Consider the following 242,931-nt stretch of genomic DNA (forward strand, 5'->3'; position numbering starts at 1 on the left):
ATCATGAACAACTTTGTGAATCATGGTGTTTGTAATAAAAATTAATTAGGAGAAAAAAAGAATATGAACTTGGAAAAAAAAACCATTAAGCTCAATTCCAGGAAGCTGGAATATATAAACTTTTCATTCTAGGACTAGAGATGTGAAAGTGTAAGTGTGACAAAGAAAAAATAGATAAAAGAACCATTTTTTTAAAGAATCGTGGGCCCCGAAGATAGTGCACGGAATAAGCTGCCTCCTTTCCATGCAGCCAACCCGGGTTTGATCCCCGGCAGCACGTGTGGACCCCTAATCGCTGCTGAAAGTGATCCCTGAGCACAGAGCCAGGAGTAAGCCCTGTATATTGCCAAGGGTGGGCCTCCCCAAAAAAAAGTAAGAAAAAAAAATTGGTTTCAATGTGTTTGTGTTGCAAAAGCAAAATATGTTCCAGAAACAGGAAACTTGGGCAAAGTCCTGATGCACAGAGAGAGAGAGAGAGAGAGAGAGAGAGAGAGAGAGAGAGAGAGAGAGAGAGAGAAAGGGAAGGAGAGAAAATAGTCATCACCAACTCCAGGTGTCTCAGTCTATGTTTGATTGACACCTTGGCTATCTATCCCTAAGAACTGCATTGGTTATTTTTCAGAATTTATAGATTAGTTATCATTTTTGTTTGAGGGCCAGACCCAGGGTATTCAGGGCTGGTTCCCGGCTCTGCAGTCAGGGCTCACTCCTGGTGGGGCTCAGGAGACTGTACGTGTGGTGCTGGGGGTGGAACCTGGGTCCATCACAGGCAAGGCCAGGCCTCCCTGCTGTACTATCACTCTGGCCCTAAGAATAATTCTTCTTAAAAAAAAAAAAAAGAATAATTCTTCTTTTTTGAATCACAGTGAGATACAGTTTCAAAGCTTTCATGTTTGAGTTTCAGTCATACAATGATCGAACACCCATCCCCCCACCAGGGCACATTCTCCACTACCAGTGTCCCCAATATACCCCCCACTCCAGCCCTCCCCCTGCCTCCATGGCAGACAATTTCCCCCATAGTCTCTACTTTGGGGCATTAGGACTTGCAATACAGATACTGAGAGGCCATCACGTTTGGTCCTTTATCTACGTTCAGCTCCCACCTCCCACCCGAGCAGTCCCTCCAACCACAGTTGTCTTAGTGACCCCTTCTCTATTCCAGCTGCCATCTCCCCCAGCTCATGAGGCAGGCTTCCAACCATGGGGCAATGTCGCTGTCACTGTCATCCCGTTGTTCATCGATTTGCTTGAGCGGGCACCAGTAACGTCTCCATGGTGAGACTTGTTGTTACTGCTTTTGGCATATTGAATACACCACGGGGAGCTTGCCAGGCTCTGCCGTGCGGGTGGGATACTCTCGGTAGCTTGCCAGGCTCTCTGAGAGGGACGGAGGAATCGAACTTGAGTTGGCCGAGTGCAAGGCAAATGCCCTCCCCGCTGTGCTACTGCTCCAGCCCATGGGGCAATAAGAAGAATAGTCATTTTTTTTTCTTTTTTGCTTTTTGGGTCACACCCAGCAATGCTCAGGGGTTATTCCTGGCTTTGCACTCATGAATTACTCCTGGCAGTGCTTGGGGGACCATATGGGATGCCAGGGATTGAACCCGGGTCGGCCGCATGCAAGGCAAACGCCCTACCCGCTGTGCTATCGCTCCGGCCCTGAAGAATAATCATTCTTAACGCAGCAGGTGGGGCACGCACCTCGCATGTATCCAAGCCTGGTTCGATCCCTGGCACCGCAGCTGGGGGTGGCCCAAACCCTTCCGAGCCAAAGACACATTATTGCTCCCATAGCTGGAAACATTTAGTTATGCCAGGAACTCTGCCAAGCAGGCTGGCATTGTGTCAGCCCTCGCAGAAGCACCCTCCTATGGCACAGCTGCTGCTGACTCTGTCGCCTTAGAGGAAATGAAGACGATCTCCCCAGGTTGCCTGTGATCACATGACTCGCCGACAAACACCCTCATGTCCAAGAGAAATGACTGCCTCCTGCCTCCACCTGTTCTATTTGATTTTTGTTGTTTTATTTTTGAGCCATACCCAGCGGTGCTCAGGGCTTACCCAGGGAACTACAGCGAGTGCCAGGAATTGAATCTGGGTTGGCTACGTGCAAGGCAAGTGCCCTGCCCTGCCTGCTGGCCTATGGCTCCCCCCATGCCTCTGCAGATTTCACACACACACACACACACACACACACACACATACATATATACGTTATGTATATGTATATGTGTGTGTATATATATATATATATAGAGAGAGAGAGAGAGAGAGAGAGAGTGAGAGAGCACTGTAGCACTGTCACACTGTCGTCCTGTGTTCATCAAGTTGCTTGTGCAGGCACCAGAAACGTCTCCATTGTGAAACTTGTTGTTACTGCTTTTGGCACATCGAATACGCCACAGGTAGCTTGCCAGGCTCTGCCGTGCACTTGGGATACTCTCGGTAGCTTGCCGGGCTCTCCGAGAGGGATGGAGGAATCGAACCTGGGTTGGCCACGTGTAAGGCAAATGCCCTACCCACTGTGCTAACGCTCCAGTAATATATATATATATGTATATACATAACATATATATATACATATATATATATATGTCACTGTCATCCCGTTGCTCATCTATTTGTTCGAGCGGGCACCAGTATCGTCTCTCATTGAGAGACTTATTGTCACTGTTTTTGGCATATCCAATACGCACGGGTAGCTTGCCAGGCTCTGCCCCGCGGGCTCGATACTCTCGGTAGTTTGCCGGGCTCTCCGAGAGGGGCGGAGGAATCGAACTCAGGTCGGCCGAGTGAAAGGCGACCGCCCAACCGCTGTGCTATTGGCTCCATATGTACATACATATATAACAGAAATGACATCAAGCAGAACTTCTTAAATTAATTGAAGTTTTAACTATTTTGACAACTATTTGTTAAATATTTTGAAGTGAAACAATTTTGAAAAGAGGTGAAAAGCTTTGTTTTATATCATTGACACTAAATGATCATGTATCGGCCTGTTGTGTTCCTGAAAGAATTCTAGCATCTAGATCAAACTTGTTGCTTTCTTGAAACTTCTTAAATTTGTTTCTCTCTTGAGATTTAACAGTCTTATTAAAAATAGTATCACATAAATTCATTCAAGACTTAAACACATCACTATCTTCCACAGACTAGGAGAAACTTTGAAGGTTGTCAGTTTAGAGAATCACCAATTGGATATCCACAAAATACTGGTTGAAAACAGTGTGTTCTGATTTTAAAATAAACTAATGGTTGCTCCTTTTTCTCATTTTATAGAAGTATTAACATGTACATAGCTGGAGCGAGAGCACAGCGGGTAGGGTGTTTGCCTTGCACGCAGCCGACCCGGGTTTGATTCCTCCGTCATTCTCAGAGAGCCCAGCAAGCTACTGAGAGTATCCCACCTGCACAGCAGAGCCTGGCAAGCTCCCCATGGCATATTCGATATGCCAAAAACAGTAACAACAAATCTCACAATGGAGACGTTACTGGTGCCCGCTTGAGCAAATCGATGAGCAATGGGATGACAGTGCTACAGTGATTCAGTAATATATATGTATATTTTATAGAGGCCATCCCCAGAGGTCCTCAGAGGTACTGGTTTTATTTTGTTTGGAGGTTACACCCAGAAATGCCCAGGGCTTACACCTGGCTCTGCACTCAGGGGTCACTCCTGGTGGGGCACAGGGGACCTAGAGGTGTTTGTGGTGCCCAGATGACTCTGCTGTTTTAATGCGACTCTCCCAGCCTCACAAATACACTTTTCAAAGACTATACCAGACTCCTCCTAGAGCATTAGAATTCTGTGACCAGCTTTTACACTTAATGCATTATTAACATCTTTCAATAGAATTTATTTTTCTACAAATTTATCGGCGACATCGTTTTTCATTAGATGGCTATGTTTTATTTATCTCCCACTGGCTCCAGCTCAAATCAAGAAACTCAGTGGCAGTGGTGAAAATCACCAGCCGTATTTAGAGTCTGAAGGAGAAGGTGTGTGACCACCCCATCCTGCCGAGAACTGGCCTCTTTGGGTGACGCTGCCATGAATGGTGGCGCTTGCTCCTAACCTCGTCACTTCTGGGTCATTTGCCAGATTCATTTTTGGAGGGCAGGCAGAGGGGCACCCTGACCTAACCGCGACACCCATTCATACAACCTCTCCCGTATGCAAAACATCATTCTGAAGCTGGTGGGCACCAGCTGGGCACACTCAGGGCCAGAGGTCAGTCTTTGGTCTTGCTGGGGTGGGGTCTGACCCCAGGGGTCCTGCTCCTCTCATCTCACCTCAGCCTGGCAATGCTCTGGGCTGCCTCCCATGTGTCCCTCTGTTCTGCCCTCTGGGCCCTGGAAAACTGGGCTTTCTCCAGGAGTTGAGCTGGATTCTTTCTTTTCTTTTTTGCTTTTCAGGTCACACCCGGCGATGCACAGGGGTTACTCCTGGCTCTGCACTCAGGAATTACCCCTGGCGGTGCTCAGGGGACCATATGGGATGCTGGGAATTGAACCCGGGTCAGCCGTGTGCAAGGCAAACGCCCTACCCACTGTGCTATCGCTCCAGCCCCGAGCTGGATCCTTTCGAGCGGGTTCCCCGGGGCCCTTCCCCCAGACCCCCAATCTTGTTTACGTGGCCCCTTGGGTGAGTCTTCTTCCTGCTCCTCCTCTCTGTGAATTCCCGACAGGGGGACACTAGGCCGCCTGGACGGAGCTTCTCGCTTTCTTGGCTCCTGTTCTGTCCGAGGCGTCTATTTGTCCTATTTTCCTGGGAAGAATAACCCGCCTTGGGCGTCATCACTTCTCTTGGGTCTTTTTGTAAAAAAAAGGGGAAAAAAACCCTTGAAAGTTCTGTTTCTTTTGCACAGCACCCTGTTTCTTGCTTTATATCCCTGAGGACATTAAGAGTTTGGGTTATTTTACTTGACTGCTCTTCTCGCCCCTGTACGGTCTCAGGTGTTGAGACACACCTGATGATGCTCAGGGGACCATCTGGGGTGCTGGGGCTTGACCCCGGCTGGGGGTGAGCCAGGCAAGCACCCTCCCCTCTGTACTACTGTTCCAGCCTCCACCAGTTCCTAGTTTTTGTCTTGCTGACCTGGCCTCTGCCTCTGCCACCGCAGGCTTGATTTCTTGCCCCGAGATGTTCTACCTGCACGTCGTGGGGCTTTGCTGGGCCAAGGAAGGCAAATCCAGGGAAACTCAAAAACTAGTTGCTCTCACTTGTTGGAAGCATACCTGGCTGCTGATGCTCCCTGCACGCATGTGCGGTGTGCATGCGTGTGCGCGCGTGTGCTTGCGCAGGCCCGTGTTTGCACGTTGAGGATGTCATTCCGCAGGCTGGGACGCGGACCCGGTCAGATGGGGAGCCTCCCTTCTGAATGCTCGCTCTCCCAGAGCATGTGGTCGTTGACCCCGGGACGGCCTAGCGCTGAAGGCACCGAGAACAGGCACTCTCGGGCAGATGGCCTCTGTGCCCGCTCCCAGCTGCTCCCCCAGAGACCCAGGCTCTGGCCTAGACAAGTCCAGAGCTCACGCGACTTCCTTCCTCAGAGCAGAAACATTCCCACTCATTCCGAGGTGGGGACTGCCTCCCACCGGAAACCTCCTGGGGGGTTCTTGGGGGGCTGATCAGTTCATTCCAGTTCACTCCCCCCAGTCCCCACCATCTGCTCGTTTGTTTTTTTTTTGGTGACACCCAGCGATGCTCAGGGGTTCCTCCTGGCTCTGCACTCAGGAATCACTCCTGGCGGTGCTCAGGCGACCATATGGGATTCTGGGAATCGAACCCGGGTTGGCCACGTGCAAGGCAAACGCCCTACCTACTGGAGTGCTATCACTCCAGCCCCGAAACCAATTTTTTACCTACTGTTTTTGGCTGGGAGTCACCCTTGTCAATATTCAGGGCAGCCGGGAGGACACCGTGTGCTCCCAAATCCCAAAGGTCGTCTGCAGAGCTTGGCTGGGCACGAGGTCGGGGTGCCCTGGAGTCCTGGGGTTGGCCCTGCTCCTCCCTCCACAGGGTCATGGCTTGGGTCCTTCAGTGAGACCCACTGGTCACGCTTGCTCTTTGCACAGAAACTCCACCTGCCTAGCGGGATATTTTCTCCTATTGTTTTTTGTTGTTGTTGTTGTTGCTTTTTGGGTCACACCCGGTGATGCACAGGGGTTACTTCTGGCTCTGCACTCAGGAATTACTCCTGGCGGTGCTCAGGGGACCATATGGGATGCTGGGAATCGAACCAGGGTCAGCCGAGTGCAAGGCAAACGCCCTGCCCGCTGTGCTATCACTCCAGCCTCACGTCTGCTCCAGCTGAGCCAACACCAGCCACGGGCCACTGCCTGCGGTTCTGCTGGCTCTCGGGCCTGTGCTCGCCTCTGTCCCTTCCCTCTGTCCTCTGAATCCCAGCGAGCGTTTAAAGAGGACTGAGGGCGGGGGGGTGCGTCAGCAGACTTGAGTGGGGGAGAGTGGCTGTCTCCGGAATGGGGGTAGGAGTGGAATGGCCTTTCTGCTCGAGGGGCTCACGCCAGGGTTCCCGGGACATGGCTCTGGCCTTTTCCGGTGAGGTTTGGGACAGTGAGAGAGAAACGCCCACGTGGGCGACACAGCCTCTCTGATTAGAAGACAGCTCCCTTCTCGTCGAGTTCTACTGATCCAGTATTTTTATTTATTTTTAATTTTTTTTTTTTTTTGCTTTTTGGGTCACACCCAGCGATGCACAGGGGTGACTCCTGGCTCTGCACTCAGGAATTACTCCTGGCCGGTGCTCGGGGGACCATATGGGATGCTGGGAATCGAACCCGAGTCGGCCGCGTGCAAGGCAAATATCCTACCCGCTGTACTATCGCTCTAGCCCCCCAACATTTATTTTTAAAGTCTCCTGGTGGTGGCACTCCCCCCGCACCCCTTCCTCATTAAACATTTATCCCTGACGTCAAGTTCCATTATGTCGAGACCCGGAGTGCGAGGCCCCAGCTATTTCTTTTCTTTTCTTTTTTTTTTTGCTTTTTGGGTCACACCCGGCAACACACAGGGGTTATTCCTGGCTCTGCACTCAGGAATTATCCCTGGTGGTGCTCAGGAGACCATATGGGATGCTGGGAATCGAACCCGGGTCGGCCACGTGCAAGGCAAACGCCCTACCTGCTGTGCTATTGCTCCAGCCCCTTCTTTTTTTTTTTTTTTGAAGTAAATAGATTTTATTGAGAGGTTTCTGAGGGAGGGAGGAAGGGATAAGTGGGAGAGAGAATAGTAAGAATAACGCGCTCAAGGGAGAACGCGGGCTTCTCCCAGGGTGGAGGAAGCCCCTACACATAACCGAGGTTTAGACACAAAAGTACGAAAGCATGAAAGTACACATCTTAAGAGGGGAGATGCGGGCAACACATGTGCTCGGGCGACACATGTGCTCGGCCACGCGGGCACAAGCAGCACATGGGCTCGGGCAGCATATGCGCGGCCCCAGCTATTTCTTTGGGCAACTTTCTGAGACTTTCTCGTCCCGATCTGTTCCGCACTGGGGGACACGCCAAGGGCTGCTGGGTGGGACGGCAGTGGTGGTCTTGGTGAGGAGGTGGGCACCTGCCCTGCCCGTGAAACCGTGCTGTTCGCTGCTGCCAGCCCTCTCCACAGTGACCCCAGCGCGGCCTCGGGCTCTGTGAGTCTCGCTCTGCTCCTGGGCGCTGCTGGGCCACCGTGAAGTGTCTGTGGAGGCCTCCTGGTCCCCGCAGTTCCCTGGTTTCCTGGTGGTTTAGCGGCACCGCCTGGCAGAGTGGCTGTAGGGGTGAGGGTGACGGGCACGGGCAGCACATGGAGACACGGGGAGGGCGGGGCCGTGACCGGGGACCTGGTTTGAAGGGGCTGGGGGGCGTGAGGGGCCGCGCAGGCGTGAGGGATGCGGGGCAGGGGTGCGGAGGGAGGAGAATCCAGGCCGGGGCGGGGCCTGAGCGGGCGCAGCAGGACAGTGTGGCCCTGGAGGCTACAGGGGTCAGAGCCAGTGGCGGGGCCCGGCCGGGACCCTGGGGAGGAGGAGGAGGAGGAGGAGGAGGAGGAGGAGGAGGAGGAGGAGGGGGCTGTCCTCCCGGGGGCAGCGGAGAAGGCGGCAGGTGTGCGGGACCCCGGGGGTGGGGGTGGGGACAGGGCCCCTTTCCCTCCCGGGGTGAACGCCCCTGGAGGAGGCGGAGGTGCCAGCAGGGGGGAGGGGGGCCCCGGGCCCAGACGCACCCCTGCCCTGCAGAACGGCTCTGGGTCTCTCAGCCGCCAGGGGTGGGGATCCCCGACGCCCAGACTCGGGGGAGGGAGGCGGGGGGGGGTCCAGGGTGGGTACAGGGGGGCCCTCTGCGGGGAGACCGCGCTTCCAAGCTGGCCCCAGTCCACCTGCTTCCCAGCTGGGCACCAGGGCTCAGGGGTCGGGGAGCAGACCGAGCCGCCTGGTGGTCATGGGAGGTGGGCCCGGGGCCTCACCTGCTGTGCGGATCCCCTCTGGTCACCGCTGTCCCGTGCCGGGGGAAGGGGTGTCCCTTGGCGGGGGGGGGGGGGCGGGGTCCAGGTCAGCCCTTCACTCACCCCCGGGTCACAGCTGAGGCGGCCGGATGGAGAGGCGAGGCAGGCTTAAAATAGCTAAATAAATCTTTAATATTTCTAATTGCAAATGTACAGAAATTGCACAGCCACACGTGGAGACACCAACCACTTTCTCTGTACATTATTACACGGCCGGGCTCGGCTGGGCAGCCGGCCGCCCGGGGTTTGCAGTATTTCCTTTTCACATACTTACAAAAGGGGGGGGGGTGCAGGGGCCGGGACGGGGAGGGGTCGAGTGTAGAAAAGAGGGGGGCGGTCAAACAGAGGGGCGGGGGTGCGGGGACAGAGGCTCTGCCGGTGGGGGTGGCGGGCAGGGGTGAGTGGGTTTCTGGCCTGGGGCCCCCTCACCCCCCGACCGGGCTGCTGGGAAAGTCCTTCTCTTGGAGAAGTTTGGCAGTTTCCTCCACCCAGCCGTCTCTGCCGAGCCGGGCCCGGGCCGGGGTGGGGGGCTCCCCTCCGTCCTGTCCCCCCCGCCGGGCACGCTGGCCAGCCCCGCCCCGGGGGTGCCAGTTCTCTCTGGCCCTGGCAGGGCGTGTGGGCGCCAGCAGCCAGCGTGCCCCAGGACCCTCACTCGCCACCCCCCTCCCCCTGGTTCCAGAGTGCTCGCTCCTGGCCAAGACTGTCCCCTGGGGGAGAGAACCAAGCCGGGCCCCGGGAGGGCGGAGGCCCGGGCAGCACCGGGGACAGAGGGAGGCCGCAGAGCCGGGTCGGGGGTTGGGTGGGGGGGTCACGTCACAGTCACACACCAAGAACATTTACAGAGCCCGGGGGGCCGCCATCCCGCCCCGGCGGGCGGCGTCTGTACAGCTTTACAGTTTTTGCACTGGGGGAGTCACTCGGGCCGAGTGAGCTCAGACGGGGCCTGGCACCCCGGGGACAGCCTGCACCAGCTCCGGGGCCCTGGGGGAGCCCCCGACCCCCACCCCGTATTGCTAAGACGCGCTCGGTCCGAGGTCACTCGTGGCATCTCGGGGAGGGTGGGGCGTGGGGGGGCCAGGTCCTGCCCGAGAGGCCCCTGGAGGCAGTGCGTGGCCCCGCCCTTCCTTCCTCGGGGGGGGCCGCCATCCTCTGCCCCCCCCTGACAGCACGGCTCCCGCCTGGCCAGACCGAGGAGGCCACCTGATACCCCCTTCCAGAGCCTGGGGAGGGGGGCGGCCTGGCCAGCTCCCACAGGTGCCTTCCCTGCCGCCCTGCGGCCTGCCCGGGGGGCTCGGGGCGTGGAGGGGCACCTCTTCCCGGGGCCGCCCCAGCTTCCTGAGGCTGGGGGGCTGGGGTGGGGTGGGGGAATCCTGCGGCCACCCCGCCTGGCTCCTGGCCCGGTGGGCCCGACGTGCGAGGCCCCGGGGGCCCGAGCTGCTGCCCACCTGCGTCCCACGAGGGGAGGGCGAGGCTGAAAAGCTAAACGGCGGGCGGGGCCCCCCTGCCCGCCCGGGGTGCAGCGCCGCCGGGCCCTGGGCGGGGCGGGCGGGAGAGGAGGCCGCGGCGGTGGCACCACGCCAGGCCCCGCCGCGCACGGGCCGCTGCCGTCGAGAGGGAGCAAGTCTATCCTCCAGGGCCGCTATCTCCCGTGCAGTGCGCACGCTCAACTCTAAAGGGCCCCTGGCTTCCAGCGGGCGGGCGGGCGGGCGGGCGGGCTTTTGTTTCTAATGCATACTGCGGAAGGAAAAGAGTCACAGTTACACACCTCCCGGGGCCGCGGGCAGGGCCTACCCCGCGACAGGCCTGCTCTCTCGGAGCTAGCACCGCTGACCGCTCCCGGCCAGGCCCGGGGCGGCCACGGGGAGGGGGGTGTGGGGGGACCCTCTGGGCCGCCTGGGCCCAGGTCTTTGGCTTCGGGGAGCCCCAGAGCATCACGTGAGCCCCCCTGTGGCAGGGGTGGGGGGAGACCCCGAGGTCTCCCCGCTGGTCAGGGGCCCCGGCGCGAGCTGCAGGCCTCACCGTGTTTATTTGGCAGCGTTACAAATTGGGGGCATGGGTGGGGGGGGCGGTAGGTGGGTGGGAGTCAGCGGGCGGGGGCGGGCCCCTCGGTTCCTCTCGGCCTGGGAGGAGCTGGACAGGCTGCATGCAGGGGCCCTGGCTGGGGTGAGGGGCTCGGCCAGCCCACTCCCCGCTTGCTGGCCGGCCCGCCGGGTCCCGCAGGGCACAGGCCAGGCTGCTGGGTGGGGGGGGTCTCCCGGGCCCCCGACCCCGGGGCAGGGGCGGTTACAGTCGAGGCCTCCCGCTCGCTCTAGACCCTACGTGTCCAGTCACTCCCTCCCGGGGCGCATGCAGGCGGCCAGCGACTTCAGGAGGCGACAGTCTCGGGGCCCTGCTCCCCCTCGAGTCTACTCCCGCCTGCGCCCGCGCGCTTCTCGGCCGGGAGAGACGGGGCAGGCCGGCGACCCCCCCAACACACCCACCCACAACGTCGCACCAGTCTCTCTCTCGCGGCTCGTGCTGCGGCCGCCTCTGCGGCCCGCGGGCGGGGGAGGGGACATGGGGCCGTGGGCACCACGGGGCGGCCCTCCTGGGCCGGGTCAGCAATTGCTGCTGTTCCGGAACTCGCCGTTCTCGGTAATCTGCAATTTGGTGGGGTTGGTGGGGGAGACGCCGTTACGGGCCTGCATGCTGTACCTCTCTTTCAGCTGTGTCAGCGCGCTCATGAGGCGGGCGTTGGCCGCGTCCAGCGAGGCGATGCGCTTCTCCTGCAACAGAGAGGGCGCTGCTGGGAGGGGCGGGAGGAAGGGGGGCGGGAGGAAGGGGAGGAGGGGAGGAGGGACGGGCCCCAGGGTCTGCGGGAACGGAGGCAGAGATGAAGGGGCCGTAGGGATGAGGACATGGCGGTGGGGGGGGGAGCAGGCTGGGATGGAGGAGCAGGGGCGAGGGGGCAGCAGGGGTGAGGGGCTGGGGCGGGGCGAGCAGACACACCCCAGGTCCAGGAGGACAGGCCCCAGGGCAACGGGATGCGGCCTCCCCACAGGCCAAGCCCAGGTCCAGCCTGTCCTGCTGTCCGGGGCCTCTCGCCGCCCGCCCCATTCTGCCGTCTGTCCCCCGACTGGGGCGCACGCGTGTATGGGGCCCCGAGTCTGCGGTGCAGCCCGAGACAGCCGGCCCGCCCCAGGGAGGGGAGGACGAGGTCTCTGCCGGGCCACCCCCTGGGAGGGCAGAGCCGTGCTCCCGCTGCCTGGCCCGCTGGGGCGCCAGCAGGGGCGAGGCTGCCCGAGCGAGCTGTCCCGGGGCCGGGCTCCTGCTCGCCGCAGGGCCCACCCGTCAGGGCTCTGGCCCCTCCAGCCCGCCCCATCCCGGGCCGGTGGCGGTCCAGGGCCCACCTGGGCATCGATGATCTTCTGTTTGGAGTCCACCGCCGCCTGCATCTCCGCGTGGTCCTTCTTCAGCTCCTCTTCCACGGACATCAGCCTGCCGGGGGAGGGGCGTCAGGGGAGCCGCCCTGGGAGCCAGCAGGGCAGGCAGGGGCGCCCCCGCACACCTGCAGACCCCTCGAGGGGTCTCCCTGCCAGCACAGGGGCCGGCCCGGCTCCCTGTCCACCCTCTCTCTCGCCAGGCTCTGCTCTGCTCCCCAGGCCCCGCCCCCAGACCTAAGGGGGTGGGAAGGGAGGCAAGACCCCCTGCACCCCAGAGCCAGGCAGGCGGGGACCTATCACTGGACCCCAGGACAGGTGGGGGTGAAGGCTCTGGGCTCTCCACTGGTCGGGCCTTGTGGGCAGTGGCGAGGGTGTGGGGGGTGTTTGTGTGTGTGTGTGTGTGTGTGTGTGTGTGTGTGTGTATGAGTATGAATGAATGAGTGTGAGTGTGCATGAGTGTGTGTGTGAATGAGTGTATATGTGTGAGAGAGTGTGCGTGTGTGTGTGAGTGAATATGTGAGTGTGAGTATGTTGTGTGTGTGGAGTGTGTGCACGGGACGGGGTTGTCACAAGACAGCAGGCCAGGCAGGCAATGGTTACACCCACACAGAAGCACAGAGACCATGAACAGACAAAGAAACAGGTGAGGAAGGTACATCCCTGTAGGAGAGAGCAGAAGGAAGGATCTGGGGGGGTAGGGAGCACGGGGAAAGAGGGTCTGGGAGGGAGGAGGGGGCCGTGGGGAGCACGGGGAAGGAGGGTCTGGGAGGGAGGGGGCCGTGAGGAGCACGGGGAAGGAGGGACTGGGAGGGAGGAGGGGCCGTGGGGAGCACTGGGAAGGAAGGGCCTGGGAGGGAGGAGGGGCCGTGGGGAGCACAAGAAAGGAAGGGCCTGGGAGGGAGGAGGGGCCGTGGGGAGCATGGGGAAGGAAGGGCCTGGGGAGGAGAGGCCATGGGGAGCATGGGGAAAGAGGGTCTGGGAGGGAGGAGGGGCCCGTGAGGAGCACGGGGAAGGAGGGTCTGGGCGGGAGGAGGGACTGTGGGGAGCACGGGGAAGGAGGGTCTGGGAGGGAGGAGGGGCCGTGGGGAGCATGGGGAAGGAGGGCCTGGGAGGGAGTAGGGGGCCGTGGGGAGCACGGGGAAGGAGGGTCTGGGAGGGAGGAGGGGCCATGGGGAGCACGGGGAAGGAGGGTCTGGGAGGTAGGGGGCCGTGGGGAGCACGGGGAAGGAGGGTCTGGGAGGGAGGAGGGGGCCGTGGGGAGCACGGGGAGGGAGGGCCTGGGAGGGAGGAGGGGGCCGTGGGGAGCACGGGGAGGGAGGGCCTGGGAGGGAGGAGGGGGCCGTGGGGAGCACGGGGAAGGAGGGCCTGGGAGGGAGGAGGGGGCCATGGGGAGCACGGGGAAGGAGGGTCTGGGAGGGAGGAGGGTGGCTGAGACAGGCTAGGGCCTCAGGGTGGGTCGGGGAAGGAACTGAACTGACCTTCCTGCCACCAACCCCCAAAGGCGACAGAGCACAGAGCCAGGCGCCCGCCAGGAAACCAGGTGTCCAGCGGGTGTCCAGCTCCAGCCAGCGCCCGAGAGGGGCTGCGGGGAGCCCCGGGTGCCGCCTGGACAGCGTGTCCGGGCCCAGGGAGCACAGTTTCAGGTGAGGGGACGGGGAGGCCGGGACCCGCGCCAGGCGGCCCATCTCCCCAGATGCCCCGCGTGAGCCGCCCGTGTGCCCCGTGGGACCCCCAGGAGGAAACGGCCCTCGCAGGGCGCCAGGCCCGGCCGAGCAGCTGTGTCCAGGTCGCGCCCCGCAGAGCCTCAAAGGGAGCAAAACAATCGGGCCGTTTCCCGCAGCCGCCGCATTGTTCGGGAACAAAGGCCCCAGGGTCTCAGGGACTGGGACACTGGCGCCCGCGGCACAGCTGGGCCCGGCTCTGACCCCTGAGGCCAGGCGGAGGGGCAGGGAGACACAGCCCGGGCGCGGGAAGGAAGCCGGGGGCTCGGACCCATGCCAAGGACAGAAGGAAGGAATGGACAGGCGGACACCAACGCCAGAAAAACGGCTGTGACATAAGCCACGAGCACTGTGACACGAGCCACGGGCGGCCCCGAGGCCAACTGCAGGCCTGGAGACGGCGGCCCGGCCAGACAGACCCCAGGGGCGGAAGCCGCTGCACGCTGAGAAAAGGTCCGAGGGGAAGAGAAACTGCACCAGGGACTGGAGTTTCAGGGGCCGACAGGAGAGCGGGGAGGGCACTGGCCTGGCGCACTGCGACCCGGCTTCCACGCCGGCACCCTGTAGGGCCCCCCCAAGCCTGCCAGGAGTGGGCCCGGAGTGCAGAGCCAGGAGTCAACCCTGGGCACCCACGGGGGGCCCCAAAACAAAGACAGACGCACAACAGAAATGTTGGACGAAACCGAGGGCAGGCAGGGGCCCAGAGTGCCCCGGGACCTGCGGGGGTCCCCGAGAAGTGCGGGGTAGGTCCTCACTGTCCTCCACCCGAGGGTCCGACAGGCCCAAGACATGACGACGACAATGACGACGGTCGCCAGGGGCGAGAGGTCAGAGAGGAAGCGAGCCCGGGGCTCCTCCTGGACATCCCGGGCCAGGGCGGCCGGACAGCAGAGCTGCTGGCCTCGGGGCCCAGGACATGCTCGGGACAGCAGAGCTGCTGGCCTCGGGGCCCAGGACATGCTCAGGACAGCAGTGCTGCTCTGGCCCCCGGCGCCAGGGACCCCACGGGCAACATCTCGAGGGGGCCTTGCGGGAGCGAGCAAGGCAGATGCCCAAGTCTCCTGAGTGAACTGCCTGGCTTCCGAGGGGGAAAAAATCTTTAGAACAGACAAACACGGGGCTGGAGCGAGAGCACAGCGGGTAGGGCGTTTGCCTTGCACACAGCCGACCTGGGTTCGATTCCCAGCACCCCATATGGTCCCCTGAGCACCGCCAGGGGTAATTCCTGAGTGCAGAGCCAGGAGCAATCCCTGAGCATCGCCAGATGTGACTACCCCCAAAAAAAGGAAAAAAAAAAAAAAAGCAAAAAACCAAAAACCAGACAAACATGGGGCTGGAGTGATAATAGCACAGCGGGGAGGGCGTTTGCCTTGCACGCGGCCGACCTGGGTTCAACCCCCGACATCCCATATGGTCCCCCGAGCACCGCCAGGGGTAATTCTTAAGTGCAGAGCCAGGGGTAACCCCTGAACATCGCCGGATGTGACCCCAAAAAAGCAACCCCCCCAAAAAAAAGACACACGTGCACACACGTACACGTGCATACACAACACATGCATAAATGCACACATACACGATGCAGGTACAAGTGCATACATGCACACAACACACAAGCACACACATACATATACACATGCACATGGAAACAATGTTGCACACATACGTACACACATGCACCTATCACACACACGCACGCACACACACACACATGCTCAGGTACAAACGCATATACATGCATGCACACGGACACACGCGGAGACACACATGTCCGCACACGCAGCTCCACGGTGGAAAGTGTGGAAGCAGGAGCCGGTTTCTGCCCGGACCAGGCTCGTGGAGGGAGGGGGCCCACCCGACAGCCACCGCCCCCCAAGGTCAGCTTCTGCGTCCCGGGCGGGAGGCCAGGCCGAGCTGGGACCGCCAGCACCCGACATTCTCCCTGTCCCGGGGAGGCAGCCCCCGGGGGCCGAGAGCACCGGGCCCTGACCCCCGCCCCGCGCGCGGCCCACACCTGCTGATGATGCCCTTCATCTGGATGTCCTTGTCCTCCTGCTGCCGCCGCAGCCGCTCCTCGCCCTCCTCCAGCCGCGCCTGGTACTCCAGCACCAGCTTCTGCGTGGTCTCCTCCTGGCACTTGAACAGGGTCTCGTACTCCTCCAGCTTCTTGGTGGAGATGCGCAGCTTGTCCTGCAGCACCGCCAGGTCCTGCGGGGGCGGGGGCGGGGGTGGGGGCAGCGGCACACGCGGGCGCCGCACGGGACAGAGCACAGCCCGGTGAGCACTGGCCGGCCGGTACCGGGCGGAGCTGCCCGCCGCCGCCGCGCACGCCCTGGTCCCGTCCCGCCGGACACGCCCACAGAGCCTGGGAGCTGCGGGGCGGCTCGTCCTGCGGCCCAGCCTGGTGGGCTCGTGCCCATCCACGGGGTCCAGGGGGCCAAGCCCACATCTGTAAGTGAGGGGCCCAGTGCTCACCGCAAACCAAGGCGCGGGAGAGCGGACAGTGCTCGGGGCCCTGCAGGAGGGCAGTGAGGCCCAGGGGTGGGGGGTGAGGGGGCCGGAGCCACCAGCCACAAGAATGAGGGGAGAGGAGAGGGCGGGACGTGCTGAGGGCGGGGCAGCAGGTGCCCCGCCCACCGGACGGATACGGTGGGGGTGCCGGCAACACCAGGCCCGGTGATTGGGAGATTGGGGGTCCCGAGAACTCGGGGGCCCGGGCGGGGGGACCCCTAAATCCCTCCAAGGCCAGGAGGCCAGGAGGCCAGAGACAAGGGCAGAGCCATCCCCGAAGCAAAGCCAGGCCCCGTGAGAGCCTGGCTCAAGGACAGGGCCCAGGAGCAGGATGGTAGGGGGGGCGGGTGACAGAGAGGCTGGCGGGGAGGTGCAGGGGGCCAGCCGCTGTCCCCGCGGGGGCCCAGGGTGGGAGGCCCGGGCCCACACAGGGCTCTGGGAGCACCGAGCCCGCACGCCGGCCCCCCTCCCGAACCCATGGTCAAAGCAGGCGGAGGTGTAGCGGGTGGGATGTGGGGGGTGGGCGTGGGCGCACGGGGGATGGGATGCAGAAGCCCCCACTGCAGAGCCCCCCTCTTCACCCAGGCGGAGGAAGACCCTCCGGGGGTGCTCTGACCGGGACCCCGCCCGGGGGGATCCTCCTCTCTGTCCTCCAGGAGGGGCTGGGCCAGCCAACTCGGGGGCCTCCTCACGCTCTCCCCGAACCTCCTTAGTACCCCCGATTCTCCGAAGCTCAGCTGCCCGGCGAGCGGGTGGGCACCCCGGGCCTACAGTTCTAGCCCCCTTTGACGCTCTCCTCGCCCGGACTCGGGGCTGCCCTCGGCAGCTCCTCGTCACTTTTTTTTTTTTTTTTTGCTTTTTGGGTCACACCCGGCGATGCTCAGGGGCTCTGCGCTCAGGAATCACCCCTGGCGGTGCTCAGGGGACCCTATGGGATGCTGGGACTCGAACCCGGGCCGGCCACGTGCGAGGCAGACGCCCTCCCCGCTGTGCTCTCACTCTGCCCCCCCCCACGTTACCTTCTCTGCTTGGCTGAGCTCCTCCTTACTCCTCAGCCTGTCCCTGTGCGGGGGGTCAGGGCCCAGGACCTCGTCCTCTAACAACTGCGCGTTCATGGTCAAGAGCCACGCGGCCGTGCGGTCCAGGGCATTGGGACTCACGGGCGAAGGACCCTACAACGAAACACAGTCGTGAGTGGGGGAGCGGGGACGGCAGGCGGGCAGGTGGCCAAGGGCGGGGCTGGGGGGCAGTGGGGGGAGAGACAACACGGGACGCTCCGTCCCAGGCCACCCCGTGGCAGCCAGTGAGGGAGGGGAGAGCTGGGCTCCCCGCGGTGGGGGGCTGTGTGCGGGGAGCGGGGCTCCGCGGGAGGACAGGCTGACCCTACGCTGGACAGGGCCTTAGCCAGCCCAGCAGGGGACAGGGCCTGGAGCGGCAAGCGTCCCTTCCTCGCGGGGTGAAGGCGGAGCGGGCGGGCGGCACGGGATGGCGGGTGGCTGCAGCGGGCATGCGGGCGAGGTGGGATGACCGGGAGGGAGAGCGGCATGAGGCGGATGAGCACCCCCCCCCCCGCCCCCCGCCCCCGCCCCACTCACCTGCTTGTGCGCGGCCCGCGGCTTCAGCTCGGGGCTGTCTCCCTTGGAGGATGAGGACTGCTGGCGCAGCCGGGCCCCGGGGCCCGCCCAGTCCGGTGAGGCGGAGGCCAGGGTGCCGCTGGCTGGCCGGGGGTACTGCAGGGTGCTGAGCAGCGCGGGGGGCGTGCGGCCGCGGGGCGCGGGCGGGGGTGGAGGCGGGGGCGGGGGCGGCTGGTCGATGCGGCGCTGGGGGCCGGCGCTGTTCTGCCTGGGCACGGCGGGCGGCCCGCCCTTCTCAGTCAGTGACATCTGCCGCCGCGCCAGCTCGCTGCCGCCAGGCCGCCGCGCCAGCTCCTCGGCTCCGCCGAAGCCGCCCAGCTTGGCCGCGGCGGCCAGGTCCTCGCTGTTGCTGTGCGAGCTCAGGGAGCTGTGGCCCTCGGAGCCCGAGTCGCCCAGGCCACGGGGAGACAGCGGCAGGCCAGCCGCCATCTGGTACACGGGGTTCTGGAAGGACAGCGGCGCCAGCAGCTGGGGCCGGCCCGGCGCGCCTTCGGAGGCGCCAGGCGTGGTCGGCGTCTGGCCCGCCCGCCGCACCGTGGCCAGCCCCGCCAGGCTTGCGGGGGCCGCCCGGGCCGGCCACCCGGCCACCAGCTGAGCCGCGGCCACCGGCCCGTCCACGGCGAGGGCGTCGGCGCCCGTTGGGGAGCTGGCCTCCCCGTCCAGCGCGCGGGCCTCCTGCAGGTCCACCATGGACAGGCTCTTGCCGCCGTTGGCCATCTGGAGGTCCGGCTCGTTGGCTTCCGAGTAGCTGGAGCTGCGGGCGGGCGAGGGCTGGACCCCGGAGGACCTTGTGACAAAAAACAAGTCCTTGTTTTCGGGGGTTGGAGACGGTAACCGGGTGAAATCTACGAGACTGCAAGGAGACAAGCACACACAGGGAGAGAAGGGCAGTGAGTGTGGCCGCCGCCGCCGCGTCCGCCCCGCGGCACCCGCCGGCCGGCCGCCCGGGCCCTGGCCCGGGGCAGGAGCAGCCTGAGCCACGCAGGCCCCGGCCAACAGCGGCACCAACACCTGGCCTCCGCGAGGGCCACGACGCCTGGCGCCGCCGGGCCCGAGACCCGGGCCAGGCGGCCTGGCGCCCTCTACCCCCGCCCCGCCGGACCCTGCGCCAGGCAGTGCCGGGGCCGCTTGGGAAGAAGCCCCATCCGCGGGGCCCGCGCCCACACCCTCAGCCCCGCAACCCTGCGCGGTTCCAGGCCTCGGCTCTGAGCGCCCGACACAAACAGGCTCCCCGCTGCCTCTGCCTGCGGGTTCCCAGCCTGCCTAACCCCCCAGGCGGGGCCCCGCCTCCCGCGGCCGCCCCCTGGTCTGACTGGCAGGCGGGGGCTGGAGTTCCCTGCAAAAAACAGCTCCGAGGAGGATCCTCCCGGCTGACTCAGGGGCAGGTCGCCCTGCCCACCTCCCCCCTGCACCCTCTTTCCTGGCACCTCCTGGCCCCGCCCACCTCCCCCTTGCACCCTCTTTCTTGGCACCTCCTGGCCACCTCCCCCTGCACCCTCTTCCTGCACTTTCTGGCCTCGCCCACCTCCCCCCTGCACCCTCTTTTCTGGCACCTCCTGGCCCCGCCCACCTCCCCCCTGCAGCCTCTTCCTGCACTTCCTGGCCCCGCCCACCTCCCCCCTGCACCCTCTTCCTGCACCTCTTGGCCCCGCCTACCTCCCCTGTACCCTTTCCTGGCACCTCTTGGCCCCGCCCACCTCCCCCCTGCACCCTTTCCTGGCACCTCCTGGCCCTGCCCACCTCCCCCCTGCACCCTCTTTCCTGGAGCCTCCTGGCCCTGCCCGCCTCCCCCCTGCACCCTCTTTCTGTACTTCTTGGCCCTGCCCACCTCCCCCCTGCACCCTCTTTCCTGGCACCTTCTAGCCTCGCCCACCTGCCCCCTGCCCTAAGCACCTCCCAGCCCTGCCCCCTAGGAGCCTTCCAAATAAGGCTCAAGTAACAGGGTCCGAGTAAGGGCCAGGGGTACGGATGCGAGGATAAATGGGCTCTGACTGGGCTGAAGGCTCTCAGGTCTGGAGGCTCCCTGGCCTGGCCGGGCCTGGGCTGGCCGTGGGCTGGGGCCTAGGCTGGCTACTGCGGGCCGGGCAGCAGGAGGAACTGGGGGGGGAGCCAGCACGGCTGTGGCCACCCCCGTGCCCGCCCACGCGCACCCAGGCCAGGCGTCCTCGGGACCCTGCACTGCAGCTGGACGCCTCAGACTCAGGGGGGCCTGTGGGCTCTTCCCTCTCCCCTCCCCCGACCTCAGGCTCGGCCCCCTGCTCGGGGCTGGCCTGCGGGGCTCCCGGCATCAGGGGTCACCTGACTGCTGGACTCCGGCTCCCCTGCGAGGGGGTGGGGCCCAGGAGGCCGCACTGCGCCGTGCCCGAGACCAGGGTCTGCACGGGCAGGTCCTCGCAGCAAGCCCAGCCCCAGAGCTCCCCTCCACCTTCTGGGGCCGCACCCGCAGGTGTGGCCCCCGACAGCTCCCCTGCCTCCCGGGGGGCTCCCAGCTGCCCGGCCTGGCCTGCTGCCTCATTCCCTCAGAAAACACAGCGTCAGAGACTCGGGCCAGGTCGAGCATCTCACGCCCCCAGGAACCGGGACGTGGAAGTGCGAGACCAGCCCTGGCTGCTCTGTAGCTTTGCTTCCACCAGTGGAAACGCCACTTCTCCTCATGGGCTCGGGGCTCCAGCACCCCCGCCTCCAGGAAGTCTTCCCGGTGGAGCCTTCCCCTTTCCCGCCCATTTTCCCAGCCCGCTTCTGTAAACACGCACAGGGCTTGCAGCCCCTTCGCCGGCCGAGACCACGGGCAGGCGGGTCCTTGTCTGCACGTGCCCCCCCCTGCCCCCCACCCACACACCCAGCCCTTTCCCGACAGCTCCTACCCAGAGAGGTCATTCTCGATCACCATCTTCTGGAGCCCTGCGGAGATGCTGCTGCTCCCAGAGCCGGGCGTGGAGGCCAGGTCGTTGGTTCCCGCCAGCTGCCCGTTGCCGGGGGCACTCAGGGCCGTGTGGACGTCCCTCAGGATTCGCGGCAGGGGCCCCAGTTTGGCAATGATGCTCTGCAGAGACACAGCAAGAGACCCCCGGGGTGAGCAGACAGGCCCCGCCCAGGGGGCCACACCCACAGCCCTGCCTGCAGCAGCGGGGCCAGGCCCCAGGGAGGCCCAGGGAAGCCCCCGGCCCAGCCCGCACCTTCCACCAGCAATCACACTCGAGGGATGCCCCGAGCACAGCCCCGAGCCGAGCCCAGTGGGCACCCAACACCCAGTAGGCAGGCAGGCGGGGCGGTGCAGACACAGGCCCGGCCCAGCGCGGGGCCAGGCGGCCAGTGGCTGGCGCGCACGGCAGGGGAGAAGCCCTGGGCGCCAGCTCCAGCCTCCCGCCCGCCCCTCCTGTAGCCAGAGGCAGGGGACGTGTGCCCAGCGGGAGGGCACGGGCAGCCCGCTGGCCTGGGCTTCTCACTACCCAGAGTGAGTCCTGCCTCTCACACGCTCAGCCGGGCGCTCCCCTGAACACCGACCCCGGGGAAAGGGACTGGGCCCAGCCCACGACCCAGCACCCTGGGCAGTCGCCTCCAGGGCACGTGACCGGCCAGCCCAGGGTCAGCGGCCACTACTGTGAGCAGGCCGCCCCGGTGTCCAAGAGGAACCGCTCCCCTACAAACAGACCCTGGCAGGGCTCGTCTCCAAGCACCTGCTCACTGCGGGGGAGGAGGGGAAGCCCCAGGCCACAGAGGGGGCACCTCGGCGACAGACTGGCAACGCCGGGAGTCTGGGGCAGGACCTGCCCCAGGGATGGTCAAGGGCAAGTGTGGGCCGGCTCTGCGGGGGCCCGGCGGCGGCGGCGGGGGTGGGGGGGGGGAGGGGAGGGGGCGCGGCACCTGCTCCAGCGGGCTGACCGCCTCCCAGAGCAGCGAGTGCAGGCTGGAGAGCTCGCGGCCCAGGTCGATGTAGCCCTCGAAGCCGGCCGTGTTGGAGACGGTCTCGGGGTTGGAGATCTCCAGCAGGAAGCGCTGCATGTTGGTCCACTCGTGCTCCAGGAACTGGTTCATGAACGACATGTACTCCTCCTTGCTGCCGAACCTGCGGGGGGTAAGGGGGGCGCCTGGGGGTCAGCCTGGCCTCTGCCGCTCACAGCCCGAGCCCACCGGGGTCACCCCCCCGCCACACACAGACCACCTTGACTTGAAATCACTCGGCCCTGCGGCACCACCTCCCGCCAACGCCCCCCCCGCCCCCTCCAAGCTCTACCACTTAAGGTGCTGGGGGGAGGGGCAGAGAACTGAACCCGGGGTCCCACACGCAAGCCCCGCGCTCCGGCCCTTTAGCTAGAGGCTGACCCCTTGACCACGGCTGTGTGATCTGGAACCACATTCTGGCTCTGCTCTGAGCCGGAGTCTGTCCGTCTGTCCATCTCTGGGGGGAATGTGGCAGTGGCCCCTCCCTGCCAGCACACAGCCCTCGGACCTCCCTGGGGGGGCCCCCTCTCCCCCTCATCCCACAGCCCCTCTTCCAGGAAGCCCGTCTCTGCACCCTGGCTGCTCAGCATCCTCGGAGTCGGCTCCTTCCCCCTTGCCGCTCTGCCGCCCGCCATCGTCCCTCTTCTTCCTCCCGTCTCCGGCACCCCGGGCCTCCGCCATGCCAGGGGGGAAGGCGGGGCCCCCTCCGAGGCAGCCTCGAGCACCCGGAGAGGAGGTGGCCGGCCTGGGGCTCAGGACCTTTGGGGGCCCTCTGCCGGCAGGGCACTCGGGTCCCCCGGTCCGGGCCAGGCGGACAGAGGCTAAGGCGAGAGGCTGCACGTGGATGGACGGTTCATCCACCCGAGGACGCAGAAGGGAGAAGAACCACCCCGCCTCCTCCGGTGGCGGTCACCGCGCCGGACCCGGGCGGCGGCCGCGGCTGCCCTCGGAGAGAGGCAGGGGGCGGGAAGGCGCAGCGGAGGAGGAGGAGGAGGAGGAGGCAGACGGCGCCCGAGCGACCCCGGGCCCCGGGGCTGCCACTCACTTGGCGAAGTTGGCCAGGTTCTGGGTGACCTTGGCGATGAGGGTGAGGGTGCGGGCGGTGCGGTCGTCGGGGTACTCCTGCAGCAGGTGGAAGAGGGAGGGCGACATGATGGCCGGGCACAGGAAGCGCAGGAACAGGGAGGCGCTGATGAGCCGCTCGCTGATGTCGGGGCGCCCGCGGCTGCTGCACTCCTGCCGCCACGAGGCAAACACCTCCTTCAGCTCCCGGGGGAACACGCTGGGGGGCGGGGGACATGTGGGGGTCAGCCGGGGCGCAGGACGGTGGGGGTGGGGCTAGCTGTCTTGGGGGTGGGGGGGTCGGTGGGGAGCTGCCCAGTGCTGGGGAACCAGACCAGGGCTCCCCCATGCGAATCAGTCTCCGCCCTTTAGCTGCCAGCCCGGACCCTGAAACACTGGTGGGCGAGCGGGTGGGTGGGGGTCCCGCCTCCCAGAGAGACACAGGCAGTGAGGAGCCCTCAGGGGCCCCCACAGCACTCCCTCTGCCCTGGACCTCAGGGCCTGGAACCCCCCAAGACCAGGGGAGCGGGGGCCAGGGAGACTGACCCGGGGGCTAAGGTGCTCGCCTTGCACATGGCCAAGACCCATGTCACGTGCTCCTGGACAGCCCCTGAGCACCACTGGGCCGGACCCTCAAAGACCGAAAAAAAAAAAAAGAAAAGAAAAAAAGAGAAGAGAGGCGAACTTCACGGCTGGGTAGATGGCACCTTCCCAGGTGTGGGTGCCACGTCTGCGGGTGACGCCCGCAGGGCCCACAGCGCTGTCCACCCTAAGGGCCTGGGTGCCGGGTCCCAGGACCAGCCTCGCCCCGGCAGTCACCAGCTTAGGCCGCTCTGACCCCCCCAGGCCGAGCCCCCAGAGCTGCCTAGTGTCCTCTTAGTGCTGAGCCCTAGCGGCTGGACGCCCCCGAGAGGCCTCGGAGAGACGCTGTCCACAGACCCACTCCCCGGCCCGTGCCTGACCGCTGGGGCCGGCGGGAAGAGTGTGGAGGCCAGCCCAGCCCAGGACGGGGGGAGTAAATTCCTGGGGGGCCCCAGGCTTGCTTCCTGGCCTGGGCAGGGAGCGCCCCGTGCAGGGGACCCCTCCATGGGCTCTGGGGCCCCCCACTCCGGTGCACAGAGCCAGGGCGGGTGTGGGGGAACGGCCCCCCCAGGGATGCTGCTCCCCGTGCATGCAAGGTTCTGCCCGGACACCCACACAGCCCCGCAACAACCCTCTGCCGGGAGCCCCGCGCCCCGCGGACAGGCCGGGGTCCCCCCTTTTCCCCGGCTCATGGGCGCGCGCCGATGGCGGCGTGAGCGGTTCTCAGCACCGTCCCCGGCCTGGCCTCATCTGGGCTCTGGGACGCTCCCTCGTAGCCCAGAGGCCAAAGCAACCAGCACTGTCTCAGCTGGTCCAGCGGCCAGTGGGCGGTGGGTGGGCGAGAGGCCCCCCTCCCCCATACCTCCCAGCCGTGAGCGCCGGGGCCCTGGGGGCGGCACTGACCAGTAGGAGTTGATGATCTTGCAGAAGGCCAGCTCGCAGCACATCTTGAGGTTGCCCTGGTGCTCGGGCAGGTCAGCGGCCGAGCACTTGCTGGGGTCCACCTCGCAGTTCTCGTCCGACTCGTACAGCGCCTTGATAAACTCTCCTGGGGAGGGGGGGGCCAGGGGAGGGACGTGAGCGCCCGGAGGACGAGGACGGCTCCCCGCCCTGCCCCCGCCCTCTGCCCCGCCCCCGCCCCGCCCCCGCCCCGCGCCCCGCCCCGCGCGCCCAGCCCTACCAAGCGCGTCCTGCAGGTACTTCTGGCCCACCAGCTTGAGGTACTCCTCGATGGCCTTGGTGGCCAGCGTGTTCTCCCGGAAGATGAGGTGCTCGTTGTCCCCGCAGCGGTCCACCTCGGACATCATCAGGTCCGTGAGGAAGTCCTGCGGGGATCGGAGGCGGTGAGGATGGGAGGCCCCCAGCAGCAGGCGGGCAGGACCCCCACATTCCAGCCCCACTCCGTGGCCAGGAGCAGGCCCTGCGTCTGGGGTCCACCCCTCATCCGCGGCTGTATGCAGCCCGGGGCAGGGACCCTGGCAGCCGTGGGGAGGCGGGTGGGGGTGCTGGAGCCAGGGTCCCGGGTAGGTACAAGCAGGCCCCCCCCCGACGGCCTTGGTGCCCCTGCGGGACGCCTGGGTAGGCCTGGGGCGCTGAGAGCAGCATGTGGCCCCTCACACCACGTGGAGGGGGGGTCTCAAAACGGGGAGCCAGGCTGCCCTGACCCCCACATGCCCCTCTGCTGGCTCAACAGCCCCCACAGTGCAGATGGGGGGGGTCTGGGAGACTGGGGGAGGACTTCAGGGCAGGGCTGTCAGCCGGGGCCGGGGCTCCAGGGGCTCTGGACGCCTCAGAAGCACCTTCGACCATTGCACTCCTGTGTCCATCGCACCCCTGTTCACCACAGCCAGAGTCTGGAAACACCCTCAGTGCCCCAGAACAGACGGATGGAGAAACTATGGCACGGCTACACCATGGAATACTACGCAGCCGTCAGGAAAAATGGAAGTCATGAAATTTGCCTATGAGTGGATAGACATGGAGAGTATCGTGCTGAGTGAAATGAGTCAGAAGGAGAGGGACAGATACAGAATGACTGCATTCATCTGTGGGATACAAAAATACATATATAGGACTGGAGCAATAGCACAGTGCGTAGGGCGTTTGCCTTGCACACAGCCAATCCGGGTTCGATTCCCAGCATCCCATGTGGTCCCCCAAGCACCGTCAGGAGCAATTCCTGAGTGCAGGAACCGGGAATAACCCTTGTGCATCGCCAGGTCTGACCCAAAAAGCAAAAACAAACAAACAAACAATACACATATAGTAGAAGGATAATATCAGTGGCCAGGGAAAACGGGGGTTAGGAAGACTGGCCAATGGTTGGAACTAACCCCAGGAGTGGGGGGGGGGAGACAGAGGGTGGGTAAGATAGAGAAGAGACAGCCGTGACAGGAATAGCTGGGAATGATCACGCTGGTCAAGAGCTGAGGGTCACAACAGGTAAGGGATATTCTGGATAACCTTTCAGTAGCAATACTGCGAACCACAGTGCCCAAAGGAGAGAGGGGGCTGGAGCGATAGATAGTACAGCGGGTAGGGTGTTTGCCTTGCATGCGGACAACCTGGATTTGATTCCCAGCATCCCATATGGTCCCCCAAGCACCGCCAGGAGTAATTCCTGAGTGCGTGAACCAGGAGTAGCCCCTGAGCACTGCCAGTTAACCCAAAAAACAAAATACAAAACAAAACAAAACAAAAGGAGAGAGAGAGGAAAAGCGTCTGCCACAGAGGCAGGGAGTGGGGGTAGGTGATGGGAAGGACCCCGGGGACACTGGTGCTGGGAAACGTACACTGGTGGAGGGATGGGTGCTGGAACACTGTATGACTGAAACCCAATCATGAACGGCTTGCAAAAAAAAAAAAAAATCAATCAGTAAAATTTTTAAAAAAAAGAAGCACCTGCAACATGCCGGGCACGGGGGCGAGAGCAGGAGCACAGGTGCGAGAGCAGGAGCACAGGTGCGCCCCCCCCCCCCCCCCCGCCATCCTGCAGCCCTTCTTAGAGGAGCAATGACACAGTAAGGACAGAACAATGACAACGGGACAATCTCGCGGCCCCCGAAAGCAGAGGCCAGGACTGCTGGCGGGGCCGGGAGGACCTCGGGGTCGGCACTGCCTGGGTCCTCCCCTGGTGCAGCCGGGGGAGCCCACAGGCGTGCAGAGATCCGGGCGAGGGGCAGAGCTCCGAGCTAGGACCCCCCCCCCAAGGGAACCAGTGTCCGTGCAGAAGCCTGGGGCCCCCTGGAGGGCAGGCGGGGTGCAGGCAGGTGCAGGCACAGCAGGATCTTTGGGGGCGCCGGGGCCCCGGGGGGGCTCTTTCTTCACCCACTGCCCCCCCCGCCCGCCCCAGAAGGGCCCGGTCCTGCCTCCTCTACACCCACACCGAGGGCCGTCAAAGGCAAAGCCACCTCAGACCCCCGGGGCCCAAAGGAAGGGACTGAGCGAGCCTCGAGAGGGCAGAGAGACCACCCTGGGTGTGCGGACCACTCTGGGGTACTGAGACCCTCAGGGGCACAGGGGGACCCAGGGGCTAAGGCCATCACGCCTCCCCCCAGCTCTCACACACACAGGTCCAGCCAGATCTGCTGGGCCAGCAAGAAGGGCTCAGAGCACCTGGGGGCTGTGTCGGGTGCGGGGCACCCCGGGGCGTGCAGGAGGGTCTCTCTAGGGGTCTTGAGAGGGGGCCCAGACAGCCCAGGTTCCGGCCTGGACTCGGGCTGAGGACTCTGGGCATAAACCGCCCCTCCCCGGACACACCCACAGGCTGCTGGCGGGGAGTCTCAGGCCACCAGCCGAGACAGGGGTCCCCCCCCGCCCGGGCCCGGGTGCAGCCTGCTCTGACAGCGCTGTTCGGGGAGGCCAAGGGCTGGAGGTGCCCCCAGAGCAGGGATCTCTGGCAGGCGCGGCCGGTCACCTGCCGGAGATCCCAACCTCACACCTCCCCGGCAGGGCTGCATGGAGGCTACGGCGGGGGCAGACCCCCGAAACCTGCCGTCCCCCACCCCGCCCCGAGGCGGGAGCAGAGGCGCCCACGCACCTTGACCTTGCCGGTGCTCTGCAGGATGTGCACCAGCGCCGACGCCATCTCCTCCTTGGTCTTGGCGCTGAGGATGGGCTCGAGCGCGGCACAGAGCCCCAGGTAGTGGTTGGTGATGTGCTCGGCGAACTCCTTGTACATCTCCATGGGCAGGATGGTGATGGTCTGGTAGCGCGCCTTGATGCGGATCATGGGCCCCGGGCCCTTGCCACCCTTGGGGTTGGGCGTCACCACCGGGTACCACTTCTCCACGAACTGGCGCCCGGCCACCGAGGCGGCGGGCAGGCTGACCAGGCCCAGGTAGCTGCTGCGCTCCTTCTTCTTCTTCTTGTCCGTCTCGCGGTACAGGTGCACCGTGACGGTGCGCAGCGGAGGCAGGTTGTGGAACTCGAAGTGCTCGCCCCAGAAGACGTTGTCGGTCTTGAGCTTGCCCGTGGTGCGGGCGTACAGCACGTCGTCCAGGCACAGCTCGCACAGGTACTTCTTCTTGGCCGGCAGGTCCTTGGCCTCGATCACCCACAGCTTCAGGACGTGCTCCACGCGCCGGCTGTTGTCCTGCAGGCGCACGGGGGGGGCAGGGGGGGGGCCCGTGAGGCTCGCGCCAGCCCCTGGCCGCCCCCTCTGCGGAACGGAGACGCCCCGGGGCCCTCTAGGACAGGGAGAGGCCCTGTCCCCTCTAGCACAGGGAGATGGCCCTGTCCCTCTAGAAAAGGGAGATGGCCCAGGCCCTCTAGCACAGGGAGAGGCCCTGTCCCTCTAGCACAGGGAGAGGCCCGTCCCCTCTAGGACAGGGAGAGGCCCTGTCCCTCTAGAACAGGGAGAGGCCCTGTCCCTCTAGCACAGGGAGATGGCCCCGTCCCCTCTAGGACAGGGAGAGGCCCTGTCCCCTCTTTAGAACCGAGGGTGAGATGCTCCCCCCTCTCTAGAACAGGGGGCCGAGAACACAGTGTAAAAGGAGGCCGCAGGTGCTCGGAGAGGAGTGGGTCTCGGAGCTGCTGGGCTGAAGTCAGCCAGAGGCGATGCCTTCCACAGGTTATCAGGGGGACCAGGACACAGTCCAGGGGGACGGGGGCAGGCCCAGATGCAATTCGAGACAAGCGAGATCCCCTGGACCCCCAGGGCGCACCCTGGAGGAGGGGACGGACATGAATCTGGAGCTGGGTCGGAAAGTCAAAATGGGCTGGGGGCGAGGGGGCAGTGTCAAGGGAGAGGGTCCCAGAGGCAAGGACGCCCGAGTCCAGTGTCCAGCAGCACCTACAGTCAGCCTCCGGCCAGCCCAGAACACCCCTTCAGAGCCCACCCCCCACCTGGGGGCACCTGGCCCTGCATCCTGTCACCCCCACCTGATACCTGCACACCGGAGCTGATCTGCCCTGAGTTGGGTCAGCCCTGGGCTCTGGGCGGTGGGGGGGGGGGGGGCGCGGGGTGCAGGCCTACCTTGTTGGGGTGCACCGACTCAGCCCTGGGCTCAGGGTGGGGGTGCAGGACCACCCTGTTGGGGTGCACCGACTCAGCCCTGGGCTCGGGGTGGGGTGCAGCCCTACCTTGTTGGGGTGCACCGACTCAGCCCCGGGCTCGGGGTGAGGGTGCAAGCCTACCTTGTTGGGGAGCACCGACTCAGCCCTGGGCTCGGGGTGGGGTGCAGCCCTACCTTGTTGGGGTGCACCAACTCAGCCCTGGGCTCGGGGTGGGGGTGCAAGCCTACCTTGTTGGGGTGCACCGACTCAGCCCTGGGCTCAGGGTGGGAGTGCAGGACCACCTTGTTGGGGTGCACCGACTCAGCCCTGGGCTCGGGGTGGGGGTGCAGGCCTACCTTGCTGGGGTGCACCGACTCAGCCCTGGGCTCGGGGTGGGGTGCAGCCCTACCTTGTTGGGGTGCACCGACTCAGCCCTGGGCTCGGGGTGGGGGTGCAGGACCACCTTGTTGGGGTGCACCGACTCAGCCCAGGGCTCGGGGTGGGGGTGCAGCCCTACCTTGTTGGGGTGCACTGCTCGTCGCAGGTTCTCCATCCACTTGTCGCGCTCAGCGGCTGACCGGCAGGAGAAGCACTTGCTCCCGGAGGATGTGGTCACCTGTGGAGGGGGAGGCAGGCACGTCACAGAGGTGGGGGGCGGCCTCGGGGCCCTGTCCAGGTCAGAGGGTGATGCTGAGCCTCAGGCCCCAGAGAAACTGCGGCCTGAGGCCCCCTCGGCCCCCAGCGACAGCTGCGGAGGGGACAGCAGTGACGCCAGCGGGCAGCCGGCACACTGCCGGGGGGGGTCTCGCTGCAGACAGAGGTGGGGAGTGCTGGGCCCCGGGGCGCTAGTCCCCGACGCTGCCCCCAGAGCCCCCAATCCCGGCAGAGGGTGTGTGGGGAGAACCGCCCAGCTCTCCCCGGCACCAGGGCGCCCGGCAGGGGCCCGGGCCGGCAGGACGGCGTCCACACCAGCAGGGCGAATGGCAGACGCGCACCGGCCACAGTCGGGTGGCGGGGGGGGCGCGGGCTCACCTCGAAGCAGTAGTCCTGGCCCAGGATGCTGCTGTGCACGGGCTTGATGAGCACCTCCTCCTCCATGCTGAGGTCCAGCGCCTCCACCGCGCTGCTGGGGCTCAGCAGAGACTCGTGCGAGCGAGACTCCTTCAGCCTGGGCATCAGATGGGACCTGCGAGGGGCCGGGCGTCAGGCGGGGACCCCTCCTCCCCGCTCGCCAGGAGGTCGGGTGGACGCGAGGTCGTCGCGGCCCGAGCTGCCCTGCGGCCCTTCCCCCGGTCCCCGCCCCAACAGGGGCTGCCCCCTGTCCCTGCTCCAGGGTCCAGGGTCTCGTCCAGGGCCGGCCGCGGGTCCCCTGCGGCCCCCCCGGGACCATCCCCGGGGACGCAGGCGGGGCTCAGCCGAGAGAGGTGGGCCACGAGGGTGCCCTGAGACCACCCAGTGCAACGCTCTGAGACGTGGGTGCGGGCGGGCTTGGCAGCAAGGGAGCAGACACTTCCTGTGGCCCCAGGACCCCGGGAGAGCCCCGTCTCCTCTCTGAGCCTGTCCGCGGGTCCTCATGCAGGGATGGACGGAGCCCTCCGCAGCCCCCCGGGCCGTCTGCCCGAGCCCCCGCCCTTCTCCCCGCGACTTCAGGCCGGACAGGCCAGGACCTGAGGGCCAACACCCCGCCCCTGCTGCTGTGTGGGCTCAGAACCCGGACAGGGGCTGTACCCTGCGCCCGAATCCCCCGACATGCAGTCCTGGACCGTCCCTGGGAGTGGCCTCGCCCCCTTGGGGACCCCCAGCACTCCCCCAGACGGCTTGGACACTGACACTACGACCGGCAGAGGGAAGGAGGGGCCGGGCCGGGCTGCCTGGGGGGAGGGCGGGTGGCACATAAACATACGCGCACATGTGTGTACACCCCACCCCTGTGTACACAGCACACACACGCGCACACACACACACACACACACACACACACACACACGTGCGCAGGCCACGTGGGCCCGCGGGCTTCCTCTCCCCCTGAGGCCTGGCTCCTCCTGCTCCAACAGGCCTGCGCCCCTCACCCCGCCGGGACCAACTCCCGCACCCCAACTGGCCCCCGACGGGGTTTCCTACCTTCCTGAAGGGAAGGGCCGCGCCCCGACAGCCCCGACAGCCCCTTGGCCCGGCGGCCGGCCGGGGCTGACACGCAGCTCCTGGCCCGGCCTGGAAATCCTGCCCGGGCAGGCGGGCGCAGCTGGAACCCAGGAAGTGCGCAGGGCGGGGCCGAGCTGGGCCTCCTCCTGCCCGGGGCTCACCACGTGGGGAGAGGGAAGGGAGGGGCTCAGCACGGGACCTGCACGGGGAGACCCCCCCCCCCGCCCACCCGCCCTGGCCAGCCCGGGCCGGGGCCCCCGGGGTGCGCGGGGCAGGGAGGGGACAGGCTAGCAAGCCGGCCGGCCCCTCGGCCTGGCCCTACAGGGGGTGGGCGCACCGGGGGCCGGGGGTGCACTGCAGCCAGGTGGGGGGCCCAGCCAATCGGAGTGTGTGCCAGCGTGGGCACATGTATGCACACGCATGTCTGTGTATAAGCAGGAAGTGTCTTCTGTCCATCTGCCTTGGGCTCAGCGGACAGCGCGCGGCGTCCAGTGACCGGGCCAGTGAGACACCGTGGTCCTCACGCTCCCTGGGCTCCGAGGGGCCAGGGCCCCCGAGATTGGCCAGGGCGGGCTGGTACGCCCACCGGGCATGAGATGACCGGAAAGGGAGGCCGTGGCCCGGTCATTCCCTGGGCACAGCAGGACAGGGGAGCAGCAGCCAGGGCAGCACCCCCACCCCTCTCCCCTGCACACCCACCCACACGCGAGTGTGCACACACACACTCACACACACACACAGCAGCAGGAATGAGGAGACGGGGGCTTGTGCGGGTGAATGGGTGGGTGGGTGGGTGTGAGGACAGCCCCCAACTCAGAGCATCTGCTCCACCGAGGGGAGGGCGCTGCTGGCCTCTGCCTTGCCCCCGCCCGGGGTGCCCCGCAGCCCCAGGTGGCGCCCATCTGCCCGGAAGGGAGGGGTCTCAGTGGGAGGCACCTTGGAGGGGCGGGGCTGGGAGCTTCCCCTCACTGCCCTCCTGGCCTCCCCTGCAGCAGCCTTCCAGCCCGGGGGGCGGGGGGGCCTTCCTCCAGGCAGCCCTCAAGCCTTGCCAGCAGGTCCCCTGGCATGTGACCCCCCCAGGTCCATCAGCCGGTGCTGGGGCGGGGGGGGGGGGGCAGAGCACCCCAGGGCCCAGTGTGGCAGACTGGGGAAGGGGAGTGCCCTCCCCCTCCGGCCCCCAGGCCTGGCCACGGCTGTTCTGGAGAAAAGGGAACAGATGAAGGGCCCCGGGGGTCCCAGCAGCACCACCGCCCACCCAGGCCCAGTCTCCCTGCCCTGGTATAGGGGGGACTCAAAGCTGGAGTCACCCCTCCCCTGGCCTAACACCGCAGACTGTCTAACCGGGTCCATCCACAGTGGTGGCTGAGGCTGGGGGTCCCGAGGATCCTCTACCCCCCCCTCCCGTCGCCGCCTAAGCCCTGGTGGCCCCCAGGAATACCTCCTCTCCACCCCCTCCCGACCTCACCCTGCCAACAGCCAGCCTCGAGCGAGCCCCGGGCCTCGGGGGCCCTGCCTGAGCCACACCACCCCCCTGCACGTCTCCGTCCCCTCCACATCCTTCCTCGGCTTTCAAAGCCCATGCGGTGCCCTGTCTCTCCGGGCGGACAGTGCCCCCGCCTCCCCAGAAGTCACACCGGGGCAGGCCAGGTGTCAGGGGTCGGCCCTCGGCGAGGGGCCGGGCAGGGAAGCCCCAGCTCCGCCCGGGGAGGAATGTGGGCAGAGCCCAACAGCAGGCCATTGTGCGGGCCACTGGGCAGGAACAATGGGACATTGTGGGCCACTGTCCACGCTCCAGGGCCACAGCCTTATCTGATCGCCTCCCAGCCAAGGCTTTTCTCCCCAAAGGTTAGAGACACAGTTTAGCAAACTCCCCGTTATCTCGGGAGGGCAGGAGAGCCCCCCCACCCCCACCCCCAGGACAAAACTCGCAACAACCAAGAAATCCTATTTGGCACGAAACGGGGGTTCCCAGGAGGGGTGGGGGGTTGAACGGGCCAGAAAGCAGGAGGCTCAGGGGCTGACTCCCGGCAGACGCCCCCTTCACCCACTTCCAGGGGCGGGAGGGTCAGGTCTAGGGTACTGAGGAGACTCGGGCACGCCTGCACACCGCCAAGAGGACAGGGCCCGGGACAGGAGGCCTCAAGGCCAGGACACGGGCCGTGGGAGCAGGTGGGCTCCTGCATGAGGAGGGCGGTGGGGAGCACGCGCAGGCCAGGGGCTACTCAGAGCCAACGGCACGAGGGTGGCTGGAGCGGTAGCACAGTGGGGAGGGCATTTGCCTTGCACGCAGCCGACCCGGGTTCGATCCCCAGCATCCCATAGGGTCCCCCGAGCACCGCCAGGAGTGATTCCTGAGTGCAGAGCCAGGAGTGACCCCTGTGCATCGCCAGGTGTGACCAAAAAAGCAAAACAAAAACCAAACCAAACAAAAAACCACTTCGGGGGGGAGGGGGGCGCGCAGCGCAGGGCAGGACGTTGGCCTTGGCCAGGGTGGGTGGAGACACGGTCGCCCTCTGCCCTGCCCCTGACCTCTCAGCCCCCGTCTTCTCAGGCCCCTACTTCTGCAAAGCGTGAGGAACTGCACCCACCCACCCCCGACCGCCAGCTCTCAGGCTCGGCGAAGCCTCCAAAAATAAGACGACAAAGCTTGGCGTAGCCTGACGGGAGGGAAAGGAGGGAGAAGGGCAGCTGCCCCCTTTGCGGCACCACGCAGGGCCCCTGGTCTAGGAGTCCTGGGCACCAAGGACCGGCCCTGAACGGGAAGGGGGAGACACCCAGCTGGGCTCCCCGGAGGAGGTGGCACCCAGAGCGGCAGGCCTTGCAGGTTCCCAGTCAGGTCAGAACAGGTCCGTGCGTGGCTGCTGTCCTGGCCAGGCCGGCGGGAGGGTGCTGACCTCCTGAGAACGGAGCCCCAGGACAAACCGGGGTGGAGCGCCACCCAGAACGTCCGGCCCGGCCCGGCCCTGCCGGCCTGGGAACCGGCTGCCGCGCAGAGCACACTCCTGGCCGCGGGGTCCCGGGGGAGGGGGAGGAATGCGGGCGGGAGACGGCCTGTCCTTAAAAGGCAGGCGGCCGCCAAGGCTCCTGGCCACAGGGCTGCGGGCTTGGCCCTGGGCCCAAGGAGCGCGGACAGGTCCCCGGAGTCTCCGGCCAGCGAGCACAAACACACACACACACACACACACACACACAGAGTCATACAGAGACACCCACTGACACTCAGATAAACACATTCTCAGACACAAAGACAGTCATACACAAGACACACACGCGCAGACAGACACAGCCATAGAGACACACACACAAACACAGAGACAGCCAATCACACACACATACGCAGACAGACACACAAACACAGCCATACGGGCACATACAGAGACAGCCAATCACACACACACACTGACACAGACACAGCCACAGCCATACAGACACATACACACTGGCACACAGCCAGAGATACACACACACACACACACACACACACAGTCACTCTCACACACGCAGAAAGACACACAGACAGCCATACACACACGCTGACACTCAGCCATAGATACACACACCACAGTCAATCACTCACACACACACTCAAACGCAGACAGACACACAGACATAGACACAGACACACACACGCTGACACACAGCCATAGATACACACACACAGAGACACACAGCCAGTCACTCACACACAGACACACAGCCACAGACTCACACACATACACACACACATGCAGACATGCACACTGACACACACACCATCAGGTATGCACACACGCACACACGGTCCCAGACACCCCAGGGCTGAGCTGGGCCAGGAGGGCCAGGGAAAACGCGTCTCATCTCTTCCCCTTTTGTCCCATCTCTTCCCCTTTCGGGGCTGTAAGTGCACACGGAGAAGAATTTAAAGAAACGGAACAATGCTTCCGGCCCGGTGCCAGGTCCCCCTGCAGCCTGAAACAGGAGGGCCAGCTCCGGCCCAGCCCAGGAGCCGCTCATGGGGGAGGGCAACTCTGCCCGGGCCTGCGGCTGGCCCTGGACCCTTGGGTGGCTGCCCTGACCCTGGGGGTCCTCACCCTGCACCGGCATTCGTCCCACCCAGACACCACCTGCGCTGGGCTGAGTACTAGCTTCCTGGTACTAGGTCAGCACGGGGCCCGCGGGCCTGGGAGAGCCCAGAGCAGAGGCGGGCCCTGAGCAGGACGGGGACCCCAGCCCCAAGCCCCCAGGGCCGCCGCTGAAGGGAATGGAGAGAGCACCTTTCCGTCCCGTCCCTCGCCGGCTCGGGCACGGGGCGCGGGGAGACACAGGAAGAGAAACCTCCCTCCCATCTAATCCCCCACGTCACTCTGCAGCCTGAATAATTTCGGGTTTTTAATCAATAGCTGTCAGACTTGTCAAATTACTTTGGGGACCGCAAAGCAGTTTTTAAACATTCATAAACCTCTGTAGAACAGCCGAGTGCCCTGAATTTTAAGAGCGCATCCGAGGGACCCTCGTGCGCAGGAGGAGATCGGCCAGTGAGCAGGGGGCCGAGCGGAGATGGAGCCCAGCCGGGCGCCCAGGCTGGAGCCCCCTCATCTCCCGAGCCCCAGGGCCCCACCCGGCCCTCCTGCCCCTCAGCGGAGGCGAAGGTGAAGCCCCCCGCACTCTCTGTTTGCACAGTTCTCGAAAGGCTGCAGCCCCCCGGGGAGACGGCGCCCCCCCCAGAGCTCGTCGTGTGCTAAGCCCCTCCCAGGGGGAGCACTGCCCGCGGAGCAAACCACCAGGTGTGGGGCTAGTTCCGGGCGCCTCCCCGCTGTCCACCTGGAACCACACCTCACCCCCCGCCCCAGCCCCCAGGAGCTCGGAACCCTGACCCACGGCGCACCCCAGGGAGCTCTGAGTCTCCGCGCAGGCCCATGTGCCACCGCGGGGAGCCCGGCCTCTGGCTTCGCCCGGGCCCAACTCCTTCCCAGCTTCCCCATTCTCCAGCACCACAGGAGGATTCTAGAAGGTTCCATGTCAACCGACCCCTCCAGGAACCTCGGCGGCCCACCTGCCCACCTCCTTCCTGCATCTCAGGAGACGGACGTGTGACGCGCCAGGGACAAACGCTGCCTCCCGGTCCTGTTCTGGCCCCACTGTGTCTTCTCCACCGGCCCCTGTCTAGGGGTGCGGGTGGGAGGGCTCCTCCTCCACCCCACTGGTCCAGGGCCTGCCCCCGGCCCCTGCCAGAGTCTGCGGGGAACACGATGCCCAGAGCCCCTCGCAGGCCCGGCATCTGGCTCCTCAGGGGTCCCCAGGATGCCAACGCCAGCCCCCAGAACTCCCCTCCTGGACTCTGATGAGCAGGAGACAGCCAGGGGCCCCGGGCAGAGGCCGATGCAGCGTCAGAGAAACTGGGGTCCGTCCCCCCCCAGCGGCCGTCTGGGGCTCTCTCCGGCACCTGCTGCCCGTGTACCCTGGTGAAGTACATGGAGCAGGCAGAGCCCCCCGCTCCAGTCTCAGACCCTCTGGAGGCCCGGCCACCCATGCACAGGTAAGGAGACTGACCCGGAGATGGGGCTGAGGAGTCACCCGGGGTCCCAGCCACCTTCGGACCCAACGGGCGTCATTCAAAGACAGGCTCCGGGGGGTCAGAGAGACAGCACGGTGGGGAGGGCGCCTGCTGCACACACGGCCGGCCTGGGTTCAATCCCCAGCACTCCACCCGCCAGACGTGATGCCCGAGTACAGGGCCCGCGTGGACGGGGCTCAAGAAGCAAAAAGGCCAATGAGGAAAGAGCCTCGGGGGCGGCTGCCCTCCCCGGCCCCCGCAAGGGGGCTCCTGCACTAACCCAGCACCTTCCCGGCCCTCGCTGCCTGGCACCACCTCCCGAAGGCCTGCAGGACTGACCACTCCCTCCAGGGTGGGCCCTGGACACACCACCTCTGTGTCCACAGCTCGGGGAGGGCGGAGACCCCGGGAGGTCCAAGGTCAGCCAAGCAGGCCCAGGGCAGGGCTGGCGGAGGCCTGGGCTTCTGGGGTCCCGCCCCAGACTTTGCACCGCCCGGCCCCACCCTCGCCTCCGCCCGGAGGGAATCCGGGACCTAAGGCACCAACTTCTGAAGAAGGAACTGGAGCCCGGGCGGGCTGCAACCTCCAGGGTGACCGGTGTGGAGCCTGCTGAGGAGGTCACCACGGCCACCCCCCAACCCCGCACCGCTCACGAGGGGGGCTGGGACCCGTGACCCGGGGCCAGGAGCCGCCTCATGCCCAGCCCTGACCCAGCGTCTGCCTCCGTCCAGGGCGCGGGCACAAGGAGGGAAAGAAGGAAGAGTCCCATGGGGGCCGGAGGGGAGGGGCCGGGACCCCCCCAAGCCCCTACGATCCGCCCCCCCCCCAAGGCCAACCAGCCTGAGACAGAGCCGGAGCAAAAGGCCACGCTCCGGGCCAGGGAGCCTCCCCTTGTCCCGCTCTCCCGGGGAGCGGGGAGGCCGTGGAGTCTGGGCTCCCACAGAAGGAACCGGGACGAGCGGCCACCCTCAGTGGGAGCCCCGCTTTCTGGCCCTGGCTGGCCTAACCGTGTCCACGTCCGGCGGCGAGAGACGTGTGAGACGTGTGTCCACCCGCCCCGTCAGACTGTCTCCCCGGGGCCCGGGCGGCTGGGCGGCGGCAGAGGGGGGCAGCTCTCCCCTCGGGGGCAACCAGGCCACTCACCATGCCTCGGCGCAGCCATCAGGCAGGGGGAGGCCAGGGGCAGGGGCCCGGCCAGTCCAGCCCGACTCTGGTCCTAGCCATACCACGCCAGCCAGCCAGCCAGCCCAGCCCCGGGGACTAATCGCTGGGCTAGTTAAACAAAGGCCAAGTTCCAACTCCCAGTAGTAATGTGCTTTTAAAGGGCCAGTGCCTGGTCGGGCCTGCGGGAGCTTAAAGGCGCAGATGCCTTTTTTCCCCTGCAGGAAGACCGGCCAGCAGCAGAGAGCAGGAAGAAGCCCCCACCCCCTGGCCCCCCGCTGCCGCCGTGACCCCCCACCGTCTCCTCGGAGGCTCTGAACTTCCAGGGGAAACTTTGGACAACGTGACCGACCACTAGGAGAACGCCAAGTGTGTCCCATCGGGCCGCCCCAAGCCCCACCCCCGGAGTCTCCCCTCGAGACTAGGGAAGGATAGTGGGTAGGGTGACCGTGCCCAACTCCATGCCCCACTCCCGTGCGGCGCTGCAGAGGCGGGAGCCGCAGCAGGCTGCCGGCCACGTGCCAGGCAGAGCCAAAGGGGCAGGCCTCTTGGCTGCGTCCAGGGAAAGAGGGGGTGAGGTCAGCAGGGAGCTAGCTGGACTGCCAGAGCCAGTGGTCTGCACCGTCCCTCCCGGAGGAGGCTGGAGCGCACGAGGCGGGCAGGTGCCAGCCCCTGGCGGTGCCCAGCACCCCCCACACCCCAGAGCCTTTCCACAAACACCCGGAGGGGCAGAAGACGTGGGGGCAGGAGAAGGGCTGTCGGCCCAGGACGGGGCACGGCCCGGGGTCGGGGGGGGGGAGGGGGCAGGGGCGGGGTGGGACGGGGACACTCCTGGGACACAAGCCCTCCTTGCCCACAAGGCTCCGAGGGGGACAGCTCTTGCCCTGCAGCTAGGCAGGAGGGGGGCCTGAGCGCCCGGCCCCCCCCCCCCCCTGGCCGGTCCACTGTGGGGCTGAGCTCCAGCCGCAGGGTGGAACTGGGAGGAACCACCCGCGCTCCGGGTCCAGCCTGCAGCAGCAGCAGCCGGCCACGCCCGGGCCAGGAGCCGGGAGGCCCGTGGAGGTCGCGAGTGTGTGGGCTGGGTGGCCACCTGCAGCCTGTGCACTCCTGCACAAGTGCAGGAGCTGTCACCTCCGGGATCCGGCCCCGGCCCGGCCCTGCCGGAGTGACCGGGACGCGGTGCTTATCTCCCAGGGGCAGGCAAGGGGTCAGTGCAAGGATCAAAGCTGGCCGCAGGGAGCGCCTGGGAGAGGAGAGCAGAGAAGCGGAGAGCTGCTTGGTGCGCGTGTGTGTGTGTGTGTGTGTGTGACAAAGAGTGTGTGTGGGAGGGGAGCAAGGCTGGACTCCAGCTTGGGGAAGCATCGGGGGTTTCCCTCTGGCTTGGGGCCTTTCTGGAAGGCGGGGTCCAGGCTAGAGGGACTGGGCACTGGAGAAGCCACTTCCTATGGTGAAACCCTGGCGGAGGGGGGGGCGAGGGTGGGCACGGGCTCCAGCTCTCCGCCACGGGCTCTCAGCAGCATCCACGAGCGATACCACATGGGAGGCACCAACCCCTCTGGAGCCGGGGGGCCCCCAGCTGTGCCCAAAGGAGGGTAGGTGGGCAGCCAGGGACGCCCTGCAGCCCTGGCCTAGGGTGCGCTTGCCAGGGACAGTGGGAGGCCCGCCCCACCGCGACCGCCTCGCCATAGGCTGGGTCAGTCAGCAACGGGGGCGAGGGCCGGACGTGGGCACCCACAGACCTGGGCTGGCAATTCCGGGTCCCTAACTACGGGGGTCTTGGGCAAGTCCTCCCACAGTCCCGAGCCGCATGACCACCCCCCCCCCCCACCCGGCCTGCTGAGGAAATACAGGAGTCAGCTGCGGGTAACGGATACAAAGACGCTGGCGAGTCAGATGTCTCGGCAAAACCACCCAAGCACCCCAAAGTACCCGAGAGCCCCTCCCAACACCGACGCCGAGAACCCACCGCGGGTCCGTCAGACCGTACGCGTTTACTAGCCCGGCGCTGAATGAACTCCCTGTGACTGCAGCCCACCCCCGAGCTTTGACACCCCCCCCCCAACAGTGCCATGCCTGAGAGCCCAAATTGGACTTCCTGGCCCTCCCCGCCCAGCACGCCTCTGCCACGCCCCCGGGCCTGACCGCGCCCCAGTGTCCAGTGCATGGCGCAGCTCCATCTGGGGCCAGAGGCCAGAAACCCTGGGGCCCTTCAGGGTCTGGCCACCCGCAAATCCACCACCTCCTCCTCCACGCCCGACATCACCCACTCAAACCACCTGCGGGGCTCACAGGGACCCACGGGAAACGCAGATCACAGCTTTAACTTGGGGGACACGACAGGCCCTCCCTAGGCGGGACGACCGTCTCTGCCCTCTGCACTCCCCCCCGGACAAACACTCGTGTCCTCTCCTGCTTCCCTTGGGGCTCCTGGGCTGCTGCCCTTCCACACCCAGCTCTCAAGCAACGGCCGACTAGCAGGGGGTCCCGGGGTGCCCAGGCCTGCCCCGCCCCACCACCCCGAGTCTGTTTCCTCCACCAGCCGAGAGTGACGCAGTGACCATCACAGTCCCGGAGGTGCTGGCAGCCCCAGCTCCCAACCACTGGCACACAGGCCGGAGCCGGCTCCAGGAGCCTCGCCCCCCCTGCCCCCCCCTGGGGCATCACAATCGCTCCCTGCAGCTGGCAAGCCCAAGGACTGGCTGGCTGTCCCAGGCCTGGGGGAAGAGGCTCTGGAAAAACAAGGAAAAAAACAGGACCAAGGAGAGGAAGCAGGCCCAGGTCCCGGGGGCGGCTCCAAGGCCGCAGGTGCCTTTGTTTCTCTGGGTTCTGTTCTGGGGAGCCACAGCGGAGGTGCTCGGGGATCACACCTGGCTCTGTGCCGGGGTTGACTCCTGGCACCCCAGAGCGGGTGCCGGGGATTGAACTTGGGTCGCGGCAGGTAAGGCCTGCGTCCTGCCCGCTGTGCTCTCTCCGTGGCCACAAAAGAGTCATGCCTTTTTAATTTTGGTTTTGGGGCCACATCGGGGGCGGGGGCGGGGAGGGACGGTAATGTGGTGCCTGGGGTCAAACCTGGGTCAGCTAGCTGCAAGGCCAAGTGCCCTACCCACCGTAGCATCTCTTAGGCTCTGGAGCCCAAGTTCCGTCCCCGGCCCCAGGTGGTCCCCTGAGCACTGGAACAACCCCTGAGCACCACAGGGCACCTCCCGGCCGGATCACCACCCCTGCCAGGCCAAAGAGTCCAGTAGCAGGGAGATCTTTCTCCCAGACTGCGTCTGGAGCCCCTGGGTTCCATTTCGGGCAGTGCATGCCCCCTACCAACCCCCCCCCCCCCGGCAATAGGAGCCCAAGGGGCGTGACCACACGGCGGGTCTCACCCCCAGCCCGGGGATCACCCAAGCTCTGCCGCAGAGCCCCCCCACGACCCCTTCGAAATGCAGAGTTCTGCCCTCATGCCCAGGTCTCTGTCCGCCTGGGCAGGGGTGGTGAGAGCTTAGGGAGAAGGCTGGGCGCTGGGCACACCGCAGGCCTGGCCTTCAAGGAGGGCTTTCCTGGATGGCTGAAATCTGAGAAACCACCCCCGGCACTCCCCCCACCGTGTCCGCCCCAGCTGCACGCTGCCAATCTAGGAAGAGGAGGAAAACAAATCTGCGCCTGCAGACTGGGCTGCTCTTTGCTCTAGGAAAAAGGAACGAGCCCCGCTCCAAAGAATCCTTTACTTTTTATTAGCGCCCGGATCAATAAGAGTTTTAGGAGGAAAGCTTCTCTCCCGCAATACTAACCGCCAGAGAGACGGGCTGGGATTATTAAACCTCTCCCCAGGAGGCGGCTGCTCAGCCCCAGGGGGGTTGGTTGCACCCTGCTCCACAGCCCCTGCTCGAGACCCCCCTGCCCTGGTGCTCCAGCCTGGAGCCAAAGCCCCCTTCTCACAACATCCGCCCCCAGAACACACACAAACACACCCCTTCCCCTGCACCCCACTCCTGGGTCCTGCACAGTTGATGTTCCCTTCCACCATACACCTGCAGCCTCCAAGGCCAGAGGCTCTTGATGGACAGGACCTGAGGCCCAGCGGGAAGGAGGGCCCCCATTCGGCCCAGCCGGGGGACAGGGCTGCCTGGGGGTGACCACCCCACCTTGGCTGCCATGCAGACCAGAGGAAGCCCAGGGAGAAACAGCCTGACCCCCAGCCACAGGGGAGTTCCCTTATGCCTCCCGCCACCCCACCCCTCCCCATCAGAGCCGCACACAGACCTGGGGGGCAGCGGCGCGGGCCTGGGTGCCGGGCGCCCCGCAGGAGCCAGGTCGCGCTTGGGAGGCCGGCGCGGTCGCCACAGCGGCGCTCTGCGGGCCCGGCCCAGCACCTTGCCGAGGTTGTCACCGAGGAGGCCGAGGCCACACAGGCCCATTCCCGGGAGTGGCGTGGACCCCAGAGCTGCCGGCCGCCAGATGCGGGGGCCCCGGGGCCCTGGCTGGCATCGAAGGGGTGTGCCCGGGTGGGCTGCCCCTTCCCCGCAGGACACGCGTGGAATCTGTCTTCCAGGTTGCAATTTAAAATTTACTTAAAACAAAAAACAAAAAGAAAAAACACCCAGCGGTAAAAACGTCTAGAGATTTCCGGGTCCTCAGGGAAGAAGTGGAAAATTACAGTCTTCCGCACAGGTAACCACACGGCACCACCTCCGGGTCCGAGGAGACTCCAACGGCGCCCGCACACTTGCCGTGGCTCCGGGCCACTCGCAAAAGTGCACCTGGGGCACCTGCACGGGCGCGGGGCCCCGGCCGCCCGCGCCGCCCCCGGGCCCGCCCCGGCCCCTCCCCGGACGGCCCCCGCCCCCGGCCCGCCCCGGGCCCGCCCCCGGGTCCTCTGCCCGTGGCACGCACACTTCTCCCCTTGCAGGGCACTCGGGAGGCGGCACCCACGCGCCGGGGAACGGGCAGAGGCACTCGGGGCACCGTCAGCCCGAGCTGCAGACCAGGGATTGGGGGTGTGGGTGGGGGAGGGGGAGGAAAGTTTTAACCCAAATCGGGAGCTGGGGGCGGCCGAGGGGCAAGGGGGCGTGCGCAGTTAAGCAACCCAGCCCCGCCCACTCGGGAGCGCGCCGGGCCCCCAGCGCGAGGCCACGCCCACACCCCGGCCGGAAGCGCCGGCCCCGCCCCCGGCCGCTCCCTTCCCTCCACCCACCACTACAGGCCCCGCCCCGGCCCCGCCCCCGGCCGCCTCCCTTCCCTCCACGCATCTCCATAGGCCCCGCCCCGGCCCTGCCCCGGCAGCCTGTGTCCCGCCACAGGCCACGCCCCGGCCCCGCCCTCAGCCGCCTCTCGTCTCTCCATCCGCCACCATAGGCCACGCCCCGAACACGCCCCCTCCCTATCCCTGCCCATCCCTGCCCGGCGGGACTACACGCCCTTCCGGAGCCCGGCCCCTTCCCTTCCCTTCGCAGCCCGGCGGGACTGCCGACCGGCCAGGCCCTACCCTTCCCCCACCCACCCAACCTCCACCGCCGCCGGCCCTGGGGCACATTCCCTGACCAGCTGCCCCCAGCTGCGTCCACTTTCAGCTCCCGACCCGCCCTCGACCCCCGCGGGGGCCCCCACCCATGATTCCAGGCCTCGGAACCCTCTCGCACTTCCATTCAAACATTTAAAAAATTCGAACAAAGGCGGAGGTGGGGTTGTGCTCGGCTCCCAAGGTCACCCGCAGGAGAAGTGGGGCTCCACACTACCCCCCCACCCCGCTTCCCCCAGCCCCACCTCCCACGCCACCCGGCCAAAGGGACTGGCCAGGGTTTCCCTCGCTGGGAAAAACACAGGGCTCAACTTTCTCTCTTGGAGGGGAGTGGGGCTGGGAGGGCCAGAGTGCCCAGACTGGTGAATGCTACAAATGGGACAGGCTCCCTCTCTGCCCAGATGCCAGGCAGGGAGGGGGCGCGCGGAGGGGCCTCCCATAAATAAAGGGCAGCGGGACGGGCACACCCAGCCAATCCCAGCATTTTTGCCAGAGGTCACCTCCCCACCCCCCCACCCCACCCCCCACACACACACCCTCAGGCTGCAGCAGGCCAGGCCGTGTCCCAGAGCCTCCAGCACTATGTAGAGGCCAGACTGGACACCGGTTCCTTGGGAGCGGCCGCCTGAGGGCCAGGGATCAAACAGCCCGAACAGCCCGCACCCAGGAGGCACCAGGCTCTGCGGCCCCGGTGTTTCTTTTGCAAGGGCCTCGATTTCTCCTGGAAACAGAAAGGCTGGGGGCTGGGGAGATGGCCCACAGGGTGGGAGCGCAGGGCTTTGCATGTAGGAGCCTGGGGTTTGGCCGTGCCACCCCGCGTCCCCCTAAACACTGCGAGATGTGCCCTCAGGAAGGTCAGTGACTGGGGTGAGGGCCCCGAGCCCTCTGTTCATCCCACCGGATGGGGCGGGCTACACTCAGAGTCCCTCCAGAACCTCCGGAGCTCAGGCTATCAGGCAAGGCGGGCAGCGGCCCCCAGCAGCCCCCAGCCTGGGAGGTGACTCACGCCTGCCCCGCCCGCTGCCCCCAGAGCGGGGCTCTGAGCACAGCTGATCCGGATTCCTGGGGCCCTCTCTCCGGCTGTCTTGGCGTCCCCCACCTCCGAAGACCAGGGCAACGCCATCCGAGGGTGCTTTCTGGGCCCCTCTTCCGGTGCAAGGCTTGGCGAGTCGGTTCCCTCTGGGTCCTCCCTGCCCTTGTGACAGGACAACAGACGCGGGCGGGCCGCGGGGCCCCCACCTGCTCTGACAAGCTCTGACAGACAGTCACAGATAAGAAGCCAAGTCCCGGGTGGCTCACGCCCCCCACCCCGCCCCCCACACGCCTCAGCCCGGCCAGCCTCTGGCACACATCACTTCTCCCCAGGGCCGACATCACTTCCTCCTGGAAGACTTCCCCGGCTCCCCCTGGGCAGGAAGCACCCCACAGGTGGACTCCCCACAGTTCTAACAAGAGGCCCCTGGGACGGCGCCTGCGGCTCTGCCTGACAGCGGTCGCAGGGGGCCACGAGCTGAGAGGGGCCCGGGCCGGCTCCCCCCCTCGGCAGCTGGTCCCCGCACACCCTCCGACCCTCAGCTCTGGTCTGACCGTGTCCTGCCAGCTCCTCCCGGAGTCTTCCTGACTCAGCAGCGGAGGGCAGGGGTGTCCGGTGCCCCCTCCCTCCCGCCCCGTGCTCGCCCCAGCGGGACTAGCACGACCTTCTGGAGGGGTCCGAGAACAGCCAGTCCTTGGTTCCGGCCCACAGCTCCCCTCCCCTGGCCCCCGCTCTCCATCCTCACCTTGTAGCTGCCTCCCCATCTCCTGGCCTCCACCCGGCAGGGCAGGGCAGGAAGAGGGGGCGGCCTTTCCCAGCACCCCCCAGGCAGGGTGTGTCTTCTCCCTGGCTGGCTCACAGCCCCTCACTCCCCATCCTCCCTCTCCCCTGGGGGTGCTCATCTCTGGTTCCTAGGGGCCTGGGGACTTAACCCCCCCACAGCTGAGCTTCTCTCCCATGGCTCCGCCCCTCCCCGCTCCCCGTGATGGGCTCTCTGCTCTGGAACCTTCCTTCAAGGCGTGCCCCAGGGACTTGGGAGCACTGAGGACCCCCACCCTGGGGCAGGACTCATTCCTCCTGAGAAGGGGTGCAGATAGGGGCACCGGGGCTGGGGGGAGGGGCCTCTGGGACAGCTGGGGCCTGGGCAGACGTGGAGGGGGGGCAGGGGGACCTCCCCCCACCCCAGCAGAGGACTCGGCCCTAAGCCAGGCTGCTGGCAGACGCGCCCCCTGTCTGCCTTGCCTGCCGGGCTGAGGGTGCAAGACAGACCAGCCCCGCCAGCCAGACGCTCACTTAAGGGCGCACCTCTCTGCTGGCGTGGCTGAATCACCGCCCACAAACAGCCCGGGGCCTGGCACCCAGGAGGTGATATTTACACGCGTCACCGTCACGTGCGGCTCCAGTCTCCGGACACCGTTGTGGAGGTGGGGGAGGTGGGATGCCCAGAGAGGGGGCGGGTGGGGGGTGGTGGGAGCTGGGTGCTAGGACGAGGCCCCAGCCTGTTTTTCTGGCTGGAGCTTCCCAGCCCCTGCTCCCCACTCCCCCGGCCTGGCCACGTGGGGGGGGTGGGAGGGGGAATAAGGCACATGGCCAGCCCCGCCCCACCACCCGCCACCAGGCAGGCCCCCCCCCAGACCGGCGTCCACCCCCTGAGGATGTGACTCCAGCTGGCAGGGATCCCTGGAACCGATCCCGGCCGTGATGGTGACACGTCTGCTCAGAAAGCACTTAGGAGAGCCGGGTTGCACCCAGGAGACGCCTTCCGCTGCGGGGACCTGCGAGGACACCCCTGGGCGCCACGAGGGGCACAGCTGGCGGCTGCCCCCCCCCGGCTCTGTGACCCCTGTCCCACCAGCCCACTCACGGCGCTCCCACAGCTCTGACGGGGCCACCTGCTGCCCGTCCCCACGGCTGGAGGCAACCCCTCTGAGTGAGGCTCTGCCCTAACAGAGTCGACCCCCACAACACCCCCAGCACCCCCGCCCCACACACAGAGCCATGCCACCACACCCATGAAAGGCCAAGAAACTCAAACTGCCTCAACTGTACCATCCCCCCAACCCTGATTCTGCAGATCGGCCACGGGAACATGTGGGGGCACCCAGATTCCAAGGCCACGGAAGGAGGAGGTCAGTGGCCGGCCCTGGTACTGTGGGCAGCTGCTGGTGGGGCTCTGACCTGCCCTGGCCCGTCCTGGGGGTCTTTGGAGGGGAGCCCCACCTGCTTGGAGGGGAAGAAACAACGGCCCCTCCCGGAACACGGCTTCGGGGGTGCCACTGATGACCATCCCCACTCACAGGCAGGAAAAGACGCCTCCGGCCACCATGGTTCAACACACAGGCTAAGACACAGCCAGCAAGGGGGGCGAAAAGACGCCTCCGGCCACCATGGTTCAACACACAGGCTAAGACACAGCCAGCAAGGGGGGCGACCCGAAGCACAGGCAGGTTGCCAGGACACGCGGTCTCTGCCCCTGAGAAGCGGGTTCGGGGGGCTGCGGGGAGGGCGACTCCGCCATCAGAGCCAGCGCTGCTCCAACCGGGGGCCCCGGGGAAGGATCGGGCCCTGCAGCAGGCCCTGTCACGAGGGCCAGGGGCAGCAGGGGTTCCCGTGAAGGAGAGTCCCCCAGTGCTGGGCACACAGTGTGGGCCGTCTCCCCTGGGGGGTGGGCGGGGGGTGCGGTGTGTCAATACGGATCCCACGAGAGAGCATCCGGAGCCCTGCCGGGACCCCCGGCCACTTCTCTGCTCCCCACCGGGGACCGGGCCGAGCATCCCACACGGGCACCCGGGGCCGCACGCGGCGGGGCTCCTCCACCTTGTGCGGTGAGTGGGCCTGGCCGAGTGACCGTGGGGGGCCGCGGCACGGCGAGGGGGAGCACGCACGCGCCGGGGAAAGCGCTGAGCGCAGCACATACAGCGGCTGACCCAATTCAGGGCCGCCTGTCTCCGAGAAAATAATTGAGTTTAAATGAATAGGTTTCCCACGTCCCCTCCGGCCCAGGGAGGCTGGGCAGGGAGAGGGGAGACAGCCAGCAGCCCACCCCCCACCGCCCCCCCAACCCCGCCGCCCCCGGGCTTGGTGTTGGTTATTTTTGAGTCACTGGCCCTGTGAATGGGTTCTTTCTTTCCTTGGGGGCCCGTGGGGGCTCCGAGGGCGCTGGGAGAGGAGTGAAAACCACACAGGGAGGAGCTGAGGAGAAGGGGGGGGGAGTCCTGGCGACCCCCCGCCCCCCCACCACGGCAGGCCCAGCCGACTGCGGGCTTTCTGGGGTGTGCACAGAAGGGAATGCCGCGTGGCCGCATCTGTTTTGCAATTTTTGGTGTTTGTCTTTTTCTTTTTTTCCCCAGGCGGGGACTGGGGGGGGCGCGGGGCGGGGGTATGTGTGTATGTGGGGGGGAGGGGAGGGGCACGGTGCTTGGCGATCCCTCCTGGCAGGGAGCAGGGGACCCTACGTGGTGAGCTGGTAAGCAAGCGCCTTACCTGCTGTACTATCTCTCCAGTCCCCGATTCGGTTTCTCAGGAAGTGGCAGAAACTCAGATTTTTCTCAGGGAAATATTTTAGGTAAATATTTGAGTAGTGGTTATCGGTAACCAATTAAAAGAAAGAGAACAACAACACTCTCTGGGATCAGGGAAGCCCCGGAAGTACAGGCCCACCCCAGATCCCAAAGCAGATACGACTCACAGGGGATGGGGGTGTGCGGGGGGGAGGGGCTCTCGCCCCACATTTCCTCGGAGGGAGGGACTGCGGAGCGCGGGGGGGTTATTCTGGCTTCGGTGCTCAGGAGTGCCCCAGGGTGACAGCCGGGAGCAGACAAGCGGTGCAGGGATCAGGCAGGGGTCAGGGCCACTGTCCTGGGCCTTCGTGCTGGACTCAGCGAGGTCCAGCCTGGCTTGGTGTGGGAAGCTCAGGGGCCCGACCCCTCGAGACAGCGCCTGGGACTGGGCACCTCAGTGGAGGAGGAGAGCAGCCCCTCTCCCGGTGGGGGGGGCTTGTGGGGGGCTGCGGGGGCTTCTCTCTCCTAGATGCCAGCAAGCCTGAGCTGGCCTCCTGCACCACCCTCGGCCCCATCTGGGCCTTGCGACTTCCTCTCAGGAGTCCGGAGGAGAGAAAAAGCGAGACCATGTGTCCAATCTCCCCGGAGTGACGGCACGGGGCCGAGGGAGGCCAAGCGGGACCTGGGGTCAGCGCCACCGTGGGCTCGGGCAAGTGGGAGTTGGGGGAGGAGGGGCGGCACCCAGCCCTGCCCCAGGCTTGCCCCCCTGGACGGAGGTGCCGTGACAACAAAATGAGATGCTGATGCCTATCTGCCCGCGGGCCGCCGCCTGGCACGGAGCAGGGTGGAGAAGCCCTGGGTATCATCATCATCTTCAGTGCGGGCGCATGCCAGGGAATTCTGACTCCAGTGGTTACAGTAACGCAGCACAACCAGGCAAACTCGTTAACTGAGCGGCCACCTGTAATTAGCACCCGTCGTTCTGCACGCAAATGGTGCCCGCTCGCTCGGGCGCGCAGGAAGGGTGCTCTTTGAAGTGCTTCTTAAACAACCCCTCTCCCCTGGCCGCCGGCCCTCCCCGTGTCCTGTTTACACTATTAATTCCATTAGCAAACGTTTTCTTCATAAGGCGGGACGGGACTCCACACTGGAACAGGTTTGGATCACAGAGGCTGCCAGCCCTCGGCCCCTGCCCGCCCCGCGTGGCTTCCCCCAGAGTCTAGGCTGCCCCCCCCACCCCTCCAGGAGCTGAGCCAGCAGGGGTGAGGCGGGCGGCTCCAGGTTCCTGGCAGAGCAGGCAGGGCGGCTTGGGAGGAAGAGGTTCCCAGAGCCAGGGCACATCCCGGCGGGCATATCAAAGACCATTTCACCGGGGAGAAACCTGAGAGAGAGAGAGAGAAGGCCAAGGCCAGAGCGCGCCCCCGGTCACATGGATGCAAAGTGGCGGAACTGGATTCAAACTTGGCTTCCTCTCCCACCCCCGGGGTCCAGTCCTCCGGCTCTGCCCACACAGGCCTCTCCGCCCTGGGTGTGGAGTGAGCGCTCGGGGGAGGGGTGTGTGTCAGAGAGACAGAGCCCCCAGTTCCGGGTTAAAGGAAGTTTCCTCTGAGATCTGCAGCATTAGAGCCGGGACCCGTGCGGCCTGGCCTTCAACACAAGATGCTCGATGGACCTTCCTGCAGCCAGGCTGGAGCCCCCTCCCCTTGCCCGCCCCCCGCCCGGGACCCCACAGGAGCAAGACCTCACAGGAGCAAGAAAGATGCGGGAAACAGTGGCCGCACTCAACCTTTCTCCCCCTGGGGCAAGGCGTGCAAAGGAAAGGGGGTCTTGGCCAGCGAGACCTGGGCTGCAGCCCCGTCCCCCAAGGTACCTCCTGCCAGGGCCAGATGCTCCCCGTGGGGGGAACAAACACAGCACCTCACCCGCCACTGAGGCCCCAGCCCCCTTCTCTCGGGTCCCCGCTTTCCTGGCTCCAGAAATGGACAAGGGGAGCAGGAAACCAGCACCCAGCCCACCCTGCCCCTTCCAGAGGCTCTCCCAGTGCCCCCCTGGGAGTCTTGACGATGAAGCTAAAGGCCTGCACTCTGCCCCACACCCGGGCCTCCTCCATCACAGTCAAACCCAACCCCACCCCCACCTCCTCCTCCCAGGCCCACCAGCATGCGAGGGGGGTGTGGGTGAGGGGAAAAAGGGGAACCCAGGGCTTCGCTCTTAACTGCCAGCTTCCTCCTCCTCCTCCTCCCAGGCCTCACCTGCCTGCACAGAGGAGGGGCTGCTTCTACAGTCACGATGGAACCAGCCTCCCTGCCCCAGCCCAGCTAGAAATCTCCCTGCATCCAGTTCCCCAGCCGGCCTGTCTTCAGCTACCTGCCCCTCCCAGCCCTACCCCCACTTCCCAACACAGGCCTTCCCGGTCCCAGGGAAAAGATCCGCCAGTCCCCTTCTCCCCGTGGCCCAACCCTGAAGGGGCCACCACAAGCCCTTCCAAAGCCAGCGCTGCACATCAGGCCTCGTGGTCCCGCCCCCAGGGGCATGGCTCCACCCACAAGGGGGGGCACAGCTCCCCACATGACCATGGCCCCGCCTACAGGTGCATAGCTCCGCCCACAGGAGCATGGTCCCACCCACATGAGCATAGCCCCGCCCATAGGGAGGGCATAGCCCCCAAGACCATGGCCCCGCCCACAGATGCATAGCCCCGCCCACGGGGAGGGCACAGCTCCCCTTATGACCATGGCCCCGCCCACAGGTGTACAGCTCCGCCCACAAGGAGGGCATAGCTCCCCACATGACCATGGCCTGGCCCACAGGAGCATAGCTCCGCCCACAGCCCACCACCCTGCTCACAGGGGGGTCTCTGCTCATGGCCACGACCCCGCTGATGGTGGACTGGCACTGGTTTCCCAAGACAACAAAGCCAGATCTCCGGGAGACGCCTAGAAGGGGAGTCTCTTGGAGGCAGCACTTGGGTACCCAGCTGCTGGTTCCCAGCTGGCATTTTAGGGGAACACAGACCGTTTCCCCCTTCCCCTTCCTCAGGGGAACATGCACTGTTTCCCACCCCCCCCCACACGCCCTCTTGGCGGAGCACGGGACACGGACAGCCGGCCACCTCCCCAGGACGCCTGCAGTACCATGAGGTCATTACTCCCAGAAAGGGGCTGAGTGGGAGCAGACAGCTGGCTGGACACACGCCGTGGCCAGCCAGGGCCAGGCTGTGCAGCTCTGGAAGTGCCTCCTGCCAGGAGCCAGAGCACTGCGGGCGGTACAGCGGTGCAGCAAAACTCTGGGCGCAAAGAGGGGTGGTCCCAGGCATGCTCTCCCGAGGAGCTCCCACTCGCGGCTCTCCGAGGGTGCTTACGGGCTGTCTAGATTCCAAGGAGACAGCCCCTCCCGGCAGCTCCAGCCCAGCTGGCCGGGAGCGGAAGCTCACCTCTCTGAGCCCATATTTGGCACAGGAAGTGCCACGGGGTGACCCTGAGCGACACTCGCACCTGGTGGGGCCCTCATCGAGACCCCCAAGCCCTGCTCCCCAGCTCAGTGCACGTGGGAGCAGCCCGGGGCCCCAGGCCGACAGCAGGTGACCACAGAGTAGACGGGCGCACAGAGAGGCCCCTGGCATGAGGGGCTGGAGACTGTCTGGAGGCATGCAGGATACGGGAAGGGGGGCAGGGGGGGAGACTGGAGTTCCCAGTCCCCAGGCCCCCCCCACAGGTGAGCCACACCAGAAATAGCCCCAGGCTCCACCTAAAAGGGGCGCCCCGAGGCCACCTGGGGCCGAGCTGGCGTGAGTCAGCTAGGAAAGGCCCTCCTCGACCACTCCCACCTGGGAGCCAGACAGCCAGGGCTGGGGGGGGCACGGGGGGCTGGGGGCTGGGCAGGCTCTCTCCTGACCCTTCTCTTCGGGCACAGGAAGTGAGCAGCAGTGGCTGCGGGGCCAGGGGGCGGGAGTCCACTTGCAACCTGTCACAGGGGGCTCCCGCGTGTCAGTGCTGTGCCCGGGACCCACTTCTGCTCGCCGGGACTTACTTATCAGCTGCTGTCCCTGCTCGGGAGGGGGGTCTCACTCACCCTGCCACCCTGAGTGGCCCAGGACGAGGTGTATGGGGGATCTGCAGGGGCCCCTGGGGTGGGGCGTCCACCACTGTGCGTCTGGGTGCGGCCAGAACCTTGGCTGGACCCTGGCAGCCCATCACCTGCACTTCCCTGGCCCCGAGCCCTCAGACAGTGCCCACTGAGTCGGGAGGGCCTCTGGGGCCACTGATGATGCCAGGGGGGGTCACCCAGAAAAGCAGCTCAATGGGGGCCTCCGGGGGACCGAGGGATGACACCTGCAGGCTGGAGAGGAGACGGACCCAGGTGGGCAGGGCCACAGCACCCGCCTTTCCTTCCCAGACAGCCCAGGACAGGGCGGGTGGGTCAGGCAGCACCGCAGGGCCCGGAGCCACCGCTCCTGGGCAGACCCTGGCTTTACAGGGGTGAGGCCAGCTGTCCCGGCAGGCACCAGCGCCCTTTGCTCAAGCACAGTGACCCGCCAGCCTGAACGCATGGATTCCCTGGGCCACACCTGGCCTGCAGGCTCCGCGACCAGGAAGTTTTGCCTCCGCCCCTCTGCCCACCTGGGTTGCAGGAGAAAGGTCTCCAGATAAAGAGCCAGGCTCTGTTTGGTCAACACTCATGTTTTGTTTAGCCTACACAGTGGGTGACATTTTTTAAGTTTGGAATCAATTGCCAACGTTTAAAGATGTGAAAATTTTAAATGTCACCCGAGAGCCTCTACATTGCTGGTTTCTCTGGCTTCTTGGAGAAACCTGCTGGCCCGCCGGGCAGGGGCTACCGCCCCGTCTTAGCAGACCACGCACTGCCCGCCCGGGCTGCGACGGCCTGCCTGGGGGTGCCTGGGGGCAGCTGGCAGGGCACCCAGGGACATGGCGCCCACCGGGTGTAGGATCACGAACAAAGACACCACGCCCTCCCTGTGCCCAGCCTTCTCCTGCCTCCCGGGAGGCCCAAACAGGAGCAGGGCCGGCCCTTGGCGTCCAGGCGGCCCCCACCCCCGCGCCTACTCCCCCCTCTGATCACCCCACACCAGGCTGTGAGCTCCGCTTTCGAGGCCGGGTCTCCGAGCCCTGCACGCTCCGGGACTCTCCCGCCCGCGCTGCCAACAGCAGGACTCCGGGCCACCCCCGTGCCCCCCCCCCCCCCCGCCCCTGGGCTGCTGGCCAGGGCTCTGTCAGGCTGCTCTGCGCGGCAACTGACCTGACCCAGCCCCCCCACTGCCCCGCTGCCCGCCTGCCCGGCCGGTGAAGGCCAGGGCGGCCCTCTTTCTGGGTTTCAAGGTCAGAGTGGCCCTGGCGGGGGGCACGGGGGGGGGGCCTCTGTGTTCTCCCGCCGACTTACCCCCGCACAGCCCCCCGGCCGACATCCTGGCCCGCTCGTTGCTCGCGCTGCTGGCGAGGAACAATGAGAACCAGGTGCCGGCGAGCCCCAGGGGCCCTGCTTCCCGGGATACGGGGTCCCTGCCGGCCAGGGAGCTCCACCTCTGCTCTGAAGGCCAACCCAGGGCGCACCCACCACCCAGGGCCCCCACCCCCACCCCCACCCCACCGCAGGAGCTGGCCTGCCTCTGCCCCACGCCGAGGCTGTGACCTGGGGCGACCCGCTTCAGTCTGGTACCTGGGTTTCCTCCCATGGAAAACGGGGAAGTGAACACCCGATCCCCGACCACGCGGCCTCCTAACGGGCCCCAGAGGAGCGCCGGGCTGCCGCCGGACCCCCATGCCAGCCAGGCACTGGGCACAGCGGGCTGCGGAGGTGCATAGGCTGGGGGGGCACAGGACAGGGGGACCAGCCGGCAGCCAGCCCACAGTGGGGGAGGGAGGTGGTCACACGGGAGCCCCGCCCACCCTCGCCTCGACCCCGCCCACCCTCACCTGGACCCACACACAGGCCAGAGCTGGGGGCGGTAGACGGTGCCCAGGCCACGGCGCTGGGGGCGGTGGGTGGCCAGACCCCAGCCTGCCTGCCACTCTCCCCCCTGCCGGAGAGCAGCGGAAACCAGGCACGCCGTGACTCCCACCCCAGAGAGGTGGACCACCCCGTCACCAGGGCCTGGACAGGTACCCCGCTCTGCCCCCGTGAGACCTCCACCAGGCCCCGGTCACGTCCCCGCACGCCCAGACCAGCCCCCCCACCCCCACCTCGCTCTCTCCTCCCTGCCTGAACCCCCACGCCCGGGCACAGAAAGGGCGGGTTCTCTCCCCCTGGGTACCGCTGTCCAGCTGCCCTCTGGGGCAGCCCCAGCTCCCTGGACACAGGCGCCCCGCCCGGCCCACCTCAGCTTCCCTCGGCGGGGAAAGGGGTCTCTGACGCGCTCGGGGGCACACCGGGGGGCGGGGCTGCTGTGCCCCCAGGCTCACCTCCCTGCCAGGACAGGCCTGAGAGCAGGCGGGACACAGCTAGTCCCAGAGACCAGGCCGGTGGCCTCAGGACCGACCCCAGCAGGGACGGGGGTGGGGGCGAGAGAAGCGGCCCCGGCCCACCCATCTCCCCCATCCTGGCCACGGCCCTGGGAGCAGGGGCCGCAAGTGGCCCCGGGGCCCGGAAGACACAGAGCTGGCTCGTGGCACGGTCGGGGAGGGGACCCCGGCATGGGCTGCGTGCGTGGGCAAGCCGGGGCGACCCGGCCCGGACTCCGGGGAGAGAAGGCGAGAGAAGTCGTCTGGGGGACTCCCGGGGGGCCTCGTTAGGACCTGGAAGTCGGGCCTTGTTTCCCTGCCAGGCATCCCTCTCACATCCCCGCATCCTCGCATCCCCGCATCCTCGTGGGCGGGCGACCCCACCCACATGTGCGTGCGAGGGGGTCACCGGAGGACCCCGGGCCCCGTGCTTCCTTCGCAACCATCTGCCTGAAAGCTGCGGGAGTCAGCGCTGCTGCTAATGAGTGCAGAGCGGGAGGAGGGGAGGAAGGAAGAGGAAGGAGGGAGGAGGGGGCGGGGAGCGGGAGGAGGGAGGGGAGGAGGGGGGAGGCGTGGGAGCAGCCACTCAGCAGCTGCGTGCGCGCGGCGTGAGTGCCGGGCTGTTGCTGGGGAGCTCTGAGTCTGCCTCCTTCCAGGCAGCAGCGACCAGGAGCCCAGCCCGCCCGCCTGCCCGCCGGCGGGGGTCTCCCCAGCGGGTGCCAGCCTGCCTGGGCCGGGCTGGGGGAGGGGGGCCCCCTTGGGTGGAGGTGGGAACCGGCCCGAGGCCACAGAAAGCAGGGCCCTTCTCACCCTGGCAGGAGCGTGAGGCATTTGGACGGAGAGTACCAAGGACCCCCCCCCCTCCACAATGCATACCACAGCCCCCGCCCCTGGAGGGGACACACAGGAGACCGGGAGAGAGGGAAGGAGGCAGGGACCTGACCCGGTGTCCAGTCCAGGCCGCCGCCTCCCGGGAGAGGCCAGCGGGGGAGTGTCCCGCTTGTGACTGGGAGGCAGGGGGCCATGCAGTAAGGTCCAGTAAGGGACAGGCCAGCCAGGGGAGGCCGGCTCCCTCCGCGCAGAGAAAGGTCCCCTCCCCGCCCCCATCACCAGGGGCCACCAACACTTGTAGATCCTTGGGTCCGAGAATCGGCCCAACAGCCTGGCTGGTCCAGCATCCCAGAGAGGAGCCCGGGCCCTTGGGCACTGCTTGGGGAGGGGCCCGGGGCAGAAAAACATAAAAATAAACGAGTCGAGGAAAGAACGGCTCCCGCGCTCACCACACACGGGGGCCAGGAGCAGACGGAAGGCCACCAGGCCCCACTGTCCCAGGCTCAGGCCGGCGGGGGCAGCAAGATGCCCCCCCCCACGGGAGGGGGGCTGTGGGCTGCGTGCGCGGGGCGCGGAGCAGCGGTCTTCAACCCTGAGAAGCGGCCTTGGGTGCGGACAGGGAACTGCGCCGGTGTAGGTGGGCGCTGTGCCCACCTGTCTGGGCCCGAACGCAGACCAGGCGTAGAGGCTGAGGAAAGTGGCTCCTTCTGGTAGTGACGGGGCAAGAGAGGGGGGAACCAGAAGAGGCAGAGCCCCGCCCGGCACCCTCAGGAGCTAGAGAGGCGCTGGAGGGACCCCACAGCAGACGTGTGGCCAGTCTCCAGCTGGGCTTCCCAGGCTGGCCCCAGACCGCAGGGAGAGAAGGACGCCCCGCTCCAAGGGCAGCCTCGGCCCCAGCAAGGAAGGATGGGGACACCAGGACGTGGTGTGAGGGTCCCTGTGGGGCCCAGACGCAGCCCGTGGACGCTGCGCTCTCTCTCTGGAGGCGCTGCTCCCGCGGGGATGGCCGGCCCGGACCCCTCGCCTCAGGATGGCCACAGGGCACCGTGACGGGACTGACCCCCACGCGCACAACACACACTCAAGGCCAAGCCTCGGGCCTCTGCAAATGGCCCGTGGCCCATGGGAACCCGCACGGCCTCCCTCAGCCAGGCGGAAAAGACACACAGGGCTGGGGGCTGTGCATCCGTGAGGCGCTGGTCGGAGCCAAGTCGGGGCTGAATCTCGGCCCCAGCCCACAGCAGCAGCAAAGCCTCTGCCCCCAATCCAAGGCTCCAGGGCACCGGAGCCAGAGCTGGCAGAGGTGCACACAGACCCCCGGCCATGACCCAGCACCGCCCCCACCTCTAACACACCCCTCGGAGACTGGGAGCAGAGAACCCCGGGAGATCACCGCGGGGCTCAGCACTGGGCAGGTCCCAGCAGCCCCCTAGGGCCGGGCCCTACTCCTGACGTGGGCCAACCCCAGGGGTCCTAGCAGGCTTCCCCAGCGCCATGATTCTCGCCAACACCCCCCACGAGAGAGGGCGGGGTGGTCTCTGAAGGGCGCCCACGCCCATTCCAGGAGCCCATGGCAATGCTCGGCTTCCCAAAGGGAGGCCCCGGCACCCTCGCCGTGACAGGCCGCAGGGGGGATGGGGGCAGGAATCAATCACTTGCGGGGGGGGGGGGGAAGGGAGGGGCGCAGGTGTCATTCTCAGATTCTCATGATGACAGGCCACTAGCTGACTCCGTGTTCCCATCAGCGGGAGGTTGCTCTGAACGGGAACAAAGCCCAGTAAGGCAGAGACTTCCCCAGCGCGGGGGGGTCCTGTGCCTGCCTCCTCCCGAGGTCCCCGGCATGGGCCCGGGCCACTTCCCGGACCAGGTGACAAGCTTCTCCCGGGTCAGTGGGCCCAGCCGGGTGCCCAAACCCAACTGTGGCCCCTGCACCTTCATTTTCCCCACTTGGGACAGCGACGAGGTGACCATCCCTGGACAGCCAACCAGGGGGAAGCCGCCCAGGCCCACAAAAGCCCCCTTCAGGGCCCTCCCTCCTTCAGGCAGCGCCTGGGGTCAGCGTCATGCCACCTGCCGACCAGCAAAGGGCAGGGCCCTCACTCAGGGCAGCAGCTGCTCCCCCTGGGCCACGCCCCGTCCAGACCACGCCCCTCTCCTGAGACCACGCCCCTCCGGAGACCACGCCCCTCTCCGGCCACGCCCCTGCACCCCGCAGCCGCTCCAGGTTGCTGCCCATCCTGGTGGCCCCTAAGAGGGGCTCTCAGACCACCTGGCTCCTCGGGGGGCCTCCCCAGTCGACAGCTGCTTCCTGGGAGCTGTCTCCCCTCCCCGGCCCAGCCACACTTTCTCGGAGTTTCGGAGGAAAACCAGAGTCATTTGCCAACTCTCAGCTCCCATTAACCCCCCAACACCACTGCTATTTTCCCTCCGTAATGAGTCACTTAGCGGCAACAGAGCAATTAGTGAGGCCACCGAATATTGATTTTCTAAGTGGGAGAACCATCCGTGCTGACATCTCCTCATGCCTGTTTGGGCTGTCTCCTGCCCGTGGCGACGTGGGCGCTTGCTACCAGGCCATTGTGTCGTGGCCAGAGCAGTGGGCAGGGCGCGGAGAGTCTCCGCGGAAGCACACAAGCTGGGACCCCCCACGTGACTGCGTGCAACAGCGGGGTGTGCATGTGTGCATGCATGCACGCACGCACACACGCGCATGCGCACACACACACACAGACCCCTCAGGCACCCAGCCGGGCAGGTGGGACTGGGGGCGTGGGTGCAGCACTAAGCACGGCCAGGGTCCCACTGGACATTATAAGGGTCAGCAGAGCCCAGCTCTGATCTCAGACCCGGCCCCCCCTGCGGCTGGAGGGACAACACAGACCCCACAGGTGGCACAGAGAGGAAAGAACTGGGGTCGACCCAGAGTCCCACCTCTGCTCACTGTCTCAGCGCCCAGCCCCCTCACCCTCACCTGGGCTGCCGCCACCCACCAGCCAGGGGGGCCTTAAAAGCGGCAGGAGAGAAAGCAAGGGGGAAGCGTGCACTGGGGGACCCGGGGCGGCGAGGAGGGCTGGACAGTTTCAGCTCACCCCGGCACCCCCTCCCAGGAACTCACTCCAAACAGGCAGGGCCCCCTGGACGGGAAGCCCCAGACAGGAAGGCCGAGGGGGCTCGGGGGGCCAAAGGGAAGAGTGCAGGGCTGGCAGGCAGTGGGGATCCTTCCCTGTGCGTGAGGGATGCCGGGGATCGCGCCTGGAGCCCCCCCCATGAGAGCATGCTCCCTGCCACTGAGCCCGCCCGGGTCCCACTCAGCCTCTCTGGCCCTGGTGAGCCCCTCGGTGCCCTTCCCTTCCCCTACTCCTCCAAGGGGAAAGGACGGGGCCACATGTACGCCGTGACCTGGCCCAGAAACACAGCCAGGGGGCAGGCCGTGCCCACGAGGGTCCCCACGAGGGTGTCGCTAGGGAAACATCCTTGGACCCGCCCCCTCCCCCAGAAACCACTCCCAGGGCCGAGGGCCAAGGAGCAGAGCTTGCTTCCGTCCAGAGGCGCTCTGTCCATGCCGAGTGCCCATTCACACCTGCGGATGCCCTGGGTGAGGACGGGGGACAGGGCAGGAGCCAGCCGGGAGCACCGGAGGACTTGCCCGAGCTCTCCCCCAGGTCCAGTCTCCCCTCTGCCCCCTCTTCCTGGCAGTGAGGCCCACCCCCGGGACACAGGGCAGGCGCCGGAGTCACTGCTTGACCCAGCCCAGCCCAGCGCCCCCCGCCCCCCAGGGCTCCGTGCCAGGAGACTGAGAAGTCAGGGGTATGGGCGGGCCCTGGGTGAACCACCCGCAATGGTGCCATGAGGGTCCCGGCAAGGACAGAGCTGCATTAACAGCTCAGGGCACGTGCACTTATGCAAATCAGTGGGCAGCCTCCGCCCGGGCGCCCCCCTGCCTTCTGCAGGAGGGGGTGCCCGGTGACCCAGCTTCCAGGCGGAGATAAGGGCGGCGCCCCTACATCACGCCCACGGAGGGCTCTGCCCCAGGAGGCCTGCTTTGGGGATGGAGTGTGGGACCTGAGGTGGGGGGTGTCTTCCTGAGTGCAGGGCGTGGGAGGGACGTCTGCCTCAACCTCCCCTCTACTGTGGAGGCAGCACAGGCCGCCCTCGAGGCTCAGCCCTCGAGGTCACTCCCACAGGTGTGGGGGAGGGGCGGTACATCCAGATGCCTCCTGAAAAGGCGACACCTTGGGACCAGAGACACCAGTCTCAATCCCTGGTACCCCAGAGTCGCCCAGCACAGCCGGGAGGGGCCCCTGACAGCGGAACCGTGAATAAGCCCCGAGCACTGATGGGCGTGGCCCTCCAACGGGTGCTCAAAGCACAGACTTAGTGCTCCCTGAGGGGGGAGGGGGGCCCGGGCCGGTGGCCAGGAGGAGCTGGCCTGATCTGGGGGGACTTCGCCAGCAGTGTCCAAGGAGCCAGGGCTCTTAGGTGGACACCACAGTGCGGTGCCACTCAGGTCCAGGGCGGCTGGGGGTGCCCAGGACCCACGAGGGCTACACCAGGGACAGCTCGGGACCGTGCAGGGCCGGGGGTGGGGGTGGGGGTTAGGTGGGGGGTGTGCAGGCAGATTCTGCGTCCTGGCCCCCTGGAGCCGTGTCCTGACTGTGGGGTCTCTCGGGGTTGTTGGGTGCCCCCTAGATCTGGGGTGCCCACACCCCCCAAGTCTCCCCCAGGAACTGCAGGAGGAGAGAGAAGCTGTGGGTACCCTGAGCCCTCGAGTTCCCGCACATCAGTCCCCACGGCCCTGGGCAAGCGCCTCCTCCATGGGGGATGGGGGGGGCTCGGACCATGCCCACCCCGGGGACAGACATAGCATGGACACACCCCAGCTCCTGCCACTGGCCCTCAGGGGAGGCGGTGCCCCTGGACGCTGGTTCCTTCCCGCCAGATTCAAGAAGGCCAGACTGGGGGGGGCGGGGGCAGGGCTCGCCAGCCCACCCCTCCACAGAAGGGCGAGGCCGAGGGCCAGCCCCACCGCCTGGGCCCCTCCCCCCCGCCCCGACCTCACCTGCATCTCGGACTCCCTGATGCAAAACTGGTCCCAGGAACCAGCTCTGCCAAGGGGGAGGGGGAGCCCGGAGGCTGGGGAGACCCAGAGAAACCACCGCGAGCCCCTCCACCGACACCCCCATGCCCCCAATTCCTTTGTCACCAGGAGCTGGGGGAGGAGAGAGCGAGGGCGGCCTGGAGGAGGGGGACGAGGAGGCGTCAAGACACGGCAGGTCGGCCCGGACATTCGCTGGCACTCGGTGTGTGAGACAAGCGGGGCTTACGGGGGCACCGGGGCCTGGCCGGCCAAGCCGGGGTGCTCTGGGGCTCCGGTCCCGCCGGGTCGCTCAGGAGAGCTGTGTGACTCGCCTCTGCTCCGCCAACTGGGCCTCACCAGCACCTCCCAGTGCTGGCGCTGCTGGAAGGCGGGGGGCGGGGGGGGGCAGGGCCTGGCCCTCCTGGCTCGGGTCTGGGTCGGGACTGGGCCGGGGGAGAGAGCGGGCAGGGGGGACGCTGGCCAGGGGCTCGTGACGGGGGCTCCCAGAGAGGGACACGGAGATGGAATCCTGGGCAGGGGTGCAGAGGCTGGGGGGGGCGGGGCAGGGGTGTGCCAGGCCCGCTGTGGCCCTGGCTCCAGCGACAGCTCCAGGAAGGCCGCCCCTGGGCTGGCCGCTCTGTCCCAGGACCCCCGGGCGCCCAGACAGGACATCCTGTCGGCTGGGTTGAGAGGGGAAACGGGCTCACAGACATGCTGGGCCCTGGACGGGGGTGGGAGGGGGGGAGTGGAGCCCAGGGCTCTGCCGGGCCGGGCCGCCCCACCTCATGTAGCCCTGCGAGCTGGCCGGCAGGCCGAGGCTCTGCCAGACGCGCCCCCCTCTTCAAGTTCCCATTTCGACCTCGATGAAACGGGAAACGAAAACCCCTTTGGCTTTGAGGAATCGCCAAGAATGGGGCCCGGGCAGTGCCGGGCGAAGGGCCAGCGGCCCGAGGGCCACAATCCCCGGCCCTCTGGGAAACGGGCTGCCCCAGGGCCTGGCACTGGGGCGGGGGTCCCCGGCGTCCCTCCTCCCACGGGGCCAGGGGGAGGCTGGCCGGGTGGCACTCAGTGGGGGGGGGGACAGGCCCTCAGCTCCGGGGAGAGCCCGTCTGCGAAAGACGGGGCGCGGCGAAAGGGGGCAGGGGGGGCGGCCGGGCAGGCAGGGGGCTGAGGAGTCGGGGCTCGGGGCTGCAAGCGATCTATTAATCAATCTCCTCCCCAGCAGGAAACAGTAATTGTCGGGGCTCACACATCCTTCACGTGCTAACAGTGTGCAGCTGCGACACACGCTCTGATTACAAATGTCAAAAAGACAGAGCATGAAATTACCTTCCCTTAGTCAGTGGGCGCGGGAGACGCTGCACTAATTCACTGCCCCGGGTACGGAGACTCCCCGCGACAACGTCGCGTCCAATTAGGGCCCGTGCTAGCAGGGTGGCATCTCTATCCCGGCCCGCTGGCAGTCGGCGGTCGGGGCGAGGGGCCCGCCCGCCCGTCGCAGCTGCCCTGTGGCGACGGAAAAGAGAGGGTGAGGGAGGCAGGGCCCCATCGGGACAAGGAGCGACTCCCCCGGCAGGGAAAGGCACAAACCTGCCTCTCCCCGCACCACTCACCGGCTGGAGTGGAGGGCCAGGGGCGGAGCCAGTGCCCCCCGCGACCACCCGCCTGCCTCCGCCTGCCCCCGGCCTACCCCTACAATGAGCAAGTTCTCCGACTCCTGTGCTCCTGTCGCTCTAGCCTGGCTGCTGGCAGTCAAGGCCACGTGGAGGTGGAGGCGAGGGAGGAGTCCTTTGGGAGGACTCCCGAGAACCAAGCCTGAGGCCACCGCTCAGGCAGGCCAGGAGGCAGCCCAGGGGCAGGAGGAGAGGCCCCCCACTTCCAGGGTGTGGCCTCTGGCCAAGGGGTCCCCGTCCCACCCTCCCGGGGTATCCCCCAACGGGCTGGGCCTGCCGGGTCCTTGCCTGGCTCTGGGGGTGCCCCTGGAGTGCCACCAGTGACCTCCAGAGGCCCAGGAAGTTTCTCCCGCAGGCCCCCTTAGAGGGCCTGGCAGATGCGAGCCGGGGGCAGGAGTGGCCGTGTGCCCTCTGGGTTCTTGCCACGGGCTGCCACACTCCCCCACACCACCTCACACAGCCATCCCCGGGGCTCCAGGCACAGGCCCGGAGGCTGCCTGCTGGCAGGACCGGCTTTGGCCGGAGACTGTCCCTTCTGCAGCCCAGGGGGGTGTGCACAGGTCCGGGCGGCCGAGGGGTCCCAGAGCGCTGGGCGTGGGCAGTGGAGGCGGGCAGTCTCACCTCAGCCCGGGAGCCACAGTGCACGGGCAGGCCCAGCCCGCGGACCGACACACCGCTGGCCCGGCGAGCCCTCAGGCCCGGGCCCGGCGCCTGGCAGGAGGAAGCAGTCTGGCAGGGCGCTGGGTGTTTGCCCCCTGCCCGCCCACACTCCCCGGTGCGCCCTGCAACAGCCACGAAGAACAGCCCGTCACTAACTTACTTTCCGGTTCTGGGAATATTTTGCAGGGGAATTCCGTTCAAGAGTCCTCTTGCGAGGCGGGAGCGATAGCACAGCGGGGAGGGCATTTGCCTTGCACGCAGTTGACCCGGGTTCAATCCCCCGCATCCCATATGGTCCCCTGAGCACCACCAGGAGTGATTCCTGAGCTCAGAGCCAGGAGTAACCTCTGAGCATCGCTGGGTGTGACCCAAAAAGCAAAAATCAGTGGGTTATCTGGGGTAAGTGGGACAGGCCCTGGGGTACCCGTCAGGTCTAGCCCCTGGGCCTGGGCTCTGCGGACACCTCCAGGCAACGGGCAACGAGGAGGAGGAGGTGGAGGAGGAGGAGGAGGAGGGTGGCCAGCCCACACAGACAGAAGCCACAGGTGCACACGTGCCACAGACACGGGCACGGCAGGCTGGAGGCCCGCACGCCATACACAGGGAGCAGGTACAGGGGAGGCACGCCGGGGCCGGGAGCAGCAGCCAGCACTGGCGGGGCTCAGAGTGGGTGAGCCACGGGCCCGCGGCTGGCCCGCGGAACGGCCACTGCACCAGGGCCAGGCAGGTGCCCCGGGCTGCCAGGCCAGTCAGCCTCCCCCACGCCCACACGGGAGGCAGCGGCCGGCCTATCTGTGCGTCGGGCCACAGGCCTGCAGGTTCCGGGAGAGCCCGGCCCGGCAGGGGCCATCCATTCTCCCAGGCTAGTTCCCGCCACTCCTAAAAACACTGCCCTGCTCGGATCTCCCGGAGACCCAGCAGGGGGCCGCAGACCTAAAAGGAGGTGCCGAGAGCGAGAGGGCGGGAGACAGGTCCCTCTCTCCTCCACCGCCCACGCCTCTGCTTCCAGGAGATAAGGTCCGTGCTAAGGGTGGGGTGGCCTGTCCCCAAGGAGCCGCAGGTGGGCCGGGGAGGAGCCCCACCCCCTGCCTCAGCCTCAAGCTCTCGCCACCCCCTCCCTGCCTACCTCCCCTGCCAGCGAACACCTCTCCGAGGGCTGTGTAAATGCCAGGGCTCCCCAAGATAATCATCAGATTAAGCATTAAATCCGATTCCCCTCGGAAGGGGAAGGGGGCGGGGGTGGCGCGGGGCCGCCTTCCGCCTCCAGGGCAGGCCGAGGCCGGCCGAGTGGGGTCCATGTCCACGGGCCGCTCGTAGTGGACGCAGGCCCAACGGACAGCCAAGAAGTCTGCGGGGCACTTTGTCGGACCGGTCAGGAGGCAGAGGACAGGAACAGGCCGGCCTCCGGAGCCGCGGGCCGCGAGCAAGGAGAGCAGGGGATGATGACGCGGACACAGGGGAAGCCTGGTTTCCGCCCGTGCTCAGAGAAGGCGGCGGGAGCGACAGCTCCGGGGGGTTTCACGGGGGCGAGGAAACAGGTGAGGACTCTCGAAGAACCAGGAGCTGGGAGTGTGTGTGTGTGTGTGTGTGTGTGTGTGTGTGTGTGTGTGTGTGTGTGTGTGTGTGTGTGTGTGTGTGTGTGTGAAGAACCAGGAGCTGGGAATGTATGTGTGTGTGTGTGTGTGTGTGAGAGAGAGAGAGAGAGCTGGGCATGTGTGTGTGTGTGTGTGTGTGTGTGAGAAGAACCAGGAGCTGGGAATGTGTGTGTGTGTGCGAGAGAGAGAGAGAGAGAGAGAGAGAGAGAGAGAGAGAGAGAGAGAGAAAGAGAGAGAGCTGGGCATTAGTGTGTGCTCGCGAGCGTGTGTGTTTGTGTGTGAGCTGGGAGTGTGTTTGTGTGTGAGAGAGAGAGAGAGCTGGATGTGTGTGTGTGTGTGTGTGTGTGTGTGTGTGTGTGTGTGTGTGTGTGTATGTTGAGGGGAGTTATTCCCAACTTACTGTGCCGGGCATTTTCATCCATCAAAAATCCCCAACTACGGGGCTAGAGCGATAGCACAGTGGGGAGGGCATTTGCCTTGCAGGCAGCTGAACCTGGGTTCAATTCCCAGCATCCCATATGGTCACTGTCAGGAGTAATTCTTGAGTGCAAAATCCACGAGTAACCCCTGTGCATTGCCGGGTGTGACCCAAAAAGCAAAAAAAAAAAAAAAGAAGAAGAAGAAGAAGAAGAAATAGTAATACTAATACCCAACTGTCCACAATCTCTGGCCTAGAGTTCCATTCCGAAGACTTTAGCCCATAGCAACAGACAGACAGATTTGCAAAGCGTCAAACACCAGCGTTCTGTTTGCTGGGGGGCCACACCCAGCGCGGGGGGCTTACTCCCGTGATCATTCCCGGGAGGTGCAGGCAATCGCCCTCCTCTCTAGACTATCTCTCGGGACCCAGCATCATTTTTAATAAAGGAGAAACCGGAGCTGCAGCCTGAACGCCCAGTGACTGGGGGAACGCACAGCCCACACCCAGGGTGCAGCGGTGAACTTCCGAGACAAGTCTGAAACACCCAGAGGCAGGGCCACCTGCCTGGCTCTTTCCTGCGTTCCACGTAATGACCCCTGTCCACTGTGCTCTCCAGTGGAGGGACCCAGGACTGCCCATTGTTCTGCCCACATAACAGAAGAGGAAACTGAGGCACCATAGAGACTCTTCCCTGCCCACGCTGCTCACGCCCCCAGAGAAAACCCCTCAGCCTGCTGCTCCACTCTCAACTCTTCCTCGTGCTGTTACTCACGAGCAGCATTTTAGCAAGACCTCAAGTCCACTGCTCAGGAAAACAGGCTGACTCCTGTATCACATTCACGCTGAATGGACCGATGCTGCTTCCAAAGGCGGTGGTGCCATCGGGCCCATTTTGCAGATGTGCAGACCGAGGCTCAGAAAGTCTAAGTGAACTAAGAAACACTGAGCTTCTTCTTATCCAGAGACTGTCTCCTTCCCTTCACTCCAAGAGGCTCTCTAAACCGCGTGAGCATTGGGCCACAGCAACGGTACAGTAGCGGGGAGGGCGTCTGCCTTGCCGCGGCCGACCCGGTTTTGGTCCCCGGCATCCCATGTGGTCCCCTGAGCACCGCCAGGGAGTGCAGAGCCAGGAGCCACCCCTGGGCATCGCCAGGTGTGACCGCCCCCCCACGCAAAAAAAAAAAAAAGCCAAAAATATTTAAAAATATTAAAAATCTGCCTCAACAGCATCACCTAGGGGGGAGGAGAGGAGGCCGGGGCAGCCTCTCTCTCACCTGTCCCGTCAAGCCCCCTCTCCCCACCCCAAGTCACAGAGCTGATTCCCACAGGCCTCGGGCCAGTCGGGGCCCTGAAAGCCCCGCCTCCACCCCTCCCTCGCTCCCCAGCTTAGGGGGCCCAGCAGCACCCCCTCCGGAGAGGGAAGGGACGCGGGCACACGCACCGCCGCCCACTAGAAAGTGGCGATCAGTCTCCAGGGCACAGTCGCACCTGCAGGGGGAACGAGGGGCACGGGGGAGGGAAGCGTGTCGGGGAGGGGCGGGGCGAGGAGGGCAGATGCCGCCTCGGCCCTCCTCGCGGCTGGAGCATTAATAAAGAAGCGAGGGACTCGGAAATGATCTCCTGGGAAGGCAGCACCGCCGCGTCCGACCGGGCTCTGTACCAGCACTGACACCGCGGCACCACCTGCAGCGGGCGCTGGGGGGTCACCACCCCGGCCTGGGGCCCGACCACGGCGACCTGTCCTTGGTGCTTATTCCCAACCCCCCGGAGGAGCAACCAGAGTCCGGAGGCTCGGGGCTAGCAGGCCGGCAGGAACCTCCCCTGAAGCAGCTCAGAGAAATGCCGGTGGTGGCAGGATGCGAGCTGGCCGGCGGGCCGGCATCCCCACCCTGGGGGCCCACCCCTTTCCCGGGGACGGAAAGGTCCCAGCACAGACCGGCAGGTCCCCAGCGTCTGAACAGGAGGGTTCCGGCACCCAACGCTGCCACCCCGAGGGCCGGGGCACAGCCAGCAGTGGCGGGGCTCCCGGCTGAGCTGCCCGCCCGCCTCCCCCCGGCGGCCCTCGGCGGAGGCTGGGCCCAAAGTCACTCAGAGCCCCCAGCCCCCACCCCAGCCCACCCCAGAAGCGCCTGTCTGTGCTGACCCTCTCCACAGCCAAGGGCAAGGCAGCAAGGCAGCCCCGTGGAGGGGGGGAGGGGGGGAGAGAGAAGAGGGGTCCCCAGGAGCCCAGGAGCCTGACCACCCCCCCCCCCCGCCTGGCCAAGCCCACCCACGGCAGAGGCTGTGCGTCCTGGAATCTCCCCGGACAAGCAGACGCACACAGTGGCACGGCCACACCTTGTCCACACAGCCAGCTCCGAGCCTGAGCTTGGGGGCGGGGGTGGGGGGTGTGGGGAGGGTGGACCCCAACATCTTGGCTTTACTCACTCAACTCCCAACAGGGTGCCTCCGGAGACGGCCCGCGAGAAAGCCCTGCCCATCCATCCATCCCCACCGGGCGCCAACGCGGGAGACCCCCCAGTCTGGGCAGCGCCTATCCGGGCTCCAAGGCCGGGCAGAGGGATCCTGAACTCGGCCTCTTCCCGGCAGGGGAGGTGCGGGTGGGGTGCGGGGGAACCCGGGCACCCTTCCGGTGCCAGAGCAGCCACCAAGCCTGACTGTGTTGACACGAAATGAATAGCCATTCCGCCCGCCGGTGACTGGTGTCCTGCCCCCCCCCCCCCCGTTGGCGGTCTCCCGAGAGGGGTCCGCCGCTGGCTTCCCAGGGGGGCCCCCAACCCGGGCCCCCTCCTCCTTCGGCAAGTCTGATTGGCTGCCGAGCTGGGCAGGAGCCGCATGGGGGTCCACTGGGCATTTTGTCGTGCCCATGCCCGACCTTCTGGGGGAGGGGGGCGCGCACTGGGAGGGGGTGGGGAGGGTCCAAGCCAAACATGCTGCACACGCCGCCCCGCTCCCGGGAGAACAGACAAGCCCCCAGGTCCGGCCGCCTGCCCGCTCGGGGGGACCACCGACACATGCACACAAAAACGGGTACGTACACAAGCCCCCGCATGCGGGCGCAGAGGGTCCTGACCCCCGCCAAGGAAAGCGCCGAGAAGGGCATGTTCCGGTGGGAGGGGGGGCTGGGGGGGGCCCGGGCGGAGGGAGGAAGGCGGCGGACCAGGTGGCCTGCCGCCCAGACAATAACAAAGATGGGAAGGAGATGCTCAAAGACGCAGTGGCTGCGCCCCGCGCCGAGCTCCGGCCTGGCTGCTCGCTCCTGCCAGGGCACGCCTGGTCCCCTGGGGCGCCCGGCCGGCCGGCGGCAGGGGGGAAGGCGAGGGTCCTGCCTGGCCCGGGGCAGGCGGGAGGGGGGACGCGGTGGGGGGGGAAGCAGAGCCCGGCTGAGGATGGCAGGCACAGGGGGTCCCAGTTGGCAGGCGTGGTGGGAGGGGTCCTCCCCAGGAAGATGCTGGGAGTCCAGCGGAGGGTGTCCCCCCGCCCCCCCCAGCCCGGACCGGGGGCAGAGTTGGGCCGGGAGTTGTACTCCTCTGCCTGCCTGCCTGCCGGGTGACGGGGGGGCAGGGGAGCGGCATTTGCAATCGCCCTGTGCCTCCTCCACCACGAGGACCCCGAGCACTGGCATGGACCCCCTCCCCCGCACCTCGGGGCCGGGGGGGCCGGGGTCCGCGAGACTTGGGGGGCCCCCGCCCCGAACAGCCCAAGGCTCCTGCCCACCATCCCTCACCCCCGCTGGCGGCGGGGCAGGGGTGCGTTCCGACTGGCACTGGCATCATCCATCCGCACGGCTGGTGCCCCCGTGAAGGTGCCGCCTGGCGGGGGGCGGGGGCGGGGGGCGAGCCCGGCAGGGCAGGCCCCGTCCGCCCCGTGCCCTCTCCTCCCCAGGGCGCGGACAGCGGGGCTTGCCCTTGCGAGCCCGAGCCTGCGCCGGGGTGCCCGGGACTGGGGCGAGGCTCCCCCTGATCGCCGGGGGGTGGGGCGGGGGGCGGGGGTGCGCCCCCCACCCCGGCCGGCCGGCCGCCTCCCCCGCCGCCCCCCCCACCCCCGGCGGGACTCCCCCACCGCCTGCGGGCGGGGGCCACCGGGGTGCCGGCGCGCCCCCCGCCCGCGCGCCCCCCGCCCGCCCGGCCCGGCCGCCGCGCGGGGCTCACCTCTCATGGTCGGCCGCGCTCCGGAGCCCGGGCAGGAGGTGGCGGAAGCTGTGGTTGCGGTCCAGCTTGGGCTGGCTCTTGGTGCGCTTGATGGAGCCCTTGAGGCGGCGGCTGAGGAAGCCCTGCGCGCGGGGCGAGAGGGGCGGAGGCGGCGTCAGCGCCCGGGACCCGCGCGGGGACCCCGCGGGCCTGGGCCTCGGCCCCGCAGCAGGCGACCCGCGCGCGCGCCGCCGCCGCCGCCGCCGCCGCCGCCGGCCCAGCCCGCCCGGCCCGGCCCGCCCAGCCCGGCCCGGCCCGCCCAGCCCGCGCGGCCGCCGCGGCGCCCCCGCCCCCTAAGCCGCGGTTGCCATGGCGACGCCAGCCGAGCCCCGCCGGCCGCGGCCGAAGCTGCCCGAGCGAGAGCGAGAGCGCGGGCGCGCGCGCGCGCGCGGGGCGGGCGGGGGGCGGCGCGGGGGGCGGGGCGCCCCCAACGCCGGGGCCCGGAATCAGGTCACGCGCACCCCCCGCCTCCCTCCCGCCGCCGCCTCTTTTCCCCTGGGGGAAACCGAGGCTCGCTGGCGGGCACCCGGGGGTTCTCGACGCAGGTGACCTCGGAAAGGGCAGCACTCCCCACCCCCCTCCCCGGGGACAGGGGCCGGGGGCGGAGAGGAGGACCCCTGAGGCCTGCTTCAAGACTTAACACGCTGCTCTCTCCGGGCATGCCTCTGCCAGGGCACGCCTGGTCCCCTGGGCCGCCCAGGCCAGCCGAGGAAGGACGAGGGTCCTGCCCCGCTCACCATTCATGGGAGGGGGCCAGGGCAACTCCCCCGCGCCCCATGCAGGCCAGCCGCCCATCCACTCGGCTGTGCCCGGCTGAGCGCTGGGCTCCCTGGGGGCACCAAGGAGCCAGCCTGGGAGAAGACGGCAGCGGGTACCAAGTTCCCTTTCAAGCCAGGAGGCAGGGGCCCGCATCTAAGGTGGGGGGCAATCTAGGGTATCTGGGTTTGGGAGGGGAGGGGAGGAGGGGGAGGGGAGCTGTGCGGAGGGGCAGAGTTTTTTGAGAGGGGTCCTGGGAACTCAGCCTGCCTTGGCCTCCGCTCCGGGGGGAACGTGTGTATTCACTCCTTCTTAGCTTATGCCCTTAGTTTAGCGACTTGCAAGCAACAGCTTATCTCTCACACTGCGTGCAGGTTTGGCCCCTCTGAGTGGAGGAGGGGCAGGTGTTTGCTCCGGACCCTGGGCTGGAGACAGTCTGGTCTCTCCAGCCCCAGAACCCAGGCAAGGAGCAAAGCCAAGCCTTGACTGCATCATCATAAGTCAGAAAAATTGGGGTGGGGAGAGAGGAAGCCATACCCCATATACCATTACGCCCTCTTGCAAAGGAAGGTCATGCTCAGAGAGGTAGAACCACTCCTCTAACAACACACAGCTTCCAAGCCTGCCTCATGCCAGACCTTTCGCAAGGGGCCCCACTTCTACCCCGTCATTCCAGCATACCTTTCCCCTAGCTTTCTCCTCCTGCATTTAAAAAGTTCTTTTCGGGGGGGGGGGGGGGCGGAACAATAGTACAACAGGCGGGGCATTTGCCTTGTTGCAGCTAACCCGGGTTCGATCCCTGGCATCCCATAGGGAACCCCTGAGCATCGCCAGGAGTAACGCCTAAGCATCGCCAGGTGTGGCCCACACACACACACACACACACACACACACACACACACTTTCCCCCTTATTTTTCTCTTTGCAAAAAGCCAGGTTACCAACCCTGATTTCCTGCACGCGAGGTTGCAAGGCAGCACGTGACTTGCCAGTGAGCCTTCCCAGCCCTCCCCGACTCCCTCCCCCTCCCTCATTAGCCATCTGTCCCCGGAGCCACCTGTAAGAATCCAGCTCATCCAGCCACCAGCCAAAAATGCCACCTCCTCCAGAAGGCCCTCCCAGCTAAGGTGCCTGGATGCCTCTCCCGGCCCTGACACTCTGTCACCCATCCAGGTGCCCTCCTCAGCGGCAATCAGCAAATCCCTCGGGGGTGCTCGGGGCTCCTCCCAGAGGGTGACCCGCAGACAAGGCCACACGCTAACCCAGAGGAGCCCTAAGTTGGGGCAGGCCAGGCGGGAGAGACAGGCGCAGCGGGTTCGGGGATGCTCCCCATCTCGGCAGCCCCTCCTGCTCTCGCCCCCCCCTTGGCCTCCCGCCAGGTGCGGGGGGGGGGGGGCAGGGACGCACCTGGCTGGCTTGGCCGCGGCCCCTCTCACAGGTGGTGTTGGCGAGCTCGCTCCCCAGCGGGCTTGTACTTTTTCTTGGTTTTGATTTTTTTCCACCCCGAGGAAAATTTCACAATTTTTTACACTCTCCGGGTACAAAGAAAACCATGAAACACGTCTCGCAATTTATGGAGCTCTTTATGGAGCAAGAATGACAGCTTTATCCTATTTCTGAGCTTTAAAAAAAAAAAAATTTTTTTTCCCTTCCTTCTAGGAGACTGAGTGGGACGCGTGTCACTTCCTCCCGCCCACCCCCACCTCCCAAGACGAAGCTGAGTGCTCTGTGGACAGCTGCTGCCTCCAGGAAGCCTCCCGGAACCTGCCTTCCCCCGCCCGCTGACCCGGCCCTGGGGACTCTCCAGCCACCACCCACCTGCTTGTCCCCGACGCGGCCCAGACCACCCCCACGGGAAGCAGTGTCCAGACTTCCGAGACGCAGGGGGGCGGGCTGTGGGGACGGTGCCAGGGCCGAGCATGTGCTGTTCGTGCAGGGGCCCCGGGGTCCCTTCTCTGGCACTGCCCGGTCCCTGAGCACCACCAGAACTATCTCCAAGCCTGGGGGAGTCAGGAGTGATGTTCCAGGGCATCTCTGGGAGAAGCCCCAAAACAAGGAAAAAAAAACAAAGGTGGCTCTGGGGGGGGTGTGTGGAATGGAGAGGAGCAGGGCCGCCCGGGATCCAAACATAACAGAGAGAGGGTGTGTGTGTATGTGTGTGTCTGTGTGTGTTGTGTGTGTGTGTGTCTGTGTGTGTGTCTGTATGTGAGTCTGTGCCACTAGGATCCAAAGAGCTGGTGAGGGTGTGTGTGTGTGTGTGTGTCTGTCCCAGTGTGTGTGTATGTGTGTGTGTGTGTATGAGTCTGTCTGTCCCAGACAGGTGTGTGTGTGTGTGTGTGTGTGTGTTTGTGTTTGTCTGTCTGTCTGTTCCAGACAAGTTCCCTGGCCTTCCCAATGGAGATGGTGTGTGTGTATGTGTGTGTGTGTGTGTGTGTGTGTGTGTGTGTCTGTCTGTCTGTCTGTCTGTCCCAGACAAGTTCCCTGGCCTTCCCAATGGAGAGGGGTGTGTGTGTCTGTCTGTCTGTCTGTCTGTCTGTCTCAGACGGCACCCTGGCCCTCCCAAGATCACACAGCAAGGTCCGTCAAACTGCAGCCTCACAGTCCCTGACCTCCTTCCTGGGGAGGGGCCGAGGGCAGCTCCTGGGCCCGCCCAGGCGGCGGGAGGTGAATCCCCTCTCCTGCCCCACTCACAGGCGACCCTGGGGACAAGCTGCAGAGGCCACCATGAACTCACAAGGGTGGATGGACCCGTCTTGAAGCCGAAGATTATGTTGGACACGGACGGCCCTTTGGTGAGGCCCAGGGGCCACACCTGTCCGTCTATATCTTTTTTTGGGGGGTGAGGGGGTTCTCAAGCTATGCTCGGGGGACCTGGGGTGACTCCTAGCTATTCCCACTGTTCTCGGTGGCTCAGAGCTGGGGTCACACCTGGAGGGGCTTTGGGGCGTCCAGGCTACACCTAGTGGTGCTGGGGGGCAGGGGGGCTGTGGTGGCCAGGAATTGAACCTGTGTCCCTGTGTAGGCTAAGGCCCGTGGCCCTGAGGCCTGCCTCGCACCCCCCACCCAACAGTCCCAGATAACGACTCAGCGGGAGAAAGCCCTGCGGCTTGAGGGGAGCCCTCACCTCTGCGGGGCTCTGGGGCTCCCCTACACCGTCTCCGCCCCTCTGAGCCCTCTCGGGACCCTCCACCCGTTTCTCAGGGGCACGGCCCCCGCCTGCTCATGGCCCCGGGTCCATGCTGCCAACTGGAGCCGTTTGTCCACCTCTGGGCCCCGCGCTCAGGCCCGGGCCATCAGCACACTCCCAGCAGAACAGAATCCCAAAATCCTGTTTCAGAGGCCGGAGAAAGCACAGGGATTACAGCGCTGGCCTTGCACACAGCTGACCTGGGATCCATCCCTGGCACCACATATGGTCTCTGGAGCCCCACCAGCAGTGAGCTCTGAGCACAGAGCCAGGAGTAAGCCCTGAGCACAGAGCCAGGAGTAAGGAGGAGTGAGCCCTGAGCACAAAGCCAGGAGTGAGCCCTGAGCACAGAGCCAAGAGTGAGCCCTGAGCACAGAGCCAGGAGTAAACAAAAATGAGCCTTGAGCACAGAGCCAGGAGTAAGCCCTGAGCACAGACAGAGTCAGGAGTGAGGAGGAGTGAGCCCTGAGCACAAAGCCAGGAGTAAGTCCTGAGCACAGAGCCAGAAGTAAGCAAGAATGAGCCCTGAGCACAGAACCAGGAGTAAGCCCTGAGCACAGAGCCAGGAGTAAGCAGGAGTGAGCCCTGAGCACAGAGCACAGAGCCAGTGGTGAGCCACGAGACCAGAGCCAGGAGTGAGCCCCGAGCACAGAGCCAGGAGTAAGCAGGAGTGAGCCCTGAGCACAGAGCCAGGAGTAAGCCCTGAGCACAGAGCCAGGAGTAAGCCCTGAGCACAGAGCCAGGGGTGAGCCCCGAGCACAGAGCCAGGAGTGAGCAGGAGTAAGTCCCGAGCACAGGGCCAGGAGTGAGCCATGAGTACTGCCACGTGTGACCCCCATTATAAATAAATCAATACTAAAATAAAGACATCAAAATCCTCCTTTTAAAGTCAGAAAGCAAAGGGGTTTGGGCACCGGCCTTGGCTCCACCCCCGGCACCAGAGTGGCCCCACCGAGCACCCCTGGGGGGAGCCTGGCGGCCCCGAGCACATGGGGAGTGGGCCAGGTAACCCCCCAGCACCATGGAGCTTCAGGCCCTCGCACTGAACTGTCGGCTCAGTTGGCTGAGTCTTGCAGGGGGTGACCCCCCAGCCCCCGAGCACTGCTGGCAGAGCCCATCAGCCCATGAACATTCTTAAAAGCATCTCGTCCAGGGGCCGGAGCCATAGCACAGCGGGTAGGGTGTTTGCCTTGCACGCGGCTGACCCAGGTTCGATTCCTGGCTTCCCATAGGGTCCCCCGAGCACCGCCAGGAGTGATTCCTGAGTGCAGAGCCAGGAGTAATCTGTGAGCATCGCCGGGTATGACCCCCCCCCAAAAAAAAAAAGCATCTCGTCCAGGGGCCGTGTCAACAGCAGGGAGGATGCTGGCCTTGCCCAATCCCCGACACCTCGCAGGGGCCCCCCAGACCCACCGAGAGTGACTCCTGAGCCCAAGAAGAAAGCCCCAAGCTCCGCTGGGTATGGCCCCCAAATGAAAACAAAGAAGTCTCTCGTCTGCAACGCGCCTGTCAGGGTTTTTATTTTTTTTATTTTGCTTTTTGGGTCACACCCGGCGATGCTCAGGGGTTACTCCCGGCTCTGCACTCAGGAATCACTCCTGGCGGTGCTCGGGGGACCGGAACCCGGCTCAACCTCCTGCAAGGCAAATGCCCTCCCCGCTGTGCTGTCGCTCCAGGCCCACGCGCCTGTGAGGTTGGGGCGGTCTCCACGGCCCCTCCCCGGCCTTCTCCTGGGTGAGGGACAGCCCCTCCCCACCTCTCGCAGCCCCAGGGCCTGCGTCTGTCCCCTTCTCCGGGCTGCCCCAGTCATCCCGCCTGTCACATCTCCTCACCGTCCTCCCAGCGGGGCCCTCCAGGGTCCTGATCTAGAGGGCGGGAGCAGGGGGGCGAGGAGCAGGCGGTGGGCGGCTGGCCGCGGTGTCCCCGGCCGGCTTTTCTGGGACTGAGCCCGGTGTGGCTCGGGCATGACCAGAGTGAGTTTGGGACCCCACGGTGGGGACGGGGGTCTGGCGGGGCCGCCAGGCAGGGGCACAGGGCAGGTGTGGGGGGGGTCCAGTGAAGAGGCTGCCCCCCACCCCAGCCCACACCACGCCATCCCTCAGGGCGGTTCCCAAGTGGATTCAACCAGCACCTTTTCCAAAACCACCTGCGAGAGGCTCGGGTGCAGAGTGGGGGTGCGGGGGTCTCCCGTCCCCCTGGCAGGTCTCAGGCTCGCACACGGACCTGCTGCCCACCCCCCCTTTGCATCCGGGGAGCCTCTGGCTGCCCTCTTGGGCAACATCCACGCCCCCGCCCCCACCCCCGTCTGACCGTGGGCTCAGGCCCGTGTCACAGGGCCCGGCACAGGGCGGGCCTACGTGGTCCGAGCAGGCCAGGCGGAAGATGTGAGTTCTCAGCCGCTCCTGCCGCCGGGGCCTGGCCGGGCTGCCCACGGGGGTCACCAGAGTCCCCACAGGCGACTCACTGTCCGTCCTCTACTTCACTCCCAAGAGCTAGAGAGAACCGTCTGCCAGAGCGCCCTGGCCGAGAGCGGCAACTCAGCCTGTAGGTCCACCCGAGGCCGCTCACGGGAAGGCCTCCGGAGAGCCTGGGCTTTGCAGTCCGGGGTGCTTTGGGGCAAAGGAGGCTCAGAGAGGTTGAGCCACTTGCCAACAGCAGCCCAGCAGTCAGAGCAGCAGGCAGGCAGAGAGGGGCCAGCAGGGTCCTTAACCCCATGAGCAGGGCAGAGATCCCCGTATGAACACAGGGACACACACACACACACACACACACACATACACATACACACAACACACACACACACACACACACACACACACACACACACACAGAGACCAGACTGACGCTGACAGCTCAGAACCCATCCCCACACTCAGCCCCGGGCACCAAAGGTCAGATGAGAAGGAAGTGAGGAAGGATGGAGCCTGGCCAGCCCCCTCCGCAAAGGGACCTCTGTCCGGGGGGCTGACACCCAGGAGCCCGGGCACCTCTTCTCCGACGACTCACCGGAGCACCAACCACACGGTACCAGCCTGGCGCCGCCAGGGCCCCTCCCCAGCCTACGCCCTCCCAGGCTCCGAGGGCCTCCACGCGGGCCTGCCCGGACCCCTGCGGGCCCGCGGGGTGGGCAGGAGGCCCCGAGGAGGCCCGGGAGAGGCCCGCTCTCGGGCCCACACCCAGGAGGGAAGCGTCAGAGGCAGCTGTGGCTTTCCGGGACACACACGCCAAGAGCTCACCCGGGTAAACAGGAACAGGAGCAGGAGCGCCGGCCAGCACCGCCTCTCATGGCCGGGGACAGGCACGCCTCGGCCACACGGGCCGGGAGGGACGCCTCACCCTGCCCTGCCTGCCCTGGCGCTCGGGGTGGAAACTGCGAGGCCCCCTGGACGCCCCGAGCCGGGCAGAGCTTTGGCGCTCTGGTGCAGGCAGCCCACCCAGCACCCCCTCCTGTCTGGGGCCAGGCTCCTGCCCGCCCCCCCCGCCCCCGCCTTCTGTGCCAGGAGGGGTGAGCTGGGGACTTTGCTGTTTTTTTTTTGCTTTTTGGGTCACACCCAGTAACCGGGGTTACTCCTGGCTCTGCACTCAGGAGTCACTCCTGGCGGTGCTCGGGGGACCCTATGGGATGCTGGGAATCGAACCCGGGTCGGCCGCGTGCAAGACCAACGCCCTCCCCGCTGTGCTATGGCTCCAGGCCGAGGCTTTGCTCTAGAACCCACACTTCAGGGTCCCTCTGTCGCTTGTGCGACTGCCCATGCCACGCTGGGCTCGGCCGCAGGGCCAAGCCCCTCAGAGGCCCGCTGCCTCCGGCCCTCCTGCCCCGCGCCTGTGTCCCCGGCCTCTGCCCCGGGGAGCTGGGCACCAGGAGAGCAGGGCCCGGGGGAGGGATGACTCACGGGGAATGCCAGGCTGCGACAGGTGACAGAGAGGAGATGTCCTAAGCCAGGATTAAGCTGGTGCCTTCCTGGTGGCCTCCTACTCCCAGAGGAGCCCGTGCCCACCAGCCCCGCCCACCGTCCCCACCCGGGCCTCCTTCCAACTGCGACCTCCACACTCCAGAACCCTCGGGCCGCGCAGCCACACCCATTCCGTGGGCCGTGGGAGCCAGGAGGGGCTGGGTGCCCTGCCATCAGGGGGCAAGCTCGCAGTCAGTCACCCGCCCGAGGAACACAGCTAGACAGACGTGTGTGCGTGCGGGGGAAGAACACAGGCCCTGCGCACTCAAGGTCAAGCCTACGCGGGACCACGCCGAAGCCGGTGGCCGTGGCGGGCGGCCTCCCCACAGAGACGGGCACAGGCCAACAGCCATCACGCGGACACACACGCACATACACACGCACACATGCGGACCAGGACCCCGCACACGCAGGGCTGCAGGCCCAGCTGTCACCCAGCGCGCAAACACCGAGGCCACGCACCGTGCGTCCACTTGCGCTCGTGGTCATCCCCACTGCAGGCCGGGAAAGTGGTCTGGCAGGTTCAAAACTCCAAACGCCCAGAAAAAAAGCTCCTGGCTTCATCTGCTACACAACACACACACACACACACACACACACACACACACTTGCACTCTCTCACTCTCTCCCTCTCTCTCCCCCTCCTCTTTCCTCGCTCCCCTCCCTCTCTCCCCCTTCTCTCTCTCTCTCTCTCTCTCTCTCTCTCTCTCTCTCTCTCTCTCTCTCTCTCTCTCTCTCCCCCGCCCCTCCCCAGGCAGGGCCGGACCCGAGCTTCTGTCTGCGTCCCTCCCGCACCGCAGGCCCATCTGTGCGGTCCCCACCCGGGCCTGAGTGGGGCCCGGCCCCCCTCCGTCCTCACACTTCACATTCCACCGCCTGACACACCTGTCCAGGTGTGGGGGCGCCTCAGTGTCCGGGAATGCCGGGGGGAATGCCAGCGCCCAGCACCAGAGGCCCGGCAGCGGGGGGCACGGGGCAACGGGCACCCCCTGTCCGCGTCCGCCTTCCGAGAACGGGGGCGGCGGGAATGACCTCACCGCCGCCGTCACGTGCCCGGGAGGTGACACCCGTGCAGCCCGCCTGCCGGCACACGGGAGCGCCAGCGGCTGTCCACACCACACCGCTGCCGCTGATCGATCGCCTGGCCACCAGCCAGGAGGAGGAGGCCAGGAGGCGATGGACGATGTCTCCCGGCCCTGTACTCCCCTCCCGCTGTCGTGACGGGGAGGGGGCGGCCGGCGGCTCACCCTGGGCGGCTCCCGGCCACCCCCGCCCCTGCTGCCCCGTCCTGCCCACCCCCTGCACTCTGCAAAGACACCCACGGACCCCTGGGCAGCAGGACAGAGCCTGGCCCGGGGCACCACCCCTTCCTCAGTTCCTGCACCACCCCTTCCTCAGTTCCTGGGAGAAGGGCCCAGACCCTGGACCCCAGACCCCTCATGACCTCACCCCGGGCCCTGGACCCCTCCTGACCTCACCCCCAGACCCCTCACGACCTCACCCTGGGCCCCAGACCCCTCCCGGCCTCATCCCCAGGCCCCAGGCCCCTCCCGGCCTCACCCCCAGGCCCCTCATGGCCTCATCCCAGGCCCCAGGCCCCTCCCAGCCTCACCCCGGCTCCACACCCGTGGCTCCCGCGGGACCTGGGAGACGTCAGGACGTCAGACACGGGTCCCTGAGGTCTCAACAGAGCTGTGACAGCCCAGAGGCGCCAGAGGGTGACTCAGGGCCCGTCAGCCCCCCGGGCAGCAGACGCCTGTTCGGCCCTCGCTGCCCCAGAGGCCTGGCCGGCTGCTCAGCCCTCAGCCCCGGCCAGCCCCGGCGCCAGACCCAGGTCTTCCCGGAGAGACACGCGGACTCCGTCCCCCAGCACGTGCCCAGGTCACACCCAGGGCTCTGTGGGGGCCTGGGCAGAGGCACCGGGCAGGGGGCCAGAGAGCCCGGCAGGGCCCGGCAGGAGGAAGCCAGAGACACTTCTCCAAGGCCGCCGCCACGGCCACAGCAAGGGCGCAAAAGCAGCCCCCGCCTCCCACTCCGGCCCTGGAGCCGGCGAGGGAGAGAGCAGAAGGGCCGGGCCCTGGGCGTGATCCCCGGCACTGCGAGACGGCTGAAAGTGACCAGAGTCGCGGGCTGGAGCCATAGCACAGTGGGGAGGGCATTTGCCTTGCATGTGGCAGATCCAGGTTCGATTCCCAGCATCCCACCGCCAGGACTAATTCCTAAGTGCAGAACCGGGAGTCACCCCTGTGCATTGCCGGGTGTGACCCGAAATGCCAAATAAATAAATTTTAAAAATAATGAGGATCATAATACGGAGGCTCAGAGAGGTCAAACAGCTTACACAAGTCACACAGCCAGGAAGTGGCTGATCGGGACCCGACGCAAGGGGGCTATTCCAGCGCCCAGCTGTGCCATTGTTCCACGTCTGGCCTCTCTGACTCAGTCTCCCCATCTGTCCAAGGGCAGGCCGGCAGACGGCAGGTGACAGTGGCGAGGGATCGGCAGCTCCCTGACGGGAAGGTGCTCAAGGGGGCTTCACGCCGTCACCGGCCAGATCAGATCAGAAGGCCCTGCGCTGCCCTCCCGGCTCCCGGCCGGCCCTGGGCCGAGCTGAGAGCAGCCAAGAGAGTGGTGGTGGGGGGCTGCCCGTTTCTCCCTGCACCAGGCCCCCCACGGGGCAGCAGAGGGAGCCTAAGGGCACCGCGGCCCTGCCCACCCCCAAGCCCCCTTGCCCCGGGAACCGAGCTGCTGAGAGGAGCAGTCTGAGCAGGCTCGCTCCCCTGGGACTTGGTGCTCCACGGCCAGCCCCCCCCAAGAGGGGCCCGAGGGGCCCGGGAAGCCAGGGGTGGCGTCCGGGCCGACTGCAAGGCCCGACGGGCGTCCTGCCCGGGCCCTGCTCCGACGCGGACCCCTCACACGCCCGCCCAGGAGAGGGCCCGGGGCTGAGAGCCACCAGGATGACCCGCCACGGTGGCTGACTCACAGCTGCCCAGCGCGGGGCCTGGGGAGCCCCTCCCCCACCACAGCGGCAGCGGGGGTGTCCCCTGGGGAAGGAGGGTCTCCAGGAAGGGAGTCTGAGCCCCTCCCTGAGCTATGGGGGTGGGGAGGCTGGGCTGCGGCAGCAACCGTCAGGGCTGGTTGTATGGAGTGCAGGCTGTGCTGTCAGTGCTGGCCGTACCGACAGCCAGTGGCACCATCAGGGCTAGTTGTAGCACAGGAGCAGGTGTGCCATCTGATGCGGTCGAAACCACCAGGGCCGGCTGTACCGTCAGGGTTGGCTGTACCATCAGGGCTGGCTGTACTGTTAGGGCAGGTTGTACCACCAGGGCTGGCTGTACCGTCAGGGCCGGCTGTACAAAGCTGGCTGTACCACCAGAGCCGGCTCTACCGTCAGGGCTGGCTGTACCATCAGGGCTGGCTGTATTGTCAGGGCAGGTTGTACCACCAGGGCTGGCTATACCACTGGGTTTGGCTGTACTGTCACGGTCGGCTATACCATCAGGGCTGGCTGTACCACCAGGGCTAGATGTACCACCAGGGCCCGATGTACCACCAGGGCCGGCTGTACCATCAGGGCCGGCTGTACTGTTAGGGCAGGTTGTACCACCAGGGCTAGATGTACCACCAGGGCCGGCTGTACCACCAGGGCCGGCTGTACCACCAGGGCTGGCTGTACTGTTAGGGCAGGTTGTACCACCAGGGCTGGCTGTATTATCAGGGCAGGTTGTACCACCAGGGCTGGCTGTACCACTGGGTTTGGCTGTACTGTCAGGGTTGGCTGTACAGCCGGGGGTGGCCGTGCCATCAGGGCTGGCTGTACCATCAGTATTGGCTGTACCTTCAGGGCTGGTTGTACGGTCAGGCCTGGCTGTACTGTCAAGGCTGGCTGTGCCATCAGTGTTGGCTGTACCTTCAGGGCTGGCTGTACCATCAGGCCTGGCTGTACTGTCAAGGCTGGCTGTACCATCAGTGTTGGCTGTACTTTCAGGGCCGGCTATACTGTGAGGTCTAGTTGTACCAGCAGGGCCAGCCATACCTTCTGGGCTGGCTGTACCATCGAAGCTGGCTGTACAGTATCTTCTTTTTTGGGGGGTTGGGGGTCACACCCGGTGATGCACAGGGGTTACTCCTGGCTCTGCACTCAGGAACTACTCCTGGCGGTGCTCGGGACCATATGGGATGCTGGGAATCAAACTCGGGTCAACCACGTGCAAGGCAAACGCCCTACCTGCTGTGCTATCCCTCCACCACCACCCCACCCCCCCGGTACAGTATCTTTAAGCAACAGCACAGGAAAACTTACAGCCCCAAGCAGAATGGAACATCACTGTTGCCTCCCCAGGAAGACCTCCTGGCTTCAAAAATAGCACCCACTTCCCGAAAAGTCAGCCGGATGATATCTGAGTCCAGCCCCCATTGCCAAGGTGTTGCTGCTCGGAGAGGAGTGGGGAGGGGAGATGTCTCCTGGCACCCCCGGGAGAGACGGGGGTCTGCAGGGTGGGAAGGGGAAAGCTCTCTGGTCCTGAGGCCTCTACCCTGCAAAAGCCCTTCTGGTTCCCAGGGAGCACAGGTTGGAAGGTCAGCGGGGCCCTGACTGGCTGTGTGACCCCGGGCTGTGCAGCCACCCTCTCTGGGCCTCCCTGTTCTCAGCATGAACAGAAACTGGGCAGCGGGCAAGGATTCCCGTGTCACTCCCCTCTGCCTCGGTACAGACAGGGAGGCGCTGGGGAGGGATTCGAACCCTGGTCAACTTTGTGCCACTGCTGTCTAACCCCCCAATCACACCCACAGACACAGACACAGACACACACAGACACAGACACACACACACACACACACACACACACACACACACACACACACACACGCCCCGGCCTCTCCCTGGACTCCCACCGTCCCTCTTGGAGCAGTGACGGCCTGGAACAAGATGCCCATAAAACTGTCCCTGGGCTCAGCCTGGCGTCCAGGAGTGGCCGCACCCCCTGGTGGCCGGCGTGCGGCCAGCCTCTGCCACTGACCTGGGCTCGCTCTCAGGCTGCCAGGTCCAGTCGGCTGCCTGGGCGGGGCTTTCCCTCCACCCAGAGGGTCTCTGCAGCCTGTGCCCGTGGCCTGGAGTGCCGGGGGGTGGGGGGGGACCCACACCCCCGGGGACCCTTCACTCCTCCTCGGAGAGCAGCTGCCCAGGGGGCTACTCTCTGCCCTCTGCTGCCCCCAACTGGTGGGAGTCGGTCCTGCAGCCACCTCGGGCTCACTCCTGTCTGCTCAGGGTCTCGGGTTCCAGGGCAGATTCCCCCCTCCCTGCGTGGGGGCCGAGCCCCGCGAAAGCTCTCCCAGGGCTGATGTCCCTCGGGGAGGCGTGTGCAGGCGCGGGGGCGGGCAGGGCACTCCTCACGCACTGCTCGAGGGGGCGTTCCTGGGCACAGCCGCCCCGTGGTGGGGTCCCGGAGCCCTCACACCAGGCAGACCCAGAGACTCGGGCTGGGCCAGCTCAAGGCGGGGCCCCGGGAGCAGGATTCAAACTCAGGCCCTGGGAGACGCAGCCCCCAGGTAGCCCCCACCCCCCACCTTCGGAGGCCTGACGCCCGGTGAGTGACCCACACAGCCCGTGAATTGGCCTCCCTGGAGCCCGTAACGCGAGGTCTGGGCTGGTGGCCAGGCCCCCCGAGGACCGCGGCCAAGGGGCTCTGGAGCGCGGCCAGGGAGACCAAGTTTACCGGGGCGGACACGCCAGCACCCCAGAGGGGCTCTTCGCCCCCACAAGGCTAAGCTCAGATCCGGAGGGGGCCCCCGATACCCCACCTGCTCCCCACCCCATCTCTCGTACCCCACCCTGTTTGATCCTGGTCCCAGCCTACTGACGGACAGACGGACGGCCCTGGTCTGCGCCGGCCTGCTCTGACCTGCCTCCCCTCCCTCTCCCGGAGAACCGTGCTCCTAGTGATAGGACCTTCCGATTCTACTGACCCCCTCCTGCCCCTCCCACTGCAGCCACTTCCCCACACCGCAGCTCCTGAGCTGTGCCCTCGGCTCCAGCAAACCTTCCGTGGCCCCGGCTGCCAGAGACTCCACGCACCCTGATTCCGGGGTGGGGGGGGGCGGCGGGGACCAAACCCTTTCTGCGGCCCCGTCTGCCGAGGCCCGGGAGCCTCACCCTTGGTGCCGCCTGGGACTGTCTCCGGGGAATGAAGAGGGACGAGGAAGGTGGACGGAAGCGGAAGCACGGGGCAGCCCCTCCTCGCCTCTCCCTGCCACCGGCCTCGCTGTCGAGGGGGCTCACAACACCATGGTCGGGGGCAGGGGTGGGGCCAAGCCCTCCCTGCCAGTCCCCTGGCTGGCCTCCTGCCCACTGCAAACTGCCCCGAGCCCCCAGGGCAGGCCCCGAGGCTCCCCGGGGCCCGTGACAATCGCCCCCCCACATACCCCCCAGCAGGAAACAGCCTCTCCCCTAGAAAGGCGAGCACAGGCCCACTCCCAGCCTCAGCAGTCTGGGCTCTGTGGCCGGCACGGGGGCCCCCGCAGACCCGTGTGGGGCCGGGTGACTCCAGTTCACGTCACATCACTCTCCCCAGCACAGACACCACAAAGAGGGAACGATGGGAGGAGGGGCGGGGGGGGCAGGAGGACACAGCCACAGCGGCGTGGACAGAGCCCAGCCCTGAATCTGCGGACCACAGCCTCAGGCAGGGCCCAGGGAAACGTGCTCGTGAGACATGCCAGAGGCAGCCCGGAGTGGAGCTGGAGGTCGGCATCTCTGGGCCTCAGTTTCCCCTCTGGGCACTGCCGCCCCGCGCACCTGCCTGGGGAGCTGTCCATCACGCCGATGCCCAACTGCAGTCCCGTCTCCTTTGCTGGGGTAGAGACAGAAGGGGCAAGACCCCACTGCAGTCAGAGAAGGCCATGCCTGCGCCCCGTGGTTACCCCCTCCGCCAGGCAGCCCTCCCCTCTGAACTGTGGGTAGAGAAGGAGCTGGTGCTGGAGCCTAATGCAGTGAGGACAGGAGGGGCCTCCAGGGGCCTCGCTCCCTGTACCACCCCCTGCCCGGAGACACCAGGGAGGTGGGGAGAAGGGCTCAGCAGCACAGAGGAGATGGCGGGAGGGAGCGAGGCTGGGGAACACACAGGAAAACGGAGAGGCCTGGGCTCCATTCCCGCCCGGACCCAGGAGTGCTGTGTGGCCTGAGGAAGGGCCCCGCCCTCTCTGAGGCTCCTTTCTTCTGCTACAGGAAGCAGTTGAGCCCCATGCCTGCAGGCCTGTGTCATGCTCCTGTCTCCACGTGTGCCCAGGAGACAGAAGCCCGGGGTGCAGGGGAGTGTAGGACCCGAGGGAGAGCAGCACGCACAATTCAATCCTGCTGGCTCCACTTTTTCTGTCCTCTCTGTGTCCCTGGGGGCCAGTCCGGAAACGCCCGTCCAAAGACTTCGTCCATTTTCTCTGCAGCCTCCTCTCCTCCATGCCTCCAATTCTGCCACTGCAAACTGGGCTACTGGCTTGTTCCTGCTCACAAACTCCTACGCTTCCCTCAAAGCCCTGCTCCAGAGACACCCCCCCCCCCGCCTCCTCCGGGCAATCTTCCCTGGTTCTGAGTCCTCACAGCACAGATCCATGACCTCTCTGGGACCCACAAAGAGTTTCACAATGCCTGACTGAGAGGGATCCGGCTCCACCTGGCTTCTGGAAGCATCTGCAGCCAGCCTGGCGCTGAGGGTATCTGCAGCTTCCGCCCAGCCCTGGGTCTCACCGCACGAACATTTCTCTTCCTCCACCGTGCAAAAAAAAAAAAAACAGCCCGAGACCTGATTTCAGCCCAACCTTCAAACACAATTCTCAGCGTCCGAGGAGGGGTCCACTGGCCGTCGGGGCTCCCGGGTGTCTCTGCCGCCTCCGTACGGGACCCCCCAGAGCCTCGAGGTCAACGAGGGGATGGGGCTGCGGGTGCAGGGAGAGGGACCCAGACAGCCGCGCTCGGAGGGAGGCAGAAGGCCGTGTCCCCCCCACCCCCGTGAACCAGGCCCACCCACCCCGTCCTGGGCTCTGCCCCTCCAGCCTGCACCTCCGCAGTGGGGAGAAATGCCACGTGGTGGCACGCTGCCATGACCACAGCTCCTGGTGTCGCCCATGGGACCACGAGGGAGCGGCAGGTGGGGCAGTTCTGAGCAGATGGGGGAGGGGAGGGGCAGGGGGACCTTGTCCTCCATCCCAGAGAAGGGCCTGCTCCCCCTCGGGGCCAGAGAAACGGCCCCCCGCTTGTGCCTCCATCGCGGACGCACGGGGCAATGAGTTCTCTGCAAGCCTCAGTTTCCCCAGCTGCCAGCTTGAGTTGGGGGAGGGGGGCTCCGTGCCCACCCGCGGGGAGGACGAGAGAACAGCCTCGGGCCAACTCCGCAGCTGGTTTTCTGGATCCGGCTCTGACCCCGGCCACACCCTGGCGCCTCTGGACTCCCCCTTCCTCTGCCGTGCCCAGAGATGGTTCTAGAACCGCCGGCTGAGCAGCATCTCAGGAGGGGCGAAGGCCCCGGCCCTGAGATGCACTCAACCAACTCCTCGTGTTTGTCCTGACAGTGCTCAGGGGCTCTGCACTCGGGAATCACTCCTGGCGGTGCTCAGGGGACCGTGTGGGGTGCCGGGGGTCGAACCCGGGTTAGCTGTATGCACGGCAAGTGCCCGGCCCGCCGTGCTGACCCTCCGGCCCCTCGACGAACCCTTTTCAAAGCGTTTTGCTAACAGCAGACGGCAGCGTGGAGGCCTGGAAGAACCCGGCCCTCAGCCCGGCGCCCCTGCCCCCCCCCACTCCCAGTCCCACAGCCTCCCCGTCCCCCCCGCCCGGCCCCCCGCCCCAGCACGTGCACTTCAAGTGCAGCCTCTGAGCCTGCCCCGGCAGAAATCCCGCCCTCTCCACCTCACAACTGCCACCGGCTCCCAGACCCCGCTCCAAACTCAGCCCCCTTGACCTCAGGGTCAGTGTGTCCAGGGACGTCCAGGCCTGGCACTCCGTTCCTGCTCCCCAGAGGGCAGGAACCTCACCCCTTGGGGCCTTGATTCAAATATCACCTCCCAGCGACAACCCCTCCAGGAAGCCCTCCTAGATTTCTCTGCCAAAAGCAAGCAGCCCTGGCATGAGAATGCATGTGCCTGGGGTGCCCCTGCCGTGCCTCTGGCCCATGGACACAGGTGGAGCAGTGCCCCGCATGTGTGAGAACCCTGAGTAGTGTCACAAAAAAAGAAGCATTGTTTTTCCACTTGTTTCCCAATTTCCTTCCATCCATCCAAATTGCTGAATGGGTGAAAAAGGAAGGCCCAAGCCCCAAAGCTCAAGGGCTCCCGGGGAGGGAGGAAGCGTCTTTAGCGCCTATCTCTGGGGCTGGCAGAGCACCGGGCACAGGGCCACAGAGAAGTGTGCGGGGTGCAGGCGAGGAGGGACCGAGGGGGTGGGGGAGGGGCGGGGCGCCGACACGGGAGACACTGAGGCCTGCTGCGAGTCCCTGAGCTGGCCACGGAAAAGCACGTGCGCCCGAGTAGCCCTTCCGCACGGAGCATCCGCCTCCCTCTGCCTCCGGGCGGGGCACGCGGCAGTGCTCAGGGCTCACTCCCGGCTCTGCACTCGGGTCCCCAGCACGGGGGCACTCAGGGGGCCACTTGCCCGAGCCGGCCGTGGGCAAGGCGAGCCCCGCTCCGCCCCTGTCTGTCTTCTTTTTTTTCCTTTTTGGGTCACACCCAGCAATGCTCAGAGGTTACTACTGGCTCTGCACTCAGGAATCACCCCTGGCGGTGCTCGGGGGACCATAGGGGATGCTGGGAATCGAACCCGGGTCGGCCGCGTGCAAGGCAAATGCCCTACCCGCTGTGCTATCGCCCCCCGTGTCTGTCTTCTGAGATGTCACCCACTGTCAGAACCGGCGTGACATGCATTGCTGAGAACGAACAGCCCACCCACACCCCCCCACCCGCCATACACACACACACACACACACACACACACACACACACGCACACGCACTGTGACCAGAAAGGAGAGAGACAGCAAGAACTCGGGAACGCGCTGGTACCTGAGCACCTGGGAGATGAGGTGTGTGACTCCTCCTGTCCCCCCTCCTGGGCTGGGCCTGTCTCTCCTCCACCTGCCCCCCACCCCCCTCCCTGGGGGACTGCAACCCACCCACCCCACCCCCCACGGTGTGGGGGGCAAGGCTGAGCCAGCGAGGAGAGCAGCCAAACAGTGATGGGGTACCTAGCACAAGAGGGCGGGCTGCCGTCCTGATCCGAGAGGCTCCAAGGAGGGGGGCCGCGGGGTCCCGGGGCGGCGGTGGCGCAGAGATAGTTACCGTGACCCGGAAGGGCGTGGCGGCCGAGGGCTCCATGCTGGGGCTCTTCTCCGAGAGGCTGGCGGGCAGGCTCCGCCGGGAGCCCGGCCTTTCCTGGGGAGACTCTGCGGGCAGACGGGGAGAGCGGGTGAGTGTGGCCGCACGGAGCCCCCCGCCCCAGCCCGGCCGGGCCATCCTGCCCTTCCCCCCCCATACCGGCCCAGGGCAACCGGGCGGGCCCCAGACAGTGGGGGAAGCCCTGGGTGGCTCTGACTCTGCGCTCTGTGCTCCTGGGCCCCCGGGCCCCCCCAGGGCGCAGACCCGTGGTCGAGGCCTGGCAGAACCCCACGGGCGGCTGGGGCGGGCGGGGCGGCCCTCCACGCTGCGGCGAGGGGGGGTTTCTCTGTTGGGGGAAGGCAGGCAGCTCCCTTCAGCGAGGTGGGCCAGAGGCAAGAGGGCGGGACGCGCCTCCTGGGTCGGCACGGGGGTCCCAGAGTCGCAGCCTGGGGGCTCGGAGCCTCTGGGAGGGAGGGCAGAGACTTCTGACAGGAGGGGAGGGCGGGCCGCCCTGCGCCGTCAGTGGGACCCCGCACCAGTGCCGAGCAGGCCCACGGGCGTTACATAACGCGTGTCTTACTGCACTGGCGGAAAGCAGGTCAAGAGCCCGTACGCCGAGTTTCACGCCTTGGGCTGCAGAGTCCCCCGCCACCAGGGGTAACCGCACAGCCTCTCCCCTGCCGCCAGCCCGTCCTTCCTTCCCAGAGACAGGAGAGAGGGCCTGGCAGAGAAGGCGCGGAACTGGGGGTCTGCAGGGCGGTGGGGGGAGCCCTGCGGGCAGCCCTGGCTTCTGGGGACTCGGAGGAAGCGGGAAGTCTGCCCGGCTTTCCAAACACAAACGCTCCTGCTCTGCCCCGCTAACGGCTCACTCAGAGCTTCAGACGCACCTCAGGGCGCCTTGGAGACTCCCAGCCTGCCCCGGCCGTGCCCCAGCCCACAGAGGGACCTGCCCGCTCCCGCTCCCGCTGGTTCTCACAGCCAGGCGCATGAGTGCGTGTGAGTGTGTGTGCAGCCACGCCTGACTGCACGAGTGTGCACGTGTGTGCACGAGTGATACACCGCTGAGTGCAGCCTGCTGCAGGTGTGTGCATGGCAATCTGTGTCTGACTGCGTGGGTGTGCTCACACCCTGTGTCTGACTGCATGCATGTGAGTGCGTGAGTGTGCTCACACCCTGTGTCTGACTGCATGCATGTGAGTGCGTGTGTGTGCTCACACCCTGTGTCTGACTGCAAATAGGTGTGAGTGCATATGCGTGCCCACACCCTGTGTCTGAATGTGGGCATGTGTGTGTATGTGTGCCCACACCCTGTATCTGACTACATGCATGTGTGTGCATACACTCTGCGTCTGACTACATGCATGTGACTGAATGTTTGTGCCCACACCCTACATCTGACTGCATGCATGTGTGTGGACACATTCTGCATCTGACTGCATGCATGTGAGTGCGTGTGTGTGCCCACACCCTGAGTCTGACTGCAAATAGGCGTGAGTGCATATGTGTGCCCACACCCTGTGTCTGGTGGCATGCCTGTGAGTGCATGTGTGTGTCCACACCCTTCATCTGACTACATGCATGTATGCCCACACCCTGTGGGCATGTGCGTGTATGTGTGCCCACACCCTGTGTCTGACTGCATGCATGTGTATGCATACGCCCTGCGTCTGACTACATGCATGTGAGTGCATGTTTGTGCCCACTCCCTGCCTCTGACTGCATGCATGTGAGTACATGTTTGTGCCCACACCCTGCATCTGACTGCATGCATGTGAGTACATGTGTGCCCACACCCTGCCTCTGACTGCATGCATGTGAGTACATGTGTGCCCACACCCTGCCTCTGACTGCATGCATGTGAGTACATGTGTGCCCACACCCTGCCTCTGACTGCATGCATGTGTGCACACCAGCTGTGTGACTGCAGAGCTCCTGCCATCCCCCGCCCCAACACTGGGGCCCAACACTCCTCACAGGCCCTTGAAACCCCCGGTCACCTCTGCTGCACCCAAATGCAAGCCGGGCGGCCGGACACCCAGCCTCCAGTCCTCTCCGTCCAGGGGAAAACCCGGCCCGGGGTTCCCTGCATCCAGAGGGGGAGCGACACCAAGCTCTCTTCTGGTCCTGACTCCCCAAGCAGCGCCCGCCACCACCACCACCACACACACACACACACACACACACACACACACACACACACACACACACACACACAGGGCAGGGGTTTTCTAACTATTGTGCACGAGCATCCCAGAGACCGTGTGATGCCCCACGCCCCTCAGACGCGGAGCCCCAGACAGGACGGTCCTTTCACTGTGCCACGAGTCTCCCGGGCTTTCGAACAGGACTGAGATTTTTCCTGCCCTTCCCAAGAATCAACGTTTTGCCCACGGGGGGGGGGGCAATACCACCCCCCGGGGAGTGCCGGTTCTGAGCCCTGCAGCCGGAACCGCATCATACAGGGCGGAGGAGACTTCTGAGGAGCAGACTCTGTCCCCCGGTCCCCGCGGGAACAGGAGCCAGCGCCGAGAGCCCCTGCAACACTCTCGGAGACCCAGTTTTCGGGCGGGGGCTGTGGCTCGGCGGGCAGGAGAAAACGAGCCTTGCCGACGGGAGAGCCCGGCTGCCCCCGAACACTGGGCAGGAAGCAGCTCCCTGGCACCACCAAGCACGAATATCGAAGACAAAACATCCGGCGACGTGGGGTCTGGCCAGAGCCTGAGACCAGCACACAGCGACCAACTTCGACTTGAACTGCTGTGTGGCTCCAAGCAGGCCGCTTTCCGTCTCTGAGCTCAGGGTTTAGGATCAACCCAGGGAGCTGAGAGAAGCTACACTCCGGCCTTCACGAGCAAGGTAGACCCGGCCAGCCCCAGCCACCTCTGGCCTCTGACGAAGGAAGCACGGGACGGGGGAGTTGCGCCCAGGCCCAGCACGGCCGCAGCCAGAAGCAGAGCAGTTCCCATCCCAGACCCGCCATGCCACTAGGAGGGGACCCTCACGAGAAGGGGGAGGCCTCCCAGGGTCCCCCAGGCCGGAGCACTAGCACAGGAGTCGCCGCTGCTCGGACCACGGGTGACCTCTGTGTGACCTTCAGGGCTCCCCACCTGTGGCGTGATGGCCCAGGCGCAGCCCACCCCAGCTCGGGGTCCCCTGGCCCCGGCGGGCCCGGCCACCTGCCTACGCGTGGACGCCACCACCAGGGAAACGGATTTTAACCTTCATGTGTTCGCAAAAAATAAATAAAATAAAATCGGTTTCATTCAAATGCTGCCGGCTTGGTTGCCATGGATACCAACTAATCATGAAGGATGACTGTTACTTGTTGCCATGGAAACACGGAGGCCCGAGGAACATCCTGTAATTTCAGACAAGACACCAAATTTCAGTTGTCGGGTTGCACTGCCCAGATCTCAGCGCACAAAAACAGGTGGAGGCAGCACCTCTGTCTGCAACAGGGGTCAGGAGAAAGGAAGTCAGCCCGCTGGGGAAGAGGCTTACGACGGAAGCACAGGGTGTGCGTGTGTGTGTGTGTGTGTGTGTGTTTGTGCGTGCGCACGCAACCACATGTGTATGTACGTGTGTTTGCACAAGCATGTGTGTGTGCGAGCATGCGTGTGCGTGTGCATGCATGTGTGCACGTGAGCATGTGTGCATGCACACACTGTACCTCCCCAGTGCTCAGGGAATGTGAATGAAACCGACCAGCTGCCATCTCACACATTTTGGATGGGCAAAAAGAGCAAAGAGCTTGAGCTGGGAGGCGCGGATGCTTCTAGAACTGTCAGGCATGTGAAAGGGCTTCGGGCTGGCCAGATAGTACAGTGGGTAGGTGCTTGCCTTGAACATGCCCCACCGGGGTTCCGTCCCCAGCACCACGGATGGTTCTCTGGGCCCTGCCAGGAGGGACCCCTGAGCACAGAGCCAGGAGTAACCCCTGGGCAGCTCCAGGTACAGTCCTTCCCCACCACACAGAAAAGGGTTCAGAGAACAGTTAGACAAGATCCTACGGAAACTGCACACACACACACACACACACACACACACACTCACACTCACACACACTTGTACACACACTCACAACCTCACACTCTCACAACCACACACACCCTTGCACTCACAGTCATTCACACACACACTAACACACTCACAATCACACTAACATACCGCACAACCACACTCCCATCATACACCCACTCCCACGCTCATATGCTCACACCACTAACAACACAATCACACACATGCACACTCACACAATAACTCACACACACTAACAACACAATTACACACATGCACACTCACACAATAACTCACACACACACTCCCACTCACACAGCAGGGGTCCACAACTCTCCCGGAAAGTGCGGCCACAGGACCGCACCCTCTCGCTGCTGGGCTGTTCCTGCAGCCAAACTCCCCGCCCGAGGGGTGACGGCCCCTGGCGACTCTGGGGCGGGCTCTTACGAGGGTCCCCGCGGGGGCCGGGGCGACCCTGCGGCAAGGCAGAGGGGCCCGTGCCAGGGCTCTGAAGCAGGGGGGACGCTCTGAGAAGGACCTGGTTCGGGGGTCTCGCTGTGTGCACAGACAAGCAGAATTAGGTGCCCCAGGCCACCTAGGGGGCGTGTGGGACACGGGGTGCCTCGCTGTCCCCCCAGAATCCTCAGGCCGGGCACAGCCACGCCCCCCGATGGGACACGGCAGCGCTGGGCCCCTGAGCACAAGCCCAGACGGGCAGTGGAGTGGACAGCGGTCCCCAGGGGCAAACGGGCGACCGTCCCCCGCCCAGGCCTGAAACCCGCAAGCAGGGTGCAGGGTGCCCACGGGCACGCCTCGCGCGGGCAGAGGGGGCCCGCCTGCACCCTCCCTCCCAGGGCCTGTGGTATGGCCCGGTGCACGGCCACGGCGGCTTTGGGACGCCCCCCCGGGCACACGGGCGCCAACCTTAAACGAGGAGGAGAAGGTGGGGTCAGGGGCTGCCCGGGCAGGGCCAAGAAACAGCCCAGCAGGGAGGGCGCTCGCCTTGCACACGACCAACCCGGGTTCGATCCCCAGCACCTATGGCCCCCCAAACCCCGTCAGAAGTGACCCCCGAGCACAGAACTAGGAGCCAGCAGCTTCACCGACATGCCTATCCTTACAAGCCCCTCAGCCGAGAGGACTCGGATGGCACCACGTGATAGCCCCTGTTTGCTTGTTTCCTTCCTTCCCTTCCTCTTTCCTTCCCTCTTTCTTTCCCTCCCTCCTTCTTCCTCTCTCCTTCCTTCCCTCCTTCCCTTCTTCCTTCCTTCCCTTCTTCCTTCCTCCCCTCCTTCCTTCCTTCCTTCCTTCCTTCCTTCCTTCCTTCCTTCCTTCCTTCCTTCCTTCCTTCCTTCCTATCCTTCATTAGATACATGATTTGCAAGTATTTCTCCCCATATGTGGCTTATCTTTTTCCTTTTTAAAAAAATGATTAGGAATGCCCCGTGAACTACAAAATTATTCATACTGGGGTCTCAGGCATACCATGTTTCTTTTTTTGTTGCTTCGTTTTTTGTTTTTGCTTTTTGGGTCACACCCAGCGATGCCCAGGGTTACTCCTGGCTCTGCACTCAGGAATCACTCCTGGTGGTGCTCAGGGGACCATATGGGATGCTGGGAATCGAACCCGGGTCGGCCGTGTGCCAGGCAAACGCTCTCTCCACTGTGCTCTCGCTCCAGCCCCAGCACTTTTATTTTTAATCACTTCTGTGATTTACAGGCCTGTTTCCCTGAGGGTTTCGTGCATGACTCTTTGCCACCTTCCCAGCCCCCTTTCCCCTCCCCCACTGTTTCGGGGAGGGTTCCCTTCCCTGTCCCATCCCCCACCGCACCCAAGGGTCACTTCCTTCTGAGGACCAGAGCTCAGGTCCTTTGTTCCTGGCCTTGTAGCCCGCCCCTTCCTTCCAGCAGTGGGTCTAGAGGGAAGCCCTGTTTCTTGGGGCTCCCCCAGCCCCTGGAGCAAAGCCCCCATGTCCTAAGGTAGGTCCCCTGGGTTCTGACGGGGTGGGGGCTCCCCGCCACGGTGAGGAATGAACCCAGCCTGGCCGAGAGGATGTTCCGGGGGCCTCTGACCCCAGGGCAGGGACACCGGAGGACGTGGTGCTCTGGGGGCCAGGGGGGACGGGAAGAGGGGCTGGAGCTCTCTGAGCTGCTTGAAGATTTTAGTGTCAATTTTATTTTATTAATTTATTTATTTGCTTTTTGGGTCACACCCGGCGATGCTCAGGGGTCACTCCTGGCTCTGCACTCAGGAATCACTCCTGGCAGTGCTCAGGGGACCCTATGGGATGCTGGGGATTGAACCGGGGTTGACTGCATGCAAGGCAAACGCCCTCCCCGCTGTGCTATGGCTCCAGCCCCTTCACGTTAATTTTAAAGCTAATCAGCAGCCTGGGGGCGGGGTCTGAAGAAAGAGCTGAGGCGGGCAGAGGTCAGGCCCTGCAAGCATGACGTGGGAGACTGATGTCCAGGCCCACCAGCAGCCCCTCTCCTTCGGGGGGCCAGCGGGGGTGGGGACCCCTGCGGCCACAGCAGAGGGGGCTGAGTCTGGGCGCCCCAGTCCAAGTGTGCAAGCCCCGGCCAGCACGTGTATAAGCACCGTGACCGAGTGTGTGGGTCCTCGTGCGCGGCGAAACCGAGCGTGCAAACGCTGGTCACCACCACCCTCACAGGAACGGAAGGGAGGGAAGGAAGCACGTCACTGACCAGCCCAGCTCTGGAGGCACCGCACAGGGGTCGAGAGCACCCTCCGCGCTAGCATGTGGTTGTGAGTTCCAACCCCTGGTGTCCCACATGCGCTGCAAGCTGCTCTCTCTGCACTCAGCAACTCTGCTGCCTACAACCACCCCGGGTGTCACGAGTGACTTCCAGCTGCACCACAGCCCGAGGTGTTCAAGCACCGTCCCCCCCCCCCCCGCCCCAAGAAAGGGGTGCGACCACGGGCCATCACTGGTCTGCTTTCACTAAGAGCGTGACCCTCAGCAAGTACCTGGGCAAGCACTGCCACAGAATGCTCGCGGAGCTCAGTGAACATCACCACCAGAGGCGCGTGTGCGTGTCATAACCACGCGTGCGTGACACCCCCATCACTGCCCCCCACAGCCACCAGCAAGAGGAGAGGGAGAAAGACATGCATGAGTATTCAGAGGCGTAGGAGCACTGCACTGTCGCACTGTCGTCCCATTGCTCATCGATTTGCTCGAGCGGGCACCAGTAACGTCTCCATGGTGAGACTTGTCGTTACTGTTTTTGGCATATCGAATATGCCACGGGGAGCTTGCCGTGCGGGCGGGATACTCTCGGTAGCTGGCCGGGTTCTCCGAGAGGGACGGAGAAATCAAACCCGGGTCGGCCATGGGCAAGGCAAACGCCCTCCCCGCTGTGCTATCGCTCCTGTCCATAGGAGTATAAGGAAAAATACATAAGAGAACCGTGGAAATAGTACAGTGGGCAGGGCACTTGCCTTGCACAGGACGGACCCAGGTTCAATCCCAGGGACCCTGTATGGTCCCCCTGGGCCTTCTGGGAGTGACCCCTGAGCACAGAGCCAGAGGTAAGCCCCGAGTACCTCCAGGTGTGTCCCCAAAACCAAAGCAAAAAAAAAACTAACTTTGCAAAGGCACCTGGGGTACGTCCCTAACCTGGGACTCACGCACAGCTCAGCTTGGGGCTGTACTCTCCGCTCTGTCCCCTCGCGGGCCGCTCATGTTCTCTCGTGCACATGCTTTGCTCTTTCTCTCCCTCCTACTCGCTGAAGCTTTTAAAAATTATTACTATTACTATTATCATGGGCTGGAGCAATAGCACAGTGGTAGGGCGTTCGCCTTGAACGCGGTTGACCTGTGTTCGATTCCTCCGCCCCTCTCGGAGAGCCCGGCAAGCTGCCGAGAGTATCCCGCCCTCCCGGAAGAGCCTAGCCAGCTCCCCGTGGCGTATTGGATATGCCAAAAACAGTAACAACAAGTCTCACAGTGAGAGACGTTACTGGTGCCCGCTCGAGCAAATCAATGAGCAACGGGATGACAGTGACAGTGATAGTGACTATTATCATAAATATACAAGTGGCCTCGTTGACTCACAGAGCCGCAGTCGGCCCGGAGTGGCACAGAAACGGCAAACCTCTGCCGCGGCTCCCCGCGACCTCCTCAGGCTGAGACGCATTCACGAGCGCTGGGGTTTAATTAACGAACACGCACTTTCCTTTCTGCTGAGAGCAGCGTGGAAGAAGCCCTAAAGGGTACTCAGAACCGGGCCGGGCGGGGAGGGGAGGGGCGGGGAGGGCAGAGGGGGAGCTGGCGCAGCACCGCTGAAGCAGGCGCGGTGTCTGCAGCAGGCCCGGGTTCGGGCCCCAGTACCGCGCGTTCCCCGCACACCACTAGGGGGCGACGCCCGGGTATCCCCAGTGAGGGCCCCAAAGTACGAAAGAAAAACGTTATCGGGGTTTTCTTTGGCGAATTGGGCCGGACTGGTAAAACCAAAGGACAGAAGAACCCCGATTTCTAAAAACCAGCAAACGAGAATGAACGTGCCGAGGGGTGCTTGTGGGGGGTTCGGTACAAGGGCCGCGACTGAAGAGGACAGAGAAAGAGGACGGGAAACCAAAAACATCCCCAGTCTAAACAGGGACAGCGAAATCAACAGCCCCGGTGACACGGTGACAGTTAAACAAAGCAGACCAGGAAAGGAGACTCAGAAACAAAGCGAGTGGGGGGGGGGGGCAGGGGGGGGACCCTGAACTCTGGTGCTCAGAGTTGCAGCTGACCAACCCCCCCCTCCGCGCCCCCCCACTGCCCCCCTCCCCCGGCCAGGCCCCAGTCTCCTCCAGGTGGACAAGTGGATCTGGAACAGAGTCAAAGGTAAAATCAGGTCACAGACTCACAGGCTGCTGGAAAGTTCCAGACAGGAGGGTCCAGCTGATGACTCTGTGTACATCTTCATGTGTGTGTGTGTGTGTTTGTGTGTGTGTGTGTGTGTGTGTGAGTGTGCGCGCACACACACGCGCTGAGTGGCTGGGTGTTAATGAAGCTATTCTGGGCTATCACTATGGGCTCCTTCTTAGTGGCCACCCAGAAGAAGCCAGAGCTTGCCAGAAATACTGCACTGATAAGAGGCCCCGGCCCCCGGCCCCTACCCTTGGCTTAGCTTCTGACCACCCTTCTTTGGGGCAGGGCGTCACTGGACACTGACTCAGTCGGGGGCCCCACGGAGCCGAGCGCCAGCTTCCCGGAACCCGGCAGTGTATTACCTAGCACGGCAAAGGGACTTTGTAGATGGGATTAAGTTAAGGATCTTGAGCCGGGAGATTATCTTGGATTATCTGGGAGGGAGCAATGTTTTTACAGGGGCGCTTCTGAGGGGGAGACGGGAGGCTCAGAGAGGGCAGAGCGACGTGGCGACATGCATCCAGGAAGGGGGCCAGCACCCGACGCACCCCTCGGCCTCCCCGGAGCGTGAGTCCTGCCCGCGCGGACTCCCTCCCGGCGAGATGGACTCTGCTCTCAGATGTGGCGTTCGAAGTCACGAAGCCTGGGGGTATGTGACGGGGGAGCACCGGGAAGCGAACTCTCCCACAAACCAAGGCCCAGCTCACCCCAGCAGAGAGGACAGCGGCATCGGGTCACTGGCCACTGAGGACCGTGACCAAGGTCTCCCCACCTGCCCTTACCCAAACCTGTCTTCAAACAAAAGTTGAGTCCCCTTTGAAAAAAAACAGAATACTAGAGGGGCCGGAGTGATAGGACAGCGGGGACGGCGTTTGCTTTGAACGCAGCGGACCTGGGTTCGATCCCCAGCATCCCACAGGGTCCCCCGGCACCGCCAGGACAGATGTCTAAGTGCTGAGCCAGGAGTGGGCTCTGAGCACTGCCAGGCGGGGCCCACAAACAAACAAACAAAACCGAACAGGATACTGGAGCTGGAGAGAAAGGGCAGCAGGGGGACACATGCCGGCACGAGGCCCATCCTTAGCTCCATAACCGTCCCCAGAGTCATTCCTGAGCGCTGAGCTACGAGGAAGCCCTGAGCACCACTGCGCGTGACCAAAACTGGCCCCCCCGAAAAGAAACAGAATATTGGGGGGGGGAGAGAGAGAGAATAGGAGTTAAGGCACTGGCTGGACATGCAACCTGCCCAGTCTGATCCTAGCATGGCATGGGGGAGGAGGAGGAGGAGGAGGGGAGGGAGAGAAGGAAGAGGAGGAGGAGGAGAGGAGGAAGAATAGGAGGAGGAGAAGGTGGAGGAAGAGGAGGAGGAGGAGAGGAGGAAGAATAGGAGGAGGAGGTGGAGGAAGAGGAGGAGGAGAGGAGAGAAGAGGAGGAGGGGGAGGAGGAGGGGGAGGAGGAGGAGGAGGAGAGGAAAAGGAGGAGGAAGAAGAGGAGGAGGAGAGGAGGAAGAATAGGAGGAGGAGAAGGAGGAGGAAAGGAGGAGGAGGAGGAGGAGGAGTGGGAGGGAGAATATTGGCTTCCTCCCCTCTGGAGAAGCCCGTGTTCTCTCTTGAATGTGTTTTTCTCTCCCCTTACATCTCCCCAATAAAGATCTATCACTTTAAACAAACAAACAACAAAATAAAGGAAATCGAATATTCATCACCACACAGAGCGTAAACGTCTTTCTCCACGGAGCTCTTGTTATCCAGTGATGTATGTAAGGGGGCTCAGAAGCCACGAGAGGATGTGGGACCTTTGCTGCCTCTTTCCCCGTCAAGTTGAGAGATGTCTCTGTATCTGTACCTATAGAACGTCTCATCTTTTATATCACAAAGCACCCTGTGTTTATCCTTAGTATTGATGCTAATTACATCCATAATCCGTCAGGGCACATAAATTCTAATTATAGCACTCCAGAGGGAGCCAGGATTACCAAAACCCAACTACTCAGATGTACTGTGAAACGCAGCCTCTTTCTCATTTCATTCAGAAAACTAGGAACCATTTTGTCCCTCCACCCCTCAATTCTACCTTAGCATTCAAGGGTCTGTAGCACTGTACTTTCGTTTAAAAAAAAAAAATCTACCTTATCAAAACAGAGCAACACGGAGAGACGATAAAACAGGTTTGTTTTTCCCAATAAATAAAAATAGGCATACGGTTTATGGGTATCTGTGGTGGTTTTTACCATCTAGCTTGAAAACTCTACCTTTCCGTATTTGACAACTTGGCATTTGAATGCTAAATGAGCTCCAAGTTTCTAAGTGAATCATTTCGCACTGGAGAAAACGGATTTTCAGCTTTCTGTGTAATTCTCAGCCGGAAGCGCAGCTGACCAGGAACTGTCTATCAGACCCTGGAAAGGGTGTGAGGCTGTTACTCGGAAGCATATTTATTATTTTCTGTTCGAAAATAGATCCCTTACGATGTTCCTAGCAACTTGAGGGAAACGGGAAGAAAGAGCAGCAGGAAGGAAGCCCAGGCTACCTTTGTCTCAGACCCAGGAATCTAGAACATTCCGCCAGTAACCATGCAACTCCACCAGGCTAGCTTGCAAGCATTTCCACCTCTCATAGTCACTGACAGGCAAAGCACTCAAACTACTTAGGAATAAATAGAACAAAGCAAATGTAAGACTGTATCACTGTCATCCCGTTGTTCACTTGCTCCAGCAGGCATCAGTAACATCCCCATTGTGAGACTTATTGTTACTGTTTTTGGCATATCAAATATGCCAAGGGTAGCTTGCCAGGCTCTGCCGTGCGGGTGGGATACTCTCTCTCCGTAGCTTGCCGGGCTCTCCGAAAGGGGCGGAGCAATTGAACCCAGGTCAGCCGCATGCAAGGCAAATGCCCTACCCGTTGTGCTATATATTTCGTAGTCTGACCTTGGGCTGGAGCGATAGCACAGCAGGTAGGGAGGTTTGCCTTGCACGCAACTGACCCGGGTTCGATTCCTCCGTCCCTCTCGGAGAGCCCAGCAAGCTACCCATGGCGTATTCGGATATACCAGAAACAGTAACAAGTCTCCCAATGGAGATGTTACTGGTGCCTGCTCGAGCAAATCGATGAACAACGGGATGACAGTGATACAGTGACAGTGATATATATATCGCTGAGAGACCTTCAAGAAAATCTTGAGAGACACACAATATTTGGGGATTGGAAAGGCTGGTTTTCAGATGCCATTTCTCACTCTCGCTTCAATTAAATCCCAATCGGAGCTGTAGCGGGCTCTGGAAACACCCTGGAAAGCTCGATTTAAAACTGAGATGGGCTTCTAAAGAAAAAATAGATAAATAAAATAAAATCGAGATGGGCAAACAGAGGACCGAGAATAGCCCAGCAATCTGCAGAGAGCAGGGGCGGGCTGGGAGACTTAAATTCCTTAGTTTCCAGACATCCCTTAGGCCGGAAGTATGGCTCATCAAAACAGCCCGGCGGGGCAGAAGGATCAAGACAGATCCCCGGACCAGAAGGAGGAGTCTGGAATAATCCCGCTCACTGATGGCCAATTGATTGGTGAGAGGGCAGGGGAGAGCGACGGTAAAGCAACGGTGGGAAAGACAGTTTTACTCCTGCCAGCCAAGGGAGCCAGAGCAACCAGCCGCTGAGCCGCAGAGCAAACGAGTCAGGGCCAGAGAGATAACCCAGGCGCAAGGCGTTTGCCTCGCATGTGGCTGCCCCGGTTCTTCCGCTGACACCACGCTTGGTCCCGCACCAGGAATAAACCCGACGCTTATTCCGATAAATAAACAAATAAAGATGAAAATAAATTAACAGGACCCCCGCCCGGATGGAGAAAAAGAGCTTAGAGAGCAACAGTGACTGAGTCACATCTGTGCTTTTTTTTTTTTGCATTTTGGGTCACACCCAGCAATGCATAGGGGTTACTCCTGGCTCATGCACTCAGGAATTACTCCTGCTCGGGGAACCCTATGGGACGTTGGGAATTGAACCGGGTCGGCCGTGTGCAAGGCAAACGCTCTCCCCGCTGTGCTATCGCTCCAGCCCCTGTGCTTTTCTATTTGTTTGTTTGTTTTTTGGGTCACACCCGGAGATGCACAGGAGTTACTCCTGACTCTGCACTCAGAAACCACCCCTGGCCGTGCTTAGGGGACCAGATGGGATGCTGGGAATCGAACCCGGGTTGGCTGCGTGCAAGGCAAACGCCCTACCCGCTGTGCTATCGCTCCAGCCCCCCCAACATCTGTATTTTTTTTTGTTTTGTTTTGTTTTGTTTTGTTTTTGGGTCACACCCGGCGATGCACAGGGGTTACTCCTGGCTCTTCACTCAGGATTTACCCCTGGCGGTGCTCAGGGGACCATATGGGATGCTGGGATTAGAACCCGGGTCGGCCGCGTGTAAGGCAAACGCCCTACCCGCCATGCTATCACTCCAGCCCCCCAACATCTGTATTTTTATACTAAAACCAACTCAAGAAGAAGCATCAGCTCCCACCTGACCAGGAAGAAACTTGACACGCAGAAGCCCCCACCGTGGAAATGCACATTCAAGCCCAGGGGTCTCTGTACCAAGGGGCTGGCACCTGACAGACACGGAGGGCCCATGCACGAGGAGAGAGATGACCAGGCGCTCGTGTCCCCGAGTGGCCTCCCCTGAGGATACTGAGATTTCTGCAGTTCCCGGTCCAGCCCAGCCCCGGCGACCGAGCAGAAAGCGATGGGGGGTGCCCAGCGGGATGATTTATCACGTGGGTTCCAGATCTTTCCACAGAGCCAGAGCACAGCGACAGCCTGGTGAAACCAGAGTTGGCATTTCTCTTTCCCATCGGAGTCGGCAGACGGTGCCCACCTGTGCCCGGGCTCTGGGCTCCCCGGGGGGGGAGGGGTTTGAAGCGTAGAGATGGCCACGAGAGGAGGCTGGGCCCAGGGTGTCCGTCCCTGCCCTGGTAATTCCCAGCGGGGCCACAGCACTAGCTCCGAGGCTCAGAGGGGTGTGCAGAGGTGATGGGGGAAGGGGGGCAGCTGGCACTCGGGAGGCGGCGTAGGAGGACCCGAGGATGGTCCTGAGGTCCTGATCCCGCCACACCCCCTCCCCAGTGCTCGGGACAGCGGAGCGGCGAACGCCTGTGTGTCCTCCTCGACAAGCCGAGTTCTCCAGCTGCTGACGTCAGCGTCACCTTCTCTACTTTTACGGCTTCCTTTTCTCCCGCGCCCCGTGCCACCACTGCTGTGGGCCCGAGCCCAGGCCAGCACCATCGGAAGGCCGGACAGGCAGCAGGTCCCGGGGGGCGGGATGGGCGCCAGTTCCTTTCTGCCAGGCGCTCTCTCCCCATCGCTGTCTCAGAACGTGCAAAGCTGCACCACGTGCTCAGAGCCACTGGCACAAGGTGACACGGGATGGCCCAGGCGGGGGGGAGGCGGCTCAGGGAGGGCAGCACCGGCTCTGCCTGTGCAAGGGCCGAGTCCCAGCCCTGGCAGCAATGTCAGGGTTGACGACCCCTGGCCCCTGTAGCTTACACGGAACAGCCTTCCCGTACCCTTGAGCATCCCGAGTATGGGCTTCCCTTCCCTCTCCACCCGCACCCCCCGCAAAAATAAAATCCATGTACACAGTATGTGAACATACACCCGATTCATGAGGCTGGTGTCTCGGGGGTGAGTTCGGGTTCGGGCTCAATCTCGGGAAGGTTCAATCTCTCTGAGAAGGTTCCCCAGGACGGTCAGAGTGCGCAGACTGTAGGCGTGTCTCGGGGACTCCTCCGGCCAAGTGGCACGAAAGTTCCTGACCACCCTGTGTCCCTGTGCTTGAGGCCGCTGTTGCAGTCTGCGACATTTCCTTCCCGGCACGGAGAGGGGAGTTTCATGGCCCTCTCACAGCTCATCAAATACTGATGCTGCTTTTGATTGTGTGTGTGTGTGTGTGTGTGTGTGTGTGTGTGTGTGTGTGTGTGTGTGTGTGAGCCACTGAGAAATGTGAAGACTATTCTTAGCTCAAGAGTCACACAAAAAAGGCCAGAGGACACGGCCTGTGGGCTCCCCCCGGCCAACCCCTACGGCAGTGGAATTCTTTCAGGACTAGAAAGACCCAAGGAAGAGACAGGGGAGTGTGGCGACATGCACAGTTGTGAAATCTGAGGGGTCCGTGCGCGAGCATCTGCAATGCTCTTTTTTCCTACTTTTCTGAGCTTTTGCATCTTTCAGAATTTTCACCCAATTAGAGGGAGATGCCCAGGCATGACCCCTCGCTGCTCTGAACTCGTGGACAGGCACTGGTGTGGAAGGGGAGTTTGCTCTCCTTCTCTTTCATGCAGGATGTTTCTTGTAGTCTTGTATGCCTGGGAGTTGGGGGAGGAGGTGGGAGAAATACCAACCCCGAAAACGCCCCCACCCCCAAATTTGGAGATGGGTGGGTTGGGGGCCACACCCAGCAATGCTCAGAAGTCGTTCCTGGGGCTGGAGTAATAGCACAGCAGGTAGAGCGTTTGCCTTGCTCGAGGCCGACCCGGGTTCGATTCCCAGCATCCCATATGGTCTCCCAAGCACCGCCAGGAGTGATTCCTGAGTGCAGAGCCAGGAGTAACCCCTGTGCATCGCCAGGTGTGACCCAAAAAGCAATAAATTAAATAAATAAACAAACAAACAAAAGAAATTACTCCTGACTCTGCACTTAGGAATTACTTACTCCTGGTGTTGTTCACAGAACCATATATGGTGCCAGGGATCGAACCCAGGTCTGCCACATGCCAAGCAAATGCCCTGCCCCGTCTACTATCTCTCCAGCCCCATATATTTTATATAAGAGAGTTGGGGCTAGAGCAGTAGAGCAACACATAGAGCATATTTTTTTTTTTTTGCCTCGCACACAGCCAACACAGGTTTGACCTCCGGCATTCCATGTGGCCCCCCTGAGCACCACCAGGAGTGATTATTAAATACAGAGCCAGGAGTCACCCCCTGAGCATCGCCAGGTGTGGCCCAAAGACCAAAACCTAAGAAGCAGTTTCAGAAGACAGTACAAAGGTAAAGCTCTTGCCTAGTGTGCGGCTGCTGCCGTGGCTTGAATCTGTGGCAGAGCATATGGTCCCCCAAGTGCCACCAGGGGTGGGGCTGGAGGCCATGCAGGGGTGGGGCGGGGGGGGGTGCTGTGCAGAGGCTGTGGGGCCGTGTGGGCTGGGAAACCCAGCTTCTCTGAGACTCAGGGCTCAACCCCGGAGAATTCAGGGCCTGTTGCTAACGGAGAGGGAGGCACTGGCCCCCCACCTGCCCACTACAGAACACTCAATGCTGATCAGGAGCCTGGACCAGGGTGCGCCTGCACCTGCCAAGTTCCTGGGAAAGCGGCTCTTCTCTCTGCTCCCTTCCCGGCCCTCCCGCACTGCCTGCAGGATGCCGGCCCTCACTGCGGCCCCTGCCACCTTTCTACTCCCCTTAAGCTGCTCCACAAGGACCCCCCCCCACACTTTGATGCCTTGATAGCCCCGCCCACAGCTCCACGGACTCCACCTACATCCCCACTGGCCCCACCCACATAACATGGCCCCGCCTACATCCCCACTGGCCCTACCTACATCCACAGGACCCCGCCTACAGCTCCACAGGCTCCACCTACATCCCTGATGGCCCCGCCCATACACATGGGGCCCGCCCACAGCTCTATGGGCTCCGCCTACATCCCCACTGGCCCCACCCACACAACATGGGCCACGCCTACAGCTCCATGAGCCCTGCCTACATTCCCGCAGGCCCCGCCCATACCCACAGGGCCCCGCCTACATCCCGATGGCCCCGCCCACAGCTCCATGCCTGGGAGCCCACCCCATCCACCTCCTCTTTCCAGAGTCCTGGCCCCCACTCTGCTCACTTTGGCAATTCAGGACCCAGTTGGATCCACATAAATAAAAACGATGGAGCAGCACAATATGGGGGCGGGAAGACCCTGACTTCTAGGGCACACTGCTTGAACAGTGACCCAAGGGGCGCTCCCACCCCGGAGTCCCGAGACCACCATCGGAGAGGAGAGACAGGACGCGGGGTTCAGGGGCTTGCCGTGCACGCAGCGGCTGACCCGGGTTGAAGTCCCCCGAACCCCACGTGGGTGCCCAAGCACCAACAGGGATCACTCTGGAGCTAGCAGGGACCTGCACCACTGGGTGGGGTCCAAACACCCCCCACTCAAGCCCTGCGGAACATAAAACAAAATAAAGAAAACCGGAAAGACCAAGGCCACTGCGCCAGAATAAAGGAGAACACCGGGCCCCCCCCGGAAGTGGAAGGCAAGGGAAGCTCGCACGCAGACCTGCCCAGCGCCACCTGCCCACGCGCCCAGCCAGAGTTCAGGTGCGCTGGCATGCCTCGCCTCCTCCCAGCTTGTCAGTGCCTCTCCGCTAGCCCCCCACTCCACTCCTGCGGGCCAGATCCCTTGGGAGCGGGGGTGGGGCGCCCTCCGGAGCCCACCCCTCCGAGTCGCCAGTCTCTTGCTCCATCCAGCAGCGCCCGCAGCCTGGACAGTCTCTCCAGCCCAGACCCCGAGTGTGCCGTCACTGACACCTCCTCTCCCGCCACCCCGGCTCCTGCCAGCCACACCCTTCCACCACGGCTGGGGTACGGAGGGGAGCACTCCACAGCCTGGACCCTGGCCCTCGGTAAGCCGGACGAGGCCAAGAGAACCACCCCCGCCGTGAGAGCCGCGGCTGAGGGAAGGGTGCGCATGCTCCTGCAGAGGGACTGGTGGGATCCCACAACGGGAAGGGCCGGAGATGGACGCACGCTGACCCCCTCCCAGTGCGTCCTGTTCCGAGGCCCTGGGCCTGCCGGCCTCTTGGCACACGGGCGGAAGCCCTGCCTCGCCTCCCATCTGCTACCCTGATTCCTCGGTTCCCCCAGGCAGGGCAGGGGCGGCCTGGAGCTGCACACCCCCCCCCCATTACCGCCTTGGCACGGGGCGGGCCAACAGTAGGTGACTCACGGAAGCTGACCTGCTCGACACAGGCACGGGGGACACTTGTAGCAGCCCGGAGGGAAGGGGCTGCCAAGGAACCATCTGGACGGTGCTGATGCCCACAGGCAGGGGATCCTGTTTCTAGATCCTTCTCAACAGAGCTGCGATTAACCCCTTGGGCTTGGGAGAAACCCATGACAGTCCGCCTAGCCTAGATCGTGCTCCCGTGTCACCTTTCTGTGGAGGCATCGAGTGGCATTTCAGAAGGCGCCCCACCTCTGGCGGCAGAACCCCAGAGCCCACCACTCCCCTGGGTGCTCTGTGGAAGGGGCAGAGCCCCAGGGCCCTGTTCGCTGCCATTTTTCCTTCCACAACCATGTCAACAGGGTCCCTCCAAAGGCTCCGGAGAAAAAAATTAGACGGCACACTAGGCGGGCACGGTATCTCCTGGGTGTCAGAGTAAGGGGCGGTGGGGGCCGGAGCGATAGTACAGCGGGGAGGGCGTTAGCCTTGCACGCAGCCGACCCGGGTTCAATCCCCGGCATCCCATAGGATCCCCCAGCCAGGAGTAATCTCTGAGCATCACTGGTTTGAGCCAAAGAGCAAAAAAGAAGAAGGGGAGGCAGCAGCAAGAGCAACATCCCACACCACCTCCCAGTAGCCGGCAGCTGTCAGAGGCAGCACAGGAAGGTGCAGGAGGCTGAGACGGGGAATCCGGCCCCAAGAAAACCCAGGTCGTGGAGGAATCTGGGAGACCAAGACCAGAACTACATTCCCACGGCGGGTGGGGGCTGCCCACAAGCTGATCTGACGGTGGAACCCATCTTCCCTGAGTGCACGCCTAGTCTTCCTTCTTGAAATTATTGTTGTTGTTGTTGTTATTATTATTATTATTATTATTATTAGAGGCTTCTTGAGAGTCCCCTTGCTTCTTCTTATGCAATCAGAGAAAAACCACGGCACCCTGAGCTGCTTCCAAACTCGAGGTCACGTGGGCCAATTTCAGATGGATAATTAAATATTGAACAAATGCTGAAATGCCTGGACTGGATGGGGAGCGGCTAAAAATAGCTGCCCAGCACTCCATGGGCCTTCTGGGGCGGCCCCTCCCAGCGACCATCAAACAGAACCTTCCCCAGAGGAGAGCTGAGAGAGGTGTGTGTGTGTGTGTGAGAGAGGTGTGTGTGTGTGTGTGTGTGTGTGTGTGTGTGTGTGTGTGTGTGTGTTGTGGAAGGAGGGGGCGGGGCGTGGTCCCGGCATTCCGACCTCATGGGAAACAAAACTTCAGCTCCCGGCAAGCTCTGAATGTTCCTGACCAGGAAATACTCTCCCTTTCCTGACATTTAACCGGGGGGAAACACTGCCGCCGGTGCGTTAGAAAAACACTCAAAAGGCTTCAAGTCTTTTCTAAACAAAATGGGCGAGAGCGGACCCAAGTCTGCACCAGACAGGCCCCGAATTCACCCAATCATCCCTCCCTGCAAAACCCCGGGGGTAAACAACACAAGTCCCGCTGCCTCAGTTTCCCCATCGGGGCTCATCTTGGAACAGCAGCACTAGGACGTGAGATTTCTCCGACGCCTTCCCGAGACCTCAGTGCAAAGGCGGCGCCTCCTCTGGGTGCTCCGGCCATCCGGGGCAGCAGGGCGGCCCCCACCACCCCCCGCCTGGAGGATGCAGCCCACCAGGGATCACCCACCTGGAGCCAAGCCCGCTCCGGGCCCATCTTTATAGGTTTCAGTCGGTGCTGATCCAACCATGGGTACCCAGGGCTGCGGGGAGAGGGGGAGGGTTCGAACCTGGCCACAAGGTGCCAGACACACGGGGCGCACTTGGGGGTCTCTAAATCACGAGCCCGCCAGCAAACACCGGGGTTCCCAGCAAGCATGGTTCACTGTGCCACCCGGAGTCTGCGGGCCCAGGACCCGTGCCACCTGTCCCACGGCATTGCCAGGTGAGACCCCCAACTGACGAAGGGGGCTGGGGCCCAGGAGACAGCTCAGCGAGCTGGAGCCCCTGCACCGTGGGCCCCCCCAGGGTCACAGGGAGTGACCCCCAAACACCGGGTCGAGAGGAGTGCCTGTGGGGGTGGGGAGAGGGCACAGAGGAAGAAGGTGCCTGCCTCGCACGCGGCACCCCACATGGTCCCCGGAGCGCCGCCAGGAATAATTCCTGAGTGCAGAGCCGGGAGGAAGCTCTGAGCACCACCGGGTGCGACCCAAACACAAAAATAAAAGAACTAGTTAATAGAAACAACAGTAAAGTGTTAGAAATCATGGTTTAGGGGGAGTTGGGGGGGAAAGGCTGATGTTCTTTTTCATTATTATTTTGGGGCCACTCGTGGTAGTGCTCAGGGGCCAATGCAGTGCCACGGACGGACCCAGAGGCACTGCCTGCATGCTGAGTGCTCTCTCTCTCTCTCTCTCTCGCTCTCTCTCTCGCTCTCTCTCTCTCTCTCTCTCTGTCTCACACACACACACACACACACACATTCTCTCACACCCAGAGTTTCTTTCTCACATACATACTCCCTCACACCCCTGAGAGCTTCCACGGCCCCCATATCCTGAGAGTCTCTTTGACTCTTTGACTCATACACACACACACTCCCTCACACACATACACACTCGTTGCCTCCCACTCCTGACACACACACACACACACTCCCACACACCCCTGAGAGTCTCACACACACAAACACACACACACTCCCTCAGATCTGAGTCTCTCTCTCTCTCTCTCTCTCTCTCTCTCTCTCACACACACACACACACACACACACACACACTCCCACACACCCCTGAGAGTCTCACACACACACACACATACACACTCCCTCACATCCGAGTCTTTCTCTCTCTTTTCTCTCTCTCTCTCTCTCACACACACACACACACATACACACACACGCGCGCGCGCACGCACACACACACACACACACACACACACCCTCACACCCCTGACAGAGTCTAGGCCCCGAGTCCTTCAGGCCAGGAGGGCCTGGGCCAGGGTCTGTCTCCACAGGAGCCAATCGAAGGAGGCTGAAAAGGGCTGAGACAATTTCACACGCTCATCCCAGGGGGGATGTGTCAGGGCCCCTGGGGGACATTTTAAGAGTCGGGGGGGAGAAGCAGCCACAGACAGCCAGGCCCACCTAGTTCAGCCCCGGGAGGCCAAGCGCTGCCCCAGGCGGCCCCCTTGAAGTCAGGGTCCCCACGGAAAGGACCTGAGGGTCTCCCCCAGCGCCCGCTACCTCATGGGGGCACACCGGCCCTTCCCTACCATCGCTGCCACCCGGAGCAACCGTGAGAACCACCATCTCCATCCTGGGCTCCGTCCACACCTAGCTCTGGGGAGGAGCCCCTGCTGTGCCTCAGTGTCCCCTCAACTCCCTCACCACCTCAGGTTAGCCTGGGCCCCTGAGAGGGGCTGGGCACCTGTAGGCAGCATGGCCCAGGGCCAGGCAAGGTGGGTCCGTGGGGGCTGGGTGTGCGGGAGAACCCGGCACCGCTGGACAAAACATCTGCGCAGGCCCAGGGGGCGGGCAGGGCCGGGCACAGGGCTGGTGCCCAAACACACACATCTCTATGCGCAGATGAGGACAGGAAGGAAAGAATCGGCAGTTCCCAGAAGCAAAGCTCCCATCACCCCAAGTCACCCACCAATCAATGTATGAGATGGGCAAGTGGTCTTAACCCCACTTGAGAAACGGGGAAACTGAGGCTCCTTGACATGCCCAGAGTCCCACTTATTTTTTTTGGCTTTTTTGGGGGGGGTCACACCTGGCGATGCTCAGGGGTTACTCCTGGCTCTGCACTCAGGAATCACTCCTGGCAGTGCTCAGGGGACCATACGGGATGCCAGGGATTGAACCCGGGTTGGCCTCGTGCAAGGCAAACGCCCTCCCCGCTGTACTATTGCTCCCCCTTCTTCTTCTTTTTTTTTTTTTTTTGCTTTTTGGGTCACACCCGGTGATGCTCAGGGGTTACTCCTGGCTCTGCACTCGGGAATCACTCCTGGCGGTGCTCGGGGGACCATCTGGGATGCTGGGGATTGAACCCGGGTCGGCTGCAATGAGAAGCAAAAACGCCCTTCTTGCTGGACTACCGCTCAGGCCCCCAGAGTCCCACTTTCCGTCCCGTGGGGACTGAGCTGGACAGAGACCCTACATGCCACGCCCCGCAGCACGAGCCCTGAGCACGGAAGCCAGCTCATGCCCCCTGTGTGAGAGCTATGAGAGAGCCCGCAGAAGAACCCCCAGAACCGAGGTGACCAGGAAGGGTGTGTGGGGGAGCAGCGGAGGCAGACCAGGACCTGGGCGGTGGTGGTGTGAAGAGGTGTGGAACTGTACCCCGAAAACACAGTCATGTAAAAAGGTAGCTTAAGTAAAAAAAAAAATTGATTATTAAAATAAATAAAACAACGTCATTCCCCCAGCCAACTTGGGGGCTTGGGGGTTGGTGGGCGGATGGAGCATGTACACTTCGTCCCCCCTTCTCCCCAGGTGACCCTCGTGCCCCGCAGAGTGGAGCTCAGCACAGGTCCACCACCACTGAATGACCAAGGGCACCATCCCCCGCCTCCCCCCCCCCCCCCGCCCCGCCAGAGGCGGAGCCTTCCTTGACCCAGGGGCGGGGAGGGGCATGCTCTGAGGGAGAGGACCCCTCAGAGGACTCCGCCCCCCAGGCACAGTGTGAAGTGCCCAGGGCTGCTCTCCACCTGTCCCCACCCTTCTCCTGCAGGCTCACCATCTCCGAGCCCCAGAAAGGACGGGCCTGCCCAAGAACGCAGCTTTCACACAGCCGGGGGCTGCAGACGCCCCTCAGGCGCCTCTGATCTCCCACCTCCCTGAGGGGCAGTGGGGTGCAGAAGCCATTGGATGTGGGGTGCAGGCGAGGGCAGTGGGGTGTCAGGGGCAATTGGGTGCAGCTGGGTGTGGGGGCAGCGGGGCATGGGGGGGCGGGTAGTGGGCTGTGGGCTGCAGGGGGCAGTGGGGCGGGGTGCAGGGGCAGTGGGGTGCATTGGGGTGCTGAGGCAGGCAGGAACCCCACCCAGCCTCCCAGCACTTTCCTGTTTCTGAACAAGTCCCCCCCACCCCACCCCTGCATACGCACCCCTGCCCTGGGCTTGCCTGTGCCCTTCCTGCCGGGGCCAGAGGCCAGAGGGGTGCGGTCTCCTCAGCCACAGGAGCTGAGGGAAGGCAGGCGCTCCCCAGCAGGAAGGGCAGGCTCAGGCGGCCCCTCTCTCTCTCCCCCTGCTGCAGTAGGGGCCTCCCAACACCCTGTCTTACCCCCTGTCCACTGCTCACCCCTCAAACAACCTAGTCTCCAGCCCCATTCTCCACCCCAGTCCCGCCAGAGGCTTGGAGAGGTAACGAGGCAACAGGTGGTGTGGGAGGGTGGGGGGAGAATCTGGGTGAACTCGGATCTGACTCTGACCCTGACTCGGTGGAACACCTGACCAGATGGTGAGAGCAGTGTCAAACGCCACCTCCCCCGTGCAGTCCTCTGCGATTCCCCAGGATGAAACTTCTGCTCAGTGACCAGGGGCTCCTGAATGCACAGGACTGGGAGTTGGGCTCAGCTGATGACTGGACACTGGGGGGTGGGGGGGCGCTGTCTCCCGCCCCTGTGAACCTAGCAGAGGTGGACCGGGGCAGAGGGGCAGAGCGACGGGCACGCAGGGCACAGGTGGGTGCAGGAAAACACGGGGCGGGGGTGGGGGGGGAACAACAAATCCATTTCTGCCTGGCCTGGCCCGGCCTGGCCGGTGCGCAGCAGAGTCTCCGAGCAGTGACTCCCCCCCCATCCCCGACTCCCACGCCCAGCCGGGGCAGCGCGCAGCCAGCGGACAGTTCCGAGAAGGTAGCGGCTACCAACAGCCCGGAGGAAACCCTGAAAATGAGCACCCCGCCCCCTGCACCGCACCCTGCGAGCCCCGCCCCCGACGGCCGGACCCCTTCCCAGCGCCGGTGCTCAGGAGTCCCTGGGGAAGCTCAGCCAGCAGCTGACCCCTCGCTGGGAGCCACGGAGAGGACACAGAGGCGCGCGCGCGCGGGGCACCCTCGGCATCCCCCAGCCGTGCGCACCGGCCCGCGTCCTCTGGGGTCAGGCGCGGCGCTGGGCCGGGGTAAAGCGAGGGGAGGGACAAGGCTCGAGTCTGCTGGGCTACCGGGCGCCCCCCGCCTGGCTCCACACCTCCCTCCTGGGCACTGAGTGGGGGACTCTGCCAAGGTCCAGCCTCCCCCAAGGGTCCCCTCCCGGATCCCTGTGCACAGGGGTCCCTCCTCCCTCCCTCCTTCCCTCCCTCCGTCCGGCCCACCCCGCCCAGGGAGGAAGTCCCGGCTCTGCCAGGCCCCCGCGGCGCCCCCCACACACACGCGCACTTCCAGCGGGGGATCCAGTTACTGGAAAAGAAACGCGGCGGCCGCGCCCCTCCCCCTCCCGGGGCCGCCGGGGTCTCCAAAGAGGGACCCGCTCTCGCACGAGTGGCGGTGCCCGGCCGGATTGGTGCCGGACGCGCCACCAGCCCCGGTAGCAGCCCCCGGACACGGGGCTCGGCCCCTCCAAAATCCCACCCACCTGTCCCTCGGCCCAGGAGACCGGGGGTGGCGGGGCGGGGAGGTCTGGGGAAGAAAGGGGGCGGCGAGGCCCGGGCAGAAAGGGCTACGCCGTGACTTCAGGGCCCTGGGTGCACGGCGGCACGGGGGTGGGGGGCGGCAGGAGGCGTCGTGGAGAGTTTGCAAACGGGAACCCCTCGTGGCAAACTCCCTTTCCCGGCCGCCCCGGGCTCCGAGCGAGCGCGCGGCCTCGGTGTCCCCAGGAGGGCCCGGGCGCGCGCGCGGAGGGGGGTCCCGGGGCGGCGGGGCGAGGGTCGCGGCGGCGCCTACCCCTGGAGGGCCGGGTCCGGCTGCGGGAGCGGCTCCTCTGTCGCTGCAGCCGCGGCCGCCGGAGCAGCCGGTAGTAGTAGGAGGGCCTCCCGGTGCTCTTCCTGGCGCTGCCGCCCGCCGACATGCTGCCGCCCGCCCGCCGGGCACCGGGCACCGGGCACCGGGCCGGGCCTGGGCGCGCTCACTCGGGCCCCATGGCGCGCTCCGGCCGGCCCGGCGGGCGCCCCGCTCGCTCCCCGCGCGCAGCCCGCGCCGCGGCCGCCGCACAAAGTCGCGCCAACTCCGCCCCGCCCCGCCTCCCGCGGCAGCCGGGCCCGCCGCGGGGTCCCGGACCCGGGGGCCGGGCTGGCACCGGCCCGGAGAGCAGCGCGGGGGAAATCCCGGCCTGGAGTCGGCCGGCCCGGGACGCGCCGAGCGCCTGGGACCCCGCGCAGCGCGCCCCGAGCAGCCGCGCCGCGCCCCCAGTCTGTGCCCATCACCCCCAACGTGCGCCCCCGGCCCCAGCCTGCGCCCCCAGACCGTGCCCAGCAGTCCCGCCGCCGCCCCCCGGCCCCAGCCCGCACCCCCAGCCTGTGCCCATCACTCCCAACGTGCGCCCCCACCCCCGCGCTCCAGTCCGCTTCCCCAGCCCGTGCCCAGCAGCCCCGCTGCCGAGTCCCGGCCCGCGCCCCCAGCCTGTGCCTATCACCCCCACTCCCGCGCGCCCAGCCTATGCCCAGCATCCCTGTCCCTGAGCCCCCTGGCCCCAGCCTGCGCCCAGACGCCCCCACCCCAGGCCCGACCTCAGGGCGCGCGGGGCTGAACTGGCGGGTGTGGGCTGTGCACACCCACACAGGTGGTGCGCTCCTGGGCACGGGGCAGGGAGCGCGCGGACCCTCCACCCAGCCTAGCATCGCCTGCAGGGAGGGTCTGAAAGAGCCACTGCAGTGCTGCTCTCTGTCCCAAAGCTGGCGTGAGTGAGGGCTGGGCAGTCCTCCCGCGCCCCTAGTGTAAAGCCTCCCACGCACGCCAGGACACTTGTCCCGGCCTCCTTCTGGTGCTGGACACTTGTCCCTACTTTGATCTCACAGCCGACACTTGTTCCTACTTGGCATCTTTTCCTGCGGCCCCTTTGGACCCACGTGAGTCTTGGAGAGTTAAATCACAGCGTGTACTTCAAGCTCGCCCGAAGTGGCCAGAAATGGTCTGCCTGGCCTGACCACGCTGGCTGTCCTTTCCTCCAGGCCCTGCCAGGTGCCAGGACCACCCCTGCCCCCTCTGCAGCGCAGAGCGATTCCCACCAGGCTAAACCCCGAGCCCTGCCCCCCACGCTCCCCAAGTCCCTCCCGAACCAGAAGTAGCACCAGCCGGGCTCGGGGCCAGGAGTCCCTGACCCACACACCCTCTCGCCACTGCTCCTCACTTCCTCGGGGTTATCCCTCTCCCAACCTGTGCTCCAGCCCCTCCTCAGGCACAGAAGGGGAAACTGAGGCCCAGACCAAGCTACTGGACGGGGCCTCAGTCACGTGGAAAGTGACAGCATGGTGGCCCCAGAGGGCCCCCGTTCAGGAATGAGTTTGTGGGAGGCTCCCCCAAGGCTGCCTGCTGGAGTCCCTGCAAAGCCACAGGAACCGCTGGAAGGTAGGGCCTGCAGGGGCGGGGCCGGCTGGGCAGGAGTCCAGGCCGGGTTTTGCACCTGACAAGGGGATCCCCCTCCTGGGCTCCCTCCACCGGGGGTGGGCCCCCGGGTCAGGAGGAGCCTGGAACGCAGCTGGAAGCCAGGCGAAGTCCCAGGGCCGGGGGAGGGGTGCGAGGGGCTCTGCTCCTCCAAACTGCATCTGGGCACCCCAGCCCTCAGCCGCCCTGCCCTGCCCTGCCCTGCCCTGCCCTGCAGGGGTGAGACCTCCGCAGACCCCGTTAGTGTCTTCAGCTAAGCCCGCGCCCACAGACTGGGCCTGGAGACTCACTAGTACGGAGACCCCTGGGAAGCGCTGTGCCAGCCCCTAGGGCAGAGGAAACCTCGGGGCACCCTCCCATCTTCCTCTTCCTCCTCTTCTTCTTCTTCCTCCTCCTCCTCCTCCTCTCCCTTTCACCCCAGAACCCAGAGCCACCCCACTCACAGGACCCACGGGGCACTTGCAGAAGGAATAGCCTGGACAGCCAGACCCACCAGTCCTGGGGGGGGCGGAGGACCCCCAGGAAGTCCCAGGGGGAGCTCGTTCACCCCATTTCCGCCCCTAACAGGAGCCTCCTAATGAGTCAGGCTGTCTGGGGGCGCAGGAAGAGCACAGGAAGCGCGAGGAAGCGCACTGGGGCTCGTCTGTCAACGCTCTGGGGGGACCCAAGGTGGGTGGGCAGAGTCTCTGGGCCTACGTGCTGGGCCTCCCCACAGCCTGCTCCGTGCCTCAGTTTCCCCACCTGCAAGGAGAGCCAACCTCCCTGCCTTGTGGCGAGAGGAAGGTCCGGCAGCTAGAGCAGAAACAGCTTCTGGGCGGGGTGGGCACCGCCACCCACCACCCAGGCCGAGGTGGGCCCCAGACAGGCACCAGCTGGAAGCCTGCATGCAGGGCCGGGCAGACAAAGGCTCTCCGAGCTGCACATCTGGAACAGATCCCCCTGGGGCCAGCCCCCTCCTCCCCTAAGTGGGAACACTGGGGGAGGGCCACCCCCCCATGTCTCCCGTCTCCCGGGCTTCCCGGGGCAGCCCTCTCCGGAGACTCCCCCCACCCCCTGGGCTGTGAGCTCCCTCCCGCCCCGCCAGGCCGAGTCTCCAGTCTCGCCCCTGGGTTGCTCCTCCTCCTCCCTCTGGCCTCCAAATGGTGCCCGGAAACTGTGCATATTCCCGGGTTCCCCCTGAGACACTTTGTCCAGTGGGTCCGGGGGTCCGGATGGGGCCTGGGACCCCTGTGCCCACAGGTGCCGGGAAGGTGGGGGGGGGTGCAGAGGCAGTCAACACCAACTTCACTGTCCCTTGGTTGTCTCCCAAAGCGGTTCCCCCAGTGGCACAGACACCAACTCCCTTGCACCCCGCCCCCACTCACTGCAGCCCCCCAGCTAGCTGGGCTGGTCCCCAAAGCCCCGGTCCTACCTCTGGCTTTGCCCAGTTGGTGAGCCGTTGACCAGTAAGCTCTGGCCTCTCCCTGCATCTGCCTGGCCAGAACCTCGGAACCTGGCTCGGGACTCACCTGAGGGTCCGGTGACACCCTCCGGCCTGGGAGTTTGAATAAGGACCCAGGGGAGAACAGGGAGGGTCAAGTCGACAAGTTACATGAAGGCCAGTGGACACAGCGAGGCCCCTGGAGCCAGAGAACTGCCCTCAGGAAGAGGCATACGGCAGTTGGGCTAGACAGTGGAAGGCCACGAACGGGGCTGGACATCCCAGCAAATGGTAAGAGCTAAGAGGCACACGGGGGCAGGGGTGGCAGGGGGCAAGGGTGGCAGGGGGCAAGGGTGGCAGGGGGCAAGGGGCGCTCACCTCTTACTACTGATGTTATAGGTTAAAGGTCAGAAAGGTGGGGCTGGAGCGATAGCACAGTGGGTAGGGCATCTGCCTTATACGCAGCTGACCTGGGTTCGATTCCCAGCATCCCCTAGGGTCCCCCGAGCACCGCCAGGAGTAATTCCTGAGTGCAGAGCCAGAAGTGGCCCCTGAACATCACCCCGTGTGTGACCCAAAAAGCCAAAAATAACCCCAAAAAAGGTCAGAAAAGGAGGTGGGGGGTAGGAGCAAAAGCACAGCGGGTAAGGAGCTTGCCTTGCAGGCGGCCGACCCAGGTTCGATTCCTGGCGCCCCATATGGTCCCCTGAGCCCCACCGAGAATGATCCCTGAGCACAGAGTCAGCCCTGAGCACTGCCAGCTGTGGCCCCAAAACAAGCTGAGTAAACCAAAACCAGGAATAAATCCCCGAGCTGAGCAGGCATCACTGAAACAAGGGCTGGCACCACAAGGTCGGGAAACCCGACCCCGGTGAGCATGTGTGAGAACACGTGGAGACCCCTCCCCACCCCAGAAAGCCCCCCAGCCAAGTTTGCCCTGGAAGGTTGGAGGGGAGAGTGAGCTGTGGATTTAATGGTGATGCCGTGGCTCTCCAGAGCTCAGCCTTGGCCATCAGCCAGCCTCGGGTCACCCGTCCCTCAGAGACCAGGACGCCCAGGAGGCCGGTGAAAGCGATCACCTTCCTTTTACACAGCTGACCGAGGCCCAGAGGGGCCTAGCAAGCTCCCTATGATCACACAGCTTGCTGGAGGAGTCAGGATTTGAACTCAGCCCGGCTGCAAAGAGCAGAGTTCCCAGCCTGGAACTTGCCTTCCAAAGCCGGCCATGAGCCTGGACACAAGGCAATGAAGAGGGCTGGGAGGCCCTGGAGCCCACTCCTGGCCCAAACATCGGGTGTCGGCAGGACTGGGACTCCCCACCAGGCCCTGCAACCAACCCCCCCTCCCTCCGCCCTGCACCCCCCTTCCCCCGGCTTCCTGTCGGGACACGTGTGGCCACAGCGGCCAGGGGAAGTCGCCTCCAGCCCGCCCTCCCAGGCTGGTCAACCTCCGAGTCTCGGGAGCCAGGGATGTGGAGGAAGGGGGGCAGGGGACGTGCATGATTAAGGTCACAAACTGTCTGGCACACAGTGACGTCACTGCTGCTCCAGGAACGAGGCTGGACCATGCGGGCAGAAGGGACAGACGCGCCCACAAGGTCACGCGCAAGCCCTCCCTGAAGGCATCACAGATGCCCTCCCTGAAGCGACGAGCACGAAGCACTTCCCGGGCAGAACAAAGCCCCCCCGCGCCCCCTCCCGCCACCCGGCCCCCCACGGGGGGCTTGGGGAGTTCTCCCTTCCTCGAGCCTCCTCCAACGGGGACCCTTGAGCACACGTGGGCTTTTAAACCGAGTCGCCCAGAATCAGGCAGGAGGAGAGCTTCGGGTGAGAGCAGGGCTCTAGCAGGGGTGGGGGTGGGGGGTGGCAGCTGCTTGCAGGGGGACTGTCCCGCGCTGTGTGACTCCAGGGCAGTCCTGGAAGTCTCCGGACAGAGATGAATCACCTCTGACCGACATGTCCCCGGAGAATCTGTCAGGATGGAGAAACTCCCCCCCCCACACCCCGCCCTCCGCCATCCCTCAGTCCCAGAGTCCCCGGCCACCCGCTGTGCGTGCCCCAGAAGCCGGGCCGAGGATGCTGCTTGAAGGTGCCCACCCTTCCCAGAAGCCCCCTCCCTGCCTTGTCACCACGGCTGGGCCCGGTCAGGCAAGAGAGATGGGTCACGAGCGGGGAGTGAGTGAGTGACCTCTCGCCCACACAGGGGGGCTGGGCGTGGGCCACGCCTCTCTCCAGGGTGTCCACGGGCTGCTGCCCACGGGGCTCCAGTCCTGGGGCGCGGGGGTGGGCTCCCCAGGCCCCGTCCCCTCCCCCGTGCCTCCCTCCCAGCTTCGGCACAGATGGCCGGGCTGGATGACCGGCCCTGCCCCCTCCCTGCTCTGACCTGACCCAGAAACGCGGCCAGAGGCCAGATGGGCCAGGCCGAGCCTCTGGGTCTCCGGCTTCTGCCTCCCCTTCTAGCTGGAGGGTCCCCCTCTGGGCAACCAGAGGGGGTCCGAGAGCCCCCTCCCGCTGGGCCTGGTCATCTACCAACAGCCTGGCTCGTGGGGGGCAGGGGCCTGGCTCAAACCCTGCAGGTGCCAAGACGGAAGGAAGCACCCAGTAGCCAGCACCCGGGCCGGGAGCTGAAAGGGCCAGCGCCGGGCGGTGGACGAGGCTGCCCCGTTTGGCTGTGTGACCCAGGCCACTGCTCGAACCTCTCTGTGTTCTCTGTTCCGTCACCCGAGGATAATGACGTGCATAACTGATGCTTCGTGGAGAACCACAGAGCTCAACTCACGGGCCTGTGCGCCATCTGCCCTGGGGGCTCAGACCCCTGAGCACGGAGCCAGGAGGACCAGGAGGCTGGGCAAGGCCCCTGAAACAAGAATAATCATTCACTTGTTTATGTGCTTATTGTCAGAGCTTCCCCCCTCCCGTACCCCCTCCCCCTGCGCTCAGGGGCGGCCGCTGGTGGGCCTCAGGAGACCCTCTGGGGTGCCAGGGATCAAGTCCCAGGTCATCTGAGTGCAAGGCAGGCACACACACACCCCACCCCCGTCCCTCCACCATAGTTCCAGCCCTGGGCTGTTTTCCTGTGTGTTTCACACAATAGTGACTAGAGGAGGTGGAGGCTGGGCCCAGCAGGGAAAAGTCGAGGAGTCCATCCAATGTGGAATTTAGACTGGGGGATGCTGAGCAGGGAGAAGTCCTGAGGGACAGCCTGGAGGAGGAGTCATTGACATGGAGCTGGAAGACTGAGTAGACCAGAAAAATGTCTTCTTACGGGGCTGTGAAGTGGGGGGCTAGGCAAAAAAAGGCCGAGGTGGACACCAGCAAGGCTGTATTGGTGATATGTGCAGGACTGGAGGCTGGTGGGGGGGGGGGCAGAGCGACAGGACAGCGGCTAAGGCATTTATTTGCTGACCTGGGTTTGATCCCCATCAACACAGAGGGTGTCCTGAGCCCACCAGGTGTGATCCCTGAGCACAGAGCCAGGAGTCAGCCCTGAGCATCGCCAGGTGTGGCTAGAAAAAATATATACAATCATACTTTGAATCTGGAGGAGAGGGTGAGTTGGGGGCGGGGGGGGGCTGGTTCTATGGGCATTTGGGGGCGGGATCAAGGACACGGGTGAGAAGATATTCCAGGCAGAAGCGGGACACACGCGGCCCCCAAGGAGGGCTGAGAGAAGTAGAGGCCAGAGCGGGGCCCGGGCTCCAGGCCAGCTGCTGCTGTGTGTCTGCGACAGCCTCTCTGATCCTCAGTCACAACAAGGGGAGGCAGAGCCACAGGGCCTGCTAGAGGGCCAGAAACAGGTCACAAGACCCCTGTCCCAGTACCCAGTACCCCAAGAGCCCCCAAACGTAAATCTTGGTGGGAATATGACAAGGAATTCAGGTGGTGTCTGTGTGTATCTCTCTGTGTGTGTGTGTGTGTGTGTGTGTGTGTGTGTGTGTGTGTGTGTGTGTGTGTTTGTGGTTGTTTGATCCGCAAGGATCAAATCCAGGGCCGGTGCTAAATGGCCGACCTATATCCCTACCCCGTGGAATGTGTGTTGTTCAAAGAACTTTCAAGCAGCCTTTTGCGGGGAGCCACCGGAAAACATGGCTTTGGATTCACTGGCGCTCTTCCCAGTCCTTGAACACGTGAAACAGGGTTCCACCACAGGCCCTTTGCACATGCTGTCCCCCCTGCTCCAGGTTAGGTGGTAAGCCCCTTCCGGTCATTCAGGCTAGTTCCGCTATCACAGCCTCTTAGCTGCCTTATCTCGAATTCCTCCACCCCAGTCCCTACACCGTGCCCTACAGCCCTGCTTAATTTTCTCCACCTTGTCACAGCCAGCCACAGTCTTATCTCTGGATTTCACTGTTCACTAATTGCCTCCCAAACTTGAAAGGGGGGAGGGGCCGCCAGTCCTAGTCACAGTCCTGCCCAGGCCAGAGAACAGGATGGTCTGAGGATGTGATGGGTGAAGGGAGGGAGGGGGGGAGGGAGGGCCGGGCTCCAAGCCCCCAGCCTTTGGGTGGGGGGCAGTGACTCCCCTCTGGGCCCAGGCCCCCCTCCAGGGCGCGGGCAGCAGCTGGGCAGTTCACACTCAGTGGCCTGAGTCTGGGGGAGCTGGCTGGCAGGAACCACGGGATGAAGGACGGCAAGGGAGGGGCCCCTGGGCTCCCCATCAGAGCACCCTCCCCCCGCCCTCCTGCAAAGCGGGGGCAGCCCCCGCCCGCCCCGGCGCAGTATCCAGTCTGGAAGAGACGTGGGAGTGGGCAGGAGCTCAGGAGGGCCGCCTGGGCCTCCCTGCCTGGTCTCACCCCCAGGGACCATCCTAGGGAGCGCCCCGCGGAGCCCAGGCCACTGTCACTGGCTCTTCGGGAGACGGAGAACAATGCCGCCCCGCCCCCGCCCTGGGAAGTGTATTTTGTCTGGAAATTCCAGGGGGGGCGGCGGGGGGTGGGGGGGAGGAGGAAGGGCTGGGCCCGAGAATTTCTGCGCCTGCTTAAACAGGAAGTAGCTCAAAGTTTGGGGCCAAGGAAAACAAGTTGAATGCCATCCTGGACACTGGCACCCCAAACACACACACACACACACACACACACACACACACACACTCACGCACACACACACACTCACGCACACACACACACACTCACGCACACGCACACGCACACACCCAGGGCTCTCGCTCCTGGTGGCATTAATCAATAACAGACAGACAGACGCGGGTGCAGGGGGGGGTCCGGGTGCCGGCCGCAGGCACAGGCCTGGGAGGAGGCCGCGTCACTTGTCTTGTCTGGCCGCCCTGAGTCCACTCACCACTGGGCAGTGCGAGCCCGGGGCTGCCTCTGGGGGGAGGCGTCCTGCAGAAGCCTTCGCTTACATCTATTTTCTCATTTATTTTTTTGCTGGGGTCCACACCCAGCAGTGCTCAGGACTCACTCAGGGGTCACTCCTGGCCGAGTTCGGGACCACGGGGGACACCAGGATCCAGCCTGAACTGCTACATGCAAGGCCAGTGCCCTCCCCACTGTCCAGGCCCTGCAGAGGCCGTTAGAGCGGCGCCACCCCAGCCTGGGCCAGGGCTCAGGGCTCTGAGATCTGCTCAGGACCCCTACACACACACACACACACACACACACGAGCACATGGGTATGGCATACAAGCACGCACACTGCAGACCTGGAGATTCCCAGGGCCACTGACACACACCTACACATGTCTACACACACTCTCACTGATACACACACACACACACACGAGCACATGGGTATGGGCATACAAGCACGTATACTGCAGACCTGGAGATACCCAGAGCCACTGAAACACACCTACACAACTACACACACTCTCACTGATACACACACACACACACACACACACACACACACACACACATGAGCACACAGGTATGGGCATACTAGCACACACACTGCAGACCTGGAGATGCCCAGAGCCACTGGGACCTCACACACACACACACACAGTCTCATTGATACACACACACACATACACACACACATACATGAGCACACAGGTATGGGCATACTAGCACACACACTACAGACATGGAGATACCCAGGGCCACTGACACACACCCACACCCACACACTCTCATTGATACACACACACACACACACATTGGTGCACACAATTCCACTGGCACACACACAATCTCTAGTTCCCTATCACAGGCACAGAAAGGTGCTGGTAGGAAAGTGAGGTGGTGCTTGGGTTAAGTACCAGACTCTGACACTGGGGTGCTGGCTGGGGCTGCCCTGAGTGGATCCTTGTACCTGCAGAGCCTGGCAAGCTACCTACCTGGCTTCAGGGGCCCTGGCACAGCCCCAGACACCCCACTCCTCCCTGTGACCTCTGACGCAGGGAGCCATAAGGCAGCCCCAGAACCATCTAGACCTGCTTCCTCTAACCTTGGGCTTCCTGGGTCCTCCTAGGGCCCCTCTCTCCCACCCCCATCCAGCAGGCCCACCAAGCCGGCTCCGCCCTGGGGGGCTTCTCAGGAGGCGCTGACCGGTGCTGCCCCCTGCTGGACAGTGACCGCCTAGGGACAAAATTCTCCCTCGGTCTCCAGGCCGGGTGGGGGAGGTCTACCCTTGGCCCAGGAGCCACTGGGGCTGCGTTTCCTGCCCTCCTGGGACACCGGCCCACACGGCACAGGGTCCCCATAGGTGGAGGGACTTGGGCAAGTTCCCGGCTCGCCCTGCTACACCGGGGAGGACCCGAAGGCTCGCAGGAAGGCAGCTGTGAAAGGGCAGATGCCGGGCCTGGGGGTCGAGGTCAGCCCTCCCCAGCGGAGCGCCCAGGACCCTGCAGTCATCAGACACGGGTGGGCCCACACAGCCGCGAGGACTCACGTCCCCGTCTCCCTCCCTCAGGACGCAGGCTCGGCAGCTTCTGGGAGACCCCTCAGGACCCCGGGGCCGGCGGGGAACCAAGGCAGGCAGGACAGCCACACCCCACTGTGGGCCCTTGTCCCCCGTGAAGTCTCCAATCTGGGCCCAGCGGTCAGGTGGGCTCAGGCCGGGCAGCAGCCGCGACTGCCCCTTGTATCCTGTCTCTGTGCCCTTGACCTTAGCAGCGGGTCTGCGGCCGATTAAAATATCCCCTGGAGGCTCCCGGGCCGGTGTCCCCTTACAAGGCCAGGAGGGACGCAGCCATCCCAGGCCAGTGCTGCACCTTCGGGGCTGGACACTGCCGGCTGGGGGTGGGAGGCGGGCAGTGGGAAGTGGGGGGGATCCTTCACCCAGAGCACGTGTGGGCCTCGGGGGAGAAACTGAGGCTCAGGGAGTGGGGGGTGCTGAGCTAAGTTCCCACCACGCTGTGCAGTGTATCCATTTCCTGTCGCTGCCTCACATCTGTCTGTCCTAGCCACTGTCTGTTCCTGCCCCACCCCACCCCACCCCTGTCACAGGGAAGGAGCTGGACGGCCACATGTGCTCCAAGGTGGATGCTGGAGCGCCCCCCCGCAGGCCAGGTCCCCGCCTGGGACGTGCTTCTCCTCCGGCAGGTTTCCGCGCCCCTCGCTGCGTGATTTATAGCCTGTCCATCTGTCCGTCTCCCCGTTATCTTCTGAGTGAGGCGCCCTGCCTCTCTGCCGGTTCATCATGCGTTTGGCTGGCCGGCCGGCCGCTCCCGGGAGAAATTTAAGGCCGGGAGCCACCCCACGAAGGGGCCGCGTGGGACTCCCAGGGCCTCCCCTCCCCGCTCCCCTGCCCGAGGGCTCGGGTGTGGGGCTGGGACCCAGACGGAGCCGACCCCCGCCCCCAGCCTAAACCTGTCACCTCTGACTCTCAGAGTCACAGAGAGCCCTGCCCGCTGCCCGCTGCCCCTCTCTCCCTCCCCCCACCTGGGCTTGCTGGATTGGGGGGTGCCCGGGGGCGGGGGGTGAGGGGAGTTCTGAACTTTGAAAGGTATGCCCTGTGGAGCCATCGGCTTGCCACTCTTCTTCACACTGCAGAGACAGAAGGTTCGATGCAGCCCATTGTACAGCTAGAGAAATCGAGCCTCAGAGGAAGGCTACCTCCAGCGGGCCGTCCAGGAAGCAAAGGGCAGTGTCCAGGTGAGAGGTGACAAGGGTCTAGGGCCACCGCTCCCACACGTTTATTTTTAGGGTTTTTTTTTGGGGGGAGGGCACCCCTGGTGATGCTCAGGGGTTCCTCCTGGCTCTGCATATGGGATGTTCAGCATTGAGCCCCAGTCACCCGCGTGCCCGGCAGACAGCCCGCCCGCGGTCCTGGGTCTCCCCAAGGGTCCCACATTTAGCTGATTGGCTGCTCCCTTTTCAAAACAACCCCTCAAAACATGCACCATCACTGTGAGCCCTGCCCCAAAGCCCACCTTCCCTGAGCGAGTGGGCAGCACCCGTCACTAGCACCCAAGACTTCCCCACCCAGGACTGTTTCATCGGCCCCGGGGGGCTCGCCAAAGCCAGAAACTCAGAACTCAAAACCAGAAAGAGCGGGGCCGGAGAGACAGGACAGCAGGGAGGGCACTTGCCTTGCACACAGACAACCCGGGTTCGATCCCCGGCGCCCCATATTGTCCCCAGAGCCTGCCTGGAGTGACTCCTGAGTGCAGAGCCAGGAGGAACCTCTGAGTATAGCCAGGTGTGACCCCCCCCCAAAAAAAAAAAACAAATGAAACAGAACAGAAAGAGGAGCCTCGGAGAGAGAGCTTCCAATGTGGGTTCCCTGTGTGACCCATGTCTGAGAATTAGTACTGAGGGTCCCACAGCACCTCCTGGGGACCCCGAGCCTGGTGCTGGGAGTGGCCCCGAAGCACCATTGGCTGTAGCTCAAAAAAGGAAAGAGCAGAGGGGCTAGAGCAATAGCACAGCGGGGAGGGCGTTTGCCTTGCACACGGCCGACCCGGGTTCGATTCCCAGCATCCCATATGGTCCCCTGAGCACCGCCAGGGGTAATTCCTGAGTGAAAAGCCAGGAGTAACCCCTGTGCATCACCAGGTATGACCCAAAAAGCAAAAAAAAAAAAAAAGAAAGAAAGAAAGAGCAGAGCCCCAAACTCCAAGTGTAAAAGGAGGCGGGGAGGCTGTCCAGAGCCTGAGGCAACCCTATGGTCCATCCTCCGCACTGAGGCTCCCTCGGCCTCACTGTCCACTCTGCAGGTCTGACTCCTTGTCCTCCTGGGCCCGTCACGGGCCTGCACGAGGCCACACATGGGAGGGGCCCGTCCACCGCCTGTCCAGGGCGGCGTCACCCCGAGGAAGGAGGCATCGTGCAGGGGCCAGCAGGGAGCCCGGGGCAGCTGTGGCCACGTGGGCCTCGGCCACAAATGGGCAGGGAAGGGCCGGAGCTGCCTCTCCACCACAGCGCTGACCACACTCCGGCACCAGGCCCCTCGTGGCCAGGCTGGGGGCGAGCAGACGGCCCTCCTGGTTCCTGCCAGCCCCTTCACACACATGCACGCAAGCACACACATGCACATACACACACATACACACACACACACACACACACACACACACACACACACACCCTGATCTCCCTCCCTCTCCAACTCCGAATCCGAAAGTTTCTCGGCCACTTTCTCGTTACCATGGCAACCACCACTCTTCCCCTGCTGTCGCTCTGCCCTCAGAGGGGGCGAGTTTCTCTCTTCCCTGTGCCGGAGAGAAGAAGAGTGGGGTGTGGGGGGGTCTGGCCAACAGGAAGAGGACAGAGAGGGACAGGGCTGGCCATGGCGAGGGCACGTCCAGGGCAGCCGGGGGCCGGGGTAGACAGGACTGGCCTCCAGAGCATGGACCCAGGACCCCCCTCTCCGGGGAAGGGCCCCCTATAGCAGCCTTCTGCGCTGAGGGGCCACCCGGCCCCCGGGGTCGCTCTGGCCAGGGAACAAAGGCCCGACAAGCTGACCGGGCTTAACACGGCTTCCAGCTGCCTGTCCAGGCCCTCAGCTGCCTCCACCCTGTGGGTCACTGCATGTCCCCCTCCACCCAGGTCCTCACAGGAAGGCCCCAGGGGGCCCCCCACACCTCCTCCTAGCCGGTCAGAGCGAGCCCCGCTGCCCCCAGGGGGCCACTCCCTCACCCCCTCCAGGCAGGGCAGGCTGGCCTGAGCGCTACCCTTGCCCATTCCTGAGTGGACTGTGGGGGCAGACAAGGACACCACAGCCCTCCCAGCCCCCACCCCAACCAGCTGAGCCCCCCACCCCCCCTCACAAACTGGCATGAGGACATCATGCTCCCAGCGGCCAAGTGAGACGGGAAGTCGTGAGTTTGTGGGCCTGAAGGAGCTCGGGAACCCTAAAGCACCACGCCCGGCCCAGGGGATGTTCAGGTGCTGGACAGCCTTGGGCCTCCCTGGCCCCACGGGCCTCCAGGCCGCAGGCAGTGCCCCCAGCACGACCACCCTCCACCGGCCCCCGCGCACCCACACACGTGCTCCTAATTGAATTTTCTTAGTGAGGTTGTTTACAATGGTTTGTTACGTCCAGTATTCCAACACCAGCCCCCCACCATGGCATCTGCCCTCCGTCACGACTTCCAGTCCTCCACCACCTCGAAAGCCACACACACACACACACACACACACACACACACACACACACACACACACGCACGCACGCACATACACACACTCTCATACACGCTCACACACACTTGCTCTCTTACACATAGTCTCACATACTCACACACACCCTTCCTCTCACACACACTCTCACAAATATACATTCTCACACACTCCTACATACATTCTCACTTACACTCATACATTTTCACACTCACACTCTTTTTTTTTTCTTTTTTGGGTTACACCCAGCAATGCTCAGGGGTTACTCCTGTCTCTGCACTCAGGAATTACTCCTGGCGGTGCTCAGGGGACCCTATGGGATGCTGGGAATCGAACCCAGGTCGGCTGCGTGCAAGGCAAACGCCCTACCCGCTGTGCTATTATTTTTTATTTTTTTTTTTTTGCTTTTTGGGTCACACCCGGCGATGCACAGGGATTACTCCTAGCTCATGCACTCAGGAATTACCCCTGGCGGTGCTCAGGGGACCATATGGGATGCTGGGATTAGAACCCGGGTCGGCCGCGTGCAAGGCAAACGCCCTCCCCGCCGTGCTATCGCTCCAGCCCCACACTCACAGTCTTACACACTCAACACACATCCTCACACTCTCACGTATACTCACACACTCGCACCCTCACACATTCTCACACTCACGCTCTCACACTCGAATACACATTCACACATGTTCTTACCCTCTCACACAACATTCTCACACACTCATGCCCACTCTCACCCAGCCACACACATGCTCTCCCTCACACAAGCACAGCCTCACACACACTCTCACACATACTCCCACGCTCTCCACACACACCATCACAAACTCTCTCCCAGGCCCTCACACTCTCCACACAACTGGCCTGTCTCTCTCTCACACACACACACAGAGCCTGTCTCTCTCTGTCTGTCTCTCTGTCTCTGTCTCTCTCTCGCACGCACAGAGCCTGGTGCTGACGGCTGTGGCAGAGGGCTTGGGGCTCTCCCAGCCTCTGTGTGAGCGTCTCAGAGTGGGAGAGCGTGAGACGTTCAAGTCCTGACTGAAGCCCCAGTCAGAGGGCACAGTCCCGCCCCGTCTCTACAGTGCGTGGGAGGGAGAGCACGCGTGTGGGGGTGTGGATGTGTGTGTCCCCCCAGCAGGGGCCCCTCAGTGTCGTGGCTGCCTCCCCGCCCCCTGCCCTTGGCCTTGGGAAGGGCCACCTGGACCTGCCCCCGCCCCGCTCTCAGACGTCCGTGCTAGAGTGGTCCCGGGTGCCCGGGGACCCCGGAGCCGCGCGGCCGCTGCCTCCCCAGCCTGCAGGGTCGCGGGGTATAGCCAGGAGAGCCGTGGGACCGGTGAAGGTCAGCTAAGTATGAGCATTCGGGGGGCTGCAGGGCCCCCGCCCCGCCCCTACTGTGCTCCCAGCTCAGAGCACCCGCTTCCCACCGCCGCCACCGGGCCCCTCGGCAGCGACACCAGAGCCCCAGGGAGCACCTGCTCTGAGAACTCTGTGCCAAGGACGGGAATAGTCCCTGGGTGCCCCAAGACACCCCTGTCCTCTGAGGGCTGACAGTCCAGGGGGACGTGCAGACGGACCAACAGGGGCCCAAGGCAGGGGAAGCAGCAGGGAGGGAGGAGCTGATTCTGACGGACAGGGCTGCAGGAAATCAAGGAAGGCTTCACGGAGGAAGTGCCAGGCCAGGCCTTGGAGGAGGCCAACAGGTATTGGGGGGAGGGGGTTAGAAATCATCGAATCTGGGCTGGAGCGATAGCCCAGAGGGTAGTAGGGCGTTTGTCTGACCTCGGCCGGCCTAGCTTCGATCCCTGGCGTCCCATTAGGTCCCCCAAGCACTGCGAGGAGTGATTCTGAGTGCAGAGCCAGGAGGATCCCCTGAGCACCGCCAGGTGTGACCCTGAGGGAGAGAAAGAGAGAGACAGAGACAGAGACAGAGACCCAAAGAGAGACAGAGAGACCCAAAGACAGAGACAGAGAGACCCAAAGAGAGACAGAGAGACATAGAGACCCAAAGAGACAGAGAGACCCAAAGACAGAGACAGAGACCCAAAGAGAGACAGAGAGACAGAGAGACCCAAAGAGAGACAGGGAGACCCAAAAACAGAGACAGAGACAAAGACACCCAAAGAGAGACAGACAGGGAGACCCAAAGACACAGAGAGACAGAGACAGAGACACAGAGAGACAGAAATCATAGATTCTGTCTTATTCAAAGTCCCACCCGCTGCCCCCTCCACCCGCCCCCCCCCCCCCGGAAAAAGGCCCATCCCAGGCTGACAGCGGAGCCCATGTCCGTCCTGGTCCCTGCTGACCGGGTGCGGGGGCCCAGACCAGCTAGCGAGCGCCTCCCTGCCTCCCGCCCGCAAGGAGAAGCCCTGGAGAAAAGCACCTTCCCGGCCTCCCGGCCTCCCGAGCAGGGGCTGCGGGATCTGGGCGCCCTCCCCGGCCTGCCAGGAAGCGGCCCCCCTATCTAGCCTACATCTCCCCCGCTGAAATGCAAACCCGCCCCGCTCCTCCGGGGTAACAAAGCACAGGGGCCGAGAGGTGGGAGGTGGGGGCGCTGCCGCCGGGACAAGGCCCCCTTTGTGCGCGTGATTAATTGACAGGCGTGGGGCGGGCGCGCGCAGGCCGGGGAATGTCCGCTCTGGGCCTCCTGGGCCTCCCTGACCCAGTTCAGAAGCCCTGTCGGGTGTTCTGGAGAGAGCCGCCCCCCGCCCGCCGGGGCGCCCCGGCGCACGCTCGGGAAGGTTTACTGAGAAGATGCACACCACCCCAGCCCCCCCCCCACCCCCACCCAACACGCTGGCTGCTGCACGCTCCACACAACACGGCCAGTTTACTCGCCCGCATCTCCGGCCGCCCTGCCCGGGGCAGCGCACCCACTCCGCTCCAGCAGGAACCCGCTGGCCCACCCGGGGGGCGGGGACCAGCCCTGCGGGGCCAGCAGGGGAAGGGGGCGCTGTGGGAAGGGGCATACGGGATCCGGAGGGACCCCAGTGTGGACAGGAAGAGGATTTCTTATTTTTTCTTTTTTTTTTTTTGTTTTTTGGGTCACACCCAACGATGCTCAGGGGTTAGGTCCTGGCCCTGCACTCAGGAATCACCCCTGGCGGTGCTCAGGGGGACTCTATGAGATGCTGGGAATCGAACCCAGGTCAGCCGCGTGCAAAGCAATGCCCTCCCCGCTGTGCTATCGCTCCAGCCCCAGGAAGAGGACTTCAAGGCTCTCTCCCTGCCCTGCTGGCCTGGACCGGGACAGCCCCGGATCCCACACAGCAGACGGGGCAGTGGCCAGAGCAGAGGTGCCCACGGTCCCCTTTATGGGAAAGAAATGACTCCGCGGCCCTCCGGAAACCCACGTTCCTGAAGCAACCAATCGGAAGGCAGCAGCGACCAATCAGAAGGCAGCAGCGACCAATCGGAAGGCAGCAGCAACCCATCAGAAGGCAGCAGCGCCCAATTGGAAGGCAGCAGCGACCAATCGGAAGGCAGCAGCGCCTCCTGCTTGTACTTGAAGTCCCCCTGGATCATTTCAGCATGGGGCTGGGCGGAAGGGTAGCATCGCCCGCCCACATGGGGTGACACGAATGTAGACACTGCCAGCTCTGGCCTGGGGTGGGCACCGACAGCCACGTGGGGACCCCTGGAGGGCGGGGTGGGTCAGAATACAGAGAAGCTGTGCAGAGGGACGGGAGTGGGGTGGGGGCTACACCCGAGGGGTCAGCAGTGGTCTGCTGGGGACTCAGTATCCCCGATCTAGCTCTTTGGGGTAACCAAGACACAGCTTCTGGGGGGCCGGGTCCCACGAGGCTCTTGCTGCCTCTGGGCTGAGCTGGACCCTCAGACGTGGCCTCTCTGCTCCCTGTCGCCCCCCCCCCACACCGTTTGAGATAGGGGGATGCGCGGACACCCACAACTGCCCCACAACGCGCCCAAGGACAGTGACCCTTGAAGCACGCCATCCACACGCCGCAGCCCCGGGCTAACCCGGCAGAGCCGGGAAGCCAACATCAGCCCTCGCAGCCGCTGGACCTTCCACCCCGGCTCTGTCCACACCTCTGCTGATGAGGACCCACTCCTGGGCCCCGCTCAGGCCTCAGTGTCCCCCCCACTCATCAGCCCCTCGCTTGGTCACCCAGCCCAGCCTTCAGCCTGGCCTCCTCCAGACAGAAGCTAGAGTGACTGTGATGGAACCCGAACCTGACCACCCGTGACAGCTGGCCATGCCCCCCCAACCCCAGGAGAATACAGGACCCAGGCTCTGTCTCCTAGCACCTGGGGGCACCCCATTGGGCCTCCCCTTTGCACTCTGCCCTCTGCCCTCTGCCCACACTCAGCCTCTCCTGGGGCAAGTCTCCACCTCCTTTGCCGGGAGCTGTGGCTCTGAGGGTGCCTGCGGGGTAGGATGTGCCCAACAGCCTGGCATCCTGCTGACACGTACAGCTGTTTTGGGTAGAGGCCCATGTCCCCGACCCCCGGGGGTGGGGGGCGGCCAGGAGTCCATGGGGCACAGGGCCGCTCTCAGCGGGAGCTACTGTCCCGCCCAGCATGGAGCTGGCCACACATGCAGATGCGTCCCCTGGGTCAACGGAGGCGATGCCCAGGCCGTGGGCATCCCTCGCAGGGCTTCTGAGGGAGGGACCCCTTTGCCTGCTGGGGGGTCACAGACCCCTCCGCAGAGAAGTACGGAAAATGAAACAGCCGGTGTGCCCAAGGACACCCCTCACACGGAAACTCTCACCCTTTTATTTGGGGGAGGGCAGGGGGGCACATCTGGCTGCTGGCTCTGCACTCGGAGGTCATTCCTGGCAGGCTCGGGACCGTATTGGTGCCGGCGACCACACTCCGACTGGCTTCATGCAAGCAAGCACCCACCTGCTGTGCTCTCTTTGGCCCCTCGAACTTAGCGATAGCACAGCGGGTAGGGCGTTTGCCTTGCATGCGGCCTATCTGGGTTCGATCCCCGGCATCCCATATGGTCCCCTGAGCACCACCAGGAGTAATTCCTGAGTGCAGAGCCAGGAGTAATCCCTGTGCATCGCCGGGTGACCCAAAAAGCAAAAAAAAAAAAAAAAAAAAAGGCAACAAATGTGCTTCTGGGGGTTGTTTGTTTTTGCTTGGTTAAGCTTCGGGAGCTCTACCCGGTGTGCTCAGGGGCTACTCCTGATTCAGTGCTCAGAGAATCATTGTGGTACTGGGGATTGAACCCTGGGTTCCCACGTGCAAGGCATGCACTCAGCCCTCCGAGTCCTCTCCCAAGCCTCCGTTTCTTCTGTTTGTTTTGCTTTGGGGGGTGACACCCAGTAATGCTCAGGGCTTATTCTTGGCTCTGTGCTCAGGGAGCACTCCTGGTGGGGCTCAGGGAGCCACAGAGGGCCGTGTGCAAGTTCCAAGCGCCCCTGGAGCAGCTCGGGCGGGGGGCACCCTGGAGAATGACCCCTTGGAGCTGCTGTGCCCCAGACTGCCCAACTGGGTCTCCTGGCGCCGCCCAGGGAACTTGTTTGATGTCCCCCCAGAGCAGGGCTGACAGGCGACAGATCGCCGAGGGAGGCTGCAGAGGGCTCGACTGTCGCCCGGCGCCCGCCCAGCTGCCCTCCCCCCCACCCGCCCCAGAGGGAAGAAAGCACCATTAATTACCCAGGAAGAAAGGGCGCCGGGCGGACGCGCCCACGGCTCAGAGAGCAGAGCCAAGCCTGGGGGCCAGCGGTCACCCCCCCCTCCCTCCGTCCCCGGCTGGCTGGACACTTCTCCTCTCTGGGGCCTCCAGGCCCATCCATCAGCCTGGTCCTGGCCCCAGCCCACTCCTAAGGCTGCTCTTCGCAGCTGACCTCAAAGACAGCTCCTCGGGCCCCCGGGGAGGCCACGCCCCGCCCTTCTCCAGCACAAACCCACCACTCCGTCCTCTCTGCAGAAGAAGCATCTCTGAGCGAGCCCCCTAACATACACCGCCCCTCAACACCCCCCCAACGCCCGTGAGCCCAGAGCCGTGCAGGTCTGTGCCAAGCACCCTCCAAGCAAGAGCCCAGGAGAAGGGGTCCTGGCCCCGGGAGGGTGGCCCCCAGACCCGCCCATTTCACAGACAAGGTAACCGAGGCCCAGACAGGGCAGGTGACTGAGCCAAGGAGGCCCAGCTGGAAACTGACGGCGTTTGTTAGTCTCCATCTGCTCCTGATCACCCCACAAACGGCTTCCCCACCCCCACCATACACATCCTTGAAAGCCCCCTGACAACCACAGGTGCCAGAGAGAGTCTCTCAACAAAGGGGTGTCCCACAGGGCCCAGAGAGGTAGTAGCGCGGACAAGGCACTTGCCTTGCACCCAGTCGACCCGGGTTCGATTCCCGAAACCCCATATGGTCTCCTGGGCACCACCAAGAGTAATTCTTGAGCGCAGAGGCAGGAATAACCCCTGAGCACCTCCAGACGTGGCCCCCAAAGCAAAATAAATAAATAACAAAGGGGCACCAGCCTGACACACACCCCCGCTCTCTCTAGAGATTGCTCCCCCTCGCTCTCTCTAGAGATTGCTCCCCCTCATCCCCAAACCCATGAGGTGGCCCCCTCCTCCCAGTGCCACCTCCTCCAGGAAGTCTTCCTTCTCCGTCCACCTTCTGCACAGTCCTTGCCCCTCTCAACCATGAGCAGGGGAGAGCCCAGGCTGGCCGGCCACAAGCCCTGAGTGAGTCTTTTCTGTCCCCCATCGTCCAGACACCAGCAACTTAAAAGGAGCTTTGTGGAGAGGAGAATCTCAGATGCAAACTAAGACCAGGGGAGCTGGAGCAATGGCACAGCGGGGAGGGCGTTTGCCTTGCACGCGGCCGACCTGGGTTCGATTCCCAGCATCCCATATGGTTCCCTGAGTGCCGGGGTGATTCCTGAGTGCATGAGCCAGGAGTGATTCCTGAGTGCATGAGCCAGGAGTGACCCCTGTGCATTGCCGGGTGAGACCCAAAAAGGCAAAAAAAAAAAAACAACTAAGACCAGGGCCGGCCGCCGTGCCAAGCTCTTCACCAGAAGGCCTGTGGGGGGGGGGGCAGCAGCTTCAGAACCACTGACATGGGGTGGGGCGGGGGGGTCACCTCGCCAGCCCACCCAGGGGGCCGAGGGTGGGGGTGGCAGGGAGCTGTCCTCCCAGCAGCAGCTGGGAGAGCGCCGTGTCCTGGGCACAGAAGCCGGGTCAGCAGCTGCGCTGGACACGCAGATGCAGGCAGAGCCGGGAGTTCAAGGACAAGGTGGACGCGGGTCTCTGCCCTCAGCACGGACAGGAGAAACGGCCGCTCCTGTCCAGTGGCGACCACGTGCCTGACACACACGCCTCGACCAGCCCTAGCCCTAGCCCACAGTGCCCGGGCCTGCCCCCGAGGCCGCCTGCACACCAGGACCCGGGCCGCCGGCCTGGAAACCCACGTCAGCTGGCACCCAGGGTCTGCAGAGAACACTGCGCAGCAGAGGGCACGAGCGAGGCCCGAGCCCCGACCGCGGGAACCACCCCGAGGTCTGGCGGGATGAAAGCAAGAGGCGGCAGCAGGAGGAACTTCGGAAAAAAACAAATTTGTGGGGCTGGAGCAATAGCACAGCAGGTAGGGCGTTTGCCTTGCACGCGGCCGACCCGGGTTCGATCCCCGGCATCCCATATGGTCCCCCAAGCACCGCCAGGAGTAGTTCCTGAGTGCAAAGCCAGGAGTAACCCCTGAGCATCGCTGGGTGTGACCCCCCCCCAAAAAAAACAAATTTGTTGTTGTTGTTGTTCGTTTGGTTTTTGTTGGGCTGGAGTGATAGCACAGCAGGTAGGGCGTTTGCCCTGCACGCAGCCGACCCAGGTTCGATTCCTCCGTCCCTCTCGGAGAGCCCAGCCAGCTGCCGAGAGTATCCCGCCCTCACGGCAGAGCCTGGCAAGCTACCCGTGGAGTATTCGATATGCCAAAAACAGTAACAATCAGTCTCACAATGGAGACATTACTGGTGCCCGCTCGAGCAAATCGATGAACAACGGACGACAGTGCCACAGTGCCACAGTGGTTTTTGTTTGGGCTCCACACCAGTCAGCGCTCCTTAGGGCTTCCTCCTGGCTCTGCACTCAGGAACTACTCCTGGCGGTGCTTGGGGGCCCCTCTAGGGTGTTGGGAATCAAACCCGGGTCGCCCGTGTGCCAGGAAAGTGCCCTCCCTGCTGTCCCAACGCCCGGCCCCACCAGTGACCTATTAAAACCAAGGAGAATCACAGACGCTCTTAGGGGAACAGATGCGTGGCAGAGCGCAGGCGTGGCGGGCAGGGCTGTACAGGGTCCGAGCCTCTCCGTGCTTCTCCTCAACTCTGCCCCCACCGAGAACCAACCCACAAAACAAAGTCTCTTGTAAAAGAAAAAGAGCCCGTGACTCTAGAAATGTAAAACCTGGGGATCTGAGAGATGGTACCGTGGGGAGGGCCCTTGCCTTGCACGCGGCTGACCCGGGTTCCATCCCCGGCATCCCACAGGGTCTCCTGAGCCCCACCAGGAGTGATCCCTGAGCACAGAGCCAGGAGTAAGGCCAGAGCAGCACCAGGTGTGGCCCCAAACAAACCAAAAAACAAAGAAAGGAGAAACAGACAGACAGATAATTAAAAGCTGGAGAACTTCGTCCTCCCAAATCAGGCCATTCCTGCAGGTAGCTCCTTGCACCTCCCTCATTCCCAGCTCGTCCCCCTGTGAACCTGGAGGCCCCAGAGACTTACCCCGGGACAGGGTTGGGGTCCCAGCCCAGGAGCCCAGTCCCTGGGGTTTCTCCGAGTTCAAGGCTCCCTGTTCTGGTCGGGGGTGCGGCTCAGGGGCACAGCATTTGGCTGGCTGGCACGCGTGAGGCCCTGGGCTCCATCGAATTCCTTTGGGCCTCAGGGGTCCCTTGTTTTGCCCTGAGTGAGTCTCTACCCCCCCCCCCCCCAGCAGGCAGCAGCCCCGAGAGTGAGGCTCCTGGGCTCGGCCAGAACTGCCCCAGCAGACACCGGCGCAGGCAGGAAAGGCCGAGAGTGAGTGAGCAGGGCAGGCAGGTGGTGGGCCCAGGAGGGACGGTGGCCCAGCTCGGGCAGCAGCTGCTGGGACAGAGGGGACCCCTGACTACAGTGGAGACAGCGGAGTCTCGCCTTAAGCCAGCATCTGCATCACGGGTGACGGGACCCAGGCTGCAGGCCAGCTCCCTCCTGAAGTCCTGCCTCGCTTTGGTGGCCGCAGGGAGTGACCACCCAGAAGTCAGAGAAGCCTTGATTTGAAATGAGAAGAGAGGGCCGGGAACAGGAGCAGCCCCTGAGCATCAGTGGGTGAACAACGGACGACAGTGCCACAGTGCCCAAAAAAGCAAAAAAAAAAGGGAGGGGGCAGAGCAATAGCACAGCAGGGAGGGCATTTGCCCTGCACACGGCCAACTCGGGTTCAATCCCCAGCATCCCATATGGCCCCTGAGCACCACCAGGTGTAATTCTTGAGTGCATGAGCCAGGAGTGACCCCTGTGCATCGCCGGGTGTGACCCATAAAGAAAAAAAAAGCTTCCCACCTTTCTGAGCCTCTTTGAACTCCTAAGAAATGGGGTTCCTGCCCCCAGGAACAGCTCAGGTTGGACGAGGGAGGCAGATGGGCTACCAGAGGGCACCCCGCTGTCTGGCGGCCCCACCCTGCCCCTCACAGCTCCGAGGAATTGCAGCATTAGGAAGGCCTGTCCCAGGGGACACTCTTCTCTGAGGCCCCTCCCAGTCCCCAAACCTCAGATAAAACCCTGGAGTTCTGTCCTCTCGTCATTCACTTCCCAACAATCCGGGAAGGCTGTGGTCCCTACCGCCCCATTTTATTTTATTTTAATTAATTAATTAATTATTCCCTTGTACAAACGCAGTCCCCTATTACCACAAATTATGCAGTGGAGTTTCCCACATTTAAGGAAATCATCACCGGACATCTGGAATACTACAGCCCCATTTCACAGATGAGGAATTGATTTTTTTTTTTGGGTCACACCCGGCGACACACAGGGGTCACTTCTTCACTCAGGAATCACCCCTGGCGGTGCTCAGGGGACCATATGGGATGCTGGGATTTGAACCCGGGTCGGCCGCGTGCAAGGCAAACGCCCTACCCGCTGTGCTATCGCTCCAGCCCCCAGATGAGGAATTGAGACCCAGAGCTGCAGCCTGAAATGCTGAAGATCACAAGGGTCTCACTCACAGTTCTAGAATATTCTAATGTTCTCAGCAGTTGCCCCAGCGTGCTCCTCAACTGCCTGCCTCCTCCCTCCCTCCCTCCCTCTCTCCCTCCCTCCCTCCCTCCTTCTCCCTCTCTCCCTCCTTCCTTCCTCCCTCCCTCCCTCTCCCTCTCTCCCTCCTTCCTCCCTCCCTCCCTCCCTCCCTCCCTCCCTCCCTCCCTTCCTTCCTTCCTTCCTTCCTTCCTTCCTTCCTTCCTTCCTTCTCCCTCCAACCTGTGTGACTGCCACAGAGTGGCAACAAGCCAAGCCCAGGGCCATCTGTGACCACCAGGAGCGAGCCCAGGCCCTGCTCTGCACCGCGCAGCTGGGGCCGAGGTCCAGAGGCGGGGAGCCATGGACTGGTCCTGGAAGAGGTGCTGCCAGGGCCAGAGTCAGAGGTGGACAGCGGTTGCACAACCCAGAAGGGATCCCGTGCCCCCTCCCCCCAGGACGCGAGGCTGTGGGCTGGGAAGGGCAGAACTGGCTGGTGTGGACCAGAGTGACAGCACAGCAGCTGGGGCACTTGCCTTGCAAGCAGCATCGGTCCCCCGAGCCCCACCCCACCCCAGGAGTGCTCCCTGAGCACAGAGCCAGGAGTCATGCCTAAGCACTGCTGGGTGTGGTGCCCCCAAGAATATGCAAATGTGAAGAAAGAGAAGGAGACAAAAGTGGAGGGCGGGGGGCTCAGTGGACCCCCAGCAGGCGAGGCCTCGTGTCCTGGCCAAACTCACACCACCCAGTCACCGGCACGTGGAGTGCCACCTTGGGCTGAAGGAGATGCCGCTCGGGCCAGGGCTGACACCCCACTCCCCACCCAGTGACACACCCGAGTTCCAAGCCCTGCGCCTCCAGCTGCAGCTACATGTGGAAACACGGTCTTTAGAGCAGAGACGGAGGGGCCGGAGCCATAGCACCGTGGGGAGGGCGCCTGCCCTGCCATGCACGCCGCCAGCCTGGGTTTGCCCTCCAGCACCCACGTGGCCCCCTGAACCTGCCAGGAGCGATCCCTGAGCACAGAGCCAGGAGTCAGCCCCCGGGGTGACCCAACAAACAAACAAAGCGGAGCTGGTTGAAAGGAGGCTGTGTGCGGGGCTGGTGCAGCCTGACCGGTGCCTGGAGAAGACATCAGACAGGACCGCAGGGTCAGCCCGCATGGGCAGCGCCAGAGGCGGCCTGGGACACGCAGCCGTGCACTTTGGCCCCCGGGAGAAACTCTGCAGTACGGCCCTCCCCATGGGCAGCCTGCCAGCACACCCAGCAGAACCCAGGTCTCACCCCTGGCAGCGCCCCTCTCCCCAGCACCCGCAGGGGTAGCCCTGGGGAGCCCCCCACTACTGGGAGCTGCCCCCGACGATAGACTATGCCACTGCGCACAGTGATATTGCCGAGACTTCTGCTCTTTTGTCATTCAAGTGAGTGGGTACGTGTACACGTGTGCACGCACACACACAAACTCACACGCACTCACATACACTCACATACACTCACACACTCACACTCATACACGCACTCACACACACACACTCACACTCACATACACTCACACTCACATACATTCACAGACTCACAGACTCACACACACTCACATACAGTCGCACACAGACACACACACATACACTCACACACACACATACACTCACACTCATACACACACTCACACACACATACACACATACTCACATACACTCACACTCACATACATTCACACACTCACAGACTCAAGACTCACACACACTCACATACAGTCGCACACAGACACACACACATACTCATACATACTCATACACACATGCACACATACACATGCACATACAAACACACATACATATACTCACACACTCTCACACTCTTGCACACACTCATACATGCACATGTGTATGCACACACATACACACACACACACACACACACACAGGGACAGGCGCTGCTCAGATGGGGAGAGAATATGCCATGCGTGGCTGGCAGGAGCTGGCCTGGGCGGTGATCCCCGCGCACGTGACCAGGAAGAACGGGGCGGCCGGCAACACAGGCTCACATCACGGGGACAGCCAGGCGGGGGCAGCAGACCCCGTCATGGGGGGGTCCCCAAGTGCACACCCCAATTCCCACATGCCCCTGCTCAGCGGGGCCACCCTCGACTCCCGCAGCCTCCGAGCCTGTCCAGCGCCTGGTCCTCGGAAGCCCCAGGAACGGACACTGGGGCCGGGGGGAGGCCTGCCTCACGCCGCTTTCCTCACGCCCGGGGCCCACTCCCTCCTGCCACGCCAGGGATGGGACCAGGGTCGGCCACGTGCAGGACCAGTGTCCTCCCCGCTGCCCACCCTCCGGTCCCCACAGGTCAGCCTCTTGTGGACACAGGGTCAGGGACAGCCCCGCCCAGGGGGGCAGGACATCTCAGGGAGACGAGGGGCCTGGCGGGAGGGTCGGAGCAGAGGGCAGAGGTGGACAGGACAGCGTGACGGGGGCCTGGCGGGGACTCACAGGGCTGAGCACACGCATGTCTCAAACCCTGGAGCTACCCACAGGCACCAAGGTGCTCCTGGCAGGGCTCGGGGGCCACACGTGGTGCTGGCGCTCGAACCCAGGTGGGGACCGTGCAAGGCAGGCGCCTAACCACTGCACCGGCTCTCGACCCCCAGCTCCACCAAGGGGGTCCCCTGAAAGGTGGCTCAGAAGCCCAGAGAGTCTCGGGGCCCCCAGGTGAGGGCTGAGGCGCCCTGTGCGGGGCACTGCTCAGGGGCCTACATATGACGCCAGACACTCGCGCGAGGGTTGGCCGGAGGCAGGCACGTGCCTCAACAGCCCCGTCCTCCCTCTCAGTCCCCAAAGGGAGCATTTTTCAGAAGACAAAACCTGCACGAGGCCGGAGCTAGAGCACCGGGGGCAGGGCACTGCCCTTGCGTGCAGCCGACCCAGGCTCGATCCCCGGCATCCCCCCATGGTCCCCCGAGCACCACCAGGAGCGATTCCTGAGTGTAGGAGCCAGGAGCGACGCCTGAGTGTGCCGGGTGTGACCCCAACCCCAAAACAAGCAAACCAAAGAAAAACTGCAGGGATTGGACCTGAGCGATAATACAGCAGGTCGGGCGTTTTCCTTGTACTCGGCTAACCGGGACCCCGGCATCCCATAGGGTCCCCCCAAGCACCGCCAGGAGTGACCCCTGAGCACAGAACCAGGAGTGATCCCTGAGCACTGCCGGTGTGGCCCAGAATACACGAACAACAGCAGCAACGAAGTGCATGGACTTAGGAGCTGCAGGGAAAGCCAGGCTGACGGAGACAGTGAGCAGAGACCTTGGGCGATGGGGGTGGTGGGGGCAGGGGGGAGGGGCAGGGTGATGATGGGGCGTGCGAAGCACCCCGATGGATGTGGCTGGGTAGCAGAGTTCTGCAGACACAGCAGGAGCGGACGAATCAGAAGGCCTGGGACACGGGGACGGAGGCTTGGCACCACCCCCTGTTCTCCTCAGCCCCCCTGCCCCCCCCCCGGCACAGCCCGCACCCCCAGGAGCCCCCAGGAGCCAGAGGAAGCCCCAGCCCAGCGGCCTTGACGGTGGCCCCTACCCTCCCCCGCCCCGCCCACCTGCCACTTACTCTCAGGCCAGACCTGGCTGGGAACAAATCCCCAGCAACCGCCAGCCGGGCCTGCGGTTTCCACCTCCCCTGGGGTGGGGCGGTATTTGTAAACCAGGAACAAGTGACATCTGTTAATTATTACTTTGGCCACTTCTGTTCCCCTGTGCCCTCCCGGGGCCCCAGACCACAGCAGCCCTGGCCGGCAGGCCCCCGCGTGCGAGAATGCTCACCTCCCGGGGAGAGACGGGGCTGCCGAGACCCCCTCGATGGTGGAGTGGGGCCGGGGCGGGGGGGGGGGGTGTTAGGGGGTGGGGGTGCAGTCACTGTGCCCGGTGCGTCAGCAGAAACACACAGTGCCTTCTAGGCACTGCATCGTGACGAGAAGAGCTCAAGTCCGTGCTAGGTACTGGGGGTTGGGGAGGGGGTTCCAGCCCGCTCTCCAGTTCCCTCCCCCACTTTGCTCTTGGTCAAGTGCTCCTCCTCACCAGGGCCGGACTGCCCCCAGACACCCCAGAGGTTTCTGGGCTAAGCCCTGGTCCACCTAACTGCCACCAGCATAGGCTCTGGGCAACAGCCACGGGAGCGGGGAGGGACGCAGCGGGGCCGCCCGGGGAGTGTCCGGCCCCTTCTGGCTCCCGGGACCTGCTCAGAGCAGGGAGAGGGACGGGCAGAGGGGACGACATTCCAGAAGGGGATCTGGCGAACAGGCAGGGCGGGAGGGCGGGGGGAGACCCCGGCTGGCTGAGCTGGGCACAGACAAGGGTGTCTGGCCAGACCCACACACTCGGGAGAGGGCTGAGAGCACTTTCCCAGCTAGCGCCAGGCCACGGGTTCGAGCCCTCGTGCTCCCGCATGGCCCGAGGTTCTCCTGCTGGCCAGGAAAGTGACTCCAACACAGATGCCCACCCCCAGTCTGGGGGCCCTGATGGGGAAAAACTCAAAACCAAAGACCAAAGAGTCTGGACTCAGTGGCTGGAAGAGGCCGGCACGGCCCCGGGGAGGGAGAGGGGTCCCCTGTCGGCCCTGCGGAGAGCTGACGAGCTGACCCCATACCGTGAGGGTTTCCAACGCTCCAGGGGGTGACAGGTGTGACACTGGGGCAGGGATGTGAGTCAGTGCCCGAGGGCCCGTGCCAGTCCCCAGGGAAGGAAAGACCCTCCCCCACCCCAATCTCTAGCCCAAGAGAGGGAAGTTGGGGTGCGGAGGACGGGGTCTGTGGGGAGAGAGAGGCCCTCTATTTGGGGGTGTGTCCTTGGAGTTTCCAGGGATCCACCAGCCCTCCAGGGGCACCCAGGCGAGAGTCGAGGCCCGGACTGCACAGCAGGGCTGGGGGACATCAGGGTTCTGTGGGTGCCGCCAGCTGGGCCTGAATGGGGTCCCAGAGGGGAGCTGGTGGGAAGAGGAGGCGACCCCCGGGATGACTTTCTGCCTCGAAGCACCCAGAGAAAGTCACTTGGGGCACAGGAAGAGGCGGAGTCTGGGGCAGACGGTGACAGAATCATCCCCTTCCCGGGCCAGAGACAGCACATCGGGGCCACACCTGCCCGGCGAGCACTGATCCCTGAGCACCACCGCGTGTGGCCCGACCCCTGCCCCCCGTGCCGCCTCCCCAAGACTTGAACGTGGGGCTGACACCCCTCCACCTGGGCTTGGGGCTGCTGGCCTGCGCCACACGCAGGGCCAGGAGCAGCTCCACGGGCCACGCCCAGCCTGGCCGGCCGCCCTCCAGAGCCCACGTGTTCTCTGGGGCAGGACAAGGGTCCACCTTGGCCATCTTTGCCAGGATGTTCATGGGGAAGGGGCTGGGGGGGGCCAGAGAGGGGGCAGCAGACGACGCTCTCCCACAGCCAGGGTGGAGGGGACGCGCCTGCCACTTCCGGGGGCAGCAGGACCAGGCGGCTGGACCAGGCGGCTGGAACCAGGAGCCGCCCGGCCCCGTGAGAGCAGCGGCCGCCCGGCCCCGTGAGCCAGCGGAAGGACCCGGAAGGCCACGGTGGGGGCCAGGGCCGGGAAGGACCTTTCGTTCCCATTTTCTTCCCTTCAGGATCCAAAGTGGGAGAACAATGAGGGCCAGAAGCGGTCTCTCTGGGGACGGCGACTGGAGCGTGGCTAAGTTTAGCCACGAGGGTGGGGCCCGTGCAGGGACAGGACGTTGCAGCCTGGCCGGCCAGCCCCGCCGGGGTCCTTGTTCTGCTCCTCAGTTGGCATTTCCAAACAATGGCACGCGGGGTTGGGGAGGCAGGGCAGAGTGCCTGGGTGGAGGCAGCCTCCAACAAAAAGAAAGAAAGAAAGAAAGAAAGAAAGAAAGAAAGAAAGAAAGAAAGAAAGAAAGAAAGAAAGAAAGAAAGAAAGAAAGAAAGAAAGAAAGAAAGAAAGAAAGAGAAAGAAAGAGAGAGAGGAGGAAAGAAAGAGAGAAAGAGAGGAGGAAAGAAAGAAAGAAGGAAAGAAAGAGAGAAAGAAAGAAAGAAAGAAAGAAAGAAAGAAAGAAAGAAAGAAAGAAAGAAAGAAAGAAAGAAAGAAAGAAAGAAAGAAGAAAGAAGGAAAGAAAGAGAGAAAGAAAGAGAGAAAGAGAGAAGGAAAGAAAGAAAGAAAGAAAGAAGGAAAGAAGGAAAGAAGGAAAGAAGGAAAGAAGAAGAAAGGAAAGAAAGAAGGAAAGAAAGAAAGAAGGAAAGAAGGAAAGAAGAAAAGAAAAAGAAAGGAAAGAAAGAAAGAAAGAAAGAAAGAAGAAAGAAAGAAAGAAAAGAAAGAAAGAAAGAAAGAAAGAAAGAAAGAAAGAAAGAAAGAAAGAAAGAAAGAAAGAAAGAAAGAAAGAAAGAAAGAGAAAGGAAGGAAAAGAAATCTTGGGTCAAAGAGATAAGAGGGGTTAAGATACTTGTTCTTGTTTTGTTTTGTTTTGTTTTTTCTTTTTGGGTCACACCCGGCGATGCTCAGGGCTTACTCCTGGCTCTGCACTCAGGAGTCACTCCTGGCGGTGCTTGGGGGACCCTATGGGACGCCAGGGATTGAACTTGGGTCTGCGGCGCGGGCAAAGCAAACGCCCTACCTGCTGTGCTATGGCTCCAGCCGCCCCAAGGCCCTGGCACTGCGTAAAGTCCCGTGAGCCACATGACCCCAGGGAGTGTCCATGCCCTGGGCACCGAGAGGCTGTGGCCCCCCAATGAAACATCTACTTTCTACCCGGGGGCAGTGGAGAGCCCAACAAGATCCTCGAAGCAGTGCCCGTTGGCACCTACACCAAGGACAGGCGTGTCGGGGCCAGAGGACTCACTCCCTCGTGGCAGAATCTCAGGCCCCGGGTGCGGCCGGCTCCTGGAACCCCGCCAGTTCTCAAGCTCCATTGGGCAGCAGCCCGGAGCCGGGGTTGCAAGGCCCACGCCGTAAATATATGCTCCCCGGAGCTCACTGCTGCATCAGCCGAAGGAAGGACGGGAAGGCCCCCCCTCGGCCCCCAGGCCAGGGCCACGCCCGCCAGGCACCCCCTCATCACAGCCCCTCACGCTGTAATTTCTCTGCCGGCGCTGCAGGAAGCACTCCATTGGGCGAGGAGGGCTTCCCATTCGACCCTTCAGAGTTTGGTGTGGGGGGGAGGGGCGCACTTTTCCGCATCAGCTAAATTTAAGCCGGTGGTTTTCGACCCTTCAAAGCATTTCTCACAGCGGGTAGGGCGTTTGCCTTGCACTCGGCCGACCCGGGTTCGATCCCCGGCATCCCATATGGTCCCCCAAGCACCGCCAGGAGTAATTCTTGAGTGCAAAGCCAGGAGTAACCCCTGAGCATCGCTGGGTGTGACCCAAAAAGCAAAAAGATAGCATTTCTCTAGAACCCGAAGCCAGCCCAGAGCCGGGAAGGCAAAATCAGGCCAGGCCAGCTCAGCCCACCAGGGCCCCAGTCCCTGCGGCCACTTCCCCAGGAGTGGACGCGTCCCCCGGTGGCAGAGGGCCTCTCTGCTGATCCTGGGTGAGCTTTTGGGCTTGCTGTCTCGGGGCCCAGACTTTTGGGTCTGGCCAGGGTGCCGTGACGGCCCCCGAGGTGCACACCAGGGGCCCCGGGAACCCTCCCTGCGAGGATCAAGAGGCGTTGGGGCTGGAGCAATAGCACAGCGGGGAGGGCGTTTGCCTTGCACGCGGCCGACCCGGGTTCAAATCCCAGCATCCCATAGGGTCCCCTGAGCACTGCCAGGAGTGATTCCTGAGTGCATGAGCCAGGAGTAACCCCTGTGCATTGCCGGGTGTGACCCAAAAAGAAAAAAAAAAAGAGGCATCTTGCAGTTTTGGCGTCTTGGAGCTTTGTAGTTAACAGGCGGCGGGTCTGTGCCTGCACCGGCTCCTCCCCCCCCCCCCGCACCTGGACTCCCTTGCAGACTCCCCCTTGCCCACTCCTGGCTAGACGGGCACCGGACCCTGAGCCCGTGGACGGAGCCCGGGTAAGAGATACACACAAGCACCAGCCTGGCTCTGCAGACCCACCCACGGTCCGTGAAGCGCCGCCGTGTGGGCCAGTCTGGCGGGGGGGGGTATTGTCTCCCGCTCCCGAGCCAGTCCGGATGACAGCACGTGGGCCTCGAGGGGCCCGTGTCCTTCCCGTCCAGCCATGCTTAGATGGACCCGGGGGCCCGTGTCCTTCCCGTCCAGCCATGCTTAGATGGACCCGGGAAGAGCCACCCCAGCCCCTGAGTGGCCCCAGCTCCAGGGACGGCTGTGGGCCCTAGGACCCCCCACTTAGGCCCACTGAAGCCCCAGGAGACAGGGTGTGAGGTGGGTGGGGTGCGGGCAGACCACCCCGAGCCTTAGCCTCCCGCTCTGCAGGGGAGAAGCCGGGTGTGGGAGGTGCGGGGGGTGTCCAGGCCGAGGGCGGGGAACCAAGGATGGACCTTCAGCAGGGTGGGACTTAAACCCGAACTCCCTGGGTCTGGGGGCTCCTTTCCCTTGGGGGGAAGGACGAGGGGGGGAGCCTGCGGCCAGGGAACCCTGTAGGTGTCACGGCGTCATGCCCTCCACTCAGTGAAACGCAGGCGAGGGTCCTGGGGAACCTTCTAGAACAGGCTCCTCACTAGAATGGCTTATGGCATATCGGGGGTGCCCCTAGGTCCCTTCTTAGCAAACAAAGCGGAGGGCCCGGCCAGGCTCCACGGCTCCCCCTAGCTGAGCTCCTACCACACAATGATGTCCTGGGGTCGTGACCCCTGGGAGTGGTCAGAGCCGAGGCCAGGCCCAGGGCCACGCAGGGCCACGGCCCACAGCTTTCCTGCCTGTGCCCAAGGGGGCCATTCTGTGGCCCCCGAAACTCGTCTTCTGCTGCTGCTTCTCCTTAGGCCCCCCCACACTCCCTACCCCCCCACACACACACCCCTTCGGTCCGAGAGGGGAAGAAGATGCCCCCCGAGGCCACCGCCCCACCGCCCTCGTGATCTGCAGCAACCCCAGTGTCTCACCGACCCACCCCCCCGGGCGGGCCCCACCGCCCCCGCCCTGGACAACATCCGGTAGCCCCAAATGACCCAAGTCGGTCCCTCCGAGGAGACGGTCCGGTGGTCCGGCACACGGGTGAAGGCGGGAAACTAACAGCACCCCAGGAAATTGCTCCCCGGGAATTTCAGAGAAGAAAAGAGGAACAGGAACGAGGGCGTTTGCTCAGCGAACAAGGACGAGGAACCCTCACCGACTCGTGTTTTCTCTCTCTCGGGGCTGAGCGAGGGGGCAGAGCAGGACCCCCATGGGGCCGAGGGTGGGATGGGGGGCGGCCGGGCCAAGGACCTGTGACCCTCGGGGCTTCCTAGGCTGGGACCCAGGCAGAGTCTTGGGTCCGATCATGTCAGGCTCTGGCGGGAACCGACGTTCTCTCTGTCTCTGTCTCTCTGTCTCTCTCTCCCTCCCTCCCTCCCTCCCTCTCCCTCTCCCTCTCTCTCTCTCTCTCCTCCTCCTTCTTTCCCTCTCTCTCTTCTCTCTCTCTTCTCTCTCTCTCTCTCTCTCTCTCTCTCTCTCTCTCTCTCTCTCTCTCTTCTCGCCCCGTGTCCATCTCGGACCCTGCCAGGCCAAAGCTCTCTGCTGGCCGGGCCTCAGAAACCAGGCCCCGCCCCCTCTAGCCCCAAGCACCCCAGAGGGGAGAGGCACGCGGGTGTGTGGGTGTGGGGGGCTGTGGCAGGGCATCCTTGATTGTCACTGATGTACCCTTCAGTTGTGACTGATCGTCCAGAGACCCCAGGGGCAGATCACCCCAAGGCCACGCTCCCAGTCTGCGTAGGGCTCTAGGGTAATGCCATCGAGCAGATTTCTTCTCTTCTGAAACCGTTAAGTGGCAGTGCTCTGGGGTTCACGTGGTGCTGGGAGCCAGCCCAGGTCTCCCGAATGTCAGACAGTACCCCAGCCCGGCCCCTCCTGCCCTGCAGCCCCTCCCTGCGGGGTGTCCCAGGCCTTAAAAATGTGAACCTTGAGGCTGGGGTGATAGCACAGCGGGTAGGGCATTTGCCTTGCACGAGGCTGACCCAGGTTCGATTCCCAGCATCCCATAGGGTCCCCTGAGCACCTCCAGGGGTGATTCCTGAGTGCAGAGCCAGGAGTAACCCTTGTGCATCACTGGGTATGACCGATAAAGAAAAAAAAATGTGAACTTGGGGCTGGTACGACAGTACAGTGGGGAGAGAGTTCGCCTTGCATGGGCCAACCCAGGTTCAATCTCCAGCATCCCGTATGGTTCCCCGAGCACCGCCAGGAGTAATTCCTGATTGCAGAGCCAGGAGTACCCTCTGAGCGTCGCTGGGGTTAAAAAAAGAAAAAAAATTAAAAAGTGAGCCCTGAGCACAGCCAGGTGTGACCCAAAAAATAAAGCTCTGACTGTGACAGTGAACAGCCGGGCTCCGTCAGACCCCCAGGCCGTGCAAGTCCCCAGCTTGCTGAATAAGCACCGTGACCGAGCAGGAGGCCCGCTGAGCATGTGACAAAGGCACAGGAAGGGGGCTTGCTGGGGGGTCCAGAGGGAAGCGTCCCGGGGGGGCTCGGTACTTTCTGAAGGCTCTGGGGAGCAGACAGGGTGCGGGAGGGTCTCTGCAGAGGGAGAGAACATTCTAGCATCAGGACTCCTGGTGCCACCTAAGGGTGGGGGCGCAGCGGAGGGTCTCGGAGTGAAGAACGCGGTGCGGGGTCGACTAGGGGCGGGGAGTGAGGGTTGTCTGCTCGGGGGTCGAGCCCACAGCATGGTGGGGTGCAGGGCATGCACTGGGGGAGGGTCTGCTCCCCCCACCACACGCAGAGTGTGCTCCAGCCCCTTGACCCCGCTCCTGGGACCCCAGGACGCATTTCCTACAAGGGTCTGATGACCCTGTGGTGACCGCCCGCCCCCCCACCCCGCCCCTGGACACACGCTTCAGAGCCAATGGGGACAGCCTCAAGTGGCAGAGCTGTGGGCCACCCTGCAGGGAGAGACCCCCCCTCCACACCTCCTCTTCAGGGCTCAGCCTCGAACCCGCGTCCTCGGGCCCCAGAGCCACGAAGGGCAGAAACGGAGCCACAGACCGGGCAGGAGCCTCCCAGCCTGGAATTCTGGAACCCATCCCCCAATCCACCGGCCAGAGCGCCCCACGCGTCCCAGACCACACGCTCCCGATGCTCAAGGGGAATCAATCTCCCCGACCATCCTCCCGGAGGTGGGCGAGGTGGGGCGGGGCACCAGGGCCACGGCCACGGGCCGGCTGGCACCGAGAGAACCCCGTGGGCAAGCCCAGGCACATCCCCAACCCGACTGATGACGGCCCCAGCAGGTGGCCACTGCTCAGAGAGAGGTGGGGGCCCCCTCGGTCAGCTGGGGCCTGCAGAAGGCGCCCGCCCGGGGCCGGCCGCTTCCTGTCCCGCGGGGAAGGAGGAAACTGCCTTCCCGGGCTTGGGTAATTAAGCAGGCGGCGGAGAGGAATTCCAGCGCGGATATAAATACTTCGGGTCCCTGCGCAGGCCGCGGGAGGATGTCAAAACAGGAACCGGGCCGCGGGGGGCGGGCGGCGAGGTGTGCCCCACGCCCAACAACAAGGGTGGCGGCCCTCGCTGATGACGGGCCCTTAGCCGGTGCCAGCTCAGGCGGGCGATGAGCTGAGCACCGGCATCCACGACCTCACGCCTGCCCCCCAACTGCCGGGTGGCGTCATTGCCGCTACTACCCAGGCTCGGGTCCCGGCCTTACGCAGGAGAAGGCCGAGTTCCCGGCGTGAGCCGCCTGGGGGCCCGCAACGGGGGCCACAGGCTCTGAGTCCATCTTGCGCCACACCCCCGCTGCTTCCTGCCCCGAAGCACGACCCTGGAAAGGAAGGCCCCCCCCCATAAAGAACAGTCCATTCCAAGTGGGGAAACTGAGGCAGGAGGCGACCTCCCTCGTCCCCAGGTTCCTTCTCCCCTCAGCGGACCTGGGGACAGGCTGTCTTGAGGACTCAGGAGCTGGGAGAAGTGATTTTTTGGCGTGTGGTGGCAGAAAGAGCTAGTTGACCTCCTGGGGCTGGCTCCAGCACCACTTCCTCCAGGAAGCCCCCCCGACTTCTTGCCCTTCCTACCTAGAAATCTGTGACCTCTCCAAAGGCTGGGGACACACTGTCCCTGTGAGTGGATCTGTGGGCTCTGGGAGAGGGAGGAGCCCGACTCACACCCCACCCCCACCCCCCAGCAGGTCTGCCTGGACAAACACTTCAGGGACTTGACCCTCACAGACAGGCTCCCTGGAATGTGTAGGCCTGGCACGAGATAACCTCCAAGTAAGTGCCTGGAAGCAACCTTCTCCCCCACCGTCCCCTCCCCTAAAAACAGCAGTTCTCCTAAAAGCACACAGTCAAAATCACTTTTCCTCTGTGTGTGTGTGTGTGTGTGTGTGTGTTGGGGGGGGGGAGGATCTGAATCACCGCGTCGCTCTATCAGAAAAAGGAGTGAATGACCATCTGCTCGACTTCGACCTTCCCACGCCCACACCTGCCCTCACGGAGGCAGCAAGCCCTGGAGTGAGACGCCTGCCAGAGAATCCCGAAGGGAGGTGGGCAGAGAGGGAGCCCAGTGACCCCCAAACGGACCCCCGGAGAAAGGGGGTGGGCTGCCCAGCAGAGACAAACCCCCGGACCCTTGGGCAGAACCTCAGCAGGGACCACAGCACAGGGCAGGCCCGGGGTTCGTACACAGCATCCTGTGTGCCCACCCCTCTGTGTCCCCCTCCCCACCTCGCTCCGAGACCACCAGGAATAATCCCAGATCTCAGAGCCAGGAGTGAGCCCTGAGCAGCTCTGGGACTGACCCCCAAAATTAAAACAAAAATGACCCCCCAGCAGACAGAGGGGGGCCATCATTCCCCACCCACAGCACGACAGTGAGGGTCGGGAAAGCACAGGGGACCCCCGAGGGGGGGCCTGCCTGGCGGACGCCCCCACTCTCTGCAGCCCCTCATAGAGTGGATCTGAAATTTCTCCCCGAACCCAGAACCCAGCGACCTTCGAGAGAGATCTCTGCTCCAAACCTGAATCAACGCCCGAGGGGGCGCCCCCGGGAGGAGGCGAGGCCCCCAGCCAGCACCCGCCCGCCCGGCCTTGAGTTCATCGCCTGCAAAGTGTGTGTGTGTGTGTGTGTGTGTGTGTGTGTGTGTGTGTGTAGGAGTCAGTCACAGGCCCCTCCGGAGAGACCCCGGCTCAGGGGGACAGACAGAAGGGCCGGGCCAGCCGAGAGCTCAGGACACGCCGGCCGTGCACCAGGCAGGCTCCAAGTCCGGCCCGAGCACTGCACGGTCCCCTCCCCCTCCCCAGCCCCGCCAGGCTGGCCCTGGTGGTGGCAGCACCGCAGCACCGGGCCAGACGAGTCCAGCCCGGCTGGCCAGTATCACCGCAAGCCGCATCCTGGCTTCTCTCCGAGGCCCGGCTAGGACCCCTCCTTCACCCCCTCCTCTTCCCTCAGGGCCCAATACCACCGACTTCCTCTGCCCTGGGGGGCGCCGAGACACAGGAAGGAGCTGTCCTGGGCTGAGGACCCCCCCACCCCCCACAGCTGGCACCCCTGCCCACGCGGTGGGTGTCTCTGCTGCAGGTCACCTGTCCTTCGGGGCCTCGGTTTCCTCATCTGCAAAATGGACCTGCAAAGAAGGGTCCCGGCCTGGGAATGGCCCCGCTGGCCCTGACAGCCCCTCACACGGGGTCCCGGCCCCGACTGAGTTCTTTCTCAAGCCGGGGCCACTCCCCCGAGCTGGGGCACGGGCCCGGCCTGGCCGCAGCCGTGGCCTCCGCCTGCACCTCAGCGGCCAAGTACAAAGTCCCAACCAACAGGTTTGTTTTTCTTCCCCAGACACCGCAGCATCAGCAAGTGGCTCCCAGGGAAAGTCCCCGGCCAGGGCGCCTCCCCCCTCCCAGAGGTGAGGGTGATCTCATCCCTGTGACTAAGCCCCACTGGACGCCAAGAGCCGCTGGTGGGAACCCGCAGGCGCAGGGCGCTGGCTGCGGGCCCTGGGAGGAATCCCGGCTGCCCGGCGGGGAGTGTGGGGGGGGGGGGGCCAGTCGGCAAAGCCGGGTTCGAGTCCAGCTCTGCTGTGAGCTGCTCCTTGGGATGTTTTGGGGCCAAGCCAGGCAGGCCTGAGGGTGCCTCGGTCTAGGGCAGGGGAGTGATCGGCTTCCTCCCGGGGCTCCTGGGGGCAGGGCTGAGGTGCAGGAGCAGAACTGGGGGCCAGGTAGGAGGAGAACCCGGGGCCTGGTGGGGGAGAGGGACGATGATGGAGGAAGGTGAACCCCCCCCCATAAGCGCCCCTGAGCCAGGCTGCAGAGAGACGCCCCCACCCCACCTCAGCCACGGCCCCTGCCACAGCCCCTCCCCCTCCAAGGCTCCTTCCACGCAATGACGCGCCCCCAGGAGGCTCGAGATTCAACCCTGGAGAAACCCAACCCCACCCGAACCCACAGAACAGACACGGGGCCTCCTTCTGCCGCTTCCCTGGACCCTGGTTCCAGGGAGAGGGTCTGGGGGTCGGGGAGAGGTCGTCTGCCCGGGGAGGACTAAGCCCACCCGGCTCTCCTCAACACCACCCGAAGGCCCCCGTAAGAAAGCAGGGTCCATGATGCACAGAAGGAAAAGGAGGGGCTGGAGCGAGAGCACAGTGGGGAGGGCCTTTGCCTGGCACACGGCCGACCCGGGTTCGATTCCCAGCATCCCATAGGGTCCCTTGAGCACTGCCAGGAGTCATTCCTGAGTGCAGAGCCAGGAATCACCCCTGTGCATCACCGGGTGTGACCCAAAAAGAAATAAAAAACAATTATGGACACCTTTGTAATGGTCCATCTCACGAATTTCCAAAGAAAAAAATTGAAAAAAAGAAAAATAGCAGAGTCCTCAGAGCCTGGGTTGTCCTTGGGGCAGGTCAGTCCCTGCTGGCTGCTGGACTGTCCATGGCCCCCAGTGTTCAGGGTCTGCCACACTCTGTCTTCCCACACCCACAGGCCGCAATTCCGGGATCCTGTGGGGATATTTCCATTTTCACTCCCCTCCCTTCCACACCCACCCCTCGACCTGGCCTCTGGCCGTGGACTCCTGGGCACTCCTGCTAATGACCCGCCCCGCCTCTGGCCTCCAAGGTGGCCCCCGGGCTTTGGGCGTGCGTGGGGCCCCTGGGAAGAGCAGAGAACACGGGGAAGGGTATGGGGGCTCGGGGGAGAGACGCATCAACGCATCGCCCCACGCGGGGTCCGGCCGAACATGCTCATCAGCCTCACACCGCCCTGGCCCTCGTCCCTCCTGTGAGCTCGGGGACCGCCGGCTCCGCTAGGACACCAGCTCCGGGATCAGGAGGCTATTTTTAACCCCCACATCCTGGCGGACAACAAATCCCTCACACGCCCTCTGGGGGAGGGGGGCCCCGGGGGACCCTGGGGGACTCTCTCCTCCTCCCGAGGGAGGCAGCCGGGGCCGGCGCTCCCGGACCGTTTCCCCTCTGCTGGGAAGGGCCGTGGCTCACTGCTCCTACTCCGTCAGACCCCGCAGCCAGGGAGGCAGGGGGGGACAGCCACTCATGTGCTCACTCATGGCCACCCCCCCACTCCCATGCCCGGTTTCCCCCTCTGCAGGGGCGCCCCGGGGTCTGCAAAGGAAGCCACTCTAGGCCAGGGACAGAAAATGGACCCAAGTGGGAGGGGGATGGCTCAGGGCGAGACGCAGGCCAGAGCCCCGGGTCACAGCGATGGCACTGCCCAGGCATGAAGCTGAGGAGAAAGAGAAAGCAGATGGGGACGGAGGGATGGTCTGGGGGATGGGCGCTGGCCTGGCACGCGGCCGACCCAGGTTCCACCCTCAGCATCCCATAGGGTCCCCCCTGAGCACCGCCAGGAGTAATTCCTGAGCGCAGAGCCAGGAGTAACCCCTGAGCACCGCCGGGTGTGACCCAAAAAGCCAAAAAAGAAAAAAAAAAAGAAAGAAATTAAAGGACCCTGAAGGTGCACGGAGCCGAAGTAGTGAGGTAGTGGGGTGGGAGTCAGGTGAGGGCCCGTCTTCAGCTCCACCCAGCCGGGGCCCCCGTGGCTGGTTTATTTGCACCCCGGACATGCCTGGGATGCTTTAGCCCTGGGTCACATCCGACCCTCCCGGCAGGATGGAGTTCTTAACGCAGATCCTTAACCCCCCGGGATGTGCCTCCTTCAGCCCCTCAGCTGGAGCCAGCCCAGGCCAGAGCTGAGGGACCCCCCCCCCTCCCCGGTTTGTTTTGGACATGGGGTCCAGGCAAATGTCACATGGAGCCCCGGGGCCCGCTCCCTGCGGCCTGTAGAGCAGCTAAAGGACATTTGTCACAGAAGCATGGAGCACTCTGGGGCTCCAGGGAGGGAAGCCACCCCCGGGGCCGCAGCCAGAGGACAGAGGGGAGCCGAGACAAGGGTCCCCCCAAAGCCCAGAGCCCCTCTCGAGAGAGCAGGGCGGCTGTGCTGGGCACCGCTCGGCCGGCGTGGGACTGAGGCCGGGACCCGCCCTCGGGGGCACTTGCTCCTCATCTGGGCAGTGAGCAGTGGCCGAGGGACATAGCATCCCAGGCTCCCCAGCTGGCACCCGTTCCCAGGCAGCTGAAGAGCAGGGGTGCGGGGATGGGGTCCTGGTCACCAGGCCAGGAGCGTGGGCAAGTAATGAGAGGTGCCCCCCCCCCGGGCCGGGCAGAGGAGCGTGATGGGGGTGTGTGGCGGGGGCCGAGGGAGGCAGCACTGACAGGGGGGGCTTTAGGGGGCCGCCCAAGGCCTGGACATCAGGTAACCGGATCCCCAGAGCCAGCTGCTCGGCCCCAGGGAGGGGTCACGGCTGAGCACAGGAGCTGCAGGGACGGCACAGCAGGTAGAGCTCTCGCCTCGCATAAGGGTCAACCCCTGGCACCATTCTAGTCCCACCAGGAGTGAGCCCTGAGCCCTGCCAGGCGTCACCCTAAGAAACATGCCCCTCCCCGCACCAGTGCCAGGCGGGGAGGGTCAGACTCAGGAAGGTGGGGGCCACCCAGGGGTGACACGTGAAGTTTTAGGAGGGAACAAATACAGTCACACACCCTTCCGAGGCCGGAGCGATCCTACAGCGGGGAGGGCGTTTGCCCTGCACAGGAGCGACTCAGGTTCAATTCCCGACACCCCATATGGTTCCCTGAGCACCGCCAGGAGTGAGCCCTGAGTGCAGAGCCAGGACTGAGCACTGAGTGTAGAGCCAAGAGTGAGCCCTGAGCCCTGAGTGCAGAGCCAGGACTGAACCCTGAGCATGACCAAGGGTGGCCCCCAAACATACAAACAAACCAAACCAAGCCCCTCCCTTCTGTTCTCAGGGCAGAGAAAGCCCTCGGGTGGCCTCAGAGACCCCCCACCCCAGCTCCTTCCCATCACCCCACCCCCCTCATCACTCCCACATTCCCACCCCCCTGCAAAGTGCTCCTGAGTGCTTGGGAGCTTCTCACATGCAAAGCACCCTCGCTGCTGAGCTGACATCCCAGCCCAGCCCACCCAGGCTCCCCGCAGACTCTGAGAAGCCCTCCGACCGGTTCCGTGAGCCCAGGTCTGCAGACTCCACCAACGGCCCACCCTCGCACCCTCGCATGGAGCGCCTCAGCCTGGGCCCCCCACCTCGGACTGGCAGACAAAAGTGCAACCTGGGCTGGAGTGAGCTCAGCGGGCTGATGGCAGGCGGGGCCATGTGTGAGGGAGCCTCCTCGCCCACCTCGACAAACATCCTCCCCCAGCACTGAGCCCCGAGCCCCGAGCCAGCAGCCCCCGAGTGTGGCCCACAGACCATCACCATCTCCGCCGCCATCATCATCATCATCATCATCATCATCATAGAGAAGAGGAAAAGGCAAGGAGAGAATGAGCAGGTCAAGAAAGAACGAGGAGGAGAAGGAGGAGGAGGAGGAGGAGGAGGAGAAACAGCATGCCCCGTGAATATCAGGTTGGAAGAAATCAGAAATCGAACCCCACCTTCCTTAACTGACATGGGGGGGTTCTTTTGTGGGGTGTTGGACCATGTCCAGCGGTCCTCGGGGTGATTCCAGCTCTGTGCTCGGGATAAGACTCCTGCTTGGTGCCGGGGGGCGGGGACAGATGTGGGCCAGGGACAGGGCCAAGGTTGGCCGCATGCAGACAGAGCGAGTGTCTTAGCCCCTGCACCATCTCTGCAGTCCCAGGAGCTGAAGGTTTGCTTTTTTTCCTGCTTTTTGGGTCACACCCGGCAATGCTTAGGGGTTAGTCCTGCTCTGCACTCAGGAATTACTGCTGAACCCAGGTCGGCCGCGTGCAAGGCAAACGCCCTACCTGCCGTGCTATCGGTCCGGCCCCAGGAGTTGAAGTGTTTTTTATTGTTGTTGTTGTTTTTTCTTTTTGGGTCACACACAGCGATGCTCAGGAGTTACTCCTGGCTCTGCACTCAGGAATTAACCCTGGTGGTGCTCGGGGGACCATATGGGATGCTGGGAATCGAACCCGGGTCAGCCGCATGTAAGGCAAATGCCCTCCCCACTGTGCTATCGCTCCGGCCCCAGGAGCTGAAGTTTTAAGAGGCAACTGGCCCTGGGCCGTGTCACAGCCCAAGAGTGACCCAGTCACAACCCATGTCTCCAAACCTCCAGGTAAGGAACAGGGGGGACTTCAGGGGACAGAAGAATAATGCAGTGAGGAAAACAGTGCGCAAAGAGCCGGCACCTTGCTAAGTCCTACACACACACACACACACACACACACACACACACACACACATACACACACACGACACACGCACAGCTCAGTTGGGTGCAGAGCCCGGGACCTCGGTGGATCTCTTCTCTGTCTACGCCGGGATCTTCTGTAAAATCACCGCTTATTTTAAGAGTGCAGGGAGATAACAGGTACAAACCCAGCCCTGCCGTAATAAACTCAGTAAACGGTGCCTCGAGCGTTTGCCAGCACCAGCTCAGAGTGTTGAGTGCCCAAGGCAAGGGACAGAATGACTGGCACGGGAACGTCCGCAACACCGCCCTAAGTCACTGGGCCGGGGGGGCGAGGCCTGCTCGGGATGTCCTAGAATCAGTGGGCAGGAGGAACAGGGACAAGGATTTCGACTCCAAACAGGAAGAATCTGTTATCAAAGCAGAGCTGGCCCCTGGACTGGCTGTGGCTAGGATATCCCGGTCATGGAGACAGAGGGACGGGCAGTCTCCAGGGGACAGACAGAGCAGGAGAAGGGAGAAGGCGCAGGGCGGGGGACGGGGCAGTCCGTGTGATCTCGCAGGTACCCCTAAGCCAGGTGCTGCAGGCCACCTGCTCTTTAACTTACGGGCTGCTGAGTGTGTCTGTACGTCCCGACACCCTCAGCCTTTACCTCCCCAAAACCCTGAGGGACCGGGTGAGGCCCAAGGGACTCAGCCTTAGCCCTGTAAGCAGGTCATGGTAAAGATGAGAGGACAGGGGCTGGAGTGATAGCACAGCGGGGAGGGCGTTTGCCTTGCACGCGGCAGACCTGGGTTCGTATCCCAGCATCCCATATGGTCCCCTGAGCACCACCAGGGGTGATTCCTGAGTGCATGAGCCAGGAGTGACCCCTGTGCATCGCTGGGTGTGACCCAAAAAGCAAAAAAAAAAAAAAAAAAAGAGAGAGAGAGATGAGAGGACAAAAGGGGAAAAGGGGTGTCTAAAATCCAAGGCCTGTAGACAGGCTGACACCAGTGAACCCCGGTGCAAGTGCCTCTGAGTATGTACCTCAGGGCTGCTCAAGAAAAGTTGGTTCCCTGGGCCGGAGCGATAGCACAGTGGGTAGGGCATTTGCCTTGCACGCCGCTGACCCGATTTCAATCCCCGACATCCCATAGGGTCCTCCAAGCACCGCCAGGGCTGATTCCTGAGTGCAGAGCCAGGAGGAAGCCCTGAGCATCTCCGGGTGTGACCCAAAAAGCAGAAAGAAAAAGAGAAAAGTTGGTCCCCGCTAACTTTGAGAGGAGGAAACTGAGGTATCAGCCGTCTGCTTCCTCAGGCAGCAAAAGTGAGTCAAATCCTCACCATCTGGCCCCGAGGGTGAGCCTCCTTCGCTCTGAGAGGTCAGGACTCCTGGCCAGGGCCGTGCCGCCAGTGAGCACTGAGGGCTGAGATTGGAACCCGAGCTCTCCAGTCGGCAGCGCTGGCGTCTGATTCGGTTCTTAGCTCTCCTGTTGGCTATCTCGGATTGAGAGAACACAGAGGGGTTCGGTGGCGACGCGGGGGAGATGAGGGTGGATAATGCAACTTCCCCATCCCGAGCCTTATGCACCATCCCTCAAGGCGGGACCCAGGGCTGGAGGGACACGAGGCCAGTTAAGGCCATTGGTGTTGCTCCGGGTCGACCCATAAGGTCACTGCAGGGCAGTGACACCCGGCACAGACTCCCAACACTGCTGGTGTCACTCCCGCCCGCTTAAATTCTAATCAGAACTAATCGCCATCAAAAATTGTACAAGGGTGGGGGGCAAAGGTGAGGGCCCTGGTTTCCCTAAGACCCCAGCCCACATCTGAAAGAGTGGAAGCAGGATTCTCTGGCTCAGGGTTGGGGGGACGGAAACGGAGGTGCTGGCGCCCCAATTCCTGAGCACCTGGGTCTGCACGGAGTGGGAGATTCACCCCCAACCTGAAAACTGAAGGACAGGCTTCCGGTTGAACAAAACAACACCCAATGCTTGTGCGCCCCAGCAAGTGCCCGGCTCTGGGCAGAGAACAGCTGGCCGCACCGGGACGGGGAGAGAGAGCTAGGGAGGGTGGGAAGCCCTGGTTAGACCCCCCTGGCATCACGAGGGTCGTGGAGGGAGGTGGGGGGCGGGGGCACGGGGAAGACACTTCCCATGTAAGGCCCAGCTGGGGGGACCCACACGACACCCCCAAACGTTCCTGTGGCCAGAACGCAGAGCTGGAGGAGGGGCGTGCAGGAAAGTTGAACGAAGGGGCGAGGCGAGGCGAGGCGCGCGCAGTGGCGGGTGCTGAAGCGGCACCCGGAACCGTGGCCTCGGGGACCCGCTGCCCAGGCCCCCTGCGGCCCGGGGAGGGGGGGGTCCCTCTCGGGTCCCTGGACACCCGCCGCCCTCGCCCGCCAGGCGCCGCTCGTCTTACCTCTACGTGCCGGCCGGGCCGCGGGGCGCTGCCATGCCCCGAGCTGGGGGCCCCGCAGCCCCGGGCCAGGGTCACGCGGCGTCGGCGGGACGCCGGGGTCGCCGGGCGGCGGCGAAGTTTCCGTGGCGCGCGCCAGGCCGAGCGCGGAGCGGGCCCAGCCGGCGGCGCTGCGCTCCGGGCCGGGGCCGCCAATCGCCGCCCGGGCCACCCGCGGCTCCGCCCGCCGGCCGGCACCCGGCGGGGGCGGGCAGGGGCGGGGCGGGGGCGCACCTGTTGGGCCAATGGACCCCTGGGCGCTGCCCCCTCCTGGCCCGGGGCCACACCCCGCCCCCGATTCTGATCTAGGCCAGGCCGCTGGGGCCCCGCGGGGTCGGCCGGCTGCCTAGGGGGTGCAGCCGGGCTGCGCTTTCTCCCAGGCCTGGAGACTTGGGGGTGGGGGACATCGAGCTTCGCTGACTCCCGAGACGCTGCTGATCCCAACCCCTCCGGCGGCTACTTCCCGGGGGCCCGAGGGTGCGGAGATTTGGGGCCCCAGGGGGCGGAGCCCCAGGGAAAGCACCCCCCAGCCCGCGCGCTCCCGAGCGCGCCCGGCAACACGGACTTTCTGGGCACTGCTTGCAACGTCTGGCACTGCTCCTAGGGGGACACAAGTAAGCCCCCAGCGGGACGCGGATAAGGCCCCACTTTCGGGATTGGAAGACTGATGTGTTTCCACCCGGCCAGCCAGCGGCAACTTTGTTTCTTCTTTTCTTTTCTTTCTTTTTTTTTTTTTCCAAACTCCAAAGGCGCCTGCCGAGAGCTCGCTCGGGGCTCTGCCCCGGGGCCCGACCCCCCCCACCCGCCCTCCTAGGCCTCGCGCCTGCAAGTTTGTTTCTCCGCCCCCAGCCCGCCCCCGGAGGGCAGCGGCGCGGCCCGCCTTACCTGGGCAGCAGAGCGCGCCGGCCGGAGGCCCGAGCAGGGGCAGCGAGGCCCAGGCCAGCGCGCGCGAGGCCGCGCCGCCCGCGCCCATCCCGGCCGGCCCGGGCCCCGCCGCACCTGCAGGGACCGCGCGGGGCGGGTGAGCGGGCAGCCCGGACCCCCGGGCCCCCGCGGCGGGCACTGCTCTCCCCCGACGGGCGCTATTTTTAGCCGGAGCCGCTCTCCCAGTCGGACAGACAAAACCAGTTCCCTCGGCCGCCGCCCGGGAAGGGCCCGCCACCCCGAGTCCCGGAGCCGCCGCCGCCGCCGCGGCTGAAAGCTGATCCCTCGCATTCCTGCGCTCGGGCGGCGGGGACGAGGGACGCCTCTCCTTCCCGGGGGCAGCCGGCCTCCCCTGCCCGGCCCGCGCCTGCGCCCCCCGCTGGGGCGCAAGCACCCTCCACGCGCACCCCAATTAGAGAGCTTCCCGCGAGGGCGCTTCCCGCTCGGCTCTAGCTCTGGGAACCCCCACTTCAACCCCTTATCGCTCCCCCACCCTCTCCATCCCGAAATAGGATCTGGGCCCGGGCACCCGGCAGGAGCGGCCGCAATGCACACAACTCCCGGGTGACAGACAACAGGGGCTGCGTGGCTGGCTGGCGCTCTGTCATCCTGCAAAGGCCCTCGTTGGACCCTTTCTGAGTTTGTGACCTTGGCAAGTCTCAACTGTCTCCCTCCGTTTCTCCTTCAGCCCATAGAAGTCTCAGGAGTCCAAGTGACAAGGTGTGAAAAAGCGTCTGCAAACACGAGGGCTGGATGCAACGTTAAGACCAAAGTGGTCTCTCCGGAAGCCACCGGCTCCTCTAAATCCCAGGAGAAGATGTTGGAAGGTAAAAAGATGAACTCGACCGAGCGGTATTTGCCCCAACATAGAGAAATAGGCCAATGGGCTCACATAGAGGCTGCAAAAATAGACGCAACTTCTAAGGAGACTGGAGAGTTGGTAGCCGCGGAGCTGCGGGTCACCGGGGAAAGGGCAGCTGCTTCTATAAACGGTCTCTGATGAAGTGGTCGGCTGGATTTACTGGAGGGGAAAAAGTCAGGTGACTCCCTATCTCACACCACGCAGTTAAAGAAAAAAAAAGCAAAATCAGTCCTGAGATGGGGGATGTAACTCCGTGGTGGAGAACTTGCCTTCTCGTGTGAGGCCCTGGGTTCAAGTCCCAAGATTGCCAGAAACAAAAACAACCTACAAAAGTCAGGGCCGGAGAGATAGGACAGTGGTTAGGGCGCTTGCTTTGAATGCTGCCAGCCGGGTTTGATGCCACGTATGGTCCCTGAGCAAGCCCAGAGCACAGCTGGGTGTGACTCCCCAAAACAAAACAAAACAAAATTAATGTCAGGGCATGGGAGAATGCTCAGGTGGTAGTCACCTCCAGTTTAGGGTTAAGGTTAGAGTTAGGGTCACGTACCTGGACTGAGTCCCCAGCACTGCAGGCTCCCTCCCTGCCCCCCACCAGGATAGCACCCACAGCATTAGCACCGAAGGCCTGCGAGTACAGCCAAGCCTGAACACCTTCATCAGAAATCCTTGGGCCCAGCATCTTGGAAGTGTACCCCCACCCCCCACCAAAATAATAATAACAATCACTGCACTGTAGCACTGTCATCCCGTTGTTCATCGATTTGCTCGAGTGGGCACCAGTAACATCTCCATTGTGAGACTTGTTGTTACTGTTTTGGGCATATCAAATATGCCCACAGGTAGCTTGCCAGACTCTCCGAGAGGGACAGAGGAATCGAACCCGGGTCAGCCACATGCAAGGCAAACAAACGCCCTACCCGCTGTGCTATCACTCCAGCCTGAAAAAAAAAATAATAACAATAATAATAATAATAATAATAATAATAAAATCCTGGTGGATTAAAGACTTAAATGCAGAACCAAACCCAACCCAAAGTAACCACACCTGGTAATTCAGGGAGGCTTTATGTATGTATATATAATTTTTTTATTTGGGAGCCACACCTAGAGGGGCGTGGGGACCATTCCTGGTGCCTTGCTCAGGGGGGCCACTCCCAGGAGTGCGTGGAGGCCTGTGTGGTGTCAGGGATAGGGCCGGGGACTCCCACGTGCAAGGGAGGAGCTCCAGCCCTGGGCGTCACCTTAAGGGATGCTTCCTAAAAGTCCCCAAAGCACAAACCATCAAGTCAGAAAGGACAACAGCACTTCACCAAAGTGCAAAACTTCCCACTATCGGGCTGGAGTGATAGCACAGCGGGTAGGGCATTTGCCTTGCACTCGGCTGACCCGGGTTCAAATCCCAGCATCCCATATGGTCCCCTGAGCACCGCCAGGGGTAATTCCTGAGTGCAGAGCCAGGAGTAACCCCTGTGCATCGCCAGGTGTGACCCAAAGAGCAAAAAAAAAAAAAAACACTTCCCACTATCTACAGAAGATATTCGCCATGCAGATATGCAAAAAATCTCCTACTAAGCGACTTTCAGGAGAAAGGAGAGAACAGCAGGCAAAATACATGAATGGGTGATTGGAAGAAGAGGAGCATGGATTCCAACATGTGAGATGTGAGCGGAGAGTGGGGAGATGCCCGAGAGAATCTGGGAAGAGCTGGAGAGAGATTGTACAGCAGGTCAGGCGTTTGCCTCGCATGTGGGCAGACCCAGGTTCAAATCCCAGCATCCCCGAAGGTTCCCCGAGCACTGCAAAGAGAAATTCCTGAGTGCAGAGACGGTAGTAACCCCTGAACATCGCTGGGTGTAGCCAGCAAAAAGAGAAGAAAAAAAAAAAAGGTGCAGAAAAGTGTCATTTCTCATCTGTCAGAGGCACAAAATGCAGAGGTAGGGAGTCAAGAAGTGGGGGGGCGGGGGCTGGCACCCCAAGAATACTCCTGCAGCCCCTCAAGGGACGAGCAACAGATAATGGACAACATCTGGGAATACTAAAGGTATCTCGTGTAACGGCCCAGTGAGCCCAAGATTCCATTTCGGGGGGGCTGGAGCCATAGCACAGCGGGTAGGGCGTTTGCCTTACACGCGACCGACCCGGGTTCTAATCCCAGCATCCCATATGGTCCCCTGAGCACCGCCAGGAGTGATTCCTGAGTGCAGAGCCAGGAATAATCCCTGTGTATCACCGGGTGTGACCCAAAAAGCAAAAAGAAAAAAATAAGATTCCACTTCTGGGATCAGCCCAGAGAATCTCTTGTTCATCGCCATAGTGAAGAGTCTGGAACAGTCGAGAGACAATACATGGCCGAGGGTCTTTGCATGCACGTGACCCCGGTTCCATCCCCAACACTCAGGCTATCCTAAGTACCATCAGGCACTAAGAACTTAGGAGTAACACCCCACGCACAGCAGAATGTGACCCGTCCAAAAAAAGATGTTTTAAGCTGATTTTTTTTCTTACTTTTATTTTAAGAACTCGAAACTTAGGCTGGAGAAATAACCCCACGGGCTGAGGGCATGCAAAGCATGCTTTCCCACCCCCAGCTCGACTGGGCGTGGCAAAAAAAAAAAAGAAGAGGAATTTGAAGCAGCCGCAAGTGCATCCACGAATGGATTCATAAACCAAGCGTGGAGCTTCAGAACATTCTAGATGGCAGTGAAGTTGAATGGCCCGGGGTCCAGGAGAGGGCTCAGAGGGCTGGAGGGCAGACTTTGCACACAGGAGAACGTGGCTCCATTCCCAACACCACACGGTCCCCCAAGCACTGCCAGGAGTGACCCCAAGAGAGAAAGTTAAAGAGAAGAGCAGTTTATTGGGCCGGAGCCATAGCACAGTGGGGAGTGCACGTGCCTTGCTCATGGCTGGTCAGGTCTAATCCCTGTCCCTGCAATCCCACCCTGAGCACCGCCAGGAGTAACTCCCCCAAAACTGAACAGAGAAAGAAATGAAGAAGGGTCTGGAGCAATAGCACAGCGGGTAGGGCGTTTGCCTTGCACGCGGCCGACCCGGGGTCGATTCCCAGCATCCCATATGGTCCCCTGAGCACCGCCAGGGGTAATTCCTGAGTGCAGAGCAGGAGTAACCCCTGAGCATCACTGAGTGTGACCCCCCCCCCAAAAAGAGGGGCTGGAGCGACAGCATAGTGGGTAGGGTGCTTGCCTTGCACACGGCCAACCCGGGTTCGAATCCCAGCATCCCATATGGCCCCCTGAGCACCGCCAGGAGTAATTCCTTGAGTGCAAAGCCAGGAGTAACCCCTGTGCATCGCCGGGTGTGACCCAAAGAGCAAAAAAAAATTTTTTTTCAAAAAAAAAAAAAAGAAATGAAGAAGCTGTGCGGGATGGAGAGAGGGTGGCAGAGACGGATTGTCTCTGTCCTGGAGATTCTGAGGACACGCAAGTCACCTGGATGCGACAGACGGCCAGGAATGCGTGCTCCAAGTGTGGATGAGTGTGTGAGCAGGAGAGGATAAACCTTTCAGAGGGGTGTGCGAGGCCAAATGTCCACCTCTGCGGGGGAGCGGGGTGGAATGGCAGCAGGACAGGGGTTTTGAGCTTCTGGATACACTTTTATTTCCTGAGCTGGGCGTGCAGCCGTAGTCTTGCTCTTCGTAACGGCTATTAGACTACAGAGAAGGTGGTGAGAGCCAGCTCCCAACCCGGGCCGCTCTGAAGTCAGCTAATAAACGCCGAAAGAACCCGCCCCGGCGTCTGTGAGGGGCAGGACACACGCCAGCCTCCTGCTGAAGACTCACTGGGTCTTTTTTTTTTCGCTTTTTGGGTCACACCCAGCGATGCACAGGGGTTACTCCTGGCTTTTCACTCAGGAATTACTCCTGGCGGTGCTTGGGGGACCATATGGGATGCCGGGGATTGAACCCGGGTCGGCTGCGTGCAAGGCAAAAACGCCCTACCCGCTGTGCTATCGCTCCGGCCCCACTCACTGGGTCTTAAGGGCGTGAATATCTGGGCTTCCGTCTCTAGCAGCCCCTGGCCCGCCAGCTCTGGCCAGCAGAGACCTCGGCGCCCAGACACCCTGGCCCCCTCCCCTCCCCCTCCCACCCTCACGCCCTCGAGGAGCTGTTCCCCTGACTCACCCTTTGCACCCATCAAGGCCAGTTTCTCCGATAACCATCCGCTTGTGCGGGTCAGCTCCAGAGAGGTACAGGGACCCCTTCCTGGACAGTCCAGGCAGCGGGTTCCCCAAGCCCCCCCCCCGACCCCGCACTGTCTGCTTGCATCACACTGGATATAGGGCGCCTGGTTAGGTCTGGCCCCATGATCACTTGGGGGTCCTGCGGAGGGGAAGGCGGATCTTCTGGCTTGAGGGTGTCTTATGATTGGGAGGGAGGTACACACTTGGCCCTGGTTGCCGTAGGGGAGACTCTTGGTGCAGTGCTCAGGGGACCATGCAGTGCCAGAGATGGAACCCCAGTCTCCCACACACAGAGGATGTGCGCCAGCCCCCGAAGGCCCACAGGGCAGCCTGCTGGACCTCAGAAGGCGTGCGGGATGAGTGGAGGGGGGAGGGTACAGGAATAGAAAGGGGCCGCACTGAGCTCGTGACAGGACAATGTTCCTGCTCCTTGGATTCCCCCTCCCCCGCCATGGTCTTCCGCTCCCCACAGTTCTTGGGGTCTAGGTCTGCCCTCGCCCCCCACCCCTCCCTCGGAGCCCAGTTTCCCGTTCACACCAGGGCTTATTCCCAGGGGTTCCTGGGAGCATCCGGGTGATAAGAGAGGCAGATGCTTGGCCTCATTCTGGGCCGGGCGGCCGGGCTCGGGTGCCAATCACATGCCGATTGGCCAAGAGGAAGATATTTGCGGGAGGGCGGGGGCACCAGGGATGGGGGAGGCTTGTTTTTCGCTTGTTTGTGTGGGTTTGGGTTTGGAGAACACACCCGGCGTCCCTTGGGGCTTACTCCCGGTTCTGCACTCAGAGATCTCCCCTGGCAGGGCTTGGGGGTACCCCAGGGGGTGCCGGGGATTAAGCCATGTCCTCCCCGCTGCGCCCTCTCTCTCCAGACTGAGGCTGGTCTACAAGGGCCCAGGCCGCCCCTCGTTCTGCAAGAAAACACACACCTGGGGCCGGAGCGATAGCACAGCGGGTAGGGCGTTTGCCTTGCACGCGGCCGACCCAGGTTCGATCCCCGGCATCCCATATGGTCCCCCAACCACTGCAGGAGCAATTCCTGAGTGCAGAGCCAGGAGTAACCCCTGAGCATCGCTGGGTGTGACCCAAAAAGCAAAAAAAAAAAAAAGAAAAGAAAACACACACCTGCATGCTGGCCCCAGGACCGCAGAACCGGTTAGTGCTCCCAGATAGTGCTCCCTGGAGTTCGCCACCACAAGCGGTGCTCAAGGCTGACTCCTGACTCTGAGCTCAGACCACCCCTGGTGGTGCTCAGGGGACCTAAAGCGCTGCCACGTCAAACCAAGTGTCCTACCCAAACGAACTATGACTCTGGCCCCAAGGGCCCAGCTTTCCCTTATCAGTCTCTACCCGTGACGGGGACACAGTCTGCCGCCCCTCCTCCAGGGACACACTGAGGGCGGTCAAGCAGACGCATCGCCCATCTGCTCTGTCCATGTGGGTGCCCACAAACCCCGGAGCGCCCCTGCGGGATCACCCACTCATCCCTCGCTTTCGGCCCAGCCTCTGGGAGACGCAAGGGCCAGAGCCGCGCGCTGGACACGAGACCCACAGGGGCTGCGCTGGGCTGCCTGGTCCCAGGTGAGAGCTGCCCGCCAGCTGCCGGGGGTCGGCTGCGACCTTCGGAGCTCACAGCTGGTCCTCTGACCCACATCACGCTGGACGGTGTGATACTGCCCCAGGATGTGGACATCAGTCACTGTCCAGCTTGGGTCCCTGAAAGTGACCAGGCTGGGGAGACAATTCTGTGTGGCTCAAGACCGGCCGCTGCACCGGCCCCCCGGAAGGCTCCTGGCTGAGCCCCCCTCGTTGCTGTCACCAAAGGCCACCTTCCCACCCTCTCCCCTCTGCCCCCAGAAACTCTCTGACTCCCCCGTTTCGCCTCTCCGGCCTGTTTTTCTCCTGGTCACTTCTTCCTTCTGGCCCCCTCCAGGGGCGTCCCTGGGTGGCGGAAGTTGGGGTCTGAGGTTGTCTGTGTCACTCCCGTGGGTCCCTCTGCACGCTCGCCTGCGTCCAGGGCACCGGGGGAGACAGGAAGAGCGGGGAAGGCCCTTGTCTTGGCGGGGTTGGCCCAGGTTTGATCCCGGCACCCCACACGGTTCCCCGTCACCGCCAGGAGTGATCCCTGAGCGCAGAACCAGGGGGCGGCCCTGAGCGCCGAGGGGTGCCCCCAGCCCCCGACAGGACGGAACAAAACCAAAAACCAACCCGCTGGGTCTGGCCGGGGCTCGCGCCTGCCCAAGGCCTCCTCCCCGGCCTGCCCAGCTCTCCGGGTGCCCTCGCCCAGTCCTGGGGTGCCTGTGGCTTCTCTGAGGCCTTTCAACCCACCCACCCTGCCCCTGTGTGGTGACAAATTCTCTTCTCATTTTTGGGGCGGAGGGCCCACACCCAGTGGTGCTCAGGGCCGCTCCTGGCTCTGTGCTCGGGGATCCCTCTTGGCGGGACTTGGGGATCAAACCCAGGTCAGTCACCTGCTGGGTAAGTGCCTTACTGCCCGCACTATCTCTCCTTCTCCTTCTCCTCCTCCTCCTCCTCCTCCTCCTCCTCCTCCTCCTCCTTCTCCTCCTCCTCCTTCCCCTCCTCCTCCTCCTCTTTCTCCTCCTCCTCTTTCTCCTCCTCCTCCTTCTTCTTTTTTTTTTGCTTTTGGGGTCATACCCAGCAGTGCACAGGGGTTACTCCTGGCTCTGCACTCAGGAATCACCCCTGGCGGTGCTCGGGGGACCATGTGAGATGCTGGGAATCGAACACCGGTCTGCCGCGTGCAAGGCAAACGCCCTCCCCGCTGTGCTATTGCTCCAGCCCCCTCTCCAGCTTCTTGATGGCCAACTCTCAACCCTCGCAGCCTTCATGGTCTCCCAGGCCTGGCTGGACTGGGCCCTGCTCCCATGCTTGCCATCGTACCTCTCAGCCTCCGCCCTCCGCAGCCCCCAGGCCCGCAAATACGCCAGGCCTCTCCCCGGGCACCCCCAACCCACCCGCCGCTGCCAGTCAGGTCCTGACCCTGGCCCTCTCTCCCCTGGCCCCGCCGGCCTCTCCCCGGGCACCCCCAGCCCACTCGCTGCTGCCAGTCGGGTCCTGACCCTGACCCTCCCTCCCCTGGCCCCGCCGGCCTCTCCCCGGGCACCCCCAGCTCTCCCGCTGCTGCCAGTCGGGTCCTGCCCTGGCCCTCCCTCCCCTGGCCCCTTCCCGGCCCTCCTGATACCTGAGTCTCTTCTCCCAGCACAAGCGTTGCAATGGGTGACGGGACCTGCCCGGCAGGATCCCTGGACGGCCGTGTCCCTCTGTGCCCCGTGGCCCTGCGTGCGAGTCTGGAGCCTGTTTTCATGCCTTCCTCCTCCTCACGCCGCAGGCGGCGAGCCTCGACCATGTGTGGAACGGACGAGTGAATGGATGTCAGGGCCGGGTTTTCTGTGGTCACCCAGACACGGTCACCCCAGGACATTTCTCCAGCCGTGCACATGCTATGGACACAGTGGGACTGCTCTGGACACGTGTGTTTGCCCGCGTGTGTCCCACTGTCGCCTCTGAGAAAGTTCTAGGACCGCCCCTTGCCACTTGACTGAGGAGGGAAGAGGCTCAGAGAGCTGAAGCAACTTGCCGGGCGCCACACAGCATGGCCACGCAGCAGGCGGCCTGTCTATTGGCCTCCGAACCCCAGCCATGTCCCTGCAGTTCTCTCTCTCTCACACACACGCACACGCACGTGTGCACACACATGCACACACACACATACGCATGCAAGCAAGCACAGAAACAGACACACACATGCATACATAAATGCATGAATGCTCACATATACACACACATGCACACATAGGCACGCAGCAGGACACACATGCACTCACACAGGTGCACACATGCACACACATACAGACTCATGAGCTCACACATGCACAGGCACACACAAACACACACGCACATACATGTGCACACATGCACACACAGATGCACACACATATACAGACACATACACACACATGCACAAGCACATGCATGCACTCACACAAACACACACAGACGGGCACAACACATTTGCACACGCACAGACGCACACACTCATACAGATGCATGCACACACATGCATACACAAATGCGTGCACTCACATAAACACACACAGACCTGCGCGCACACACATATGCACAAATATGCACACACAGATGCGCATGCACACACACACACGTGCATGACATTGATGGTGGTGTTTGTTTTTGTGGTTCTGGGGATCCACCCCAGGGCCTCGCTCTTCCCAGGGCAGTGCTCTTGGAGTCTCCTCCTGGGTCATGCGAGGTTCTGTTGGTATTCAGGGCACCCAGTGACGCAACCCTCTGTGGGTGGAGGGAGGTGGGTGGAATCATTGATGAGTCTGTCCTCACCGTGCTGGGAGGGAGAGTCAGGACCATGGCGTGCGGTGGAGACCATCGCAGGGGTGAGGGGCGAGGGCCTGGGCAGGCGACATTCACCTGCACGCTGAGCCTGAGCAGTGGGCGGGCGGGCATAGCAGGACCGTCCGCGCCTCTCCCGCGAGTGACGTACCTAGAGAGGACGCAGCCGGAGCAGAGCCCAGGACCGCGGAGGGGGCTGGGGGTCTCCGTTCCCAGGGAGGCCCGTCTGGAGGGCTGGAACCCCAGCTGGGGCCTGGAGCCCGCCCCTGCAGCCTCTCCCACACCCACCCCATCTGTCCCCGACTCCCCACTCATGAGACCCATGAGCACACACACGCACACGCCTGGCGTCAGGCGCCACTCTGGGGACACACGCAGAGCAGCGAAGGGCTCGCGTGTGAGGGAGGAGCCGGCCCCCGGCCCACGGCTGGGTGCTGGGGCGGAGGCAGGTGGGCGGCTGCGGCCAGCGGCGAGGAGCTGACCCGCGCGTGGGTCTTCCCTAGGGCCTGGAGAGAAGCCAGCGGGGCCAAGAGGAAACAGCCCACGGGGTGCAGGCATGGCAGGAATCAGGGGTGCGGTGCGGGAAGGGCCAGGGCTGGGCCCCGGGGGCGGGGACTGGATGCCAGAGCCAGGAGGGGGTGGCTACTGGGAGGTCACCAGCCAGGAGGGACAGGCCGGCTGGGGCTCTGCCAAAACCCGGAAGAGGGATTGGGGTGTCGAGGGCCCGGACAGCGGGCAGGGCGTGGGCACGGCATGGGCACCGTCATGGGGGGCTGCTCCAGGTGACCCTCAGCAGGCTGCCCTCTTTGGGGGTGGCCTCGGGGTGTCCCTTGCAGCACCCAATGGGAGATGCCCCCATCCCGGGTGTGGTCCAGCCAGGAACTGACCCAGACAGACGCCCAAGTAGGCCAACCCCCTGGGAGCCACCCAGGTCAGTTCGGGGCCCGGAGGGCTCCTTTGCCCCCTGCAGGGGCGCTGAACCCCGCTCTCTGGGCGCTCTGAGGCGCCCCCTACACTGTCCTGTCCTGACCGGGGGAGGAGGCCCCCATCACGAGCACCCGAGCACATCTCGGAGCCTGCTTCCGGCAGGACCCAGCCTATGGGGCCTCGAGGAGGGGCAGGACACCTGCCCTGTGGCCTGGCTGGGGGGGACGGGCCCCAGGGGGCATGGCTCAGAGACCCTGGAGAGTGGTGGGAAAGGGTGGAGAGAGCAGGGCACAGAGGGGGGCCCCTGGGGGAGGGGTGGGGCTAGGACAGGGAGGAGCCATGACCTTTGCTGGCTACCCCCCCCACTCCACCCATTGGCAGCCGGAAGTGAGCACTCAGCCGGGGAGAGGTTAGAGCAACTTCCCAGGACAGTGGTGACCGGGAGTGGTGAGGGAGGCTGAGGCCGCCACGGAGGGTGCAGGGCTGGTGCCAGGCTGGTGCCAGGGCCAAAGGCATGCGGGCGGAGAGGATCTGGGGGGCCATGGGCCGGTGGGAGCCGGGAGCTGGGGTGACTCTCGATGCCCTGGGGAGCCTGCACCTCACACCACGAGTGAGCCGTTTGGGGCCCGTGTGACACGGGGCACGAGGTGTCTCGGCCCCTCCGGCTCCCTCCCCCCAGGACACACGAGGGGGCCCCACGGTCAGGCTCTCTGCTTCGCCCAAACACCTCAGTGCTCCCCACACCTGTGGGGCCGCCGGCCACAGCCCGGCCAGTCCCTGGAAATGGGGTCACACCCGGCGGTGCACTGGGGTTACTCCTGGCTCTGCACTCAGGAATGACTCCTGGCGGTGCTCGGGGGACCCTAGGGGCTGCTGGGACTCGAACCCGGGTTGGCCACGTGCCAGGCAAACGCCCTCCCCGCTGTGCTATCGCTCCCCGAACTGCCTTGTTCTGAGAACCGCAAACAGCAGAGCTGCCGGAACTAACGCTTGGTACATGTGGGACAGCAGGGATTTGAACCCAGGACCCCGTGGCTGCACGGCAGATGCTCTGAGTGGCTGCTCAATTCCTCTGGGCCCTGACTCTAGGTTTCCCCAATAACCCTGCCCCCCCCCGGCTCTTTCTTCTGCCTACAGTGCTCTTCCCTCTGTGTCCACTTCTTCCAGGAAGCCTTCCGGGTCCCTCTGACTGAGTGGAGGAAGCAGTCACCGCCGTGGACAGGAGAGCATCTTAGGGGAGTCATTTCATGGCCCCAATTTCCTTGTCTCTAAGGCAGGGACGGACACACCCTCAAGCCTTGGCACCCTGGCACCAGTGCCGAGGCCGGGACCTGGTTTGCTTTGACAGTTGAACCCGCTTCCTGGAACTCGACTCCCCTGGGGTGGAATGCGAGTGGGTTCCGTGCCTTCATAGGAGGATCCGGAAGGAAGGTGGGAAGAGGGTGCAAAGGGCCCTAGCACATGTGTGTCTGCCTGACCACTGGCTGAGCACTGTCCTGCTGGCCCCCAGCACCTCTGGGGAGACCCCCTGCCCCCTAGAACTGGGCCGGGCAGCAGGGTTTGAAGGGCTAGACATGTCCTTTGGGTGCAGAAGTCTTGGGTTTGACCACACGGCCCCCTGAGCACTGCCCCTAGAGTCCCCCAAGCGTGGAGCTGGGAGTAGCCGCCAAGTGGCCAGAGCTCCGGCCGGACTCCCCCAAGGGGAGAAGGAAGAAAGGCAGGAAAGAGGAAGGCGGAAGAGAGCTGAGGAGCAAAGGCACCCGGGTCCTCACCGCCAGAGGGGCCCATCTGGACCCCGCAGGCTGCAGCTGGTGACACCGGGCGCACGCGTCGCTGTCTCCCCATCCCAGACCACAAGAGCTGGTTTCTTCTAGCCATTAGCATAGTTTCCCCGCTGCCGTGAGATGAGCCTGTGATTCTCGCACCCGTGTTTGTCTCCGGCAGGCGGCCTGAAGCTCATCTGCCCCCGGGACTCACGACTGAGTCCTGGCCCCGCCGGGAATGATTTTGCTAAGATCAGGGGCACCTGGATCTGACTTGGCTTTAATGGCAGGAGGTGGGGGCGGCAGGGGGACCCTCCTGGAGAAGAATCGACTCCGGGCGGTTCCAACCTGTTTACACAGGCGGGGAGAGAGAGACTCGCTCCACAGAAGCTGAAGCCACTTCGTCATCACCCCAAGTCGTCTCGCAGTGGAGTAGAGTCCGGCTTGGCGTGCTCTCGGGGAAACGTGGAGCGAGGCGGGCACGGGTGGGGGGTGGCGGGGGTTTCAGTGGTGAGGCATGCTGGGCAGGTGGGGGTGGGGCTGAGGGAGGGCCCCACGCTTGGCCTCATTTGCCCGCATCTGTTAGCTCCTTCAGCCTCCCATTTCCCATCTGGGCTCTCTCCTGGGCAACACCTAGTCTCGCTATTACTTGCCAAGAAGGCCGCCAGCCTCAGGCCGCTCTGTTCGAGGAGCTTCTGTCGGTATTTGACACCTGTAGAGGCCAGTGGGCGCGTGCTATGGTTACTCCCATTTCACAGATGGGAAAACTGAGGCCTTGCACTTCAGGCACTTGAGCGAGCTGGGACTTGCCCAAGCTCACAAGCCAGGAAGGATGCTGGGCCCCAGGGAACAGTCTTGCCCCGCTCTCGCCTGGTGCGTCTTAGCTGGAAAACGGTTCAGACTGGGGCGTCCTTTTGGAGTGCTGCTTCACTCGGGCCGAGAGGATCAGAGCCTCAAGGGGGTGTGGCTTGGGTTGAAGCCCACTCAGGAGTCAGGCATGACCCCCAGAGTTGTGACCCCCCACCAGGGACCGCCTTGGTTGAGGGTGTGTGTGTGTGTGTGTGTGTGTGTGCTGTATCTGTGGGTCTCCCATCCTCAGGCTCAGCGCCCGTGGCTGTGGCCAGCCACCCTGCCCGCTCCTCGCTTCAGGGCGCTTCCTGTCCACCCCCCCACGCACAACCTCCCCCAGCCCCAGAAACCAAATGTCCTTTATTGTCATCCAGGATCTCTGACAAAAGCCACTTCCAGATCCCGCCTGTGCTCCCATGCCAGTGCTCTCTGCCGAGGGCCAGCAGCCTCTGCAGTTCCTTCCCTCTCTGCCCAGCCTCCCCTCTGGGTGGGGACGAGGGGCCTTGGCCAGTGCTTCTGTGTCTTGTCGACTGTTGTTGGTCTATCTCAGTCTGGAGGCTGCTCCCCCCAATGCCGGGGGCACCCCGGGGTGTCAGAAGCGCCTGCAGGGTGTAAAGGTTCCGGCCCCAGAGCCACCGGCCGGCCCTGCCTTGCCCAGGGGTTTTAAAAACTGATGGAGGGGCTGGAGAGGTAACACAGAAGGTCGGGTTCTTGCCTGGCACCTGGTCGGCCCATAGGGTTCTCTGAGCCCAGCGGGAGGGACCGCTGAGCACAGAGCCGGGAGTAAACCCTGAGCACCACAGGGTGTGGCCACAAACAAGGCAAAACAAAACAAAACAAAAAACTCTGATGGAGAGACACCAGAGAGAGGCTGCATCTCGGGGTTACACACCTATGCACCCATGCACATGTGGTCATATTCAGACACACGTGAGCACATACACACGGGCACACGTATACACGGAGGGACATGTGGACTCATGCACAAACACGCAAGCAACACATGTCCCTCAGAGAGCCGGGAGGCCAGGCCCGGAGTGGCACAGCCCTGTGGACGCGGGGACCACGCTGGTGCCCCAGGATCTCCATCAGCTGCAGGCCACCCTCCCCGCCTCCCGAAACACGCTGCTCCCCAGGATGAGCCCCGCCCCCACTCCAGCCTCGCTGTCGCTCCTGCTGCCTGCGCGGCCTCTGATGCCCCAGAGTGCCCTGGGCGGTGGGTGGGGAGCCCCCAAGTTGGCAGCTAGCAGGGCTGAGGCTCTCCTGGGCAGGAGGGAGGGTGGAGGAGTGGCAGATAGAAAGCGGGGCCAGCCCAGGAGGTGCTCGGAGGCCCAGCCCAGTGCCCCCCAGAACCCACCCGGGGTTCTCGGGGGACAGTGGGGGTGCTCCCTCCTCCCAGGATGGGGGGCTCCCAGTCACAGCTGCCTCCACTGGGCCTCACCCCTGCAAGGTGTGCCCCCAGCATGACGCCCAGCCACAGGTCCCCCGGGCCGACCCTGGAGAGAATTGGACCGCCCCCCCCCGCCGCATCCCTTCCCCCTTGGGGGCCCAGCTGCCAATGTCACCTGTCTCACACATGGGGAGACTGAGGCTGGGGGCTGGGGCCTGTGACTTCGCTCATCAGCAGGTTCTTAACCCCGAGACCTGGCACTCCGCATCGTGGGGTCCATCCACACGGACCCTCAGCACGGGCTTGGTGGCCAGCGAGGGGGCCGGGGCCCAGGGCCCTGGCTGGGGCTGCTATAGTCAGGAGCTGTGTGACTCCGGCTGAGTCCCTCAGCCTCTCTGAGGCTGGAGCTGTGTGACCCCGGCTGAGTCCCTCAGCCTCTCTGAGGCTGGAGCTGTGTGACCCCGGCTGAGTCGCTCAGCCTCTCTGAACACAGCCCTCTTCTCTCACACCGGATGGGTAATGCTGCCTTCACAGGGCTGTGCCGAGAGGAAGTGAGACGGGAAACGGGGGCCCAGGGGGCCCAGAGATGCTTTCTGAGGGGCTTCTCTGGGAGACAGACAGCCCACAGGCTGCAGCACAGACCCAGCCCGTGCAAAGCCCGAGTTCCGTCCCCCCCCAGCATGGCACGCGACCCCAACGACATCCCTGCGCCCCCAGGGTCAGCTCTGGGGGCCCTGAGCACTGCGCGACGAGCTCTTACAAAGGTTCACATGACAGGGGACCGGGTGATAGCACAGCAGGCGCGGGGGGGAGGGCGTTTGCCTTGCACGCGGCCGACCGGGTTCCATCCCCGGCATGCCAGAGGGTCCCCCGAGCACCAGCGGGAGTGAGTCCTGAGCGCAGAGCCAGGAGTGAGCCCTGAGCATCGCTGGGTGTGGGCCTCAAAACACCAACAGCAAAAGGTTCGCGTGACACCTCGCAGCACCCCCGGCCTCGCGAGCACTGCTTGGGAGACCCTCCCGAGCCCAGTCGTCTTCTACTGGATCTGGGCCAGGGCTGAACCTCGTGGGGACACCGTCAGCCTCCTCCTCCGGCGACCAGGACCAGAGGGTGGGGGCACGGGGTCCCCGACGGCTTCCAGCCTCTCCTGGGACTGGCTCGGTTCCGCCACAGCTGTTCTGTGCTCCGGTCCTCCAAACCTGGCCCTGCCACGGAGCACTGTGCCTGGAGCTTCACTGGAGACCTCTCTCTCCCCGGGACGCAGACACCCCACATCCACAGATACGTGGGGGGTGGGCTGGGGGCAGCTCAGCGACAGAGACCACCCGCAGAAAAGGCAACAGACTGAGGACCCGGGCACTGTGGCCGGAGCACCCGAGTGCGAGGCCCACCCACCACGGGGTCTTGGCCCATGCAGCTCTGCTGGGCCACCGGCACGCTCAGACTCGCCTCTGGAGGGACCTCGTGCAGAGCCCTGCGCCCAGAAGTGTGTCCCGGCCGGGGCCCTGACGGTCAGCACCAGCGGGAACACACACCCTGGGGCCTCAGAGCTCGAGGGGGGGTTGAGGCACCTGCCCGGCACACCTCGGACCCTGGCTCCATCCCTGGCATCGCAGAGACCCCTGAGTGCCACCAGGAGGGGTCCCTGAGCACGGCTGGGTGTGGCCCCAACAGGGGTAAAAAGCAAAGAAACATTCAAAGCCTGCGTGACCTCCAGGCGCGTGACCCCTGAGTGCCCGAGCCTGACCCCCTCCCGGTGAGGGACTGACACCCCCGGCAGGTGTCCAGGGGCCCCAGGATGCCGGCAGGGCAGGGGGGGTTGCCCGTCTGGACAATCCCAAAGCAGAGGGGAGTGAGGGTCACAGGGCAAATTTGTTGCCACGCGGGTGGGTCCCGGGGAGCCGGCCAGAGAGAGGGAACAGACGCAGAAGGGTCTCCCTCTGGACACCGCCTAGGCGAATATCAAATACCCCCCCCCCCAAAACAGGAAGGAGAGCAGGGGCACTTGTCTCCAGTAGAGAGACTGGCTCTGGGCCAGGGGGAGGGGGCAAGTCAGGGAACACTGGGACAACGGGGAGGAGAAGTGCCTGCCACAGAGGTGGGGGGGCGGGGCGGGAGGGAAACAGGGACATTGGCAGGGGGTTGGGGGGTAGTGGCATTGGTGAAGGGACTGGTGTTAGGACAGTACACGCCTGAGACTCAGTGAAAAAATGTCTTTGTAACTTTGTAATTCACAGTGATTCAATAACAAAAAGAGAGAGAAAAAATTCCGGCACACAGGTGAAGAAAAGAGAGAGAGACAGAAAGACAGACAAGAGACAGAGAGATAGATAGAGAGAGAGACAGAGAGAGGAGAGAGAGAGACAGACACACAGACAGACAGAGAGATAGACGGAGAGACAGAGAGATAGGCAGAAAGAGACAGAGAGATAGAGAGAGAGAGAGGAGAGAGATAGAGAGAGGAGACAGAGAGAAGAGAGACACAGAAAGAGAGATAGGCAGAAAGACAGAGAGAGACAGAGACAGACAGACAGACAGAGAGAGAGCCAGGCAGAGAGACAGAGAGAGAGACAGGCAGAGAGAGAGAGAGAGAGAGGGAGGGAGGGAGGGAGGGAAGGAAGGAGAGAGAGAGAGGGAGGGAGGGAGGGAGGGAGGGAGGGAAGGAGAGAGAGGGAGGGAGGGAGGGAGGGAGCAGCAAGCAGACAAAGGGCCCTGTGAGGTGCTCGAGGCCTGGGCCTTGCATGCAGGAACGGGGGATGCCAGGATGCCAGGTCTGATTCCCAGCACCCAGTGTCCCAAGTACCTTTGGTGATTGATTGATTTGTTCATTGGTTGAGTTTGGCCCATGCCCAGCGGTGCTCAGAGGATACTCCTGGCTCTGCACTCAGGAATCACCCCCGGTGGTGCTCGGGGACCATACAGGATGCCGGGAATCGAACCCTGGTCGGCCGTGTGCAAGGCAGGTGTCCTACCCGCTGTGCTATTGCTCCCGCCCCTCAAATACCGTTGGAAGAGACCCCTCAAGCAATGTACCAGGAGAAACCCCCGAGCACCCTGGGCTTGCCCCCCACACACAAAAGGAGACCCCTTATTTGGGAAGGCACAGACAGCAGCTCAGACACGGCCCCGGGACTCTGCCTTGTGGGGGAGCACTCAGAGCGAGCGTGGTGCTGACCCCTCGGCCCTCGGGGAAGGCCTGTCTCCGGGCTGCACTGCTCCCACCTGAGGTCCTGTCACATCCAATGCAGGCCTTGCCTGCTTGACATCAGGGGAAACCGAGGCCCATCTCCCAAGGGCTCGCAGAATCCTGAGACATCCGCAAGCTCTGCCGACTCTGTGTTCGGTTCTCAAGAACTCCGCTGCCCCCCACCCTGCTCTGCGGTCACCCCCACTGGCTCCCGGGTGCAGCTCAGGCCTGGCTCAGCTGGAAGCAGGGAGAGGACCCAGAGCAGCGCTCTGCCTGACCCCGTCTCCATGGAGACGCCCTGTCCCCTCCCTGCCAAAGGGCGCAGCTCACCCTCCCAGAGCAGAAACACCCCTCCGTCAGCCTCAGAGCCTGCAAACCCCCGCGTGCCCCCTGGCCCGGCACGTCTCTCTGCGGGCAGTGCCACCCCCCTTTCTCTGCCAGGCCAGCTTCCCACCACTCCTTCATCCAAGGATCTGACCCAGCTCACTGCCTGCCAGCCCGGGGGGCTCTGCCCTGGGTTAGCCACTGCCAGAGCTTAGAGGTGGGGGAGGAACAGAGAGGTCACACACACACACACACACACACACACACACACACACACACACACACACAGAGTGTCCTCTAGAATAGAGAGTGGGTCCTGTGAAGAGACACAGGCATGACTTCCATGGGGGCCCGGAGGGCGTATGGTTTAGGGAAGTGTCTCCAAGGAGGTGATTTTCCAGGTGAGACTGGGAGGAAGGAGAGTGAGCTCAGTGGTGAGTGCATGCAAGACTCCGGGAAGGGGAAAGAGTACGTGCAAAGGCCCTGGGGTGATCGCCAGCTGGGTGAGTGTGCAGAAGGTCAGCACATCAGCCTGGCTGAGTGATCGGGTGCAACAGAGTCCCATCATGCCAGAAGGCAGACGTGACAGACTTTGATGAAGGGACCAAGGACAGGTGTGTGTGGGGGGGTGGGGGGATACCTGGGAGATAGTGTCCAAGAGACGGGTCCGGGGAAGCAGGGGGCAGGAAACCCTGAGTGCTGCCTCCCTCAGCAGCCGGGTGAAGCAACGTTTCAGGAAGGAGACCCGGGCTTCTTCAGGGAAGGGGTCAGCACCTCTAGGAAGCCCTCCCGGATCCAGGATGGGGTCAGGGTGCCGCAGGGCCTTGGCTTTCCCCACCCACACGCTCACTTCCCCCTAGTCTGGCCTGGAAGGCCACCAGAGCAGAGACAAACTCTGCCCGGTATCCCCAGCCCCAGAGCTCAGCCCGGGATGGGATGCAGAGAGAGGCGTGTGCTACGCGGATGAATGCGGAACGGAGGCAAAGCACAGCAGGTAGGGCGTTTGCCTTGCACGCGGCCGACCCGGGTTCGATTCCCAGCATCCCATATGGTCCCCCAGCACTGCCAGGGGTGATTCCTGAGTGCAGAGCCAGGAGTGACCCCTGTGCATCGCTGGTGTGACCCGAAAAGCAAAAAAAAAAAAAAAAAAAAGAACGGAGGCAAAGCTCTGCGAGGCGCGTGTGCCCAGCCAGGTGGCTCCTGCCCGCCTGCCCGGCCCAGAACCCCTCTCCTTCCCTCCGCCCACCCCCACCCTGGGCCCCACCCGGGCCCCTCACTGCCAGGCCAGTTCCGACCCACGAAGGCAGGGCTGGCGCAGGCGGGCCCTGCCCTGGGGGGCAGCTAGGCCCTGGCGAGTGGCGAGTGGTGCCCGGCTGAGGCCAGGGACAGCTGTGGACGCCAGGGGCCTCCTGGGGCTCAGGATCTGGCACATGAAACCCCCAGGCGCTTCCGGGCTTGCTCGCCCGCACCCCTGCTCCCCAGTGTCCCCATCCCAAGGCTTGATGCCCCCTGCAGGGACCCTGCCAGCCAGGTTGCAGAGGGTCTCCAGAGGCCGCAGCCCCCAGCCTGCCCTCCCCACCTCCCCACCCTCCCCCCCTGTCACGGGAGCTCAGGCTCCTGTGGCCTGCATGGTCTCCGGGCTCCTCTGTCCTCCTGCTTCAGGGCCCCAGCGCAGGGCTTATGGCGGGGCCAGGTGGGTACTCGGGTGCACCTGGGAGGCACTCCATGGGCGGTCCCCAGCCTGGTTCCAGCCTGCCCCCCGGACTCCCCCCCCAGAGCTCGAGCGTCTGCTGGAGGAAGAAAGGTTTGGCTTTGACTCCGCTCCCTGCAGCCTGGCCTGCCGGGGTCCGGGTGAGTCTCCAGAAAAAGAACTCAGTTTTCTCAGCAGGGACTGGGGTGCCAAGGGGCGCCCTCAAAACACGGACCCGGGCTGGGGTGAGGCCTCTCCAGGGGTGCCCTTTCCCTAAAAACTGAGCGTTCCCGCACTCAGTCCCCTGACCCCTCCCCCGCCGCGCGCACACCCTGCCCTCCTGTCCCCACCCGCACCGTCCCAACGCCCAGAGTGTTGGGGCGTCTGGGAGCCCACAGCGCAGCTCTCAGCGAGACCCTCGGACCTGCATGCCGTCCCCCCCAGCCCCAGCACTCTGCCCAGCTCTGCCGGCGCCCCCACCTCCAACCCCAGGGGCGGAGACCCCGAGCTCCCCCGGGGCAGCCGCGGGCGGCGGGGCCGAGCGCTTGCGGCCCGCGCCTGGCTTTAATTACCAGGTCGGCCGGCTCCTCCGCCGAGCCGGGTCCGGCTATATTTATCTCTGGATCTCGCTAATTAAATCCCCCTGCTCGCGGCGGGCCTGGCAGCCGGCGGCCGCGGCAAAGTTCTGCCTGTCCTTTCTGGCCCCGCGGAGCCCCTCGGAGAGAGGCTGCCGGGGGCTGAGGCGCCCTCGCCCCACCTCCCCACCCGCGTCTCGCCCTGCCCTGCCCTGCCCTGCCTGCCTGCCTGCCTGCCGCTGTGTGTGCCGTGTGCACCCCCCACCCAGCACCGTGCGTGTCCCCCCGCAGCGTGCGCACGTGCGGCGCCCAGGCCCAGAGCCTGCCCGGCCGCCCGCTCCCTGCAAGTCCAGTTCCATCCAGCAGCAGAGAGCACGGTCTGCGGGAGCCCGGGCTGCGCGCTCGGCCGGTCCCCAACTCGGCAGCGGGGCCTGCGCACCGGGGGGCGGGGGAGTGGGGGCTGGCTTACCGCAGGGGTCGTCCGGGTCCGGGCGGGAGACGGCGGGGTCCTCCATGGCGCACCGGCCCCCCGCCCCCGGCCCCACCTGGCTCATGAACCCCGCCCGCCTGCTCCATGCGCGGGGCCGGCTCTCCGCCCGCGTTCCATCGGGCGCCTTCTGCGCCTAGCTGCCCGGCTGGGCCCGCGCGCAGGCCCCGGGCCGGCCCTCGCGGGCGGGCAGGACGCCTAAAGTAGCCGTCCCCGCGCGGCCCTCCCCCCGCGGCCCGGCTGGGGGCATCGGAGGAGCCGGGGATGCCTAAAATAGGAAGAGGCGGCCGCGGCGATCTGGCCCAACTGCGCAGGGCCCAGAGCCGAGAGGTCGGAGCATCTGGATTCCCGGCCCGGGGCCCCCACCTTGGGGGACAGTGGGGAGACAGACGGACCCCGCCTGGGCAGGGGTGGGTGGGGGGGCTCCCGTCATCACCACCCGGCGCCCAAACGCGAGGGGTTTTCTCCCAGGCCCTGCTGGAGCCTCCCACTCAAATCTGTTCCGTAGACACTTCCTGCTGTGTGTGTGTGTGTGTGTGTGTGTGTGTGTGTGTGTGTGTTGGGGGGGCACTGACTCAGCCAGCCATTCCCTTAGTCACTCGGCCTGATTTGAACATCCACTGCCAGCCAGACGTGCCCCCCCCCACACTTTGCTGGGTGCCGGGTGCCGGGTGCGTGGCTGGGGGCAGAATTCTGCCAGTCACCCCGGTAGATGGGGGGGGGGGAGGAGGTGATCAAGGAAGGCTGCCCGGAAGAAGGGACACCCAGTGGGGGCCCGAAGGGATGAAGAGGAGTTCGGGTGGAGCAGTGGTGGAAGCGGAGGTGCTGGAGATGGTGGAGGAGGGAGGCAGGAGCGGGAGGCAGGGCCCCCCTCCTGGGAAGGGGCAGGGACAGACCGAGAGACAGTGTGTCTGCTCTGGTAGAAGGGAGAGGGGGCTGGATCGATAGCACAGTGGGTAGGGCGTTTGCCTTACATGCAGCCGACCCGGGTTCGATTCCCAGCATCCCATACGGTCCCCTAAGCACCACCAGGAGTAATACCTGAGTGCAGAGCCAGGAGTAAGCCCTGAGCATCGCCGGGTGTGACCCCAAAAGCAAAAAGAAGAAGAAGGGAGAGTGGAGGGAGGTGGGGATCCTGGACCCTGGACTTCGGACCCGCAGACACCAACCCTGCGCCACAGGCGGCATGGAGAAGGGAGGAGGCATGCCCAGCACTTGGGAGCAGCATCCAGGCCCTGACCCCCGGGAATGTCACTGCCTTGGTGCAGGGGAGACATGGGGCAGAGGCCCGCAGAGTCAGTAATTCTGTCCGTATTTGACCCAGATTGTAGACCAGGGCTCCTGGCTTGGTGGATGGGGGAGGTGCTACCCTGGGGCCCAATCAAGGAAGGCTGCCTGGAGGAGGAGGCATCTGAACTGAGCAGGACTGGGGTGAGCAGGGGAGGGAGGGCCTGCCGGCGGCGGAGGGAAGAGCACGCGCCAGGACGTGGAGGCAGGAAGGTTGCCCCAGAGCTTTTGCAGGAAGCTCTGGATGGACAGCTCGTGGCTCTGTCCGTCCTGCTGGCAGGGCGCGTGGCTGAGAAGGCCTCTTCCCGGGAACCGCCCGACAGACAGACAGACAGACAGACAGACAGACAGTTCCCGACAGAGAACTGCCCGGCCCAGCCCGGCCCGGCTGCTGGAGGTGCTGACGGCTGCTGGAGGTGCTGACGTGGTGGTGAGGGGCCCGTCCCTCCCCCTTGGACAATCCTGGTTCCCTCTCAGCCGCCTAATTACAGGGCCCGGCTCCCGGGCAGCTGCCTGCCCGCTCTGCTCCTGCACCCCTGCCCGCCACTCCCCCCCACCTCTGCCTGCCCACTCCTGCACCCCTGTCTGCCCACTCCCCTCCCCTCCCCCCTGCCTGCCCACTGCTCCCCCAACCCCTTCCTGCCAGCTCTCCCCCATCCCTGCCTGCCCACTCCCCTCCCCTCCCCACTGCCTGCCCACTCCTGCACCCCTGTCTGCCCACTCCCCTCCCTTCCCCCTGCTTGCCCACTGCTCCCCCAACCCCTTCCTGCCAGCTCTCCTCAATCCCTGCCTATCTGCTCCCCTCCCCCTCCCCCTGCCGCTCTCCCGCCCCCACCTGCGGCTGTGGTGCCCACTGCAGGGGCCGGTGTGTCTGACCACCTCTAGAGGGACACACGGGGGCTCCAGAGGAGGGGAGGAGCCAGCACCCACCTGCTCCCCCGACTCAGCTGCCCACAAGCCCAGCCCTAGACGGTTCCTGGTGATTGGAGCCTCCAGGACAGAATGGAGGCCTGCCCGGCCCTGCCTTGTGGAGAGTGGACAGGGCTCCTGAGAGTGAACAGTGCTCCTGAGAGTGGACAGGGCTCACAGAGAGTAGACAGGGCTTCTGAGAGTGGACAGGGCTCCTGAGAGTGGACAGTGCTCCTGAAAGTGGACAGGGATCCTGAGAGTGGACTGGGGCTCAAGGAGAGTGAACTCGAGGCTCACGGAGAGTGGATCGAGGCCTCTTTAAATCTGATGTCCATGGGCCGGAGAGACAGCACAGGGGTCCCGGCACTTGCTGTGCATGTGACCAGCTCCGGTGCAAGTGCTGGCCACACATGGGCCCTCAGCACTGCCAGGAGCCCCCATCCACCCCCCACAGCAGCTCACCTGTCCGCCCACACATCTCAACACCCGCCCACCCACCCGTTCACCCATGCCTCCCTCCCTCCCTCCCTCTGCCCCCACCCAGCCAGCCCCTGCCTCTCCCCTGCCTGCCCAGGAGCCCGGCGCCCCGTCCCGTCCCCAAGAGCAGGGCCTGACCCCGTCCCAGGAGGCGGCACGTCCACATCCCGCGCCAGCCTCCTCTGGCGCTGCTGGTGAATGCAGCCTCGCTCCCGCCCGCCCTGAGGCCTGGAGCACTGCAGGGAGGACCACTGCGGAGGCTGAAGGCCAGCGCCGACGGGCTGTGGTGAGCGAGGAAGCCGAGCAGCGTGGGCCCGGAGCCCCGGGAGCTGGAGCCGAGGTGTGAGCCGTGAGCACAGGAGGACCCTGCAGACTTGGGGGTGGGCTGATCTCCAGGGCAGGGGGTGGCCGGGGCCTGGCGCTGAGTGTTTCCAGGTACTGTGGAAGTGCTCAGGAACCAGTGCTCACTGTGCGGCGACAGACTGGTCGTGGGGGTCCGGTGGGAGGAGAGGGTTGAAGGGATGTGTGTGTGTGTGTGTGTGTGTGTGTGTGTGGTGTGGGGGTGACCTGAGGTGCAGCCGGGAGCTGGGGTGCCGGGGTGGGGGCAGGAGGAAGTGAGCAGGGGTGTGGGCGCCCCCACATGGAGATCTTTGTGGGGGTACGGGGAGAGTCGGGGCTCGGACTTTCCTGCTGGGCTGAGGGAATTCGGTGACCCGACTTGGGGTCACCGCCACCGAGGGCCAGTGGAGGGGCAGACTGGGGTGGCACCTGGAGACCAGCTGGGGGGATACGTGGTTGGGGGGCTGCCCACCCGTCTGCCCTGGGACTCAGAGCCCGGGCCTGGAGGAGAGAGACAGAGAGAGACAGGGCTGGGGGTAGGAGGGAGCCGGGACAACCAGAAGCGGCGGGAGGGGGACAGGTGGGCAGAACACGGTCGCCAGGCAGGGGACGCGGGACCCGGAGCTGGGCACACAGCCCCGAGCCTCAGGTGGGCGACCTGACCCAGAGAGAGATGGGGGCTGCCCAGTGGCTGCAAATGTCCCGAGAAGGGCATTCTACCGGGAAGGCTTCCCGGAGGAAGGGGTGTCCAAGCAGAAGCCTGAGGCACACGCCCGCCTGCTCCCCAGGGAGGGGGGGACTATGAGGCAGCTTCTGGGGGAGAGTGGCCTCAGCCTCTCCTTGGAGGAACTGAAAGTAGATAAGCGCGGCTGGGGTTGGGGTGTAGAGGGGGCAGGGCCGGCCCCACAGGGCCCCCCCACCCCGGGAGGTCCACGGAGCAGATGGTGGGGCCCTTGATCGGAGATGGGGGGTGGGGTGGGGGGGAGAGGGACGGAGCCCGCAGTGCTTTGGGGTGCCGGGGCCCACCAGCAGGGCACAGAGCTGGACACGGGGGTCTGGGCGGCCACTTTTGAGGGCGGGAGCTGCTGGGTGGAGCCGGGCAGAGCGTGCTCCCACCCGCTCCTCCCCCAGTGCTCTGTCAGCCCCGTGCAGGCACCAGCTGCGTGCTGCAGGCGTGTGTGGGTGGGGGGAGGGGGCAGCTCCAGCCCTGTGGCCTGTCTGGGGTCAGCAGGCAGGAGACCCCGAGGGCCTCCTTCGGGGCTGTTGTCAGGGCACCCTCCCTACCCCTCCCTGCCTCATCCCCAACCCACAGAGCACTTTTTTTTTGGGGGGGGGAGGGTCACACCCATCGATGCACAGGGCTTACTCCTGGCTCTGCACTCAGGAATCACCCCTGGCGGTGCTCAGGGGACCGTATGGGATGCTGGGAATTGAACCCAGGTCGGCCGCGTGCAAGGCACACGCCCTACCCGCTGTGCTGTCACTCCAGCTCCCCAGAAAGTCAGGCACGGGGCTGTTCTTTAAGGTGCACCCACGAATCACGGGTGCTAAGGTGGGGGGAGTGAGGATGAGTGGGTAGAGGGTCCTGCCCTCCTGGGACTCCTTCCCCCGCCCCGTGGGGTGGGAAGGGAAGAAATGACCTCAGAGCTATGGTCCGAGGAGGCAGGAGGCCTTGCCTGGGAGCATCTGCAGACCCCAGGGCCGGGAAGATAGACGAGTGGTTAGAGCCCATGCGGAGAAGGCACGAGGCACCCAGTCGTACCCTGGCACTGCATGCATGCCCCCCAGGCACAGCTGGGGACAGGCCGGGCGAGCACCTTCCTGGGGGGTCTCCCCGGAACTGTCCAGGGTGACCCCTTCCCCGCAGGCGGGTGACTCCCTGCTACAAGGAAGAAAAGAAACGTTTAAGGTGCCAGTTAGCCACAAAACGGTGCATTGAGTGCAAGGGTTGGAGGGGAAGAAGGATGGGGCCCGGGAAGGGGGGCAGCCCGAGACCCCGGAGGGATGGGGCGTGGGGGGCAGGGACCCTCTCGAGACGTCCGCCTGCGGGGCACCGAACTCGCCGGGCGGGGGTCAGGGCCGGCATCTGGCGCCCGAAGGCTGCGGAGCCACCTCCAGGGTCCTAGCGGCTAGCTAGTGGGTTACCTGCGAGCGCTCCGCGGCCGCGTAGACGCGGCGCCCGCTCTCCCCGCTCCCGCCCGGCCCGCGCCGCCTGCCCCGCAGCGCCACCGTGTGGGCGCGGCGCCGCACTGCGCCAGGCGGCCGGACTCTCCGCTCGCGGTCGGGTCGGGGGTCGCAGGACATGAAACAATTTTATTTCTTTTTCAGAATTTTTTCCCAATTTTTAAAATTTATTTAAAGGGGCTTCAGAAATAGCACAGCGGGTAGGGCGTTTGCCTTGCACGCGGCCGACCCAGGCTCAATTCCCAGCATCCCACCTGGTCCCCTGAGCACCGCCAGGAGAAATTCCTGAGTGCAGAGCCAGGAGTAACCCCTGTGCATCGCCGGGTGTGACCCAAAAAGAAAAATAAAAATTAAAAAGTGAATTTTTAAAACTTATTTTTAAAATTAAAAATCTTATTTATTTATTTAAATGTAAACTTTTAATTAAATTTTTTTTTTTTTCAGAATGGAAATAGGTTTGCTGGCCGCTTTTGCTCTGTCATGATTAAGTACCTGCGTACCGAAATGGCACGCAAACTCCTGAGGCATGTGTAAGGCTGAGATGCAGCGTTCCCTCCATCCCCCAGCCCTAGTCCCAGTCTGGAAACCAGGGGCTCGAATTGTCTCCTACACGGAAGGCTTGCATCTATTCTTTCCTTCCGTCTATTCTTTCTGCTTTGCTGTCTTCATACCCATACACATATGCAAATTATTCCTATTCTATCTGCCCAGACTTTGGCCATTAGATTTTTGTAGGGGCGTGGGGGGAGGGGCAGTGCTGGGATCTAAACTCAGGTCTAAGTCTCACAGGAGGCGGGGTGGGGTGAGGGGGGTTCTGCCACCCAGTCACAGCTCAACCCTATTTGCTTTATCTGTGACACTTATTTAAATTGAGAAGTAAGAAATGAGCATCCACTTAATACACGTGAAACCTGTGAATCTGAAGAGAGAGAGAGAGAGAGAGAGAGAGAGAGAGAGAGAGAGAGAGAGAGAGGACACCGTGAAAGCACGTGCTTTGCATGGCCGACACTGCCTGGCTGCATGGATGGTCCCTGGGCACTGCCAGGAGTTATTCCCTAAGTAAAGCCAGCGTGATCCCAAAACAAAACAAATTTCTCTCAGGGTTGGAGAGACAGTGTGGGGGATTAAGTCACTCACCTGCAGGCTGACAATCCCAGTTTTAACTTAAGCACTGGCAGGAGTGATGCCAGAGCATTGGGCTGGGTATGGTCTAAACACCCAATTAACAATTTTTTTTTAAAGGACAGGAGCTAGAGTGATAGTACAGCTGTTAATGCACATGCCTTGGTCAAACCAGGTTCTATCCCCGGCACCCCATATGGTCCCCTGAGCACTGCCAGACTAGGTCTGAGCACCACTGAGTGTGACAAGCCCCACCCCCAACCCAAAATAGCACTGTAGCACTGTGATCCCGTTGTTCATCGATTTGCTTGAGTGGGCACCAGTAACGTCTCCATTGTGAGACGTTACTGTTTTTGGCATATCGAATACACTACAGGGAGCTTGCCAGGCTCTGCCGTGAAGGCAGGATACTCTCGGTAGCTTGCCGGGCTCTCTGAGAGGGATGGAGAAATCGAACCCGGGTCAGCCGCATGCAAGTCAAACGCCCTACGCGCTGTGCTATCGCTCCAGCTGCACCCCAAAATAAATAAATAAATAAAAATTTAAAATAACAGTTCAATAAACTTCAAGGTTTCTTTCTTGTTTACTTTTTTTTTTTTTAACTTACAAACCTATTTTTTTCTCCTCTCCTACACGCCTCCGGATTGAATCGGTATTTTTATGACTCTTTCTCATCTCTTTATTAGCTTGTTAGTTTCCTGTTCTTTCGGCGCTTACCCTAGAGATTACAGCACGTATCCTTGACTTATTAAAGTCTCGTACAAATGAGCTCTCTGAGCACTGGTAGGGACATTGCAGCAACCGTCGGCCACTTAAAATTCCATTCGCCCCCTCCTGACTTCTACGCCATTGTCATCTGGTACCATCTGGTAGTTTAATTCTTTATATCTTTCATCTTCCACAAGAGGATATTATGGTTTTTAGAACAGACAATATTTGTTTAGGTTAACTACAGATTTTCTCTCTCTCCACTGGCCTTTTTTTTTCTTTCTGTGGCTCCAAGCGTCCGTCTGGGACCCTGCGTCGTCTGCAGGAGAATCATCCCTCCCTAATTCCTCTGACGGGGATGAAACTGGTGCTGAATTATTAAAGTTTTAATTTGTCCAAAATACCTCCGTTCATTTTTCAAATGGCATCTTTTCCCATATGAGCTGCCCGTCATTTGGGCTCGGCAAGAGGCAAGACGAATCCTGGAGAATGAGCGGGGCATGCAGGAGAGAGAATGAAGAGTGGAGAGGGGAACTTCAGGCCAAATACATCAGCATTTAAACTTGACATAAGCTCCATCGTGACCTCTGGAAAAAAGACAAACATGAACACATCAGAGGAGAAACCGCACACCCCAGCATGTGTGCGTGACTTACCGGGGCAACTGGACCAACATCAAGATAGAAAAATGATGGGGCTGGAGTGATAGCACAGCGGGTAGGGCGTTTGCCTTGCACGCGGTCGACCCGGGTTCGAATCCCAGCATCCCATATGGTCCCCTGAGCACCGCCAGGAGTAATTCCTGAGTGTGGAGCCAGGAGTAACCCCTGTGCATCGCCGGGTGTGACCCAAAAAGCAAAAAAAAAAAAAAAGATAGAAAAATGAGGAACAGAAAACAGTGAACCCCCAATAAGTGGGTTTAGCTTCATCACTATCAGCCAAGCCAAGTGTAAGGGGGTGGGGGGAAAGCAAGGCTGAAGAGAAAGAGCGAGCCCAGTTTGTTTTGTTTTATTTTGTTTTTGTTTCGGGGGCCACACCCGGTGATGCTCAGGGCTTACTCCTGGCTCCGCACTCAGGAATCACTCCTGGCGGGGCTCAGGGGATCCTATGGGGATGCCGGGGATTAAACCCAGGTCTACTTGGTACAAGGCAAGCACTCTGCCCACTGTACTATCGCTCCGGCCATGAGCCATAGTTTTTAAAGCTCGATTTGGTCTAGGGATGTAGCTTAGTTGTGGAACAACTCACCTCATAAGGGAAGGCCTATAGGAATTCCACTTATGAGGCAGCTGCGGATTCTAAAGTCGCATAGAATTAATAACACCCTCCCCATCCTATCCTGCAAAATTCAAGACAAGTACAAGGAGAAACATCAACCTTTTTTTTTTTTTGGTTCACACACGGTGATTCACAGGGGTTAGTCCTGGCTCTGCACTCAGGAATCCCCCCCTGGCAGTGCTCAGGGGACCATTTGGGATGCTTGGAATTGAACCCGGGTGTGCCTTGTGCAAGGCAAACACTCTTACCTGCTGTGTTATTGCTCCAGCCCCGAGAAACATCCATCTCAATCCCTCTCCCTGCAATGGAGAGCAGGGGCTGATCAGACAGCAGGAAAAATCTCCCACAGCTATAGGGCATCTCTGCGGAGCTGGTGAATTCCTTCAGGAGCACCCCGTCACGTCACGGGGATCTGAGTTTGTTTCTCATCCCCACCGCCTGATGAAGGTGATGAAGGTAGTACCTGCTTGTCCCCTTCCCGCTCCCCCCCCCCGCCCCACCATATACACATACACACCAACACACATTCACTCTCCCTCCCAATCCACTTCTTCTTCTGTAACTAGAAGTATGCTGAAGAGACACTGTTACTTTGTGTTTTATTTTTTCGTTTTATTGAATCACCATGAGATAGTTACAAGCTTTCATGTTTGAGTTACAATCTCACAATGATCAAGCACACATCCCTCCACCAGTGCACATTCCCCACCATGATATCCCGGATATACCCCGCCCTTCCCCACCCTCCCCCTGCCTCCATGGCAGACAATATTCCCCATACTCTTCCTACTTTTGGGCATCATGACCTGCAACACAGACACTGAGAGGTCATCATGTTTGGTCCATTATCTACTTTCGGCACACATCTCCCATCCCAACTGGTTTCTCCAGCCGTTTTATTGCTTGTTATAATACACACTAAAAAGTTACTCTTTTTTTTTTTTTTGCTTTTTGGGTCACACCCAGCGATGCTCAGGGGTTACTCCTGGCTTTGCACTCAGGAATTACTCCTGGTGGTGCTTGGGGGACCATAGGGGATGCCGGGGATCGAACCCGGGTCGGCCGCGTGCAAGGCAAACGCCCTACCCACTGTGCTATCGCTCCGGCCCCTAAAAAGTTACTCTTATATTAATAATTCCCTTTGTTGTGGGGGTTGTTGCTTAGATATATGGGATGGCACATGCATACTGGCTGTCTGGGCTTACACAGGTGCTGACTCTCTGAGGTTGCACAGGGAGGCACTGTTATTTTGGAAGATAGCTACTGCCATCACTACCCAATTTCCCATTGATTGCTTATTTCTTGACATCGGTGCAGTCTCCTTATGGGTCCCTGTTTAATTCTGTAGTGAGATCAACATCATATTTTCTCCAATATAGGCTGATTATGATCAATACTCATAATGATGCCCAGAGTTTCCCAGATTCCATTAGGGAATACGCCTTCTTTAGTTCTGCCCCCTCCGTCCTTGCACACTTCTTCACTTTGGAGTAGAACTTGACATATGGGCTCATCTTTTTTTCCCCTGCCCGGAAAGTCAGTCATTTCCCTGCAGAGTCAGTGGTTAATTCCCACCAGAACCATCTCTGGAAACTGAGATCTGGGTGCTAGACAGGACCACCAAGCCTGGCGAGCCCCACAGCCCCCTCTGTGGACAGAGCTGGGAACACATGTGTTGTCACCTGTGCCTTTGCACTTTCCTCGCCAGAGACTGAGCTTCCTTCCTGTCCAGGCTGGCCCGGCGTGAGGTCCTGCAGGGTGGGTGCCGACTTGAATGGATGGAGCGGATAAACCAGTGCTCTGCTTGCAGGTGGAAGGTCAGGCCCAGAGCACCTGAGGGGGGGCACCTCTGCAGGCCGTGTCTCTCGGCCGGCCTCTCAAAGTTCAGAGATGGGGGCCTGAGCGACAGTGCGGAGGGGAGGGTGGGAGGGTGTTCACCTTGCACGGGTCTGACCCAGGTTCTGACTCTGGCTCCCCACGGGGTCCCCTGAGGCCTGCCAGGAGTAATCCCTGAGCACTGTTGGGTGTGGCCCCCCAACCCAAACTACCCCCACCCCCCCAAAAAAAAACCAATCCAAAGTCCAGAGATGGGAACTAGAATTTTCCCCCCAAATTGGGGGACAACAAGGAGCTAAAGGTGGGAGGGAAGGCTGTGAAGAGAGAGGCTTCTAAGATCTCAGGGATAGGACGAATGGAGACGTTACTGAGTAACTTGACGAGTAACTTGACGATCAACGGGATTTTGTGATCGTGATTGTGATCGTGATGATCGTGACAGCTTCTCCCGCCCCAATTTTGCCTCGTACTCAGTGCAAGTGGGCAGGTTCCTTCCCTGACCACTGTGTCCAGCCACCACAGTACTGGGTGCCCGGAACGCCCACCCCAAAGGCAATGCTGGTATGTGTGTCTGTTTTGGGAGGAGGTTAACCTCGCTGGTTCTTGCACTCATGGTCTCCCCAAGTGCAGGGCTGGGTCTTCATCTCTGGGGGTCAGGGAGGGGACGGACCTGCCCAGGGGCACAGCCTCCAGCGACCGCTTCATGTGCAGTGGGCACTGGAGCGTCCAGGCCGACCTTCTGCCCTGCTGGACGTCCCCGGGCCCAAGTGGCCTCACCCCAGCTTCCTGGGCCCCCGTCCCAGGCCCGCCACATTAGAGCCTGCCTTTTGGAAAGGTTCCTGGGGGGCTCCGGGGGAGTGACTGGGTTGCAGGGGACCCGCGCGGGTGCCAGCGACCTGCCCCTGCGACACCCCCTCATCCCTGGCTCTGGGACCCCGCACGGGGCTTGCGCGGCCCGGTCGGGGCAGCTCCACGTCGAGCTGGAAGCCCCCGGACGGGCATGGGGGGGGGGCAGCCGCGGGCCGGGCCGGGCCGGGCCGGGGCGGCCGAGCGCACCGCGGCCCTGTGTGGGCACGAAGAGACCAAGAGGGGTGGTCACCCAGAGGCGCCCGGGGTCCTGCCTGGAACTCTGGTCCAGGGCCGTCTGGGAGCATCCCTGGCCCCGCCCAGCCCTCGGCCTTCCTCCCCTGCAGGAAGGCTGATGCAGCGGCAGGGGGCGCTGTAGAGACACCCACGCCTGTGGGTGCAGGTGGGGGTGTGTGTGGCCAAGTCAGGAAAGGAAAAAAAAAAAAAGAACCTGCCCCAGAAGGCAGGAATGATAGTACAGCGGGGAGGGCGCTCGCTTGCAGACCTGGGTTCGATTCCCATGTACCCCTTATGCCAGGAGAGGTCCTTGAGGGCAGAATTAGGAGTAAGCCCTGAGCACCGCTGGGTGGTGGCCCCAAACTCAAACCAAACCGAACCAAACAACCGCCCCCCCTCCCCTCTACACCCTTGCCCCATAATCAGACAGACGGAGCTCAAGTCTCGCTGGAGGAACCTGGTCACGTGACCTCAGCCTGCCTCTGGGCTGGTCCTCCAGGACTGAGGGGAAGGGATAGGATGGCGCTTTGCATCCGGCACCCCGCGATGGCTGGGGAGAGCAGAAGGCCGGGGCGGCGGGGGTGGCGGGGGGGGGGGGTGGGGGTGTGTATGTACCGGCTCTGCCTGAGGGATGCGTGCCGGCAGGAGTAAGTCCTGGATACCGCCAGGTGCGAGGGGTCTGGGGATGAGCCCCCCACGGACGTGACTCCGTGTGCTGCCGGCTGGGAGGCTGAGGTCTGGGCAGCTCCTCTGCCGAAAGTGCAGGCTACTTCCCTGGACACGCGTCGTGGACTCTGCACACAGGAGCCCTGGGCTGGATCCCCAACACCGCCAGAGGGACCCCTAAGCTCTGAGCTGAGAGCAGCCCCTGAGCGTTTCCAGGTGTGGCCCAAATACCACCACCCCGATAAGACAGGTGGAGCGAGGACTAAGCTGGATTCTCTCTCTCTCTCTCTCTCTCTCTCTCTCTCTCACACACACACACACCCACACCATCACCCCTGGCTACTGGCCTCTCCCCACCTTCTCTCTCTCTCTCTCTCTCTCTCTCTCTCTCTCTCTCTCTCACACACACACACACACCCACACCATCACCCCTGGCTACTGGCCTCTCCCCACCTTCTCTCTCTCTCTCTCTCTCTCTCTCTCACACACACACACACACACCATCACCCCTGGCTACTGGCCTCTCCCCGCCTTCTCTCTCTCTCTCTCTCTCTCACACACACACACACACACACACACACACACACACCATCACCCCTGGCTACTGGCCTCTCCCCGCCTTCTCTCTCTCTCTCTCTCTCTCTCTCTCTCTCTCTCTCTCTCTCTCTCTCTCTCTCTCTCTCTCTCTCTCACACACACACACACACACACACACACACACCATCACCCCTGGCTACTGGCCTCTCCCCACCTTCTCTCTCTCTCTCTCTCTCTCTCTCTCTCTCTCTCACACACACACACACACACACACACACACACACAATCACCCCTGGCTACTGGCCTCTCCCCACCTTCTCTCTCTCTCTCTCACACACACACACACACACACACACACACATACACACACACACATACACACCTACGATCACCCCTGGCTAGTGGCCTCTCCCTGCCTTTCTCTGAGCCTGGGGACAAGCAGCCAGCTGGGGACCCACTGCCACAGCAAGGCCTACTGGTCTGGACCTGAACTCCTGTCCTTCCTCCCCGGTGCTCCCAGCCCTGCCTCTGATGTAGGCAGGGAAATTAGGGAAGGGTCCCCCACATCATGGCTATGAAATTTCCGGGAAGTCACCAGTCCTAAGTCTGACCCATCTTGTGGATACAGAGGGCAAGACCTGGTAAGACCCTCTCCAGCAGCGGACCCCTAGGAGGCGGGCCCCTCCCTAGAGAAAGGGCCTGGAGGAAGTTACTGGAGAACCCTCAATTCCTTCCTGTAATCCGAGTAACCTTCAGCTAGCCCAGACCAGAGCAGGCTGGACCCTCCCTTCAAGAGAAGATCCAGCAGGAACAAAGGTCCAGAAAAGGAGTTTCGGGGGCTGGAGCAATACCACAGCGGGTAGGGTGTTTGCCTTGCACGTTGGCCGAGCCGGGTTTGATTCCCAGCATCCCAGGAGTAATTCCTGAGTGCAGAGCCAGGAGTAACCCCTGAGCATCGCCGGGTGTGACCCAAAAAACAAAACAAAACAGGAGTTTCGGAGAAGACCCCTCCCAACTCCCCCCCACCTTGGAAACAACCCTAGCGACGGACTCTTACCTAGCCAGAAAGCCCCAAGTGTGGGGCAGTTTGGAAAAACCCTCTCAAAACCACCTTGGACCAAGGAAGGGCGCGCAAACGCTGCTTGTGCCCACGTGGCTGAGCACGTGTAGCCCGCATCTCCCCTCCTGAGCTGTGTACTTTCATCCTTGCATGTCTAATGCTGGGGTGTGTGTGGGGCTCTCTCCGTCTCTGGAGAAACCCACATTCTCTCTCGAGCATGTGACTCTCTCTCACTTTCTCTCCCTCCTTCCCTTTCCTAAGAACCTCTAAATAAAATCTGTTTTTACTTCACTGCTCGCCTACTCCTGAAATTCTTTTCTGCGACGCACCAAGAACCCCGTACCCTGGGTCCCGGGGTGGCAGAGGTGGATCAGGAGAACGTGGCGGCCGTCTCGCTCCTCCCCTCCTCAATAAGGCCCCCTCCCCCCACCCCCTGGGGGCCACTGATTTCACTTCTGGCTGAGGCCCTTTGGGCAGCCTCTGCACTGGCCCCTTGTGCTTCCAGCCCTAGCCAGCAGGTGGAGCCAGGGTATCCGCAAGCATCAGGCTGGGGCCGGCTGCAGACCGAGGTCCGGGGGTCAGAGGGGTCAGGGCAGAGGGAGATGAGAAACAGCCGCTGCCTCCGTGGGCTGGACCGGTCCTCCTCAGCGGGATGTGGGCCCCCAGGGGTGGCTTATGTGAGGCAGAGAGGAGAGAGACGGTCACTTTCTCCAGATCCGTCTCTGCCACCCAGAGACCCAGCCCGGAGGAGCAGGACTGATGAAGTCTGTGATGGGTCCCTGCTCGGCACGGCCAGAGCCCTGCCGGCCCCACCAGGTGGCCGTCGAGCCACACCTGATGCCCACTTGGTCTTCTCGGCGCGGGAATGGATCCCCGCCAACCCGATTTCTCGGGAGCCACAGGCTCCGGTTGGGACGAGGAATTGCTCTTTGCAGGAAAGTCGGTCCCAGGCCTGACAGCAGGCTCTTGTCATGCCTTCAGTGCTCTCAGGGGCAGACGAGCAGTGAGGAGGGAGGGAAAGTGTGTGTGAGAGAGAAAGTCACCCTCAAGAGAGAACGCGGCTGCTCCGGGGGCGGAGAGAGCCCCTACACACATCAGCATTAGACATGCAAGCATTAGACATGCAAGCATGAAAGTACACAGCTCAAGAGGGGGTTGCGGGCGACACGTGCTCGGCCACGTGGGACATGGGCTCACGTGGCACATGGGCTCGGGCAGCCTCTGTGCGCCCTTCCTTTGTCCAAGGTGATTTTGAGAGGGTTTTCCCAAACTGCCCCACACTTGGGGCTTTCTGGCTAGGTAGGAGTCCGTCACTAGGGTTGTTTCCAAGATGGGGGGGACTTAGGGGAGGTCTTCTCTGAAACTCCTTCTCTTGACCTGCTGGATCTTCTCTTGAAGGGTGGGTCCAGCCTTCTCTGGTCCGGGCTAGCGGAGGGTTAATGGATTACAGGGAGGAACTGAGGGCTGTCCAGTAATTTCCTCCAGGCTCTTTCTCTCGGGAGGGGTTCTGCCTCCTCGGGGTCCGCTGCTGGAGGGGGTCTTACCCAGTCCTGCTCTCTGTGTCCACAAGGTGGGTCAGACTTAGAACTGGTGGCTTCCCGGAAATTTCACTGCCCTGGTGTGGGGGTCCCTTCCCTATTCTCCCTGCCTACATCAGGGGCGCATCACGGCAGATCCCAAGGTCACTGCCAGAAGGCCAGCGGGGGTTGGCACTGGTTGTTGGGGGGGGTGGGCTGGAGGAGTGACTGATCCTACCCAGGGCCGCACACCCCTCTCTCTGCAGGGCTGACCCCTGGCTCTCTCTGGGCAGGGTCTGTCTGCTCCTGTGGTGGCATAGCCTGGGCACATCCCCTCCCCTGACCCTCTGGTTCTTCCAGCAGAAGAGCACTGGACCAAGGGCGCTGTGTCTGGAGTAACAGATGGCAGGCCAGGAGCGATGTGGACTTTGGAGTCGGGCACACCGCAGGCCAGGCCAGAGTTACTGTATGATCTCTGCTGCTCACTGGCTTTTCCACCTTGGACACAACGTCCCATTGCGCCAAGCCTCTGTTTGCTCATCTGTGAAATGGCGACAGTGAGAGCTGGGCGGGTTCATCTCAGTCAGGTGCTGGGCCCGGCTGCTGGGCTACAGCTCTCGTCAGAGCTGCTGGCTGCGATCACCCCCTCGGTGAAAAGCCCCAGGACGAGCAGCTTGGTTGTGAGAAGCAGATGGGCCCTGGGCAACCCTTCTCTGGGTTATGGGGAGGGTTTGGGGAGACAGCCTGTGGCAGGGACCTGCACCCAGGAGAATGTGGGCTGAAACCCCGAGCACCCAGCCATGGAAGGACGACATCACCCTGACCCTTCCTACAACATCCCTTCCATGTGGGCGCTCTGCGTCTGCTTGAATGCTCCCACTGATGGGAGGCTCACCCCCTCCAGGAACCAGCTCCTTCTCTCTGTGCAACTCTGGTCATGACAATGCCCTTGTGTTTGGGGGGCTGGAGGGGTCTTGACCCAGACCTGGTGGTGCTCATGGCTCTGTGCTCAGGGGTAACTTTGGTGGTACTTAGGAGACCCCCTGGAGTGGTAGGGTGGGCTGCATGCAAGTGAAGTGCCTTAACCTCTGTACTATGTGTCTGGCCCAACAACGGCCTTCTTGAAGTAGGACCAAGGGTCTTCTCCCAGCCGGTTTCCAGCCGGAGGGAAATTAGTCCCGACCTCCTTCTGGCCCACCACCCCTCTGCCACTCCCCTCTCCCGGCTGAATGGTTAGTCCTCGCATTAAAAGAAGAGTATGCATCTGGCAGGCAGGGGAGAAGAGGGCAAAAACCCGGGGTCTCCTGCAGTTTAAGAGAGAATCGGCTGCTTCCCACTGGGCCGGGCATCCTGAGGGCTGGTGACTAGCGAGAGGCTCATCCCCGGGCCGGAGACATCAGCAGATTCAGTTGTTTACATTCCCAGCACTGCTGTAGGGGTGTTGTGGCTGCCCGGTGCCAGGGCGGACGGGGAATTGAGGCTCTGAGGGTAAGTGGCCGAGCTGGGCAGCCTGCCTGCTCACGCATTTGCTTGCTTGGTTGCTCTCTGGGCCCTGCTCTGCTGCCGGCCCTGAGCGGGTGCCAGGACCACTGCAATGAGCCGAGGACGTGCTGTTGTGTGAGGCTGTGTGAGGCGAGAATAAGGGAAGATGGAGACAGAGAGACGGGGAGAGTTTGTTCTTCCCAAGAGCTGGCAGGATTTCAAGTTCACCAGTCTGTGCACTCATCCATCCATCCATCCATCCATCCATCCATCCATCCATCCATCCATCCATCCATCATCCATCCATACATCCATCCACCCATCCATCCACCCACCCATCTATCCACCCATCCATCTATCCACCACCCATCCCTCTACCCACCTACCATTCATCCATCCACCCATCATTCACTCATTTACCCATCCAGCCACCCTTCCTTCTAACACTTATCTATCCACATACCCACCCATCCCTCCATCCACCCACCCTTCCTTCCATCCATTTATCTAACATTTTATTCACCCATACACCCATCTACCATCCATCCATCCATCCATCCATCCACCATCCATCCATCTATTCATCCTTATATCCATCCAACCAATCATCCATCCTTCTATATATTCCTTAATTAACCATTCATCCTTCTATCCATCCATATACCCACTTATCCATGCACCCACCTACCCATGCACCCACACACTCATCCATCCATCCATCCATCCATCCATCCATCCATCCATCCATCCATCCATCCATCCACCCGACCACCCATCCTTCTATATATCTCTTAATTCATCCTTCTATCCACCCATCTACCGTTCATCCTTCTATCCACCCATCTACCCACTTATTCAGACACCCCCACACACACCCATCCATCCATCCGTCTGTCTGTCCGTCCGTCCTTCCGTCCATCCATCCATCCATCCATCCATCCATCCATCCATCCATCCATGCATCCATCCATCCAGATGTGGCCCCAAAGAGCCTCTCACTGGGGCAGAGCGTGGCAGTACCGGCCTGGCAGGGGTGCTCTGGAAGCAGGCTGGGCCAGACCCCTTCCTCCTTGTTCTTTGCTGGGCCTGGCATTTGCTGGACCCACAGGTTTGATCTCTCCCTGGGCCTGTGGGGTATGAGCCCCCAACCCCACACCATCATCGCGGCCTCCGACAGCCTGGGCCCTCGGGCTTTGGGCTAACCTGGCTCCTTATTATCTTCTCTCATTTCAAGGCTCTGTGTGTGTGTGTGTGTGTGTGTGTGTGTATACGTACCCTGAGTACCCACACCCCCCCTTGCTGCTTCTCTGCTAAGAGCTCATCTTTCCAGACTGCTCAGAATCTTTTCCCGAGGTGCCTCCTGTCCGGCTGCTTGTCCCAGGCAGATCTTAGCATCTTTGTCCCTTCCCGTCAAGTCCGGGACCGAGGAGGGGGAGGGGATAATACTCTTTACTCAATGACTCACCGGCAAAGATGATACAGCAGGGGGGGGGGGGCCCTGCCACCCACTCTGCCCCACCCTTTGGGGCTCTCTGACCCCCATTCCTGGAAGCCCTTATCAGGCCCCGGCTAGCCACGCCCCAGCCCACTCCCTTTGCCCTCATGAGATGTGATGTCTTGGGCACGTGGCAGCTTCTAAAGTTGTTCTTCCACCTTCTGCCGTAGTTCCAAGGGAGACTGGCATGGGGGGGTAGGTGGGGTCCCTTCCGGCCGTGGCAGTGGCTCAGCTAAGCTTCATGTGTGGGAGGCCTGAGTTTGGTTCCCGCCACCCCTGGTCCCCAAGCACCACAGGAGTGGCCCCCAAGCTTATTGCCAGCTGGAGGTAACCCCAAACTTAAATCTGGATTTGCGGGGCTGGCGCGATAACACAGCAGGTAGGGCGTTTGCCTTGCACATGGCCAACCTGGGTTCGATTCCCAGCATCCCGTATGGTCCCCTGAGCACCACCAGGGGTAGTTCCTGAGTGCAGAGCCAGGAGTAATACCTGAGCATCGCCAGGTGTGACCCAAAAAGAGAAAACAAACAAACAAACAAAAAACCAAGTTAAAACTGGAGTGGCAGAGCTGGAATGACAGCACAGCGGGTAGGGCGTTTGCCTGGCACGCAGCAGACCCAGGTTCGATTCCCAGCATCCCCTATGGTCTCCCGAGCACTGCCAGGAGTAATTCCTGAGTGCAGAGCCGGGGTAACCCACAGATAACCCCTGTTCATCACCAGGTGTGACTCAAAAAGCCAAAAATCAATCAATCGATTGATGAATCAATCAAGCAATAAAACTGGAGTGGTGACCCCTCTTCTTCTGCTTCCTTCACACTAACACTATGACAGGGGCTTTCTGTCCCTCCTCCTCTGGGACCTGCCACCCCAGCTGGGCTCCTGCCCTGGCCTCGAGGTCCCAGCTGGGTCCTGGATGTCATTCTCGGGTTATCCTCACAAGCCTTTGCAAAGCTGCGCCTGATGCCTCCCCCCTACCTTGCTTCTGGCTCAGGAAAGGCCGCCACCATATGTCTAGCTGCCCAGAAGAGTGGATGGAGTCTCCGATGGCCTCCGTTGACTCTGATGGCCTCCGTTGACTCAGTTTCCCACCCAATTGTTCTCCGAGGCTCACTGGCTTCAGCTCACGTCTCCCCGCCCTCCTCTTCCTCATCCCCATCGCTGACCCCGGCCTGGGGCCTGAGCCCCGGTCTAAGCTCTTGGTCCTTTGCAGCTCAAAGGCGGGTCTGCTCCTGCAAGGTCTCCGTTGTGACCGACCCCACTTCCAGGGAACTGGATCCAAGTTGCCCCTGCAAAGGGTGGTGGTGGCAGCTGCTATGTGTCCTTGAGGTCATCATCATCATCATCATCATCATCATCATCATCATCATCATCATCATCATCATCATCATCATCCCGTTGATTGTCGAATTTCTCGAGCGGTCTCAGTAACGTCTCCATTCGTCCTAATCCTGAGATTTTAGAAGCCTCTCTCTACTCGTCCTTCCCAACGGTGCCACATTGGAGGCTTTTTCAGGGTCAGTGTCCCTGAGGTAAGAGATAAAATCCAGGGCTATCTTGCTCATGAACTTATTTATTTTGTGTTGGGCCACACTTACTTCTGACTCTGCTCAGGGACCAATCCCCGTCTTCCTTACTGTGGACCTCGTGGACCCCTACCCAATTTACTTTTTATTTATTTATTAAGTGTTTGCTTTTTGGGTCACACCCAGCAATGCACAGGGGGTTACTCCTGGCTCTGTACTCAGGAATGACTCCTGGAAGTGCTCGGGTACCATATGGGATGCTTGGAATTGAACCCAGGTCTGCCACATGCCAGGCAAAGTCCTACCCACTGTGCTATCGCTCCGGCCCCTCCAGCCCCTCTAGTAAATTTTAAATCCAAATAATGAAACATTTCTTATCTGGGGGCCACACCCAGTGGTGCTCAGGGCTGACTCCTCGCTCTGCACTCAGGAATCACTCCTGGCCGTGCTCGGGGCCCACCGTGTGGAATACCGGGGATCCAAATCCTGGTCCGCTGAATGCAAGGCAAACGTCCTACCCGCTGTCGTACCGCCTGGACCGCCAACAGTGGAATGCTTTTAGGGTAAGCTGTCCGATCAGTTCTGGGGCCATGTTGTGGTTAGGGGTGGGGGTGGGGGGCCGCCACCAGCAAGCTTGGGAGCTACTCCCGAGTCTGTGCTCAGGGCTCTCTCCTCTCAGTGCAATTCTTGGGAGAACCGGGCGGCGCCGGGGGTCGAACCTGCGCATCCTGCGTGCCAAGCACGCACTGCGGCCCTCCGAGAGCTCTCTGCCACCCAGGGGTGGTCTCAGACCGCCCCAAGCCCCCTTCTCTTTGACGCTGCTGCTAATGTGAGGACGGCGTTGTAGGCTCAGCGATGGTGTTCGCACACGGGCGTGCAAGGTCACCCCTGTCGGCCGTGGTGCTTCACTCGCCCGGCCGTGTGCGGGAGATCAGAGTGTTCCCTCTCAGCCGGAGCCACACGGAACACGTGGGCAGCGGGGAGATCAGGCTCACGGCCTCACGCCTGCCTGCGAGGCAGACGCCTTCCGCCTTGTGCGAGACGACAAGCAAGAAAGGGTCAGGTACGCTTCCTGTGTGTTTTTTTTTAATTTTTAAAATTTTTTTTATTATTATTATTTTTTTGCTTTTTGGGTCACACCCGGCGATGCACACGGGTTACTCCTGGTTCTACACTCAGGAATTACTCCTGGCGGTGCTCAGGGGACCATATGGGATGCTGGGATTCGAACCCGGGTCGGCCGCGTGCAAGGCAAACGCCCTCCTCGTTGTGCTATCGCTCCAGCCCGTTTTTTTTTTTTTTTTTTTTATTATTTGCTTTTTGGGTCACACCCAGCGATGCTCAGGGGTTCCTCCTGGCTCTGCACGCAGGGATCACTCCTGGTGGTGCTCGGGGGACCATACGGGATGCCGGAGATTGAACTTGGGCTGGCCGTGTGCGAGGCAAATGCCTTCCCCGCTGTGCTGTTGCCCTGGCCCACGCTTCCTGCGTGTGGCCTTCACGTCTGACGGTCGGCACAGACTGACGGCATCTGCCCCGAGAGGCGGCCAGGCGGCCTTGCCAACGGCCCGTCCTCCCTGCTGCTCCGTGCCGCCCGCCTCTGCTCCTCTCCTGGCCTCTGCTGGGTGCCTCCAGGCCCCGCTCAGGGCTCAGCCTCCTTCCCGGCCGAGAGAGGCCCAGCCCTTCCTGGACCGAGTCCCTACGCTTTGTCTCCGCTTTGTCTCATGGCCAGTGACTCTCCCTTACCCCCGCTGGTCCAGCCTGCAGGGGGCCCTGTCCAGCTGGCTACTCCCAGGGGGGGCCTGGAAACTTGGCCAGGCCCCCGGCTCCCCTCTAGCTCCGTTGGCTGGGCTCCCTGTCTGGGGCCGCCGCTGCCTCTCTGCCCGAGTTCCCACGGAAAGTGGCGTCCACCCGGCCCCCTGCCCAGGGCCAGATTACACAACGCCGAAACAATGGAGGCGCCGGGCCAAATTTCCGCAGGCCTGCCGTCACCCCCTGGCCTGCACATCTGGGGACAGATGCTGGCAGCCGGGACCACCACCGAGGGGGAGGCGGTGGGCGGGGCAGTGGGTGGGGCACAGGGCCGGAAGCAGGACACGGAGTTCTCCAGCCTGCAGACCAGGCTACCGTCCCCTTGGAACCCTGGTTCATCTTCCCGCCTCTCGGTCTCTTTTTAGGGGGACGGCGGTGGCCGTGCGCAAGGGCTACTCCTGACTCGGGGCTCGGGGGCTGTTCCCAGAGGTTTCGGGATGGAGCCTGGACCTCCTAGGGCATGTGCTCAGGCCTTAGAACTCTCTCTGCCCCTGCCCTCCCCCCTGCCCTCCTTCCCCTCACCCCTTCTCTCCCCTCCTCTCCCACCCCTCCCCTCCCTTCCCTTCCTGTCCCCTTCCCTCTCACCCACTTCCTCCCCTCCCATCTCCTCCCATCTCCTCCCTTCCCTCCCCTCCCCTTCCCTTCCCTTCCCTTCCCTTCCCTTCCCTTCCCTTCCCTTCCCTTCCCTTCCCTTCCCTTCCCTTCCCTTCCCTTCCCTTCCCTTCCCTTCCCTTCCCTTCCCTTCCCTTCCCTCCCCTCCCCTCCCCTCCCCTCCCCTCCCCTCCCCTTCCCTCCCCTTCCCTTCCCTTCCCTTCCCTTCCTTCCCCTTCCCTTCCCTTCCCCCCTTCCCTTCCCCCCTTCCCTTCCCTTCCCTTCCCTTCCCTCCCCTCCCCTCCCCTCCCCTCCCCTCCCTTCCCTTCCCTTCCCCTCCCCTCCCTTCCACTCTCCTCCCTTCCCCACCTCCCTGGTTCCTTTCCCTTCCCTTCCGCTCCCTCTCCTCCCCCTGGGGTCACACCCAGGCCTCCCACAGGCGAGCCCTGTGCCGCCACGCTGCCGTGCCCACCGCCAGTCTTAGTTCCTGTAAATGCGGAGAGCCGTGCCTACGGGTGGGGTTCACTAGCAGAGCTCCCCTGCATCCGAGGGATGCTGTCCAGAGTCTGATCTGCTGATCCCTGCTCCCTTGGGGTGCCTGGGGGGTGGGGTGGGCAGGGCCAGGGCACCGGGCTCGTGTGGCACCTCCGCAGCCCCAAGCTTGCCCACCCAGAGAAGAGTTCCCGGGACCCAGACACAGGCAGCGTCTGCCTTGGGAAGCTGCCCCAGCTGGGAGAGGAGGAACCTCGGCTCCACCAGGTCACCTTGACATGGTGGGTCCCCCTCTGCTCTGCTCGCCATGGCCCGGGGACCCTCTGTCTCCCCACACAAGCCCTGAGTGGCTCCAGGGCAGCCACCGAGAGTGCGAGTAACGAGACTCAGCATGGACGGGGCGCTCCACTGTCTCCGCCCGCGGGAACTGTCTCCCCCCGCTGGAGCGGGGCCCTTCTGGCCTCCTGAGCAAAGGGCTGAGCCGGCAACAAGGCAGCGATCCTTAGACCCATCGGAAAAATCAATCAAGGCACAGAGCAAAGTGCCATCGTGAAAGCTGGGGAGGCGGAGCTTGAGTCCCAATCAGCTGTGGCCCCCAGGTGGCCCGCTGGGGAGTGGAGGGGCCCCTGGGGATGGGCCTGGAGGGGGCCCTTTAGGTGGAACCTTGAAGGCTGGCAGGAGCTGCCTGTGTGGACGAGGTGGATGGAGAAAGTCCTCGAGGTCTGGCCTGGGTAAAGGGCCAGAGCCCGGAGCGGTTGTAGTGGGGAAAGGACCTGCCGTGTACGTGGCCGACCTGGGTTCCATCCCCGGTTGCATCCCCACAGGCCCCTCTGAGCACCACCAGGAGTGGTTCCAGAGCACAGGGCCCGGAGTAAGCCCTCAGCCCGCTGGGTATACTCCCTCTACTGTACCCCCCACTCCCAAAACAAAAAAGCAAACCCACTTTATCAGTCTTACCCCCCCTGGGTAAAGGGCACTAAGATAACTCCAGCCTCCCCAGCCTTCCCGTCGGACAAAGGGGTAGTGTGGACACTATGGATTTTTTTTTTTTTTTTTTTTTGCATCACACCCGGCATTGCCCAGGGGTTCCTCCTGGCTCTGCACTCAGGAATTACTCCTGGTGGTGCTCGAGGCACTCTATGGGATGCTGGGAATTGAACCCGGGTCGGCTGCATGCAAGGCAAATGCCCTCCCCGCAGTACTACTGCTCCAGCCTCTACGAAATGTTTTTGGTGGTACCATCAGCCTAGGGTCTGGAGCCACTAAAACAGCCCCAGGATTTAATCCTCTGGCTCAGACATGGCACTTCTCCAACGCCTTACAAGGGGCATAAACTAACCCTACAGATTCATTTTTGAGAACTGCAAAACAAGGACACTATTTAAGAAAGAATCACTTGTATCAATTGTACTCCCATTGATCTTCGATTTGCTCGAGCAGGCGCCAGTAACGTCTCCATTTGTCCCTGTCACGAGCTAGTGTAGCCCAATGATACCTGCTCGCTCCAGGAACAGAAAGAGCCTCAAATCGTTCATTCAGAGATTTGACGAAGAAATCTGACCATCTAGTTGGTGGGCAGCCACGAGGTCTTCTGACGTCCCGTGGAATCCAGTCGGTAACAGCTCTAGTCCAGCGGTCGTCTCTGAATCGCATTACATGACCGGCCCATCTGATTTTTGATGCCTTGGCAAACGAGACAGCATCCCTGATTTTTGACCGTCGACGGAGGTCAGAACTCCGGATTCCTTCTCTCACTCGAGTGAGACATGATATTCCCAGCATAGCTCTTTCGATTCCTCTTTGGGATATGCTAATAGCATAAGAAAGAATACTGGTTTTTTTTTTTTGGCCACCCCAACAGTTACACCCGGCATTGCACAGGGGTTACTCCTGGCTCTGCACTCGGGAATGACTCCTGGCAGGCTCAGAGGACCATATAGGATGCCAGGGGTTGAACCAGGGTCAGCCATGTCCAAGGAAAATGCCCTCCCAACTGCACTATCACTCTGCCCCTAAGAAAGAATTCTTGGGGAAACCAAAGACCACCAGGAGCAGAAGCTACATCCCAGGAAGGCAGCTACGAACACAAAGGACACAGCCCAGCTGTGTCCTTGCCATCTGAACATACAACCTCACGCCAGTGGCTGGAGGGCTTGATGGCGGGAACATGTGCTTTGCAGGTGGGAGGCCTGGGTTCAGTCCCCAGCACTGGGAGCACCACCAGGAGTGATCCCGGAGCACTGACCTGGGCGTAAGTCCCTGAGCACAGTCAAGCGTGACCCAACCCCCTTCCCCAACAAAAAGGAAAAAGAAAAAACCCTCACAACTCAAAGCCTTGTTACAGGTGATGCGTGTGAAATGGGGAACGGGGCAGGGAGAAAAAGGTGCTTTCACCTCTCGGCTCCACCAGCCGGGGCCAGCCCGGGAAATGCCCAGTGTGCATGAGTCCGAGCACCCGCAGGTCACGGACACTTACGCCCCAGCAGCCCCACGAGGCCGCTGCCAAGCTTCCCCGAAGCCCACTTGCTCTGCAGCTGCAGGAACTGGCCCCCATCTCCCGAGTTCCCGGGAGCTATGGACTCAGGCTGGAGTGAGGAATTGCTCTGCACAGGTCAGGAAAAGTCGGTCCTTACCTCCACTCAGGCCTTCCAAGAACGTCATCTTCCCTTTTTTTGGTGGTGGTGGTGGGTGATGCTCAGGGGTTACTCCTGGCTCTGCACTCAGGAATTACCCCTGATGGTGCTCGGGGGACCATATGGGATGCTGGGAATCGAACCCGGGTCAGCAAGGCAAATGCCCTACCCGCTGTGCTATCACTCCAGCCCCTGGCCATTTCTTTTTCAGTTGGATGATTTCCTCAAAACTAGTTGCTTGCACCTCCCCCCCCGCTCCCCTCCCCATACCCCCATTCTATCTGCCTACAACAGCTTGAGTCCCAGATAAAGGATAATCAGCTTTAGCAACAAATTATAAGACTGATGGAAAGAGGAAAAAAAAAAATCAGTGTGCAGTGACCAAGGCAAGCATGAGAACAGGACTTGGGAGTTTTCAGATAAAGTTGCGGTGAGGTCATTCAAATGCAAGAACGCACACCAGCAGAGTCAGAGAAGGAAGGAAGTAGGTCGGAGAGAGAGTACAGGAGGTCAGGCCCTCATTTCTCATCACTCTCCTCTCGTGAGAGATGACAGGGCTGTACCCCAGAGGGGCAGAGCGACTTTCCCAAGGTCGCTCCGCTGTTCAGTGACAGTCTTTTTTTTTTTAATAAGAATTTTATCTTATTGAATCACCATGTGGAAAATTACAATGCTTTCAGGCTTAAGTCTCAGTTATACAATGCTGAAACAACCATCCCTTCACCAGTGCCCATATCCCATCACCAAAAAAAAAAAAAAACCACACAGTACACCTCCCATCCTGCCCTGCGCCCCCCCACCCCGCCTTGTAACTGATAAGTTTCACTTTACTTTCTGTTTACTTTGGTTATATTCAATATTTCAACACAAACCTCATTATTATTGTTAGGAGTACCCCACTAGAGTCAGACCTGTTGTGAAGAGAAATGAGGTTGTGCGGCCGCTACTGCGGTTTTGGATTTCTGTACTATAACAACTAAGTCCAGGGAGATTTCTTCCAGATATTGGATCATTGCAAGCTTGTAAACCCCATCTGTGGTCGTCATAATATGGTGGTCACCATGCCCTTCACCCCCGGCAAGGAAGAGGCGAGAGAGAGAGAAATACCTTTCCCCTCCTGGGCGGGCATGGGGCCGCGGCTTAGTTCTCAGGCTGGAGACATTCTGCGAGGAGCTGCCCATGCCGAAAGTAGTTTAGCTGGGTCTGGATTCACGCTTGTGCAGCTGCGGAGAGGCCGCACACACGTGCGGCCCCCGGGATCACATCTCAGTGGCAGAAGCTGTTCAGTGACAGTCTTGGAGTGAGGAGATAGGACTGGGGGAGGAGAGGTGCTTGCCTGGCATCCCCTATGGGCACCAGCAGGCGTCACTCCTGGGCACAGGGCCTGAGCTGCCCCTGAGCTGGGCCAGGCGGGATGGTCCAATGCTGCCCACTCTGTTGCAACACCCCCTGCCCCCACCAAAGAAAGAACAGAATATCTGAAACTATGGGGCAATTGAAAGAGAAAGAGATTGGGTGGGTAGTTCAGTGGTCTAGTAGCAGACTTGCATGAGCGAGACCCTGATTTTGACCTTTGGCATGGCCACAAAAGGGGGTGTGTGGGGGGGGGACAGGGGAGGTTTCAGGTAACATGTGTGTAAACATACAGAGAAGGAAAGGGGTAGAAGGAAAGAAGAAATCTGATGCTAATGGATGGGAATTTTTCAAAATGAATGGCAGGCTCCAAAGCACAGATCCAGAAAACAACTCAGAGAAGATCCAGCAAATAAAAGACTCCCCCTCCCTGGCCCCCTGCTCCTCCGGCGAACCCTTCAGCAGATCATTCAAATAGAAAACGAGACAGAGATGGTGAGGGAAGTGAGAAACGAGAAACGCTTTGCCTGGGAAGCAACACAGTAAGAGTGATCTGGACTTTTTTTTTTTTCTTTTTGGGTCACCCCCAGCGATACACAGGGGATATTCTTGGCTCTGCACTCAGGAATTGCTCCTGGCAGTTCTCAGGGGACCACATGGGATGCTGGGAATAGAACCCGGGTAGGCCGCGTGCAAGGCAAATGCCCTACCCGCTGTGCTCTCTCTCCAGCCCCGACCTGGACTTCTTAGCAGAAACCAAGCAAGAACTGGAGAGATAGGACCGTGGGTCAGGAAGGCACTCTCCTTGCACGTGGCTGACCTGGGCTTGATCCTTGGCATCTCATAGGGTTCACTGAGCACCGTCTGGAATGATTTCTGAGTGATTCCAGAGCCTGGAGTAACCCCTGAGCATTGCCAGGTGTGGCCTAAAAGAAAAAAAGAAAAAAGAGAGAGAGAGAGAGACCAAACAAGCATTGAAACTGACATTTGTGGAGCTCATTTCAAATGGAGCCAGCAAAAAAAAAAAAAGTGATTACAGAGGAAACCGTATTCCAGGTCTGCTTTGGACTGAGTCAAAGAGCTTTGAACTGCACCAAAAAAAAAAAAAAGCAATTGTTTCGAGAAAGCATAAGGTAAGCGAAAGTTGGAGGGACCGTCTGGACCACGTCGCGCCTGAAGACGTGGGCTGGTGGGCTTTTTGCCTGTAGAGAGCATCAGTCCCCAAGTCTGCAGAGCCAAGGATAGTGCCAGCCTGCCAGCACCGAGGGGCTCGTTACAGACCACTTGCCTTCTTCTTCCCCTTTTCTTGCCATCAAAACCGCATCTGCCTGTTTGTGGTTTCTCTGTGAGACTCACGCTGGTTTCTCCCGGAGTTGCAGCCCACTGACTCAGATCGCCTGCCTGGCCAGCACACAGCCACACATCCAACCCCCCAGTTTCCTGCACGGTCCCCCAACGCTGTGGGGAGGGGATGTGGTCCAGGCATATCGGATGCAACCCCCAAGATGCTAAAAATAGAAGCGTCACCTGGTTCCGCCAGGGCACTTCCTGGCATTGTGGAAAGAATACAAGAGCACTACTTAATATCAAATATCCAGCCCACTGTTGGTTGCATTATTTACCAGAGCTAAATGTTGGAAACAAAATACCTGTGGACAACGAAGATATTTGAGAGAAGAGGGCTCAGTTATAAAGTAATATGAAATTCTGTCATTCAGAGCAGCATGAAGGAGCCTGAGGGGTGAAGCAAATTGAAATGAGTCAGAAGAAGATCAGCGAAATAAAATAAAATAAAATAAAATAAAATAAAATAAAATAAAATAAAAAAGAAGACCAGTGTTGGAGAGATAGCACAGTGGGTAGGGCACTTGACCTGGATGTGGCTGACCTGGGTTCAGTCCCCGGCATCCCATACACAGCCAGGAGTAATTCCTGAGTGCAGAGCCAGAGATAACCCTCGAGAACCACTGGGAATGGGCAAAACAAACAAACAAACAAACAAATAAATAATAAAGGAGAAGACCCGGACTGGATGGTTTCACTGATGAGTGCAGAAGGAACGAGAAATGAGAAAATAAAAAGATAAGCCGGTGGGTGTTAATAACAACACCACTAAGTCTCCCTGGGGAGAAGAGGCTGTGGGCGGGAAGAGAGAGGGTGTGAAACAAAGGGAAGGGAATCAAGGGCCGCGCAGAGAGATAGTACAGCCGGTAGGGGGCGTGTCTGGCGCCGAGCTTGGGTTTGATCTTAGCACAGCCCCCAGAAACAACGACTGTCCCTGTTTCTGGGGTCACTCCTGGTGGTGCCGGGGGAGGCTTTGGTTCCAGGGACCAAACCCCGCCCTCCTGCATGTAAATCACGTGCGCCAGCCCATCTCGCCTGGTCCCGGACTGGCTGAAGGAAAGATCCCCCTTTTTTTATTTGTTTGCTTTGTTTTGGGATCCCGCCCCGTGGTGCTCAGAGCGTACTCCTGGCTCTGCTCTCAGGAATGACTCCTGGCAGTGCTCAGGGGACCATATGGGATACTGGGATTCGAACCCGGTTGGCTGCATGCAAGGCAAATGCCCTCCCCGCTGTGCTATCACTCCAGCCCCTACCACTTTTCTTGATTTCAGCTTTTAACTGCTGCCAAGAACATTCTTACAGCTTTATCTTTGGTTAGATCCCTCCCACTTCAAAAAAATTAAAAAAAAAAACAACCCACAACTGTATTATTTCTGGATCTCTTCATCCTTCTTGATATCCATATATAGAGAGAAATAAAGGCTGGGGATCGGCTTAGCAGTAGAACACTTGCCTCGCAGGTGTGGGGTCCTAGGCTCATTGCAACAGCACCCAAAGCAAGCAACAGTGAGAGAAACATGGGGCCAGGCAGCTAGCCCACACTTTATCACGCGCTGCAGTCTCCGAGTTCTGGAGTGCGGTCCAGATCCAGATGAGTCCGTTCCCACGGGAATATGTAGCCAAGAGAGAGATGAATGAGGAGCTAGGTGGGTAGAGAGAGAAATGAATAGACAGGTGGATAGAGAGATGGTGTCTGAATGAACAGATGGATAGACGGATGGATGGAGAGGTGGACAGGTGGACAGACGGGTAGATAGCTGGATAGAGATAGATAGATGGATATATATCCATAGATTTGTGGAGAGATAGATAAAAGAGTTCTAAGGGGCTGGAGCGAGTTTAGCAGACTGGAGGCATGCAGGAGCCCTGGGTTCAATCCCCAGCACCACATGCTCCTCTGAGCACTAAGCCAAGAGCACGACTGGGTGTGGCCCCCAAACAGAAACAAAAGGGTGATATCATCTGTATTTATAAAATCATGAGCTCACCAAGGTATCTCTGATTCAATCCGTTCCATACCTCTACTTACTTTTTTTTCTTTTTGGGTCACACCCGGCGATGCACAGGGCTTACTCCTGGCTCTGTGCTCAGGAATTACTCCTGGCGGTGCTCAGGGGACCAGATGGGATGCAGGGAACTGACTCCAGGTCGGCTGCATGCAAGGCAAACACCCTACCCCCTGTGCTATCGCTCCAGCCCTTACTTCTTTTTTATCCCCCATTTTTAAAAAAACTTTTTAATTGAATCACCGTGAGATACAGTTAGTTACAAAGTCTTCATGTTTGAGTTTCAGTCATGCAATGATCGAACACCCACCCCTCCACCAGTGCACGTGTTTCACACCAATGCCCTCTCTACTTACTTCTAATTCCTCACTCAGCCACACGCAGCCTGACTCTCGGTGTCCCCGGCCCGTGTGCTTACTTGCTTGATCCTCCGGACCCTCTGGCAGGCTTCAGGACCACTAAGGCACAAGCACATCCTGCGTCAAACACACTTTCCAACCACAGCCCAGAACCCGTGCTGGGTCACTTTCTTCCCACGACCTTCAGCAAGCTGACGCTGAGTCCTTTATCATACTCAGATGTCCCCGTGAAGCTCCTGTCCTTCGTCTGGAGATTCCCCCCGCCTTCCTTCGTGTCTCTATATGTTTTGATCTGTCATAGGGTGTGTGGGATGAGATCCCAGATCTGAGAGTCGGGATGATACCAAAGACAGATCCATCTTTGTCTCTGCCCTGTTCTCGGCTTCCAGGCAACCTCTCCAGTCACTTTTGGGAGCTGGATTTCACGAGTTTGGATCACCACATCACTGTCTGTATCACTGTCACTGTCATCCTGTTGTTCATCGATTGGCTCGAGCGGGCACCAGTAATGTCTCCATTGTGAGACTTGTTACTGTTTTTGGCATATCGAATACACCACGGGTAGCTCACCAGCTCTACCGTGTGGGCAGGATACTCTCGGTAGCTTGCCAAGCTCTTTGAGAGGGGCGGAGAAATCGAACCCAGGTTGGGCAAACACCCTACCTGCTGTACTATCGCTCCGACTCCACATATGTGTGTATTTTCTTAGTTCTTAAATAAAACAGTTTTTTTGGTGGTGCTCAAGGGCTTCTCCCCTCTCATTTTTGTACTCAGGGCTCACTCCTGTGGGTGCTTCGAGGATCGTGTGGTGCGGGGGTCAAACCCGGGGCTTCAGCATGCAAAGCACGTGCTCTCGCCCTTTGTGCCTGTTCTCTGACCCCTCAAATCTTCGTGGTTTTTTTTTTTTTCTTTTTGGGTCACAGCCGGTGATGCACATGGGTTACTCCTGGCTCATGTACTCAGGAATTACTCCTGGCAGTGTTCGGGGAACCCTATAGGATGCTGGGAATCGAACCTGGGTCAGCCACGTGCAAGGCAAACACCCTACCAGCTGTGCTATTGCTTCAGCCTCAAATCTTCATTCTTGTTGTTGAGGTAACAAGGTTGCAACAGTGTTTGGGGTTCTGCTGTTGGTATACAAAGTTACTGCCCTTCCAGCACCACGTGAACACCCACCCTCTGACCCTGTCCCTGAGTCTCATAGTCTCTTATGTCCTTTATTCCCAACGCCTGCCCCCCAACATATGTTTTATTTGGTTTACAAGGTTATTCATAATGATTTGTTACAGGCATTGAATGTTCCCACTCCAAACCCACCACCACTGTCACCTTCCCTCCACCACTGTCTCCATTTTCCCAGCCACCCTGCAAGTCTCCCACTGTCACAGGCCCACAGTGATTTATTTTATGTTGCTGGCTACTACTAGCATGTGTGATGCGATTTGTGAACTTTTTACCACTTAGATTTATTGTCTTATAAAGATAGCACAATGGGTAGGGTGTTTGCCCTGCACACAGCTGACCCGGGTTTGATTCCTCTGCCCCTCTCGGAGAGCCTGGCAGGCTACCAAGAGTATCTCGCCCGCATGGCAGAGCCTGGCAAGCTCCTTGTGGCGTATTTGATATGTCAAAAACAGTAACAACAAATCTCACAATGGAGACTTTACTGGTGCCCTCTTGAGCAAATCGATGGGCAATGGGATGACAGCGACAGCGGCAGCTACCAGTCAATGGCTAACAGAGGATCGAAAAATATTTCCTTAGAAGAAAATTAGTGAAAATTGTATCTCATCACGGGGACATAAAGTCCAGGTAGGAGGGGCCACTGAGATGTCATTATAAGTTAAGCCTTCTTATGTTGATGTTTTTGTTAATCAAGATGGCTTGGCTTTCATGTTACATCCCACATGATCTGGCATACGACTACTGGTTTGTCAGTGTTGTGAAGTTTGGAGATGCCATGTGTCCACATGCTCCAGGAAATCCAGAATTTTTAACCGGGCAGTACAGCTGCACTTAAATTTTTAACTAGGCCACGTCTAAGAAACTTTTGCAGGGGTTGGAGCGATAGCACAGCAGTTAGGGCATTTGCCTTGCATGCGGCTGACTCGGGTTCGATTCCCAGCATCCCATATGGTTCCCCGAACAGTGCCAGGAATAATTCCTGAGTGCAGAGCCAGGAGTAACCCCTGTGCATCGCTGGGTGTGACCCAAAAAGCCAAACAAACAAATAAACAAACAAAAACTTTTGCAGCTAGTTGATCTCTTTTGAGATTTATTTATAAATTTCTGGAAGAAGGCAGGTAAATGAGTTTACATGGCATGGAGGTGGTTTGTGGGGATGGCTACAGGGGCTTAGGAAGTACAGGGCGGTGGGGGGAGGCAGCTCATCCCAACTCTGGGAAGGCCTGAGTTTTCAACCACAGGGAGCCATGTGCCTGAGGTTTTCAGTAGGCTTAGTTCTCGGTGAGTCTCAGTCCTGAGATGATGGACTCCAGCCAGAGGCATGACTGTGGCTTTGGAACGTGGGAGCAAGTGGCTGTGGGGTTTTGTTGGGGCAGGTGCTGGCCTGTCCCTCTCCGAGAGTGCCCTATATGTCTCAGCTGGGCCTGGGTGTCTGAGAAATTTTTGTGGCCTGTTGATCTCTTTTGAGATTTATTTGTGTCTCTGGAACAAGGCTGAGAGATGAGCTTACATGGTAGCGGAAGTGGCTCATTCCTTATGTACTTTAAAACATCTTTTGGGGACCAGAACAATAATAAAATGGCTAGAGCACTTGCCTTGCACATGGCTGAACCAGGTTGGATTCTCGGTACCCCATACGGTCCTGGAGCCTGCCAGGAATGATCCCTGTGTACAGAGCCAGGACTAAGCCCTGAACATCCATAAATTTTTTGGTCTTGAAAATATTTTGCCAGAAAAAAATTCATCATTATTATTTTTTTCCTGGAAGGTAAATTGCAAGCGTGAGCTTTCTGGTGAGTGCCTCGAATGTTTTGTAGTTTATGCAAATTACTTCCACATCCTAGAAGAGGTGCCAGCACATAGCTGTGGAATGAGTGAAGTCTTGGCTTGACACACGTGAGTGAAGTCTTGGCATAACACACGCTCCCTGTGTGATGATTCAGGGAGTCTCTTCGTCTCGCTCTGGACTTCATTGGTTCCAGCTTTGTTGGCAAGGAAAACTCTCCTGGCTCTGATGCTCTCCCTAGGTCGCTAGGACTGAGGCAGCAAGTGACGCTTGACCATTTTCCTCACCACCTTTCACATCCCCCCTCCCGCCACTTGCCCTTGGCCCCGAATCCTTCTCTATGAACAGTAACAATGGGGGAGGGCCAGGGGCCAGCTCCGGGGCTGCCATGCCTGCCTGGCAACCACAAGGTCTCGAGTTTGATCCCCGGTCCAGCGGCATGCACCAAGCAAGACGCTGGCAGCTCTGCTGTCTCTGATTTCTGGCACTGCAAACTGTTTCCGGCCACACTACTGCGGCCAAGGATTTCAGTCCCTGGCGACTCCAGGACTGAGTGTGCGAGCCCCTTAGCCAAGCGTGCAGCCCTGATGATGGGCATTGCAGCAGCCCGGGCAACAGAGGGAAGCGAAGGGAGGCAGGAAGCCAGGACGACAGCAGGAATGACTGCAGCCACGGAGCGAGCGCTTCCCTGAGCTCGGTCTTTACAGCACCACCCACGGTCGGAACGTCTGTTGCTCCTACCTCACACCTGAGTGGGCGAGGCATTAGGAGTCCGTGAGCTTCGCTGACTTTGGAGCAAGGCGTGACTTCCTGGCTGTCCAAACCCCGTGTCTACTCAGTCAGGCACCCAGGTCACCTTTTTCATCTTTTTTTTTTTTTTGGTTTGTTTTTGTTTTGGGGTCACACTGATGATGCTCAGAGCTTATTCCTGGCTCTTCATTCCTGGTGTTACTTGGGGGACCATATGGGATGATGATGATGATAACTGGACCCCGGTCGGCTGCATGAAAGGCAAATGCTCTACCGGCTATACTATTGCTCCAGCCCTGACCTGTAGCACATCCCCCTGTCCTTCGGCTCATTCCTGTAAACCTAGTTCCTAAGGCATATCTGACTGACCACCCGGCCCAGAGACACTCAACAGTGCTGGTTGCTATATTGCATGTCACCATAGGATTATCATAGATTTTATGACAATTTTATTTTCTTGACAAAACACTGGGGGTATGACGACTCTTTGAATTTTTAAAATGGTGTACCTGTACTACTTTTAAAATAATGTATTACACTTTTGGGGGGTGGGGTGAGGGATCAGGCCACACCTGGCTATACTTAGGAACTACTCCTGGTTCTGAATTCAGGAGTCACTCCTGGCGGTGCTCCAGGGACCATATGGAATGCCAGGGATCGAACCCACATTGGCCACGTGCAAGGCAAGCACACTACCTGGTGCTCTTCTCTCTGCCCCCCCTGCAGAATCATGTACTATTAAGCTGTCTTTGCGAAATTTAATGCATGGAACACTCATGGATCCACAATAAAATTGCACCGTCCTCCCCTCCCCCCAAATCATGCAACATTTCTTAGTGTCAGTCAAACAAACATTTTTCTGGACTGAAAAAATGTTCACGCACAAGATGTTATTGATGTGTGCATTCTAGCTTGAAATACTGCACTTGAGAAGATTTGCCGTGATGGATCCAAGGACAGACTTTCAAAGCCTAAACTTCTGCGTCACTCTCGTTGGCTTCTTCATCTGATGCACCATCCCGAGTGCCACTCTTATCTGCCACGGCCACACCCTCACGCGGCCACACGGCTTCATATTCAGATCTGTCTCGTGCATTCGAAATTCCCACCTTTCTGGAAACTTTCAAAACTATTTCCTGCGTTACAAGGTCCCAACTCAATCACCTACGTATATAACAAAGCCAGGGGCGGCATCTTATTATTTCCAGCAGGTGTCAGTTGGGGGGCACCACTTACCACCCAGTGTTGTAGAAATAGTGTAAGTGGCCTACTTAGGGTAAGAGGGTTTGTTTACACATACTGACAACACACATTTGTGCTGAGAATTTTAGGCTCATCCATGCATGCGCCAGAAGACAGATGTGTGCCCATATGCCACTGGTGAATACATTTGCTGCTCTGGTTACCTTTTTCTTTGAGCCCTAAAAAGATGCTTCAGTGCTTTGATTATTTTATTTCCATTTTTTGATTTTGGGTCATTCCTCCCTCCCTCCCTCCCTCCCTCCCTCCCTCCCTCCCTCCCTCCCTCCCGCCCTCCCTCCATCTGTCTCTTTTTCCTTCCTTCCTTCCTTCCTTCCTTCCTTCCTTCCTTCCTTCCTTCCTTCCTTCCTTCCTTCCTTCCTTCCTTCCTTCCTTCCTTCCTTCCTTCTTTCCCTACCTCCCTCCCACCCTCCCTCCATCTGTCTCTCCTTCCTTCCTTCCTTCCTTCCTTCCTTCCTTCCTTCCTTCCTTCCTTCTTTCTCCCTTCCTCCCTTCCATCTTTCCTACCTACCTTCTTCTCTTCCTCTCTTTCCTTTTCTCCCCCCCCCGCCTATTTATGGTTTACAAAGTTGCTCAGGATGCATTTGTTATTTGTTGTAGGCATTCAATATTCCAACACCCAATCCCACCACCAATGTGACCTTCCCCTCACCATTATCCCCATCTCCCCAACCATCCCCAAGCCTGTCCCCTTAGCGGGCACTAAATAATTCATTGTATATTGCTCCTCACAACTAAATGGCTAATGGAACGATCAAAAAAGTGCATCAGTAAAAAAAAAAAAAAATTGTGAAAATCGTTGTATCTCATCATGGGGACATAATAACGTCTTTGCCTGAGGGTTTAACTAAGCAGTTGTTGCTAGTCGAATTAATGTTTTTGTTTATTAAGCTAGGTCGGCTTCCGCGTTGCTTCCCCTTCTAATTTGGTGTGCTGCTACTGGGATGTGGGTAGTGTAGGATTTGGCAGCATTGCGCAGCCACACTCGCGAAAGCGTCTTCCAGAAACTCCAGCTTGTTTAACCGGGCAGTGAGCCTAGAGAGCGAGGTTGTGGGCGATGCCTGGGGCTGCCGGGGCTTCCACCCCCCGCTCTGAGAAAACCCCAGGATTCTCCCCTGGAGACCCGCGTGCCTGGAGTTTTCAGCAGGTTGGCATCTCTGCAGAGCTCAGCCGTGAGGTGTGGGGCCACTGGCAAGGCGGCAGCTGTGGGGGTGTGCGTGTAGCTTCAGCAGGCGGGAACTCAGCCCGAACCCTGCGCCTGAGGTGCCCCAGAATTTTCAGCAAGGAGACTGGTGCATCTGCGAACTGTTGTGGCTAGTTGATCTGTTCTGAGATTTAATCAAGAGTCTGTCGGGGCTGGAGCAATAGCACAGTGGGGAGGGCGTGTGCCTTGCATGCAGCAGACCCAGGTTCGAATCCCAGCATCCCATATGGTCCCTCGAGCACCGCCAGGAGTAATTCCTGAGTGCATGAGCCAGGAGTAACCCCTGTGCATCGCCGGGTGTGACCCCCCCAAAAAAAAGAGTCTGTCTGTCTGTCTCTCTTTCTCTCGCCACACCTGGTGGTGTTGAGTGCTCACTCCTGGCGGTACTCCGGGGGACCTTCTTGGCTGCATTTGAAGGCAATAGCCTCACCCGCTGTACTGTCGCTCTGGCCCTGGGAGGGTTTTTCTTGCAACCTTTACCGAGAAATTAGTCCTTTGGGTCATCCCTTAGCTGACATCGCCCTTGGACTTCCAGAGAAAATGTGGCGGCGAGCGGGTCTTCCCAGAACGTCAGAGGAACGAACTTTTCTCAAACCAACCAACCAAAGCATGGCTTTGGCCTGGGGGACAAAGGGTGAAGGGAGGCCCAGGGAACCAGGGGGGCAGCGTTCCCAGGGCTTAGGAATGCGGAGAATTGTAAGTGAAGAACGCCCGCCCGAGGCCCTAGAGGCCAAGGAGCTGCCCTAACACCCCCCCTCCGCCCCCGCATCTCAGTCTTTGACCCTTTCCTGAATCCCAAGAACAAGGCCTGCTCTCTCCGGGTTAGCTGGAGGTCTAGAGGAATGTGGCTTGGTGGATCTCCAGAGGTGTACTCATAAGCGAACGTGCCTTCCCCGTCAGAAACTGTTCTCTCGCCTCTCCTAGTGAAAGATCAAGTTACCCAGGCTGGAGAGTGGCTCAGAGGGCTGGGGGCCCGCGCTCTGCCTGCAGCCGGTCTGGGTTCAACCCCCCTGGAGCCCCTCGGCTCCACCAAGCACCAGCACCAGGAGGGACCCCTGAGCGCTGCCAGATGTGGCCTTCCTCAAAAGGTGCAGTCAGCCTCCTGGTCGTGTCGAGTCTCCGGCTTTGCCTCCCCCAGGTCCCCGAGTCCAAGTTCTACATCCCAGGACCACCCCCCCCTTTTTTTTTTCCTCTACAATTGACAGCCATATGTATGCCATTAACTTGATTTTCCCTCCGCTAATCTGTCAGACTGTTGGGGTGAGTCATCTAGCCCGAGGGGGCCCAGAGCTGTGGGGGGTTTCCCTGGTTTATTCTTGGGGGTGGCGCGCTTTTAGGGGGGAAGATGCACGCAGCCCGGAACCGTCTCTGGGCCGAAAGGGGGACTCGCCACTGACTGCAGAGGAGCTTGACAAAGCCGTCAGGAGCGCGGCAAGGCGAGGCCTGCCTGCCCGGCTCCCGGCCCCAGACCCAAGCCAGCAGCTGCCGCCTTTGCTCCTGCAGATGGTTCCAGAAGCAAGATGAGATGCGTCCCCTCCCCCGCTCCCGTGGAACTGGGGAAGTGCGGTCTCCGCTGCATTTCCTGTGGTTTGTGAGGGAAATGGGCCAAAGCTTTTACCAAAGGGGGCTCGAACAAAACTTGTTCCCTTATGTTTTTAATGTTGGTTTTTGGGGAGCTGTACCCGGCGGTACTCAGGGCTTACTCCTGGCTCTGTGCTCAGGGATCACTCCTAGAGGGGGTTCAGGGAACCAGATACATTTCTGGGGATCGAACCTGGGTCGGTTGTGTGCAAGGCAAGTGCGCTACCCACTGTACCATCTCTCTGGCCCCCCTGTGCTTCCTTTTCACGTCGTAGGTAGCCCAGGGCTGTTCCCTCACCCACCTGCAGGCGGCGCTCTCTGAAGACAGCACATCTGGGTGGCCATGTGGCGTGCTGCAAACACGGCTCCTCCGCTAGCGCAAAGCTGCCGGGAGTCCGTGAGCGGGATCAGCGCCCGGGGGTGGGTGGGGGGGAACCCATGCCATTTCCTGAGCCAGAAACCAACGCAGCATTCCGCTGGAAACAAGGAAAGAATTCCAGGACACGCGGTGCTTCCAAATCCACGTAATCCTCGCATTCCTGAGTGCCTTAAGGTGGCTTATCCCCAGCAAGCCCCATACCTTGAGCAAAATGAGGGCGGAACTTTTAGGAGGCCCTGGGGAGGTGCAGAGTAACCGGTTCCTTTGGTCAGAGCCGCTAACTTGCTGAGAAGTCTCACTCCAAGAGGGACCTGGGGACATTTGTCAAACATACTCCACTAACACCCCTCCCCCGTGCCCCCCCCCCCGCCCCAAACACACACACACACACACACACACACACACACACACACACACACACACACACACATTATGTTTCAGAAAATGATGCTTGGGGGAGATCCTGGTACCGAAGGATGCATTTTCCCCTCCAAGCCAATTCTCCCCATGAACAGGCAGATTTGCTATGTTTGGGGGCCGCTCTCGGCACCCCTTGGGGGAGCAGGCAGTGCCAGGGATGGAAACTGGGGCTCCTGCATGCGACGCATGTACCTCAGCCCTTCGAGTCCTCTGCCTGCCCAGGGCATCCAGACGTCATTTCCTGTGAGGAGACACGACGGGAAGTGGGGAGCACGGAGCGGGAGGAGGGCCACGGCAGGGGGCTGGACACTCCTGTGCAGTGCTCCAGGCAGGGACAGCGTCGCCATGCTGTGGGTGACGAGTGCTCGGGGGTGGGGGTGGGGGCTGGCACTCGTTCTGCAGGCATGCATGTTTCATGTATGTCTCACGCATGATTAATGCACATGGAGAATGTCTCCTAGAAGTGTCAGGCGTGTTTCGTGCGGATCCAAGTCCACCGGCCCTCCCCTCTCTCAGACACCTTCAAGATGCAGCTGGGTCCTGGGATTTGCACAGGGTGGGGGGTGGTCCCGGCACCTGAGTTCCTCAGAGAGCCAAGATCCTGGAGGGGAGGCCGCAATGATAGCACAGTGGTGGGGTGTTTGCCTTGAATGCGGCAGACCCGGGCATGATTCCCAGCATCTTATAGCTTAGTTCTCCCTCTCGGAGAACCTGGCAAGCTGCTGAGAGTTTCCTGCCCGCAGGGGAGAGCCTGGCAAACTCTCTGTGGTGTATTCATATGCCAAAACCAGTAACAATGATGGGTCTCGTTCTCCTGACCCCGAAAGAGCCTCCAATGCGGCACCAATGCGAGTAGAGAGAGACTTCTAAAATCTCAGGGCTAGGACAAATGGAGACGTTACTGAGACTGCTCAGAAAATCGACGGTCAACAGGATGATGATGATGATTAGGATATTTTTTTTATTGTAATCATTTTTTATTTGACTAAAGTTTTTATCTTTTATTGCCAAAAAGAAGTGCCAGGAAAGATACTAAATCAAAACAGTTTTATTGAGGAAAACACACGAGAGGAAAGAGTCTGAGAAAGCTGCATTTCCCCCCCGGGGGCCGAATGCTGCTTCCCCCCAAATGGGGACGCCAAGCCTGTCCCCAGGGGGCCCCAGGTGACAACCTCCTACTTGTCTTGGGCAGCTGCAGCATGAGACTAGGTGCAAGTGATACGACAGGGCCCAGGGACACAGGAAGGAAGGAGACACAGTGGGGGGACAGTGAGAAGCAGCTGTGAAAGGAAAGTCCCACGTGTCCAGGGGAACTGCTGTGGCCCAACGGGGTACCAGTGACCAGGGAGTGACAAGGAACTTTCCCAGGCTGCCCTCTCTGCAGGGAAGAAGTCCGGCTCGGGTTTTGTTTAAGACTTTGGACTACGGTGGGCTTCTTTGTTTGGTCCTGCCTTGTTTTTTTTTTACCTTTTTTTTGTTTTATTTTTTTTTGGGGGATCACACCCGGTGATACTCAGGGTTTACTCCTGTCTCTGCACTCAGGAATTACTCCTGGTGGTGCTCACGGGACCATATGGGGTGCTGGGGATTGAACCCTATGCACTGTACTATCTCTCCAGCCCCTGCCTTTTTAAATTTTTTAAAGTTTTATTGAATCACCGTGAGATAGTTACAAGCTTTCATGTTTGGGTTACAATCTCACAATGATCAAACACCCATCCCTCCACCAGTGCACATTCCCCACCACCAATATCCCCGGTATACCCCCCCTTTCCCACCCTCCCTCTGCCTCCATGGCAGGCAATATTCCCCATGCTTTCTCTCTACTTTTGGGCATTATGGCTTGCAGCACAGACACTGAGAGGTCATCATGTTTGGTCCATTATCTACTTTCAGCATGCATCTCCCATCCCAGCTGGTTCCTCCAGCCATCATTTTCTTGGTGATCCCTTCTCTATTCCATCTGCCTTCTCCCCTCCGCTCATGAAGCAGACACAGAGGGACTGCACTCATTTGTGGAGTATGGGGCAGCATCACATGAGGCTGACACCCAAGGACGGTAGATACAATGGCCAGGGGGATTGCCCCATAGCTGGAAGACTGCTCCCTGCCTTGTTTTAGTCTGTCTTGGGGACACTCGGCAGTGGGGTCACTCAGAGCAGGGTTTCAGCGCCCAAAGCCAGGGCAGGTCTTAGTTGCCTCTGAACCGAGTTGTGAGGTGCTGGGCGGCAGATTCAGGCTGTGGGCGGGATAATTTCCCTTCAGGTTAAACCTGGCATTTATGATGGGGCAGGCTAATTCCCCTCCAGGCTAATTTGCACGACTTCCTGAAAGTCATTACCCAGGGACACTCCCACCCCCAAACCGTATGCTTGAGTTGTCACCCTCGCTCTGGTTCTTCCTAGCTTTGACTCATCCTTCCCACTTTCAAGACTGAGGGACCCCAGCATAGTCCAGCCCAACTGACCAGGGACTCTGGAACGAACCGTAGCATGTGTTCTAGTGCTCGTGCCAGAGTGAGTTTATTCCTGAGCTCCGGGGTTCTGGAGACGTGTGCGAAAGATCTGCACATGAAACTCAGATACCCAAGGAGTTAAAGTCTATGGTACACATTGTAGATGGGTGCGGGGCCTCGTGGGTGAGGTCACTCATCCTGTCTCTCCGTGCCTGGCACAGCGTCCGCCGGCCTAAGTCTTGTCCCTCACCATCTGCTCACCTCCAGACTGTCCCTCCCCGTCTGTATCCAGTACAGACTTTCCTGGTCTGAAATCTGCAGCTGAACCTTTGTCACCCATATCCCGTGTTGGCGTGGCTGCTCTGCAACCTGTCACTGGGCCTCTCTAGGATTGTACCCCAGTGGTGCCCCATTCCCTTGGCTTTTTGGTCTCTGGCTATTACCACGTGTGTGTGTGTGTGTGTGTGTGTGTGTGTGTGTGTGTGTGTGTGTGTGAGGTCCCTGCTGTCCTGCCCTCTGTCTTGGTGTAGGTGCGAGTGCAAAGAGAGGAACTGCCTGGTGGGGGGGGCTTCCTCTCACTTGGGGGCTTGCTCTCTTCCACCCCCAGCCATCCCATTGTCTGTTTTGATTGGATACCTACTTGGTGGAAGAACATGATCAATGATCAATTAGATTGACTAGTTCCCCAGGCGCTCCCCCTCCCACGAATGACTACTGTTGTGGGGGCTTCCTCAATGTGGGGAGGAGAGAGGAGGCAGCCCGGGAGAGGAGTCAGTTTCTTTCCTCTCTAACACCCTGCCCCGCCGCCCTGGTTTCCTGGGGCGGTACCTGGGAAGCTGAAGATTGATGGAAGTCTGTGGCGAGCCCCTGCACGGGTCCCACCGGGGTCCCGCCAGCGCCACGTGGCAGTGCTATCCAGCTGCTTCTCTCTGGGGCCCACTTGTTGTCCCCGGCGTGGGACAGCCTCCCTGCGGCCCGGTGTCCCTGAGGCTGTGGAAAACGCAGACTGGAGGGAGGGAGGGATTGCTCTTGGAGGGGGAGAAAATTCAGCCCTAGATATCTAACCCCTCCCCTCAGGGTCCCGGGAACGGCGCCTTCTCTCACGGAAAAGAATTTTAGGAGGAGACAAAGAGCTGAGTGAAAACAATTTTGTTGAGAGACAGTCACACAGAGACGTGCACTCAAGCGAGGCCCGGGGCTGCTGCAAGGGAGAGAGCCGAGTCCACAGCGGCCGCCCTCAGAAAGGAGGAAGATGCAGCTTGACGTGGCAGGGTTTCGTTCACTGGTTTCCTCACGTGGAAGTAAGAATCTGTTGCTAGGTAGGACATTGTCAAGGGGAAGACCGTGGGAACTTTTGGTGTTCTCCTCCGCCTCCTCCTCCTTCTAGTCCTCCTCATCCTCCTTGTCCTCCTTGTCCTCCTTTTCCTCCTCCTCCTCCTTCTAGTCCTCCTCCTCCTCCTCCTCTTCCTCCTCCTCCTCCTTCTAGTCCTCCTCCTCCTCCTCCTCCTCCTTCTAGTCCTCCTCCTCCTCCTCCTCCTCCTCCCCCCCTTACTCCTGGCTCTCTGCTCACAGATCACTCCCTGACGTGTTTCGGGGAGCGATGGATAATGTCAGGTGCCGAGGACTAAACCTGGGCCGCCAGCATGCAAGGCAAGTGCCCCACCCGCTGCATCATCTCTCTGGCTCCGTCGCCTCCCTCTTGCAGTGTATATGGTGTGTCTAGACTTTGCTGCGCTTGTGCTGTGCTTCTCACAGGGAAAAAACACTAGACTCCAGATGGTCCTTTCATGTGTATCAGTCTCTTTAGATTTGATGGAAACTTCTCCTTTGCTGCGGGGATTATTCCCTTCTCTGGGTGCTGGTGCCTTTTCTCCCAAGAGCTCGGTATTTCAGCTCCCTGGAATGAGGTCCTCGGGTGCTCAGGCCAGAGACCGGACCGTTTCTTCTTAGTTTTTTTTTTTTATTTCCCTAATACAGGTCGTTATCAGTCCCCATATCACGGCCTATCTCTCTGCCTGCAATAGTCACAGTTGGTTATGATCCCTGAAACTCAATCTTATCAGTGCCTCAACTTCCTCCACCCTACCTGAGACAATGTGCTAGGAAAGAAGACAGGTGTGGCTTCCCGGAATGCTGCCCTTGGCCGGGGCAAATTCCCCTGCCCCCTGCCCTACCTCCTCCTGTTTTTTTTTTTTTTTTGTTCTCTTTTGGAAAAGAACAGAGACGATAGAATAGAACAGAGGCTTTATTGGGGTGGAACAGCTGAAGTTGGGAAGGATTCCATCAGCTAGAGCTGGAGAGCAGTGTCAAGAGACGGAGCGGGGTGTGTGTGTGTGTGTTGGGCATAGGTAGAGTGATGTAAGTTTTTCTAGTAGTTTTCCGGGATCCCCCCTAAGCCCCTCCCCTTCTTTAGGGGGTCTGGGATGGAGACATGGGGTTAGGAGGTTCTCAGGGTGTTGGGTGAGTCGGGGAAGGACTCTCCAGCAGGTGAGGGTCTCTCTCTTCCTCTTCGTGCTCTCACCGGGAATGGTGGTCCTGGGGGCGCTTACTCCTTGGAGGCCGTGTGACCCGTGAGGTCCGACTGCTGTACCCAACTCATCGTCGTACCAGGAAATGAGCCTGATGAGGTGGTTGTGGAGGGCAATGGCGGCCCAGTGGGTGTCAGTGATCAGCTTGCAGGAGACAACCTGGTCCTTGATGTAGCCCCGGGTGCCCTCGAGGGGTCCCCTGTGGGGCCCGCACTAGGGAGAAAGGTGAGCATGCGCTATTGAGGAACATACAGAAAACATACGTCACACGTGTCTTTTTATGCCCTTCCAGCTGGAAGCTGTGACATGATCATCTGCTTCTGGCCCGTTCTGGCCCTTGGCAGAACTCACATTTGGGGATGTTAAGAATTAAGACCTGGGGGGGGTGGTGGGAAACTCCAGCAACAATAGTGAGTTTTGTGTTGAAATATGGAATATAATCAAGGTAAAGAGAAAGTGAAGTGAAATTCATCAGTTATACAGTTGGGGTGGGGGTGGAGGGGGCGGGGGCGGGGAGTATACTGGGGATTTTGGTGGTGGAATATGGGCACTGGTGAAGGGATGGTGTTTGAATATTGTATAACTGAGACATAAACCTGAGAACTTTGTAACTTTCCACATGGTGATAAAATAAAAATTAAAAAAAAAAAGAATTAAGACCTGGGGCTGGAGCAATAGTAACAATGGGTAGGGTGTTTGCCTTGCACGCAGTCAACCGGAGTTCAATCCCCGACATCCCATATGGTCCCCCAAGAACCATTCAGGAGTAATTCCTGAGTGCAGAGCCAGGAGTAACCCCCCAGCATCGCTGGGTGTGATCCAAAAATAAAAAAAAAGAAGAATCAAGGCTGGGGAACAGCAGTTTGAGTTAGGTTCATGTGACAAGTTCTCAGGACATACAAAACGTTCTATATACCTTCGGGCACGTAGCTCTCAGTCTGCAACTGTGGCTAATGTTGGGTTAGCAGGTAGTGGAGAGACAGTTTAGATATGCAAGTTAAACAAAATCAAAGTAGCATGAAAACAATACAGTGGGACACAATGTTTAGGACAATTTGTCATCCTGATCTCACAATTGTTCCAATTCCTGAGAACAACTGGCTGAAAAATCTGAAACTGAGCCACATGAACACTGAATCAGAGAGACAATTTGGACTCTAGCTAGTCCACTTGAAAGCCTGGCAGTTTCTAAGTGCCTGTGATGAACTACAAGCTAAGAGACATCCTGAGGTATCGGCAGTGGCACACCACTGCCTCGAGCAGTGCAGTTCCTAGTCCCGTCCAGGAGAGAATCTTTCTCGACCTGAGAATTCGGCTGAGAGGCTGCCATGTTAGTGCCAGTGTGGATTTATTCCTGAGCTCATGGGTTCTTTGAAGGGTATGAATGTCTTGCATATCAAACTCAGATGCTTAAGAGTTAAAGTTTCTTCTGCAGTTCGAGTAGATGGGTTCAGGCCCCTCGTGTATGAGGTCCCTTGTCCCATCTCTTGCTGTCTGATCTTTTCCCTGTGCTCTTCCCTACCTACTGGAAGATTGTATTATCTGGACTCTGAAGCTAGAGCCTTGTTACTTGCGTCCCCTTCCTGGGGTTTGCTGCTTCATACCTTGTCACTGGGGTTCTTTAGGGCCATACCCCTGGGGCTCCCTGAGCGGGTAGATCCCTGCTGGTTAGCTGTCTGTCTGGGCATAGGTAGAGGGGCAAAGAGCTTCCTGCCTCTCTGCTTCCTCCCACTCCCAGCCTTCCCATCATCGTCTGTCTGTCGATTAGCACTGTCATCCCGTTGTTCACCGATTTGCTCGAGCGGGCACCAGTAACATCTCCATTGTGAGATTTGTTGTTACTGTTTTTGGCATATTGAATATGCCACGGGGAGCTTGCCAGGCTCTGCCATGCGGGCAGAATACTCTCGGTAGCTTGCTGGGCTCTCCGAGAGGGATGGAAGAATCGAACCTGGGTTGGCCACATGCAAGGCAAACGCCCTACCCGCTGTGCTGATTTTATAAACAGGTGAGATTTTAAGGGACCAACTAAATGGCCCTTCCACTCGCACTGTTTCAACGACTCTGACTATAACCTTCAACTCCCATTTTATTATCAACTTGTTTTGTCATAAATATGTGCTAGAACTTGTCAACTGCTTTCTTTGCATCTTTTGATAGGCGTGTATGATTATTTTTCTCTGCATTGGTGTGGTGCATCACACTGATTGATTTGTCTATATTAAATCATCCTTGCATCCCCAGGATGGATCCTACTTGGTCATGGTGTATAATTTTTTTGGTGTATTGTTGGATTTGGTTTGCTAGTACTTTGTTGGGTATCTTTGCGTCCATGTCCACCAGGGTTATAGGTTTATAGATTCTTTTATATATATATATATATATATATATATATATATATATATATATATATATATATATGGGCTGGAGCGATAGCACAGCGGTTGGGCGTTCGCCTTTCACGCGGTGGACCCGTGTTCCATTCCTCCGCCCTTCTCGGAGAGCCTGGCAAGCTACCCGTGTGTATTGGATATGCCAAAAACAGTAACAATAAGTCTCTCAATGAGAGATCTTACTGGTGCCTGCTCGAACAAATCGATGAGCAACGGGATGACAGTTACAGTGATGTGTGTGTGTATATATATATATATATATATTTTAGTGATGCTTTTTTTTTTTTTGGTATCAGGGTAATGATTGCCTCAAGAAAACTTTGGGAAGATTCCTGTTTCCTCAAGTTTCTGAAAGAGCCTGGAAAGGATTGGGATTGGTCTTCTTTGAGGATTTGGGAGAAATTACTAGTAAACCCATCTGTGCCTGGCTTTTGTTTTTGGGAGACTCTTGATCACCATTTTGATTTCCTTGGTAGTAAGTGGCCTGTCCATGGCTCTGTTTCCTCCTGATTTAACAACTTTGGGAGGTTATAGGCATCCAGGAATGGATCCATTTCTTCTAGGTTGTACAGTTTGGAGGCATAAATATTTTCATAATAATCCCTGGTAATCTTTTGAATTTCTGTGGTAACTGTTATAACTTCTCTGCTTTCATTTCTGAGTTGCTTCACTAGGGTTTTCCCTAGTGAGGATAATCACTTGCTATGTGTGTCATGCCAGATACATGCAGTTGTATGACATTAATTTTGAACCATAAGGTAGAGTGAAGCAACGAGGAGGCCTTCTGTGAGAAAGTGGGATCAGGAGATCAAGAAAAGAAAGATGAATGTGTGGCCAATTCACCCAGGAACTTTTCTGCAAGGTCAAAGTGGCCACAAGAACATATCTCCATGTTCATGCTGAGTGAAATGAGTCAGAGAGAGAGAGACAGACATAGCGTGGTTGCATCCATTTGCAGGATATAAAAAACACACAAAAAAGATATAGAATGTGAATAATACCCAAAGGCAGTAGAAACAAGGGCCAGGAGGACTGGTCTGTGGTAGGAAGCCTGGTAGTAGTAGCGGGGGAGGGAGGGCAGTCAGGACAGAGAAGGGACGACTGTGAGATTGACAGCTGGAAATGATCACTGGACAAAAACTGAGGCCGGAAGGAGGTAAAGTGATAAGGATGCATGGGACCCTTTCAGTGACAACACTGCAAACCACAGAGGCTGCAGAGAAATGAGATAGATAGATAGATAGAGAGAGAGAGAGAGAGAGAGAGAGAGAGAGAGAGAGAGAGAGAGAGAGAGTGTCTACCACCTGGGAAACTTCTGGTGGCAGGAAATGTATGTGGTAAAGGGATGGGTCTTGGAACATTGTATGACTGAAACCCAATCATGAATAACTTTGAAACTGTGTGTCTCAGGGTGATTCAAATTTTTTTTTTTTTTTGCTTTTTGGGTCATACCTGTCGATGCACAGGGGTTACTCCTGGCTCTGCACTCAGGAATTACTCCTGGCGGTGCTCAGGGGACCATATGGGATGCTGGGACTTGAAGCTGGGTCGGCTGCGTGCAAGGCAAACGCCCTACCTGCTGTGCTATTCCTCCAGCCCCAGGGTGATTCAATTTTTAAAAATCATATGTGTGTGTGTGTGTGTGGCCACAAGACTGTTTAATGGGAGCTGGATGAATGTAATGTTTACGGCTTGAAATAAAGATGCTCTGTGTAAATCTTGAACTTAGGGGGAGGGAGGGTGGGCAGGCGCAGAGGTATCCACTTGTCTGTCTGTCTGTCCGTCTGTTCTTCCCTTCTCTCTTTCCCTCATCTCTGAGCTGCAGAGACTGGAGCCTCCCCTGGGACTTTGGTGACCCCCCTCGCTGGGACATGTTTATCTGACGGCTGGTTGGCTGTATCGTGTACTTCCTTTCCCGTTTGTCATCATTTTGTTACATACGTGCTGACCCTTTCCTTTCCCCCTCCCCCCCTGGGAAAACACAGTGAGTAAATAATCGTTGGTACTGAAAGCAGCAGCAGGCTTGGGGCCCAGAATAACTGATGTTTACGGCTTTTCTTTTCTCGATGGACAACAGAAAAGTCAGAACCTAAATCCAACAGCACATAAAGCCAAGAGACAAACATGAAATGACCCTCCCCCGCCCCGGCCTCCCTCCCCAAATCCTCGATTTACAAACAAACCTGAGAATCAAGCCACAGAGGGAAGACTGAAGGAAGAAGCAAAGGGGAGCACCTTGGTCAGGGCAAGAAGGGGACAGAGAGAGCAGGGCGGAGGGAGAGAAGAGAAAAGGGCCAGGGGCTGGTGGGAGGGTTTTTTTTTTTTTTAATAAACCCTGTTCTTTCCAGAGAAATAAAGGTGTGGGGTCTTTTTTTCTTTCTTTCTTTTCTTTTTGGGTCACACCCAGCAATGCTCAGGGATTACTCCTGGCTCATACACTCAGGAATTACTCCTCGCAGTGCTGGAGGGACCATATGGGATGCTGGGAATCGAACCCAAGTCAGCCTCGTGCAAGGCAAATGCCCTCCCCTGCTATTGCTCCAGCCCCGTGGTGTGGGGTCTTTTTTCTGTTGTTGTTGTTTTGCTTTTTGGGTCACACCTGATGATGCACAGGGATTATTCCTGGCTCTGCACTCAAGAATTACTCCTGGTGGTGCTCAGGGGACCATATGGGATGCTGGGAATCGAACCCAGGTTGGCCACATGCAAGGCAAACGCCCTATCCGCTGTGCTATCACTCCAGCCCCGTGGTGTGGGGTCTTTAACTTCATCTAGAACTGTTTTCTCCGGGCCGGTGTGATAGAACAGTGGATAGGGCACTCACTTTGCACGAGACTGACCTGGGTTCAACCCGCACCATTCCATATGGTCCCCCAGCCCTGCCGGGAGTGATCCCTGACCACAGAGCCGGGGGTCAGCCCTGAGCATAGGTGGGTGTGACTCAAAAACCAATAAAAAAGGGGGGAAAAAAAATCTAAGCTTACTCTCCTTTACCCAGGTTATGGGAGACTCCTGGCTTGTTTGATCAAATATTTCCCATTGTCTTTGGCTGATCCAAAAATCTCTTTTTCTAATTGGGTGCAAATGGACTATTTTACAGATTTTATAGAATCCACACTGGAACTAACAAGGCTTGGTGTTCTCTTTTGTGGGCTTTGAGGTGTCAACTGGTCGAATTGGAGCCAACAGGATTCTGACCTCCTTGTTAGGAATCTTCCCTCCCTCCCTCCCTCCTCTCTTCTTCTCATCCTCCCTCCCTCCCATCATCTCTCCCTCCCTCCCTCCCTCCCTCCTTCCCTATCTTCTCATCCTCCCTCCCTCCCATCTTCTCTCCCTCCCTTCCTCCCTCCCTCCCTCCCTCTCTTTTTCTCATCCTCCCTCCCTCCCTCCCTCCCTCCCTCCCTCCCTCCCTCCCTCCCTCCCTCCCTCCCTCCCTCCCTCCCTCTCTCCCTCTCTTTTTCTCATTCTCCCTCCCTCCCTCCCTCCCTCCCTCCCTCCCTCCCTCCCTCCCTCCCTCCCCTCTTCTTCTCATCCTCTCTCCCTCCCATCTTCTCTCCCTCCCTCCCTCCCTCCCTCCCTCCTTCTCATCCTCCCTCCCTCTCCATCCTCTCTCCCTCCCTACCTCCCTCTGTCCCTCCCTCCCTCCCTTCCTTCCTTCCTTCCTTCCTTCCTTCCTTCCTTCCTTCCTTCCTTCCTTCCTTCCTTCCTTCCTTCCTTCCTTCCTTCCTTCCTTCCTTCCTTCCTTCCTTCCTCTTTCTCTCCTTCTCTCTTTCTTTCTTTTGTTTACAGGCCACACCCGGTGATACTCAGGGCTTACTCCAGGCTCTGTACTCAGGAATGACTCCTGGCAGTGCTCGGGGGACCATACGGCACGCTGGGGATCAAATCCTGGTCGGCTGTGTGCAAGACAAGCGCCCTACCCATTGTACTATCGTTCTGGCCCGAATCTAGCTTTCTATCCCGTCGCTGCTACTGAAGCATCATCCAAGATAAAAGTAGAAAAACGACTGGGTGGAAAAGAGGCGCCTTATGCAGCGAAACAGCTTCCGTGCAGGAGGGCTGCCCGCTGGCCTGGCCGGGCAGGGGGAGAGCTCCAAGCCGAGCGCGTTTGGCTGGATTTCAGTGCAGCAGGGACAGCGGCGTCTGTCGCAGCCTGTAGACAGTGTAGTTGCTCTTGCTCATAAGGGACAATGCAGGGGCTCCGCGTTTCCCCTCTGCTGTCCCCCAGCTCAGGGAACCCGGGTGACGCATGCCATAACCCCATTGGGGCCCTTCCTGGCCACATTATCACCAGACTTTGGACTAGATAAAGCTGGTCACGGGCTCGCCCAAAGCTCCGTTCCCTGGGGTGGGAGACTCCCGTCGTGCCTGCCGGGCCCCTGCCCTTGGCTTGGACGGTTGGACCAGCCGCGCCTCTGCTCTGCGACTATCAGCGGTCCTCGTGGACTCGGGGAAGGTCACGGTTACATGCCTCTGTGACCCTGGTAACGAGAACGGCCGAGTGGCGGGTCAGTTGCCACCGCGCCACCCCCTCGACGTCCCCGAGGAATGCGATGTATTTCCCAGCAAGCTCTGCGGACAGAAGGCGCAGCAACCCGTGGACTCTGCTCTGTATGTGTGTCTGGTTTGGGGGCCTCACTGGGCAGTGCTCAGAGTTCACCGCTGGCTCCGCACTCAGGACTCACTCCTGGAGGTGCTCCAGGGGCTGGACAGAGGGATGGGGATCCAACCCAGGGGGGCCGCGTGCAAGGCCAGTGCCCTACCCCTGTGCTATCTCTCTGGCCCCATCCCGCTGCTTCTTGCCCCCCAGGCTCACAGCAGAGGCCCCCAGCTCAGGCTGGCGATACCCGTCATGATGCGGGACGGGTGTGGCACGGCGCCTGCTGGAGAGCAGACTCAGCGGCCGGCCCCTCCTCGCCCTGCCTGGGCCTCACAGGTGCGGAGTTAGGACTAATGAGCCCTGAGGGCCTCTGCGATGCGGAGATTGGGCCCGAAGAGCTGCATGAGCACAGGTGCACACAGGGACACTCGGGCACGGGATAAACTGGCCCCGCCTCAGGGCCTTTGCAGGGAACCGTGGATTCTCAGACAGGCGCAAAATTTTCCTTCCTTCCTTCCTTCCTTCCTTCCTTCCTTCCTTCCTTCCTTCCTTCCTTCCTTCCTTCCTTCCTTCCTTCCTTCCTTCCTTCCTTCCTTCCTTCCCTCCCTCCCCTCCTTCCTTCCTTCCCTCCCCTCCTTCCCTCCTTCCCTTCTTCCCTTCTTCCCTCCTTCCCTCCTTCCCTCCTTCCCTCCTTCCCTCCCTCCCTCCCTCCCTCCCTCCCTCTCTCCCTTCCCTCCTTCCTTCCTTCCCTCCCTCCTTCCTTCCTTGCTTCCTTCCTTCCCTCTTTCTCTCTTTATTTCTTTTCTTTATTTCTTTCGTTTTCCAGTGTCCAGACCTCTCCACCCAGCCTTCTCAGGCTCCTTGTTCATTCCCACGGAGAAGGATTTCAGAAGAGGAAGTGAAACAAAGTGCTATTGTTGGGGAGATAACAGGCAGAAGAGGAAACCCCGCACAGTCGAAGACAGGACTCACACCTCCCACACTGGGACACGGTGACTCCACAAAGACAGGTGTCCTGCTTGCTTCTGCAATGGTCAGTTTTATAGGTTTTTAATTACCAACCAGGACTGGAGCGATAGCATAGCGGGTAGGGCATTTGCTTTGCATGCGTCTGACCTGGGTTCGATTCCGCCGCCCCTCTCAGAGAGCCCAGCAAGCTATCGAGAGTATCCTGCCCACGCGGCAAAGCCTGGCAAGCTCCTCGTGGTGTATTCGATACGCCAAAACCAGTAACAAGTCTCACAATGGAGACGTTACTGGTGCCTGCAGGAGCAAATCGATGAACAATGGACCGACAGTGACAGTCTGACAGTGCTAATTACCAACGGGGGGGGGGGGGGGGCTTTCTGTGTAGATAATCCCTTGCTAGGGTATTGCCAAGGGCTCAAGACCTTGAACTTTCTGAAAATTCCAGGTCTTCTGGCGTTGGGGTGGCAACCTGCCCCACTACCCCGCACTTCGGGAAGCCCCAGCAGACACACCCACACCCACGTCTCACACCACCACCCCTGCCACCACGACATGAGCTCATCCACTGGCCTGTTCCAGACACCCCAATTCAACCGTGCCACCCTGTAAGCTCACTGCCCAGTTAAATATTCTGAATTTTCTTCTTCTTTTTTTTTTTTAAATAATAATCAAAAAGGAAAAGACAGATTGGGTGGTCTTCTTTCTCCTCTTTCTTTTCTTCTTATAAAACATTTTTAAAAAACACATTATCCACCATGGTTTCCACAGTTGGTCATAATACAGTTATTTTAGGCAGTCAATATTCCAACACCAATCCCGACCCCCCAGTGTGACCTTCCCTCTACCATTGTCCGTGGCTTCCTGCCCCCCCTCCCCATCTCCCATCCCCCCTCCCCCCACCCCCTTACCCCCGTTCCAGTCTACCTCTATAGCAGGCACAAAAGAATTTATTTTCTATTGCTTGTTACAACCAAATGGCTGGTGGAATGATTGAAGAATACTTTAGTCAGGGAAAATTTGTTGGAAAATTGTTAGATCTCACCATGGGGTTATTGAAGTCACTGTCTGAGGCCCTACTAAGCTCGTGGTCGCTAAATCTTCTGTGTTGATTTTTTTTTTCTTTTTGGGTCACACCCGGCGATGCACAGGGGTTACTCCTGGCTCATGCACTCAGGAATTTCTTCTGGTGGTGCTTGGGGGACCATATGGGATGCTGGGAATCGAACCCGGGTTGGCCGCGTGCAAGGCAAATGCACTACCCGCTGTGCTATTGTTCCAGCCCCTTCTGTGTTGATTTTCTTTATTAAGTGTAGCGGGTTCGAGGCTACTTTCTCATCTGATTGGCTGTGCTCCTCTCGGGCTGTCGGTGTGATGGGATTCGGAGCTGTCACACGGCCGCAGAAGCCAGCACGGGTGCCAGAACTCCAGGAACTGTAGAACTGGGCTGGTGGGTTTTGGAGGCTTGGCTTGGCGTGTGTCTCTTCTGAGATTAGTGAACCTGTAAAACGGGGCTGTTGTTTACACAGCATGGCTCCAACACTCTGGGGCTGGGGCGGGGGAAGGCTTCCTGCCGGCCCCAACTCCAAGAAAACCCGGGAATTCTCAGCCTGAAAAATAGTGTGCCCGGAAATTTTCGTTGACTGGGCGCCTCTGCAGAGATTAGCTGTGAAGCAGCGAAGTTGGGGCAGTTTGCACGGTTTACTCGGCGCCGGCAGGTTTACCTGTGGGGGGGGGGTGGGGGGGTGCCGCAGCCTGGGCTCCAGCTGGGTGGGGACTCGACCCTCCCTCCTCCCGGGAGCACCCTGGAGTTTTCAGTTGGGAGACGCTCGGACCATGAGTCTCAGCGCTTAGGCTAGCGTTGCTTCCTAAGACTGGTGGTGAAGCCGGCCCTTTGTTTAAGCGGTGGCAGCTGCGGAGTGTTATTCTCTCTTCTCTTCTTATTAAAGCGAGCGTCGTGGTCTGGGGCCAGACCTGGCAGTGCACAGGCCTGATTACTGGCTCGGTGCTCAGACATCCCTCCCGGCAGTGCTGGGGGTGCCCGGGGCCCAACTGGGGTGGCTCTCGCAAACTCCTTACTCCTGGACTACTCCGGCGTGGTTTTCTTCCATGTTCTTTTTTTTTTTTTGGGGGGGTCACACCTGGCAATGCACAGGGGTTACTCCTGGCTCTGTACTCAGGAATCACCCCTGGCGGTGTTCAGGGGACCATATGGGATGTTGGGAATCGAACCCAGGTTGGCCACGTGCCAGGCAAACGCCCTCCCCGCTGTGCTATCACTCCAGCCCCTTCCTCCATGCTCTTATTATGTGCTGTGGAGTCTCCTCTCCTGAGGGGGGTGAAACCCTCTCGGGGCGGGCACTGCCTTTACCTGCCTTCCTTCACGCTCGGTTTCTCCAAATTGGGGGCCAGTGTTCCCGTTCCTGGCTGAGAGCTCCAGGGCCCTCTCAGAGGGGTTGGCCAGCGTCTGCCCTCACAAAGCCCCCACAGTCTCTCCCACCCCTCCCAGCCGCCGCCAGGCCTCAGGCCTGAGCCTCACAGGGAAACTCATCTGCAGAGAACTCGGATCCCTTTGGCTGAAAACACTCTGGGCCTTCTTGGCATCCGGATGGGTGACCTCCCAGCACCTCCCCCTATGTCAGGAAGATCTGCCAGCCACGCCCACCCACCCCCTGCCGCCACACACACTCATCTACCGGACCTTTTTCCAGAAACTCACAAATAAATCTCGAAAGAGATCAACGAGCTGCAAAAATCTCTCGGACACCGTACCCGGCTGAGACCTCTGGGGTGTCTGGGGGGGGGGTGTCACAAGCCAGTTCCTGCCCCGACAAAGCCCCAGCAGTCACTCCCACACCCCACCACCACTGCCATGCTGGCAGCCAGACTGCCCAGCTAAATATTCTGCATTTTCTGGAACAACATCTCCAAAGTCTACCATACTGACATCTCAGTAGCAGCACACCAGCTTGGAGTTGCTGTAAGACAGAAGCCGACCAATCTTGACTAACGAAACTATTAACACAGAAGGCTTAACTCTTGGGGCTGGAGCAATAGTACAGCCGGTAGAGCGTTTGCCTTGCACACAACTGACCCTCGTTCAATCTTCCACCTCCCGTATGGTCCCCTGAGCCTGGAGTAAGCCCTGAGCATTGCCCAGTGTGACCCAAAAAGCCAAAAAAAAAAAAAAAAAGGTTTAACTCTCAACCACAGCTTAGTAAACCCTCAGTCAAGGACTTAATTGTCCCCGTGGTGAGATACAATAATTTTCTATGGAAATATAGTTTGATTTAATTTTTTTTTTTTGCTTTTTGGGTCACACCTGGCAATGCACAGGGGTTACTCCTGGCTCTGTACTCAGGAATCACCCCTGGCGGTGCTCAGGGGACCATATGGGATGCTGGGAATCGAACCCCGGTTGGCCGCATGCAAGGCAAACGCCCTACCCACTGTGCTATTATTCCAGCCCCTATTTTGATCATCCCATTCGCCATTTAGTGGGAACAAACAATGTAAGATACATCACTGTGGACCTGCTACGGGGACAGGCTGGAGGCTGGTTGGGGAAATGGTGACAGTGATGCTGGGATTGATTGCCTCTAACAAACCGTCATGAGCAACTTGGTAAACCATGGTGTTTAAATAAAGGGGGAGGGTAAAAAACCCAACAAAATAAAGGGGGGGTCCAGCCTTCAGCCTTCATGGTGGTGAAAGAGTAACTTTTTGTAATTTGGGAGCATAGCTTGGTTCGATTACTTACCCAATTCCATTGCCAAGGTGTTTCCCCTACCTGCTTGCTTGTCTGCCTCAAATTCTAACCAGGACCCTCTCTGTCAATGAACAACTTTGCACATGAGTGGACAGGGGTTCTCTGGCCTGTCTGCCCATGCAGGTGGTCACTCCAGAGAGGGCCTCAGCCGTTGGTGACCCTGAATCTTTGCAGATGGGTAAAGCACACACCCATCATCTGAGAACTCCTCTGCCTGTTGTCATGCCAGGGAAGATCGTCTCCAGCAAGCGTCTGAACTCTGCTCTCAGGACCTCTCGGAAGCCGTGTCCCCGCGACACCCAGCGAGTGGGGGCCGGGGAGAGGCGATGCTCTGGACCCTGAGACCAGGGATGTTCCACGGGGCTGGGCTTCATTTCCCAGTTTCTGTCTGCCTCCTTGGCGGGAGGCATGGGGCTGTTTGGGAATTCAGGTGTGTTCTGCCAGAAGTAAGAGGTGGAGGGGGACCTGTGTCCTCCCCTTTGCAGCCCTTCCCACAGGTGCTCCTGCCCGCCAGGGTCCTTGCACTGGGCCTGCGGCCAGGAGACTGGGCAGCTCTTGCCTTTAGGGGCTTGGTCCTCTGAAGGTGGGAATAGAGCAGGGTGTGTGTGTGTGTGTGTGTGTTAGGGTGGGGTGGAGGGGTTGCTTCCTGCTGTCTGTTCCCTGATCCTTTCCTAGTTACCACTTCCCAGGGGAGTATGTGTGTGTACGTGTGCGTGTGTGTATGTGTGTGTGTGTTAGCGTGGGGGTGAGGGTTGCTCCCTGCTGTTCCCTGATCCTTTCCTAGTTCCCACTTCCCAGGGCAGTGTGTGTGTGTGTGTGTGTGTGTGTGTGTGTGTGTGTGTGTGTGTGTGTGTTAGCGTGGGGGTGAGGGTTGCTCCCTGCTGTTCCCTGATCCTTTCCTAGTTCCCACTTCCCAGGGCAGTGTGTGTGTGTGTGTGTGTGTGTGTGTGTGTGTGTGTTAGCATGGGGGTGGGGGTTGCTCCCTGCTGTTCCCTCATCCTTTCCTAGTTCCCACCTCCCACGCCTGCTCGCCTGCTCCCCTCCCCCGCTTCCTCCTATCCACAGCTGCCTCTTCCCTGGAAACTCTCCACTGAAGCTGTCACCTCCATGAAGCTCTCTCGGAACGGCAGGGCTTGCCTCCTCTTCTTTTATTAAAAAAAAAAAAGAATCAAATGTATGATCACAATATGCCATAGAATATCACTCTCGGGAGGGAAACGCTTTCAACATTGGAACTGGCCCATGCCGACATATGTTCTTACTCAAGAGCTTCTGAACAGGACGTCTCCTGCCGCTTTTTCCTTCTTATTAAAGCGTAATTGCCATGTGGCGCTGTCTGAGTGCCGGTGAACAGGCAGCAATCGGACCCTTGTCTGTGCTATGGCCTGATTGCCCAAGCAAGTGGACTTCTCTCACAGCAATTTCTTGTGCTTGCGACACGGCCCTGAGTAGCCTTGGACCCTGGGCTGTAGACTCTCCCTGAGTCTTGCTTCCCAGCTGGAAATCTGTACCCCTGTCTCCTCTTCACCCATGTCACCGCCCCGACATGCACGAGCCCCCTGTCTGTTCTCCGTATCCGTGACTATTATGTTTTATTATTTATTTATGTATTTATTTATCTGCTTTGTGGGTCAAACCCAACGATGCTCAGGGGTGACTCCTGGCTTTGCACTCAGGAATTACTCCTGGTGGTGCTTGGGGGACCAAATGGGATGCCGGGGATTGAACCCTGGGTCAGCCGTGTGCAAGGCGAACGCCCTACCCGCTGTGCTATGGCTCCGGCCCCGACTACTGTGTTTTAGGTTCCACGTTTAAGTCAAATCACAGAAAATTGATCTTTGCCTTTCTTTCTTGGTTTACGGGCCACGCTTGGTAGAGCTCAGGGCTTACTCCCGCCTTTACACTCAGATGGCTACTGGTGATGGTCAGGAGACCACATGGGGTGCCGGGAATTGGGGTGCCAGGGTGGGCCCCGTGCAAGGCAAGTACCCAACCCACTGGACTATCTCTCCAGCCCTGAGAATTTGTCCTCTCCTGTCTGACTGACCTCACCACGTAAGCATAGTGCCCAGGGTTCCAGGCGGGGAGCAGCTGTCCCCTCAGGACGCAACACAGGGCTTCATATATATTTACACACGACCGCGTGGGGCCGGGGAGTAACCCTTGGCCTTTTGCTCCAACCTTTGAACCGTCTCGGGCCCTCCCTGTCACTTTGCCCACTGGTGACAACCTGCTGTGTGTCTAAAGAGAAGGGGGTCTGAGCGCGGGCCGTGCTTGGGTTTCAGGTCAAGCCCTGTCACTATTTATTTATTTCCCTTGGTTTGGGGGCCACCACTGGCAATGCTCAGGGGCTCCTCCTGGCGCTGTGCTCAAGAGCGACCCCTTGCGCTGCTCAGGGGACACTGTACGGTGCCGAGGACTAGAACCCGGACGGAGGCTGCATGTGGTTGCATGTGAGGCGTGCGCCCGAGCTCCTGCAAGGTGTCGTCGGACCCAAGGCTGTATGGCTTTCAGGTGTAGAGACCTTGGGTGAGTCACTCCACCTCTCTGGACTCCAGCCCGTTGCCTGTTACGAGCTGAGAGTGAAGACTGAGGAAATCAGTCAGGTCAGGGACGGGGAACAAGGTCCCTCCCCCCCCCCCATCACACCGGGTCACGGTGAGGAAGCTTGTGAAGAACTTGCTTTCCTGTTGCATCTCTGCGGATTGCCCACAACAATCCTGCCTGGCAAGCACTAGGCGGCCCCCACTCCTGCCCGCCACCTCACAGGTCAGGAAACGTGTGTGTGTGTGTGTGTGTGTGTGTGTGTGTGTGTGTGTGAGATTGTCATGAAGGGGTTTATCCCAGCGGTTCTGGTCAGGGTGGAGGGGAACTCGAACCTGGGCTGGCCTGACGGCATAGTCTGTTTCTACAAGCAGAGCAAACCTCCAGGGCCTTAGAGCCAAGGGCTCCCAGACGCCGGCCAGGGCCACTGCAGGGGGGCTTGGGGCCCGGCGCTGCTCTTGCTCTCCAGGATGTGCTGGCTTGCCGAGTTCCGAGCGTTTGCTCCTCGTCTCCAGGGGGAGGAGCGCAAGGGGCTGCGCGGTGAACAGACCCGTGGCTTCCTGGCTTTGCTCTGGTTGCCCGGGCAATGCCGCTCCTCTCCTCCGTCCACCCCCCATCTTCCCTTTTGTGTGCTTTGGGGGTGGTCGCTGGGCCTGCAGTGCTGCGGGCTGCTTCCGTGGACTTGGAGGACTCTGTGGTGCCAGGGATCAACCACCAAGTTCGTGCCCCGCCCCCAACACACACACCTGCACATACATGCACACTCACAGGACATGCGTATGCACACGCACCTACGTGCACACACATCCACACACAAGCATACACACATGCACACTCACAGGGCACGTACATACATATTTGTGTACATGTACACATGCTGTAATCCCATACACTGTAATCCCACCAATGGCCAACATCCAGAGACTTAAAAGCAAGCTCCCGGAAGAGAGAGACACAGAGAGTCTCTGGCCCTCATGCCTGGCAGTCTTCCCCAGGGCCCCTCGGAGGGGATGGGCTCCAGCTTCCCTCCCCTCCCCGAACAGAGCTCCCGTGGCTGAAGACCTCCAGACCCTTAGCCACAGCCAAGCTCAAGGCCCCTCGCCACACATTCAGATGAGCCTCACGCATGAAGGTACTGGCAGAGGAACCCAGGTGTGTGGGACTCGGGGCTGAGACCTCCGAGCCTGTTCGGATCAGGACTGGGCCTCTTCCGCCCAGATTTCCCATTTTCCAATAGCTAGGTGGTCACATCCAGGGACTGCCACCCCCCACCCCCTTGTAATCCCATCAATGGCCAACATCCAGAGACTTAAAAGCAAGCTCCTGGAAGCAGCTGAGTGACATCTTATAGCCTACTTCTCCCTCTGAGAAAACCAGCAGGCTACGGAGAGTTTCCTGTCCACATGGGAGAGCCTCGCAAACTCCCCATTGTGTATTCATATGCCAAAACCAGTAACAATGATGGGTCTCATTCCCCTGACCCTGAAAGAGCCTCCAATGCGTCATCATTGGGAAGGACGAGTAAAGAGAGGCTTCTAAAATCTCAGGGCTAGGACGAATGGAGACGTTACTGAGACTGCTCAAGAAAATTGATGATCAACGGGATGATGATGATGATGATGTACACATGCTCCCAATGAGAAAAGTTCCTTCCCAAACAGAGTCAGAGAAGAGGAAGAGTATGGGTCACACTAAAGAGAACTTGACCTTACCGGTCTCAGTCCCAGAACAGTGGGGTGATTCCCTCACGGTTGCCATGCCTTCTTCTGTTTTTGCATCCGCACATTTATGCACACAGGCATAGCTACATACTATAAATGATGTCCTTATGGTGTATTGATATTATATGCTTGTCTTATCTTAAGATAAGTATATAATATCTTAAGATATCTTAAGATAAGTATATAATATACTTATTATACTTATTATATACTTATTATACTTATAATACCTATAATATTTATAAGTACATAAGTATATAACCCTTGGAGGGGGCGGGTTGAGTTTCCCTCCCCGCCCTGAGCAGAGCCCCAGCAGTTGAAGACTTCCGGAACCCAGCCACAGCCGTGCTCAAGGCCACTCTCCACATGTTTAGAGGAGCCTCACGCATGAAGGAACCGGCAGAGAAAGCCAGGTGTGCGGAACTCGGGGCCGAGATCTCCAAGGCCGCTCGAATCGGGACTGGGCCTATACCACCCAGATTTCCCATTTTCCAGTAACTAGGCGGTCACACCCACAAACTGCCGCCAGTGCCGTGTAATCCCATCAATGGCCAATATCAGAGGCTATAAAACCAAGCTCTAGGAAGCGACATCTGATAACCTACTTCTCCCTCTTGGAGAACCTGGCAAGCTACCAAGAGTTTACTGCCAGCACCGGGAAGAGCCTGACAAGCTCCCCATGACATATTCATATGCCAAATACAGTGACAATGATGGGTCTCATTTCCCTGACCCTGAAGAGCCTCTAACGTGGCACCATTGGGAAGGATGAGTAAAGAGAGGCTGTTAAAATCTCAGGGCTAGGATGAATGGAGATGTTACTGGGTCCACTTGAGCAAATTGATGATCAACGGGATGACAGTGATACGTTACACATGCACACACAGCCATACACATGGACACTCACAGGGCCCATACATCCACACGTGCATACACGCACACATCCACACATAGGCACATACACACGCACACACACAGGGCACACATACAGACATGCATACACACACCATACCCATACATCCACACAGATAAACACACACATGCATACTCTCAGGACATGCACACCCACGCACGTGCACACACACACATGCCCACACATCCACGCACATGCACGCACACCCACCTTTCCTGGGGGAAACACTGAGCGCCGTCTCCAAGTCATGTGCCTTCTGCATTGCTCTTCCCCCGTCTCCTTCCCCTGCCCCCACTGATGCTTTGTGCCAGGACAGAACGCTCCCCTGGGGTCCCTGGGGTCTCAGTCCTGCCTCAAGGGCCCCTGCTTGCTGGGGTCTGCTTGTTCACAGAGCATCAGACTTCGAGGAATTTCCAGAGAGGGCTGAGCTGCCCAGAGAGGAGCACCGGCACCTGGAGCAGACGGGTGCAGGGGGAGGCTGCGGGGGTGGGCGGGACTCCCAGGTGCCCATGGTCCCCCAGGACCCCCCTGGTAATGCTTCTGCCTCCCGCAGCAAGTCCCATGCCACCTCCATTCCCAAGTTAACACCAGCTGGCGGGGCAGGAACCTGTGTGTGGGCGCCACATGCTGTGGGCTCCCTGGTCTTCCTGTGCCCGGAGTCTGGCTCAGGGCGCCATGCCCTGAGGAAGGCACGGCCGGCCACTGCACCTCCCTGGGCCACACTCAGCTGCCCTGGTTCCCACTGCCATCCCCCGCACACCAGCCCCCAAACTCCAGTGTGCGGCCGCCCCCCAGCAGCCAAACTCAAACCCAGACGTGAGCACCGCAGCCATGCCTTGAAGCCCGGGCGATCATGTGGGCAGGCACGTGAGCCCCCACCACCGGGGGTGCCAGCCCCAGGCCAGGACACGCGAGAGCCCCACCAGCCCACAGCGAAGGGAAGGGCAAACACAACACAAAGCAGGAACAGGAAAACGATTTCGATATGAACGACGTCTTGCACCCCTGAAGGTGGGAAGAAGGTATTTATGGATCAGAGCCGAGGAAAGAGCCCTGAGGGTAGACCCCCGGTAGGTCCCTCAGTTTCCTTTCTGACCAGGTCTGGGACAAGTCGGTGAACGTGACGCAGCAACACCTGGACACAAGAGGGAGGAAGCTTAGGAGCAAACTGTCCGGTTTGGGGGTGGGGCTCAACGGGACAGCACTTGCCACGGGTGGTCCCTGAGGTCGATGTCTCCTGCCCCCCACACTGCAAAATGATGATGATGATGATGATGATGATGATGAGACTCACACGGAGTCAGGAAGAAAGAAGGCTCCGAGGGCTGGAACCCCAAGTTTCACATGCAGCAGTTCTGGGTTTGATTCCTGGCACCACACAGTCCTCTGAGCACAGCAGAGAGAGAAAGAGACAGACAGACAGACAGAGACAGAGAGGCAGACAGAGAAGAGACACAGAGACAGACAGAGACAGAGACAGACAGAGACAGAGAGACAGACAGATACAGAGACATAAGAGATAGACAGACAGAAAGAGACAGAGACAGATACAGAGACACAGAGACAGATACAGAGATATAAGAGACAGAGAGACAGATACAGAGACATAAGAGACAGAGAGACAGACAGAGACAGAAAGAGACAGAGACACAGAGACAGATACAGAGACACAGAGACAGATACAGAGATATAAGAGACAGAGACAGAGAGACAGACAGAGACAGAGAGACAGAGACAGAAAGAGACAGAGACAGAGAGACAGACAGAGACAGAGAGACAGAGATCGAGACTCTGAGCACCAAGCTGGGCGTAGCCTCTCTCCTTCCTTCTGGGGTGCCTCCCCCTCTTATCCGGGGAAAGATAGGTCACCAGAGGCAGAGAGCAGGAATGGATCAAATGGATCAAAGTTCTCTCTTCCAACAAAGCAAAAATACGTTGTTTAGGTATTTCCATGGACAATCTCTTTTGGATAAGCCAGGAAAACAATGACGACTTGAGGTGGCGGGAGATGGCGGGCATGTCAGCGGGCTGGCCTGAACCGGTGACTCAGTGCTTCCCGGCCATCAGAAGTGACGGCCTGTGGTGCCTGCCCAGGATCCCAGAGGCCGTGTGTAGAAACACACACACAATGCGTCCTCTTGAGGCTGCGGGCGTGGCTCCAGTGTAGAGCCCGCCTGGCCCCTGAGGCTGGGTTCCATTCCCCGAAGAAGTGTGCCCCTTGCCCTGCACCCCCTGCAGCACCCCTGGGTGTGGCCCCCATGCAGTAAAAGCTGTACTCTCTAGTCCTGTTCCCGGCACTCCAGGGTCATGCGGCTGTTCTGTGCACACAGACTTCCTGCCCTCCGGACATCTGCATTGGCAGCAGAACACAGACCTGAGGCCGTGCACGCACCCGCGGGCCAGACTTTCCTCTCTGCTGTCCCTTTCATCGACCCAGGGCCCCCTGGCTGCGCCGAGGCTGTTTTTGACCTGTGATCTGGGAAATGAATCTGCTGCAGCTGTGCCCTGTGACGCTGACCGGCACCCCCCGCCCCTCCCCCGCGCCGCTGGTTTGGGTGGTTTGTGGGTGGATGCCACTGGAATCTGCAGAGCCTGGTGGTGGCAGCGGGGACGAGAGCCGCGCACAGGGGTGGCGAAGGGAGGGCTGGCTGGAAATGACGTAGTAAGAGGGGACAGTCCCCATCGGCCCTGCTCCGAGCTCCCCTGGCTCTGCCTGTGCCACGGGGCCAAGCGGACACGCACTCCCGGAGTTGACGACAGTGTCCTCTGGGCATCTGGACCCTGGGATGCTCTGCCCAGTGGCGCTGGACCTGTGTCATGAGTCTGTGTGTGTGGTGGTGGTGGTGGGAAGGGGGGTCTTAGGCAGGTGTGCAAAGCCCCAAGAGGCGTGGATGAAGAGGGGGGGCTGGACACGAATGCTTTTGTCCCGGGGCCACAAGCCTTAGTCTGAGATTGCCTTGGGACTGGGATGGTCCCCCATGTCTGTGGGGTCATGGTGTGTGATGGGGAGCGCCAGGCTCCCTGGCCATCCGTGCCTCTGTGGCCTGAGCTCTTCTCAGGGCAGGGCCAACACTCGCGTGACCCCACGTGACTTCCCAGGGATGCTCTCTGCCCTTCCCCCCGCGCGGAGGCCTCCCAGGTCGTGGAGTGGGACCTCACAGCTGGGGGCTGGGGGCCGGGCAGGGCTGGCCAGGCCAGCAGAACCTCACGGGTGGGCCATGCTACTCGGGGCAGCTGCTGGCCGGCCTCGCTCCTCCCTCCTGGCAGCGGGCGGGGTTTCCAAGGATGCAGAGAGACTCTGCTAGTGACTGTGCGTGAGGATCTGCGCCTTCTCCGTGCGAAGGAGCCTCCGGTTTATTCGTCTCATGGGCCTGCTGCCTCCCCCAGTTGCCAAGAAAACAGGAACCGTTGAGGGGACTGCAGGGAAGCAGCCGTGTTGTGGTGGGCGGAGGGCGTGACCCCAGCCTCTGCCCTGTGACCCCCACACAACCCCAGAGCTGGGAATCTGTTCCCCATTTTCTGGGCAATGCCCCCGAAGCCCCCGAAGCCTCATTTTTTCACCTGGGGTGGGTCTCCCTCCAAAGCAGGTGTGATCTGAAAAGACCCTTGGAAAGGGTGGAAGGGACGGGAAGAATGGGACTCTGGGTGTGACTCGGACATGGATTCAGACCCCAGCTCTGAGCTTCTCCGCCTGTGTGATGTTAGGTGAGACAATGATGTGGGTGTGGGGTGATCGTATGATAGGTAGGGGGTGTGCCTTGTATGCGGCTGACCTGGGCTCAATTCTTGGCATCCCACATGGTCCCCTGCGCACAGAGCCAGGAGTTATCCCCGAACTGTAGGGTGTGGCCCCAAAACCAACAAGGGATGCTTCGGATCCCAATTCATCCCCCAGGGATGGGCCCAGTCACCCACACTTTAGAATGCCGCGACTTGAATTTGCGTGTCTAGAGTTATTAGTGGACTGGAGCAATAGCACATCGGGTAGGGCGTTTGCCAGGCATGCGGCTGACCCGGGTTCAATTCCTCTGTCCCTCTCGGAGAGCCCAGCAAGCTATTGAGAGTATTCCGCCCACACGGCAGAGCCTGGCAAGCTCCCCATGGCGTATTTGATATGCCAAAAACAGTAAAAACAAGTCTCACAATGGAGACGTTACTGGTGCCCACTCGAGCAAATCAATGAACAACGAGATGACAGTGCTACAGAGTTATTGGCAACGGGGAGT

The 242,931-nt window shown here is 61.6% G+C and overlaps 1 protein-coding gene across 9 annotated transcripts; it reads right to left on the reverse strand.

Annotated features, from left to right (window-relative positions):
• Positions 1-8,617: 8,617 nt before the first annotated feature.
• Positions 8,618-178,177, reverse strand: DAB2IP (DAB2 interacting protein). 9 transcript variants are annotated; one of them, XM_055131555.1, is made up of 16 exons: positions 178,139-178,177; positions 86,872-86,975; positions 68,618-68,739; positions 29,909-30,062; positions 29,394-29,492; positions 27,420-27,974; positions 24,561-24,705; positions 24,284-24,428; positions 22,782-23,018; positions 21,659-21,860; positions 20,659-20,837; positions 17,756-18,647; positions 17,180-17,332; positions 15,664-15,857; positions 11,899-11,986; positions 10,251-11,274 (listed from the first exon to the last, which is right to left on the reverse strand). In XM_055131555.1, exons 2-16 carry the CDS (start codon positions 86,905-86,907, stop codon positions 11,107-11,109), a joined length of 3,369 nt encoding a protein of 1,122 aa, XP_054987530.1. In that variant the 5' UTR covers positions 86,908-86,975; positions 178,139-178,177; the 3' UTR covers positions 10,251-11,106. The 9 variants fall into 9 exon arrangements, with proteins under 9 accessions (XP_054987509.1, XP_054987530.1, XP_054987522.1 ...); XM_055131547.1 differs by lacking the exon at positions 178,139-178,177 and adding an exon at positions 156,564-156,695; XM_055131524.1 differs by lacking the exon at positions 178,139-178,177 and adding an exon at positions 111,643-111,859.
• Between the last annotated feature and the right edge of the window lie 64,754 nt (positions 178,178-242,931).

This window comes from Sorex araneus, chromosome 1 (assembly GCF_027595985.1).
Source record: "Sorex araneus isolate mSorAra2 chromosome 1, mSorAra2.pri, whole genome shotgun sequence".
NCBI lineage: Eukaryota > Metazoa > Chordata > Mammalia > Eulipotyphla > Soricidae > Sorex > Sorex araneus.

What these genes read in the sequence shown, in the direction of transcription:
- DAB2IP (XM_055131524.1), bottom strand. Translation starts at nt 111,766, where the DNA reads ATGTCGGCGGGCGGCAGCGCCAGGAAGAGCACCGGGAGGCCCTCCTAC. An exon ending in ATCGAGAATGACCTCTCTGG is followed by an intron (nt 18,648 to 20,658) that starts GTAGGAGCTGTC and finishes GTCTCCTTGCAG; the next exon opens with TCTCGTAGATTTCACCCGGT. An exon ending in CGCGGGCCGCGCACAAGCAG is followed by an intron (nt 17,333 to 17,755) that starts GTGAGTGGGGCG and finishes GTTTCGTTGTAG; the next exon opens with GGTCCTTCGCCCGTGAGTCC.